Source organism: Agelaius phoeniceus, chromosome 4, assembly GCF_051311805.1.
Source record: "Agelaius phoeniceus isolate bAgePho1 chromosome 4, bAgePho1.hap1, whole genome shotgun sequence".
Taxonomy (NCBI): Eukaryota; Metazoa; Chordata; class Aves; order Passeriformes; family Icteridae; genus Agelaius; species Agelaius phoeniceus.
This window is the reverse complement of record NC_135268.1, coordinates 46,237,027-46,479,825: the sequence shown is the minus strand read 5'-3', so window position 1 is coordinate 46,479,825 and position 242,799 is coordinate 46,237,027. Positions and strand designations below refer to the sequence as shown.

General features: G+C 37.8%; 1 protein-coding gene across 3 annotated transcripts; it reads right to left on the bottom strand.

The window, feature by feature from the left end:
• Positions 1-21,425: 21,425 nt before the first annotated feature.
• DLC1 (DLC1 Rho GTPase activating protein) lies at positions 21,426-236,711 on the bottom strand. 3 transcript variants are annotated; one of them, XM_077177496.1, is made up of 18 exons: positions 236,610-236,711; positions 221,175-222,321; positions 185,119-185,268; positions 182,489-182,629; positions 150,982-151,015; positions 46,748-46,819; positions 43,598-43,679; positions 36,669-36,732; positions 32,486-33,912; positions 31,214-31,390; positions 29,138-29,297; positions 28,698-28,896; positions 26,569-26,782; positions 26,053-26,167; positions 24,925-25,146; positions 24,269-24,486; positions 23,927-24,100; positions 21,426-23,390 (listed from the first exon to the last, which is right to left on the bottom strand). In XM_077177496.1, exons 2-18 carry the CDS (start codon positions 222,207-222,209, stop codon positions 23,270-23,272), a joined length of 4,605 nt encoding a protein of 1,534 aa, XP_077033611.1. In that variant the 5' UTR covers positions 222,210-222,321; positions 236,610-236,711; the 3' UTR covers positions 21,426-23,269. The 3 variants fall into 3 exon arrangements, with proteins under 3 accessions (XP_077033611.1, XP_054489171.2, XP_077033612.1); XM_054633196.2 differs by lacking the exons at positions 150,982-151,015; positions 182,489-182,629; positions 185,119-185,268; positions 221,175-222,321; positions 236,610-236,711 and adding an exon at positions 120,207-120,522; XM_077177497.1 differs by lacking the exons at positions 150,982-151,015; positions 182,489-182,629; positions 185,119-185,268; positions 221,175-222,321; positions 236,610-236,711 and adding an exon at positions 59,504-59,645.
• Positions 236,712-242,799: the final 6,088 nt, after the last annotated feature.

Genomic DNA, 242,799 nt, shown 5'->3' with positions numbered 1-242,799 from the left:
CAGCACTCCTGGAATTTGGGCTGCATTTAAGAAAGAGGTAAATTATTATCATGCTATATCCAATTCTGAAACTTCATCCCTAAATGCCAGCATGCAGAAACTTTATTAAACACATATTAAAAAATTATTGAGTATTATTAATCTTAATTGACAGCTGAGTTTAGTTATTTGGGACAAAGAACATCACAATTTTGTTATATGAATGTCTACAGTCTGACTGCGGCATGTTCAGTGTGTAGTTAAGTAGACTGATGAAATTTGGGGTAAACTGAGAAAGGAAAGATGTCCATTCTCTTAGAATATAGACTTGTCATCCTTGCAAGAGGCTGAATCTCTGTCAGGCTCCAGTTAATACTTCTTGCTCTATCTGTTTGAATAACAGTTGTCCCCTCAAAGCTGCTGAAGTATTTTGAACTGCTTTTGTGTTTGTAGACCTTCCATGCATTATTTGGTTTGAGGTTCTTGCCCAGGGATGCTTTTCACAAACTACTTATTTCTGTATTGAATTTTCTCATGTTTTGAGTTTATGCTGGGTTTGAATTGTATTCTTATGAATTCCTGGGAGAAGGAGAGGGGAGGTTTGGTAAGCAGCTTTTTTTTTCTTCTCCAAATATTCAGTTGTCTTCTGAGGATGTGTCATCGCCATGCAACGTAATTTTTATGGAATGGGGTCAGTCAGCTGAGGCTGTGACTGTGAAGTCTGCACAGTGACCCTTTATTCTTGCAGGCAGTCTCCCATCTATTAATGGGGCCTGCCTGGACCAGTAACAGCTTCATCATCTCATAAACCAGATTACCTCGCTCAGAGCGTGGTGAACTTCTCTCTTGAGTGCTTTCTGCTTTGAGGAGACACACCTTAAGCAAAAGGTAATTTCCAGCAGAATCCATGTGATCCTAGACTTTAATAGCTTACAGACAAAGTTAATGTGCTCAGAGAGGTGGATACACCACTAAAAAGTACAGTAAATGAATGAATAAGTAAATGAAACCTGGCTGTCCTTGAATGCTTAAACTTTTGGCAATGTCAAGACTGAAAGATCTGACTGCTATAAGGTAAAAGGCAAATATGTTTTTACATTGCTTGTCTGATATTGGGCAATAATCTTGTCTCAATTCTGCTGATAAAAAACTTGCTTCTGGCCTTAGTGGGCTTGGATTGCTCCTAAGATGCTCATGTGGCACTAGGTGGCACATGGAGAAGTTTTGATGACATGACAAAGATGCCCTGGTTTCTTACAAAATTAATTCAGGTGGAACCTCCACCTGAAGTTGAATCAGTTTCTGCTCATTGCCTCTCATCCTGTGGCTTAGCACCACAATTGCAGTAAAAATACATTGAACAGACTGACTTTTCCAGAACTAATGCAGCTGTAATCATTGATAAATGTTTTTATTAGAAATGAACATGTGTAATTTTTTTGGTACTAACAGTGACTAACTTACTTTCTTCCAAGCTCGTCCTGTAGGAATTTTAAACCACAGTTGAGGAGTGAAAGCTAAAAACATTCTAGCAGACTTTTCTGGTACTTATTTTTATACAGGTTGTTTATGGGCACAGTCCAAAATGCTGAGTGAAGAGTTGTGTGTGTTCCACCAGCAAAATGTTGCTAGTGAACCCTTGGGTAGGCTCTGAGTAGAAATAACAGCTGTGTTCCTGCATCCTCTCTGCTGTGTCATGTCTCCATCAGACTGCATCCATAGCACTGTTGGGCTAGATTAGTATGGACAGTGTGTTCATTCTGCTGCACTACCCATTTTCTTGCTCAGCACTTTCACAGGATTTGGGACTGCTTCAGTACTTGAGGAAAATGAAGTGTGTCAGTGTAAATATATACAAGTGCTTCTCTCTCGTGTGAGTTCAGCATTTCTTACTCTCACAGTATATGAATTCTGGCAGTTAGCCATATTTTGTCTTCCAGTCTGCTGGTGAAAACCATGCTGAGGTACTGCTCTGGAGTCAATTGTGTGTCCATACATGGAATCTATTCTTTAGTATTCAACAGAAATAAATCCTACTTGGTTAAAATATAATTCTCTACAAAATTTCTGTGTCTTCACATTAGCTAATAAATATATTAGCCCCTGAAAATCTGTGTCTGGAGAGGTCTTAATGAATGTCAAATTTGAGAAGACTGTGTTAATGCTGTTTTCTCATTCAGTTAGACCACATGGACACAATGCAGAACAGGAATGCACAGTGATTTCCTGTGGACCAGGGAATCTCTGCCTTTGAACTGTTTAAGCTATCTCTACATCTTCCTAGAGTTTGGGGTGCTTGAGGACAGCAGATGCCTCTGTTGCTCTTGTGGCAATTCAGTTCCTGCACCTGCTTCTTCTCCCAGTGCTCAACAGAGATAAGTCTCTTAAAAAGAATACAAATTGACCTATGTTTTAAAAAGCAAGCAACCAAGCCCCCACCAAAACCACCACTAGTAAAAAAAACCCTACTAGGGGTGATTCAGCAATTATGATCATATCTAAGCAGAAATAAAAATGTGAAAGAAGGAAAAAGAAAAGAAAGATACTATGTGTGGCACTCCTAGATTTGAAAAGATTTCTGGATATAAATTTTGCATCCCCTTTAGCCTTGTTGGCAAGGTGCTGTGCTCTGCTTTGATGAGGAGTTTATGGATGGGACAGTGGACACAGGAACAGTGAGATGGTATTAGGTTGCCCTCTTCAGTTGTGACAAAGTAGGTTGACTTCTGCAAAATTTTCAGTTTGTTGTTGCTTTTTGTACAGCATCTCAAATTCTTTTTTCTGAATGAAGAAAGTGTTTCTTTTGACAGTTTCACTTTTAAAATAGATAAAATATATAGCTGAAGAAACCTCCTCTTACACACATGTGATAACAAAGAAGTCTCTGTGTGTACACAATCAGATTGAAAGCTGATGCTCCTCTTGCACAGGATAAAAATAAGTCATTTGTGAGAGGCATTTTGGTGAGGCAGCATCATGTCCTCCTCTGTGTCTCTCTTCTGCATCTTTGCAGAAGACACTATGCTACATGTCAGAATTACTGGGAATAAATTGACCCTTCACATCTCTGCTTCCTTACAACAGAACTGACAGGATAGTCAGGTTTAATTGTGAGCAAAGTGTTTCTTGTGAAAAGAGGAATTGGCTATTTGGGCAGAACAAATGCTGTGGTGCAGAGAAAGGACAGATACCCCAGACAAGGGTAAACCTCTCTACTTAAAAAAGGGAAAATGGAATGTTTTGTGGTCACTGGCCAAAGCTGTATTCCAGTATGTCCAAGGGAATGGAAGAGATGAGACAATGAAAAATTAAATAGAGAGCAAATTGCACACAGCATTTCCAGGCTGGTTTAAATTTGTGTTTTGTTCCATGATGCAGCCTGATGAAGGTCATTGCCTGTACTGAGCACTAGCAGGAACTATCAACATCAATATCCATCAAGAGTGCTCACTGCTTCTTGGCTCTTACCTTCTCCACTTTACAGAGACTGGTGTTCTAACACTGACCACTGGACCATTAAAGATATCTGTCTAACTCCTGAGTCATAGGTTTAAATAATGAGCAGATACAAATATATCTCTATCTCAGTATACATATATTACATATATAATTATTTTTAATGCAACCTTTTATTTTTCCCCCATATATAAAAAATGCTTTAGTTACATTATAATACAGTGGTAAGTAGCCCTTGGTGCAATTTCAGAAAGGGAAGCAACAATTTGACAGTGAGGAAGAAAGGACTAAGCCATGAGTACAACTGAGCTGCCAGCCAGAGCGTGTTTGGATAGAGGTAGTAGGAAAGAAAGGGAAGGTGCTAGGATAATCACATTAAAGAGAATGACAAAAAGTTTCTCAAGCTTGTGAAATCTGACCTCATTCAGGCAAAAAATTACGTCAAAATCTGATCCAAAGTATTCCATTGACTTTCCTGGTTTTTGTATTGGTTGTTCTCAGAAATGCCTGTTTACCCTGGGATTTTCCTTTCTGTGGTTGAGGAGGAGAAACAAAGGTCCCTGGGAGGTTTAATTTATGTTTAAATATAAAGTAGAGCAGTCAGTTTAATAATGGAACAAATGTTTGTCCACAGTTTCACATGAGTGTTTCCATAGTCCCCAGAAGAGTGAGCCACAGGCACATCCAACTCTTTTTCCTGCCTCTACCTGAGATTCATAAGGAAATAAAAGTAAAACCAAAAAATCTGTGCATGAAGGGCAGACTAGGGTGACATGTTCTCACCTGCACCTTGACCTGGGTATTCAAAGCCCCAAAACTTTGCATGTTCCTTTTTATTTGTCATGAAAAATACCTAAGGCTTGTCTGGAGAGACCACATTCTGAAGTGAAAGGAAACTTTTAAAACTTACCTGTGAAAAATCAGTGATTCTGTACCTAAATTTGCTCTGAGTTACAGCAATTGATTTTGCTAGTGTTTGGGTCAACCTCCTAAATGGGAACTTTGCCACACAGAGTGCATGCCTGCTGTAGGCACCCCAATGTGTCCTCAGATGCAGCTTTGCCTTTCAGTTCTCATAAAGACCTTACAGGAGATACAAGTGCTGTCGTGCTGTGCAAAGCAGCCTTTAGACTGTGAACTGAATTTGTAACTGACATGTCTATGAGATAAACAAACCATTAGTGTCTGTGAGCAGGTTAACCCAGGAGCCCTTCAGTCTGAGCTGGATGATGTCTCTGTGGTAACATATTAGGCTCTGGTTTATTGAGAGTAGAGAAGCCTAAAGGAGAACTAAGTGGAGACAGGGTATCAAAAAACCCATGCTCAAGTAGATGAATACAAGAAACAGATTTAATACAGCAACTACATAAACAGTTTCAACATTCAAACATTGAACTTTGAAATAAACAAGAAGTTGCGCAGCGATAGCGATTTGGTGATAATAAATATGGAGATTTCAGGAATATTGACATGAAAATGGAATGCTGGCAATGAAACTGAAGTAAGGAAAAATTGTATTTTCATGTATATGGGTCAAAAGAGTTGTTCCCTATGTGTAACAGGCTAAAAGATGCCTATGTGAAACCATGGAATGGAAGGAGGATCAAGAAAAGGGAGAGATGAGTGCACATTCCCAAAATTCAACACTTATCACACTTTACATCACTGTGGAAATGTCACTCCTGCGTGACACTTCCAGTCCCTTCCTCACATGCTGAGGAGGACTTTGAATGACAGTGATGTTCCTACACCATTGTGGTGCATATCTGAGCTGCATCTTTGCCAGGGGATATTTGGCAGGGTGGCTTCTCTGAGATGTCAATTCACTGAGGGCTGTCTTGGTTACATGGAGCTGACAGTGTGAAAGTCATCACTGCAGCCTCTAATACATACAGGCTCATGCTCTTTCTTAAATACAAGGGGAGTAACATAATCAAAGAGATACCAGGGCATGATCTGGGGCTACTTTTCATCTATTTGATCCCTACAGTTTGTGTGTGCCAAAGCTGGATTTTTCCTGGATTGGTTGGTTGTGTGCAGAGAATAATGTGAAATGACATTTTCTGCCAAGGCAGAGATCATTGCTGTCAGTGTCATAGGGGTCTCCTGTATTTGTGTGCTGGCTTACCTTCAGAACAAGTGCAAATGTTTGAACAAATAAGTCAGAAGGATTCAGAAATGGAAAAAGGAAAGAGACAATAGGTAGGAATATTCATAACAGTGCTGGAGAATATCACAGTTAACAACAAAATGTTAAATGAAGAAGTTAAAAAATTACTAAACGAAAGGAAGAAAAAATGTAAACATGAAATATAAGGCAGTGTTTTTCTCATGTAAACCAGACAAGGGTCTATTCAAAGGACCATAGGAAGTTTCTCAACATATTTTTTAATTGAGAAATATAAAAATTTAAAAGTAAGACCTGATCACCATATGGTTGGACTGCAGAAGCTTTTATGGGATCATTAGTGTGGGATTTATGTCGGAAAATTAGCTTTTGGGTAACAGTGCCATAAACAGAGTCAACTTACAAATAACTTCTCAGGACCTAGATGTGTATTAAGGTCACTTCAGATCAAGTTGTGTAATCATTATCAAACCTAAAACTCAGATCTGTAGGATTTGGGTGTGAATGGCACTGCTGGTAGTACCAAATTTTATTCTAAGCTACTTATTATATAACTTCTTATTAAAAGAAACCCAAACATGTCAGACTATCTTTCAGGACCCAGATGCCACTTATTTGAGATAGAGGAGCAAGGCAGAAGAACATGGAATATGGATCTGAGTGTTTAGATAGCATACTTTGGAAAAGTACAGAGAGAGGCACTGGGAAAACAGAAGTGCTGTCCTAATGAAGTGAATGCAAAAGCCTCTTGCAACCAGGAAACTGTATTTAGAGATTTTTGCCTATAAGAGAACATCTTCTGTTTAATTCTTCAGCAGCTGGACCTTGTGATTTCTCAGCAGGGCTGGCAAAGCTCAGCATTGCCCCAATCCCAGCCATCAGTCACAGCAGGGGTGGGGCAGTACCTGCCTCGGTCTGGGGGAGCTCTGCAGCCAGCTCAGAGGGGTTTGGCATTTTTCTGGTGTTGCAAAATCACTTCACAGATGCTGAACATTAGGTGAGCACTGAGACAAGAGTCTAAAATGTCTATGAATCCTAATGAGAAAGCAAAATTGTCTTCATATTTTTGTTGTTAGTCAGATTGATGATAACATACAGTGAACTTTTCTAAGGTCATTAGAAATAAAAATGCACTTTTCACTTTCTAAATATTTACACATAAATTATTAATAAGGGAATCAATGATTCTGTTTTGGTAGAAACAACAACTCCAGGAGACTGTTAGTTTTGAGAATAAATTTATGTTTATTTATTATTACTTTATAGGCTTCCAGAGCTATGTGTTACTGATATTCTCAATATCACTAACACGTCAGCCAGGTCCTTTCATTAACTAAAGAACGTGAATATATTTAAAATAAATTCCCCCGTCTGTGCTTCTCTTGAATATTTGAATACACTAATGAAATAGAGATAAAATACAGGTGACCCAGTAATAATATTGTTTTCTACAACAATGGGAATATGTACAAGGTCAATTGAATACTAAGTGTTTCACTTAACTAAATAAGATGAAGAAAATCTTCAGCTTTCCACTAGGTGTCAGTAAATCTATTTCTTTGGTTAAATAGGCTCTGCAGAAGAAATTTGAGAGCAAAAAGCTGATGCCAAGCTGCCATAAAAATAGTTACATTTTTTGTGAATTCCAAACAGAGGTATTTGGAAAGAATGAGACCAAATGGATGACTTTTTAATTTTAATTGTGCCTCTATTTTTTTTTTTTTTTTTGCTTTACATTTTCCATTTAACAGCAGTCAAGAAAGCTCCCACAACCCTGATACTGCTCCAGAGAAACAGAGGAGAAGGAAGGAAGAGAATGAGCAGTCTGGCCTTCACTATGGAGACTCTGCTTGGTTATTTCATGTTGGTCCTGAGCCAGCAGCAGGATTTAAACCTTTCAAGGGGAGGGTGCCCAAGACAGCAGAATCCAAAACCTCTCAAGACAGCTCCAAAGCATCAAGCATTTGAACTGCCATTGCACTAAAAGGAGATGGCACCTTTCCCAGTGCAAGGCATGATAAGATCCTTGGGAAAAGTCTTGAGAGTGCAGGAAGAGTGCAGAAACATCTGTGCAGGAAAAGAGAAGACAAGATAGACACGAGAGGAGTGTGCCCATATGGATTTGGAAAGGGAAAGCAGACATAGCCCTGCTAATGGTAGCCTTGGCCCCACATTGCTGGTCCTAATGGCAATTGAAGGTTATCAAACTCTTCTTTTGCCAGACCTGGCCAGACCAGAGCTGCTGTGGGAAGGCAGCACCCAAAGAACATCCAGGAAAGGAAAGGTCAGAAAAGTGATGGTGCAGAGCAGGACATTTGCCAAGAGGACAAAGAGAGCCAGATGCTGCTGCTTAAAGAAAAGAAGAAAGAAGGCAAGAGTCTTCAATCCAGCTTCATAAAAAAAAAAGAGCCTATCTCTTGTGTGTACCTGTGTCCCAGCTACAGCTTTCAGTGTTTCACATACACACCTGCCCTGTGGAAGCTGCACTCACATGGGCTATGGCTCCTGAGGCTGTCTGCTATGTCCCAGGTAGTTGTGTAAAGCCAGAGTGTAAATCCCCTGTAAAATCATTAGTCTGAGAGCTGCAAGGGTCCTTCTCTACCCCAGCCACACAAAGACTGGCAGGATACCTTTGGAAACAGTGATCTGAGGGGCCCATACAAGTGTCTGAGGTAGCTGTTAAAAGAGAGCAGCAGTTTTCTGACACCAGTTCAATTTCTATCCCTTGTCCACCAGGGAAAGAGTCAAAGACTAATTGTGCTCATGTGAGATGAAGCCCTCTCTGGAGGAATTGGTAAGCAATGTCCACAGGGACAGCAGGGGAGCAGAGCTGTCTCTCCAGTCTGCCCAGAGAGCCAGTTGGTTTTGCTTTGTGTCTGTGGCTGCTGGGTTGTGTGGTCTGGGAGTTCAGAAGATCCCAGTGTGGAAATCTACTGTCCATCCTGCATTTTCTACACTGACACCAGTGTCCTGTCATCTGTGTGATATTTGGCAAGTTACTGCTCTCGTGTGCTGGACTGCCTCATTTCACTGCAGTGCAGTTATCCCATTCACCCAGCCATTAAGCCATTAATGTCATGGGAATGTTACTGAAATAATCTGGTAGAGGAATTATGATGTATTTTAACACAGTTACACCCCAAAATCTAACAACTGGTTTATTGTGTTTATTATTGCATCGCTCTTCTCTGTGGCTTAAGTATTGGTTATGGTACAACAGAGAGAGAACTGAATCTGGTCTGTTTGTGCAATTTTACAAGACACACAGAATGGGCAGATTCAATGGCAGCTACAAAAATCCTTCAGGCTTCCTGGTTTGCTTTTCTTCCCTCTGGAATACCCAGAGCTGTATCTTACTTTACATTACAAAAGATGGAGTGAATCCACTGTGCCTGAGGTGGTTAGAAGAAAACCAACATCAGTCCATGTTCCTCCTGCCAGTGTTGGAGCTGGCAGAGCAGCTAGAGGCAGCATGGCCTGGGAGCCAGGAGGTTCCTGGGTCACCAGCTGGGAGAAGCAGCAGCAAGGCTCTGCAGGATGAGCTGGGAGCCAGCTGTCCAAGGTAGGTCTCTGTGCTATCCTTCAGCAACCCTCTTCAGGCACCCTCATTCAGCTCAGCTTCCCTGCTTGGAGGATGAAAATAAAATCAGTTCATATCTTCACAGTGTGCTTTCAAGCTCCAACACCAGCAGCAGCATAGTGTAACTTCAGGGACTTGAAAAAGAATGTTTAAATTTTCTCATATTGCCTATGGTATTGAAGTAAAGGGTAAGTTTCTGCATTGGATCAGACATGGAAAGACTTTTTCTAGAAACACATGACTTGGAAGGTGTGTTTCAGTGTTTGCCAAGAAACATATTCAAGTACTCTTATTAATAGCAGACCTATGCTAACAATTTTTAAAGTCATATATCCAACATAGGCTATGCTCTGGAAGTCACTGGAATTGCCTTCTGCCATCCTTCCACTAAGCTGTGAGCCTCTGAATAGCTTGGCTGCAAACCAAAAGGAGGTACTTTTTCCTGGCATGGTAAATTTGGGAGTTTTAGGACCTGAATGTCACCTGTGTCTTAGGGAAGGCAATTCCAGATGAGCCTGAGGCTGTAGCTTAGCTGTAGCTTAGCCTCACCTTTCCCTCCAGCCCCAGATATTTAACTAAGTTGTTTAGCTCTTGCATACTTCTAATTTAAGTCTCATACTTTTCTTTCTTTTGTCTGATGTGTTTCAAATCAAGCTCATACAAATCTTCCAGCCAAAAGGTTCTTAGACCTTATGTATGCAGGGGTGTTGGTTTGTGACAGTGCAGGGCTGGGGGAAGGAGCCAGTGGTCTCAGGATGAGCCAGGAGTGCCCATGGGAGATTTCACAATTGCCTATCCATGTGTCTTGGCCTATAACAAACCTATAAGAACCAAAACACAGCAACAACATTAGCTGATTCTGTTAAAATTGCCTGTCTACTCAAGAGTGATGTCTTTGGTGTGGGAATCAGTGCTGCTATTACACTGCGTTCTCTTCCTGCTATTCACAAACATCCATGATTTCTAGCTCAGCTGTGTTTTCCTCCCAGCTGGCAGAAACCTTGGCTGTGAAGTGTGGGAATAAAACCTAGGATCTTCTGCAGCCAATTTTTATTTTGCTGTTGAAATTCTCACCTCTGTGAAATCACTACAGAAAAATGTTTTTATTTATGATGTTTTATTTATTTTCTATTTCTATGACACGTACTTCAGAAATGTAAGAACCCTCCTTTGTTTTTCTGTGTGTTTCCAGCTGGTTCCCAAGAAACGAGTGTGGCTGTGGATTTGTTTGAGGTGGAGGCGTGAGGGAAGTGTTGGCTCCCAGAGCCTGCCCTCACTTGGACACGTGGGAGCTCTGGCTTTCCATGTGCGGCTGTGCAGATACCCAAGTTAAACTGTTTCCTATGGAGGTCTTCAGGACAGTGCTTTCTCCTGCTGAGATGCTGGAATGGGAATGCTTCTGGCTGCTTTCCCTTGAGGCTGGTGCTCTGTCCTTGTACAGCACAGCTTTCTAATAGCTGACTTCCAGTGAAACTCTGAAATGTTGAGCAGCTGAAAACCCATCGTGTGCCTCTCACTTTAGGGACTATTGGCCACTGGACAGAATTACTGATCCTTAATTACAGTGTCTGTACAGATAATGATCAGCCTGGAGCCATAATCAGATATAAAAGTCTCTGAAAGAAATGTGTAGGCCAAGTTCTATGTTTACATAAAGTCCCAACAATTGGGAAGGCATGCCAGCACAAGTCGTTAATGCCACCAAATTTTTATCATTTAAATGTGGCTGTGTAGTTAGTGATGATCAGGATTTCTGGATATGGCATTGTAGTTACACACAGAAGTTATTTCAGCCAGTTGATGGCATTTTAGAGTGAGTTTCATACTGACAGTTCTGTAGTGAAAGGAACTTACTATACTTGAGGAGACCAAGAAAGAAGCAGCTTTTCTCAGATTTCTTTTTTTTTTTTGGAACAACTGCACTGACTTGGAGACTGTAACTCCCTGAGGAAGCTATGTTCAGCTATAAATATCCCCTGAGCTAGCTCAGTGGGTTTATCTGGACTGGGGCTAATTTATAGGTACTGCATTGGACTCTCAGAGGGGACATATTTCTTATACTCTGTAGAGCATTGATGGGTAATAATGACCAAGGGAAAGTCTGGGATACCTCTTAACAACAAGCTTTGTCCCTCACTATTCTGAAAGTGAACCTCCCAGCAGTCCCAGAGCAAGCAGCTAGGGGACAATTGGTGTCTTGAGGCAGAGTTTGTCTGCAGGGAAAGCAGAAGATGAAACAAGAGCTGTGCTTCTTTGTCATTGTATGTGTCTGGTGCTAAATAATAAATCTTTTCAGAAGTTAAATCTAAGTAAAGCTGCCCACGATAGCCACTCTCCCTGCCTGTGGAGCCAGGCATCTGTCCCACCTGCAGGTAGGTTTCCCATGTCAGAAGGGAGCAGGGCAGTGAAGCAAATTGTGGAATTGGGGTGTGTAGATATCAATCTGAATAAAGAAAGTTAAAAATATTGCAGTGAATGAGGTTTTGGAAGGAAACAATTTAAATGTACTTGATGTTGGCCCTCGGAGAGTGTTTGCCCAGAGGAAATCTGCTAGCATGGAATGTTCTCTCCCATGTTTCTTCCCTCATTTTAAAGGCAATAGGAGAAGAATGTTACATGCAACTGTTTAAAAAGCCTGATGAGGAGATCAGTATGTTCATTGTTGTTCTGAGGTCGCTGTGTGACCTTGAGGAAATGCATAGGTGACTACCCAAAGCACAGGATGAGGCAATTTGGAAAGAGTTGCCACAATGGAGAGTGCCATCCATGGAGCATAAGGGTTAGGCTCATTCATGTTTAACAAGAAAGAAAGTTGGTACTTTTACACCCATCACAGATGCATCACAGGAAATAGGACAGCCAAAGAGATGAATGAAAGCCAAATTAATTTTTACTAGGCCTAGAGATACCATGTTGAATAGTGGCTGGTTCCTCCTTGGGAAGTGTCCGTGGATGAATCTCAAACACTTGGAATGCTCTCTGTAGGCAGCAGATCCAGAGAGGCTGTGCTCTCACAGTTTGGTCTCTGTCCTGATGAAAAGTGACTGGGTGCAATACTTGCCACCAGAAGCAATGCAGAGTGAGGCAGCTGACTTCCCTGAAGACACCAGCTTTAGGCACAATTTTTAATGGCTGTTTCTCCAGGCTGGCAGAAGAGTATGTTCAGCCAGTTCAATGCCAGAGTGGGTCTCAGTTCACCAGGAGCAGGTAGGTTGTGGTACAGGACACGTGAGAAGCTAAAGATTTCTTACTCTTGGACAAAAATAGTCAAGTATCTTAAAAGAGATCAAAGTCTGATCAAGTTCTCTTATCCCAGCCAGGGAAGCTCCGAGACAATCCCTCCTCTTATGTAAATGCATGCAGTTTAGGGAAAGGCTGGTTGTTCAGAACTTGAGCTCCCCAAGAGGGTGGTGACAGGCTCCTTACCTTGGAGCATTGCTGAGCACGATGCAACCTAAGCACCCAGGCTGAGCTGTGCATAGGCCTGTGAGAGGTTTGGTATCAGATCAGGGTGGGCAAAGGGGGAAGGAAATGAGATACCAGGATCTGAGCCTGACCTGACTGCAGTCTGGATTTGGCATGATGGAGAGAATGTCACAGGCAGACAAAACACACAAGGAGTGTAGAACTGATTGTAAAAGAAAGCTTGCAGGGTTTAACAGGAGGTTTGCAGAACAGAAAGTGTCCATAGAGAAAAGAGGAGGACTGCAGCAGCAGTGAATGATCTCAGAAACTGTTGTTGCCTTGACTTCTCCTGCAGTGTTCAACAGAGAGCAACCAGAATATTTTCTCTGTGATTTGGAAGCATTTGGGGGTTGGTGGTGCTTTTGTGAAGTGTGCATCTTTAAATCACATACAATATGCTTGATTAATAATCAAGGTAGAGAAAGAAATCAGTATTTTTCAGCAGCTCCCTAGGAAATATATCCTTACAAAGGGCATCTCCTTGGCTATTCTCTGTTTCACGGCTTGAAACAACTGCAAACTATATGTATATATTCTTATCCCAGTTTATGATCCCCTGGAGCATGATAATGGGTACGCAACATTAATCGGATTTGTTTAAAAATATTAATCCAATTTTTTGTTTAATGGTACAAATCTGGGCACAACTGATAACAAAACCATACAGCATTTTATCTCTTTAAGGAGCTGGCTAAATGCAATGCCATTCATCACAGTGATAAGTAGCTCCTCAGGCACAAATGCACACATATCGCAGTCGGTGCGTGATGCCGACCAGATACAGCTCTGTTTTCTGTCTGCCCTGCGTGGCGCTATCGACAAAGAGCTGTGAGCAAGGGCAAAGCAATAGTCTTGGCAAATCCTTCACAAGTGCTGGGGTTTGCTGTCCTATGAACTTCTCAAGCAAATTTTAAACAGAATCTAGGAGTCTGATTTAGCAGGAGAGTAGACTGCATATAAGACTGCAATCTTGCAATCAGCCCAGCATTTTGTTTGAAAATGGATTTCTTGTCTTTCACTCAGGCTAAAGCTGATGTCTGGGCAAAAGCAGCCCCAGGGTTTGCTGTGTTGAGAAGAGCCCTGCAGAGCAGAGATCACCTGCAGCAGTCCAGGGGGTGTGGGGTGATGCAGTGTTTGTGCAGTGTCATGATCCTGCAGCAAGACTTGTCTTTGTTATCCAGTGCTGGCTTCAAATTCTGTAACCACCTTAAGGTTACTACTATGAAGGTATGTTACCAGGGAAATGTGTCAATACTTAAAAATCATACTTGTAACCTTTTAAATGACAGTATTTACTTTTTTTCTTTTACCCTCGAGATTATCTAAGCATTCTTTTAATGAAGTTTATCGACCCTGATATGTCAAAACTTGTTCCTGTGATTAGCATGCAACACATTAAGGTTCAAATATTCTATTTGCATCTCTAGTTCAAAATTCTTTATACTCTAGCTTCCCATCTCAAAACGTAGTTGATAGCACATCTGTTTCATCTTTTGTCTACCAAAAGTAATTTGATTTAGAAATCCTCTGGAGTTTTGTATAGACAAGAAGCAGCTCAAAGGAAAGTTTGTTCTTAGCTTGGCCTTTAGATATTTTTTTTTCAGTTTCTTGCAATACTTGCACTTTTAATTTATGATGACTAAAGCAAAATAATCATATTTTTTTCCCTCTTGGTGTTCTGGGGAATTCTAACTAGGGAAGGCAAGGCACAGAGGGCATGAAGTTCATGTAGGAAAGCCTACTGAGGGACAGGCTTAAGTCATTCAAAGAGCCTGGGCTGAGTTCCTATTTATACCAAAGGTTTTTGGATTATTCATTCGTCTCTGAGGCTGGGACAAAACCTGGCAGGGCAGTGGAGCATGGTGGGTGGGTAAACCAAGTCCTACACAATATGGAAAATGCTCATGCCCCAAATACTACTTGAGGGACTAGTTTCTGTAAGAATTAGGCAGAAGAGAAGGGCAGCAGAGTGAGCTTGTTTGTTTAGACACACAATGTTTGCCTTTATTTCTCTCTATCTTTTCTAAGGGCTGTGACGGCATTTCCTTCCTAGCTCATTTGTGTGGCTGCCTGAAAGGGATATGTCTAAATAGGGGTCAGAGCGACTTTGCTTGTTTGTTAAACAATATGGGAAGAAAACAGAGGCCATGAAGAATACCTCCCTCCCCTCTGTGCCCCAGGGAACATTCTTTATAAAATTTGGCAGCAGCTCTGTCATCGCAAACCAGCAAACCACTGCATGGAGCGTCTGGCTCTGGAAACTGTTTTAGCTATTTAACAGGATAGGAAGAGGAGGCAAAGGAAAGAAGCTTGTAAAGAAAAAAGAAAAATTGTATAAAGCCTCAGAGAAAATCTCCACATCAGTAAGATGGAATGTTTAAACAGTAAAAAGTTTGTGGTGGTTTTCAAGGAATTAAAATCAAACAGTATGACAAACTTGACTTTTTACATTGTGCATTATAAAAAAAGAGCATAGTAAATATCATGTTATGCCCCAGATTGTGCTGCTGATCAATTTAAACAAATCCTCTCTCTGATAGTGACCATTGCAAGGCTTTTTGCACACCAGCACAGGAAACCTCCTGCAGGCTCTTGTGAAAAATACATCCAGAAATAAGTCCAAGTGCCTAGTGCAGAAATTAAAAATAGCAGGAAATTTGATACTTATATTTTTCTCAAAGCCCTGCAAAAAACTGATAGTGAATTCCAAATGTAGATTTTCAAATTATGAAATTCCAAATTATGAAGATAATTACTTTTATAATAGAGTGGATGGTGCCAGAAAACAGCTTGTCTTGCCTTCTTTCCTCAGACCACTTGGTGGGATTTTGAATCAGTGTCTCTAGCCTCTTTTCTAGCAGTAAACTGGGGATATGATTCTATGCAAGCCTAAAACTTTAGATACTTAAAACTTCCCAGGATCTGCTAATTGCTTAGGTTTTTATCAAATCCATGCCTTAATTCTGTTAGTGTGTTAGCCATGACAGGTGTGCTTAAACCTCTGTGTTCCTCAGCAGCAGGGCCTCTGAACTCTATCACTGCTCTTGACGTGTTGTTCGCTCCCTCAACAATTTTGCCAGTAGGATGCTTGGGACATAGCTTCCCCTCCTTCCCCAGTCCCATATGTCTGCTGAATTGAACCTAGTTCAGCAGCTTCTCTGCCTGATCTTGTTTACAGCTAACGTGACAAGGCCAGTGCTTTACCTAGAAAGTTATGTGATAATTTTATATGCAATCGTTTATTCTTATCTTAGGTTGAAAGAGTGGAGACAGTGAATGTGAATATGATTTCTTTTGGACTGTGGTTCAGGTGTTAGCTAGAAAATCTTGGCTCTTCTACTTGCTCAAGGTCATTCTTAAAAGGCCTCAAATGCAAATTAGTTTGTTTTCAGAGGTCTCCAAAGCCAAATAAGGGAACTTGCAGTCCAAGCACTGTGCTGTGTTAGTGCTGCTGTGGGTACCATTACAGTTCTGGAATTCATGAGCACTTGTGACCCCTTCCAAATGTTTCTACTTTATTGAATACTTGCCCTGCATTATAAGGACTATGTGTTTCTATGCTACACACCCCTGTACTTGGCACTGGTGAAACTGCACCTCAAATCCTGTTTTCAGTTTTGGGCTTGTCACTGCAAGAAAGTCATTGAGCTGCTGGAGTGTGTCCAGAGAAGGGCAACAGAGCTGGTGAAGAGTCTGGAGCATGGTTCTTCTGAGGAGTGGTGAGGGAGCTGTGGTGCTGAACCTGGACAAAAGAAGGCTCAGAAGGGACTTATTGCTCTCTGCAACTGCCTGAAAGGAGGCTGTAGTGAGGGGAGGGTCAGTCTTTTTACCTAGGGAAAAAGTGACAGGACAAGAGCAAATGCCCTCAAGTTGCTCCAGGGGAGGGTTGGATTGGATATTAGGATGAATCTTTTTGTGGAAAGGGTTGCCAAGCATTGGCTTCCCTGATTTGCCAGGGAAGTGGTGGAGTCACCATCCCCACAATTACTTAAAAGATGTGTAGATGGGGCACTTGGGGCACACTGATTAATGGAGGGCTTGGCAGTGCTGAATTAATGGTTGGACTCAACCATCTTACAGGTCTTTTCTGCTCAAATGGATTCTGTGGTTCTATGCATACTTTGAATTGATGAGTAGCACAGGGATGCCCTTAGGGGAAGAGAATTACCATCAGTTCTCACCGTGGAAGGTATGAATCATCCATCCTCATCTGCTTTTTCCCTCATGGGGAGGTAGGCGCTTCACTGTTGCTGAGGATGACAGGAGGCACCACCAGAGTTTTTCAGTTTAAGTAATTGGTATATGTACTTCTCCCAGCCTTAGGTAATGGAGTAAAAGTAGAGGGAGGGCAGGTGCCATTCTTCAGACACATTACCTTAATGAATCTCCCTCTCTTTTTAAGAAGGTCTAGAAGGCTTTCAAAGCTGCTTTTCTATGTATCTTAAATCAGTTGTCATTGTTAGCTGCTGAATGAAATTGTTTGTAGGCAGCAAAATTTTGCCATTTTCTTCCTTTTCCTTTAGTACCAACTTTAATGTTGTTCTAGCTTTGTAGGCTATAGGTGAGGTGAGGTATCAGTGAGGTGTGATATTCAAATTCAGTTTGGACTATTGCTTATATTATTGTATGATTTATTACTTGTTTTGTGCTTTGGAAGCTCTCGTTGATAAATTATGTAGGTGACAAAGGCTTCAATAAGAAGCAAAAAAGCCCATGTGTGTTCTTCAGACATTCTGTTGAAAGAGAGAAATGAAAAGAGTAGACTGCTAGAGATTAGATGATTGAGTTAAAACAAATATTTTAGTATCTTTGCATTGCTTTTCATACGTTTAAATGGACTACTTAGAAAACAGTCTATTGTACAACTTTCCCCAGAGATTTGGGTGAAAAGGTAGCCTATTAAAAACTTCACTAACCATACTGTCAGTGTTTCTATGAACTTGCTGAAGATGACATGTTGAACCAGATCATAACAGTGCCTTAACTAAAATTTATTTTCTTTTAGTTGTTTTTGAAAGAAAAGGCAAATACTTACCAGATGACCTGCTTGTTCTGAATAGACCTGTCAGGCTGCTGTCACTAAGCATGTTGGAAGTGTTAAGCCAAAACCTTAGAAGAACCATTCCTCTCTTACGCACACCTTGCACACCATAGTGTGCCACATCTTAGTCTGGGCTGTTTTATGAATATAATCTTCTTCTGCTGCTAGCTGGCTTATTTTAAAAAATGACAGTTCTCTCAAGCGACACTCAAGTGTTCTAATTGATGCCACCCTTTCCTGACACTCCCTTTTCATTTGATAACCATCTTCCTATGTCTCTAACAAATGAAGGTATAAGCTCCCTCAAATCAGAGCCATCTTGGCTATTATCACCCTGTCTACCAGCTTATAACATGCTTATGTCATCATATCATGGAAAAAGCTGTTTAATTTCCTTCCCTGGAAAGCATACATAACTGTACCAGTCCTTTTAACACTCTACCTTTTGAATATTTTATTTCTGAATAGTAGTATTCTTTCATTCACTGAGAATTCTGTTCCTAAGGGGCTTTTCCATTTTTAGTGTTATAAAGCCTTAAGAAATTTCTGTGTGGGTTAGGAGCAACTGTGATATTCAGACCCACCACATCACCCTTTTATTACCTGAGCTAATGAAGTGACTAGCAGAACACTGGTACCTGGAAAAACATGCCCAACACACTTGCTGTAGGTCTTTTTCTTACTGTAGTAAGAGCCTGCAGAAGAATGGATTTGATTCCCTCTATGCTGAGGAAATCATGCTAATCAGTTATGGATCTTCCTGGACTTTGAGTAAAACTTAGGAAATCAAAGAGATCTCCCAGTTGTGTGGTAACTTCCTCGTGCTGATCTTCATGCGCTTGGCCCGTGTTGGGAAGGCACAGCATCTTCTAATTTAAGTGAAAGTCTACTTCAATAAAGTCTAAGCAAATTGCACTCCACAACCTGAAATGTAATTCTTAGAGAAAGAACTATTGTTAGTTACTTCCAAAATAATTGAGATATTTTATTTTTGACACCAGATTTTTTTTCTTGCTCAGCAAGAGAGTGCTATCTGACAGTGCTTAAAGGTCAAAACTGGTAGCCTGTAAGTCCTGTAATCATGGCAAATAATGAAGACAGGACATTTGTTATGTCTTTGTGATGCTTTATGGAAGCTAGGAAGCACTGATTCCAGGGTTTGAGCATGCACAGTTTAAAATTACTTATGCTCTTGCTGCTTCTCAGGGAGAGATTGTCCCACAGTCTCAAAGACTTCTTACTGTGTGGAAAATGCCTTTTCCTTCCCTTCTGCCTCACATTTTCCATTAACAAATTTTATCCCATCTTGTACACCCACTCAGCTAGTTTGAACTCATCTTCTGGGTTTTTATGACCTTCTAGTGCTAGTAGACATTTACTACATCCCTCTTGTCTAGTGGCCAGACTGTGTCTTGAATCTCTCCTTATAAATGTGCCCCTTCAGTGCCATAATCTCTTTTGATGGAATTTTTTTCTTCTTTGAATTCTTTCCTATACTTCACTCCATTTTACTGTCTCTGGATTCAGCTTGCAAGTTCACTTCTTGCAAGTAATCTGGACACCTCAGAATATACAGGAAAATACAGTAGGATGGTGCAGAGGAGAAATTTAGCAGGTCTCAAGAGCTTAGGAGAGCGCTCGATGCAAAAGCCACATGGGTGCAAGCATTGCATATTAGCATCATATTTTCACCCTAATCTCTGGTGCTACAAAATAATTGGTTTAGAATTTGATACCTTTCCTTGCAAGAGATATAAAATAATCTGGATTGACAGATGAGAAATAGATAAAAGTAACTTTTCAGAGATGCAGTGAAGGGTTATATTGAGAAGGTATGGCATAATAGAGATGAAGAAATTAGTATTTCTTTGTGCATTGTTAAAACAGTATCATGTTTTCATTCCTCCTGATTGTAGGGCACTGCTTCCAGCACTTAGCAAATTTGTGTATAACAGTTAATTTTCATATACCTTAAGTGAAAATATCCACTTTTTATAATGTAGCCCAAGTCATGGATACTGTTTTCATACTAACTTTCTCCTGGCACAGCCTAGTGTGGATACCAGGTCCTGCTCTTTTCAAGGTCTTGTACCAGACTGCAGAGGTACTGCTTTGCATCATTTCAGTCTCTGTTTCCCAGACTGTCCATGTCTGTTAGTGACACCTCTGGCCTTTAAGGTGAAGGCTACTGATTATTTACAGCTTCATAAATATCTAATTGTAGAGTGCGTTACTTGAGGAACAACAGTGAGATATGACTTTTTCTGTTTGAATTTGTCAGGAAGCACTGAAAGTCAGCATGGCTGAAGGCCAGGGTAGACTGGACCTGTGTTACACCAGGGATGTGATGTACACAGTTATTCATAGCAGCACCTGGACAGAATGGAACAGGGGTCCAGCCTGCCCTTCCTCTGTGGCAACTCCTGCTTAAAGCAGAATGTCCCAAGAGGAGCCAGGGCTGCCCTGAGTGACAGCTGACAAAAAATCCACAGACATGGAAGACTGAATTTTGTTGTTCTGCAACAACATGGACATCTGCAAATGAAGGTGCCAAGAACACATTCAGGAGGCTGAGACTACTTAGAAGATTCAAAAATAACTCATATTGTAGAAATATTTAGGAAAATGATAATTTGGAAGTAAACTAAATGCATTTTAAACTAATGCATTTTACACAAAATGCAGTGTAAATCCTTAAGTTGCCAGAGGAGTGTCATGGGTTAGTGTGCTTAAAGATCCAAACAAAACGATCATTACAGAAAAAAAAAAATAGCTCTAACTCTGCTTGTTCCAAGGGCCCAAAACTGTGAATAAATCTGTTTGGTATTTTTTTTAATGTTCAGTTGTTTTAAGTATTGACTTGGGGAAAAAATCATTCTGTAACAGCCAGTTACAGTAATGACAGTCCTTTATCAGGAAGGTTCTCTACAAGTCTTTGGTGTGTGAGAACTAATGCCATGGCAACAAGAGGTTTGCTTTTGGCAGATTCTGAAGCAGCATCCCTCAGTGGTCCCTGGGGAATGAAGTGGGAAGTGATAACCATCAGGACTTTGGGATGCTCAGGCAGAGAAACAATAGGATGATGTTGGTAACTGAAAGGCAGCAGGCCTTCTCACAGCTGCTGTATCAGGCAAGCCTCACAAATCAAAACCCTTCTTCAGATGCCCAAATTATATTTCTGTTGGCTAAGACTTTAAAAACTTTGAAAAGTTGCTTGAATTAACAGCTGTCTTTGGCTTGGTTTTTCACCTTAGTCAGTTGTTTGTGTATCTTCCTGGCCTCCTCTTTGGCTTCATTTTATTGCTGTGCATGCTTTAACTTTCTCCAATTACTTTTACACTTGCATTTTTTGAAGCAAACCTCTGACTCTACAACTCATCATGCCCTCGTTCTCTCTTTAGAGAATAGGAAAGCAATGAATTATTTTCCAGCATTGCATACTGCTGCTTTCCACCCTGTTAATTCAAGCATACCTTTCTGCAATACTGCAGCAAACCAGAGGTTTCTTCTCACTAAAAAGTATGAAGCAATTGACTCAGGAATGTTTCTGTCCAGCTATCTGCCATTGTGATGTCCTGTCTGCCAAAAACTTTGAAGAAAGAGAGAACTTTGGTACCTGCCTTTATCAGTACTACAAATATCAGCCTGGGAGAGGGCAGGGGTGGCTCAGCTGTTGGCTGTAGTAGGTAAAGAACCAGAAGTAAGAAAAATTCCTCCTCCTCTTGGTATGAGAGTGGAAGGATGAATGCAAAATAAAATAAAACTCATTATGAATATCCAATTTTAAACATTTAATAGTGCACTTATTGAGTATATTCTGTACAGACATCTATAGCAAGTTAAACATTTTCCTTTCTCTCGCGTAGATCATACTCATGTAAAGCACATTTACAATAGAAAACATACTTGAGGTACAAAAACCCAAAAAGAATATCTGAGGTATAAATACAGGTATATTTTAAATAATCTTTATCATGCTTAATCTATGTTTGACAGTACACTGTGGGCAAGTATACATGTTTACAATAGAATGGTATGTACAACATACAATTTTACAAATTCAAAAGTGTTTGATGTAGAAGAATATACAAGGTTTTCCTACTCATGAGGAACATTGTTACAGGAAGTACTACATTATTTGCCATTTATAAAAAAAATCTTCTTCAAAAAAGCTTAAAATAATACTGACAATGGTAAAAAAGTCTCAGTCAAGATTCCATCTTGCAACTCATTCATACTCTAGCCACAAAATACATTTATCACTTAATACTGCACCTTGAAAGCAAATCTTTACCTTTACAGTAAAACCTACAGAAAGACATCTTTCCAGAGGACCTCAGGACTTCCTACTGTTCATGTAAGTTGATTCTCAAGAAGGGAAGAAAATCCCAAAGGGTCTAAAACACAACAAAACTGAAGACAAAACTGCACCCTCCTTTCTGCCTCCAAATATAACCCTCCAAACTGCCCACATGCAGGTTCTGTTCATGTTAACATGCAGATTTTAGGAAAACAGGCAAAGCGGGGGGGCGAGTAAGAGAGTTTGTGTGATTCTCTCTAGCCAAGTCACCCCAGCTGCTACTGCAGGAGTCCTGCCACCTCCTGGCACCACAACTCCAGTGTTGACTTTTTTCCTCTTGAGCCATTAGAATACAATAAAATATATAAAAGCTCATTAAAACACCTATAGATAACGCAGGTAGAAGTAAAAGTAATGGACATTTTTGTTTTTTAACAACTGATGTTATTGGCTCTCCTCACCATTGCAGACATTTCATTTCTAAGCTGCTACATTGCTCAAAAGTGTATTTACTTAAATTTGTTATAGAATTGCTCATCACTCCTAAAAGATCATCTGGATAAGGAGTGGACAGTAGCTGAAGCAAGCCTATTGTAACATCTGCTTAGGGTTTTCAACAAGTTTAGAGCTGAGCAAAAGGCAGAACTAGCACATTCGAAGGATGGCTACTCCTGGTCCACAGGGGAGTCCTATTCTAGGTTGAACTGTATCCAGCATACTAAAATCCATTCTGGTTGCCTATCAGTGTACCAGACACATTTCAAATTCAACTTCTTCTATCCTTTCAACCATTAACACACTCATTCACACTTTAATCTCTGTGCAAACCTTTCTCTGCTTATCTCAGTGAGAACACATTGAAGAGTACCAACTATTCCAGTGGATACACCAGTCCCTCAATGCACTACAAATAAAATGACATGAGTATGTACATAAAGCTAAGTATTTCACATGGGAATGATGAGCTTTCACCATATTTCATAATATATTTTGCATTTAAAGAAATTTGCTTCTCAGAAGCAACTCAAACCATCTAATAGGAATTATATTTTTTTTTTTTTTAGATTTTTATTTTTTGCACAGTTCTCCTATGTATTCCAGTCGAGGCCTACACTATAGACCTTACACAGACAGGAAGCAGCTTTAAAGTGTATGGTATGGCCACAGTCCTATAGTAATGCTCACAGTCAAGCTCTCACGCTGCCATCCCTCCATGACACGACTTGCAGGTGGAACACAGGTCTGGTCTGCAGCGTGCAAGTCTCAGTTTTGGGTCTATGTTGCTGAGGTGGGGCCTGCATGGCTATTCCTCTTCAGTAGTCACCTGGATTTTACTTCCTTGCTCTCAGGACTCTGCTGACTGAAAGAGTCTCGTATCTTAACAACTTCTGATGCACACAAGTGTCCGAAAGACTTGGTGTACCAGTCTGGCATGTGGCCCCTGTTGGGTGGAGGAAAAAGGAATGATGAGGAAGGTACCAGTGACTTTGCATGTATTTTCTTATTCACAATCAAATCTGTATCTACCTGGTTAAATGCCTGACTAGGAAATCTCCTTAGTACTGCTTACTGCATGGCTCAACCCTACTAGTATATAGATTTGCTGAAAAAGATAGTTTGCCTCAGTAAGGAAAAGTTATGGAAAGTTTTGTGACAACCTGGTTCTGTTTACTAGCTTAGTATTAAAATTAACATTTCCTTGTATCCAATATGCCTGTTAGAGGAAAGGGTGGGGTTGCATACCAATAGGGATGGTGGAGCACATACTGGAGGCTTCTAATGCAACAAGCTACTGCTGCCAGATGTGCACTCATCCAACTTTCTGTGACATCTCAGAGACCTGTGTGTTTGCCTTTGGGAAAGGTGTACTACTGGCCAAGCTAACGTCTGTTGAACCGTCCAAGTTTTCCACTGACCACACTGAAACTATACAAGAGAACTATACAACTATACAAAGGACAAAATGGAATTTCCTACCTTAAATCAATTCTGCACATGTAGGTAAGTTTGGATTTTCCTGACCCGCAGGGCTCAATCAGATACCTCGACAGGAGCACATTGACTCTAACACCTGCCACAGGAGCCCGGTCATGGTCCACTGAGGTTGCTAGAAGCACACAAGCTCCTTTGGGGAAGTTTGTCCTCCATGTCCTAAGAAAAAAGAAGAAAACCAAAAATCTTTTATTTGACAAACAGTAACTCAAGCATCTAATAAGAATTCAAATTAGGCACAAATAGATATTTAACAATATAGCTGATATGATAAAGAAATAAGCAAGGTTGCCATATGTGTAGGATATAAACATAGGAATGTCTCACCTTAAGACTACGAAGTCCCTGGCTGGCTGAGGTGCCATGCTGTTCTGGACATACTGGTATATATCAGTCTGGCTATCCAAAGGCTCGATTACTTTGGACTCTATAAGGTCTTCATCCCAAAGATGTTGCTCTTTAAGTAAACGATTTAAAACATCCTCTGGTGTAGCTGAGATTTCAATGGTAGTTTTCCATAATCGGAGTGGGGGACCTTCACACACCTGGGGAAAAGTAGCAGAGCCCTTAATTTTACTCTTCTTACACTTTATTTTTCAAGTTTATTTTTTAAGAATCTTATTGAAACACTTCTCCATCTGGTAGTTCTGAGCTGTACAAGATCAGGGATGAGAAATATCTTTCTTACTGTCTGCATAGTGACTCAGCTTGTTAAGGCTTTGCATGAGTGAGTGAAGGCATGTAAATTCAATACAGTGAACATTCCTGGGCTGAATAAACAGAAGAACACAAATCAGTGTATGTTGGCAAACTACTGCTGAAAGACATGGTGTTTCTATGTGGTGTGCAACTGCATCACAAGATGAAGACTTTTTTTAAAGTATCTATCTGCAAAGTAAAGGTGTGTATTGAACCTTCTGTGATATCCTGTGTCACAAGTGAGCTAAAACCCAGGGCTGTGGTGTGAGTGGCAGGGTGAGTACCTTCTTGTATGCCAGCTCTGCTTGCTCTGATGTGGAGCAGCTGACCCAGCCTTTAAACTTCTCCTTCATCTCCTTGAGCAAGTCATCCACGCAGTCCTGGAGGTAGCAGTGGTAGTCAGAGGGCTCAGTGTTGCTGCTGCTGCCCCGGAGCTCCTCCAGGCTGAGGGGACGCAGGTCCTGCTCCGTGTACGAGTTCCGACCCCTGCTCATTTCCTCCGGTATCTGAGGGGTGACAAGGGTGAAATCATCCTCTTGCAGCTCTCTCCCCAGATCACTGCATTAGTCTAGCAGCTCAGTAGCCACAGGGACATGTGTGTGATAGTTTTGTAAGTGATGGGATGTGTTTGTGTCAGGTTAAGCACTCAATATGAAACAATGCAAAAATTAAGTTTGTGACTTTGATTTAACTCAAATTAGTCTCTCTTTTATGGGGTGTCTTATTTTATTCTGTGGAGTATCCCCCTTTACTACACAACTAGATTCATTCCCACAGCACAGTTTATCCTTCAAACTGAAGGAAGAAGGGAACATTGTCAGCTGCAAGGAAAGAGACAGGCATGTCTTCAGCTGAGGGCTCTGAAAAGATTTGATGACAGTGAGAAAAACCAGGACTCTACTTGTCTGGTTCTCCATCACAGGCCCTAGAGGGAGCATGTTTTAGTTTCTACAGATCCTTCAACCTATGGTTTGACAGTGTTACATTCCAGGATGCTTTTGTGGCCTGTCTTGCTAACTCTCGGGAATTTTAGTACAAAATAAGCACTGAAATTCCTGGAAATAGCTTCTTGCTTTGTAATTAGAGCTGAGGTCCACAGACCCTCATGGCTGCACAATAAAAATTTGAAAATGTATTCCAAATGCAGCTTAGATGCAGCAAAAATGTGCCAAACCCCACAACTGCCTCCTGACTCGAGAGCACCAGTGCCAACAAAACAACTCTCTTCCCTTCTGGCACCGCTTGTAATTCATGTATGCACACAGATCAGGAAGCAAAGGTTTTTAAAAAGCTATTTATCATGTGTTAAACATCATTAAAATAAAGAGACATTCCTAGCTTTTCATTATACAGCAGATCTAAGACATCTTAATCAATTTTCCAGCCATCAGTTTTGTAAACAAGTGTTTTACCTGAAAGAGTTTCTTGCATTCAGCAATCATATGAGCAAGCCCTTGGGTTGCAGCCAGATTTTCATTTAGGTCCTTTTGGTCGGGTTTGCCCAGGCTTGGTTTCCTTTGCATCACCCTTCACAGGGGAAAAGAGTACACACATACACAAATCCAGTTATTTTTTGCAGAGCAAGACATGTTTGGGAAGAAAACAGTATGATTCCCACATCTGCTGGTGATTTAGAGCAGTGCTGCCTGGTACCAAACATTGGCATGGTGTTGCCAACTTCTCTTGCAACTCTTTCTAAGCATTTTCTTTGGAAACCCCTCTCCCTACAAACATTTTTTTCTTTCTTATGAGCTTGTTTATAATTTAACAAATCTCCAACAAAAGGTAAGCTCCCGTAACTGTTCTACAGCCGGTGCTCTCTGAGGTGATCACAGCTGGCAGGATCAATCCCAGACTGTGCCTGTTGCACATCACTGCCAGCTGTGCTATGGGACCAGCAGCAGTGAGCCCTGCTCCCAAAAACATACCTTGGGGAAGAATTCTCTCTTTTGAGAGTGTTCAAGTGGAAGAGGGAAGGTGCTAAGCAGACAGCCAGGTTTGTTGGTGTCATCTGGTTTTCCTTCACTGCAGCTGTGACATCACTCAGGAAATAGAGAAGAATCTGGAGGACCTCCCTGTTCTCATCAGGTAAAAGCATAATGGCAGCCTTGATAGCCTGGAGACGCTGATCCTTTGGCACATCTGCATAATATTAGTAATTCTCTCATCAGCCCATTGATTTTCCACACACACAGCATGAATACATCCCAAAGCAAACTCCAGCTTCAAATATTTGACTCGAGTTTGAAGTGACTTCCTTCAGAATGCATACCATTTGTAGGAAACATGAAGGAATGTTTTTTAAACCACTGGTTTAACTACCCTCAGCTATTTCCTGCCTCACAAGAAATGCAAGCAAGAAGCTGTGCCTAGGCCAGAGTTAATTTTAGATTTAGCTTCAGCAGCTACATGCTCCCACAGATGCACTAAAAGGACAGAAACCTGGATTCAGGCAGGGAACATAGCAAACATAGTCCAGCCAATTTAGAAGTTCTTTGGCTTGCAAAGAAATTTAAAACATGAATGCATTTTAGAATAGGTAAATTAAATAAATTAGCTAGCAAACCTTTTCAACAGTGATGTCATAAAACATCCAGAAAGTGCTTTACAGAACAGAGAGGGTTACTTTATTGAGCAGATCATTCAAAGTCATGCGGTGGAAAAAGCAAGTCCACGCTGAGAAGCCCCATACCATTAAACAGCTCCTTGGTTACGAACAACAAACAGCCATTGGAAAGATTTGATGTCTCTTTATATAAAGCTTTCTCCTACAAACTTGAAAGGAAAAATGAAATAACCCAGACCAGATCTGCTTCTTATAAAGGGATTTCCAATAAGACACCTCTGAAGACAACATCAGAGTCTGAGTCCTGGAGCATTTATATCATCATTAGCAGCCTACCACCCTCACTGCATCTCTCATAATACACTTTGTGCTACCCAGATACTTAATTGGTATTTGCTTTGGGCTTCATCAACTTTTTAAGGCTAGCAGCGAGTTTAGAAAGCAGTTTTAAGCAAAAATCCACTGTTTCCCATGCTCTCCTCTCAATCAGCTCAAAGCGCATTTAAGCCACGTGCATTCCAGTGTGCAGCCTAGTGCACAGCACCAAAGCAAAGGGAAATTTTTCCCTTTGCAAGGAAGCAAAATTTACAGCTGTTTTAAGGCTCTTTGCTTTACACAGAGATAATACTTCCCGACCACCTCTGGGAATTCCTCAGACCTACCACCTGCAAAAGGAAAGGAATAGAAACTCTGCAATGCCCTGTCAAACTTTTTTTGGCTCTAAACCCACAGAGCTGCTGTTTAATATGCATGGAAGTGGAGAGTCTGATTAATTTTCTCCATAAACATGTTTGGGAATCCAAACACACACACACAAAAATGCTTGTACTGAAAAAATGGTCTGTATGATATTTTAAAACATCATCTCCACCTATGGAGCTCTGATGGAAATTCCTGTAACCTTTTTGTATTTATTTCTTTTCACAAGCATTGATAAACTCCATTTGTTATGTGATTTACTCTGAAAACTTTATGATACTTATCTGCAAAGTAACTACAAGTCAGTAACAGAAAAGCTTGCCACTTAGAGGCTGTTTTTAAACAGCTGAGGGGAAGGATAGCAGAAAATGAACTATAAGAAAGTAAAAATTTTTGGTAGCTTTGCCAATCCCCTCAAAAGCGCCAAACTCTGCTCATATAGTGTTTGTTCTGCACGTCTACTTAGCCCCATTAGATGTGGCTTATTTTCAAACCATAATATCAAGTATGCTCAAAGAAGAGAAGAAAATTTAGAGCAGGTGATGAAGGATTTATATTTGTTCTTGAACTAGAGAGAAAGGTGAAATTAAAAGAATTTATAGCATAAATTTTTATAAAACTACAATACAAAAAATCCATTGATTAGAGGTGGCCTGAACTGTAACAGCTACTGGGGAAGGGCAAAGACCGACATAAGAAACACGTGTAGCGCCCAGGACAGCAGTGTTACAAAGTTCCACCCTTGCTACACAAATGACCACTTGCTATCTGCTGTAGAATCTCACTACTTACACTGGTATATCTGTAAGAAGGTCTCGGAGAGTTTGTTGGTCATGAGAGGCTCAGGGAGGTCACGGAAGAATTGCTTTAACATGTCTGCTACATCATAGGCAGACTGGCCTTCGTAGTTGACACTGTCTGCAGAACTCTCATTCATCTGACGCAAAGCCTGAATTCTTGACTTCACTCCAGATTTCCTAAACAGTCCAACCTAAACACACATATAAAAGTAAATACATTTATAAGGAATCTAGAAAATCTGGAATGTAAGCATGCTCTTTAGCTTCTTACACATGGGCTATAATTTTGTGGAAATCTTTCCATGCATTAATTACCTATTTTGTCCTGTTTTGAGTCTACTTTTTTCAGTCTGACACATGAACAATAAAAATGAACGGAAAGCTGGGCTTTGGGTGGGGCATGCACGTGGAACAAGAGAAGAACAAACCCACCTGATCCAGGCAGTGGTTGCGGAGGTACCGCATGGCTTGCTGAATGCTCTGGGGAAGAGGCTGCCCCGTGCGCTGCACGTTCACTTGCAGGGGTACTCCAAACACATTTCGGTCCTTATAATCTGGCACCTTTATTCTCTTCATAAACTTTGGTACTGCCCTATTTAAGCAAAGGGAATGACACATTAAATTAAACCTCTGTTGATTATTTATCTTCTGTATTCCCAGTAATTTGGAAGGTAAGTGAAAATACGTGAAACACTTTTAGTAACATGAACAATAGTGACAGTATAAATTAGTTAAATCCACTCAGGGCTGGAAAGGGTGAGAGGAAAGAAAACAAGAGTTTCTCTAAGAGAAAGGCTTGACATTTGGGGCAGTGTGCTGCCTCTAAGTATTAATGTGGTGCTACTCCATCAATATTAGGAGGACGAAAGCTACAGGGTAAAACTGCAGGGGCCAGATTGAATTGCAAAAGAGTCAAAATAAATCTTGCGGTCAGTGACCCCTTATAACACTGCTTCTTTAGGTTTCAGGAAAGATGGGCATTTAAACAATGAGCTTTTGTACGTCAACTACTTGTTCTGCAAAGTCCTCAAACTGGGTCCACCACCCACCAGTGTGCAGAACAGCAGGAAACTGATGTAATACATTTGAGTTTGTCAGCTAAAAACTTCAGCTCTATAAACAACCCCTTTGAGGGACCCCCCTCCTTGTCAGCCAGTGACTTTTGTTACCCCCACCTCCCACTCCAATTTCATTGAGAGGCCTTTCCATCTGCTTATGACTCCAAGGAAAAAGTTACTAAACACAAAGGAATGATTTACCCCAGTGTCCCCCAGAGTATTGGTATTATAAAGGGGAAAAAAAAGGCACTAAAATGTGAAAATATTGAGGTCATTTTCCTAAACAGGGAGGAAAGCTAATGTCCTCTGTAACAACTAATAGGACACAGTAGCACTGAAAACAGGGAGACATTTACTATTTCAACCTACACTACAGCTATAAAAACAGTGCATTGGATTTACAGCTGACTAATCTGTTACGCAATAAAACAGCCCAATTTGTATTGCCATATAGTTAAGTTTAGGGCATTATTGATACATGTATGAATAATACTTGCTTTGTCAAAAAACATGCCAATGGAATGTGAAAAAACACATTGCGATCTCCACTGAGAATCTGAAGCATGCAGGGATAACTGGTCAATACTTATTTCTGTCTTTCAGAACAAACAACTTCTGTATTTAGAAAGACTGACATAATAACAGCCTTTGAACAGGAGGTACTTTGATGCTGAAGCTAAATACTCTCTATGACTCCTGGGGAAGGGAGGAGGCTGGCCTGTGGTAGGGACAAGAAAAATTTTATTTGCGTCCCTTGCCTCCTGAAGGTTACACAGGCTGTAGATATAATAATAAAAGAGCTTTCTATTTCATTTTTCTGACAAAAAAATATTCAACTGGGTTGCGAACACCTGGCCACACCAGAAATTGCTGCCTACAAAAAACTCCATGGTTCTCCCAACCTTTCTTCTCTCCATCTCTTTTGCTAATCGATTTATAGTGCCTTAAAAAGGGAAAACAAAATATTGGCTATTACCACTAGATACTAGAATTAAGAGAAATTTATGTTATTTAATTACATAATTATGTAAAGGAAATAATGCAAATATTTAAGGATAACTGAAGAAAAGCAAGCCTATTAAGATTGGTTGCAATTTGTGCCACTGCTTGCTAACTGCCTCAATAAACAAGTGGTCCTTCTTTTGCTATAGATACTGAACATCTTCCTCTTCTGAAAGCTGATCTGTACTTCATTGCTTTGGTTCTCTCCCATGTCCCCATAAACACATCTCTGAAGCCTAATACAATTACACTTACGTAAAGGGTTAGTGATTTTAGCCGCATCTTAGGAAACCATAAATCACTGTCAGCACAGGCTGGAGGAAGAAGTGCAAATATGGAAAAAGAGGGATTGGACGGACGCATTACATCTTTCCAAACAGTGCCTGGGACAGGCACAATTGTCATGCTGGCATAGTCGGGCTCTCTATACACAGCACTGTGTCCTTACCAGCTGAAACCATGCTTGTTGGAAGGTGTGTACTTCTCCAGGAGAGCAGTCAGCTTCAGGAGAGAGTACTTCTGCAGCAGGTTCATCTGTGCTACGGACTGGCAGTTGATCTGCAGCGACGCCGAGCTGAGGCTGGGCCTGTGGGAACTCTGGAAGCTGTGCCACCTTAGCTTGTGCCTGTGGAGAAGATGGGAATCAGAGAAAGGGCAGGTTACTGAAATGTCTCTGCAAGACACGTGTAGGAATTAATGCAAATGCACTGCTGAGATCCCTGCCCTTGGCGGCTGCATTCTTCTGAGATTTCACAGGCGTCAGCCAGCGGCGTCTCTGCCTCACCTGGCGTGAGGCAGCACGGGCAGGTGATTCACATGGGAATGTGCACTCTGAGCTGACCCACAGCTCAGTGCTAGCTACACAACCTTGCCCTAGCAGATATCCTCCAAGGGCTCCAACGCCCTTCTCCCAAAGTCCTTTCAGTATTGGGGCAGTGGGAATTCAAAACCTCCATTAAGAAAAAATTGCATGAATTTTTAAGACATATCAAATAGGAACTCTGTGCTTCCATAAGTCCCATTAAGTTTATACAAACAGCTGTAGATGACTAATTGATTTGCATTACTTTTAAAAGAAAACTGGAAACAAAGCCAGAAAGAATTAAAATCCTTGCTCTACTCACAATACAAAATACAGTCATGGTAAAACTCCCAGCAGAATCTGGAGGCCACTGGAACTCCCCCAGTCTCCCACTGTGCTACAATGATCAAGAGAAAGTAATCAAGCCTCATTTTCCCCACAGATTTAGTACCCTAGCATGCTATTAAAAACAGCCTGCTACTGAAAAATGCAATTTTTTGAAACAATCTAAAAGTCAAGGCTTTTACTACACACTGACACAAACCAGAACATACTTACTCTTGGTTCTCCTAGACAGCTTAAAAAGCGTTTAATCCTACTTGATGGCCCTCCCCTCCCATGCACCATTTCAGTTTGAAGAATTATTGTGCCCCAAAACTGTGCTAACATTGCTTTTTCAATGACAACTCAGGCTGAACCTACAAACATAGAGCTATGAGTTGTAGGAACCACAAACTCTTGCCCAAGCATTTCTCTTGCCCCTAATGGTTTTGGGGAACAACGGAACAGCACATGTGTGCTTGAACACCCACACCTTCTACTGCACCTTAATTAAGTGTGGTGCAGCTACCATAGAGCTGCTCGGGCTGGAGGGGACATCCCCAGGCCACCCCAAGTCCTAACACTTGGTGATCTCACCTGCTGGAACGTGTCAGTGATGCACCAACCCCAGAGTCTCTCCTGTCCTGGATCCCTGTGGGCTCTTCTGTTTCATTCAGTGAATTCCCTGTACTGTCAAGGTCGCTTGGTGTTCTTCGATCATTATCTACATCAAGGTGAATCTGCTTTGGAGAGGAAGGACATGGGGAGATGGAGTCGAGTGCAGAGTCAGAATCCCCTTCATCTGAGAACTTCTCTGACCACTGGTTCACTATTCTCTGCATCCCTTTGACATGGTATAGGATGTCATCTAGTTCTGGGAATATATCTTCATTTTCGAGGTCGGCCAGGTCGCTTGTACTGGAATACAGGATTGAACCTGGCACATTGTCATAAATACTCAGGCGGCTGCTCATTGAGCTGGAGGAGTTGCGCCTTTTTCCCATGCCCAGCTCTTTAGAGCTGTCGCCACTGTTCTCCCTCTGGAGGGTGAGGTGGCCGTGTCCATGGAAACTCCCTGTCCTCCAGTTCACAGAGGTGTTGTTTTCGGTAGGGGAGAAGTTGCCATTGGAGAGGGCTTTGGGAAAAGTGCCAGGCTTATGATCCTCAGGGATAAAAAACACGGTGTCTTCTGCAAAACTGCCCCGGTTCTTGAAGTTCTGCTCCATCACATCGCTGAACGTTGACTGATTGAAGGGGTCAAAGCCTTCCAGGTACATGCCCACCCTTTTATTGTAGGCACTGAGGCTGCGTGTTCGTGTGACAGGACTGGGTGTGCTGACAGCACTGCTCGTCTCAGACTGACTACTGCTGCTGCTGGTCTGGGTGGAATTGGAGACGCTCCTCTTTCGTACCATAGGGAAGTTGATGTGATTGCCATTGAGGGTGGAAATCTCCACACAGTTAAGTTGTTTCAGTTTATCTTCATCCATGCCCTCCTGCAGGATTGGCCCACTAATAATCAGGCCAAGCTTTGAAGGAGCTTTGCTCTTGCCATGGTGAGAACTCTTGATTTTAAGACTCTCCATTCTCTTCAGCAGGCTCTTTGTTTTGGACTTGGCATTCTTCTCGTTGGCTTTTGTGTTGAAGCTGAAGCTATTCAGTTCCCTGGGCGAGGGCAGGCTGCTGAATGAGTCATCGTTGGCTACAAAATTGCTGGATGAACAGACGCTCACTACTGAGTTTGTCCTGGTGGTAGACGCCTCGCTCTGCAGGGTTGGCTGGTGGCTGCTGGTGCTGCTGATGCTCAGAATAGAAGCCACCTCCTGGCGTTCGCTGAGGTCTGTGAGCACACTCTCCCGGCTTGCCGCGTTCGTCAGGTGAGGGGCTTCTGGGGACGGGATATCCAAGTCTGGTTTTGGAGGGAAGACATCAAACTCTTCAAGCCTCGACCACCTCTTGCTGTCCCTCTGAAAAGTCCACTTGCCACTTATTGCACAAGGTTCATCTTCATCTGAATCTTCACTCTGCAAAGAAGAACCATGAAAGTATTGCTTCCAAACTACTCAAACAGTAAAGGCGGTTGCATTTAAATACAATGTCCACTAAAGTGCTTTAAGCATGACCTTGTTCTCACTGAATTTAAAGTGAAAACAGTCTTTTATTTCAGGGAGAGGAAGATTAGGCCATAAAGCCTGTCACGGGAAAAGATAACATGGTACAGGCAATATATTTGAACTGTTTTTAAATGCAAAAGATATACTGTTCATAAAAAGAAACAAACAATACAATCTACTTTAAATCGTTCTATTTTAAAAAACCCTAGTATCCATAGACTTAATTAATTGGTCACAGTGGATAGCCCTCACATCAATGGAAATTCCTGGCATGCATAACATTTTAAACTGGAGTCAGTCAGGGGTTGGGGTCCCTCTGGACTCTCTCCAAAGCTACACTTTGTTGATAGTGGCTATATGTTTATACTCCTCTTCGCAATTACGAGATGTTTCTCATACATTCTGAATTTTAGTGGCTTAATTCCTTACCCCTTTGGGAACTCTGAACAGCCTCCTCACTGTGACTAATGAGACAGCAAAAGAAGCTCCTGCACTGCTAGAGTGTGAAGGCTCTTACCTGGTCCACTCTTCCTCCCACAGGCTAGCAGCTAACATTTTAAGAATGTTCTGTGAATTCTCTACTTCAGTCTAGCTTCAGGCAAACTTTAACACTTGTAGATAGTGAGCAGCAAGAGCTCACTGACAGTGTAGCACGTAAGTAAATTGTAAATAACATGTCTGAGGTATGAGTAATGCTTGGAGTACAATTACACATACATCACTGTACGCCTACAATCTTTTCATCTAAATACTGAAAGGGAATGATCTTGACCTATTTGGTCTTCCAAATATATGGAAAGTTTCATGTTGGAGGAATAAAACCAATGAAGATATTTTAAAATGACACCATGAAACCACAAAGTAATCTTTGGTGTTTAGAGTAAGAAACACTAATTGCAACCCAGCTCTATGAACTTCACTTCATTTATTTAACTTGCTTTTATTTAAAAACAAACACATATGAATGCCCCAAAATATAACTATTTGTGTGCCAAGACTACAAACATTCATTCTTTGAAAAACAAGTAAATTATTCATATTTCAAGTAGTTTATGTATGCATACTTCAGATCCTGATTATCTCCTACTTTTACTTTTTTTCTTTTTATAGAACATTTCATCAGCTCAGGAAAATAAGTGAAATACTGTATTTACTTTTTATGACCAAATACACATGAGACACAGAGCAAGCATCATTTTCTTCGCCTCCTAACTACTGAAAACTACTTTTGTCCACGACTCAGATGAAAACCCAAGAATTCTGGCTTACTTATTAAAGTTTTCAGCAGGAAAAAAGTAATCTGAAACTGCCAGTGGATAATAATGATGGTTTGGGGGTGAATGAGATTCATTGGAAGAAAAAAAGAAGTAATTTTAATTTGCAAAGAAGTCAGTGGAAACATAAAGAAACATGTTTCTGCCAGCAGAATTCTTCCCTCGTGTTAAAAAGCTTTAAAAGCTAAGTATTGATTTTATTGACATCAATAACAAAAGGGAATAGGCCCCAGGTCCATCTGCCAGAACATGGGTGGTGAATGAAATTCAGGAAGGACTGAAACAAAAACTAACATCCAGACTCTGGAAGATCTGAGGTTTGGACCTGAAGTCAGGTCTGGTCTGACCTCTAATATCAACATTGATCATTCCACTGTTAACAAGGTCCAGGAAAACGGATGAGAAATCTTCTGGTGGTCATAAATGGCAATCCAGCTGTCTACCCCTACTTTTAGGGAGTTCCTACATATGCTGCCTCAGAGTGTTATCTTCTGGAGCTTGGATGCTCTTTCCAACATACCTCTAACAGATAGGGAAAGAGGGGATTAATTCCTGGTAAACAACCTCAGAGCATTTGTATGCATTCTTGTTAGGGGTAGGGCAGCATTGTATTGCCTTAACTCAGTCATCTTTATCTGCAGTTGTCATATCCCAGGGGACGGTATCAATTACTGATCCCTCCTAGGACACACACAGAGTTTTAAGACAGCTATTGAGTGGTACCTTATTAGCAAGTTGGTACTACCTTACTGAAATTACAGTGGATGCTCTCTTATTTCTCACCCTGCTCCACAGGAATCCTGAAGATTCAGGAAACACTTAATTCAGCTCCCTGGAAACATGTAAACTTTCTGAAAAGGTAGCTGTTGTATTCTGAAAATATACTGGAAAGGAACCAATGTGCCTAATCCTTTCCTTTGCAGGCCAGGCACAGTCTAACTGATCCTGTCTACATCACAATAAAATAATACAACTCCAACATGACGGCAGAGAACCAAAAGTAAAGATGACATCCAAGATGATGGTCTAACATTAAGGTCAGCTCACTGTGGCCATCAAGCCTACTCTATAAAATCCTGCCTGAGTGCAGGCAATAGGCATCAACACCAACAACCTCACTGGCAGAGAAGTCCAGTGCCTTTCACACTGGAAGCAGCATCCCAGGGAAAAGTTTGCTAGACAACCTTTACCCACTGCCAAGCCTTGCACTTTTCACTCAGTGAGACCACAAAAAGAGATGTAAGCAGATTTTTTACTTTTTTTCTGTGTCCTTGCCAGGTTCTACTCAGGTGTAATCCTAAACCAAAGCTAAACAATCTGCTAGATATTTATTTTTTTTTTTTCAGTTTTATTAACACATAATGCTGTAACAGAAGAATTAAATGAACTTACCCTTTTCCTGTGGGGACTAATTTCTAGCTTCATCACTGCACATTTGTTTAAAGTATTTAAGCGCCTGCAAAGAGCAAAGGAAACCATATTAAGAGAATACTCCAGTGTTTTGACATAGGCTATTCCAGTTCAAAGCTTTTGTGAAGGCTGTCCCCAAACTGCTCTGCATACAAATAGCCACAAGCATAGTTTCAATTAGAGCCCTAATTTACTTAACTATTAACCCATTACATTTGGCTGTACTCTAACTTCAGAGGGAGAGAAGGACGACTATTTGTCACAATTACCTGAATCCAAGTAAAGAGAAGTTAATGGAAACTTGAACTAAATTGAGAAGTACATCACATCCTACAAATTGTAATCATTACATTTGTTCTAAATAGCAGACATCTGAACCCTGAAACACTCAACCTTGACAGGCTAAAAATAACAGAAAAGTCTTCCAGTGTGACACTGTAAAAATGTGACTATATTAAAAAAATCATGCTGCTTTAAAATTGTACTTTATAAGCTGAAACTTCCCAGATGAAAACTTATTTTCCACTTACTAGATGCCTATTTTGCTTTTGAACAATGATTATTTTCAATACGGTCCTGAGACAAGACCATTTGTCAGCTTAAACAATAACTCAACCAGAACACAGACCCAATTTCTGCTTCCTAAACTGAAAGTTTCTTTCATATATAAAAATAATTTTCTGAAGGACTAAAATTTAAACAAAAATAAGTTGCTGTAGCAGCAATAGCTAACCAGCTTCTCTGTAAAATGTGACAGCAGTCTGATACATATCTTGAAGTACTGTATGAATACATATGAGCATTCCTCTATCCCTCAGTGAGCTAATCTGGTCATCTGGTAGGTATCCCTAAAACAACCAAAAAATTATATTTTTTCTCCTCTCTTCTCCAGTCACTCAGAGTGCAGGACTGAGCACAAGCAACTTAAAGCACAGCAAAAGCTGGTGCTATTTGTGACACAGCTCCAAGGCAGGTTAGGCTCAGCTAAGAGCAGTCTGCCATGGTCTCCTGCCCTTCTCCACCTTTCCAAGAACTGTTCCAAGGACATGGTCCAACTAAAATCTGTGCTGGTAAAGTGTGGTTAGAGAACTGCCAGTGCTATGGCAAGGAAAAAGGAAGAAACAGGCTGGACACAATGCAGAAGGCAGAAAAACTGAAGCAGCAGCTTCATGGAAGTGATAGTTTAGCCCTGTGTCAATACTTCTGCTCATGAGGCTGTACTGTGGGTTGGATGAGGAACCTAACTGAGCTGAAAACCAATCTTTCAATATATCTTGGAGTTGAATTTCCCCTGGGCCAGTACCCTGAGCTGCATGAAGAGTAGTGTGTGCAGGGAGGAGGCACTGGAGTAGGGCTGCTCCTTTCATTAAACTGGACCACAGCCCAAATTCAACAGAAGCAAAGATGAGCTTTAAAAAGCCTAATTCATTCCAAAGGAAGTTGTGTAATTTGCACATACAAATTCATTTGAGTGAAGTGCAAAGAAGAGCCTGTATCTGCAGTTTTGAAAAACTAAAAAAGAAAAGAAATGCTGACATGCCCTATTGCTTCAAATTAATTTTCTCAGATTCATGAAACTTGTACTTGGATGTAGAAAATGTGTGCACAGGGAGAATTACTAGTTTTTTCTCTTTTCCCTTGCCTTTTATGCACAGGATTGGCTGCAGATGGTATTTACACAGGGCTTGATCCTGAAGCCATCAAAGAAAATGGGAAAGCTGCTACTGATGCTTTCGCTGCAGGTCATAAAGCAAAAAAGAAAAGGCAGTTTGATCTATAATTAGACCCAGCCACAACACAGCAGAGAAGAAGAGAAACAGGAAGAATTGCCATGGGTCAAATAGCAGGGCAGTGGCAGGTTAGAAAAGTTATCCAGATCTCTCTTTTTTATCCAGATTTCATCTTTGCTCTGAATTTGGAAGGCAAAAGGCTCAGTCCTGCAGGCTGCAGCTGGTGGGTACATGCACAAGTCCAGTGATTTCAGAGGAATTGTATTTATGGTGCGGGTGAAGGGTGAATGTCCCATCTACATGCTAGACACAAAACTGTTTGGTTTTTTTCAAGGGGCCACACAAGAATCAGAAAGCTGCCTCCCTCTCTGCTATAAACACATTCTCCTCTCAAAGTCCTGGACCTCAAGACCAGGAAATATTAAACTGGTTTCAGTTCTATGTTGTGTAATAATTTACAAATTTCACAGTGTTGCAACCTTTGACTTATGCAGAGAGAAGTTACCACTGAATCCCCGGATCAAGCTTTATCTAGCTCCAGCCCGTCTGACCACTAATAAAGACAATCTCTGATTTCACAAAGATTACATCCCCAGACTTCTCTCCTACTCAACTAAAACCCCTGAAATAGGTGGGAAAGGGTAGAGCAAAGACCTTTATTTTCACAGAGGGTATTTAAAAAAAATTCCTGGCACACGCCTCACAAAAATTAGTACAAAGGCAAGATAAAGTAACCTCCAATGAGTGAGGTTAAATTCATTGGCAGTGAGGAAAATAAAGTCTCTAATACATATTTGACATGGATGCATCTCAAAACCAATTTCCCTTTTAAACTTTAAATGCTTTGCAGCAATTGCATCAGGTCTGCAACTTCCATTATGTACATCACACATCCTGCTTCAACTTCTGCTCAAATTCAGGAGTGCCAAGGTCCTTGAACTACACACCACTGAAAATACAGTACAATATGCAAAACTGCCTTCCAAACACATCAGTGTGTCTTAAAATCTAAGCTTACCGTTTGGTTTGTCAAGATGAGATTTAGCTATACAACTGTCATTAACCTTCACATACATTTGCAATACTTTTTAAGCCTATAAGCACATATCCATTTTCTACAGATCTTCTCATCAAATTGATGCTAGTTAATAAACCACAGTTTCCTCTTCTGGGTCTGGACCTTCTCCTTTGTTAACTCCAGTCCCAGGTAGAGGTTCACTCATCATTTCCTTACTGACAGTCAGCAGACCTGCCTCATTCTTTAGGTCCACCTTACTCTGCCCAAACCTGTCTCAGTGACACCTTCCTGAAGAGCAGATAGGAGACAGAGGGACAGGGCAGGATTGCTGCAGACAGCAGTCACAGCCACTTTCACTGCCTGGCTGGCTCAGTCTCCATTCCAGCTATGCCTCCTACCCTGGCCACTCTCTAGAAACCTGTCTGGATGACAACATAATATTATTTCCCAACATTTAGAGAAATGTCTTTGAGTCAACCTTCTCTATACATCTTCACATCCAGATGTTATCTTACTCCCAAGGAGCATTCTCTCTTCAAGACATCACTTTTCTTCACTCTCCATGGACTCCTACCTCAGTTCTCATTCTCTTTTACCCCAGCTGTGCAAATCCCTTCCTCCTGAGGGTGACCAAGGCAGCAGGACCTGCCTCTCTGTCCTAGACCCCAAGTCAGTCCATATCAGCCCTGTGTGCCCATTACACAGCCTGAACCTGCTGCACCCAAAACATGGGGGACTGGAGCTTCTCTCAGAAATGAGCAAATGATGCATTTTTATTAGTCTTCTCAGAAATGCCACACAAACTAGTTTAGCCTGAACTTCTTTTAAGAGAGGCAGCCTGAACAGGACAGTCACTATGAAAAACTGTAGTGTGAACAGCTAACTTCTAAATGAAAATGTGGGTTCATGATGTGAAGTCTTTTTTAAACTAGGTACTAGTCAGTTCTATGTTGGGTATAACACCAGGCAATTAATTATGTTCTCATTAACAGAAGCTCTCACCCCATGCACCCAAATAAAGTAGTAGCAATGCAGAATACTGGATTTATGCATTTTAAATTACGATTTTGAATTTGAGGAACTGTGTGTTCTACCTTTAAAGTTTAAAATATTTTCTTGATGGACTTAAATTCATAATTCCACTGATAAAGTCCAGCTCCATTATACATGTAACAAACTGTCATACAATGGCCTTCTTGTCTCAGTGGACAGCCTCTACTTTGGCTCCTGGGCTTTGTCTGCATGTTCTTCTGCAAAGGAGGTCAGCTCTCCACAGACTAAATGATACAAACACTGAATGCATTATAACCAATTTCGTGGATGAGAAATCCTGATGACAAAAGATTTAAGAAACCTCTTGCATATATAGTGAAACAGATTCCTAGCCATGCATAAGGAGATTTAAAAGGATTTCTATTATGGCTTGCTATGTATTTTGTACTTAGCAACAACCTCTAGGATAAGCATGTTTCAGTACTTAGTTTCATCAGCACATGATGCATCCAGTTATCCACTGGAGATAAATTCCCAGGCATTAATCTACATAAAGTTTTATGAAACCAAGGCCAGCACTGGTTTGCACAGTCACTAAAGAAAGCATCCAAGGAAATTAAAATATGGTCATCACTTTTACATTTTTAACCCTACATTTCATGGTAAGATCACTAAATGACATTTCTTAGCCATCTCTTACTGAGTGCCATATGCTATCTTTGTAGTTCAAGTCTCAACTACTTTTCACTTGAAAATTTTCCTTAAAAAACATAATGGGGTGGGTTAAAGTTAACTTAATTTTTCTGCTTACATTAATAAGATTATTAAATAATAATTAACAATGCTGTTCAGATGTAAGCTATCATTTAAAATGCTTCAAACTTTAAAAAGAAATCCCTGCCACTGTGATTTCTACAGTCTTTTTAAAACTATTGTTTCACATACAGTTATCAGAACAAGGTAAATAGAACTTCTGGGAAACACTGGCTGTTACACAGAATAGCAGAATCTCAGCACAGACCTCTTACTATTTTGTTACCATCCACTGTGTACAATGTTCACTTAGCTCTGTGCTGAAAGTGCAAATAACTCCCATAGTATTCTGATTTTCAGTCAAGAAATAGCGATAGACTTACAGTTGTGAAACTGCTCAAAGCCTTTACTGAGTAAACCCCTTTACTGTTTACACACTGACTGTGGCATGAGTCAAAATAAACCCAGACTGCAGGCAGAAAGGCAGCATTCCAAACTATGTGCTTCTCCACAGTTTTTAATGAGCTTTGCAAAATCAAACATGGAGGCATGGAAAAAAAATCGAAAGGTGGAAATGTTGTGATAATGAACTGCTTCTGGCTAACACACATGATAAAAGGCCAAATTCAGACATCTGAGATGGTTCATTGAATTACTTCAATTTTATTTTGAGGTGGGATCTGAATGATTCTGGGTATACTCCAGTGTCAGTTTTAAAGTTATTTTGTAAAAGATAATTCTGATGTATAAGCCACAGGCATACAGTTCAACCTTTAAAATCTTTGTCTCATAGAGATACGGAGTGTGTGTTGCTATTTTCATCAGTGAGAAACAATCCACTACGTTTTTTCCCTTGTATAATTAATTAATCCCAGGTTAAAAAGTATTCTTGGAGGAGAGCACCAAAAGCAAAATATGCTGGCCTGACTGTATTTTGTTTTCCTGGCGAGGGAAGACCATGCTTCTGGGAATCAGCAATAATTTGCATTGCTGTGCTTTCTGTTCAATGACTTCACAAGTTCCAGAGCACATAAATAAGCAGACCAATGCATCATATTTAAATACCCATGGAATAGGTGTTCCACATTTGAGGAAGGCACATCTTGCATGAATTTAACATTAATGAGATTTTTTCCCCTCCTAATGACTGGACAACAAATCTGTTTTCTTAGTTTGAAAATCCTGTAAATATTTCTGAAGAACTTTAAATTCCAGTCTCTCTCTTTCCCTTCCAAGTATGGCAGTGATGGCATGAGAACACTATAAACTTAAAGCTGTTCTTAAAAGGGTTTTGTAATTCATTAGAATTACTGACATTTAGAGTTGCACACACCATGCATGCAGTATCCAAACGCATTCATTTTGCAGGCAGTTTGGAAAGCTGCCATACTGAAGGACAGAGCCATAAAACTGCACTTATTTCTAGGTAAGAGGAGACATGAGAAGTTAAAGCTTTTTTTCTTTTGCCATTTAAGATTGTGGACTCGCACTAGAGGAGGTAACTGATGGATGGATTAATGTTAGATGATGTCAGATGGGGCCATTGTTATTGCTTTTATGACCAAACTGGTAATGCTGAGGCTGTAGTTCTGTAAAAACCACCCTGCCACACTCCAGCAAGTCTTGCTCCCTCTTTTTCTCTACCTATCCCTTCTCCTCCTTCTGCTGCTGGCTGTGGGGTCCTGCCCCCTTCATCACACCTACTATGAACTTCATTATGGTTTTGCACTGATTTTATTCACTAACCTAGAAAAGGACTATCAAGACGCTTTCTGTGGGGTGGGCCAGTTGAACTGGTTTGTGGAAGGAGCCCATAAACAACCAAGCTGAGTTAATGTGAGCATGTGGCTGAGGGCAGAGCTGTCTTTGGAGTAGTGATAAACTAATAGATTCCCTTACATTGTCCCTTTCAGCCATACCACGTTACAGGGCAATGCACTGAGGCCAGCATGAGGGTTTGTATATAGAGCTCTTTGTTTATACACACAGCATTTTGTTTGTATGCACAGCTGTCCACCAAGGTAAGAAAGGAGAGTGATGGAGTGCAAAGCATTGCTTTGCTGATACTGCTTCCAAAACCCAGTTCCTGTGTGGGAATTGGTGCTGCAGTTGCACGTGCTGATGGCTATAGCCAGCACAGTTCTGCTTTCACATGCCCAACTTGGGAATTAGGAAAGAGCAAAGAAAGGGGAATAATAAAAAAATATGCCTGTGAAATCCCTTTCACAAAGATTCCTGCCACTCTCCTCCCAACTTTCTTTTAAATAAGATCCCCAAACATTACTTAACCCAATAAGGTATTTTAATGAAAACCACATACTTTTGTGTGCTTTTTTTTGGTTGTGCTTTTCCCAGGTCCTTTCTATTACACAGGAAGGGTTTTGTTTCAAAATGCAGTGTGATTTTTATTCACCTACCTGCATAACGCCTCAATAGCATCTCTGTCCAGAAAGTCATGCTCTCGCTTGACTAGAGCAATGTCAATTGGAAAAAGGAGATCTGCAGGAAGAGAAAGAGATCAAAAACAAAAGTGAAGCTTCCTCCCAGTGACCCGTTATTTCAAACAACTGCTCAGCTGCCTGCATCTCAGCAGCCTCATCAAGATGCCAGTGACTGGTGCTTAGGTAAACACATGCTATCACCTCAAATGCCAGAGGTGCTTCCTTTTCATCTACAAACTTTTGACATGCAGCCTTGATAACTGAGAGTTTATACACAGAATAGAGGAAAAATTATTAAAGCAGAGATGAAACAATGGGAGATGGAAAAAGGTAAATGCAAGCTTCCCTATCAGATATCAGAAGTATAAACTGATTCAGGCCAGATTTATTTAAAACAAATATGCAATCTCCATCAAAATACTAATATCTCACATTAAAGAAAAAAGGCCAGTAAATGCCAAAATTCTGTGAAAGAATTAAAAAAAAAAGCCTTGAATCTCCTTAGCCTTTAATCAAGCTATTTAAGTCTGACACTGTTTCATTAATGAGATATGGCTTGAAATGAAAGCAAGCCAAGCTGCCCGGACACCATACTGCCTCCTTCTTTAGGAGATTATTTAGGTAAACAACTGGGAGAGTGAGGGGGAGGAAACAATGTTGGCAGAGAGCTGAAAATTTACTACAGCTCTGAAGCAGCAAACACATATATATCATTTACTGTACTCCACAGATTCCTGACTGTCATACAGGTCCTGATCTGGCATTCCTTGCACAGCTAAAACTCCCACCCAAAGCTGCTGGTTCTTCAGGGTGCACAGAAATACAAGGTCAATCTATGAGCAGACTGCTGCAGTTACACACAATTTCCCTGATCCAAGTAATTGTCTATGAATTTTTAAATTTCTATAGACTAGGAAGAATGAACTGATATTAGGAAAGTAATTAAGATTGATATTAATTTCTAGAAAGGTATTTTCTAACAGAAAATGAACTCTATGAATTTTATGAAATTAATTCATTTTCTATAGCAACAGAAATGAATTCTACATCCTTATTTTCATAGCATCATACAATGGTTTGGGTTGCAAGGACCTTAAAGTACATCTAGTTCCAAGCCTCCTGCTATAGAGAGGGACACCTTCCACTAGACCAGGTTTCTCTAAGACCCACCCAACCTTGCCTTGAACACTTTGAGGGACAGGCTATCCACAGCTTCCAGAACTGCCTCAGGAATACAAATTATAACATATTCTGCAAAATGCTTGAAATTCTGTATTTTCTACAGAAAATTGTGGTTTTAGCAAAGCAAATGGCAAATGTTTAATCTCCCATATTAAATGTACACTGCGTGGGAATACTCCATATAGGTAACTTCTCAGAACTCTTGTACTATAGCCACTTGGTATAGTACAAGGCCTCCTTCACAGGCCTCCCATTCACTGTTTTAAGTAGAAAATGCAAGTACAGAGAGTGAGCACATTCAGCCTGTATTTTTCAGCAGTGCTGATGTAAGTTTTTCCACTGGCAAAGTCATATCTTAAAATGTCCACAGGAGAACGTGTGAGAACTTAAGTGAGAGAGGTGACTTGAAAGAAGCTGATAGTCTGCATAAGACCCTTTTTTAATGCTTAATCTATGCTATTGCTGGCTTTGTTGTTGCTGCTGCCAGGGGGGCTTGCAAAGGACAATGGTATATTGTTTTTCAGTAAAGACAGCTGTCCTTTCAATGAGTATGACTGGCCTTGCTCTCACTGCTTCTCTCTCACCTCTGTAGTCCTTTTGATGTTAGGCAGGACATGCTGTTACAAGAGAGACTTCATGTAAGTTTAGAATCTCTAGGTAGGGCAATGGTCCTACACAGGTAGGACATGTTTTCTGAATGCAAGTAATTTCTTAGGGGATTTATGTCTCAGTATTATAAGAAATCCATAAACCCACCTATTCAACTGAGAGTTTTGTCTCAGTTGTAACAAAAACTGGAAGTACAGTTCCAGCTCCATATCCCAAGAAAATCTTGGCATCTCCATTAGCATAGAAAAAAAAGGAAAGAAAAAAGAAAAAATAAAAGGAAATTTAATTTCTGAACAGGCAAAGAAAAGTTTTGCCAAGTGCAGCTTTTGGAAGTGCTATTATCATCTCATATTGCAAATGCAGCTGCAAATCAAAGCTAAACAAGATCATTTTTCAAGAAGGTCAGCTCAGCATTTGCTGTAATTTTCAGCAGTTATTCACTGTAATAATGAACTTTCTATGCTCGTTCTTACAAGCAGCAGCTGGAGTTTGCTTCATAAAAATGAAGAGGCAGTAAAGAGTGCATAATAATTTCACTGCAGTGAAAGTAATTTTAAGTAGTGTGGGGGTAAATTCTGAACAATAATATAGATATATAAAAAGCATGTCATACTTTCAAACAAACTTCTATATGCTACTCTCCATCAGAGCGTAAGAACTGTATGTTAAACCTGCAGGTTTCTAGTAGGCTGGAGAGGCAATGAAGAAAACAGTTCTCATTGAGCAAAACCTTGTAAAAGCAGACACAAAATGAATGCATCCCAGAGAAGGACAAGTGACTGCAGGAGGCAGCCACTCCTCTGAGGAGCATCTGCACAACCACAGCTTGCATGCTCTTTTTCCCTTCTCAGTGAGCCCGCGTCTAATTCCAACCCAAACCATTCTGAAGAAACACACAGGACTTGGGAATCATGAGGCATACAGACATATCCATGCATATGTAGAATTTCCTACTACTGTTCCATTAGGAGAGCTGGCCAGTGGAGCTTTTGTATTTCTCCAAGACTGGGCTTGTAGCAGTGGCTGACTATATTCCTTTCTGTTTTAACCAGAGGGAACATACCACAGTGGTAACCTTTACATTCGTTCTATGATGATGTTTGGAAGATTCAGACTAAAACAGAAACCTGAAACAAATTCAAAACTAGTGCATTCTTCAGAGTCTCATTGGGTTTGTTACATCTGTGTGTGTGGTGGGTGGCAGAGAGCAGCCCAGTCCTTAAAAGTCATCTCATGTACTGGAACTTCAGTGGTGCCCCTGAATCACATTCATTGGTGAATATTCCATCTTATTGTTCAAAAGTTGCTGGGGGAGGATTGAGTTCAGGTGCCTACCTTCATAAAGCTGCGCATACTGTGGGAACCCAGCAGCCCGCAGCCAGTCACAAGCTTCCTTGGCCTCGATTTCTGAAAGAGGACAGAAACAAATCACCCTCTGATTAGTGATCTGCAGAGAAAAAGCTTCTTCTCCACCACTTCTACTATCCCCACTGCAAAATAAGCACAAAGGTTTCCAGAAACTTTGAACTGAGACACACATTTGCTTCTCCCCGTTTGCTTTTCTTCTTGCTATCAAACATATCTTAGATTCTGGAAAGTCACTAACGCTCAGCTGCTATTTATCAACAGCTCATCATTTTAATGGTAAGAGAAACAGGCACTAATGAAAACTGCAGCAGTTATGGATTATCCTGTACAGAATTTGTTAACACTAGAAAAAACAATCTGCAATCAACATGAGTAGTGCTTGTTCAGCAAATCTTTTGGTCCTCTTGGCACAACTCCTTTGTCTTGACAGAAATTCCTTGCAGAGCTCGCATTACTGTGCACTTTAACACCTTGTAGATAGTACTGACAGACTCAAGTCCAAGAACAACTGACACACTGTACTGCAGCTTATTCAAGCACTTATTTACTACCCAACAAGAACCTAGTTTCATTGGAAGTCTACGAGGTATTTATGAGTTATTTGGTGTATTACAGGAAGGTTTCCCTCACACTGCCCAAAACAGCATGCCACAAAATGAAATTATTCATACACATATATGTTACACAGAAAGAAAGGAGTATTAGTCTGTGAATAAACCACATACAAATTCATCTGCTACTTAATACATAGAGATAAAGAGTATGGTATCCTATTAGCTCAAACTAGGAAAATATAAAAGGTACCTAGGATATTCTCCAAGTTTTGAAGGAATGGATTGGGCTAATTATGTTCTTCAAAAAATTCAATAAAGTGCTACTGGCAATTTAGCTCCCTGCTTAGAACTGATCAAACAAACAATGAGAAATCAGAAAGAATTAAAGTTTGTCTGGCTTTCATTATATTCACTATTCCTGATGGACCAGGAAACAAAAGCTTCATTATGCACATCTCAGTACACAATTTTGCCACCTACTTGGAGAGGATACTATGGCTACTTGCTGCAGAAAGAGGCCTGCTCAGAATTGCTCCAAATACAGGTTACTGCATACAGAGCATTAAAAAGCCAAACACAGTGTAAGTAAAATATCACAAGATTTTGTCATGCTAAGAAATAGTCTCAGTGAGATATAGGTACACAAATTGGATGAAATGGCAGGCACATTTTAGCGTCTCGAAAACTATGGCAACCCCACTCTCATTTTCCAAATTGCTACAATTGTATTAAAATATTTGTGCTTTGCCAGACTACTTTGCTAAGACACATATCCAAACCAAAGGGTTAAGGTGAGCCAAAACACAACATTCCAGATAAATAAACATCTAAAAATCCACTCCTGTTGAAGTCAGGACAAGCAGGCATTTGTGCAACTTGTGTTTGCTTCACCTTTGGGTTATGGCACCACATGAGAACAAGCACGTACAGACGTATTGACTTAGCTACTGATTAAGACAAGGCATTCTTCAATTCCAATTGCAAACTATTACAAAGTTTTGCTTAAAGTAGTATTTCAATTTCAGTATGCTAAGGAAATATGTGGGAAATTCAATAAAGAAAAAAATATTTGAAACTTGTATGGCTAAAGCAAGAACAAACAAGACAATAGATTAATACTTCAGAAGCAATTAAAGTAGCAAAGCAAAAAATCTGCAACAAATTTTTAAGACTACTTAAAATAAAACACAATATCTTATAGGTTGCATTCTGCAGAAGTGCTTGGATTGAATGAGAATTTTGCTTGATTTAAAACCAGGAAAAAAAATTATCCTAGATAACAAGCACTTGGCAAAAAATGCAGGGAGATGCTTGCAGTGCAATTAAAAAAAGTGTCAGATTCCTTACTACTACAGGCACTCTTCAATGTGTTTAAATATTTGTTCACAGGTCCTTTACTGAGCACCCCAGGTGTATGGCCTGTAAATTATTTCTAGAGCTAGAAAATTATGAATATGCATTCCCTGGACTTTTTTCACCATTCTCTACAGAGGCTTTGTGTATCTTTTCGCAAATGTGCCAGGGACGTTGAGGTTACATTTTATGGGCACCCACCTGTCACGGGCCTTTGGGATTTTCAGAGCATATTTGCTTTCAAAATACCTTTGAGAAGCTCCCAAGAAGTTTAGGCAATGAAACACCTGATTTTTTCCTATCTGTCCACAAGAATTGCAGAGAACAATAAAACACAAGTGCACCTGTCCATCGATTAGGGTATGTAAATGCCGAGGGTTGGGTACAAGACAGTGCTAAATGTTTAAAAGCCATATTTGCCCCATTTTCATAGGGCAAGTTGCAAGTCCTGGAAGAGCAAAGGGTTGCAAGTCCTGTTGCAAGCCCTTGAAAGGGTGAAGGGTATGGAGTACTCTCCTGAACAAGGGGCCAGGGAGTGCCCTGAGGCCAGGGCTCTCTCCATCCCATCTCCACCCACACAAGCATGGCCAAGAGAGGGACATGATGGGTACTGGTAACAGAGTGGAGGTGGGACCCAAAAGTGGCTCCTTTTGTTCAACTCAGGTTGGCCAAACTCAGGATTCCTCCTAGACTGTACTCCTTTGTGGTGTGACCAGACAAAGGAAAAGGAAATTTTTTAACGCAGCTTTCCTATCTCAACCTTGTTGGCTACTGATGAGCCAGAGTATGACTGTGTGTGTGTGTGAAATTCAGGCAGACCAAAATATAGTCAGAGGGAGAATCCAGCCCAAGGTACACTGAATAAGCTGCACAGAAAGCAGAGTACACTGAACAAGCTTCCTCACAATATGAGATAAAATTTAAACAGCTGAGAGCTTGTCTAGGTAAAAAGTTCATTATGCAGCTTAACTGGAATCTGTGCTTGAGAATAATACACATGGTTAAACCTGAGGTTCTGGCCAAATCATTTAAACTACCCTAGAGGAAGAAGCTCATTCCCACAGTTTCCAAATTCCAGCTTCCAGCAGCATTAGCCCTGGGACTCTTGGTTTGCTAGCTGCCAGTTCCATATCCAAGTGGACATGAGAATATTTATGTGCAAGTCCTTGTCATCCTGATCAGTGGCAATCAAGATAATAAGAGACAAAAGAAAGAAGAACAGGTCTTCCAAAATCAGACTTTCCAACTACTTCTAAAAACATTTAGAAGGGATAGAGCATTGAATAGCCTTTGTTCAGTATCCCAGGGGACATAGGTTACAGATAATTATCTGAGCTAGGAACTCACTGCATTTGCTTGGCTGGGGCCAGCTAATAGCCACAGGGAGGAGAGGAAACTTGCAGAGGAACTCTACACTGCTTTCCAACCTATTTTAGGAAAGTCCTACTTCAGCCACGATTTGCAAAGCAATTTCTGATGAAGACCTGGCAGCTGAACTGATAAGCTGCTGCAGGCTGGTCTCACTCCCTCCTTCCCACTCCATCCCTGCAGTGCCACTTCCTTTCTGAATCTAACATCCTTGCCAGTTAAAACCTTTACAATAAACTACCACTCAGTATACATTCCAAGCAAGAAATGTATGCACAGACGTGCATCCTGTGCCCTCCCCCAGCAGCAGGAGGTTCTTGTACAAAAAACCGCTGGCAAGAAAGAAATTGTGCTATTATTTCTAAATGTCCTGATACAAAAAAAAATCCAAAAAACCCAAAAAACCTCTTAGAAAGTAAAACAAAACAAATTAAAAAAACTCCACCCAAATCCCACAAACCCCAAAACCAACAATGAAGTCTTTATTCTTGGTGTCGTGTAAGCAAACAACAGGCAAATGTGTTAAAGAGGAAACAGGAAATTTTTATTGGAACCAGCTTTATTTGTTAGTCTGTTTTACAAAGCAGTCCTCCATACTCAAATCAAGGGTAGGAGTTCCTTTTGTGTATGGTTGGGAGCCATTAGTCCTTATTTACCCACTTCCAGAGGGATTAGGAGAACTCAATTCTTCCCCAGAGTAGTAAATGAAAATGGAAAAGTCTAACTTCCCTTTTTGTTAAACTTTGGTTAATCTTGGTTCCTGGCCTTGAAAGTTTGCAAGTTTAGACCTTCAGAGTAAAAATATCTCAATTAACACCTTGTTTGAAACTGCAGTTGCAGAAGGGAGAACTGTAAGTTGTCTATAGTCTTTTGTTTTATGATACCTTCTCTCCTATAGAAAAGAAAAACCCCACAGTGATGCTGCAATAACATTCTTTCAGAAAAAAATCATCATAGCAGTCCAGTTAAGACAGCAACAACATTTACTTTCATTCTTCTTTTTCACTTCCATGAAATAACATGCAATTTAAACACTAGCTCTTTCAGGGTCTTCAGGACAAGGTGCAAAGCAGATGTATCTTTGTACAGTCATGCATTGACTCAATTTTCACCTAAGTGCTAAACATCTTATGAACAGTTTTTCCAAGCAGATGGTTTCCTCTTGCCTCAACTCAGCTACCTTTACAATCATATTAGCACCTCCACACATCAGTTCTACCCATCTCACCTTTTGGCTCTGTTAAGAGAGCAGCTCGTAAAAATCTGTAGTGAAACTGGTAAAATCAGCACTGTCAAAATCAAATTTAAGAAAAAAATGGGCTTCACTTCTGAAAGTTCACTTCGACGTCCTACATAGAAACTGGTTTTTTTGAGCTTCTTAATTGCATCTTGGTCCTTATTTTTAAGTAAGTTATTCTAGTTGAAATTCACTATTTGACTTTTCTTTCAGAAGAGAGAAAAAAAAAAACTTGTAGAAATTGAATATAAAATTATCTTCCTGAATTAGTTTGCTGGAGAGGCTCTCACATACAGTGCAGAGAATGATTCCAGACTTTCATGAAAGCTGGAGATGAACACACTATCTCCTTACTTCAATGTCTAAAACTCCATAATCTATCTTCGTATTTCCTGAGGCACAGAGGAGCACAGGGAGCACAGAAAGCACAAAGGATTCTTCCCATCCAGGACTGATGGTCCAGTTTAATGGCTGCAAATAGCTGGCATGCTCTTTTTCTGTCTATATCAGAAATTACCTCTCCCTACCTGTGACATCCCTCTGAAACTTCTGGTGCTTTGCAAAATTTTTGTTCAACTCAAAGCACTGTCCTGAGCTATAAGAAACTTGAGATCATTCAGGATCATTTTTTTTAAGACCAGCTGTGGTATATGTGAGAAATACTCTTCTTTGGAAAGAATTCCACTGCCCAAGTACAAGCAGTCATTTTTCCTAGTGCTTGAATCCCTGACATGTGAATTGTGGTCCCAACATTAGATGTGATCAGACTACCCAACCACTCAGTCTACAGATACATGAACACAGATGTGAAATCTGAGACAAACCGGGGAAATAACTGCACTGTGGCAGCTGTCTACAAATGAGCAGTGCAGGCATTGAAAATGATAAATCAGCTCTGTGTAATGTCATATGCCTGCAGCCCTTTAAAGTTGGGACAGTATGACTGACTTCCTAAGAGTAAGCCTGTTATGTGTCCAGGGCCACAGATGGTTTCCACTTTGAAGATATGCGACTGTTGCTTGAAAATAATTAAATTCCTTCTCATAAGTCTGTTTTTTCTCAAACTTATATCATTTAATATTCCTTAGGCAGTATCGTTTACTTAGTGCTCCACACCTTTCAAGAAAGCAGCACATAGCAAGGACTAAAGAAAGCAAAAATATAATTAGTGAAGAACAGCATTTTATAAGGATAATGCACTCAAACACAAACTTGGGAAGTTTGTCAATAAATGTTATACCACTAAAAACGACAGCATTCTGAAAATCCCATTAAAAGCTCTTGCCAAATTTCTAACACACGTGGAATTTCTTCTACTTCTAGGAGAACCATCTAATCATATACAACTGTTCTAGAATAACAGTCTGACACATTCAGTCCATGAAGGATGCATTTCTGGAAGAACCAGTGAGATCAAGAGAATATAAAGCACAGCTTTTGAACTCATTATGAGCTTGCTGGTTTTGAAGTGAAAGCTAACCACCTTCCCAAGAGAGTAACTTTTCTCCTTTCACCTTTAAAGTGCAAGTTACATTTTGCATTTGCAGCTGCCTTTTTTGATGTGCTCCTCTATTTCACTGTGCTTCAATTTACCTTCTACAGTCAAACAACACATCCTGTAACCTCCACTTACTGCTGCCTGCCTCAGCAATCAATTTGAGCCAGTGTGGATGCATGTGCAATTTTAAGAAAATACCTCTTATTAAAAACTTTCAGAGGGATGGGGAGAGGGGGACTCACAAATTCTTAAGGCAAACCATATATGACACCAAATACATATACTGCTTCCTAGTCATAAAACCCCTAGAAACAGTGATGAATGTTACTCAGATATTCCACAGCTATATGATGATGACTAAAAAAATACTCTCTTTGTGTTGTCTCCTGCTGGCTTTGGGTTAAACATGGGACTGACAGGCTTTTTCAAGTTACAGAGCCTTGAAGCAAGACAGTAACTATGCAGTTGATGTTATGTATAAACCACAGGACACTGGGAGAAGAAACAGAGTATGTTTGGAATTTGTGTGGGAACAGATGAAGAAGTAAGGAAACAGATGTTTAAGATCATATATTGATGTTTTCTCTGAAAAAAAAAGCAGGAAGCTTGAACACCCCCCCCCTTTTTTTTTTTGGTCAGCAGAACTTTTGAAAAAAGCAAATGGCTTACTTCCACTGATAGGATTTCAGTTTGTTTATTTCCTTATTGATGAAAGCTAAATAAAAATAAAAATTAAAAAAAAAAGAATGTGACTGGTTTCCAAAATATCTACAGAGGTGTATGTTGGCTGTGTGTACCTTCCCTCCTTCCCAACTATGCCAAATTACAGAATATAGTACTTTTAATTGCTCACTAATACTCTTGCTAGCACAGCAAGCACAATACTGCTTTTGTGGACCAAAATCTAATTATTAAACTTGAACCTCTTTTTCATAGTCTTCAGCATATCAAAATCACTTCAGAACTTTTTCAGCTCACAACATAAAAAGAGAAACAATATTTGTTGAAAGTATATCAAACATGTAGAGATTGAGACTACCCTTGTTAAAATCAATGGGGACCTCTGTAAATTTCAGAGGACTTAACTAGGACTTTCCCAGTAAGGATCCACAGATCCCTAGACCCACAGGTCTCTAAAACCCAGCAAAGCTTTTGCAGGAATAAATGGGGTCAGTTTTGCTATTTTTAGCATGGAGAGAAACCCAGGTTTTTATCAGAGCACAAGAAAGGACAGTGCCCTATTTCAGGAGGTCAGAGAGGCACAACCACCACCTCCAGAGCATGCCCTGGCTGGCAAGAGGTCCTTTCCTCTGTCAAGAGGACCAAGCACAACTGATTACCTCTGAAAAGCACCAAATCAACATCATTTCAGGATCTAATAAAGGGCCACTGAAATAAAGGATATTCCCCATGTGTCTGTCAAGCCCTTTCCCTATACACTCTGTAACAGATTGCAATTACTGCTCATTTTCACACCACTAAATATGCTTCTAGCTGCCTAAGGTTAGCTGCATTACTTCCTAACTTGTTGAAGACTTTGGGAAAGCATGCTCTACCTCACAAAAGAATCACACAACTCCTAGTTTACACTGCAAGTTAATAATTTATTCCTATATAGGGTTTTGTTTTATTTTGTTGATGTTTTGTGTTGCTTTTGTTTTGTTTTGTTTTTTTTTTTTTACATTTTGAGCATATACAGGAGAATTTTGAAATAAATTTAAAAACCAATTGATCTGAAGATAAAAACTAACTTTGTTTAATCAGAAAACTGTAGCTTGATGTGGTAGTTTTCCTGTCATATAACAACTCTTTTTATAGGTTAAAGATGGTCTTCTCCCATCTTGTTTTTAAGAAAGTTCACAGATGAAGAGGAACAAGATGTCAAATGACTTAAAAAACCCTCAAGAAATAATTGGGCACGTGGGTTATTTATCTGGCCTGCTTAACACAGGGTGGTCTTGGAGGAGGATTATTTGGGGCAGAGAAAGCAGTTAGTCAAATCCTCTGATGGAGGTCATGTTGACAGATTCCACAGTGAGAACCAAATCCTCCTCCAAAGAGTGGGAAATAGAAGATGACTTTAACCTTCTCTTCTCTCAGAAATTACTTGGTCAGCATGACCTTTGAGAACATACTGAAGGGCAAACATTAACTGTTGCTAGTCCCATGCCCAGCACTAAAATGCACCAATTGCCCCTGCCTGCAAGCTTGTGGTGTGCAAAGCTCAGCTCAAAGGCTCATTCAGCTCCAGAGGGAGGCAAAGGTGAGCAGGCCCAGCATGACAGGTACTTCATCTAAAAAAGGCACAAAATGTGAGCTACCTGTTCAGATCTAGGAAATAACAATGCTGTAAGAACTGATCTGAACTGGCTCAATGGTTCCTACAAAAGAAAATAGATTTTCTAGACAGTTACTTCTTTGAGCTTGTAACCTCAAAACTATCCATGCATATAGGAAGAACTGTATGGAAGAATGACTGCCTTTCCATCACAACCATTTACAGTTAACCTCATTGATGATCCAGTCCCAAACTATATTGTATCATCCTGTGGGGATGATACAACACTAGATACAAAATACCACTGACAGTGAACAGCCCAGCATAAAGCTAATTGCATCACAGACAAATGCCTTCTTCCCTGATGCAGAATTAAAGATGTAAACATGGATTTTTCCAAAGCAAATATTACTATGAATGTCCTGTTTTTAGATAGTAGAGACAGTTGCAGTATTGTCTGTGATACTGCATACTTGAAAATGCTTCTCTCAATACAAGATCTAGTGGTCACATTTTGTATGGATGGAAGAAGAAGGAAAGTTAAAACAGATCATGAAGCCTTACACTGGAAAGTTTCTTCTGTCTTATGTGCACAGGAAATCTGTTCTTACAATTCATGGAGAACAGAGGGAAGTGTGGCCAGCAGGACATCAAATTCTATGGGTCCACAGGGTCACAGAGACATCATCCCCAAAATGCAAAAATGCGATGGGAGAGGAGGGCAGAGGGGCATGCATTGTTGATAATCTAAATAATTTACTGAATAATCTGATAATTTACTGAAACTTCAGTAAATTATAAGAACAGGTCTGGGAAGGTCAAACTGTGTCCACCATTGGCTTCAGCAACTGTCTTTCAAGCATCTACTCAGGAATCACTCTTAGTACAGACCACTGCATTTGAATAGAAAGATTTAGACAACTATAAAAAAATATATTTAAACCCAGATCTACAGAACTCTGCACCCTTTAGACTTTGAAAAAAATGCCCCACAAGAAATAAGTGAGCCATTCTATTGTGTCTTTATAAGGAGAGACCAGATAACCTTTTTTTCCTGATCCTGTCTCACCTACCACAGTCCTTCCCAAGGGAAACAAATACTAGACAATATTTGAAAGAATATTCATCCTAAGAAATAAAAATGCTTGTCACACTCTATAACTTTCAGATAATGAAACTGAATGAATTACAGCCAGGTGGCCAAGTCATTCTCAACTCTCTTTTGGCTCTGCCAATTTTGCCAATGGTACACTGTACTAGCAGATCTACTGATTTCAAAGATGAGCTGAGTGGGATAGGGTAGCACTGTCAGCAAGAATGGCCAAGTAAGTGTCCAGTAAAAAGAACCAGAAAGTTCCACTCACAGCCCAGTCCTGTGCCTTTCATTAAAATTGCTCATCATTGAAGACAGAATTTGTTTTTTTCCTTTGAACAGGAGGAGGGAAAATAGATGAGAAAATAAATAAAAAAAGAAAACAACAACAACAACAACAACAAAACTTTGCAAAAAACTTTGGAAATCAAAAAACATGCAAGACCCTGATACCCTGCACCATGGAGAATTACTGATTTCTTAGATACAAGCAAGAAATATGCCTGGAATTGCTGAAATTACCAAAACTGCTGTCTATCTACACTTACTACATTACTGTATAGAATATAGAATTTTGTAATTAATTCACCTTGAAACACCAAGATTCAAACCGTAAGCAGAACAATATGGTATGCAAAGAATATAAATTACACAGGGCATCATGTCCTTATTTAGTGAAGATCAAACCAGCAAATTTTCTGTGAACTGCATATCATTTGATTGCTGTATTTCTATAACATGCACAGGAAGGAAGGGGAAACATCTGAAGTTATTTTTATTTCCCCAAGTCTTGTGGCTATACTGTATGAATGCTAGGGTGGGTCTGGCATTGTCTGAAATGTGTCAGGGTCCTTTTGCATAGCCTCATTTCCTTCTTCCTGTCGCTAGGAAGGATAGTTAAGCATGAAAAGTGCTTGTTTACTGTACAGGACCATCCTGTTAAGCACATGAGTTCTCTTCCTCTGTCTCCTTTTAACCAGCCGAGGGTGCATTGTGTTGTGCTCAAGCCAGTAGCAAAACTCCCATCAGAGGAGAATTGGAAGAGAAGTCTGAATCTCTCAAGAAGCCCAAACATAACTTACTGTGGTATTCTGCCTAGAAAAAGAAAATTTATAGTGCAAACTGCATCCCTAAATATTTGCAGAACTCATAAATTCACATGCCTCAAACAAACCACTGCCTAGAATGTAATGAAACAGAAGAACCAGAAAAGTAAAACCGAGCCACCTCATCTCCTTTTTCTAGGAATCTTAATATAAGCATTCAACATCAGTGAATGAGTACAACTACAGTACCTTTTTCCTACACCCCACCAGAGGCGAAATACACTGGGCATTTGTAAGTTTCCATGAGCAGCATCAGTCTTCCTCTCTGGCCCAGCAAGGGCAGCTGCAGAAGTAGCTGGGAAGACCCTGACTCAAGAATTAAAATTCCTAGACTGAGTCTACACTAGTGAAAAATAAAACCAAATAAAACCACCAGATATGTTCTTGCTGTTCATTACCACTTAGAAATAATATTTTATGACATGTAGGAAGTTAAAGCCTTGTGGTGTTTAAAACAATGTATTAGCACTTCCTTTTGATTAAAAAAAGTGACAGTTAGCAACCCAAGTTATTTTAAAAGAAGATGGGATCAAGAATTCCTAGAGGTCACATAGCTCCAAATGCTCTGATTTCTATGAACTTGTAGATGAAAAGAATCTTGTCAAAACAATATCTACATCTTCTCTTACATATACTTTGTTCCATAATCAAAGAATCTCAATCCTAATTATGATCCCATCAGCAAACTGAAGCAGTAACCCAAACCCATTAATCTGAGGGACATCCATCCCACTTCCTGGCCATGTCAGCCTTTTTGTTTTTGTTGATTCTACTGGAGATGCAGAGCAGGATGCCTAGGGGACAGCAGTAATAACACCTGATAGATACTCTATTGTAGGCTACAGCTGTGGCATCAACAGACACACCTAATACCAACTCCATGTGCTGTCAGACAGCAATGGCCTGCTTGCCAGACAGATGCTGAATCAGTCTGGCACTGAACTGTTGACAGATTCATACTCAGAGGCTCACAAGAAATCTGCCTATTATCTTCCTTAAGTTCACTACAAATAGCCTTAAAACATAACCTGACTCAGAGAATTGTTATTGAACTGCTGTCAGGAATTTCTTGATCAGGGCAGGGCAATTCAAACAGATCACACTTACTCCTGTAAAAAAAATAAAATAATTGAGGGCTAAGATAAAAGTGCATTCCTCAGTCTTTCAAATCAGGTGTGTTAAGTACTATGACACATCAGCAGAACCTTCTGACTTAGCTAAATACATTGTTTAGATGTAGTTATTTCTTCAAATTTTCCCAAAGAGAATATGAGGGGACAAAAAAAAAAAAACCCAGAATACCAATAGTACCAATAGTAATTGCCTTGTGAGGCAAGAGAGCTCATTAGGTTAATGGCAACACATCGCTCAACAACTTCACGGTTTCGGTGGAACTAAGTCATTGCTGTGGTTTGCAGAGAAAGGGAGGGTGACACGGAACGTAAAACTGACCGACTGGAAAACGGCATCGGCTTTCTGTTTTCCTCGAGAAGGGAAAAAGGAAGAGGGGGGTAGGGGCGAGCCCGTCTGGCAGGAGGTGCTGCTCCTCCACCGGGATCAAAGCCGCCGGGGGTGACATCAGGGCTGGCCACCGCCGCACAGGAGGAGCCACTGGGCTCCTGGAGGCCATCGGGCTAATTACGGAAAACTTCAAAAGGAACTCGACGGTTCCCGTCTCGCAAGGGCTCCCAAAAAAAGAAAAAAAGCCACCCAAAACAGAGAAAGACTAAAATTAGGGGGGGGAAAGAGGAAACGGAAAAAATCCAAAAAAACCCAACCAAAACCAAACCACCGAAAAAGAAAGATGCGCCACGGGGTTCTTCAGGGAGCGGCCGCATCCCGAGCGGCGCTCCGCGCCCGCGGTACCCCCGCGCCTCCGCTCCTGCGCTGTTAACCCTTTCGGCCGCGCTCCCGAGCACAGCCCCGCGGGCGCTCCGCAGACACAGCAGCAACCCCGGGCTCCGCAGCGCTCCCGTCTCACCTGGCGCTGCCGCCGCCCCGACGGCGCTGCTCACCCGTGCACACGGACGGGCGGCGGGGCCAAGCGCCCCGCGGGACGGGGCAGCCGCCCCCTGCCAGCGCTGCTTTCCCGGCCGCTGCGGGACAACAGCAGCGGGATCCCGTCCCCCTCTGCCCCATGCGCTGCCCCGCGGCACTTTCCGCCAACGCCGCCCGCGATGCGCGGAGCTGCGCCTCCCGGCGCAGAGCCGCCACCCCCAAAACGAGCCGAGCTTACGTGTGAGGATCATGGTCTCCGCCGGCCGCGGTGGCTCCGCGGGGCTGCCTGCGGGGCCGGCTGGCTGCGTCCCTGCCTGCCTGCCCGCCTGCCTGCACGGCGGCGGCGGCTCGCAAGTGACACCGGCCGGGAGCAGCGAGCCCCCGCCCGGCCGGCCCCTGCACCGCCCCCGGCCCGCCCCCGGCCCCGGCCCCGCTCCGCGCCCCCGCCGCGCCCGCAGAGACCCCCGAGCGCGGGCACGCGGCAGCAGAGAATGGTGACACTCGCGGACACACCGCACACACCGCACACGCACCCTGCACACGCAGCCTGCACACGCTCACGCACACACACACACACGCACACGCACCCTGCACACGCTCACGCACACACACACACACGCACGTGCACACGCACCCTGCACACGCTCACGCACACACACACACGCACACGCTCACGCACCCTGCACACGCTCATGCACACGCACACACATGCACACGCACCCTGCACACGCTCACGCACGCACACACACGCACACGCACCCTGCACACGCTCACGCACATGCACACATGCACACGCTCACGCACACGCACACATGCACACACACCCTGCACACACTCATGCACACACGCACACGCACCCTGCACACGCTCACGCACACACACACACACACACGCACCCTGCACATGCTCACGCACACACACACATACACATGCACACACGCACACGCACCCTGCACATGCTCACACACACGCACATGCACACGCACACCAACGTGCACACACACATACGCACCCCACTCCGCTGTCCCTCCACTGCACGTCTGGGGAGCCCAGGGGAATGACACAAACCAAAGGTAACGTGCTCAAAAACGGCATAAAGGCTCCTGTGCCTTTTGTTCCTTTGGTTTCTAATGGCTGTCAGCTCTTGCGGTGGCTTTTTTATAAAAAGCAGTCAGCAAATCTCTCAATACTTTTCCCAGGAAACACAGAGAGGAGAGTTGACTGAAAAGGCATCATGGCTCGTTGGTGTTACAGATTGGAGAGGTTTGGAACGGCCTGAGCAGAGCAAGGCATGGGGGATGCTGAGCCTTCAGCCAGAAGCAAGCCATGCAGGATGACCAGGGCATGCCAGTCCCTCCCTCTCCACACAGCATGCTGAAGAGTGCTGTGAAATTTTAGAATTCTTGAGCACCATCAAAGACTCAGTCTGAACCTGGATGGAAAACATTTTTCCTATGGGGACCACAGAACAGTGATAGGCGAGTTTTGGAGATAGTGAAGTAAGCCTGGCTTCATAGCTATGTGTCTGGCAGTCACTGCCTACACTACTTATTCCCCTTTGTATTTTGCAAAGTTTTTTTTAAATTCTTTTTGCTTGGTTGACACATGCAGGACTGTAAAACAGCACAAACCAGGTACTTTTGAGCAGCTGCCAAACTATAAGCATGGAAAAAAGTATTGTGAAAATTTGAAAATATCTGGACCCTGTCAAAGATTATGATTGGTTCATTTTCTTCCAAGCCAACATCATATTTTGTATTCATTGGTGTTATTCTAATGTTCAGTTGTCATTTCTGCACTATGAATACAGATATAAAGTATACATAGTGAGAAGCTTGAGCTGGCAATTTCCTGAAGATGGAGAATAAACATCTCCCCCTTCTAGGAGGAGGAGGAGGCTGTAAACTGTGGCCAACTGGCCATTATAGTGTTTTTTCTGGAAACCCCTACACAGCTCTAGATCATTAATTTACTTTAATAGCCCAGAAGAGGATGGAAATGCACTATATCTTCAAGCTTAACTTTACATATGTTACCTGCTTAATCAATTACCTCTTCGTATCTAACCTGGCTTATTGCACTTTTTGGCATAGCCACATTACCTTCATTTTTGAATGTTTCTTGTAAGGTCAGGATATATGTTGATTAGATAGGTCAGGCACGTAAAATGTTAATTCCTAACTCTACCATGGGGAAAACAGACATATGCTATGCCCCAGCTGTTGAACAGCCAAAGTAATCCCAATCTAATTGGCTTTCTGTATGTATTGTCTTTCATTTTATGCAGTTGGTAGACTAGTAAGTGTCAGAGTAGTCCTGATGAGATGAAATATACTGGTTGCATATTGTGTGTGATTTTCAGTCTGAATTCCAGGGGAAAAAAAAAAGGAGAAGAAATTTCTCCAATAAATATCCTCAAAAGGAAGTGGGTGGGGGGAAATGAAAAAAAAAAATTTACCAAGAACACATAGGGAAACATGCTGGTCCAAAGGCATTTCTATCACAATAATAAGGCTGGAACCAGGAGACCACCAAGTGTCAAGTTAATACCCTCTGTAAAAATCAGGGTTTGTTCCTGTAAACACAGACTGCCTAGGCTGCTTCCTGGACCAAGCCTTCATTTTGTATAGGAGGCTTTTGTATAGGACCCACAGGAAGCTTTTGAAGGAGGAGAGAATGGACTTCACAGAAAAAATGGGAAAGGTTGGGGCAACTTGGCATTGTGAAAGGGAACTCAAAAAAATCTAAAAATGAGATGAGACACGTACAATAGTGAAGTAAAATCCAAATTGAGAGGGTTGTGTTATAGTAGCAAATAATGAATTTGAAGTCAGAGATTCATTTGAGGATTCTGAGAGGGGTGAGTGATAAGATCAGTGAATACTTGACAAATGTGTCCCAGACACAGAAGATGGGAAACTCTCAGTAATTAAATCAAGGGTTATCATTCTCCCCTCTACCACTCTGTTAAATAGCAAATGAAGGCTATTTAATGATGATGCTGACAATGAAACACTATGCTTGTGCTTTAGTTCAGCACTCCTGTCTACTTGCAAACCTAATTAGCTTCCACAGTAAAGGAGGAATCTCCATCCTCATTCAGTCTCTGCAGCCATGTCAGAAACAGTGACTTTTGTGATGGAACAGTCTGTCTGTTTGGATCATTGCTAAATAGATGCTGGAGGATTATCACTGACCTGGATTAGATTCTTGCTGGTAATCTAAAAGAGAAAGGCTTTGATTGTAGTTTGTTATCAACTGCTGAAGACACACAGTCACTGGGGCTTGCATTTTAACTTGGAATTCTATAGGGCTGCTTAAGCAGGCGTATTTTTGGAGCTGAAGCAAGACACCAGTCTCACATTTGCTGTAAAACGTGCTCAGAGGAACATTCCACCTGAGGCATGGGTGTTTAACAGGCTACAAACACCCTAATCACTCATCCGGCTTTAAAGAGTGTTGTGAAATCAGAAGAGCTTTGGCCTTTAATATTTTTATTTCTTTATCTCTCTGGCTATTCAAAGAGCAGGCAGCTGCCTGACAGAGACACAGGGTTTTGGAAGTAGCCTGCCTAAGAGGATTGTTTCTGTGGAGTACTGTTATCCTTAATGCAATCAATGAGCTCTTGCTGGATGGTAAAGTAATTGTAAAGGGTTGCCCGACAGGCACAATTACTCAGTTTAAAAGGTGAATTCTCCTTCTGTTGTAACTGCATAAGGGAGTGATTTGCAGGAAGGCATCTAATAATAAGGACTTGATTGTCCTCTGCTTTCCCTCCCAGGCCCAAATGCCTTAATGGTTAACTGTACCCCTGTCATCCTTTTTCTTCTAAATAGTGCAGTGCACAGAGAAGTTCCAATTCACAATAAGTCAACTGACCTGCTGGTACAAACACAGGATTGTCAGACACATGACTGCAATTCTAAATGCTAGTATTAATATCCTCTTAGCAACAGCATGATAGATTATGGAGCACTTTCAAACTGAGTTTCCAGGCCTCTGGTTCTGGGCTTGGATTCCTTCTCGACTGGGCTATATCTGTATGTAGTATTTCCACAATCCAAAGCACTTTCATGTTCCAACCATTGCCCGTGAAATAATTAAGTCTGAATTTTCTAGCACTTGACTTTGCTGAAAGTAATTACTTTAAGAAGTCTGTAATTGTTCAGGCCTCTTGACAAAGTGTTTGCACTATCACTTTGCAGAGATAAGTGAAACTAACAGGGCCTTGCTTCCAGAGAAGGAAAGAAATGGTTTCACCTCCTTGAGAGTCACAAAATGAAAGAAAGCATCTACCCAAAATGCTTTTTCACAAAATACATAGTAAATTCACTATATTGCACAAACAGAGGTGCTGCTCTACAGCATTTAATTTATGAGCTCTCTGGTCTAGAAATCTTCCTATAAAAATGAACAGTATTAGAAATGTTACCAGCTTGTCATATATATTAGACTCTTGTTGCTGATCCCAGGCAACATTCAGTTGGGTGTTTCCCCCCCTTTTTTAAACAGCAAAAAAACAATAAAGATAATTAACCTTGGCTTATTCTTTATGGTCCATATAAGCAGCTATTTTAAAACAAGAGGTAAGAGCTCTGTGCTTTTGCCTACTTTTGAATGCCATCAAACACTGTGAGTTCAACAGTTCAGGCTGGAAATGAAATAACAAAGTTAACACTGTATTTAAGAAAGGCTCTGTTTCTAAAGGTAAAAGACAATAAGAAACAAAAATATAATCAATTGACAAAGATACAATATGATAAAATATAAATATGGAAAAATAAAATAGGGGAGAAAATCAGTATTTTCATTCCATTTTAAGCAGAGAGGATAAGCTCTTTAGCTTACATGGAATACCATTGGTTTATAGAAATTGATGGAGATGTGGGGTCTCTCTCTCATATTGTGGTTAAGAAGCTGTCACAGGTGAAGGTTTATTTTTGAAGACTGCAAAATTTTCTGGTGTTAATGGGTCAACCTTCCCTTCAATTAAATCTATATTTTTACCTTAAAAAGGTGATTCACCTTTGCAAAAATAACCAACCGAATTTAATGTTCAAGAGAGTAGGGAAAGTAGGTAAACTAAATCTTATCTAGAAGAAGTGCTTAGAGAAGCATAGCTAGAATTTCCAACCTGTGATGAGAGCTCAGAGATGATCCAGAATAAGTGTATGGCTTGTGACACATAGAAGTTCTTCTTCCTTATATTTAGAAAAATTCAGAATAACTGCACTATTCTGATAAAGACGGCATCTGTAATTGATTGCTTCTTCACAAAACGGAATCTTAACCTGAAATTGTCAGGATTAAAACCTCTGCATTATGTGGTCAAAATGGTTGTGTAAGTGAGACCTAATGAATATGCAAGTTAAGGGGGACTGACTGTGTTACACTACATTAGAGAAAGCTGTAATGAAGGTTTGTCTTGGCCAAGGCACCATGCCTAGGTTTAGTGGTGGTAATTGCCTTGGTGGCTGTGTGGCAGCAGAGTGGCACCAGGAGCCATCTCCCAGCCCTCTCCTTCCTTTGTGGGTCATTTAAAAGGAGACATCAGTGCCCAAGTCTCACCCCAGTTCTCTTCCTCTGTGCTTACAAATCACAGTGTGCAATCAAGTGTGAGAGGAAGATGGCACAAAGGATTCTTTTACTCAAAATATGTACTACAAAATGATCAAAAGATGAGCAACTTGATGATGGTGTAAAATGGTGGCAGGAAATAAAGCTCAATTTTGTGTTGGCTGGCAATTTTTTTTTTCAGAACAATGCTCTTGTTTTCACTTTGTGTTCTTGTGACAGCAGCTATAGCATTACTGAATCATCTGCTCATCACTCTTCATTTTTAAAGCAAGTAGATTTTACCTTCCACCTTTAAAACCCTCATTTTCCAAGGCATTCCAATGTTAAGATGCATTTCTGTAAACCTCATTTTCTATTCACTCATGACCTCCAGTCTGATGAAGAAAAAAGGTCAGCTTTTACAGAGAGACAACAGTAACCTTTCATTAAACAAGATGTAAGATGTAAGTTCCCCATTAAAGTAGATGAAAACTGAAAGACTGATGCCTTGAACATGTCAAAACAGTGATCAAAAATAAAATGGTTTATGAAGCAGCTGTGTTGTTATGTTACACATAAGATGCTGGACTTTTCAGCATAAGACCTATGACTGTGTCAGCCATGCAGCACCCAGCTGGAGTTAAAAGGAGTAAAGGGAAAGGAAAAATTTGGGTTTTTTTTTTTGTTGTTTTTTTGTTTTTTTTTTTTTTTTTTTTTTTTTTTTTTTTTTTGTTTTTGGTTTTTTTTTTTTTGGTTGTTGTTTTTGTTTTTTTTTTTTCCTAATTGGGGGTATTTTTAATTATATTGAGTAAAAAAATTATGAACAATGAAAAATTTCTTTTCAAATTTTTTCTTACTTCCATCTTCCATCTTATGAGATCCAAGGCTTTTTACCTAAATGAGCTCTATATTCATTAAACTTATTTCCTCTGGAGGAAATAAGCACATGCACCCACCTGGACCAGTTGACCCATTATGTGAGAGACTGTTGCTGTTTTAGCCTTGGGGAAATCTCCAGGACTCAGGAAATAATTTTAAACCCATGTCTCTGTAAAGCATGATAACTATGGCAACTGGAACATGTACATTGTGATGGCTAATTTCACATCAGCATTCATCAGGGGAGGTACTAGCTTGGTACTACAGCATGGGGAGTCGCTATTGTTAACATCATGTGAAGCTACAGAGACAGGGAAGAAGGAAAACACATGTTTGTAAGCCCAGTGGTCAAAGTGAGGTCTGGTGTAAGTCATAATAGATTCATAATCCTTGGTCCTGTTCTTGACAGCACAGTAGACTGAGACCCACAATACCTATCTGCAGTCTTGTTTTAACTTATCAGGCAGCCTTGGTCAATCTACTCCCCTTCTCATATTTCATTTTTCCTTAGATAAATTAGGGACAATAGTACATGCCTTTTTTGCAAAGTGTTTGAGAAGTACTGTGAAAAGTATTCTGTGATTTTTTTTTTATTTATGTCTACTAAAAGTCCTCATGCAGATTGCTAGTTTGGCTGCTTCTTTTGTTGTCCATGCCCATGCTCTTTACCTGGCTTATAGCAGCAATTACCTTGCCTTTTACTGGGAGATGTGTACATGCAGACAGTTATTTAAGAGCACCTTAAGTAACTTGCTAGAGTGTCAACACCCACAATGATGTCTGAGGAAAGACAAGAGAAGTGGAGGGGGAAGCTAGCTGTCGTGCCAGCAAGAACAAACTGAGCTGGAGAAGACTTATTAGGTGTATATTGCTCAGATAAAGGTGATCCTGACTTGAATGAGAGCCAGCAATAGCAAGGGGAGGGGATCAGGCAGAAAGAAGGGGCTGTTTGGACTTCGTCAACAGATTCAAGACCTGACGAGGATTAGGAGGAGTAACAGAATTGTTGGGATGCTCATTCATCACCTTAAAATTTAGGGTTATGAATTCTAAATGGATGGTCAGTTTAGCTGAAAAATGCTTCCTCCTCCTTCTTGCTACATTTCTCTTTTTAGGCCAGTAGGTCTGAGAGTAAAAGTATTGCATGATGTTATTTGTGAACATGATACAATGCAAAAAAGTGACTGACATGTTAATAGGAACTTTCATGTTTTAAAAACAGTCTTATATTCTGTTACATGACCACAAGAAAAAGAAACATGGAGAGTGGTTAGTATGCTTTCATATTTCAACTCTGTCACATTATGAAGAGCTACCATTTTACTCTCCTTGTTTTTGAGGTTTTACTTTTGTCTTCATATCAATTTACAAAGACATATGGTAAATTAGTTAATTCTTGAGAGAAGTAAATCTCTTATATGTAATCTTAGCCCAGAGCAGTTTTTGAATACCTACTGTCTGAATTAAATAAAAACCCAAACTCCTATTTTTTATGACTGGGAATATATGAAAAAGCATTATTTTTATTAAAGTAAAAAAAAAAAAATCAGGATCCTGTCATATTCTGAAATGTCTTTTTTTTTTTTTTTTTGCATTCAACTTCAAAATGTAAATACAGATAGCAGTGATTGGAGAATGCTTTAACCTATATCTATTTGCCCAGTACACCTGATAAACTGACGTTACCATACTGTTATATTAAATTTTACAACAGTTCTGTCACTAGATCAACAAAGTAATCCCTATACTTGTTTTCTATAATTTTAAAGCAAGCATGCTATGAAACAGATTCCTTCCTGTGATAGCTGGTCTTTTTTAAAGCCTGTGGTTGCTCAGTAATTTGCAAGAGCTATGCATCTAGTGGAATTACTGTTAGACACAAGAAACTGGTAACAGGCAAAGTTTGTCTTATTCCATTCTATATCAAATGTTTCACATTTCTGTGTGACACCTTTAGTATAGCAAATGTGTTCTGAAGAACCCCTCTAATTTTCCATGACCACCAAGTGGCCAGCTGCACCAGTGATATGATGCCCTCTGTGGGCATCTGAAAAGTTACATACGTGGAACAAATACTCTGATGGTTTAAAATTGGTTTTATCATTGGATTTTCTGGAACTTTGGTTTCCACTGATTTTACTGAAGATTCATTAATACACATGATGGGTGGTAGAAAATAATAATCCTGAAGTAGATATGGAACCTGATTATTTCTTCATGGAAAATGAAGTTAAAACTATGAACAACATTATTTACAGGATGCTGTAACAAGGGTTTGGATTATTTCTGGTCTAGTACTTGAAAATGATAAGGATCCATTTTGAGAAAAGTAATATTGGGGGAAAAATTCATTGAGCTAATCTGCTTTTTGTTTGATCACAGCTTCAGAGAGTTCAAGGCAGCCAGGGACATACCTGTGCTAGGATCAATGGTGCAAGTGATTAACAGTGATAGGACATCCTGAACCTTTCATGCTTAAACCAGAACTTTCCCTCCTTTGAAACAAGAGCCTTTACATCACTCAGTAGAATTGTATTTCTCATGAGCAGCACTGGAGTAAAGAAATATTCTCAATTTTCTTTGCTGAGGAATCTTTATTTTTCCAACCATGGATCTCAAGATTAACCCTGCTCCTGGCCTTTGATTTTTAGTCAGGAAGTATAAACAATGACTGAAAAGGTGTAAAGGCAGAACTTTCCATCTGATTTATCAGTATATTTTTATAATCTGTCATGCATGTCATGTTGACCTTAATAACTTAAGATCTAAGAAACTAAGATTGCCTCTTTGCTGCTTAATGTAAACCAGTGTTACCACTAAGAAAAACCATTTTTAAAAATCCTGAAAATTTAGTTGTTAAGAGGTTAGAATATGGAATTTCTGAGCTGAACAAGTGGACTGAAGTATTTGGGAAATATTTGGAAATAAAAGCCACATGTCACCTGGCCTAGGGTGCAAGAATCCCACTTGACAAAAAATTATGAGCCTTATATGAGCCTGATATCCCAAAATCATATACTGTTTTGCATGTGGTTTTATATCAAAGATGAGGAGATTATATGATTGTAAATATGTAAGAAATGAGCCAAATCCCCAAACTGGTGTTCACCTTTATGTTAGACAGGTATCTGAAAGGCTCAGTAGCTTATCTCCTTTGCTATTTCTGTTGCACTTCACACAAAGTTAGCTGACTTCATGATGAGATTTGAGCCATGAAGGAAACTTTCTGGCTAGCATACAGAATGAGAACAGGGGCAGTTCATCCTTAGATTTGCTTCTGAGGTGGTGAGTTACTGCCTACCGAGGTAACCTTTTAGCTAGCCTGGGATTCTTGGGTGCTCCATCTGTTTATAAAGGGCCAAGTAACTTCCTGCATTGCCTTATGATGGCACCCTTTCCCCCACTAAGCCATATAAAAATCTTTGTACCTTGAATAAGAATTTCTCATCTTCATGTCTGTAGCACCTATGCTGGATATTTAGTTCACCTACTGGCAGCTTCTCCACCTCTTTTTTTTTCCATTTCCTTTTGGAAATTCCTTTCCATTTCCTTTTTTCCATTTCCTTTCCATTTCTGTCTTTGTCTTCTTTTTCCTTTTATAGATAGCTTCTACTAACAGCAATTGCAAGGAGCAGAAATGCTTCCCTTAGATCTTTTCCTTATCTTCTATTCTTTTGGCCAACCCAGGTAATGAGCAGGCAGAACATTAGGTCCAGAGCTGTTGGACAGTTATCCCCAATGAAGGAAAAGCATACAGACCAAAAAGAGGAATTGACAAATGAGTTTCTAGATTCCCTAGGAGGAAGTGAGAATCTACGATTCAAAATGTAAATATTGGAAGACTGAGACAAGATCACTGCCACACAGAGTGAATTGTGACCAAGTGTATCTGCAATTGTAGTAACACAAATCTAGCAATTAATTTAATGCTTCCATGGAGCCAGTTAATACCCAGTGCTCAGCACCCTTGGATATGAACAAATGTACTAAATGAAGGAGGAAGGAGAATAGCCTTCAAGTATCCTGATGAATTTCTGCTAAAATTGCTTTATATAGCAATTAGTTATGTTAGGACAAACATTATCAGAGTACACTGAGTATAACCTAAACCAATATGAGAGCTACCTAACATCTTATAGCTGCTCTAGAATGTATTGCAGAGCATTATGGAAAGCCCAGACAATTGTGATGGGTTGCTCTGTTTGACATGCAATATTATTTGTCTGCTTACAAGATCTCCTTCCTTGGTTAAAAAGGACTTTGTTTATTTCAGAATGGAAAGGAATTTAAATGTCATTTTTACAAATTCATGTATGCAATTTGATTTGGTTTGAAGGGTATATTGAAACTGAAGTGCATAAATGCTTGCACGATCATGTGCTTAGTTTTTTGGTGGTGGATTTCCAGGATCTTTAACACTCTATTTCTATGTTCTCAGCCACTCTATTTCTATGTTCTCTTCATCTGAAACTCTTAAACTCATTCTATTAAGCATATCTCCTCAAGAATGAAAAGCTGATGCTTTATCCTCTGGGCACTTGTACCCACTATTTCTGATCTGACTGATAATGCCAGAAATCGAAGTACAGATTATCAGAACAGCACGGCTTTTCATAATTGTCTCTCTGCATGAAAACTCCATGTGTCAGCTAAGAAAATGAATTTTTAATAATACTTGGCACTGAATGAGTGGTTTGTCTCAACGGAGTGCATCAAGCCCTGCTTATCTGATCTTTGTAACTCTGAAATAGAGTTCACCTATTTGAATGATCTTTTTCTTAGCCATCTTTATATCAAGAGGCTTATTCAGGATATGATATCCTGAATTTCAACACATGGATTTATTTTTTTAATAAAGAAATAAAACCACAGTAGGGACATTTACATTGGAGTGCTCAATAGCATTTCTCTGTTGCACAGGGAACAAATTTTTCTGTGCCTGTTTAAAATTTTGGAGAAATTAATGCTAACTTTTTAAAGCCAGGCAAATATGAAGTTTATGCATGAGTTTAATATATCTTTTGAAGATGCTATCGATGAGCATGATGTCCTTTTCAGTCAGTACTTAATTACTAATTATCATTTTATTTAATTACTTAGTATCATTTAATTACTAAGTTAATTACTAGGTATCATTTTGAGTACATGGCACTATGCAAACTCCATGTGATGCCCCAGAATGCAGCTCTGCAATTTGCAGTGTTGGCAAATAAAGGCTTTTAGTCAGTTTTCTTTGTAGCAGTTTGGCATAGACTGTTGTCCTGGGTTTGCCTTGATTGAATTTTTGGTGAGGAGGAAAAAGGGCCAGTGATCAACCTGCTGCCACTGTCTATGCATATACTGTAAAGAAATAAATATGCTCTCTAAGACTAATTTTGAGACAAATGCCTCTTCTTTGCTATAGATTTGAAATAATAATCTGAAAAAATAAATATATACATTCAAAAAGCAAAGTAGTTATTCTTGGTTCATACAGCAGCAGCTTTAAAAAACAAGCATTCCTTCATAGACTAAAGATGAATCAAAGTTCTCTGATTCCTGTAAAAATGTGTGTATCTACAGTCCTAGTTTGTTCTGGATCAATTCCAATGCATTGTGACGATAGGAACTAGAAAGGAAAACTCAAAAGGGTATTTTTAATCACTTTTACCTCTATTAACAATGTGATGCTATTTCCATTGTTCCTGTTATAAAAATAAGTAGCTGACATGTTCCCCAGAATTGATTATTGTGTTTTAATCAACAGAACAGCCATCAAGATATTTCAACCTATCAGGAAAGGGAGTGGAAAGGAGCTGACAGAGAAACCTCAAAGGAAGGACAAGACACTGTGTCTTTTGTCCTTTGTTCCAAGATGGAAATAAACTGTCTCCACTTCTGATAAGCTTTTCTTTTGATCTTTGTTTGCAATAATTAGGGTTAGACACTAAGTTATTTTATGAACCCTTTCAGGTTTAGCCCCCTCTTCGTTAATATGAATATGAGCTATTTGACCTAAGCAAACAACCCCATTTAATAAGTTTTTATTATTTGCTTTAATTTATGGAGATTTTGCCTAATATGCAAGGGAACTAGATAGTGATAGATTTGGGGAAGATGAAAAGTATTTTTTTCTTCAGATTTAATTTTACGTCATATTTTATAAATGTGAGAACATAAAATACATAAAAAGATTTAAAGATCTGTTTTCTGTCTGTCTGTCTCTATTGTATAAATACGTATATAATTATATACATATATAATTTCTAACAATTTAGGAATGTTCATCACACTGTGCTTCCCTCTAGTTTAGATGTTTTGGAAAATCTGCACTTTGCATTAAGGGTATAGATTAATGCTCTCATTTATGAATATCAGTAAATATGTCGGGCTGTGGAGAGATGCAGCCTTTTACTCTAATTCATGCTGAAAGGCAAATTAGATCCAGGCACCAAGGGAAACACTGGGAAATAAGAATTTGAGATTCAGCTAGACTAAGTTAGAAGCATAACTTAATTGTTATCTGCTTGTAGTGCAAACATAACAAGAAATTCAGGTGTTAGTTTAAGAACAAATGTATTTGTTTGCAAAATGAGACTGTCCTAGGCAAAAAACCCCCCAAGAATCCAAACCCAAAGCAACACAAACTAACAAACAAAACCAATGAACTCCAAACCCATCAAACCAAAAATTATTTCCACAAAAAACTAAAACAAATTAATAAGAATATTTAAATACATTCTAAATCTAGGCAGTTTTCACCAGAATTCAGGATACTACAGAGTAAAACAAACATAATAGTCAAAGAATGTAGGCATCATAATTTCAGAAAACAGTCCAGAATTAAAGTGTGTATATATTTTTACGTCACTGATCATAGATTTTAAAGATCATTGTAATGACCTGAACCACAAGTCTTGCTTAGGTTTCCTGCTTCAAATTTAATCTCTGGCATTTTAAACTGTCTCCCTTAGGAATGCCCCTTGATTTTAAGATTTCAAATGACAACTTCAAGGTTTAAAACATGACAAATCACTTCAGAATTTATAATCTGTGTCTTAATACAAATTTTTATCCCCTTAGAATCTAGTTTTTCACCAGTGTTCTTTTGTATTGTCCTGGAGATCATAACCAAGCTGTGGGATTGCAATGAGAACTAAATGATGCAAAGCTGTAACATCCCTCCTAATGTCAAAGGACAAAAAATATTATGTGTGCTTTGCTGAGACACATCATTGCATTAGTATACAGTTTCATGTCTGCAGATGTAAAAAATGCTATAATTTTCAGTAGCTTCCTGAAACATGTAATATAGTCATTTACTGTAAAATACAGAATGCTCTTTAAGGGATCTAAATTGCTGAATCTCTGTCTCTCCAGTGGAATAGTCTACTCTTATCAGCCGAGTAAGTGATACAGTCTAAACAAAGGGTAATAATGTTCAACTGGAATTCCAGGAAAGGAAGCTTAATGCGAACTTCCTGATTTAATCTTACAAAAATAGAAAGGTTGATAGGATAAATGAATCACTCAGAAGAGCAGATTTTGCTTCATTTAATTAAAATAGACCATAAAAATGTCAAAGTACTCCTTTGTAACATTAACTGCAAAACTCATATCCAAAGCTATTTAGAGTATCATTTTCATGCATGAGACTGAGGAAAAACCATTCAGAGAAACCACTCGATTTTCTTAAAATTTCTTCTCATTTCCCAGCCTGGAAAACATGGTGACAGATACATGGACATTTCTTGTACAATTTCCTGTATCTTCTGCTCTTGGTGGATCAGGAAAAGTCCTAGAAATAAATTTGGAACTTCTGCTTTTGGGAGATAATCAGCAAGTCAGAGATGCATGAATATTGAAGAAAATAAAAAGAACTATTTTGATCCTCAAGAAGAGGTTTTGTTAGGTCCAGTTTGTGTTCACTTTAATTTCCTGACAATGTTAGCCACTCAACTATGGATTGAACTCACAAAGAAAGTGGAATGAAGAGTTTTTTGAACAAGATACCCGGTAAGTTGCTGGGAAATGAGCAAGAGAGATGGTCCTGCCTTTCAGGTGGAATGGAAATGACAATGTAGTAGACCCTCTCAATCTTTGAATTGTGCAAATTTGTAACCTGTCAACACCTTTATATACAGCCAATATGAAAATATCTAAAATGTAAGTCAGCCAAATGACAAACTGTGATTAAAACTGTCTTCTTGCCCTCTACAAAACCAGCAGGAAAATGTGTAAAAAATATGTGTGTACTGCTATAACCCTCTGAACAAAAACAAGCAGGATATCCACAGCACTGCCAGAGGCCATCCATATCAGAGGAACGTGCATCCCATTTCCTGAGTCTTGCATGTGTTTAACCCACAATCAATCCTTGCCTTAGGTGGAAAGTTTTTACTTAACATTTGGGCATAAAAATTTCATCTTCTTAGAAATAGCTTTTTTTTGCCCAATAATTTTCCATTTCTAAACTCTTACAGGATTGACTTCTGCTTAATGGCAAGCTGATGGATGGGAATCTTTTTGTACTCTTAGGGAGAACCTTGCCACAGCTGGCTTTTTTTTTTCCTGATTAGTGTTTGACCCCAGGTTGGTTTCTTTTTTGTTTGTTTGATGTTACCACATTTTACTGTCGCCCAGTTTGTTACTGTCTTCTATTTTGTTTTTGTGGCTGTGTTTTTTCCTTACTAGCATTTAAAGATATCCAGCATAGGATACCAGAGAGACACTTCACCTGAGAGGGCTGCTGTGTGCATTTATGGCTGAGTGCTGCTGGGAGGAAACAAGAAGAGCCAGACCTGGTGAAACATCACATCTGTGATGTGAAAGATCTTCAGAAACATGCTATGGGTAGATATGGATGACTGATAGCATCTGCAGCTGGAAGAGGTACAGCTCCAAGTTAATTCTATTTTGTTAGATGACACTGATGTCTATTTCACTCATTCCTGAGCCCTCGGAAAATCCAAGGACAGGATTAACCAAGTCGGATACAACTTTGATTTTTGTTTTTTGTGCCAAGATGTGAAGAATGTGAGGAATGACTTCTACATATGTAGAAAATCACATGGGAAGAGGAAGAAGGAAGAGATAAAAGAATGGCACAAAAATCCTAAACTACGTGGACTCCCTTGCCTAGTGATTGACTCTGCAGTGAAAATTAGGGATTATCTCCCACTGGAGATTTAAAATAGGAAAATCCCGAACAATGCTAGAAATCAGGTTAGTGTTATATGAAGGTAGAAAAGAGATATCAAAAAAAAGCAAGCTCATGCTGACCAAAAAACAATGCAATCTGCTCACTCCCATTGGGCCTGAGGTATCTGGGTGTTTCAGCCAGCTGTGACTGATGAGGCGCCCATCTGTGATGAGCTAAGGATGGGATGTGAGCCTTGGAGTCAAAATGGAATTGCCTACTTTTGACCAAAATGTACTTTATAGGCGGGTGTGCTTTGACTGCCAACTATCTGTTTTCTTTTGGCACTAGAAATAACAATCTTGGATAACCTCCCTTTGGAGGTTTAGTTCCAGTTACAGATATTGCAGAAGATTCTTCCATTTCATAGAAAAAAATGATGAAAATTAGAAGGAACATGCTCATCTTTTGCCAGACTTGCAAGATATATTTTTCCCTACATATTTAGTGGTTTGGGTAATTATTTTCTTAATTAGGAGACTTGTCAAAACACATTATGGTGACTGATTTTACGTCACCACTGTTTTTCCTAGCAGTTTCTGATTGCTGATTATATGTTCCAGAAAAACATTAATTTATAATTACTGACAGTAATTTCTTAGAGATCATTAGCAGCCTAAATGCTATTGCCTACCTAAGTATTTTACAGCTTCCCTAGGGAAAAGAAAATAAAAAAAAAAAAATTTTTTTTCTTTACAGTTAAAATTTTAGTTCAGAAAAGGGAGTTGTTCTGTGTTTGATTGTATATTAGGAATTTAAAAGCAAAAGATGATGAAAACATGCTTCTCTGTCTGTGCTATTCCTTCATGATGGTACCTACAGAACTAAATGAAAAAAGCACACATTTGCACTGCTGTGCAACTTTCAACAGAGGTTTGCAAAGCATGCTGCAAACAATGATTTAGTCTCAAAGTAATTTTAATGCAGGAGTTCTCACTCTACAGTTAGAGAGACTGAAGCATACAGGAAGATATGGGCATTTTCCACAGCTACATTCTGAACTGGCTGAGAAAATTGTGAACAAAGCCTGCCAGTCTTTTGCCCTTTTCTGCAGTTTACCCTCAGGTACCACTCACAGCATCCCATACACTCCAGGACTGGCTTGTGCCTCACTTTTGCACCTTTGTAGCAAGAAAGAAAGTGCCACTGGTTCCAGTAGTAGACTCAAAATTGCTTGAAGTTTTTGTGCTCAGTCTGCTTCTGACACTTCCACTGCACATTGTTTCTAATGCAAGACAGTGTCATGAGAGTACCATTAAATATAATGGTTTTATACAGTATGCCATGAAAAATTCAAGTTCTGTGTTGTTTTATAGAAGGAGAAAATACAGAATGATTTTGATGTATGGACTAGTATCTGGTGCAAGGTATGTATTCAAGTATGCATCTCACCTGGTTTTCTCTTACCTTATCAATAACTTTTGTAGTTTCTTATCTAGGGATAACCTTAGTGTTTATGCTGTGATATTTGCAATTCTTGATGCAAGGTAGAATCTTGCCAGTGTAGCTATTCTGTACCAGTTAACCAAAGTAATTTTAAATATCCAAGGTATCTATTTTTTGGTCATTTTAAAACCACAGTTATCTGCAGCTTCCATTCTCTGCTAACAGATGTTTGGTTACTAGTGTTCAATATTATGCAATAAGACAGTGAGTCCCCAGAACTCCCTGTTAGGAACACAAAGTACTCTAAGATAGATCACTTTCATATTTTCTGGCATTCAGCAATGGCTAAATCTCCAAAAGGTTTGTACGTCCATTTAGTTTAAACTTAATATCCATAACTCAGATTCCTAGAGCTAAGTTTTCTCAAACTCAAAACCAGACTGCTTATATATTGAGCTGCATCTCTTTTAAATACCTATATGCAGACTCTGGTGCCAAGGACTGGTTTTGAAATAAAATAAGGATTGTCTGAGGTGTTCAAATTTACCTTGATTATAATATTTCTCAGGAAGACAACTGAACAGAAAGAACTTCATTTGAGGCATGGCTGAAGAAGACTTTAAAGTGTTGGAAACCTTCCTGTTATACACTACTCACCCATGTCAACTGGGAAGAGCACAGGCTGCAGAAGTAGATTTTTTAGTAACAACTTCAGTGACATCAAGTATTAGGAAAACATGAATTGCTCCATTTTGCAAGAGTAGGACAGCAAAACATTTTCATATGTTTTGACTGATTTTGCACACACAGTATAGTATATCATCTTGAATGATTAAGCATAGATAAATCAGTTCTTCATCATAGACCTATGAATGTGTAATTGACATCTTGACACTTCCACAAAATAAAAGCCTTACTGAGGCAGTTACATTTGAAATGCTGTGTAGCACATATTTTTTTCTTCTAATGAAAGATAATTGAACATAATTAAATTACATTTTCTTCATGGTTTTGCAATGATAACATTTAAAGTCTGTGTCATTCCCTTTTTGCAGCTGTTATTTTGTTCAAGGAGTCAGTGTATTACTTGACTTTTCTGTATGATTTGCTTTCCAAGATTTCCATTTTACTTCGTTTAATGTTACAGTATTTGGTTGGGCTGTTCTTATGCGAATAAGTGAGTGAAGACTTGCAAAAGGTATTGCAAAAATTTTTGTGAAAGTGCAAATAATTGTTTTTTCTCAGAGCTGAGCTTGTACAAAAAAGCATCAAGCACCCTGTGGTAACAAATGAAATTAGCTGTTTGATGCAGTACCAAAACAGAGTAAAAATAATACTGCAGAAACTCTCTGGGGTGAAAGAAGGGGTAACAAAATGATGGAAACAGCAGAAAGAACTTTAGATGACAGCTTAAAGGACATGAGGAAGCACACTGAAAGCATTTCCTGTAGGACAAACAGAGGAAAAGGCTTTCACAATGCATTTCACAATTCATAGCCTGTAGAAACTCTGTGTGAGGGTCATCCATGGCAGCAGGCGTACGCATGGCATGCACAACATCTGCTGGGGATGGACACACGCACTGAGTAGACATAGGAATGAATAATTACTTTGAATTGTGCAGGGAAACACAGGTTCTGCGTCTTTTGCTCTCATGATCTACCATGGACTTAAGAACCTGCCTTTTGATTTGCTCCAGACTCAAGTGGCCCCCTCCAGGCACTGATTCCCAGCCATGTTTGCTGTCATGCTTGCAGAGTCTTCTCACAGCCTAATTGCTGGAAAAATCTTCTCTCTTTCTGGACCTCTGCTGTCAGAAGGGAAGTGGCTTATTCATACTCTGCTTTGTTTTCCAAGGAAACTTTGTTGACAGCCTGCAATTCCCCCAGAGCCCTTGCGGGAGTCTGAAATTTTGCCCAGGGTCCTCTCACCACAGAACTGGCCGAGAGCTCTGGGCGCTACTTCAGCCAGAAGGCTTGCGTAGAAAGGAGGGAGGGATATTGCACAGCAGACTGATTTACTGATCCTGGAGCTTGGATTTGTACCTCCAGCCTTCACTCTCCACCCTCCCAAGACTTGGATAGCAAGAGGAATGCCTTTCTCCCTTGCTGCGTCTGTGCTCAGGGTTATAGTGAAGCCACGCGATTTCCATGAAGTCATCTCATGGCACCTAGCTAAATGTTTTTTAAAATACTGCCTTCTGCATGGGGAGAGAAGAAAATGAAGAGTCTCTGCTAGGGCTGGGATGCATGAAAATTGATGCAAATATGTCTGTTCTCCAACTGGATGTAACAGGATATGACACATGTATAAAAGAGTAGGAAAAAGCAGAGTAAACAAAATACATTCAGGTATTATTCTGCTATTCAGGGCAACATGCTGGGTTCAACCCCTGAACTGTCTATTGCATATCCAAAACAATTTAGATTAAAAGTGAGATTTTTTAGGTAATGGACACATTCAATAATCCCTTGTCACCGGCCAAGAGATGGCCACGGGTTAGAAACTGAATGGTAATTGGTCGGGGAAAGAGAAAAAATCTCTTTTTTGTTCCTGAATCACAGGGATGTGAGCTTCTGAGGGCTAGAGCAAAGTGCACACGAGCTTTCTAATAACTGTAATAATCCTAAACATGTCCAGAAGTAAGGAATAATTTAAACTCATTATTATGTCCCACTGGCCTGGGAGAGGATCTAACTTATGTTGTTTGTCACATCTCATAAACAATGAACTGAATACACTTGCTAATAGGAAAGCTTGATCTTAACATTATTCTGTAGCCTGTGCTCAGTTTTGTTGTTTTTGTAAGGGCAAACAGAAATGCTTTACAAGAACAGATGAAGTAACAAAAAAATTATTTCTCTGGAATAATGATCCTAGAAAAGCAACAAGGAGACTGCTTAAATGTAAATGTCAGAAGATAAAGGCTTCAGCATGTATTCTTTTTCCTTTGCTCTCTTATCTTATGAAAGAGACAGCTGGAAAAAGTGAACAGAAAATGACTTATCGAAGAGTTGTGCCAGTCCATTCCTTGCTGATATATCAGTTAAATGCTTTAGAGGAAGCAGAATCTGATTCTCCCACATTTCCAGAAAACCCAGGAACTCACTCCTTTTAAACATTGGCAAAAATAAGTAGGCTATGAGTATTTTCTCTGACAAGATTTAGTCATGAATGCATATAATTTAGAGAAGCTGAAAATGGTATATTTGCAACCACATATGCAAGATGTCAATATACCCTCTGGAAAATCTGCTGCAGCTGGCTGATAGCCTTACAATATTATTAAATGTGGGGTTATTATTTCACCATGTTTAGATCACTTTTGGATACAACATAAGGAGGGAAAAGTATTGGCCCCACTGTACTAGACAATGAGCTTTCCATATGCTGGAAATAGCATCAAGAAAATAAACTGCCCAGCAAAAAAAACAACTTGGTATCAATGAGAGGGAGTACTCAGTACATCAGCAATGATCCCATCCACCAGATATTCTCAGGCTCTGCCTGTAACCATGCTGTCTGATCTCAAAAAAGGAGAGGGATGTTATTTGTCTATAAAAAAAAAAAAAGTAAAAATAGTAAAGCCATCCGTCAACTAAAACCAAGACAAGTGTTCTGTTCTCACTGTTGAAATGGGATATTATTATTCTCATGGGGATTAATAAGCCTAGCTAGAGGAGTCTGGCCTTTCAGGAGGTCAATAGAGGAATGCTTATGATTAATGTTTTGGTCCATGGTCTATCTCTATGCTAAGTTATTAAAGCTACGTTGTCTTTTACCATCCCCTTTTAACACAACGTCAACTTTCTGCTAGCATTGATGTTGCAGACTGCCCTTGGCTCCATGGAGTAAAATAATACTTTGTGGAAAAGATTTTGCTATACAAATAAGCAGATTTACCATCCCAGTTTTCCCCAGCTCTCAGATGTCAGCATTGCCTGTAATTAGCTGTGAGATGGAATGTGGATTGCCATGCAGTGACCACACCAGGCATCTTCTCCCACGTCTTGATTTCCCATTTCAAATACCCCTGTTGAGTTTGGAAAATGAATTGTGTAAGAAAAAGAAAGCAAGGGAGAGGAGACTCTGAGCAAGCATAGAAGGTGAGCCTAATGTAGAATCAGCCTACAAAACATTTTTTGTTTGTTTTTTAATTTACTAGTCCTCACAAAAAATGTAAAACACTGTTGGAAAGCACTGCTTGAGCAAGTAGATACCTTGAATAAAATAATCATGTATATTCAGCAGTTAAAATATATATTTCAAAGGGTGGTTTCCTCTGTGCAATTCAAAACTCTCAAAATGAATGACTGAGGACAACAGTGATGTATTTCCAGGCACTTTTATTTTTTATAATCAGATTAAGGGTGAAAGGTGAATGCTTGCAAATTCTGCACAAAGTCTTGTTTCTTTACCTGACAGATCTGCGAAGGCTGTGTAAATCTGCCCAGAAAACCGAGTCCTACTCTGTTGCTATCATGAGGCTGCTAGAACAAATTCCCCTGTTTAAAGTAAATTTAGTTTTCTAAATGATTGCCATCATTCTCCTGACTTTCATTGAAGTTCTCCATATTTTTAATGAAACTAGAGAGCAGACCCAGGATGTTGTCAGCTATGGTTGTCAGTGAAGGTGAGAGATCTGTTATTTGCTCAATTTTATTCTGCCACATACCAACAGACTCTGCAAGTGCATGCTTTTGTTGCCTATACACAAATGTGAACAACATCGTAATACAGGGTTTTGTTACTTCATTACCTGTTTTTTTTCCAAATAGGTAGAAAGAAACACCATGAACTTCAGCTAGTCCAGAGAATGGCTCTCTGGTTTCCACCATACTTCTCTGTGCAACTGGATGTACTTGTTGAACTCTTGAGGCTTTAATTGTAATGACACTGGATATCCCAAACGTTAGCACCTTGGGTAGATACAACTGCTGCTTTTAGAAATAATTAAGGCAGTGACAGTAATAGCAGTTGTATTTAATCATGTGGGAGCTAGCTGTAGGGAAAGCTTTCTGTAAAGGCATCTTTTTCTTGATTCCTCTTTGCTTTGAGATATTTCTATAAGGCCTATGGGTTCTTCCAAACATTGCAAGGAAGGAGGGAAGGGGACAGGAGGCAGATATTATCTCTGAACGCTTTTTTCAGCATACGAATATGCTCCTCAGATCGCTGAAAAGGCATCTTTTTATTAAACAAAAATAACTTGTAAAATAAAATGCTTACTATCTCTGTGTCCTGTAACACACATTATTTGGGTAAGAAAAGGTAAGCAGGGAACTGCCAGCAAGATGAAAAATGTGGTGATGTTGACAATTCACCGGGTAACAGAGGCCATGTTAAATACCAAAGTGAGCATGGACAACCTCCAATAGAAATGGCAACAATGTTCAAAATGTGTTGGAAAAGGCATGTGTTTTTCAAAACCAGCTAAGAGTCACAGGCCAAGCATTCAGCAACTTTCTCAGGAAAAATGGCCATCTGAGGGGCTGCTGCTTTTGCAATAACAATAAACCTCCCAATACACAAGAGCTGTTAGCAGTGGAGTGACTAAACTTGGGATGTAAATCATTCTCCAGCTTTCATACAGAGAATTGCTAATCTCCCTGGAATATCATGTTAAAGCCATATTTTGCATTTCCATGAAGATTGTGCTGTCTGACAGCAATGGTTTGTCCCAAAGCAGCGATGGAGCTGGGTTAGCCCTGTTTTAAGGGGTTGGAGTGAAGCCAGCATTTCTTCTCAGCTTCTCAGAGAATGAGTCAACACACCTGCTCTAAAAATCTGGATGCAGTCAGCAGCCAACGATGTAATCTTTGGCACAGTCACTAGAACTCCATCTGAATTATGTTCTTTAATTCAGGTTTTAACGCTTTTAATGCAAGATGCTATTGGAATTTTTCAGGATCTCAAAATTTTTTCCCCAAAAGATATTAAATAAGAAAGTAAAACCGCTGCTTGCTTTAGCTAAAATTTTAATGTTTCTTGTGAAAACTATAATAAATGTTACTTTTACAAATACAAATAAACTCTGTGTTTTTTGGCAAAAAACAGTCTTTTAATCTTTTTTTAATTGGCTGTGTTTTCTCAGAGATTGTAGGACTACGTTCTGCAAAAGAAGCATTCGTATGAGTAATTCCATAAAGTTAGGGAATTAACTCATGTGAATAATGGCTTGCAGGGCTCGACCCATGTTTTTGGATATTTCTTGAATATACATATAGCAGAAAGAGAATTTTAATTGAGGAGTATATTTTAACTCCACAACAAAGAAGAATCAAATAACTTTGGTTATCTGACCTTAAAATATTATCTGCCAGTTTCTACAGAATGGAAGTGGTGCGAATTGTGGTACAATAACACAAGTTAGCATAGAGGTAATATAAATCCCACTGAAAACACTGTTGTTAGGCTGTGAAGCATGGGTAGCATTATGTGTGTTGTGCAAATAAGCATAGCCCATTCCACAGCTCAGATCTAGCTATAACCAGCAGATAGCTTCATTTTCAGGGTGGTTTGAAAATGCTGAGCTACCTGTTCCTCCACAGTCAGCAGCCATGAATAGAAGCAGCCACTAAAATTTTGTTTATTGGCATGTGGTTGACAATAAAGTTTTGCACTTTGTCCTGGTGCAGGAGGAGGTGCTGCCAAATGAGCTCTGCCCAAGGTACGGAGGAAACCACTCAAGTAAGCTCTGTATCTTCCCACTGTTGTATCCTCCCATTTAATTGGTCACAATGGGGACAAGAGCAATATGCTCTCCATGCTCTCCATGTTTCAAAGCCAGTGGAAGATCTTGAACTCTTCATGTGTTACCTATTATCTAATATTGCAAAACAGAATTAATTAAAAAGCAGAGCAGTTAATAACAAAAGTATAGAGAAGAGTCCCCTACTTATTCAAAATAATTCAATGCTACTGCTTTGCAAATAAAAATGCAGCTTTAGTTTATATTTTTTTAGAAAAACAAACAACAACTTCTTCAGAGTTTCCTTAGATACAATATTGGCCATGTGGTTGATACCTAATTCTCTAAGATTACTACCCATCTGCCATGTTAGTGTACAAAATGTAGAAACGTTGCCCTGTGAAAGACCTGAAATATATTATCAGTTAGAATCATGGAATTGTGTGGGTTGGAAGGACCTTAAAGATCATCTAGTTTCAAATCCTCTGCCATGGGCAGGGATACCTTTCACTAAACCAGGCTGCTCAAAGCCCAATCCAGTCTGGCCTTAAACTCTTCTCTGGGCAACCTGTTCCTGAGCCTGACCACCCTCCTAGTGAGGAAGACTTGAAGTCAATCTACTAAGAGAAATATTGAATCCTGTTTGGAACAAGACTAATTTCTTAATGTTTGTGAATAACCCACCAAGATGGCCTATCATTTCCACTGGGGGATGCAACAAGGAGTAGGAGGATTATGTAAAGAGAGGAGCTGTGTCTGAGAGTATGACTCAAATATTGTACTCCTAAATACAGAAAATAATGGCTATACAAATTGCATGTAAGCTCTGAGATTAATATCCAGTTGGAGAAATGGATACAAATGGATGGATGAACGAAGGACCAAAGTTCTCCCATAAGCCACATTTCCTCAGAAAATTGTGTTGAAAAAGTATACCCTTAAAACTTCCATTGGCAACAAAAGCCTTCTGCCCAAGGCAGAAATAATGATGATTAAAGCTTACTGCTATTGTTACTATCACCTATTAGATAATTCATGTTTATTTCTGTATCTGTCCAGACTAACTAGTTACATTTATGTGTATTTTGTAAAAGTAGAATGTAGAAAAAGTTTGAAAATATTTCATGATTGCTATTATTGATGGAAAGGGGTGTTATTTGGTATTTAAACCTATGTAATTGAGACAAACCCTTTAAAAATTTCTTCTCAGATTTTTAAGCCACATAATAAACTAGTAAGTAAATTGAATATAAAACTCAACCACCTGTCTTTATTTAATATGTATTAGCAGCTGGCTTGGGCTTTTGTCATTACTGTGGGAATGAGTTAACGTGTTTAAGACAAGTGTATCCATGGCTGACTTGCAGTTCAAGTTGTCCTCCACATAGCTCAAGAGCCTCATCAACAAAATGAATGCTAGGAAACAGCACTAGAAAATGCATTCCTCTCAAGCTGCTGGAGCAGGGAGTCCTCAGGTCAAGGGTTCTGTGAGAAATGTGGGCCAACTTAATGGTGCTTCCAAGTGAATCGTTCCACAAGCCACCTGTGTGTTCATCACTGAACAGAAAATGAAGTTTTTCTGTGAGAAAGAAAGCCTCAAATACAGTACTTTCTTTGGTTCATAAAGAACTGTATCATCATGGTTCAATAGGAGTTAAAACAGAAAGAAAAGAATGTTGAATAAAATAAACCGAGGTTGTTTAGAAATTTAAAGCTTTCCTCCACACTTTTGAAGCTCTACCATCTACTTGGGTATCAAATCCTGTACTTAATTGTTTCTCAATCAGTCATTTTAGTACTTGTTGTTTTGGCTGGGATACAAGATGATTTTTGCATCTAGGAATAGCATGAAGATGTCAGACATTGTGCACTGTCATCAGCTCCTTGTGCTGGCTGTGAGATTGATGTAATGAGTGAGGGTTATGGGAGATTATGGATGATTAGGAACAGGAAAATGCACTCTTAAAATGGGGCAAACTGGAATGCAGAAAAATTGACTCTGCTGCCAAGAGGCTTATGGAAGTGTCAATGGGGCTATGAAAAAGAACTGAAATAGCCAAAAATATTCAATGTGTCATTAATTTGTGGTGTGGTTATTGCCTATGAAGATGCACTGACTGTAGTGTCAAATTTCTGTTTTATTTTGCTGTCAATAGATTTTTCTTCTTTTAAAGAAAAAAGATATTTTCCTCCTTTTTTCAGCCTGCATTGTCTTTTTTTTTTAGTTCTGGCACTTTTAGATTTTACTAACAATTGAACATACTAAATAGGAACTGACCTTTTGCTAGAAAAATGCTCACAACACAGAATCAGTAAGCTGTAGATATTTTTTGTGTAAAGAAGCAGTCCTACAGTCCTTACTAGGTTGTGCCCCAGTGCTGGGACTCTTACTCTTTCACCCAGTTGTACAATTCCTGCATACTCCCTCCAGTTTATTCTTTACCAAGGTAACTGCCCTTTCCAGTCCTGAGAATTTCATTCTTCCTGTCCTTACTTGACTTGGCAGCAAATCTAGGCTGAGGATCTTGAAAAGCAGCACTGGGATCAAGGAGAGTTTTGTGTGGTTCAGACTGCTGAGCTGGGGTGCTGGCTCCTTCTCCCAGTACGTGTACCCAAATACTCAACATCAACAGCTCATGGGGTTAGTCAATATATCAGCAAGGGGAGCACATGCACAGTGTATTTAGCATTCAGACTTTAAGCAGTACATGATTTCAGGATGTCAAATTCTGCAGTTTTGACTCATTTTGTAGTATAATGAGTAGTACATATAAGTAGCAAACTATACTAGTATATAAACTCTTACTTAAATATATGATTGTAATGAAGAAGTTCCTAGAGAAACTAACATGATGCAGGGCTCATTGCTGAATTACTGGTCTATTAATTAGACATCTTTAGATAAAAGTCTGTTCTGTGCTCAATGGATTAAACTGAGCCCTTGAGGTATTTGAAGTTTGTTTTGTCACTATCAGATAAACACAACAGAACATGCTAGCCTGCAGAGGTTCATGACTAAACTGTTTGCAAGGTTAAAAAGAAAGGGAGAGGAAAAGCCATGTTAATCTTCTCCATCCCTAATTTTTTAAAAAAAGTAAATATTTTTGTAAAAACATTTCAAAGGCTTCCACTTTCAGCTAGTGGCAGGCTGAGATTAGGGAAAACCCAAGCACCTCCTAAGGTTAAATACACTATTTGTCTCTGTCTTTCAAACTACATCTGAGTATATTTTGAAGATAAGTTTAGATAGGTTAAAGCTCAAACTCCTTTCCTTTGACTTTTTACCCAGAAATATATAGCCAGAGATGGAGTAAGTTCAGAGCAATATTTTCCTCTCATTAAAGATACTCTGCTCAGTTCCTAGAACTAATAAAAAAAAAGGATTACTCAAAAAGTATAATGACTTGAAGCTCCTATTACATTACAGATAGAATGCTTTTTGAGTAAAATAAAATTTCAGGTAGATGGAATTTTAGACAATTGGAAAGCTTTTAAAGGGCTATTAGATATGGTTTGTTTACCACATTCAGTCATTCATATTATTAACTTATTTATTAGTCCCACAAAAGATTGGAATAGTTTTTGATAGATAATATTCCCACTGTAATTTTTTTCTGAGGTAGGGAAACTACTATGATTATTTATATAAATTAATTAATTTTCATTCTATTGTAGAAATTAAGCTTTGATTTTGAACATGAAATTGGATTGGATGGGGGCAGATGCACTTCTAAAAAGACCAAAGAAACTGTTTGCACTTCACTGTGTCTCGTGTTTGGATGGTCCCCCTGATGTGAGTGTGGTGGCAATGGAATTAAATTTCATTTTCATTAATTAAAGTTATCTATTGTGCAGGAAAATTCCCTAACTCCACATAGCAAAAATAGTATTTACAAGTGCTACAGAGAAATCTCTCCAGCCAACACAAGACAAATACCCTGCAATTCCTTGCTCAGGCTCAGGCTCAATAATATATTAATATATTCGGAATAATTTTATATTTTACTTATATTTATTTATATTTTGAAATTTTAGCTTGGGAATAAACTGTGTAAACATTCTATCTGTCTTGAATAGTAGGCACAGATCTTAGCTGCTGTGAAGTGGCAAAGTGCCAGCATCATAAAAGAAAACACATTTATTTATAATGACTGACTTTCTGAGCCAGGAAATCTCTTTGATTTCCTTCAGTGACAAGAGACTCTTAGGTACAGGTGAGGTAGACAGACAGGCAGATAGAAAAATATTCCTTATAGCAGTACTGAGAGATTTTTTGGGGATAAGAGGACCCCAGCAAGGGATTCTTCCATGTAGAGTCACAGGGCTGATGCCCAGATGCCTCCTCTTGCTGTGGTCCCCCAGAGCCACCCAGACAGGGAAACAGCCTGTGTGGTTACCCCAAAACCACATCAAAGTAGGGTTTACACCACAAAACAGAAAACAACAAAAGCTACAGAAACCCTATTTCCCTGTGGTGAGAAGGGTAGAATTATTTCATCCAGCCTCCCAGCTAGAGGCAGCAGCAGCAGCACAGCAGCAGAGGCAGCAGCAGCAGCAGAGCAGCAGCACAGCAGCAGCAGAGGCAGCAGCAGAGGCAGCAGCAGAGGCAGCAGCAGCAGCAGCAGCAGCACTCCCTTCCTTGTGCAACATCCCATTCATGGACCTCAGGAGATGATCTGGCCATATAACCTTGGAATGTGGGTAGCAGATGCTGGGGAGCCCAGTGCCCTACAGATGGCTCACACATGGTTTTCTCTTCCCCACCCTAGTGCTCTATTGTGGCTGTCTTGCCACTGCATTGTCTCAGCAAATTGAATGGGTGGGGGTTTAAAAGAAGGAACAAAGAAGGAAATCTGGCACTCTACAGGTGCAAACCCTCCAGCAAGGGCAAGATTTTAGGGGATTACTACAGAAATCGTGTCAGTTAGTTCAGAGAGAGCATACCCTGCCACTGAGACCATTTTCTGCAAGGCTTGTTGACTGGCCCTGCAAGCAATACAAGGCTTGAGAAAGCAATTCCTTCCCTTGAGTATTTATCCTATAAAATGTTCCCACTGACAGTATCTTAGCCTGGAGTTTTCTTCCAAAGAAATCATTTGCTTTTACTCGCTTCTGACCTAGACAGCCATGCCTTACTCCCAATCTTTGTGTAAATCTTCGTTTTTATTCCTTTTTGCTTTGTACTCATTGATGGAAATGACAGATAGGTTTGGAGGAGCAGTGGATCCCCACTACAGGAGGGAGCAGTGTTCATGGCCTGGTTTTAGGAAAGCTGACCTTAAGAATAGCTCTTGTCTGAAGTTTTTGGCAAAATGTTATATTCGGTTTCCTACAGATACCGTACGTGGTTTGTAACTCATAGGATGTAGTGAGTTTTATCCTTCCATAGTGTGGTCAGGAAAGATGCCTGTTCCTTTCATCCAAAAGTTTAAAATTAAAAGCTATTTGTCACCAACATGACAGCTGTGTTTCTTTCTGAATGGAAAATAAAAGTTGAGTCTGCATTTTTTTCAGGTTTCATATAAATCTATATGAACCCCTGGCAGGGAAAATAATCCTCTGTGTGTGTCAGCATTCCACAGCGGGGTTTTAACAAAAATCACATGTTACACATTCAAAAACTAAAGCACAGAAACACTGCACTTGAAAACAAAACCCCTGCATATCTGAATAACCCAGCCTCAACACTATTAATCTGAACAGCTGCCCTGTGCATGATAGGCAATAAAGGACTAATTCACTCAAACAAAGCACAAAAAAAACCCCCAACCAATCCCCAACCAAAAAACCAAAACCAACCAAGCTTCTACAAAAGTATGCTTAACAAACTCAAATTTCATCATTTCTTTCATTACATCAACCAGATTCTTCCATAACTTTTCCTATCTTGCTTTCTTAAGGTCTGACTGTAGAAAGCCTTTTCTATAGTGCAATCTTAATGCTCAACAGAATGAATTGTTAAGGAAAATGGGAAATAAAAACCAAAATTAGCTATTGTAATTGGGCTATGGAGAATTTTAGCCTAGTTGTTATTTGATTCAGATTCATACTTTCCAGACCATGTATTTATGTGATATGCTCTCATATTACATGAGTAAGAAATGATACTGTTGGTTCATGATCCTAAGAAAATTTCCTTTTGCAAAGATAAGACTGTGTGTTATTGTGGTGCACAGAGAGTTAAAACCACAGTTATGAGATTTTTTTATCAGTTGTGAAATTTACTGAGAGCTTTGGTATTTGAATTTCTGCATTTGCTGACAGGAGAGGAAAAGCAGAGGCAGCGGCTATACAAGTTTGCTCAAAATGCCCTGCAAGTTTGTTCAAAATGCCCTCCAAATAGTCTTTTAGCCTGTTTTGATGTGCTTTGGCAGTAATTCAATTTACTGATCCATACTCTTCAGCCAACTCTTGCCAGTTCTAGCAGTAGGTGGATGTTGCAATGTGCATACTGAAGTGTTAGGATGGGTAATGACAGCACGGATGTTAAGAAAGACAAAATTCACTGTTATGATCTAAATATAATTAATTCCACATTCCAGTTTTTTATTACCACGCATTTACTTGTAAAACACAAAAGGTTGTAAAATGGTGAAAACACTTATTCTCTGCCCTCTTCAGGATAAGAAGTACAAATCTGTTCATACACTGAATGGTCAGGCAAAACAAGTGACCCACATACTAGGATCTGGCATGTTTATCCCTTGCAACAGCAAATTTCAAGTTAGTCAAAAGCTCTTGGTTTCAATTTCATGGCTTTTAGGAGACAGTTTATAGTTTGTGAGTTTGCTGGTGTAATGCTGTATGAAAGTATCAGAAGCCTAATTAAAAAAATGCAATTATGTAAGGAGATGGTTAAATTCTGAAAGCTTTACTCATTGCTTAGCTTCAATTAATTAAGAGCAAGTTCTGACTGAATAAAATCTGTGTAAGGACTTTCGGATTTGGATTCTGAGTTCTTTCCCACAATTTTCTCTGAATATTTTTTATTCATGTTTGGATACTTAGTGAACATCTGTGTTTGGAGGTTTGTTTTGATTTGGTCAAGAGAAGAAGATTTTTTAAAGTGTGCTTAAACATAAGTAATTTTAAATAGCTTCCTGCTCAGTTAAAATACTCTTCTATTGCTTCTGTATGTGACTTGGCCCAGGGCAACTTATTATTCTCCCTGCATCACAGAAGTGTGTAGCACATATTTTATGGTTGCTTAGAACTGGAAAAAAAGGCAAAGGGTGGGGAAGGAAAGACAAAAACATCTTTTGGTGACTTGGCCCTTGAGGGTTTGTCCAGAGGATGAAGACAACTTGGAAGGCCTTTGAAGGGTTCCACACACTTATGTTCATATGGTTAAACCCTGTGGTGGTTAATCATTTAGCAGAATTAGAGCCACACTTGAACCATGAATAAAAGTATGCCACTCAAAGGAACAGGGGCTTTGTTAGGAGCTAAATTTGGGACGAGACTTTCTTTAAACACATTTTGAAAAGGGTGAGTAGATGATCAAGCTTAGCTCAGAACTAGCTATTACATTTGGCTGTTTTCAAGCTGCAAATTTAACCTAGAATTTGTTACTTGCCACTTGCCTGATACCCATTTTCAAAGGAAAAATTGTCAGCCTCAACATAAAGTAGGAAAGTCAAGTCAGTCCCACAGGGAATTTCACTGGTTAGTGAATGGTATTAATATTATCATGCCAGGTATTGATTCATCCATACTACAGCACACTGTTGTGGGCACTGGGGGCCAGAGGAATACATGCTCCTTACACATAGTCCCAAACAGCCAAATTAAATACAGTATCTGCAGCTGCTGCAAATTCCCTGTAAACCCAAGTCATAAGTCATAGGCCCTCTGATGTTACTGATTTAAGCAAAAGAATACCTAGCTGTGTTTCAGTCCTCCACATCTCAGGAGAGATATTTGATCAATTTTTTATGGAGGTGCATAGTAGGAGTTCAGCCGAGCAGTGCTCACCTACACCCCTGTGCATTAAAAAGAATGTGATGTGACTGTGTCAGTTTGCTCACTCTGTCACCTGACAGGACTGGGACCCACAGCTTTCAGACCACACCAGCCAGCTTGGGTGATCCCACTGGGGACTGCATGGCTCATAGGAGGATGAAACTTGCAGCTTGTTGGCTCTGGAAACTTGACACCCATCTGTGCCCTCCTTGGAAGGTGAGGAGTTGAAGTTGGGAAGCAGGTGGGAAGTGGTGCAGAGGTGTGAGCTGTGCTGCCCTGAGCTGCTATAACCACACAGTGCAGTGCAAGAAGTCGTACATGTGTCCTAATTATCTTAGATAAATACCATAACTGCTGGGCTACTGATGAAAAGCACTTGGGATTAATGCCACCATTGCCTTCTTTTCTGTTTCGTTCTTGTGATGCCTCATATGAAGCTTTTACAAGCATGGTTAGAAATGCCTATGGTACACAAAAATCATTTTCTGATTCAAAGTGAAGGAAGTCTTTCTGTTTTAGCATAAACCAGACATTTCTCCCCAAACTGTTATTTTGTTTTATTCAAAATCCATCCTCCTGCTGCTTTTCTTTGAAAGTTAAAAACCATATTAGTCTGCAAGATTGTGGGAAACTGTGAAAAACATGGTGGGCGATGATTTTAGGCAAGGCATGAGAAGAGTGGTGTGGGGAGTAAAGCTTCACAACGGCCTATGCTACTGTTTAGAAAGAGTTAGCAGTTATTTGGGGTTAGAACAAAATACTTCAATAGATACAGGATGAATTCCCTCTTGTTGTCATTCCCCTACTTGGAAAGAATTTAGTTGAGAAATTTGGATTGTAATATCTTTTCTACTCCTCTTAGTCAGAGCTTCATTTTAGCCAGAGCATGCAGCTGAAATCAGTTTATACTCCTGATTGTTAACTAGTAACCAGTGAACAAAACCAAATGCTGACATTTTATTTTAGCTAATCTTTTCAGGTGCTCAGACCTCAGTGTAGCAGCACATATTAAAACAGGATATTTGTTTAACTAAACTTCTTCTATTAAAGGAAAATAAAAAGGAGTTTAAACCTTGATTATTGGCTTCTCTTGGAAATATGTTGAAATAAATGGGCAAAAGCTGAACTTAGTCTTCTAATAAAAAAACTTGATTCTGTTTTTAGGCAGCTAAAAGAGTCTTAAAGAATAAAGAGACACTGCAAGCTAAATGCAAACAATTCCTCTTTTCCTGAAATATGCAGTGCAGCTCTGTGGTTTGGTTGTATCTTCTAGCCAAAAATATATTGATACAGTACCTATCCATAGGGCAACTGGGTTATGAATACATATTTGACAGACATACAAAACCAGACATTGTCATTAATGAGTCTTTTATACTTCAGCTTCTGCAATAAATCCTATTTCTTAGTTTCATTATTTGCTTCACTGAGCTTTAAAGGATATATTCACTTTGAATGAGGTCCTAAGTCATCCTTTTTATAGTAATTTTCTTATTTCATGCCTGACTATTATTTCCTAGCCACACAGTGAAGAGTGGCTACAAAGTAATTTCTTCACAGAGAACAGAAGACATGAGGAAAAATTCTATCCTAACTTCAAAGTATTCAACCATGGGTTTGAAGGCTACAAACCTGGCCAGAAATTTTTTTTCTACCAAACTTGGAGTTGACTACATTTGCCTAAGATCTCTTCAGAGCAGGGAAACAAAGCAGCCATTCATGCCCAGAAAGCCATTTGTCCCAGGAAGAAACAGACAACCCATACAGACAAATGGTGGAGGCACAATTTTAGCTTGCATGACAGCAGTAGAACAGCCACAGTTTAGCAGAAAAACAGAAGCCTGCAGAAAGAAAATGGTTTGCACCAGTCTTAACAGTAATTAGTGGAAGTCCCTTGCTCCTCCCTTTGTGTCAGGTCAGATGACTTCTCCCGGTACCTCTGTGCCCACCTAACACATCCAGGGAGCCAGCAGTTGCACAGAAATTGCATTTGGCCACAAAAAGTCAAATCAGTGTTGCCAGGAGTGGAGCACAAACACAAGCACACAATATTGTCTTTGGGCCTTTTTTTCTCTGGTGTGGGGTATGGTTTACAGCTTTCTCCAGATAGGACTTACTACCACTTGCACTGACCCAATCATTTATGAGCTGAATCTGTCCCAGAGAAAATGCCTGTGAGCACATTCAGCTGCAGGAGATGGGGAGAATAAATGGTTTCAGAGGGAGCCTCTGTGGTCTCGGTGGAGGGGCTGATAAACAAATCCTGTTCCATTCAGCAGCCTGGTGTACAGACATTGTGCATGCCTTGGGCTATGGGATGCATTGTTAATAATCACTTCAAAGCACTCCATCAGCATTTAAAGTTGCTCTCTGTTTGCAGCAGTTTCTTTGGTCTTTTGGACACTTTTGAAGTTCTGGCCAGTGGCATGCCAGTGCTGCCAGCAGTACAAACTGCACTATTGTTGGTGGTGCTGCCGCCTTGTCTCAAATACTCCAGGCCTCCTGTCTTGGCATATCAAGTGTGCTTGTGCATGTTTATTAAAATTGAAGAGCCTTGTACTGTTTGGTGCACATTGGAGGAACTTTGGTAATATTTTCTCTAATGCAAGGACAACGTGCTTGTGTAGCACAGAACTCATTAATGACCACTTTTGGGAGTGAGGATTGAAATGACGAATATCTTATTTTCTATCCACTTATATTACCCTTTTTGCCTGGCAAATTATCTTAAAAATGACTTATGAATACTCTCAAAAGAAAAGGAATTATTTGGGTTCTTTATTTGATTTAGAACATTATAAAAAAAGTCATACAAAAAACCTCCCAACCCTAGGCTCATGCAGCAGGGGCTCATGACAGGCCACATACATTGTATTACATCACAAAATCCATTTCAAAGATATTTGCAACAGGACTACAACATCTACTTTAAATAATGTAGCTTTAAGGCAGGGTAACTGTGGATCTTCTTGTAGCATAGATTTTATTCTTTGTAATGGTTGTTTTAAGTAATGCATATATATGGATAACATGAAGAATGAAGAGGATGACATAGGATACAGGAGATCCTGACTCCTGGTAACAAATGTTGATACTGATCTTTGGGTAGTGGTGAGGCCAGGGATGGGAAGGATTATTTAGCTTGCATTTCTGACAAATGTTGTAACATTTCATCAGTGGTGCTCGTGTCCTGGACATTTTTTTACTTCTGTAAAGGTGATTGTGGTTTCAAAGTAATTTAAAGCTGATATAAAAGAGAGCTAGAATTAAAATGTTGCATCTTCCCTTTGCTTTCCATCCCCACATATGCACTCCTATTCCAGCCTTTGTTCTACCACAAAAGATCACGAAACTACACAAAGACTTGGATCAGGAATTACAATGGCTAAAAACTAACCCTAATCTGACAGCAAACAAACAAAGAAAGAAAAATCAACTCCCTGTCCAATAACCTTTATTTTGAGCAAACTCTTCTTCCTACATCAGCTCAGCACCCGACATCACTCACACTTACAGCCCTGCAATGTTTGATCAACCTTTGATTGATTATATTACTGAATTTCATCCACAGCACTATCTGCTAGTACTTCACAAGCACATCATCAGGGCTGGGATGTGTGAGAAGGCAGCTGCTGACTGACATGCAAGTGACTGCAAGGAAGGTGTGTCAGGAATGTCAGCAAGACCAGAGGGACACTGAGTGATGAAACACAGAAACAAGGCAAGGTGATAGCTGATTGTTATGTAAGCCTAACAGAGAGCTTCAGATTGGGGTAGAAACATCATAGAGGAAAGTGTAGAAAGTGTCTTTTGGGTTTTTTTCTGTCCTGCTTTTGCAGCATTCTAACAGTAGAAGATATTTCAAAACAGGTTAAACTTTCAGTAGCCTTACTGTGGTAAGGCTACTGAAAAAAGGTTTTTTTCAGTAAGGCTACCATAAAAAAGGTTCCTTGGAACAATGATGTCTAGAAAGCCATTTGTTCTTAGTATAAGGGTTTGTGAGGGGAAAAAAAAATCATATATTGTAAATGCCATAGTGATACAGGGAGGATTAGACGTGCTCAAGAGTGTGGTGGGGACCTGCTTGATGCAGTTACATCCAAGGAGTGCACTGTCAGTTATTTTTTCTAATATTAGATTAAATTAATTTCAGCCTAAGATACAAACCCCAATACAAAGACAGCTAAAGGCACAACCAGGACAAGATCAGGCTCAGCTTCCATTCCAAAAAATTCATGAAAACTGATAGAAAATAAAATTTTCTAAACAGTAATTTCAGAAAAACCATACACTAATAATCTCTTGTATCTGCCATAGGACAGTGCAGTTGTCTGTGAGAAAGCAAGCCAAAACCCAGTTATTAGTCAGGGATCTTAAATGAGTTCCCCTGACTGTGTAGCTAAACCTTCTAGAAAATGCAAACCAAAATCATGCCCTAAGGCCTAGGCTCCACTAACTTGTATAGAGAGAAGTCAAGCACTCTTCTTAAAGCATGTGGTCCACGGGCACAGAAATCTCAGTCACACCAGAAACTGGTTATTCTGCAGACCTAAGAGGAAAATCTGTCTTGCATCCACAAGGAACTCTTCTGACCTGTTGTTTGTTTAACAACTGGGACAACTGCGATACAGGCTTGAACTTGGTACTTATTCTCCTAATCAAAACTGGAAAACATTATACAGCCTCAATGTTTGACTCTTTACTGAAATATTAGGATGACAATGGAATAGGCTGTTTGCTATTGTGCTGTCCTTTATCATTCCATCACTCTTGCTCTGAATCATGTTCTTGTTTGTATCTTGAATTTGTTTTGTATTTCTCTAGTATTCTTATATGTGAGAGAAGAATAAGAAGTCCAGATTATAAATTCTGCATACCTGCTTTTGAATAAAAGAATATTCTCCTTCATTTTATGAGTAATCTTTTATCCTTATCCTTCTGTACTTAATTTCAGGATGGATATCAAATATAATTTCTCTTTACCTACCTTTTGCATGCTGTACCCTATAAGTTTCAAGCTATATCTAAGCTGTTTTGTTTGTATTATTTACTTTTAATTTCAGAGATGACTATCATTTGGGACCATAAATAGTTCTGTAAAACTTCTTGTTCTGTTTCAGCCAAAGTTGCATAGATGTGCAAACTTAGAACATAATTTTGCCACTCTCTTAAATTGTAGGTCAGTGGAAATATGACCAGTTATTTCAGTGAGTCTTTGAGCCATATCTTACATATGATATTAAAGCTGGGATGTCATTACATAACTCTTGGTGGAGGGTTTCTGAAGACATTGCAAGTTTTACCAGTAAAAATTGCAACTGTTTGAAGACATACAATTCTGTTGAAATCAAGAACCTGAAGAGCTAATGAATCATTTGCATTCAGGAATGCACTAAACATAAAACAAAACATACTAAATTGAAGTTTAGTCTATATGAATCAGGATTCCAGTTCTAGATACCTACATAGACTGATACCTTGAGTCTCCATTCTGTTCTTTTAGACCTATTAGTAAGTCGCCATATAGAAATAATTTTATTCTTCCCATAAAAATCCAAAGTACTGAAAATTATGTAATACACTTGATGGTTTCAATATCAAATGATGATATGTAATATTTACTAAATCTTTGATCCTCGTTATGTAGGCTATGGAAATTGTTTAATGTTTCTAATAATTTCAGGCTATTTCAGACTACATCTGCTCTTTATTATATAGTAAAACAGAAAATGGAAAGATTTCCTATTAAATGTTGAGACTGTCTAGGGAAACCATCCCTGCTAAGTAGATACTCTTCGTGTGGTGTGATCAACTCAATTTTTGATTGTCTCTTTTTTAGTTTAAATTTCTATGATCTGATTAGGTACTGCTTTTGGAGAGGCCTCAGTTGTTGAGACCTCTGAATTATTTGAGACATGAAAACAAATTTATGATTGTGAAGTCATACCATCAAAAGAGACCAAAGAAAAGAATACTATCCAGAAATTAAGTCCACTAAAACATAATTCTTACAAATACATTTTTATAGAGGAGAGATGAAGATAGAAGACTTTTTGACTTAGAAGATATGAAGCTAAATAAATCAGTTTTTCTCCCTGTGGTTTGGCTTTTGTGCCTTTTTCTTGTATTCAGAAAAAAAATCCATGAATGGGTCATTACAATTCGAAGGGCATGAAATATTTTTTCTTGTTAAGGAGTGTAACATTTTTTGCGAAGGAGGAACAAATGGTGCAGATTTATCTGCTTAGCAGTCTGAAGAGTGTCTGAGAATGCCTTGAGCGCCAGTGCATTTTAGAAATATACTTTTGGTGCAGTCTGAGGCATGGTGGCCCTGTGTTTTGATGGGGAATGTTGGTAGTATGATGGCAAATCATGTGGTCTAGGTTAGCACTGTACTTGGAATTTTTTTGGTTTGCTTTCCGCATTCCCTTGCTTCCTTCCTCAGTGAAGTTATTTCCTTCCAAACTGTTTAAATTGGTATAGAGCAGCCAGAGCACAGTCTGGCCGGGTTATCAGCAGGCCTCACAACTGGAATGAGTGTCTCTAGATTTCCTTATCCACCTTCCCAGCAGTTACTGTCATCAAAGCAATTGGATGGGACACAGATGAATAGCTGCTCTTAGAATAGAAATCTGCAGCAAGGTCAATGGTGTTCAAAACAATCTGACCAGCAGCAGGAAATTCCCTCCAAGATTTCTAAATCTTGTTTACAAAAGATGTCGTTCTGCAGGATACAGCCTACCCAATGCTGTGCTGGGAATGTCCCATGATGTAGCACATTTTCAGAAAGCAGATAGGATGAAGTCCTGGCAAAACTCCCACTTCCTTCAATGCAACGGGGTTTAAAATTAAATGTTTCATTAGAGAAAGACTGGAAATTTTTGGCATCTAAAATCAGTGCTGCCAGGCAATATCTAGACTGGCACATTTGTGGAAGTAGATGACATATGGAGATTCCCTTGCTGAGAATGGGTTTCAGCTAAACCACACTGATAGATATAAAAATCATGAACTAGACTACTTTGGAATAATATTTTTTGGAGAAGACTGAAGACAGGGAGTCTGTTCTCTTAAGATCCTAAGAAAATCTCTAAGAGAGAACAGAGAGTTTTGTCCTGAGTACCACTACTGGAACACAAGCTACTTTCTAGAAATACCCTTATGTTACACCAAAAATCTTCATGTTTTCTTTCTCACATGTTACTACATTGCTATCCAAGACAGATTGCTAATCTGTTATGGGGATTAGCCTAAATTGGGTAAGAAACAATTACATAAAAATCCTCATGAAAACAATGTCTTGTTATTTGTTAGTCTGCTATAAGGATAACTATCCATTAGCACCATCACTTAGGTATAAATAAGAATGGTCAGTTCTGAAATGAAAAAGTGGATTACAGAAATTTTATGGATTTGAATTAACACTTATAGCTGAAAATAAATGCTCTTTACTGGATAATTCAGATTGTTAAATGTGTACTTTCAACACATCAATAATTAGTTTACTGACTTTTAGGTTCTGGTCTAATTTTGTTGATGACTTAAAATTGCTGTTTGTGAGCAATTTGATACATGTAGGCCATGCTCAAATTTTTTGTAGGGTAAGCTTTGTGCTTGTAAGACACTACCTTCAGTGCTTTTTACTTTTTAAACACCTCCTAAGGCACAGGAGCAGGCAATTCCCAAATTTCTCAAGTCAAACAGACAAGGCAGAAAGCCAGCTTGGCTCAATAGGGATGTTCTCTTGGAAATAAGAAAAAGAAAGGTGTACACCCAGCAAAAACAGGGTCAGCTGACATGGGAAGAATAAGAGATGCTGCTTGCTACTGTAGGGAGAAAATTCATGTGGCCAAAGCTCAACAGGAGTTGAAGCTAGTCAGAAGTGTGGATGACAATAAAAACAGTTTTTTTCAAATATATTAATGGCAAAAGTCAGGTAGAAGTAACATCAGTTTGTTACAGGCTGAGGATGGACACCTCATAAACAGGGACAAGGAAAGGCAGAGGTGTTTAATGCATTTTTTGCCTCTGTCTTCAACAAACATCTTTCCATGAAGGACCAAGGGGGTCTCAGTGCCCTGAGCTGGAAGATCATTGCTGCAAGAATGATCAGATCCCAGACCTTGGATTTGCTTCTCCAGCTGGATCCCCAGAAATCTGTGGGGTCTTACAGGATTCATCTGAGAATCCTCAATGAGTTAACTGATGTTGTCCCAGAACCTCTCTTCATGATTTTTGAGTAGTCTTGGGAGACCAAAGAGGTCCTAGTGGACTGGAAACTGGCAAACATTATCCCAATTTTAAAGAAGAGCATGAAGAAGGACCCTGAAAACTACAAACCTGTCAGTCTCACCTCAATGCCTGGCAAAGTAATGGAAATGATTATTCTGGGAAGTATTGAAAAGCCCCTGGAGTACAACACAGTCATTGGTCACAGCCTGTACAGCTCCACAAAGTGAAAGTCCTGCTTGTTGAACCTTCTACAACAGGTTAGCCCACCTAGATAATGTAGAAAAGAAAGATGTAACCTTTTTGGACTTCAGTAAGGCTTTTGATAATGTCTCTCTCTTCTGGACAAAATATCTGGCACTTAGCTGAATAAACACATCATATGATGGGTGAGCAACTGGCTCAAGGTTGTCAGGCACAAAAAGTTTTAGTGAATGGTGTGATAATCAGGCTGGCATCTGGTCACTAGCGGGGTTCAGCAGAGCTCCATCCTCAGCCCTGTGCTCTTCCACATCTTCATAAATGACTTGGACACAAAACTTGAAGGAATACTTCAAGAATATTATGTAATTGTGCTGATGACACTAAACTGGGAACAGCTGTTGACTCCCTCGAGGGCAGAGAGGCCCTGCAGAGAGATCTTGACAAATCAGAGAGATGGGCAATCACCAAACATTTGAAGTTTAACAGGGGCAAGTACTGGATTCTGCAGCCAGGGCATACCTGGGCTGAACACAGACTGAAGAATGGGATGCTGGGGAGCAGAGCTGCAGAAAGGGACCTGGGGGTCCTGGTCAATGGCAAATTAAATATGAGCCAGCAGTGCCCTGGCAGCCAGGAGGGTGAACCTGCCCTGGGGTGCATCAGGCACAGCATCACCAGCTGGACAAGGGAGGGGATTGTCCTGCTCTGCTCTGCTCTGCACTGGGGCAGCCTCACCTCGAGTGCTGGGGGCAGTTCTGTGTGCCACAACATAAAGGCATTAAGCTCTCAGACAGTGTAAAGGGGGGGGCATAAGGATGGTGAAAGTCCTTGAGAGGAAGCTGCATGAGGAGCAGCTGAGGGAACTTGGTCTGTTCAGCCTGGAGAAGAGGAGACTGAGGGGAGACTTCATTGAAGTCTGCAACTTCCTCTAGAGGAGAAATGGAGGGGCAGGTACTGATCACTCATGAACAGTGACAGGACTCAAGGAAACAGCATGAAACAGTTCTGGGAGATTTAGGGTAGATATCAAGAAAAAGTTCTTCAACCAGAGGGTGTTTGGGCACTAGAAGAAGCTCCCCAGAGAAGTGGTCACAACACCAAGACTGGCAGAGTTCAAGAAGTGTTTGGAAAACACTTTCAGGCACATGGTGTGATTCTTGGAATGTCCTGTGCAGGGCCAGGAGCTGGACTCAATGATCCTGATAAGTCCCTTCCAACTCAACATATTCTATGATCCTGCTCTAAATTCTATATACAGATTCACACAGCCCAGACCCTGCTGGACTCACTATCAGACAAGCATGCAAAATTATGTGCAGTTAGAAAATTTAGGATTGCATGCTTGTTATCTTCCATACTTCGTTCTTAGTGTAAAGAATAAATCTTGTAAAAGCTCAGTTTTCCATTAGGATAATCTTTGGCTGTAATTTCCATCTTTGGGGAGGATAATTCAGCTTTATATAAACATATTTGCTCTGCTATCTGAAGTTGGTAAGAATCAAACCACTGTATAGTTTTAAACAAATACCAAGTGATCTGTGAACAAAGGAAATAAATAAAGCAAACAAATAAAAAGGAAATAAATAAAGGAAATAAAATAAACAAGCATACAAAAAGCATTCTTCATACATCCATTTTCCTTGAACCCTTTTATAAATCTATTTTCTTTTATAAACCTATAAATCTATCTTTATGCTATTTCTAATTTTTACTTAGGGTATATTAAATGTAACACTTGCTATTGGTCTAAAGCCCTGATTAACTTGCCTTGTTGACTTCATAAGTGACTTGGAGAACCTAACTTTCATAAATAAGAATGAATAAGGATATCATTCAAAAAAGGATAGGGTGGAGAGCACTTTGAGGAGTGATATGAACAAGAGGAAACAAGCAGACCTATTTAAAGTCACTGCTTGTCTCCTTTTGCTAAAGAAATATGTTAGGTTACAAATAGAAACACTAGAATTAAAATTATCTGTTTTCCTTCCTGAGTAGAGAGAAGGGTTTCTTGACATATTTTACATGAGATTTGACGTTTTATTTTTTTTTCCAAGTTGTTCAGATCATTCCTGCATTCTAACAGATAAACAGGAGGGTTTGTTTTTAATTTTTCTTTTTTTTTTTTTTTTGGTGAGTAATGCAATCACCCTGATCATGACTGAGTCCTCCTGGACTGGAGGCTGGACTAACTCAGGGGTTTGCAGTATTCTTTATTTTATAAATACTGTTTCACCTATCTGCCAAAGCAGGAGGAAGGAGTCAACTGCAGTCCAATGGGCGCTGGGTCACACCAGCATCAGGCACTGAGCACTGCCTTTAATCGGACATTTTTGCGTGTGGTACCACACAAAAATATGTGGCATTTTTTGTTTTCTTTGATCAACTTCCTCAGCTCTGCATGCCAGATGGAAGGAGAGTGAGCAATTTCAAGGACTCCCATTAGTGTCCTCTCAGAGAAAATTTTGTCAAGGATATTACTAGATTAGCCTTTTCCTCACATTTTTTGTCCCTGTTAATCACAATCAGATTAGGGTTTTACAATTTCAGTGGGCTGCTAGCCACATATATATACATGGCCACTTTCAGAACTGAAACATTTGTTCACAAAGTAGCTTCTAGTAGTTTCCAATTACTGATCTAATATGATGGGGCAATCTAGGCTTATAGGATATAGGTGCTATTCAATAAGCATGACTACTGCAAAATCTTTTGTAGAAAAATATACAAAAGAGAGTAAGGACGGTGTTGGGTAGGCGGTGTTTTAATTTGATAGTGTTAAGGTTTTTCTATTTGATAAAAGTCAAAAAGAAAACATTTCTTAGAGATTGCTGTTAAAAAAAAAATATTTTGAAATTTAGTATTTAGTATTTCAACAGGTTCTCTCCTATTAAAAAGAAAAGGAAACCAATTTGATTTTTATCTACTAGTACTCAGCTCTTCAAATTTGGTCCCAGTTAAATATGTTCTTAAAAATTGATAATTTTATTTTGTTTTTTCTTAAACTATGCAGAGGTTATTCTTAATGATTTTTATCTGTTTTTCAAAAGCAAGAGCACACCTACTGATGAAATAGCAGATCCAGTCCTGGGCTTGTTTGTAGCAGGATATAGATGCAAAAAGTATCAGCATTTGGTGTTATTTTGAAGGAAACTTAAATCCAGCAAAGTGACGTCTAATCTTTTTATTTACATGAGCCAGATGAGGGGCATCAGATCTCTTCTAACTCTGTAGCTAAACTTAGACACAGCTCATATCAATCAGACCCATAACTTCATGTTAAAACACTTAAGTATTTATAGAAAAAGATGGGCTGAAAACTGAAGTCAGCATATATTAGAAAAACAGTAATAGCAAAAAGCTTTGTTGTTGTCAACCAGAAAGCTTAACCACATATTTGATCTAACAAAAACAGATGTGCAGGCACTACTGAAGGAAGTGGGGCACCTTTGATCTGCTGGCTTCTGCTGCTCACTTACAAAGGACAGTTGATTCCATTAATGAGGCTTTTCTGGTTTATTAGGTTCACTGATTTTATGCACCCAGAGCAGAAGGGAAATTGCACTACTCTCTAAGAAACCACTTTGATATCTTGTAAATACGGAGCCATAAAGCACTCGTGTCACTTACTGCCTTAAGTGCAATACCTTTGGAAACAGCTGCTATGATTTCTTGATGACATTTTAAGGGTGTGAATGGTGAGGACAGAGGTAATTCCCTGTCAGAAGAGCTGATCTTTACTTATCTGTAAGGAATGAACTCAGGTGGGAGAAGAAAGAAATCTTTCTTCAGAATGAGTCAGAATTACTAATAATAATTTATGAGGAAAGCTAAAGTGAGTGTAATTTCTGGCATACTGAGAAATGCCTCCTCAAATCAGAACAGATGGCTGAATAAACTAATGATGCCTTATTTGCATAAGTCAAGGGGGTCCCATTTACTCCTATTAATTACACTTATCAGTATAGTATATTGCATGTAGTTAGCTCACTTAGTCACAGGATTTAATGAGACCTATAAGACCACACACAGCGTCTCAAACTCATGACAGTCCTGACATGCATACAAAATATTTTTTGAAGAGAGTCTGCCAATTTTAAAGTTCAGAATTTTAAAGACACTTGCAGAGACTCAAAGGCCATTCTCTCAGGAGTGCTCTTTCATGTAGCAGCTGCTAAGAAACTGAAGAGTCATGCCAAAGACAGACAAAATAAGATTCATCCATGTGGCTATTTGTTTACTTTACTAGCTGTTGCTGAAATAGATGGGTTATTTAGATTCTTGGTTTTATTGCTGTTTCAAAAGGTTTTACAGAAAGTAGGAAGTTAAATAGTGAGCTCCTTTAATTTTCCTCCAATGAATGTCAATGCTGGATGATTTGCATTTGTGTCTTGTGTTGTGCATGTCATTTTGAGCTTTGCTCTTGAATTTCTCCTTTCACTCTTAATTATCAAAACTGCCTAATAGGTATGTCTCAGCAGATTGTTTTTTGTTTTTATTTCTTACCTATAGTGACATTCCAATTTACTACAAATTATTTAACACTACAGTAATATTTAAAATGTACTTTAAGTAAAATTAAGGTACAAGTGGCAAACTGATTCTCCTGGAAGTCTATTTTTTTGCTACAGAGTGGAATTATATTTTGACTATAAAATTTGATTTTGAACCCCAGTCTTTTTTTTTATGCAAGGCTATTTCCATCTTAAGGCTCTTATACCCGGTGAAGTGTGGATGCATTCATTTGCATGCAAGAAATTCAGTGGTAAACCCATCAGCTCACCATGAGTTTGCAGGGAAAAAAGCAGAAAACCCACCTTCATGCTTGCCTGCTTGTAGACCAAGAGACCAGGATTTCATTAGTCTGTCCCCACAGGGGGAAGAATAGGGTAAGACTGAGGCATAGTCTCTACCAGGTGAGCATGTCTGTGACTGGCTGTAGAGATTCAGCAGTTTTATTTTCTTCTTAAAAGGAGTTACTCTGCCTAAAAAGCTGCAGTTCAGCCACTGTTGCACTGCTTATCCTCACCTTGAGCAGAGAGAAGAATGGTTTCTAAAGCTGCATGGAATTTCACTGCTATTTCTATCAGCCTGTTGAGTTTAAAGGGACTTCAAAGAAGCAGGGTATTAAGCACTGCTACAAGGGCTCAAGTGTGAGTGAGAATAAAGTTTGAATCCTTTTACCACTATGCCCACGAAAATGCCTCTGAATTAATTTGTGTAACAGACAGTAACTAAAGGACAGAGCATTACAAAATTTCCTCTACCCTCATGTGAGAAGATGAGCTCTCTGTGGCTGTACTCACATCCTGCACACCTACACTGGGAGCAGACTGAGCCAGGGGAATTTTTATGGGCTGATGTCACTACATATGCATGTTGCAGGGAAAGCATTGAGAAAGCAGGTCCTGCTGAACAGTGTGGAATTTGCAAGGAACACTCTTCTGGAAAGGGTGGGCTTACATTAGCTTTAAAAGGTCAAAACTGCTGAATATGCAGATTTTTCTCTTTACCTTTCCTTGGACAATTGCATTTCAGAGTTGGAAGTGTTATTACTGTGTACAGATGTGGAGTACTGGAATGGCAGCAGAACTACACATGGGGCTCCCAACATGGAGGGGCTTTCTGTATTGGTTCTGGACAAGAGAAAAGGAAGACTTGTGCATGTATTTTGGGTCTCTTCTGGTGTTAGTATCGCTTTGCTATTGAGTATTTGTGGTAACTCCATTAAAATTAACAATGCTCTCTTTGACAAGAAAACCAGTTCAGCCACATTATGGTGCATGGCATGCTTCAGATTGAGTCTGTGGGAATAGGAAAAATATTTTGGAGTAGGACTTCCCTGCAATATTCAACACAACATATTGGATCATATGATATTCCCAACCTCAGTTAAGCTGTAAATTGTATTAAAAATCCCTTAACGGGGAAGAAAATTCAAATATGATTGAAATTGGTGTCCTGCTAATGAAAAGGCAAAGTTTATTTCCTGCTTATCCCAGTTCACCAGTTCCAAGTGCTAATTATTCTGTACCCATAAAATAAGTACTTTTACGTAATGTATTGGTTTTTAGTAGAATGATTTCATCTAGTAAACAAGTTAAACATCAGGGGAGGGGGGAAGTGTGATTTTTTTTCTCATTATAAATTAGTTCTGGTATACTGATTTATTTGTGTTAGTCATAAGTACATGAAGTGTTTTTAGGATGATGACACAAATTCCTCCGAGACTAGTTTTTTGAACAGGTTGCAGATGTTTCATGAGAATTTTTTTGAAAAGTATTAGGCAAATGGGAGAGCAAGTCTCAGTCAGGCAGATAAGATTCAGTCTCAGTACAGGAATTTTATTTCCATTTCCTTTTTTTTTTAATGAGTTACCAATCTTCTGTTCTAGCTTTCTTCAAAAGCTATGCTGGGGCACCTTTCTGCTAAAAGCACCATGTTTTTGCCACATTCCAGAAGCAGTCAGATGTCTGATGGCAATTAAGAACCTGAAGTCAAATCCATTTTTATGGGCTTACTCCTAAGAGTGATGATGACCCTACTTGCTTTTTGCTTCAAGACCAAGCACCTGCTTTGGTCTTGCCTTTAATTTCATTATATGCCAGCTTTCATACAAACAGGAAGAAAAAGAGAACAAATCCATGTAGAGACTTTTTACAGGAGAAGGAGTTTCCACTCTTCAGCTCTCATGATGATTTAGAAAGATGCAAATAATTGAGACAAAAGATAAAAAGCCCACACTTGCTGGATGTAAAGATGTATCTTTACATCTTCTTTTCAAGAACAACTATAAATTAATGAAAATTAACAACTATAAATTAATATAAATTATAACTATAAATTAATTTTTGTCCTATGGAACTATTCCTGGGTTTTATAAAATTCTCTTATACCTCTGAATAATATATTATTATAATTTCTCATCCTTTCTAGAAAGCATTAATGGTAAAACAGGCAGGTGTGTAATCTAACCTTATCTACTTTGAGAATACAGGAAAATAACAATGGAAGGTCTGGTGTACTCCTGTGTGTAGCTAAACATCTTTAGCTGTTCCTCATTTCCACTCATGTCCTTTGAAATTAATGAATTATGACCAGCAAAATAAATAACAAAAAAAAAAAAAATGTACAGAACAGTATATTTTAGTAATATTTTAAATATGATAAAATTTTTGTAATAAAGGTAATTGCATGTATTTCTAGCACTAAGAAACTGTACTATAATCATCTGTGGGGTTTTTTTTTTTTGCTATGCCTTTGTGGTACTGTACTTAAAATTTTAATTGAACTGTCTTTGAAACATAAGAAAAATCATAGTTTCTAATGTTTTTAATGAAATATTTTCTTTAAATACTCTTACTTATTAAAGATAAATTTTCCTGGTGGTCTAATTCTGATCTCTTTCTTGCAACACATTAGACAGAATGTAAGCTTTCTGCCATTTAGAAAAAAAGTCAGGTTTGCTCATTGCTGTGAACCCCCTGTCCTAAAGCAAAATTTAATCTTCAGCACTGTCACTCTATGGAGAGATGTATAAGTTAGAGTGTGCCCAGCACCTGTTCCAGGCATTGCATGAACATATGGTGGTGTCTATCCTTGTCACAAACAATCTTTTACTTCATATTGTGAACTGGCCCCTGGCAGAAAACTGAAATGGTGGGAATTAAATGGTTTGATGCTCTGAAGACAAAGGAAGAACCAGAGTAAATGATCTTAAAGTGGGCAGAGAAGAGTTAAATCCCTGTGAGGATTTCCCCAGGTGGTAAGTACTGAAACCTCATGTTTGAAATTACATCTTGCTGTGGTAGCTCTGAAGAAATGGAACCAGATGTGCTCATCATTACCCATCAGGCCACCATGGCAAGCTAATTTTGCCAAATAGCCCAAATATACACAAAGCTGTAATGACCTTTAATTCCTAACAGCTTCAGTAGATCTTATTAAAAGCAGTGGTGGGCTCTCAGGGATCAGAAACTACTGGTTTCAGCTTTCAAACAGGCTGTGTGAGGATGCTAACCCCAATGACATTACAATATAAGATGTCTTATGAGCAAAAGAACTATTATAAATAGTACTAATTAAAACATGGAAGAAGAAGATGAACTCATGAAAGGAATAAGAGAAGTTTCTTAGCAATCATTTTTGCTTTCTGCAGTCTGAGGAAAAAAATAAAGAAAGAAGATTGTCATTATTTCTGTTCTTAAACACAAAGACCTGATGGATGATAGAACAATATAGGAATTCAGATAGTGGGATAGTGGGAAAGGAATTAGGTTTTATAGTTATCCATAAATGTTGCAATGGCAGTAAAGTGTAAGGGAACATGTTACAAGCATTTCTACTTAGGTTTGCTAAATCATTTCAACTTCTCATGGTAGCTGGAAAGATTGAGATATGTGGACTATCTTTTTATAGGTCTTTGAAATCTCATCAAAATACCTATCTTCAATACATGGATATTCTGTTGGACTACATTCTTTCCTCAGTGAAGTTATTGTTGCTTTCACATCAGCAAAATTCCTTACTCCTCATAAGTAAAAAGCTACTTAAATTTTCTGTAATGAGAAAGTATTCCAATTTGAGATCATCTAATTTTACTGCTTCACATACAATAACCTATTACAAGATACTTAAGAAATTTCCCAAATTAAATTCATTAGTAATATCTACATTTATATCTAATATTTGATCAGCAAATTGAGAGGTTTCATCTCTAACCTAATATCTCATTTTTCCACTTTCACTGAGTGTCCATTGTTTTAACTGTTCTGCATACTCAGTTGAAGAAAAAAATCTCCAGAGGATTATAACACAGATATGCACCAGCCAGCTTCAGTAAGGTTAGCACACCATGGAACATAACTGCACATATACTTCACTGCACTACCACATTTCTAAGGGGTACAGAAGGAGGTTTCTTTTGAAATTATACAAAGTGTACATATGTAATATTTTACTATGTCAGGTTGCAGGCCAAACCCTTAAAGCCTATAGATGACAACATATGCCCATAAGAAATGGAACAGATTTTATCAAGTACTTTCAAAGGACAGACCCAAACTGAAAAGTGGCTTCAAGTTATATTAAAAAGCTTCCATGGCTGGGAAGTGAGCCAAGGAATCTGTGTTTCTACAATACTTGTGCTGATGCCAGTGATAAATATTTGTGCAGTAATTTTCTTTCCTGCTTGAAGTATCTGAGTGCTTGTTTGAGGGTCTTAACAGACTACAGATAATTTCATCTTCCAGTGAACAAAAGATTCAAAATCAAATTATAGAGGTTACTACTAGAGTATGAAAATTGAGAAAATGATATCTGAACTTAAAAATTAAAATGAACCATATAGAATTATTAAATGTGCAAGTTACTGTGTGAGATTTTATGAGATTTATAAGGTAGAAGGTTAGAACTGCAGGTCATAATATTCTTTTTGGCTCAGAAAAGGAACTGTGGCTTTTCCATATGATCTGAGACACAAAAATGATGAACTGGCAGTCAACTAGTAAACAGCTCTCCGGGAATTCTGGATTGACCCCAACATTAGATTTAAAGCCAAGGAACAGTCTTATTAGAGAACTTTATTAGAAATATTTAGAGAAATTCTGACTAAGAGCTTATTTTTGCTTAAGCATTCTTCCTATCTCATTCACTTTATTGTAGAAATCCAGAAGATTAATCAACATAGCAAGAAATATATATGTGTGTGTGTGTGTTTCTGTATGTATGCATGCAGTGTATGTAAAAATATCTAATTGAAAAATCATATGGAAACATGATCTTCCTTTTCTTTGTCAATGCAACTGTGAACAAAACCACTCTAATTCTGGCTAAAAGATTGAATGTCAGGATTTTATCAATACTGTAATCCTCATTAGGTTCTCAGGCTTCTAAAATGTGTGGTGCACAGAGGAATATGGTCAGCACTTCTGTTTTTGAAGTTGGAGTTGTGGATATGTCCATTCAGCAAATTCTTGCAGCAGAAAAACAAACAAATTCATCAACATAAATATCTGATTGCAATCCTGTTTGCCTTGGTTCTGCACAATAGGACCTTTTTAGGCAGCACCTTCTCGTGTTAGGAAAAAGAGAAGAGTTTTTCTTCTTCAGATCCATTACATGAAATTAATTCACTGTGCCATCAATTAAAAGCAGAAGGAAACAAAATCAGTGTTCTGCTTGACTTCAGCAACTGTCCTCAAAATTATTATCCAAGGTTTCTTAGCTTCTTGAAACCTACCAAACTTTCAGTTTAATCTGAACTCTCTTATAGCAAGATCACTCAAATTTGTATCTCCCCCAAGACATTAAGCACTCTTAACAAACTAATAAAGTAAAGTAAAGGAAAGGTAAACACTCTCTCCATCAGGTTGCTCAGTAAAGTTGTTTTCATCTGCATTGAAAAACTTCATGCTTTTTGTCTCTGTGTGGGGTTCAAAAAACAGAAATATTTGATTAACTACTGATCAGAGGTAACATCATGGCAGGTGAATATCACATACTTGAAGGTTTAACTTACCATCTTCAAATTAATGTGTTTGGGATGAGGAGAAGTAGGCATGGAAAGTGTATCAAGGAAAGCACAACACACAAAACACCTGTGTACCTCACAGAGGGAAAAATCAAGATGTCTTGACAAGTAGCAGATATGGAGAGAAAATAGAGGATTGAGGTCAGGCTTCTTTTGCACTAGCCTTCTGGGAACGTTTCACAGTCATGTCTCTGTCCCTCAGCTCTAAATACTGACTGCAAAGACGGACAAATGATATTTCAAAGCATGGGATGTCATATAAAAGCCTTGGGTGGAAGTGAACTGCTTACTTGGCCTTTTGAAATCATACTTTCTTTTATGTATTTCACAGATAGTGAAATACGTAATCTGACAGGAAGACTATCAGATTAATGAGCAAAGTAAAAGCAAAAAAGACATTGTACATTCAATGATATATGAACTATAGATGGGACAATACAAATTTCTGTTTTCCTCAGTCCTGTGGACCAGCATCAGCTTAAAGCCTTGACATTTTCTGCTGGCAGTGACTGGCAGTGACAGGCAGTTACCCACCAAGCTCTCCTTGCCCATGGCTCATCAGGGCAGGCCAGTTGTTCCTCCAGCTCACATGGCAGATACTTTGCTACTGCAGGATGGCTGCCAAAACAGAACTTCATCATCAAGGAGCTCTTGCAGAAACTCTGAAAGAATGCTGTGAAATTTGAACTGAATACTGATAGAGACTAAGAGCCTTTTGGACCATCAACAAAAAGGTCATCTAAAGCTGAACAGCCTTGTATTGGTTGGTTCTGTCAATTGTATTGGTTCTGTCTTATCTCTCTCTACCAAATGAAATTGTATTGGTACACAAGAGAGACCTCAAAATGTGAAAGAAGAAGAGAAAAGCAGAATGCAGATTTCCTTTTTCCTTATGCCTTTCCTGCAATCAGTTTCTTTTAGTTCAGGTCCCTCAGAAATATGTGCCAAACTCTCATCCCTATTTGTGAGAAACTGCAAAGCATAAACCACTCTAATTTCTAATACAGTATAATCCAAAAGGTACAGCAATGGATAGGCTCCATTCTATTTTCACATAAGAGAACATGAGAAATCAAAGATGTGTTTGAAGTCAAATCACAAGAGACATGGGTGTGAAGTAGGATGAAGTAAAAAAAAATCTTACATCTTTGCACATCTGGTCACAACTTTTTAATATATTGCTTTGAAAATAGCTTCTCAGATCTTATTACCTACTTTAGTTATTGTATCTTTTTCTGCTGCCCAACTAACTGACTGACTGGCTAGCTGTTATAAATTTCTTTTGTTCATTCTTTTTTTTTGTATGTTTAATTTACCAATTGGAAGTAGAATCTGCCTAAACATTTCTCTCCTATTATTTTTATTAGCTGCCTCTGTATAAGATTAACACAGATATGTGCACCCTTAAACAAACACATCCATAACTCAAAAAAGAAGCCACACTGCTAATTGATCTTCTAAAGTTTGGAAATACTGATATCACTGAGCAAACTCCATACAGGGAGATACTTCCTGCACTGGAATAATTTGGCCCATTTTTTGTTTTCCCATATTCCTGCAAGCTGTGAACATGGCAGTGCAGGAGGAAGCTCAGTGGATTGATAAGGTCTCTGCCTGTGCTGGTCTGAGTGGCTGCTGCTTTTTTGTTTGGCATACATAATACATACTTCTATGGATTCTGATGTTACCCTCTCCTACTGAGCACTGACAGTGATTGTTTAACAGATTATAATCTCTTCAAAACAGGATTTTCTTGATCTCAATTTCTTTCACAGTGCTGCAACATTTATTATTAAGGATATTGATCAGTCAGGCAATCAATGTGCTGTGATGGTTCTCTCTGTTTCAATCCCAAAAACTAAGTGCATGGCTACATAAAATGCAAATGCAAGTTTAGTCAGTTTTTGAAAATTGACTTCAACCTCTTAATAGGATGTACATTGAATAGAAAGCTGTTCTGCCAGCATTAGTTCTATTTTCAGTGATAAAAAGCTGAAGGAACAAGTCTTTGGAAATGGTTTAAATTCTTATAAAAGCAATTCTGTAATATGCAGAGGATAATAATTTGTATAATTAGAAAATATAAGGCATTTGTATCCACAGAGATACTATACAGCTTCTTGGGTATGTTGGAGTTTTTTCTGTGTTTTTTTGTTTGGATTTTTTTTTTTTACACTGTTTGTTGCTAAAGAATTATTCAATGAGTCAATGAGTTTCTTATGTGTAGCCTACAATATAAGTAGGCTCCCTCCTGTGTCTGCTCCAATAGTGGCATTCCCTCAGAGTAATAAATATTCTCTATATGGTAATTAGGTTTAGGCATGATTGTAAATGCAAAGTTCACAAGGTTGCCTTTAATATTATCTTACATCCTCATTTCCTGTTGTCTTCATAGCTTAACATGTTTACTTTTAAAATAGAACATAATTAGCAAATCATATAGCTCGTTTTTACTGAAAATAGCAGCTTCGTGAAATGCTTCTTATAATCTGGGGCTGACCTTCCCACAGACTGCATATCCTGGAACAGAGTATTGTAATAAGAGAAATCAGTTCTTTTGGATCTGGGCCAAAAACTAATTTAATTTTTCTGGCTGCCCCCCTCCTTTCCAGTTCTTCTCCCCATCTCCCCAGTAACACACATATGTGAGTTGGATTTAAGAAGTTGCAGTTGGTAAACAAAACAAAGACAAAACTGCTAAGAAGTTAATGAAAACATCAGTAAGTCATAGCATCTGGATCTCATCATCCACCTCTGACGTAAGGAAAATGTCCAGATGTTAGCAGAACTGTAGTAGTTGAAATATTTTCTGAGCAAGACTCCTTCCAAACAATCAGATACAAAGCATCCAGCACTTTCAGCAGTTTTTAGGAATGTTTCAAATACATAGTGGTCTTTTAGATGTGCAAAAGGCCTGCTCAGTGCTGAAAGAACACACAGTCTGGGGAGCTGGGTCTGGGGATTGTGAGCCTCTGCTTTTGGTAAGTGCACATGAATGTTCAAAGAGCAGGAGAGGATGAGGCCTCCTGGTTGTCTGTCATTAGCACAGACTTCTAGCAGAGACACAATGCTGCTTATCTTCTGCTATCCAGTGTATAAGACTAGAGTTTAACAATTTCCACAATGATGAATTGCAAAACTGGGCCTGGAGAGAGCAGACCATAATTTTAATCTTTCTCACTCATTTTTAATCCCCATTTGACAACGTGTACCACATATAAGTCTGCATGCTGAAAAATATAAATGATGAGGCTGGTTTCCTAACAGGTGGTTGCCAGGTGTATTGCATCTTTCCTTCCACTCCTGTCAGAGCTGCCTGATGGAACAGTGACATTTTTCTCATTTGGGTGCTCATTCTCCATGTGCAGAATTACACAATTGCTCAGTTCCTCTTGGACACGATTTGTGGATGGCTCTGGGTGTGCTCCCTTCCTCCTTGACCCATGCTAATAAAGAATCAGTTTGGAGTCCCCACAAAAACAGTGAAGTTATTTCTAAAAATTCCTAATTGCTGAAGTGTCTGGGGACTGGATTCTTCTGCACATCCCTAAAATCTGAGGCAGGACAGGACATGGGCTTGCTGGCTGATTGCTGCAGTCCTAGAATTGGCTACAATGACTGCAGAAAAAAACCAGAAAAATGACAAAAAAACCCCAGAACACTGAAAAAAGGGTGTATTTCCATAATCCTCTCCAGCTGTTGTAGTTTGAATGCATGAGGATTTTGTAGCAACCATTTTTACAAGATGCTTAGTATACTGGGTTCTTCTTATTGTAAACTTGGACTAAACAGTGCCATTGTTGTTGCCTGATTACAGAAATGATGGTGGAGCTCCATGAGATAAATGTTTGAAATTTCACTAATGGAGAAAATGGGAAAGTCATATATAAAACTTTCCAATTGTCCAGTCTCCCAACAGTGCAATTTAGCTCAGTTGTATGAAAATATCTATTACAAATATACAAGGTGACAGAGTATGCACACATTCTCTTCTCTTTGAGAGCTTCAACCTCTTTTGGCATTAGACTTCAAATTAGAAGTGTGAGAGGGTTGGAAACAAGTAGCTGAAAATAAACACCAGCTTCACACTACAGGCACCTACAACCTTTTTGGCACTTCTCTACATTTTCATATGGAGAATAAGAAATTGAGAAACAATATGGAATAAGAACCCAATGATGCATTTAATTCCCAATGCCATTTTGAGTGAGTATTTTGACTGAAGGTCTTTGCCTTAAATGAATTGCAGTCATTCCATGATAAAAACACCAGTGCTAAAAAAGGCATACAATACTCCAGATATCTTATTGGAATTTAGTGTGGCAATATTTTCAAAAATTAGACAAGCATGTACTATTTATGACATGTATTACTTCTGGTTGCATTTGATATCTGAATTTGAAAGATGTGAAGAATAATAAACTACAAGAATGAAACTGATGTTTTCTCAAAAAACATGCTTACAATATCAGCTTTTGTAGTAATTATATTGATAGCAGCAAAGCTTATGAGCACTCTCAAAGGGAGGAAACTGTATATGGTAATGATATTTAACCATTCAACCAAAATAAATTATTCATATGTTTTGCACTGGATGTGCTACTCTTGCTTTATTATACATGCAGCTCCTTCAGTTATCAGACAATTGTTATTTACTGTTTTCCTATTTCTTTTCCATAAATTATGCTCCATTTACAAATATGTATAAAATCAATAGTTGATTATGCTCTACATCATGGTAGGTGTCTAGGTTTAGTATTTATAAAATAGCCTGAGTCAAGTACCAAACCTGTAGATTTTCTCCAGATTGGGGGTCAGTAATTTCCAAAAATGCTGATAGAGACAAACAGTGATATATCTGAAGCTATATTTCAAGTGGTCTTGGGTTCTGCAAAGTATCCATTTTCTAAGACCTAATTTCACTTACACACACTGTAAATCTTTCTCCAGTCTCAGAACAAAGCAAACACCTCAAGAAGTAATTTCTCTTCTGCATGAGCATAAATTTTGAGGACAGTTGAAATGTAGTGCAAAATTCTTCACTTAACTTGGGGCTTAAAAAAATTTCAAAGGATAAAAATTCCTTTCTTTCCTTCCTTTACTTGCTATAGACAGCTACAGACATGCTTTGAAGTATAAGCAATATCTGAGAAATGTTTAAGAATTATTAGATATATATACTCACAGACTTCACAATCTGTACATGAGTATGTTTTAAGGCATCAGAGGTGAGAGGAAAGTGTAAGAGAAAACAGCAATTATAAATCCACTGGAAATACAGGGATGTTGATAATGGAGAACAAATTAGGCATCAGCAAGAAGAGAGAGTATGCAGCAGATGCACACAATGTTCCTTGACAAGTCCAACAAATTGATAATGGCCAGTAGAAAGAAAAAATTAAATAGTGGTATAATTTTAGCTAATGATCATAAATTAAAGAATAAAAGATCTACCCAAAGGGCCTTGCAGAAAATTTTTCATTAAGAGACTCAAAAATAATCCAGCCTGTACCAAAACCATGAAAACTAGATGAAAGTTGACTGATAATATTCTAAAAGTAATCTAAATGGAAATGAATTGTTTGATGGGATTAATTTTAAACCAACCCCAGAGTTCCCTCTTTGGCTATATCTTTAGCAATAGCTTACAAGGACATACAGAATCTTTCTGGATGACTCAAGTACCAGCAAAGTAGGCATAATGAGAATTGGTCTGCAACAGATCTTGCAAATTGAGTAATTTTGATTTCTTTGGCAATGAACAGAAAACAAAACTAATAAAAACAATGGCAGCAAAAGCCCACTTAAGTAGGCTAGAAGGTACAAATTAAATACATTCATGGGGTAAATACAATATTGAGAAATTTTAGTGAACTTTAAATTAGAAAAAAAAGACAATTGAACATGAGACATGGTAAGTAGGTAAATAAACAATATAATTTCAACTAGAATAGCTGAAAGTTTATTTTTAAAGTACCAAATAACAAATTTTTTACCCCAGACTTTCAATGGCTAAGCTTCTGCAGCAAAACTATCAGTAATTCACCAACCTCAGACCACCTACACATTCTTTTTTTGTCTATAATACCAGAATTTCAGAAGATGATTTAACTTTTGCACCATAAAAAAAGCCCCTTAATTTAAAAGACAGGCACATTAGTAGTCAGTTGTGTTCATGCATTCCAAAATATGCCGGTGAAAATGTAAAAGCCAGGACCTTTAGTGATGTTGTATGGCGCACATAATGGCTCTTAGTACAATGCAGATAAATGCTACATTGGGTGATGTCAATTCAGAGAACAGTGAAGGCACTAGGAGAAATCTATCTGAAATGTTTTGAGGGTGTGTGCATCTGAGAGCGGAGAATGATGCTTCCTGTTCTGGGAAAGCTCATTCTGTGCTGCTGCCTTTGTGCATGAAATCCTGGTCTCTTTGGGAGGTCTGTCCATTGAAGAAGCCAGAATGTTCTTTCCTTCCCAGCTGAGGATGTGGTCTGACATTAGCAAGGGGAATTAACTGGGAACTCCAAATCTATTTCTTGTGAATGCAGTAACAGGAAAAGTTACCATTTTTATATTGCCTATTTAGAGGCTCTGTCAACTTAAGTCTTCTTCTCTCCTTAGTCCTTATTTTTTGCTGTTTACTCTATTATCTGTTACCCCAAATTTTTTCTCACTTCTAGTGGACATTTTAGATGTCCCAGAAATTGAAAATATTTAATGATTTACCTGGTGAATAATTTTCTACATTTTAAGATCTCCAGATATGACTATATACATTTGTCTAGATGTTCTTTTTCTCTGTAAATCAAGGAGGAAAAAAGACAGAGTGGAAAACCATGATCTGTGCTGCTATGATGTGGCTGCGATGAGCTGCAGCTCACCGCTCCTAAGGACAGGTATTTTATAATTGTCTACCATATTCATATGCTATACCAAATTTATACAACAGTAACAATGTACCATAATATGGTATAATAATATACCATATTTATATGAGTGTGCTCCACCCCAGCAGGCTGAATCACAGGCTGCCCTGCCATGTGATGAGACAGCACAGGCAGCAACTCAGGCCTGGTGCTGGGGTTTGAAAGCAGCATCAGGATGCTGCTCTACAGTGCCCAGTATGGGAGAGCACACAGAGGTGACCTGAGAAGGCAGTCTGCATTCATTTGCATTCCTTTACTGCACCCACTCAAAATCAAAGTGTTTTTAGCTACAGTCAATTAATTCCATGCAATTTTAACAGCATCTCAAACATTTCGGATACCTTTTGTACCGGCCTATTGCTGACTTTCTTTTGTGTCAGTAAGACTATATGATCATAGAATCCTAGAATGATAGAGCGGTTTAGGTTGGAAGGGATTTTAAAGATCATCTAGTTCCAGCCCCCTGCCATGGGCAGGGACACTTTCCACTAGACCAGGCTGCTCAAAGCCACATCCAGCCCTGTCTCAAACACCTCCAGGGACAGGGAGCAATCTGTGCTGGTGCCTCATTACCCTTATAGTACAGAATTTCTTCCTAACATCTAGTGTAAACCTACTGTCTTTCAGTTTAAGTCCATTACCCCTTGTCCTTTCCCTCCATGCCCTTGTGAAAGTTCCTGTCCAGCTTTCTTGTAAGCCCCTTTTAAATACTGGAAGGCTGCTACAAGGTCTTCCCAAAGTCTTCTCTTCTCCAGCTATTCTTATCTAATGGAAAAAACGTTTTCTATGATATATTTTCTACTTAGGATGTAGATAGTACTCCCTGTTTGATGATTATATCAAATTACATTTCATGAAGTGCTATTTCTGTGTGCAGGCTAGAAGGATTTTTTGAAGGCAAAACATTTACTTTGTCTTGAATATGTCGTGAAGAATGCATATTTCAGATTTTCTTCTTTCTTTTGCAAAGAATGTGTTTTTTTAAAGGCGTGTCCTGATAACACAAATTGCTGATCTAAGAGGATTTCTTCTTTCAGTGTCATGACCCTTCATGACCATTTTCAGGTAGTCAGCAGTTTAAACTGCTGATATCCCAGAGAACAAACAGAACAGCAACACAACTTGCTGTTTTGTTTCTCTCCTTGAATCTCTGTTAATCATGAAGTATTTTCTGGAATACACCCTGATATCTACTCTAACTACATACTTCTTATTGGGATTTTAGCCTGATTTTTAGGTTATCTGACTGACAGCAGCCCAAATATACTAGTGGACTGACAAGTCTACATCAACAGCACAGCCTGGAAAATGAAACTGTCACAGTTTTTAAGGGTCCTCTAACATCTAAGCCTTGTATTGATAAAAAATAACCAGCTGCCAAGTAGAATAAAAACATGCCGACCCTTATCAGTGCAGCTAAAGGGGCTAAAGGGTTCACGTTCACTCCCCGTTTCTAGGAATGTGACAGAGTCTCCAGAAATATAATTAGCAGCTGTTTAGCCTCCAAATATTTGATAATCATATGCAAGGTTAAATATATACATTTATCAAGTTCTCTTTGTATCCTGATAAAATCTGCATACTTTCATATGTAGGTCACATTCTGAAGGTATAAATTACATATCATTAAATGCTTTCCTATGTCAGCTGATGAGAGGGAAACAATTTTATAGAAGACAGTTGGTAGCAGTTGTTTTATGTGGACACAGGCCAGAGGTACTTGGAGTCTGTTGATGCAAATGCCATTCTGAACTTAATGATAAATTAAAAAGCTTACTTCAAAGCATTCACATAAACATCTCCAGCAGGTAGAATGGCAAAGAATCTCAGGATAAACAAGTGTCCAGCTGACCAGGCAACATGCAGATTAAACAAAGGCTGACTTGGCCCCACTGGCTTCCCTTTTATAGATTTGTGTAATATGCATGCCTTTTCTCTCAGAATTTCTTTCCTTTCAGTGCTTCTTCCAGTGGAGTTCCAGCATTGCCCTGAACATCAGGACCTGTGTTGTGACTGCTGCAATGTGTTTTGCAGTGGTTAAGGCTACAAAAGAATCCCAGTTTTATAACACACTTTTGAGAGATGAAGTGGACTGTCTGCCCCATTCTGTTTGCTGTGAAGAGAGGTTAAAGTCTAGTGCTTTTATGACACTGCCATATTTATGGCCACCTACAGAGCACTGAAGTAAATATGATGCCCCCATCTCCTGTGACCATGAGCTTTTACTGTAAAAGAGTGAAAAGCTGAATTCCTCTGCCTAGGAAACTCACTTTCCTTTGCCATCTATGGGAATAGGCACAGAATTAATCCAGTCACTTATACACGTGGGTAAAGCAAGGTTTTTATGAGTAGGTCTAATTCAGAGCAGATTTTGCCCACGTGTTTCTTTATAGGCAATGGCCACTCACTGCCTGATTACCCAATGTAATCAGTTTTGGAATCAGTACTCAACCAAATGTCTGTTATGCACTTAGCTACTCTTATTTCTGTAAAACGTAAACTCAGGAGAGTGATGTAAAAGTTCAGTTTACATTAGTAAGCCATAAAGTCTGCCTCTTGGTCATCTCATCCGATCTTATCATTATTCACATTTCTCCTCCCTCCTTCCTTCCCCCTGGAATAAACCACCCCCACTGTAAGTATACAAACAAACCAAAACAATCCCTCTGGCAGTCACACCCATTGTGCACTTCTGCTGCCTTTTTAGAAACCTCTAAATGCTGCAAAATAAAAGTAACAACCTCAGCAGGGTGAATGAGAAGCATTCCTCTAATAGACAATAATAGAAGAGAAAAATAAAGTGAGTTAAATTATCTTCTTCTCCAGCCCTCTATTATGTTCTGCCCCCAGTTTTTGAATATTTGCAAGTCAAAATAAAAATGTGGACTGAAAGTATATAGATGGCTGGTAATTTATATCTCAGAAGCCTAGCTCTGGCATACCTGATACTCACTTGGAGCTCACAGCACTGAAATCCTTGCCAGAGGAAATACCAGTAATTGCTCAGTGCACAGCCCAGATATTCCAACTGACACACTCCTTGGCTACAAAACGCTCCGTAACGCAACTCACTGAAGCACATCACAGCAGTGAAGCACAAGGTCTGACCTAACAGCAAAATAAAATGCTTCAGCACACTTTAGTCTGAGGAATTTGTGCCATAATACTGAACCAAAATTCACTGCTGTTCTTCTTTTAACCGAAGTTTGTCTCATCTAGTTAGAGGAGCACACACAGTTCCACCCTAGGCACAGCACAGATGTAACATGACACACAAACAAAAGGCTGGAGAAGCACTCAGAGGCTACATCGACACATATGCAAATGATACCACTAATTACTGTCATAGATTTTGATCCCTTATGAATTTTAAAATATATTTATGTAATGTCCTTCTCACCTGCCAGTCGTCTGTCTCTCGTGTTTTTCCAGATAACATCCAAGGCTCTAGCAGTGGAGTCCCTGATATGATCACTAAATGATCTCCTCAGAGGGGCTTTCACCGGGTGATGCATAATGCAGATCGATCACACATCCAGGTCAAACGGCTGTAGCTTAGCCCCAGGAAAAAGGGCATTCTCTGCCCGGGGATCTGTTTGGATTCCTCTTTGCCAGGCAGGCAGGTTGTTACTTTATATAATTTGTCATCAGCCTTGTGGAGCTTTCCCTTGAAGAGTCAGGCATTGCAGTTCTCACTGCGGATGCAGGAAAGCTCAGACTGCAGCCAGCCTACTGGAAAGCTGCCAAAATCTTACATCTGGAACAGTTTACAAATGAGCTAACGATACAGTCATTTAGATTTGGGGCTTTATTTGTGGATATCTATAGGATTCTAGCTTCCTGTTTAATCAAATAACTTACCAGGCACATACTTGCATGCTCATTTATTAGGATAATATTTCCCTGCTTAGCTGATATTTCAGGTAATCTTTCATGTTTGGACATGAAAAAGGTAAGAAATAGAAGAGAGATAAAGTAATTTTAAATATCTAGAGATCAGGTATTTTATTTTGTCACCATATTTTTTTTGGCATTTTACCCTAGTTAAGGCAGAGAATAGGGCCTGATTCTGAGTTCCCTATATTTAGTACTTCATGATTATACACTAATGAAAGGAAATAAAAAAATGAGAGGAAGAGGGGAGATAATAAAAATGGAGAGGGAACTAAGCCCCCCACACTTTGCTGAGTAGAAAGATAAGTTCCCATATGAAAAATATTTACGAATGTAACTGAGATTAATAGTCACAGTAAATGAAGCCATTTGACCTTGCTTATTTTGACCTTTTTAATTGATTACTGTGTCCTGTGGCTTCCCTGAGGGAGAAAGGGAGGAATAAAGGAGTGCCTGAGACTCTCTTTCCCTTTTTAAAACTATGTGGTAATGTGTGAAGAGATGAGAGATACCAGTTTAAAAACCTAATCCCCTCCATTATATGGGAAAGCAAAACCTGTCAAATAAAGTTGTCTACACGTTCATTCTACAGGTAGTCCTTAACTTTTTTTTACAGCAACTACAGTAATTAATATTAGATACCATTATTTTCTTTAGAAGTACTATCATTAGAATTGATTGATTAACTTCTTTCAAGATTGGCATAGAGAGACCAAATTACAGAACTGAGAGTTTTAACCCTTAACAAAGGGATTTTCATTCCCTTTGAATTTCTTCCTAAAACAAAACAGTTTTTTATTGGAATACGATCCCAATATTACCAGATGGAATTTGCCTGGGCTCGTTTGACCCTTGCTGCTGGACCAAAGGTGGCAGCTGTGGTGTTTCACCTCAGAGACACCTTTGGCTGGCTGGATGTTGCAGCTAGGCACTTGGAACAGGTCCAGGCATGCAGGAACTCAGTTTTACCTCTGGTGGAAAGGCCATAGGCGAGGTTGAAGGGAAAAGGAGATGGATTCTGCCAGAGGGTTTAATCCAGAGCTTTATTCCAAGGTCACAGATCTCTGAATCTTGTAACAGCTCCAACGGAATCCTGAACCGCGTGGTCCCATGTCTTTTAAGCCCAGGAGAGAGGGGGAGGGAAGGGGTAGGTGTGCCACCAACCAGGTAGGAGGGGGGAAGGCTCAGGGGACAAGTGGCACTTGGATGACCCAATGCCCCCCAGGGCTGAGAGGCATCTTTTGAACTTTGCCAATCACACGACGCCCTTTCTGAAATGTTAAGATTGACGGACAGCTGTCGGCAGGAGGCAAGGGGAAGGGAAGGGAGAAGGTATTGGCACACCTGGGGAAAGGAACTGGGATAACGGAAGCAGGATATTGCATCACACTGCAACAGTTTTTCTTTTCATAACATTAGATAATTTATTTCACAATTTCTTATTTGTTGTAATTTTTTTTCTGGTGTCTTCTCAGTTCCCTTCATTTTCACTAGTCATCATTTCCTTTAAGAGAAATTGTTATCTCATTCTAAAAATTAAATGAAATTTATTAGATTTGCAATAGTGTAACTGAGGGAATAAATGGCTCATCATCTATTTAATGCAGATCATAATTTCTTCCCATCTAGGCCTTAGTCTTTTATCTTTATAGAGCATCTGCAAACACTAATGTCCTGTGTGTGTCTTTGAACAAAACAGCAGTGAGTGATCTCTATAGTTTGCTGTTGCTTGTGGTTCTTTTCTTTTGTTGTTTTTTTTTTTTTTTTCCCTTGTTTTTTTTTTTTTTTGGTTTTTTTTGGTTTTTTTTTTTTTTGTTTTGTTTTTTTTTTTTTGTGTTTTGTTTTTTTCTTAATTATTATTCTTACAAAAATTCCTGGTAGAGCAAGTGCAATGCTTGCACAGGCAAATCCTGACATACGCTTACATAGGCAAATGGTGACACGATGACCAGAGCACAAAGTATCTGTTTTGAAACACGTACACTCTGTTCAGATGAGATTTGCTGTTGTTGCTATTAATGAACAGCTCAGAAGAACATTATTCATTTTTAAATGAAGATGCAGTAAGCGATAACTCAATCAGGAGCTGAATTTCTCTATTTTAGAAGGCAACAAGGGTGAACACAGTCTCAACATGGTTTTAACTACCACTGGCCATGTCTACGTTACCAGCAACATGGCCCAGAAAGAATGGATTTATACAGCAAAATAAATGGTACCAAAGTTTTGACACATCTCAAAGTAGACTTATTTTGAACTATGTCTACCTGCATCTTGTGACCTGAATGAATCCCTGGGGTTTCATGAGTGGGTTGGAGATCACTGGCACACTACCAGGGTGCATCTTTTGGCTTGGTTTCATTTGAAACCCATCCAATTCATGTGCTCCAAGACTGCTTGGAGATATGAACCAAAGAGTGGTGTTGGGGGAACCTTTTCAAAATCATGTGCCTAGTCCAGGCTACAATGTCAATAAAAACAGGTAGACCATTATTCATTTTAGAAGCTAAAACAACTTTAAAGAATTAAAAAATAAAATCAGCAACATACATATATTTCTAATTAGGGTTTGATTCTTTGAGAGTTACTGTGAGTTATATTACACATGTTGACATAAATATATTTAAAATATTTCTTACAATCTGCTCAACAAAATGGTCCGGAAAATGGTAAAGGGCAAAGGAAGGAAAAACTGCAATGAAGCAGAGAAATACTGCTAAAAGTGTTTGTTTGTGTGATGCTTCAACATAAATAAATAGGTAATCTAAGTAAGATTGTGTAAAGAATTAAATGTCAGAAAATTTTTAATGGGTCATGTGCACGTAAATAATTAGATATAGATATGCTAGAAATATGGATATAAAATTAAGGACATTAATTTTAGAAAAGAGTAGACAGAGATATAAATGGAGAATACAGTTAAAAGCAAATACATATGATCAGCAAAGAAAATCTGATATTCATGATATCCAATGCAGTCAAAAAATTGAGGTAAGAATTTGCCATGCAATAAGAAAGCACATGATTTTAAAGGATTTTAAAAATCATGTTAAAAGATGGTATCAGGGCAGAGCTGTGCTGCAATCTCCATTCTTGCATCATTTAAAAAACGTCCTTTGAAGAACAATACACTCAGTTTTGCTCAGCTCCTCTCAATACCCATGTGATACTGAAAAACATCCATGACCCCAGTGTACAGGCAGCTGATGGCAGCAGGACTAGGGGGACAGTGACAAGGAATTCTGTGCTGGAAAACTCCCATGTGTTCAGGGAAAAGCTGCTGAGCTGCCACCACTACTGTGCCATTATTTGATACTCTTGTTGAGAGCCCTACTCTGAGTCTCAGGAGAGCTCCCCCCATGTTCCCAGTTGCTACTGCCCAAACAATGTCTGCTTATGTGGAGATATTTTCCATTTCAGCTCAGGCTTGTTCCTGTTCCCCTTGAAGGTGTAGCTGTTTTCACATCTACCTGAATCACAGGCCTGCAGTTACTTGCAGATTCTTTGTGTGGAAGAACTTCCTCCATTTCTCTGGTAAACTCATGCTTACAGTCTGAACTGAGAGAGGGGGCCATTGGTACCAAGTACACACAGTACAGACCTCACCAGGTGAATCTTTGATGTTGATCAACATGAGTGTACTAGATTAACTTGTTCTTAACCCAGACAGCTAAACTGGAGCACTGCGAATGACATTAAGGGCAAAAGGTTTTAATGTTGAGATTTACAGGTTGGCAAGGAATGTATTTTTAAAGAAAATGGAAAATGTTTTGCTGCTCTATTTGACAGTGTACTGGAAAATCTCCTGAAAACAAATACCCTTTCTATAAAGGGAAAACACACCCTTCCATGTCTTACATCTGCAATTCAATTAGTTGGATACAGATGTTACAGCAAAATGCATACAAAAATAAGCAAAGTCCTAAATCATCAACCATCTAGGTAAAGTCTATGATGCAGCTCTATCTTTTGACTTTCCTGTGTCTGGAAACGTAAGAATGACCACAATCAGACACAGGTTTTTTGTATTTGAATAATTTTGTATGTGAATAATTTTGGGTTGACCGCAGTCATAGCGCAGTCAATACTCCAGCTATCTTCCAGGATAATTACATTTTATTTAATGTTTTCTGTTTAATAGCTGAGATAAAAAAATCCCAAAAGAGTAAATTCTTAAAAAGGGGATGGGTCAACAAAGATGTGTGCTGAACCAAAAATAATATGAGGGGAATCTGAAGGAGAGGGCTCTGTTGCAGACACGAGGGGGTTGCAGCAGCTGGTGTTAGGGGGATGAGGTGATAGTACACCCTCAGGAGAGAGACAGCTGCCCACTTCATGCATGAGGAGCATCATGCATGCCCAGGAAGAGTCTTTGTGTAATTCCAGAAGCAAATATTTAGAGGGACTAGACCCTACCTTCCCTGCCCTGCCAGCCTTCCCACCAGCTGGGACCAGCTCCACCCCTGACTCTCCCAGGGCTGTGTCTTTCCTGTCCCCCAGGCCTAGCCTGCCTTGCCACTGCAACCACTGACTTCTCCCACTTCTTGTTTTGGAAATATTTTTAGAAACCTCTTGTCAGCATAAGCAAAGCTGTGCCTCTCCAATCTTCCTTTCAAGGCTGAATCTACTTGTGAAGTGCTGCTTGTCATTCTTGAACACATAATTCTCAAACCAGCCAAGGGCAGGAGGCAGAGGCTAATTCCTTATAACCTTACCCTTGCTCAGCACTTCCAGCTGAAGGACCTACACTTGTCAAACCTATCTGTTTTTTGTCCTTTAGTGGTTCCATCCATGCTCTGGTCTGCAAACATAGTACCAAAGACCAGACAAAATGCATTGGGTACTAGGATGGACAGGAATGGTGATATTGTTTTTAGTTCTGGCAACTGAGTCCAGCTCTCAGGAAATAAACTGCATAAGCCTCATGCTCTTAAACCTTGCTCTAAAATACAACAACTTCCCTTCTGACTCTTCATCAATGTGCAAATTCTGATGTATATCACTGGCTCTTCTGTGTGATTCTGGCCCCTTGAGTCTGGAAGGATGTATGGATCCAAAAAAGGCACAAGCCATCAGACATACATATTTTTTAAATATGATGCCAGTTTGAACTTTGCTGTGGCTTATCTACAGACTGCAACAAATAGTGTGGCAGATCCAGAGCTCCTTTGCTGAGTGATTTATGCAGCCTGCCTGATCTGATGCATGAAAACATCTTTCCCCTTGTTAGAGAAGCAAAAAAACCAATTCCATAATTCTCCAAAAGTATCAGAAAACAAAAGAATTATTCAGAATCAGAATTTTAGATCTAATTGAAAAAGGCTGCTGGGCACATGACATATGTCATTGTTTCCTGTCTTAGGAGATGTCTCCAAGGGCTATCTAGGAGACCAGGCTGGGAAAGAAGCACTTTGAATTTTGAATTTTACTTGTGCTGCTTTCCAAAAGAAAATCTGGTTCTGCAATTTTTGTAGTATCTGAGAAATCTGATATGTAGCAGGTTCAGAAGCAGCCACCAATCAGAGTGAACTGGAAAGGTTTAGAGAAATTCCTATGGAAAGACATGGAAATAAAATATATTCTGTTTGAACATAAACGTTTCAGTAGAAGCTTGACAAATCTCAATGAAATTCTTCATATGATTCACATTTTGATTCACTTGGATTTGTTTTTTTTTTTTAATCTCTGTTTTCCAATTAGGTAAATTAAAAATATCCAGAAGTTTCATTTAGCACATAGGTGTCCTTTTGTGCAAATATCTGGGCAATTTATCAGTCCATGAACTGAATCCTATGTGTCCCACCATATTTTGCATTCAGGAAAGTGCCCCTTTGACTCCTGTCAACACCCTGGTGTTACCCTTTGAACAGCCTAGGGGCTAAATGGGTGCAATCTGGAGAAGAGATAATAGACCAACAGAGAAAGTCTCCTGAGTGCCCTCCATGATGTCAAGGTGCACTGCCAGGCATCTCTGCCTTCTCCTTCCTTGTGGTAGGAGAGGGGTGGAGAAGCTCCAAGGACAATCACTTCCTCTCCAGGTGACCACAATTGCCTCTGTACACACTGCTTTTGCAAGATGTACACGCTTTTTAACCTCATGCCATGGTCCAGATCTGCATTTCTGAACAACAAGGGTGTATAATTTTAAGAAAGGAAATGCTCAAAATCCACTCACCCCAGCAGCAGTACGTGATGGAAACTACAGCTGTTGTTTTCATGAACTTTTAACTGTCTTAACCTTGAAGCTTTCTTCTGGTGGAACACTGAGAAGCTCTTGTCAAAATATCTACCTTAATTAGCTCTTGTTGTGAGTCAAATACATACTAATGGGTTTATATAAACTGAGTAGTGTAGCCTTCTAATACACATCCATGAGTCTCAAATTAAACATGATCTCAAATAAATATTAACAATCTCCATGGTGTGATTATGGCCCTGCTTTGTAAACAGCCCCACTGCTTAATTAGAGCTCTGTGCACTTCAAAGTGCAAGCTTATCTGGCTGTTTCTGAGCTGCTGTCTCACTATCACTGTGTGCTCCAAGAATAATAAATAAACCAACACAGGAATGCAGAAAGCATTCCTAATCACAGCCATAAATACAAAATAATAATTAACTGAATAACATGAAAGAAAGATGTACTTCCAGTTTCATTTTCACATCATTCCATTTTAACCTGTTTGTAATGTAGCTGATTATAAACTATTCTTACGTTATTAAAAAAAAACAAAAAAACAACCCACAAGTTCTGCCCCTACAGCCAAATCTTTTCTGAAGTGCTGCATATTGAAGAAAAAAAAAAGATACATTAGTGCTTGTGCCATAGTTTAAAATTCAAATGAGAAAGGAAGTGTTAAAGCTTCATTCTGTTTAGCCATATGTGAGGCACCTGCTTAGAGAAGTTTATGGGAGTATTAATCTATGGGAGTGTCCAAACACTTCCAAATATCTAAACTTGAGCAACAGAACTGTCTTGGTTATAGAATGGTTGATGGCAATAAGCTGTGAACTGAGATTAGTTTTAGCATTAGCCATGCATTATGCTTCACCACAGCAGAAGAGTATTAAACAGCATTGTTCCTCCTTCCTTCAGTGGCCTGACAGGCAAAATGCCCATACATAGCTTTTTGTTAGCTGAGTAATACATTACAGCTTCACTGGTCCCATCACTGGAATTAGAGAAGGATGAGTGCAATTTCATAGAATAAAAGGCATGGCAGAAGGTATTTCTTTCTTTCCAGTGGAAATGCAAATTAGGCTGTATGTGAAATTGCAGTAATAGAAAAGTGCAGAATCCACAAAAAAAAATCCCCCAACCCCAAAGCAAAACAAACAGCCCAAAACTTCCAAAAAAACCCCCCAACTCACTATTGTTGCTCCCTATTTAAAATCTTCTCTACCATCTTCTTTCATAATTGGAAATTTTCCTTCCCTCTCTTCTGTTTTTTTCTCTTTTCCATTCTCTCTGTCCCTCCTGGTCATACTAAGATGGTGTCTACCTGGTCACCACTAAGATGGTAAATTCCTTCAATTAAAAATCTTCCTCTTCAGACATCTCTCGTACAAAATGGCACAATAAAATATCAAAGAAATAAAGCCTTTGAGCTTGTCTGCAGTGACCAGCATGAACAGTGATTGTGAACAGAGCAGATATGGTTCAATGAGTTCTATATAATCTAATGGTGGCAGACTGGTGTCTGTGCACAGAGCAGGGAGCAGAAGGGGAGAGTGAGGAGTGTTATGTGAGCTGGACTCATGGAAGTCAGAGGGTGAGCAGGGAGATAATTCAGAGATCGTTCTGAACAGACAGATCAAAGAGCGGCAAGAAATTTTAAATCAAAGAGAAAGTCTCAGTGCTTGCAGGGAAAGATGGAAAATGCTTATTCCTGAGAAGATTTAGTGAGATTTAGGGGTCTCATGTAAGTCATCTTCAATTATCTCTGCCCTGTGTAATGTGTGTTTTATTAAGTGATGCAGAGAGGCAGAGCTGTCTTCCTGCCTTCTCATCCCAGCTGCTGCCACTGCAGCACTGTGAAACACAATCTCTACAGAAGGCTTGTTACTATGAACACAGGCAGGATGTAATAACCATCCCTGAATTGCTGGTTTGTGGCCTCATTGGTAGAGAAAACAGCAGAAAAAAATAGAATTTTCATAGGGAGCAATGACATAGAAAGTAGGATCTGAATCTAAAGTGAATCTAAACTTTCAAATAGGTATTGGACAAAACCTTCAATAAATTTCAAGATTTCACTAGTTAATGCACTGCTGGACAGTTTGTTAATGGTAACTTCTCCTTGTGTCATTTTTTGTGTAAATGTTTGTTTACATAGTTAAATTGGGAATTTATTTTTAAAGGTACTTCCTCAGACTCTGGGTTTCTCTTTGAGGAATCCACCATGCTTTAACTCTGTCCTGGAGTTGTTTGTGGCATGCCTTCTTTGAGGTGCTTTATCTGTGTATTCATATTAAAGCCAGTGTTTTTAGGAAATGAATGTGAGGATATGTCATTTTCCTGACACTGAGAAATTCCAGCAAGTTATCCCTAAATACTTGATATTTATTTGGTAAGACAATTTGCTTTTTTGCAGACACATTCAGTTTTCTGGAAGTTCATTTGTTGTAGCCATTGGCAAGCCTCTGAGAAATAATATTTCACAGCAATTTTGCAACCTTGGATGTTAGTGACCAACAGCTCAGAAGATATTTTTCTCTCCAGAAGATACTTTTTCTCCTCACCTGGGAAGTATTTGCAAGCACAGCTGCAGGCTGCTGCCAGCCCTGGAAAATGAATGAGAGAATCTGTCTCTCCCAGACTTTTACTTGCCCCACCTTCACTTCACAGAAGGCTGGAAAAGGGTTGGTCCCTCATGAAATGTTAATGCAGAATGAGAAAGTTTTGCCTGGGTCAAGAGGGAGATGGGTACACACTGCTTGGTGGAGAGACAAGAACACAGGGAAAGAGACAAGGGGAAGAGAATATCTGTCATCTACTGTAGTTTAATTGCATGCTCCCATTTGGGAGTTAAAATTCAGCCACTACATTGCTAGTGAGAACTTATCCTTGAGTTCTGCTCTGATGGAACTAAATAAACATAATTTCAAACAATTGGCTTTTTTGCACTGAACAGATTTTTTTTTTCAGAAAATTGGCTGCAATTAGATTACTTTTTCTAAAAAAAAATAATTCAAAAAGCAAATCCATGATTTTTCCAAGTATTTAATGTGATTTTGTCTTTCTTCAGGGGTTTGTTATTTCAACTGAAATCTTGCTGACTACAAATTCTAATGCCTAGCCTTTAAAAGATAAAGAATCCAATATTTTGCTTTACCTTTTCTAAGTTTAATATATCACAGATGCAAGCTGAAGCTTTATGGGGACTATGTCAAATATAATTATCTGGATGATTAAAGCAATCATCATTTCAACTGAAACATACATTCTGTTTTCCATAAGTCTTGTGAATACTGAATGTACACAGCACACCATAAAAACTTACAAATAACAAAGGAAATCTAAAACTGTAGCTAAAGGTATTACTAGATGCTAATGTTTCAAATTTACTCCATGAAGTTAGCCACACTATTAAATGAGGTTTTAATAAGACACTCTGGTTTGATATTCTGGGAACTGGATTTCTCCATATCTTTACTTAATTTATTTCACAACTAATCACTGAAAATTGCTTCTGCATGAAATTTGCTGTTCTTGCTGTCATCTCTTTTCAGCCATGACATATCTGCACTCTGGAGTCCCACTGCAGCACGTGGAAAATCTTCACTTAGAGTTCAGGTTATGACACTTGTATTTGAAGGCTGGCTGCAGAAAAAGAGTGAGCTCAGATTAGATGGTTTGGGGAAAAGGAGCTTGACAGGACACAGCAGTATTTAGTCTGTCTTTCATGTCCTGAGACTAGTTACTGGTTGGCAAGTTCCCCTGAATTATTTTAGTAAGTAATTTTATTGGTATATGTTTAGCAAACTGTACACTTCACAGTCTCAAAAGCAAGGTGAAATGTGAACCTTGTGTTTGTAGGGCTGGCAGCCCGATTTGTATTTTGCTATATCTGACCTAATATTTTTCTATTGTCAAGTAATTTTGAAAATATACATATATGGTGGCATCCCCATATGATGGAAATTATCTGCTCTGCTCTTCTGCAGTCTGAACATACTTTTGTAATTTCTTGTTAAAAATATGTCTAGTTGATGAGGTGGGTTATAGGAGAAATTCTATTTACCCAAAATTCTATTTATCTTCTGTAAACTTAAAGTTTTTAGAGATGTCATTACAATAGTGAATTTATGCAGTTCTTAAATAAAATAAGAAATATGAATTTTGTACTCAGGTTCAATGAAAGATATTAATGGCTCTGAAAGAGTCCAAATTAGGCCTTGAAAAAATGTATTTAAAATAGCAGCTGCAACACATACATGGAAAAACTACTTAAAGATCTTGATGTGAACTGGAATCAAGTAAGTACAAGTGTTTCTTTAAGTGATTCATAGCAGAAGGGGGGAGGGAAGCAATGAAAGACCTGGTGAAATATAGGAGAAGTTACTTCATATTTATGAGTAGATGATGTAGAAATTCCTTGGAAAAATGTGGTATTTGGAAGAAGGGAATAAAACACTCCCAAAGATGCTGAGGAAGAAAACAGACAAGAAAACGAGGCTTACACCTGAGATGGATAGGTTAAACTAATGTTTTAAAGGCATATTTATTAAAAGTAAGGCATTGCAGTAGTGGGGAAAGGATGTCAAATATTTGACTGAGAAGTGTGGTAAATATATGTAATTTCTTCTTTATTATTTCTGAAGTTTTCATCATAATTTTTTATGCATCTATACTATAAAAAAAAAACTATTATTTACTTTCTCAGTATTTCCATAAAGAACAACCAGCCATACTCTGTTTGGCACAAATGAATTGCTTCTCAAATGCAGCATGTAGTTTTAGTCTCTCAAGTACCACAAAGACATAAACAAGTTTTGAAGGAATTCAGACAACAGCAACAAAAATTATTAAGGGGCTAGAGAGTTTGATTTTCAAGAAAAGATGAAAATCTCTTCTGCTCAGCAAGGGAAGAGTAATGATAAGAGCCAACAAGTATTTAAAGCATGAGAACATCAAGGAAAGTGTGGACGTGTTTTAAAATGGTACAAGGTTTCGAAACACTGACTTGGTATTGGGGAGAGTATTGTGTTTGTGTATGTTTTTCCTCCAAACTAAGGCTAAATAATCTGTGGAGCTTATGTACAGACAAAAAAAAAAAAAAACAACAAACCACCAACAAAAAAACCCCCCCAAAAAACCCAACCAAAAAAATACGTATGAACAAAGGAAAAAATCCTGTGGAAATGTAAAACAGACTGACACATCTATCAGCTGCAGTGCAAGTCTTCAATGAAGTATATATTTCAACATAGGAGTCAGAAAGATAAAAATTGAAAAATAAGATTAAATATGACATATGAGCAGAATATAATGTTAGGGGAAATATATATCAGTACCACAGAACATAACTTCTTTAGAAAGAACATCTTCTGAAAGTAGGTTTGCTTTGCTCAGAAAGTTTTGTAGTTCCCTGATAACCTGCTACCCCTTCCCTGAAAAGGACCTGCTATTCAGACATAAAATTTGTCATATCAAAACTTCATTCATAACTGGAAGTTTAATTACAGCATCATTGGATGTTTTTTTCATGGTTTAAATCAGCTCAGCCCTGTTTGCTGATACTGGCAGCTTTCTGAAGGCATAAAGAATAAGTGTGACATTAGGAGACATTTGAAAGATATCCAGGAGATTTTTTTTAATGTGCTCTGTAGCACTTTATGCATAAGGAAACAAAATAAGGAGAAAGATTAAAATTCATCAGAAGATGCAATGAAATGATGGTATATTTAGATGTCAAAACTTAGATGTTGCTAAATTTTTTCAATCCAAACTTAGTACTCTTTAGTCAAGTACTAGAAAAATTGCTTATGGAGGCATTAAATATTTCTTTGCATTCAATGAAAACTTCCACAACAAGTTACAGAAAAAAATGTACTCTCGTACAACAAGCAAGTATAGCCTTCTATTCTTGATGTACTTTTCTTAAATGAATGATTATAGACTATTTGAAATTTGAAGTGAGCAGCTATCAGTATACTGATAAAAAAAATTGAGCTTGGGTAACTGCCTGTACAAGTCAGGAATAAAACAAATGTATTTCAAAAGGTCAAGACTTAAATCTAAACTGTGTATCAAAATGCATAAGAAAAACCAAAGGGACAACTAAAACCCAGGTTTTAATTTAAGTCCTTCAATACTAAACTTTGAAAAACTCTGTCCCTATCAAGTCATGATAGCTCTGAATGTCAATTAACAGGACTAGATTTAGTCCTATTAATTGCCATTCAGTCCTATTACTTATTAACTTAATTTCAACCTAATTAACCTGGTTATTTTATGCTGAAAACCTCCTCCTCTATGTAACAACTGTAAAATTTCAGCATCTGGACAACCAAATTACTAAAAAATAAACTCTAGCACCCGGGATTAATAATAATGTATCATGTAAAATACATTTCAAGAAAGTTTTTAAATACATCCTCGACAGATATTGAAAATTATTTTAGATCAAAGATAAGTTAGATTTTAGATTTTGGCCTTCAAAGTTTAAACAACTTATATTAGTCTTCATCTAGAGGAATAATGCCATTTTTAAAGCTTACCATTGGAATGAGAAGACTTCAGAAAGTGTTTTCACTCTAATTTCAACAGAAGACCTTCATATGTGCATTGTCCATCTGTGGCCATGCATTTTGTACAGTTTTCAGTAAAGTACTACTGATCATCAACCAAAACAAGGTGTCATAGTTACCTATGATGTATTAAACATATACAGCTCACCAAAATCCCCTGCATATTTTCATCCTCAGTAGATATGGTTTTTCTCTCTAAGAGGCAATACATAGCTAATGTAAATATATCTAAAAGAAGCCTTCTCTATTTGACCAAGGAAGTTTAGATTGTATCAATTTTTTAAAACATTGTAATTTCTTCTATAAATGCCTTGCTCACTTGTCAGATCTAACTTCATGCTAGTTGCAAAACTTCATAATCTGTTGAAAGTTAGATGTTTCTGTACCCTTTTATGGAAAAATGGACCACATCACATTGTTGTGCATGGTTTGTAAAGATATGAATGAATCCATGGAACTCAAAAAAAGTCATGCAAACCTTTAAAGTTACTATATTTATTTTATCATTGAAAGCCCCATGAAAGGAGCTCTGAGAAAAATAAGGGGAGACCAGCTCTTAACTCCTAACATCTACCAAGCAAGGAAACTCAAAAAAGGCCAGGTAAGTGTGGGGCTGAGTCTGGAAACAAAGAACTGAACTATTCATTAACAGCAAGCACATGCTGACCTTAGGTCCACTCTGCTCCTCCTTGCCTGAGAACCAATGTGCTGGATTCCTGTTGGGCAAAAAATGCTGACTTATTCAGAAATTCAGTGTCTAGTGTTACTGTAAACACACACTGCTTTTACAGTTCCCAGCAGAGCACTCTCTGCACCAAGGTTACATGATCTTTATGTGCCTGAAAGGTAATAAAAGATGTTAATGGTGGGGATTCTCTTAGGAATGGTAGCCCTTAGCAAGAAGAGGAAGGACAAGAGCATGGTAATATATCAACAGTCTGTGTAAAGACATAGCTTGATTGCGTGATATAACTTTGGAAATGCTAAAGGATTGACAGAAAAATCAGTTCAGCTGGAGCAGATTGGGGGACCAATGCCATGGGCACATTACAGGTCATAGAGTCACAAAAGGCAGTGGAACAGAGGCAAGTCCCATGTACCAAGAGTCCAGATGAAGATGTCTGTGCATCTCTACCCTTGTGTTTGCTGTGCTGGCAAACACAAGGGTAGAAGGGGAGATATTTAGTCTGCAAAGGACAGTCTGTAACAGTCTCAAATTTCTGAAGGGACTCCAAAGTTTCTGCTAAATAACAGAGGCTGCTGTAGTATCATCTGAATGGCTGTGTAGACACATAGTCCTAATTCTTGGTCAGTTAGAATTGCATATTTTAGTTTTTAAATACTTTTTCTATACCAAATTCTCTAAGTCTTCTGCAGCCTCTTTAAGGCACTTATTTCCCAAGACACTAGCAGCAGAAGGCTGCTACAAGAAATATTTAATTCTTCAAAGTCTTTTTGCCTGTGTCCCTTATTGCACCAAACTGTCCTCTCATATGGTACTGGGGCAAATGTTTGCACAGCTTGCTGAAAGTCAGCTCATTAAAACAACATAGGCTAAAAAATAGACCTAATATGAATCATTTCAATGATCCAGTTTACAGCAAATGGTTGAATTCCTGAACTTAGAAGGCAGTGAAATAAAGTTGGGGATGCAACACTGTGACTCACCTTCAAAACAAAGCTCTCTTTCAGGCAGTTACAACTTTCAATCTATTTGTGCTCAGGTGAATCACAGTCTGGCCCACTGAATACATGAAGAGGGATATATTTATTTTGCAAACATTGCAGATTCATGCATAATGAAACCCAGGAATTATTGCTTGAACTGTGAGCCAGACTATAAATTCCATTTAAAAACTGACAGCATGCAGTTGAACACAAATCCACATTGAGATACGTAGCTAAACAATTAGGACAACTTTTAGGGATGCCTATCTCAACATTTAAGGTAGATAGACTTCCTAGTGGTGACTGAACATACTACAGCTGATTGCTGTAACACCAAGAGATGAAAAATGAAGTATAGACATTGCAAGAATGTGGAGAAAAGTATTCAACTTCCCTTGAAGAGCTGCATGTTCTCCAACTGGTGAGCTATTCCATATGAAATATGAGATAATTAAGTGTGCTCACCTGGTTGCCTGTTGAATGAACACTCTAAAAGAACCATGAAAAAATGCATAGAGGAAAGGTAGACAAGGGATACAAGACATCCACTTTATGAGAATCAGTAGACTATTGTTTGCTATTTATGCTAACAGAGGAACATGCTTGTGAGCCTTTGTAGGTGCTACTGAATGAGGAAGTTTCATTCCAGGCTCTGGTTCAGACTCTAAGTGTGCTTTCTGGTCAGCTCTTGCTGGGTGAAGACTTTATGACAAATAGCCCCAGGGGAACTAGATCTCTTTCCTAGCTCTGAAGAAAAGGCTTGAAGGAATGGAAACTTATCAAAGAGAAACTATGAATGAAATGAATTGTTGAATAGTTGTCAAGAAAACTTTAGCAGTAGATGGTAGAGACAAACTTACTTTGACAGTTTATCATAGACTGAGTCATTGCTTTCTGATGATTGTGCTAGTGAATATGAAAATGCTCTGAAAAATGAGCTGGAAAAACTGCCCTATTCAAGTGCCACAACATGACTTACAGTAAGATCCTGAGCTATTCAAGATGACTGGAGTTAAGCCAGAAGTATATATCACAAAAGTAAGGAAAGTGATTCAAGAAAAAGAATGCTGGGTTTGTTATTTTTGTTTCTGTGTAAGCTAACAAAAAAGAATGTTATTAAAAATACTGGACACGCTATGAAAAACTGGTTGGTTCAGGTAAAAACTTTAGCTAGCCTAGAAGAATTAACTGTCCCTTAGAATGAAGATGTGAGTTCACAGTCAGAGGTCTGGCAAGCTTGTTGGGGTCAGCTTTGGAACTGGAGTCTGGAAACAGCACAGACCTTCCTTGGGAAAATCCATCAGGAGATGTTTGGGGCAAGACAATGAAGACAGAATGGCTTGGAGAGGAGCATACAGTTGAAGGGCCTGTGAACAGGAGTCCAGCTCAATCCTGATTGTGGAAATTGGGAACAAAGTCCCTATTTTTCATGAAATGCCTTTGGGTGTTAAATCCAAAAAGTCCCAAAATGTCCAGAATAAATTAGAAGGGTGCATAGGAAATGTAACCAAGTCTCAATAAAAATGAATTAGTGACCTACAAGGTTTAGCTCATTCCTTCATGAATTAATACTGCTCTCAACATGAAGCACTTCAGCCTAAGCTACAAAGTAGTGTCTATCCTTTGATATCTAACCCTGAAAGGACACACACTACTAGGAAAGAAGAAATACTGTATTGCATTTTCAAAATCAGGTAAAGATAATTGGATATTACAGAAATGATGCTAGTTTAATCATAATGGTATACCTATTTTCAAATGTAACTGAAGAGCAGAAATATGCCTCTTTGATTTTCTTACCATAATCTACTTGGATGCTCTTCAGGAATAAACCTTAATTTAAATTTTGGCAGCTTTTAAATGTCAGTTTGGTCTTAAGTGCTCCTCTGAAGTTATTTTATCCCTCAGTGACAGTTATACAGGGTCAGCTGATGGTCTCTGTGTTAGCATAGGGATATTTCTAATGTCTGGGAATATAAATTAACTTTTTCTTGATCAAGGTAACTTGCTTCAAAATTTTTACTATTTATAGCATAAACCACAGAACACAGCACACTTTCCTTGCTTCTTTAAGGACTGTTCTATGAATGGATGAGTGTCTAATTGCTGCAAGCTCAGGAAAGTAATATGCTTTTGAGTTCACTTGACAAGTCACTTGACTGAATCAGTGAAATCTTCTGCTTCTTATCAGTGAGATCTGCCATTCAAAGGTCCATTAGAAATAAAAGCAAATTCCACCCTGACTCCTGCTGTGTGAGGCCGTTGGCAAGGCAATGCTTCCTCAATGTTAATAGGGCCAGGATGTTAAAAGTGGGGTGGTTTTCTACTGAATTAATGTGGAGCCCTGTACCTGAGCTTCTTTATTCTCTGTCACACACATGTAAGGCTTTCTCAAGTTTCATCAATTTGTTGTTAGGTTGCTGATAGAGTGAGCATTCATGCAGATAACAATTTGCATGCAAGGTATAATTATGGCTACAGTGACTTCCACTTACCCCTTCCAATAACTCAGCATGGTTTGGGAGTGATAGATGAGTATGCAGGGCTAAGCACAGCTCAGCACGACTCTGCCCATTGCACAGGTTTGTCCCAGAGGAGGGGGAGTGTTGGAGCAGCAAGCTTGGGTACAAAAAGCTGCTCTACAGGGAGCAGAATCTGGGACAGCTGTTAATGCCTACCAGCTCACTGTCAGCTAAACCTTTCTTTACAGTTATGCCAGGGATTACCTTGCCCTGCCATTTAGACAAGCAGCTGAAAATCATTTGTGCCCCACTTTCCAGGTACTTGTAACAGAGCAGCAATATAGCTTATTTTCACTGGTTTTTCTTTTTTTTCCCTCCTGAACTAGTAACTGTTGCATGATAGGTAAACAATTAAAAGGCAAAAGTGCAGTTATCAGATCCAGTTGTCTATAAAGAAAAAAAAACTATTTTCTCCAATCTCCTTTGCAGCAGAAGTTCAAACATAAAATCTTGAAGGTAGTTTTTTGGAAGGAGAGAAAATGGAGAGCAGAGGTAGGTGAAAGCAGTGGTTCAAGTTCTTATGCTAGAATCTCACTGAGGTGTATTTTCCATGAATTACAAGAGGCTAAAGATCTTTACACTGAGAGAAGGATTTGCTCCTAAATTTTGATTTGAATCCTCTAAGAAAGGACTAAACCTGGAGAAGTCTGGGGTAGACAAAGGATGTCAGAATGAATTGATCTCTTTGACCTTTTTGATCAAGACCACTCAGTGACAGTAAGTGTGAATCTCCTACCACTTCTGGTTTCAAACACTCCCTGGATCTTCTTATCTTCCAAGAATTCATGGGTCTTTTCTAGAAAACTACTGGATGACATGGGCCAAAACTCAAGCAGGAAGAATAATTAAAGAATTGTGACAACTCTGTGCTGGTACTTGAGTTCTTCTCTTGTTTAATTTGTTTTTTCAGATGCTGCTGTGTGACTGTGTTCTTGAAACAGGTGCCCTTTACGCCTTAGTGACTGGATGTGTGCACTTCAAATTATTTTGATATTTAGCCCATATCTTCTTCTGACAATGAAAAAAACCTTTGTGACTCAGCCCACAGCTCCTTTAAGAGAGAAAAAAATCCCAATTATGGAAGTACTTTGGTTGTGCTACTTTGTTTCTGTCATAATTATATTTCTAAATCTATCTCCTGGATTTCTAAATAGAGAGGCAAACAGTACTCATAAGCAATTGTGTAGCACTATACAGGAAAGAGCCAGAAGGGAATACAGGAGGCAATTATTTTCTGGTTGCCTGCACTGTGTGCATTTGGTGGATACTTAATTCAGATTTTCAGCAGTGCTGCTTGTGATTGCTTCATGGCAAATAGAGGATTTTGGTGCTGGAGTGTGTCTAAACTTACTTCTATTTGCTAAAAACAGCTAGAAGTCTACAATAAAAAAAATGTACCTTTGTGTTATCTTTCACAATTACAATTTTTGTTCTCACTTCAATCTATTAAAATAACTGTCCATACTGCAGCATACTACAAAGACATATTGTCTTTTTGGTTTTTTTTAGTTGCTTTATTTTTGAGGATTGATTTTGCTTTGTTTAGGGAAACAGGTAAGGAAGCTTAAACAACAGGAAATGAAATGATCACTATATCTTTAAGTGAATGAAATGGTCACTATATCTTTAAGTGAATTGGAATGCTCTTCCATTGGAATTGGAATGCTCCCAAGGGAGAGGTTTAAGTTAGAGTCATGGGAACTGTTGAACAAAGCACCAAAAAGCATGAAACCCCAACACAGATGAAGCAAAGATTTTCCAGATGTGGAATTTTTTCTATGGATCAGTAGAGTTAGCTTAACTTACTTAAGCTATAATGATTATTTTGAGAAAAAAAAAAAAAAACAAAACCAAAACATGGCTCATTTCTTATCTCTCAGTCTTTTAATAGAAATAAATGCAATTTACTTTGCTGAAGATTATTATCTAGATTTGCTTTATGAAAAGACGTCTGTTTCTTATTCATCTTAGTTTGCCTAATGTGGCATACATTGCCTCTTTGGAAATGCCTTTGAAATGTGTTGCAAAAGTTAATACATGTAGCAACTTCTTAGATTGAAACTTTATTGGTTGGTTTTCCAATGTCCATTTCCTCATTAAAGACAAAATGATGCCAAGTTTTGATGACAACTGTAACATGTATGTCTTTACAGTTTTTAGTATGCTCTTTGGTTATGTTTGTGTTTTTATATTCTTACGACATGCACTCATATTTTTCTCTTTGCTATTTACTAAGGTGAAGAATTGCATTGACTTACTTTATTCTGATCATTGGTTGGTTTTCTGCAAATTTTAAGATCCTTCTTGCTTTTGATAGAAAGTTTCCTAACATGTAGACGTCTTTTGCTGTTGCTGCATAAGTTATAGAGTATTCTTAATTTGATGATGGATAATCAGTACTGTTTCCTGGGGGAAAACCATGCCTCTTACAAAACAAAGAAACACTCATGCAATAAAAGTATATTAAATGTACATATTAGGACTGAATATTCAGTATACTTTTACTACAAAATACCAGTTTTGACTCATTAAAATCAAACTCAATACTTAGAGACTATATTACCTTACTAATTTGGCATTCCAGGCGAGTTTTGGTTTGGTATATAGAGGGATATGATTTGGCTAAGTCTTGCAAAAGTCATTGGTAAGAACTTTTATTAATTTTATTGAAGAAAGGGTTATATGAATTAATTTCTCTGTTATTAGTTTGTTTAGCAATTTTCTAAAGCTGTGTACAACTTTAGCATCTGCAATCTACTGAGGTGAGGGGCTCCACAGCTCAGTTCTAGATTGCCTCCCCCTGTTTGTTTTGAATCTGCCACCTCTGTTTGATGTTCTCTCATTCTTTTATAGGAAGAGACAAGCAATTGCACATAAAATTCAAATGTTTATTGACACAGAGTGATAAAACATGGACATCTATTATACTGGGAGACAAAAAAAGATGAGGTGCAAAAAACTAACTGTTGAAAGGAACAGCAGGTATTAAATCTGTGACTGAAAAAAGCCAGTCCTACTTCCAAGCTTGGAGAAGAAAATCCTACTCTAGTTTGCCAGGAACAGTGTCTTCTTCATCATCCATTGTTACTGTCTGATCCTGCAACAGCCCATTGAATGACTGCTAAAAGACATTTTCCTACAAATGCTAGGCTGGATCCATGGCTCAAAACACAGGGCCAGACTTAAGTCCTAAGGGCATTCTGTATGAAAAGGACTAGTCTGAGATCTTCTAGAAGGGGGAAAGAAGGAAATTTTAAGAAAACTATATAGCTTGGATTTTCCTGTCACAAATTCACTGACAGTGATGAATTTATAGCTGATAAAATCGATTAACCTGATACACATGCTACAGTTGTACCAGACCAGGTACATGGGTTACAAATGCGGCGCAGACATTTGCTGAAGGCACACTTGTGCTGACACAAAAAATGTTATCCCACTCACAGACTTAATGTGAGATATACCACCAAAACAAAGCCTTGGCATTCTCTGAGCATTCTGTGGCTTCATCCCTGTTTTGAGAGCCTCCCATGGTAACTACATGAGAAAAATATTTCTGGTGTATTGATGGATTGTTCTGTAAACAGTCTTCTATGCTAACCAATTGATAGGTGAATTCTTGACTAAAATCTCAGTCTTTTTCTTATGTGCAATTTGAAAACATGTTCCAGGATAACTCTGTAAATTAGACACCTGCCTAGAAGGTGTCATGGCTTATTCAATTCTTTTCCTTGCCTTTTAACAGATATTTCAACTGTTCTTCTCTAATTTCAAGCCTGTATTTTGATATGTATTAAAATCCATGGTTACTTTCCTCTCTGCCTTTCAATTCTGCTCATAGGCAGCTACTAACATGTGATATACCTGGCTAACACTCTGAAACTGGTTACCAAATATTTCCTTTCTTTTAGGCCAACATACTGCAGCAGGTGCAACTCAATCCAGAATTGGCTGGGATATAAATTAATGACCTAACAATTGAATTAAAGAGAATATTCACATGGAGAAACTTTCAGAAAAATCATTTTAGACTGGGATTTAGCAAATCTCTGCTTCCAAGCTTAGTCCAAACTCATGTGATTAGAATGATCATCTGCAGGAATAACTCCTTGTAGATTTATAGTTTAGAAACCATTTGGCAATTTTATCTATCAATAAACTTTTTTTTTCCAGTTACTTCTTGATTTGTAATACTTATAAATTAAGCAACCACTTCAAGTAATCTGATTCTTTCCTAAAAAGTCATGGAGGGGAAATTCACTAACAATCAAAATTAACACAGAGGTAGACTGACAGAGGTAATAAAGCATGAGGCAAGTGACTGACTTTGCATATAAGAATTGTACACTGGTGCATTTTAAAGACCATAGGAATCTATCACATATTAGAGAACCAACATTTCATTCAATTGCCATTTCCTGATATGTGCAAAAGCAATCTAATTTTACAAGAGTGTTTGGGGAGAAGATTTGAAAAAATGGTTTAAGTTGATGACTAGATATTACAAGCTATTTAAAATCTTCAGGATGATGAAAAACACTTCTTGTCAGTGTAGTTGGTACCTTTCAGTTTATAGATAATAAAAGGTCTAGCTGCTCAGGCTGAACACACTATGGGCAGAAGCCACAATTCTCTCAAACATGAATTTTTATAGCAGAAGACAGAGCACAGGTTGACATTTCCATCAAGGAAAAAAGAAACCCCAGTCTGAGGCACCTGTGAGACTGCAGTTACATCCAGACCTACAATTGTCCTGGCAAGGATGGTTCTGCATCAGGAATTCACTTTGCCTCCAGGTGTGCCTTGTCCAAAGTGTGCTTTTGGGTGTCTCTCACCTGAGTTTTCAGCATGTCCTTAAAGAAATGTAAATAATCATGTCACAGAATCACAGATAAATAATCATGCCTTCTCATCAGACATCAAAACCTCCCTCTTTTCCCTGAGAATTTTTGAATAGTGACTTTTTATTCTAGTAAAGTGAGCATTTAAGTACCTCAAGGGTATAAGGAACAAAAAACAAGCTCATGTTCCAGTGTTTGGAACTGAAACCATTTCTTTCCCTTATTTTTTATCACACAAAAAAAGAAGTTATCTTGTAAAAATTAATTTTAAGTACTTTAAGTTCTTCATATTAAACGTGGTTTAAAATTGTTCAAATTTTTTTTTGTTCATCTTCAACAACTCTGAAACAATTCAGCAGTTCAAGTCCTACTTTCAAATATGAACACAGGAGCATAATATATTCCAGATGTTTTGAATGTTGTCTAGGAATCCAAAGAAGCAAAGAAGAGCATCTTACATTTTTCAGAAATGACTAGGTGTCATCATTATTTTGTGCCTCATGCAGACTTTACTGCCAGAAGTAACCTTGACAAGAAATTGTTGCAAAATTAGCAGCTTGTTTTTCATATTCAGGTACCTGAATAACTATTAAAATTTAGTCAAAAGTTAATTTTAAGATTTGGCTGTTGGCATCTCATCTTTTCAGAAACTGCCTCTGTTTTAGGACACTGAAAAAGAAAGACCATCACCTGATTTCCAAATCAACAGTCACATCATTACTTTAGAAACCACGACCTAATGACTGCATGTCAGAATTAATTAGGACCAAGTGAACTAGTTTATAGTTCATTTGAATCAACACATGTCTTTGCCATGAACTCAGTCTGAAGAAAATTAGCCTAGAAATAACTTGATTAATTGGTTATCAGCATTCTCTGTTACACTTTTTATAGCCAAAAAAGGGAAGAAAGAACAACTTGATCATGTTTGATTTAAAAGCTATTTTTGGTCAGGGACTACCTCTTTTAGAATGTTTCTGATGTCCAAGTCAAAAAGAGACTACAATGTGGCCTGGGTAATATAAATTCTACCGAGTCACTGTGAAACTGATACCTAACTTTATACTGAGAAGCTACTTGATTAAAATTAATTATATGACACTAGCCAGAATATACTGAGTACCAGTTTACAATCTGTTTGATGGTGTTCTAAAATCTGAACATATTATAATTACTTATAATGTAATACAAAATTGAATTTGCTGCAAGTAACAAATTTGTGGGTCTCCTGCTCTATTTTCTGTTTTGACAACAAAGAGCACAATTTCCACAATATTTTTATTTTGTAAGTTGGGATTTTACAGTCTGTAAGGGTGGATAAATAAATGATAAAAACTGGCTGGAGAGCAGCTCTATGGAAAAGGCCCTGGGGTGTTGGCAGACATTGAGCTTGCATGAGCCGGCAGTGTGCCCTGGCAGTAAAACGAGCTGGCAGCAGCCTGGGATGGATCAATAAAAGCATGGCTTGTAGGTGCAGGGAAGGGATTATCCCTCTCTGTGCAGTGCTTGTGAGACCCCACCTGTAACAGTGAGTCCAGTTTCAGGATCCTCCCAACACAAGAAGGACATTGATAAAAGGGACATGCAGGGGACAGCCACCAAGCAGGTCAGGGTCTGGATCGCTCGGCCCATGAGCTAAGGCTGCAGGACTTGTTCAGCCTGCAGAGATGGCTTTTGGGGTCCTACCAGCAGCTCCCCAGGACTTGACAGTAGGCAACAAGCAGATGGAGCTGGGCTCTTCATATTGTGCATGTGAGGATGACAACAGAGGAGACAAGAGGCATAAGCTGAAACCAGGAAGGACCAGGCTGGACATTAGAAGAATGACTCCTCGGTGAAGACAAGACAGCAGAGGAGCACATAGCCTACAGAGGTTGCACAGGCTCTCTTCTTGGAAGTGTTCAAAGCTGGACTGGACTAAGACTTGAGCAATCTGGTCTGAACTCAGGGCTGGCCTGCTTGAACAGACAGTTGAAGAAAGAATATCCAAAGAGAGTTATTCTTTGAATAACTCCTTGAAGAGAGTTATTCTTTGTTTAACTGTGCTTCACTAATAGGTGATGAAGTCTGTTCTTACAATATATCAACCTGTGATTAAATATTATTAATATCAAATATCTTTAAAATAATGCTAATTCTTGGAGTTTTTTATAGTCACGTAATTTCTGTGATAAAAACTACTTGTATTAAATAGGGAAGCACATGTTGCCTTAGAAACACATTGGATTGAAAGGTTTAGCATGATAGCTGGGAGCAGTAATCATTCAGCTGGTATTATATAAAGTTTTATTCCTATCAGGGAACTATCTTGATTTGAATAAGGTAATTTTGTTACTTAAGAAAATACATTAAACTGGCAGAGAAATCAAGATTTGATTGCTCAGCACAGGAATATAAGACACTTGGGCACAGCTTCTCTCCTCTAAAATGAAAAAGGACATATGAATATTTATCAAATAAATATTTAAAGTTGTTTCCACAATTAATGAAATCATCAAAGAGCCTGGAAAGTTATTATACCTAAAAAACCTCTTAAGAATATGATAAAATATATGTATGTATAATACAATGTAAAAATAATAGCCTAGTCTTGTTACTAGCCAGAAATAATTCAGTTAAGCTTCTTTTTCTAAGCATTTAAAGATGTAAGTAAATGAGTTTATATTAAAGATATGAAAAAACTAAGCTTCTTTGAAGATAGCAACAGCATATTTTGACTTAAGAAGCTCTTCCAAAAAATGTAAATGCAGGTCCATACTAATGGCCCATACTTTCTCCACAAAGCAGGTGGGAAAAGAAAATAGAAGCTTACTAAGGAATTTTATGCACAACAGGTTCTGCTAGTTCCCAGATACTGCAGATGTACTTAATCATTATAAAATTTTTTAATGGAAATAGTTTTAGCCTTCCACAAAACACCTGTTTTCCTGTCCAGGCTGGTACCTGAACTTTTGTGTGTTCTCCAATGGTGCACAGCCTTCTTATCACTGGCTCCCTCAGACCACATTCACACTACTTGGCCCTAACCCACAGTCTTTAAGACTAGCAAAAGTGATATACTAGAGGCAACCATGAGGAGTTTTAGGCATCATCCTGCTTCTAGTGCATTTAGCATGGTTTAAAGGCTTTATATGAAAACTGCAGTCCTAGGACCTCCTGGTTCCTCCAAAACATAAAGAAAATTGCAACAGCACCTTTGGCTTCGCACAGTTCTATGTGGATTTTGAAGTTTGTATGTTTATGTCCACATGGCAGTTCATATGGTATGACTTTTAAAAGTGAAGTAATTTATTCAGAAGAACAACTACACTAGTGTGTGGTTAATAAACCACTAAAAATCAAATACCAAAAATCCTGACATCAGCTATTTTACTGCATCTAGGAAAAAATAAAGAAAACCAAAGAACCAAAAATTATTAGGAAAATTAGCATGAAAGGTCAGCTTTCAGTATCTATTGGCATCATCATTTTTTCTAGTAATAAAATGCATAGCAATGGAATAAAAATATATCTATTAACATCTATTAGTGTTTGGCAGCCATCCATGCATTTTCTAGCAGAGCTTCTATAACTGTTTTTCAGTATGACAGATTGAAGTATGAGTGCTCCCCTGACATTGTTATTTAGAAAACAAACACCAAATTTTAAAACTGTTGCAACATTGACAATAAAAAAGGATTACCTAACTAGAAGCTAGTACTTCATACTAAGGTCTCACAAAAACTCTAGTAAGACTGTTCTAAAACCAGATAAAACACTTGCTAAATGGAACAATTAATAATTCATTTTGCCTAGTTTATTTTACAATACTGGCTAGAGTTATTGTAAGGCAGCCAGAAAACTAGTAACTGTGCCAATTACCTTGTATATCTATCCAGTTTATTTAGAAATTGATATCTTGTAGCCAAATTGAATTTTGTAATGTTTGCTCTAGGTTCAAAACAGTTTATTATATGCATGAGCTCTTAATGACTTAATGAAAACAGAGCATCTAGTGAATACTGCTCAGAAATACTGCAGAAAGAATTGCTTTCTCTGGATCTAGGATAAGTTTGTAAAATCTAGTGAAGATTTAATTTTTTTTTTCCTTTTGATTAGAACTGCAGTTAAATGAAATGGAATGAAAAGACCTCTACCTAATGAGCCAAGCATTTGGTCTTTTATGTGCCTGGTTACATGATAGTGAACCCGTGGTACTGGATTTTCCAGGTCCTCCTGCTGTGAGTTCTCACAGACAGCCGACCCACCTTGTCATCACTCCATCACCTCCTGTTCTGCAGCTCATCTCACCATGGGGCTGGGCACCCAGTGTCCTCTGCTGCCTGACACTGACACTAAGAGCCTGTGAGAGGAAAAACCCTCTCATTAAGGCCTCTTTAATCATCTCTGTATTATCTTCCTTCTGAATCAAAAGACAACCAGGAAAATTAACACCAAAGGAGAATAGAACCTGTACTTCATTAAATAGTGTCTTTGCCAGAAATCTAGAATAGATGCAAGGAAAAAAAAAAAAAAGAAAGAGTTGTTCACTGCTAGGCCCATATTTTAATACTGACACTGGGGAGCTTTCAAGAACTGTATGCTGGCAAGAGATCTACTGATGCTGCTATTTTTTACTGTGCTTCATGTTTTATCCTCTTCTTGTCTTGCTGATCATCAAAACACAGTGAGAAATGGGCTATCAAATCTGTTGTACTACATATCATGGTCTGACACTTTTATTTGTGCTGAAGTAGATCTCTCTAACTTGATAGTTAGAGAGAATACTGAGATTTACCCAAAAAGGCTGTGCACTTTTCCCACAGTATATTTTAAAGCACAAGGGAATATTTTGATAGAGTCATGAAAACTCAAAAGCATGTTCAATTCCTATTCTCACTTAAAAAAACATTTATTATAATGCTGAACATTATGGACCAATGGTGTTAATATTTAGTTAAAATTTGCTTAGGGCTAGACTAAACCTTCTGCCCTGTTTATTGATAGCACATAGCTCCATCACCTCAAGAGAAATAAGCTGTGCTAGTCTGTGACCAGGTGTGGATATTTGCTCTGCCTCTCCCACTGTTGTAGCAATGTTTCTAAGCCACAGAGTTCACTATTCCCTACAAATATTTGAGGATAAATTGGGAAAGCATGAATCAGGTACACAAAGAGGCTTAGGCAATAATTCTAATATTGGCTTAAAGTCATTTCACCTTTGCTTTGGGAACACTACTCCAGAAACAGAAGTTAGCCCTGAATTAGGAAGCTCACAGTGGATTCATTGTACTGAATATTGGTATGTGTGTCAGGAGCTGTCTCAAGCCTGCAGTTAGAGGAGAGTTAACTGATACCATTCATGAAGTCTCATATGTGAATCACATCAGTAAAACAGATGCTGATTTACAGTCATGTGAACCAAAGGTTCAGATGCTGATTATTTTTAGACTATAAATGGAGTCAACACTACAAACTCTGACACATTATTGACAGGTGTGCTAAACTCTCCATCCTTCAAATATCTTCACAGTTTTTGTACAGAATTGGAGAACATAAATCACAACAGTCAGCAAGGTGAGCAAAGGCATGCAAATATGTAATTTACTCAAAAGAAAAACAGATGAATCTGAAAAAATAGTGTTTTGAATTTGGTTTCTGGCTTGCATTCTTAATGTAGGTGCCAGCATTACTTGTCCTGAGTCATCTCTTGGCTTGAACCACCATTTTCTCTGACTGTGCATACTGCTTGATCTTAACTTCTACCTCAAAATATTATTTTGAAAGATTTATTTTTTCAACATTGCCAGAAATGTCAACAATATTGAGACTTCTTAAAAATGCATTACTCAGACCTAGCTGATGCCACAGTACATCATTTACAATGCCCCAATTCACACAAGTGGAAGCAATTGGGCTGGTGTTTAGGCATGACCAATGTTCTGCTCAATATACTGATCATTTATAGATTTTTGCCAAAGGCACTTTGCAATTGCATGTTTTACGGCACTTTCCACTATTAAAGAAAAAAAATTGTTATGCAACTCTTGAGCTATTAATTGACAAAAGCAACAATGTTTTCAGATGTTTGGCTTTGCTCCAAATCTAAAAATGGTATGTGTGTTTTGGTTTTTTTGATAAGTACTCCATCTTATGGAGTTTGCGTTTGATGTCAAAATTTACTGCTTGTTGGAAAATATATAAAATTGAAAAAATATTTCATTTCAAGGATTAAAAAATGCTATAAACATTATCAGTAATGTGTGAACTTCTAAGCTGCTTAGGCAGCTTAGTCTATTTAAGAATCTAAATGTTTTGTTGCCTATAGGAAAAACATTTGAAAATATCAAGATATCTGGAGTCTACAGAATAAAAAGTCTTGTTAAAACAGGGGTTTATTTCTGTATATATAAAATTTCTAAACCAGAAACATTGTAATAACAACCTTTCTACTTTCTTGTATTACTTATTCCAGCCCCAGATGGAATCAAACAGTAGTAAGTAGAAAAGAGGGACTTACAAGAGAATATTAGTTCAAATTCTCAAAATGAGAAAAGATGTTTTGCTAGAAATTCTGAGTGCATTTCTATCCAATTGTAATACAATGCCATTTAGTCTCTTTACCTGCAAATTATTAGCTTTCCCAGCAATAAAATAAAAAACTTCTTTTTGTTCTTTAATGTTTTGTGATACATTTTAGTTTGTTTGTGGTAATATAAACTAGAAAATTTTAGATTGTTGGTATTTCCAAATAAATATCAAAATTAGTATTTCTTTTGTTCTCTTACAGCAGACAAGAAAATATGTTATATTATTTTGAAGGTTTTCACACCTTAGGTATGTTTTTGTCATTCATGACTATAGATAATGTCATTCTGGTGAAGTGAAAGCAGCAATGATCAAACACTGGCAAGTTACCTTGCAAAACATGGGATCTGACTGTCTGAATCAAGATCCAATTGGACTTAACTAAAATAACACTTCCTGCCCCTAGAACCAAGTGATTAGGCCTGATCTTAATAATCATCTCCCTCATGAATTCTCAATATTGCAAAATAACCCATCATAATCTCAGGATCTCCTGAGCTGTAGAGTTAAATGAGAGCCAAAACTGATTAAAAGGCAACCATATCTTCATTCTCAGTTTAGCTTGTGCTCATATGCACAGAAATGTCAAAAAACTGACATCATGTGGCATGAACTTCCGCTTAATATTTTTAATATTAAATATAATACTGTCCACAGAAAAAACATAGCACAGGAGTCTGACCAGAAAGAAGGAAAAGAGAGAGATGCTTATATGCATATGTAGAGGTTATAAAGTCTATGTAAAAAATACATTCATTTTATATTATTACCAACACTTATATCATAGTAGTTTTGACACCAAAAGATGAAGCATAGATCTTTGAGTTTTATTTGAAAATAGCTACAAATGGTATGGTCAGTTATATATAACTATAATCAGTTTGTATGTTTTGACATAATTTACAACCTCAGAAAAAGAAACACCAATTAATGCTTCCTATGAAATCTATAAAGTAAATCTTATTAAATATGGGTCAGAGTTTGGGAATTTCTTCTGAACATCAACAGCTAAAGTAACAACATGCTGAGCAGACAGCTCCATAGCTTTTACAGCACTGACTGTTACTGTGGACTTTCTCTGAAACATTTTTAACCTATTCTTCTCCCTTAATAAGCAAAAGAAAAGAAACAATCTGAACCAGGGTAATACAAGAAAACATCAACAATAAAAATCAGACATAAATCTGAATGCCATGCAGCATTTGGATATTTTCAGGTATTTTTCAGGCTATATTCAAAGCACAGTAGCAAATTATCAATTAAATTAAAAGACAAGCAACCAACAGAGATTCTTGAGAGCAATAGTGCTGAGTTCCCTAGTGTTTATCACAAGAATTTGACAGTGTCTAGCAGGCAATCAGTAATAGATTTCACCTAGCAACACCAAAGTACATAGTGTAACAGAAAAGAACAGAAAAACAATTTTTCAATATTCTAGAAGTACTTAGCCAAAACAAATGTTATTATCTCCAGTGAAATACTCCAGGTAACTGAAATTTCTTGTCATATATAAATATAGACAGTAAAGCTTACACCAAATCAAAAGTCAAATTCAACTGACTTGAGAAAACCTTTTTGCACCCATGTTTGTTAATTGAGACATCTAATAAATCATAATACCTGTTAACACCAAATAACAAGTTAGTAACTACAGGAATACTGACGTGTAAGGAGGAGCTGCAATTCAACTTTGTAGGACAGTCTCAAACATCCTTATTAATATGACACAGAAAACTGGACTGCATTTTAGAAAGAGAAATTACCCTAGTCAGGAAACAACAGATAGCCTTTACATAGACATTGGTCAAATCTGCAATCCTATACGTTTGAAAGCCCACAGTTGAAGCCTGTCTTTTATCACTTAGTTAAGTAACAGGGTATTCCAAAAACAAATACAACAAGGAAATGAGAAAATGAGTAAATATTTACTCACCAGCCTTCTCCTTCTCTGAAATAACTGGCATAGCCTGAAAGAAAAAAAAAAATACCACTATTAAAAAACATTAAGGAGTATTTAGGGAATACCAGGGGGAATATTAGGGAAATAATATTAGGGAAACATTATGAAATATTTAGGTAAATTTTGTGAGTGTCTAGAAGATCTGGAAAAAACTGCAGTCTCACCGTGCTAAGCATTCTGGAGAGAAACATACAGCTCCCATTTGAGTGTCTTACAATCTATTGTAAAAGTAATTACCACTAGAAAGGGCTAGGAGAGAAGGGAGGAGATGGAGTTAATAAGATATTCTTATGATTACATTTTGAAAAAATCATCCCAAGAACACACAATCACAAAATTCCACTGGGAAATTACTTCATAATTTTGAGGGAGGAAGACAAAATCTGTGCAGCTGAGGATTTGACAGAAATGCCAAATTTCTCTTCTGTAGGCTTAAATATGTGCTGCTCTATAATATGGCAATTTCTTATTTTTTGTGTAAATTTTCAGAGACAAGTAATAGAATTGTTTTCATATTGGCTGTAATTGTTTCTGGACTTGGAAAATTGTATGAGACTTCTTTTTTTGCAATTGATGCCAATTTTGTTTCATATTATAATTTTCTTTCAGACTAATATAGAAGAACTTTCTGAGTGTATTTTCCCTAAAAAAATGAGATTATAGATTGAATGAACTATAAAGTGAAAATTATATGTCAAAAGAAAGAATTTTGAAATGTGCATATAGGATACAGGTAAGAAAGTTTGGATGAGAAATTGGATTGGGTATACAATGTGTGCAGAACTGCACACTGAGTTACTGAGTTAACATATCAATTTTACCTCCTTTCCACTTATGTTATCGTAGCCTTTATTCAGCAGATTTTCCTGCTGCAGATTCAAAGAAAAAGGAAAAGAGTAGAGATGGACAGAAATAAAGCAACCAGCTTCAGTCTTGCTATAGAATTTCTCAAAACAGACTTCGCAATTTTAATTTCATTTGATTTGTCCTGCTATATACAATAGTGCTTCATACAACTTTCTGGATCAAATTTCAGCAGAATTTCTACTAGAACATGTCCTAGATGCTACACATTAATATATGCCTTTTGTGATTTTTTTTCTCTTTCACCTGTACTCTGTCTGGCTAAATGTGTGTTGGTTGATTTTGACATTCAAAAATATTACACAACCAGACTAATATTATTCAAACCAAAAATATTCTCTTCCTGGCAAAGCATTTTCCTTGCATTTTACAAACATATATTTGTTCAGAAAAAGAATGAGTAATGCAACTAAATCTGAGGAAACACAGACTGAGGAAAATTAACATGCCAAAGAAACAATAAAATCAGAGTGAATCAAGGTCTTAGTTTCAAGAAAGAAAAAGTGTATAATATATGAATTTTTACAAAATGTTCATATAACTTTGAAAATGAGTATTTATTTTTCTTCTCTTTTCACACTTAAGTGGTTTCACTGGCTAAGATAAGTAAGAAAATCTGAGATTCACTATTCACATTAGTCCAAGAAGGAAATTTCTAAAGACAGAACTCTGTAAAGAGAAGAAGGTGAGAAAGAAGCAAGCAAACAGGAAAAAAACCCCTTAATGGCACAAGAAAGAAAGAGAAAAAATTAGTGTGAATCAAATGGGAGGGTCAGGACAAAAGGAGGAAAGATGGGAACAGGTTAACATCACACTTTACTGTTGAGTTTTGTTAGCTACAAAAGGTATGATGGCTTCCTCTCAGAAAAGCTTAGAGAACACTGAAGTGGCTGAAGATGTGGCAACCAAGAGTGTCTGCACTGAAATCATAAGCTTTGTCATGGAAAAGAGATAACAATTTGATGGGGACAGCCTCTGGAAGCTCTAAATGCAAAGCCAAGAGGAACAGCTCAGGGGAAGCAGTTTCAGGACTTCATGGGGATATGGTAATGACAAAGAAAAAGATAATTTTCTGCTGGCTTTATGATAGACTTGAATGGACTTTGGTCATGTTTATAACTGCACTGTGAGTCCCTGGCAGTGCCTTTAGCCTGAATGAACTGTTCCTAAAATGCTGTCATTGTCATTCACATCAACATGTAGATTTTTCATATTGGCATATCAGATTTAGATATTGTTAATAATGCCATTGGTCACATCTATTTATTTCCTGGAAATATACAGTATTTGTAATTGATGATCATTAAAACCTGTTGATGTACAATGAAATATACATTTCAATGAATTTATTAAATGGCAGTCTTAAAGGTTTCCAGGGTTTAATTGGAGGAAATACATAAAATCATCAAGCCTCAGGACAGATGTGGAAGTCACAAAATTTCTACTTCTGTTTAGTAGGATGAAGAAGCACTTTAAGTACCAGAAAATTGAAAGTCAGAGTGAGGTAGATTGCTTTGAAACATCTGTTTTCTAGAGTGCAGTGCTTCTCAATTAAGACGTAAAATGAGCTAAAAGTTTCATCAGGCCATTCTTTTGCTGCTCAAATGCTGAACGAAAGAAGCCTAAATGGACATAGCATCTCCTGAAAATTTAAAGTAAACTATGAGTAAATCTTGTTGAACAAGATCTCAGACAGTCCTCCTATTGTTTAGTTTTTTGTTAATACAGCTACACATGCTGCTTACATGCTGCCCAGTGGGAAAACATGATTGTTACTTATGAGAAATGCTCTCATCTTCAGTACAGTTTTGAATTCACTGGAGACCTTCCAATGAGTTCCATATGTTCCAAATGAATTGCATTCCCAGGAAGTGATTTAACATTTCTGGCAATAGAGCAATTAAACCGGATTTTCCTGCTTGACCAGATGGGTTCACTGTAACTTCACATTATTTCTCACTCTCCCCATAGAACTGAAGAACTGGACTAACAATTTCTGTATGATCAGATCACATGTGTTTTAGTAAAAAACAGACACATACCCTTCAAAGATTTAAACAAACATCTCCCAAACTCAGGGTCCTTTCTATGTTTCTAATAGTATGCATTCTTAGCAGCACCAAGAAAGAAAAGCAAAAAAAAAGGAGAGAAAAAGAGGAAAAAACTAGACCACTGCTGAAATATATTCAGCCTTTTCTTCCAAATTAGAGGATCGGATTTTTAAATTATGAAAATCCTACTTGAAACACTATGTGAAATTTCTGTGTGCAGTATTGCAGTATTGCAGTGTGTCACTGTGTGCAATCCTTGCAGTATTGCAACTGTGTCACTGAAAATGTACTATGAGTGCAAATGTGACTGTAAAGTATATGTAAAATGCTATAGAATTATAGAATTATGGAATTATAGAATTATAGAATTATTGAATTGTTTGGGCTAGCAGGGACATTTAGATTTTACCCCTCTGCAATGAGCAGGGACATCTTGAACTAGCTCAGGTTGCTCAGAGCACAGTCCAACCTGACCTTGAATGTTTCCAGGGATGGGGCATCTACCACCTCTCAGGGCAACCTGCTCCAGTATTTCACCATCCTCATTCTAAAAATATTCTTCCTCATATCTAATTTAAATCCACCCTCTTTTCAATGCCTGCCAAAAATTGTGCCCTCTTTCCTATAAGCCTTATCTTTCTTTCCTTATCTTTCCTAATCTTTCTTACAAGCCCCCTTTAGGTACTTAAGGCCACAATGAGGCCTTCTCCATGCTGACCAATCCCAGCCTTTCCTCAGCCTTTCCTCACAGGGAGGTACTGCAGCCCTCTCACCATCATCATGGCCCTGGTCTGGGCTCCAGCAGGTCCATGTGCTTCCTGTGCTGGGGACCACACACAGGGCTGGGCACAGTGCTCCAGCTGGGGTCTCACCAGAGCAGAGGGACAGAATCCCCTCCCTCCCTCCCCTGCTGCCCACGGGGCTCTGGATGCAGCCAGGACACGTTTGGCTCTCTGGGCTGTGAGTGCCCATGGCCGGGTCATGTCCAGCCTCTCACCCACCAGCACCCCCAAGTCCTTCTTGGCAGGACTGCTCTTGATATGTCCATTCCCCAGACAGAGAATTCTATTTCAGTAAACAAGATGCAGTTTGTAGCTGAAAACGGATGTCAAAAATGTTCAGACAGAAAAAAGAAAATTAAGCATTATTCAGTTTATCATTAAACAGAGTATGTTCTGGATTAATAGAATTTTAATTTTATTTTATTTAGAAGGTATATGCCAATTTTTAAAATTTGGATAAGTAGCAATTAAAAATTAACTGGGCTGTTTTACAAAAGAAAAAAAATCCATGGTCATCAGATGCTTTGGAATTGGGAAATACTGCAGTCCATAAGCAGAATTTTTCTCAGTAATATATCCCCATTACACCAAAACACTGAATAAGTATCTCTACTGGAAAATTCTGATATTTTGAAACTAAAGCCTTTCATGCTAATGAATCAGATTAAGAGAGTAAGCACGTAGAAAACCCTATCAAAAATTCTACTTAATTTAAAGTGCCATAATATTTTAGTATTTGCATTGAACAGAAATAGTAGCAACACTATAGAAAAAAACCCAGTAATGATTAGTTTATCATTCAGACTTATTTACAAAACATTTTATTAAACTGTCAGTTTTTGAAACTAAGTTTTATTTTTTTTCCATCTGGATGAGGTAAGAAAAAAATAAAACCATCAACTTTCAGGATGGAATAGCTTTAGAAGAGGAATTTAGCAAGTTCTTTCTTTGTGGTCTTTAATTTTACTGAAGAAGAGTAGAACGGAAGGAAATTAAAGTCCACCCAGCAATAAAGGTGCATCAATTATCTCATTTTTAAAAAGAAATTAATGTCACATTCAGATGTGTCTAGCTAAGGTTATGACAACACTATGAATTCAATTCCAGTGGAAGTGCAAAGCTGTACGCTTGCCTGCATGTGTTGTCCTCCAGTCTCCCTATACTTCCTCTTCTGCCTAGATATTTCAGTTTGCTTGAGCCTCTTTATGCCACTCAGGTCATGCACAGAGACCACTTCTAATTCGTGCTGGATGGTTGGCAGTTCTCCTTCCATGAGGCAATTGCCAAGAGCCTTCATTTGGGGTGGTCTGATAATTTCCTCTGCCTTTGTCATTCAGCTGGCAGAGTGTGACTTGCTGGATTGGAAGCACAGAACAACGATGCAGGATAACTGCCTTGTGCTCTGTCTGGTGTTATCATAGACTTCCCATGGATCAGGGTGAGCTCCCAATGCTCTGAAATCTGCCAGGGCCAGGGTGAGCTCCCAATGCTCTGAAATCTGCCAGGACCACACGAAGCTGGTTCATATGACAGATAAGCCAAAAGCCTGTCTGCAGCTTGTCCAGACGATTAAGTAGAGTTTGGCCATAACAAAGAATTAATTTCTTTCTTTATAGGGATACTAAAGACTTCACAGCAACATCTGGGGATTCCTGAATAGCCCAAGAGTTACTGTCACATTTTGTGAGAAACAATTTTTTTTTTCAAATTAGCAATTGCTAAACCTCAAGTTCTTTATATATAAGGACACAACTTGAAATAAAAGCAAAGGTTAAACTTCACAGGAGTTAATGAAATAAGGAATTTGATTTCCACTTAAACTGCCCTCTAATTTCTGGGATGGACATATAATACCTGAAAATGGGGTCAGTTACATTTTAACTCAATGTTAAGGAATGTTTATATAGCTTTTGGTAATAACAAAAATCTGTGCTTCCTTCCATTCCCTCAAACATAGGTATCTCTTCCCTAAAAAAACCCATAACTTGAATGTTAACACCAAAGCTGAGATGGGACACACTATGTCTAGAACTGGAGCGGCCCCAAGAGTGCTCATGCTTTTCATCAATCACCAGCTGTTCTATTAAGATTCATTTACACAGAGAGCTTTTTCCCAAGCTCACAAGTAACTTCTTGGGTAATATTTATCTTATAAAACCTTTTACAATAACAAACATATCAATAAACCCTGCAACACTGGCAAAACTGAACCAGAAGGCATGCAGCTCTATGAGACAACAGTAAAAGATATTTAGAGTCTCAAGTTTCACATTAACTTCAACATCATGTAATGTCTACAAATGTGATTTTGTCTTAAAGCCCTGGAGTCTGAGGAATGCTTCTATGTGGCTGACAGAAATCCCATGTGATTTCAGTTTTTACTCATCCCCTTATGTATAATACTTACAACCTTAGAACATGTTTCATATAAATAAAAAATTCATAGTATCGTGTGATGATAGAAGCTAAAATCTGTTACATGATGAGTCCAAGTCACAAATCAACTGTGAGCACCTACTTGCAGAATAAATAGAATTTAAAATCCTGCAATTCCTGTCTTTCCTTAGCCTCCTCAAAGAAAACAAAGGAGTCCTTTGCCCTTCATCCTGATAAAAGCAAGTCACTCTTACTAATTTTGAAGGGTTCAGATATGAAAATGAGGGAGCTCACCTCGTGGCTGCAAGTTCCAGAATCTATAACACCAACGCTGCATCTTCATGAGCTAATTGAAAAAAGCTTAGCTGTAGAAATCATCAGCAATGTAAGTGAGCAATCTGATTCTAATAATCTTTCTGACACTCAGCCCAAATTCAGTGGTTGATTGCTATCTACTTTTTTGTATTCCACTAATGTTTTTCTCCTGGATTCAGATATCACTGAGGTTAGTGGCATAACTGCAATAGTTTCTGGAATATTATGTATGAAGGATTGGTATTTAAGAGACCTCACTGTGTTCAGCTTTAAGTTCTGCAAAAGAAAATCAGTTGTAGAGCATTGCAGCAGCTGACACCTACTGGGAGAGCAGCATCTATTGAGATTTACTGAGATTCATCTTGTGTGAGTTTGAGCTCTTGAATCTCTGCAGATAATCCCAGCTGCAGAGCCTCTTCCCATTTTTAGCTACAGCAGTCTATTACAACTGTTTGGAGTTCTCTAACTAACTAAATAAAAAAAGCAAATCCCAGGAAGGTAGCTTTTAAAACATGATATGTATGTTTTGGAATGAATCTTGATGCTTACAGTCTCATGGGTATTCAGTCACAGTGATATTACTTTTGTTAGACCAGCTGGGAAAGGATCTAAAGCAGATCCTTCAGGAAGCTCTTGATCTTGAGCTTTATTTCAGGCCTAAAAGAATAAATTACTACAAAAGTTACATTTCTTCTATGATGATGAAACCTTTACTTTCTGCAGAGCCTCACAGTTCTTTGCTCAGAAAGCTGCACAGTCACAAAAATGCGATGCTAATTGTGGGATGATAGAGACAGGAGAGGAGGAGCATGCCTGACAGAAACAGTGATGGGTTTGGGAGCATCAAGAGAGTGTTTGATTGAGGAAAAAAGTACATCTAACTTTGCAAAGTGGCAGGGCTGAGCATAAGCGAGTAAGTTATCACCAACCCTGATAAATGTGATAATAATAATATTTCTTTTTGGTTTACTAAAAGATAGAGAAATGTAGATTAACATAAACCACCCTATTTTCTTTTACAATGAGAAGAAAAATGACAAGAACAAGAAGCACACAAGATGGAAAGGGTTTTATCTCAGGCAGGAGGTGGAGGTAAAAAGGAGGGGAATAAAAATTAAAACATGTTACCTGGACCTTATTTACATATTTGTCCATATTCTTGGAATCTCAGCTTGTTCATGCTTCAACATGCACATGTAACAAGCATGAGCTTAAAAAATAACCAAACACCAATACTGTGACCTTACTAAGTCAGTATATTTCTAGGTCATTCAAGAGAAAAAGAGATGAAATGAAACGAGTTCTTTAGCTCTTTGCATACCATTTCTGTTAACATTTAAATATTTGTCAAGGTTTTGGGGAACAGAGTCAGTAAATCAAATCCACAGTTTTTGGGTGAAAAGTAGAAATGTATGAAAACAGCCGAATGACAGAAAAAAAGAAACAAAATCATGTAACAAGTAAACATGAAAACTATATTTTTCTGAAAAGAAATGGGAGCTTTGACTCCAAAGAGAGCCTGTGGAAAGGATGCAAAGTAGCTTTTTAAAATCCATATATAAAAATGAAACCCCTAAAAAATACCCCAAGCCCTTGAAAATCCTCTTTGGAAAAACAAATTATTCATCAGCACAGCGGTTGTATGCTAAAAAACGAATCCCCTTTCCTTTCTGTGAGAGAAAAAATCCAATTATAGCCATTTCTATTTTAATATCTAAACTCTGGTCAAACTGAGTATCAAATTTCCTCTGCTCAAAGCCCCCAATACCTGGTTCTTCTGATACAGTTAATAAATCAGAGAAATATATGTTTCATCTGCCATATAATTTCCTCAGCGGGAAGTACGACTGTGAGATGACTATTCCATGTCTGTGATGTGATCAGTCCTACTACATGTCTTCAGGGACTTTTAACACCTTGTTTAACTGAGTAATGCCTGAACCAACCTCACCTGGTACATACCTACATGGAAAGACCCCAGCCCAGACAACACACACCCTACATGTCTTCCATCTCTGCAGTCATTCCATTTTATTCTCAGGCACCGTCTGCCAAACTGGCATCTCTGCTGCCATAAAACCGCAGAAACCAAGAGAAATACATCTGGGAAGTTTTGCTCATGCTACTGACATACTGTAAAATCTGGGAGGAAGGAGGAGCTTTGCAACAGACTGCAGGGGATTCTGGGTTCCATTCAACACCTTAATTATCAGCTATATATGCTGCAGGGTAAAGTTAGGATGAGCTCACTGCATGGGTAAGATGGCAGAGTAGTTATTCCTTTTCTTAAAGCAAGACTACTGGCGATGGTCTGCCCCCAATACATCAAGAGTCTGACAATCCTTTTTGCCACTTAAAAATCTTACAAACATCTAATTTTTCTCATCTTTGAAATGTGAACAATAATATTTTAACATTAAAAGGAATGTCTGGGGGCTTTTGAGTGCCTAAAAAACAATTCTGCAAATATTTTGATTGTCATGATAGACTTTTCTATGTCTCGTGCATAAAAGTGTAGTATTTTGTAAGATTTACAAATAAGAAAGTTAATTAATCTTATTTTTGAACATATACACCTTTTTCTTACTATAACTAAGCTTTTCTCTTCTAAATGATCTAGCATGCTTTGTATTTCTGTAGCTTGCATTCTGATATCAAAATGTTTTCCAGTAAGAAGTTCCATATTTTAGTTCAACTGTTTATAAGACTTTGATTTTTAGAATCAGGGAGAGTTAGAGTAGACACAGCTCCATATATCACTGTGATGTATAAAAATTATATTGCAATTTTTATTTTATTTAACAGGCATAATAATATTGTATTTAAAGAATGGCCAAGTAGAGCTGGTGAAGGATATGCTTTATCTGAAAAATACTTATTTTATAAACTCTTTTATGATGTACTCAAAAGTTGGAGATGATTCAATACTGCCATTCATTTATCTAACATAAATTCAAAACATTTTTGTTTTCTATACATGGTATAGAAATATCATATATATAGATATAGAAATATCAGATAGAGATTCTAATTAATGGGAAAAAAGAAATTGTTACTGATACAGAGCACAATACAGAACTGTAGTAAGTGAAGCCTCAAGATGGGGCAACCAGGCTCATAATCTTCCTGTCTGTGTTGTGTCTGTTTCCTTTTTAAAGACACAGTTCTGGGTAGGCACATATGGATAGGAATAAAAGGTAAAAATCTACTCTTAAAACACAGGATTTCTATCAAAACTTCTACTAATTGCTAAATTTATTATGAAGAGAGCCCTTTTAAACTCCTTTCTTTTCCAGAAGTTCTAAAATTGCTCTTTCAGGCTTGCTTTATTTATTTTGTTCTGAATTTTATTTTTGGTTTCTGAGCAAAGAAGTATCTCATCAATGTCTGTGTTCCCACGCTATTCCCACGAAAATCTCACTCAGGCGTGCAGACAGATGCACTGCAGATCCTGAGAGTATGAAGAGGGTCCAATTCTGTGAAGTGCTGAGCATTTCCTGTGTTTCCCCAGGATCATGCCTTGCTAGTACAGTTTCCTCCTGAATTTTTCCAACTTTCCCAAACTTTGTGTGGCGTATTACAAAAATATAGTTCACAGTTTCTAAGCTTTCAAAACTTTCCAGAGGGAAACAGCACACATGAGTCCAAGTATACTTTTGCTTTCATACTAATACCAGTTCCCTGAGGAGAGTTTGAATTATTCTGTATTTTAGTTAAGAGGGACTATTACAAATATGAAGTATTTTCTGCCAATACACTCTTGACTGAATCTTATGTTCACACTCAACTCTTCTAGAACCAATTTTTCACAAGCATTTAAAATTCCTAACCATTACAATAGTCCAAAAAACTGTAAAAGTCTGTAAATCCCATTTCATCACACAAAAAGAAGAGGTTCTTTCTAAAAAGCAGATAGTCTGCTGGCTGGTGGAGTAGATTTATGACAAAAGTGCTGTATTTCTTATAAGGAAGATTTTGTGGGAAGATATATATGTGCGTAAAATAAATACAAAATTTTGTATCCACCCATCTTAATTCTTATTTTTGCATGTAAATTTAAGTTACAGGCTGGCTGCAGGAAGTGTAGATACCTCTTTTAAAAAACCCAATTTCTGTCTTGGCAGCAGAGTAAGCAGAAATGTGGCTTAGTGAAAATAAACTGTCCAACCAACAAACAAAACAACAATACTGTACCAATTCTTGTATGAGTGCCTGTTTTTCATTGGAAAGAATGGGAGAATGCAATATCCCTGGCCACCCATGTACTTTAGACCTTCAAACTAAGTGTTTGAGACCTGAACTCAGTTCAGGAAGGAATGGGCTGTGCATGCAGCAGCTTGCAAAACTTGCTGTGTCTCTCAAAACAGTAGTATAAAATGAAAGTTTTATTTATATTTGCCTGTTTTTAAAGTAATTTGGTGATAGCTGTGATAAGCTAACCCACAGACAAATTAGATCAAGATTTTTCGGTCTGCCTTTTTAATGCCTATTTCTCCAATGTTTTGTACTTCTAGTCTAGTCAAAATGTGCACCACTCTGATCACTTTTAACAGTCCAATCTTACTCCCTAACCTCACAATCTCAACATGTTTTAGAAAAGAGAGGAACATCCAGATTTGAGGACTCAACAGGCTAGGGACTATTTAGAGAAACTGAATGTATTCTAACCTGTGAGACTAAAGGAAATGTACCCAGGCATGCTGAAAGAGATGGCTGATATGATTGCAAGGAAACCTACATCAGTGGAAAACCATGACAGCTCTGATTTCCATGCTCCTGATGGCTGGTAAAGACTTACACCTCTATTCAAAGGAAGCAAAGAAGCAATGACTCTAACCTTGTAAGCCCATCTTAGACCAGGGTAAGACCACAGAACAGACCTTGGAATCCATTACCAAAGACATGAGTTGCAGGAAGGCAATTGGGAGCAAACAACAATTTATCGAGAACAAATCATCCTTGACCAACCTGATTTATCTTTCAAGATTGAATCACAGGCTATGTGGACAAGAAGAGAGCAGATAATATACCTTAACTTTCAGAAGATTTTCTACAATGTCTCCCAAAGCAGCCTCATTTGAAAACTAGAAGTATGAGCTGGAAGAACAGACGGTGAAATGGGTTGAAAGCAGTTTGGACTAACATAACTCAAAATTGCCAATACATTAAAACTGACATCTTTAGCTAAGGTATCTAGTTCAAAACCAGCTTGTCTCTTAGAGTTTTTAGAATGTGGCAGAACAAATTTTTTCTGAGTTCCTAATGGAATCTGGATGCTCCTTTTAGATGCAGGACAAAATGGCTGAGAAGATAATGCCAAACATCACTGAACACAGAAGAGCAGTTCTGCACTCAGCCTGAAGAAAAGATAAAATTCTATGAAAACCAGAATCAGTGATATTTCAGGGAGTTTCCTAAAATGCCAAGGATTGGGAACCTTTGGAAGCTGATAAATCTCCTACTATGTGCACTGAGTCCTACAAAGTGTAAGAATCTCTTGTGAAGACTTCAAAGAAATGCACAAATTCAAGCCTGAAATCCAGGCAGGAAAAAGAGGGTGGCTCAAAATATAACCTTAGAGTTGCTGCAGATGTGACAGATTGTCTTGAAGTATTTTCCACAGATATCAAGAAAACAAATAATGGTAGCAGAAGGAGATGATGTTGCCATAAGCAGTAATAAGAAATTTCCATGGGTTTCCAAGCAATCTGTTAAATTTATGTTTGTGAGAATGTGACAGTATTTACAAGTGTACATAGCTTCAAAGCTACATTTGAACAGGACTAAACAATCCAAACTTTCAGCTTAGTAAACACCACACAAAATACCATATATTTTAACACTTGCTCTCCTGATTGGTGTGAGTGTTATGAAACCTAAATATTCCTAACAGAGCAGTCCTGAAATCCTGGCACTAGAAGCATCTAGTTCTGGAGAAACCATGAGTTGTTCCTATACACGTAGAAACAACCCTGGCATACAAACAAATATATTGCAGCAAGTTTCCTGATATTTCTTTTTGTCCTATACTGAAAATTCCATAGTTAAGTTATTAGGAAGTTGAGACTAAGGAAAATATGTCACAAAAGATTGGTTTAGTATTTCATTACTAGAGGGGCTCTTCAGAATAGCCTCTACAACTATTCTGTTCTCTCATATAAAGCTTTAGAAAAGCTGCTGCAGGTACAGATTTCTGGCTTGTATTAAAAAGAAAAATGTTCTGAAAGAAGTTAGATACTGTTCAGACCATCACTGATCAAAAAGTACTGAAAGTGCTGAAAATTATTACTTCCTATTATTCCTATTTCTTTTTCAAGTTAACATACTCATGTATTGTAAAATTTAAAGGATTTCAACAATGTAGTTAGCTTTCTCCTCTCCTCTCCTCTCCTCTCCTCTCCTCTCCTCTCCTCTCCTCTCCTCTCCTCTCCTCTCCTCTCCTCTCCTCTCCTCTCCTCTCCTCTCCTCTCCTCTCCTCTCCTCTCCTCTCCTCTCCTCTCCTCTCCTCTCCTCTCCTCTCCTCTCCTCTCCTCTCCTCTCCTCTCCTCTCCTCTCCTCTCCTCTCCTCTCCTCTCCTCTCCTCTCCTCTCCTCTTCTCTCCTCTCCTCTCCTCTTTTTTCTTCCCCTCTCACAAAAATTGCATGAAACAAAGTAGAAGAGAGCAGCTATTCTGACGTCCTATAGACAAATATCTACCATGCATATCAAAGAAGTAGTCTTCAGGAGATGTTCAGGTTGTAGGCCAAAAGTATTTGGCATAATTTATTTTATTTAAATTAATTTAATTTATTAAATTAATTTAAATAAGCCAGATAGAAAAAAGAAAGAAAATTTTGTGTAGGACATTATGATGAAGGGAAAGAAAAATAAATCAGTATTTCAGCTGGTTGTATCTAGTGAGTATCTTGTAGATTTGTTCAATAATGTGATTGCATGCTAAACAGAAGAGAGTCTTCACACCATCCCAGGGCTTCTCTGGTCTGTACTATATTTCTATTTGTGATGAATGCTCCAGACAGAAGTATAGCATGTCTTTTGTGCTTTGGAAACCCTTGACTAGCCAGGGATAATCATTCTGTTCCAATGCCTAGAGGTGATGAAATAAAGTGTGAGCTTTTAATTTAGTTCTTATTTTCCTGAAAAACTAAAGCAAGGAAGTTGCCCACATACTGATTCATGGACAAACCTCAATCTTTTCACAACCTAAGAAAGAAATTACTGTGGATGGGAGCTGCTGGAACAAGAGAGACTTCTGAAATCATGATGAATGTTTCCAAAGACATGGAAAGATGGCTCCAATCTTGTTCCCTAGTAAGTAACCTAATTTGTTTTAAAGACTCGAGATGATTCCAATCTGCAACTTTCCCTTGTATATGGTGTCACAATTAACTGTTCTTTTGCCATTAAGGTACTACAAGGTTGAACTTTCAATTGCATTCCGTAGCAAATGAGTCAATCTTCTTATGCCTTTGCTGGCAAGACTTAAAAGCCAGTCACTCTTAGATATCCTTTCCACATTCCTACACACAGTTATCAAACCACTTGCTATACTTTGGGCTGATTCCCAAGTGCTTGCCAGGAATGAGAGATATGATATACTATAAAAGCATTTACTTCTGAAGTGACAAAATTGACCTCAATTCCATCTGTGAGTATTTATTTAATTTGAATTACTGGTGGATAAATGAACTTTTCCAGGAATTATCACTGATCATGATCCCAAGTAAAACCCTGAACACAGATCTACCACAGTAATTTTGTTAATTAAACTTAAGAGAAACCAATGGGAAGCCTTCCTTGACTTCAGCAAGCACCAAATCCTTTCCTAGATCACTGAAGACTACCTTCCTATATCTTTTCTGACTTCAAATGCTAAAGGAGTGGATGTTTCTTTGGTCCATTCAATCTCACTTTCATTAGAGGCTTTATTTGCCCTGTCAGTTTTACAGCCTGCTACTGAAATAAAGTTTGAGAACCAATTTTGGTGCCTGGGAACCAGTTGAATGTACCCCATCAAACAAGGGTCATGATATACCTGTGTCATGTTGTACCTCATGTGAGAAGGAAGCAAACTGTTGAGCCACCTCATACTCAGAAAGATTTCTGCCACCTAAGTCACAAATCCAACAAGGCAAAGTACATTTCCTACTGCCAGCTGTAGAAAGGAGTCATAAAAAAATTAATTAGCCATTGTAATGCTTAGTTGGAGGAACCAGGTTAAAAGAAATCTTGAAGCTATTTTTAAAATGCCTAGTAGCATTATACAGCTTCTGATACCAAAACTACCTGAAGGGAGGCTGTAGCTAGGTGAGGATCAGCCTCTTCTCCCAAATAACAAGCAATGGGATGGGAGGAAATGGCCTCAAGTTGCACCAAGGGAGGTTTAGATTGAAGAAAAGGAAAAAAAAATCCACACTGAAAGTGTGGTCAAGCATTTGAACAGGATGCTCAGGGAAATGGTGGAACTACCACTCCTGTAGGTGTTCAAAAAAATATAGATGCAGTGTTTGGGGACATGGTTTAGTGGGGGAACATGCAATGTTAGATTCTTGGTTGAATCTTAGATGATCAGCCTTAATGATTCTATTATTCTACTTGAAAGTAATTTTTTCAGAGTAATTTAAGGTCTCATTACATGGAATTATTTTCTATGTTTTATACAACACAGATGTTGTATATGTGTTTGGTGTTAACAACTTACCTATTATCTATAAATGAAATTACCAACATCTTTTAAAATAAGTTTGGTCCAAAATAAAATAGGCAGTGGAGCAGGAATCCTACAATTAAATGTCTCTCTCATTTGGATGAATTCCTCCTGCAGGTGAGGAACACAGCTCTCTAGCACTGTGGGGTCAGTGTGGTTTTAATGAGCAGCTGATGGGGCCAAGACTTGGGAGAGTGAGAGGCAGAACTGGGAAAATTTTCCTCAGGTACTGCCTTTTAGTGGAAGGGCAGCTGCACTATTTGGGGAAATCTTATTTAGCTGAGAGACAGTCAGTTCCAGAGTATCTAAAAACTGACAGAGCAGATGTGTTTGTTGAAGAGGTTGAAAGGAAGGGCTTGGTAAACACCAGAGCTCCTAGTGCTGGATGTTACAGCTGACCTGCACCAATGCTTGCAAGAGTGGGAACTTCATACACGCACATACACAACCCGTGGGACAAAAACACAGCAACAGTGTGATTACCACCTTGATTCTAGCTATTCAGTGAAAACAGTAAGGAGAGATTTAATAGCTCATACAGCTTCTGTGGGAACTTCAGATAACCACACAGACCTCAGCAGGAATTAAGAAAGAATTTCCCATGCATTTTGTGGAAGTTGCATATTCCATGTGGATTTGCACAGGAGGGTGATTTACCAGTGGGAAGAACTGAGTCAATTTCTCATTTTGAAAGGTGATCTTGATAGTGTTTTTGGGATATAATTTGCTAATAGATCACCAGACAGCAAAAAATGCAAATTTGTGGGGGTTTTTTTCAAGTAAATCTTAAAGACTATCTGCCAGAAGATGACAATGATGTGTGGAAGAAGATAAAGGCATACTTTATTCACATAGGTTAATGAAAAAAATCCACTTTTTAATTGCTGGAGAGGGAATCTTTAAAAAACCCCTTCATACTAGGAAAATTATGTGCAGACATTTTTTAAAATAAATTTCTCAATCCATCATGTATCAATAAAAAGTCTTGCATTTAAACTTTTAACCTAATTCTTCATATACACTTTCCCATCACAGCCACATATCACATGTGTTTCTCAAATGATGCTTTTATATGTATTTATGCCACTTCCATAATGTTAAATATAAATTATTCATTGTATCTGCTGTCTAAAACTGTTTTGATTCTCATTTGTAGAGATAGTCAACACCCACCAATTTCAGATAAAATTTATCAATCATCACCTTCATATTTCACCTAACACAGTGTAAATCCATGCCTTCATTGCTATTGTTTTATTCCCTGCTTCTGATCTGAACTCTGACAAAGGCTGTGACCATGTTTATTTGTATCTTTCTCACAGTATACCTTTTTTCCTGGATCAAAAACATGCCCATAGATGCCTTGTTTACTGGCTTATTTTGTCAAATACAGTCAGTCATTACATCCAGCAATTATTTCCCCAAAGACTTATAAGTGTCCCTGCCCATGTCAAATGCTGCCCCTAGCCCACTGTTGTTTGAAGACAAGATAATGAGAGAGCATTTTTTAAAATGTTTTACTCATTAACAATTCTGTGGGGGTTTTTTTGTCTCTCTTAGTGTCAGCTGCCTTACCTTGGTCTTTAGACTGAAACCTTCTTCAAATAGGACTGTTACTGAAATTCAAACACCATACTTGCAGCAATTGAAAAAATAAAAATAATGGTGATATTGGTAGCTTGATAGTGTTTTTGCCTTAGTTCTCATCAAGATCAGACATGATTACACTTCACAAATGTATTTTAAGTAGTGACAACATTATCTGTATTACTGAAGCACTCAAAAGCCACAGACTGGGACCACAACCTCATTGTGCAAGATCCTGCACAAACAGGGCAGAAGAATTACCCATACACCAGAAGGAATGCAACCAGCATAAAGCAACAGTCCTCATTCACACTGATGTGGGAGTACAAGGAAAATGATCATTTGTGTCACATAAATAACATTCTAATTATTCTGGGAACACTGGGATCTTGACTGATATCAAACATTTTCGGATACCCCAGCAAAAGAGTACAGTCCTGAAAGCACTTGGAACAGTCAATGAGAAAACTTTGCTGATGTATGTGGGTATGACCCTAATGAGGAAAATGGGAAGGATTCCAGCCTCCTGTGTTTTGGCTTTTCTCACAATTGTGAATCTTACCCTAAGAGTATTTTTCTGAAGCATCTAGGCTCTCAATAATCCTGAACATTACAAAATACCGATTTTTTTTGATCTAAAATATTTTGATGGTTTTTCTTCATCAACTGTTTAGTCTTTTAATTTTTAGTGAAACATGAACTGCTGTTATTCTTCTCATTTCCCCATTTCCACTTTCCTTCTAAAGAGGATCATCATTTCCAAAATATTCAGCCCCTTCAACGCACTGCTGCTCCAGGGGTACATATGCCCTTTCTCTTTTTCTACTTTCGTATACAAAAGAATGATGAGACTCACTGAAAATTCCAGAGCTTTTGAAGAACTTTTTAATGCAATTTACGTTCTTCATGGACTATACAGAAATGCCTTTGTCTTGCTGGAATGAGATATTTTCTAAAGTTCTATCACTGTCATAAAGATTACATTTGTAGAAAAATTGTGAACTGTCCAAATGTATAGTACAGCTCATAAAAATATGCATTAAAGATTTTACTATATCATGGATGGCATCATTGCTACGTTTACTCATTAGTAGCTGCTACTGGGTATCTTGTTACAGACCACAAGACCAAATCATGTTTTTTGTCAGTGAACGCTTGCATGCTGAATTTGTTGAAAGATCAGAGTGTGAAATGCCAGTTGTTTCTCTACAGTCTTTCACAGGATTATGCAGCAATGTAACATACTCATTGTAGTGCAGCTATTGAAGGTAATACTAACAAAGGAAACTTAACAGGAAAAGGGCATTTCTCAACAATGTTATCACTGTGACTTAACAGAAAATGATTTAAAACTCAAACTGTGTACGTATGTGCTTACATTAATGTACCAATCAATGACAAAACACAGTACCTAAAGCATACAAGGTATGTTAACTGGAAGGAATATTTTGCCTGTGTTGTGATGAACCCCACCCACACCATTTGCAAGAGATTAAGGAAGTTTAGAATGAGAGGACACGTGTGTTACTGAAGGATGGTGACCCAAAGAAGCATTCTTGCAGGGGCGTGTGTTACTGAAGGATGGTGACCCAAAGAAGCATTCTTGCAGGGAGGCACGGCTGAAGCGCTGCCGTGGAATTCGTGTATCCCATCCCAGCTTTCCCCGTGGCCCAGCGGCCGCCCGGGCAGGAGCAGCGGGAGATCTGAGCGGGCTCACGTTCTGCAGGGCCCTGCAGCAGCACCACTGATGACCCCCGGTGATTAAGGGTCAACAAACTTTAGCCTGAAGCAACTGTTCTATGAACTTTGGCACATTCTGAGTTGGCTCCTGCTGGTTTGTTGCCTTTGGCCCCTTATCTTGCAGTTTAGCAAGGATTGTGAAATTCTGAATAAGGTTACAGGACATATCGGTTCTGTCTCAGTGACTCAAGGTCCTGCTCTTCAAAAGTTCTTGGTCTTCAAAATTCCTTTGGCAAATAATCTCATCTATCAGCAGCTAAACATTTTCCAATAGGTCTGTCAAAGGACCCATCAGAAAAAAAAAAAAGAAAAAAAAGAAAAAAATTCTGCATAACTATATAAAAAATGAGGTATAAATATAATGGGGGACTGGGAAAAATTATCAGAGATTCTCTGTGGTAGCACTTTGGAAAAACTACCTGCATTCTGTGTATGCACAAAATTCAGCCCATGACTAAAAAACCTATATTTTGAATTCAGTACTGTGTGTTATGTTCAGATGGATGAAAGGAATAAATACTTCAGAAAAGTGCAAATACCTTTGGGACACGAAAAGAAAAAGAACTAAGAGCAACATACTTTTTGGAAGTTTGACTCCCAAACATTTATGTTGCTTACAGAAAAGAAATTTTAGCTTAAAGTTAACTAGACTTCTGAAAATTTTGTTGTGTTTTCAAGGCTCTTGCAAGAAATTATAAATTCTTCCTTATTAAAAGTGCAAGGAAGAGAACATATAAATTCCCAAATTCCTTTATTTCTTGGCAATATTTTCACAATTTGACAATCACGTGTCTTCCTGAAGTGCAGAATGGCTTCTAGGTAGACAGGTTCTTTGAATTAGGGAAAAAAAAAAAAGTCTACCTTTTCCTCATACAGAATCCAAATGTTCCAATTTTTTTTCTGTAATTTCTGTATTTCCAAGACATTATCCACAGGGTGGGTCAAACTGCATGAGAAATCTTCTGTTTTTTTTTTCCTTTCCTAAGAATAGAGGTTTTAATACACCCTGAAATCCCTAAGTACGTTGAAACATCACTCGGTGCAGGCAACAGCAAAACTAGAACTTTCTTGAATTGCTTTTGTATTGGCAAAGCAGCAAAAGTAGAATTAGACAAGTTACATGTGACTGTGTAACAAATCTCTAAAATGAGCAAACACAGTTCTGTTTTAATGGTTTGAAAGCTGGATATGAAATTGGCTCTATCACTTTCTATCATGTTTTTTTCTATCTGCCTTAAAACTATCACCCCGTGGATTCTCCAGCCAGATACTGCATTGTTAAATTTAATAGCAGAAAATTCACAATTTTAAATATTAAATATTTAAATTTAAGATTTTGCTATATGAAAGTTCAATCAGTCTTCCAAGGACACCTATCTCAGTCTATCTTTTGAGATGTTTTGAAACTCATCACGTTTCAAAGGAGCAGTATATTTAATCCCACATAATCTTGCATTTACACATTGATACTAGTAAGCTGTGTTCACATTCCTAGGGCTATAGCACTGCAGTTAAAATATGCTGGACTAAGAGTGATGGCTTTGTAAAGAAAGTGCATTCTGCAGGATCACATACTACTGAGTGATTAATTCAATCATCTACTCCACTCCCTTCTATGAAATTAAACCCTATTTCAGTTTCACATCACACTCCTCAGACTCAATGGCCTATAATTCCTCACTAGGTATCTCCCATGTGCAGTTTTTTGTCACCTATCAAACTACTGTGGAAGAATAAGCTTCCTAGTCCAGTGCCATTCACATACAGGCAACATTGTCTTCTCAGATGGGAATCCAAAACTTTCATAACTTTGGGAGGTCAAAGGATCTCTCATCTTTCCATCTCAAGCAGTACCTTGCTTGCCTTTTTGTATTCTTCATGGCAATACTTTGCTTTTATTTTCTATGTAATATGTGGAGTATTATTTAAAATACAGTAATCATATTTCACCATTTATTGGGTGGTAGGACACAGGGAGTATCAAGTACCATTACAGGTTGCCTGATTTTACTTCTATTTTAAAACGGGGATAGTACAAAAATGTCATAAAGACAGTTTGGTAAGAGAAGGTAAATAGAACAAACTTTCAGAGCACAAACTATGTATTTTACAAAATAAAACTTTGCTAATCTCTGTGCAACATAGAAAGGTTCCTCAGTTAGTCTGAAGAAAATAAAAAAGTGGCAACACGCTGGAATGTACAGTTTCTATTTATAGAAAGCCCCACTAACTAGAAGCCCATGCCATTCAATTAACAATTTACAACACCTTCATTGTACAGTGCACTGCAGAAAGTGGAAGGTTGTTTCATTTCTGTATTTCCAGACGCATGTCATTTCCAACCCCATATTTAATAGTGTGTAACTGCCTGAAGGGGAGGGATCAGAATGTGTGGCATGTCTCACTGAGAGGAATTTTGTGCATTAAAAAACCCCAAACCACGCTCTTTCAACTATTAAACAGAGAGCTAACCAAATTCCTTGCTTCCACCCTGGCTTTGAAGTCAAAAAGAAAAAAAAAAAGAAAAAAAGAAAAAAGGAAAGGAAAGAAAAGGAAAAGAAAAAGGGAAAGCAAGCAAGCAAGAAGTGAGACATGGAAGAGAGTGAGAGAGAGACAGGAAGAAGGAGAGCTCAGGAGGAAGAAAATTCCTTATAAGAGAGGTATATGTAAAGGACAAAAAGAAAAGGTTTTCCATGATGTCACTCACAGCATGTCTGTGTCTGGAAAAGTACTTGAAAAGGCAGACATAGATTTATTTCATTTCAGTAATGCAAACTATTCATGCCACGTTTTCAAACCATGTTCCAGAAGTAAAGAGTACAGTGTACAAGGCATAAAAGAAGATAATTATTTATTCACCAACAAACTGATTTGACCAAGCTGAGCTGACACTTTAGGAATTGTCATTTCCTCTTTACTTTTCAGAATCCATTTTTTTTCCCCAGTTTCCTCCTGGTTTACAATCTGTTCCCTCCCCCCACCCTGCTTCTTGCTTTTTTCTTCTCTCATCTATCACTCCCTTAAAGAAGCTGATGCAAGGTTTTTTCCTTCTTTCTTTATGTGAGTTTTCTTCTGCTTTCCTGTGCTCTCCATCTACTGGCAGAAAGATTAAACTGTTGTCACTGTTTTTCTTACTCAAATTCTGTCTTTATTCCCTCGTTCTGTGCTCCTTTATTTGTCTTGGACTCAAGCCTGAAATTCTTTCTTAGATAAAACACAGGAAATTCTCACAAAAGACATATTTACATATTACATTGTTTCTTTCCCCTTTAATACAGCTTTCCTTTCTTGAGGTTTTGCATATTCTCTCTTCAGCTAAATACACATTATTCCCCTCCCCCTCTCCTCCTCCCCAAATCACACTTAAAATAACCACAACTGCAAGCAGAGACGTGAATTTATGGAGTCTGAATGCAATACCAGCAAGACTGACAGTGTAAACAATTATTAGTGGTGTACTTGTCCCCCAGGGGCGCTGGTTCTCAGTGCATGGCTGGGAAAACATCACATACCCATCTTTGCACAAAGTGCCAATATTCCACCCAGTTCAATTCACAGGTAGGCTGGTTGTCCAGCTGTATATTAGTGGAGAAGAAATTCAGATGCTTATAGAAATAAGCAAGATTGTGGCTGCTCATTCCACAACCATTCCAGTGACCTTATTGGGGGTGATCTGGTGAAAGACAGCCATGGAATATGCAGGAGGCAAACTGTACTTTGGAACAGGGCTGGTACAATTTGGTGAAAGTAACTATAGTGACTTTAGGCAAGATGCAGAGCCAGAGTAAAAGTCAGAAAGGTGGAAAATGTGAAGAAAATAAAAGGAATACAGGAGAAAATGAAAAAAAAAAAAAAAAAGAAAGAGAATAAAGGATGAAGGAAGAAGAAAGAAAGAAGAAAGAAGAAACCAAAAAAGGAAAAAGGGAAAAAAAACAAAAAGAAGAAACAGGAAAAAATACGCTTTAGTGATTCAGGAGCATAGTTAAGTTTAAGTAAATAATAATTTTAAAATAATTATGATCTTTCCTGTTTTTATATATACAACTATGCCAAAAGGGATTTAAATTTCATAACATCTCAATATAGGCCAAAATCCCATCAAGCACCAAACTTTTGGATATGAATAATAGAGGATTACTTAAAAAGACTTTTACAGTAACACTACTTTATAATAAATAGAACAATTCCTATCTTGTCATGCCAACTTTTTTAATATTAGTTTACATGGTCACTAATAGATAACACTTTGGAGATTAGCACACCAGATACTCGAAGCAGTAGGTTTCTCAGTAATTTTTTGGCAGCTCAGATAAGATTGCCTGTTGTCATTGTGTATCTCACCTGCTTTACATGGCAGTACTGCATGGGACAGTTGGGTGGTTTGAACTCCTTCCTCGAATCACACAAAGGAGACAGAAACAACTGCACCACTGAACCTAAGCATTATCTTACAAATCAACTCCTGAAATGACACTGTTTTTTCCCATCTTCAAAACACTCTGATTTTTCTGTTCTCCTGAATTGCTGAGGGATAAGGTCAGTCACAAGATGGTCTTAAATCCATGCTGTTTAGTTTGACTACTTCTCTCCCAGTGATCTAAGTCCTTGGAGATGTAATAAGTACTCACAGAGTCTGACAGAAATACAATGGATTTCTTCATAGAGCAACCCAAAATTAAAACTAAAGGTGTCCTTGGCAAATTATGAGGTAACGAACAATTCAGCATCCAACAACAGTTTGTCCTAGCTGGAAGTCCTGTGCAACACTGTTGGGCTGCATAAAGTTGCAGCCGTCACCTATTGGTCTGTTGGCAAAACATTCATTTTTTTTTCATGGCTTTAATGCCCTTTATCCTCAGTTTTCAGTAAATTTGTAACCTAGCTTCTGCAACTTGCAAGTCTCCAAGTTCTCTTGCTTTCCATCCCTTCATCCTGTCCAGCAAGGGGACTTACTGACCCTTTCTGAAAGCCTACTCCGGGTGATTTTGAAGGTATCTTGAGCTATCTCTGAACAGGATGGAAACAGTCACAAATGTATGCATACTTCTTTTTCTATGGTGTTTATGAAAGGCTTTCACACAGAACAGTTTTTTTCTCATTTCGGCACAGATCTTCAATGCTGTTTCAAGGAATTACATCATTAAAATCCTTATGCTATTCTGCATGTGGTATAATTAATCCCCCCATTATATCCTCCAATTGTTTCCTTTCAAAGAGGTAGAATTCTAAAAAAAGTGAGATGTACAGATGTAATAACTCATGCAATATATCTCAGTACAATTTTAACAGGAAATTTCAGATTCCTTCTTTTCAACAGTTTCCCAGAAATGTTTGGCATTTATTACTTGCTGTGAAAGGCTCTATCAGGCATGAAAGAGAGACGGCATGTGTCACTAGGAGAACTTATGTTGAGATAGAACTCAGTGCAGGAGAAACAGCTTCCATGTAAGAGAAATAGCCCAGTAAGGGCTTCCATGTACAGCTGTCAGTGGTTCAGAGCATGTCTGTGGCTGTGTTGGATCCATGTAGGCTACTTCCCACTCCCCAGACCTGCAGTAGACTAGAGGATGTGAACAAAACCATGGAAATCCCAATGACAAACTGATAACTGATGATAATGTGCACCATCTGTTGTTTTGATGGGTTATAAACTTTTTCCCAGAAAAATCCCTGAGCATGTTTTGAGATCAATTTACTTTTAAATCCCAAAATATCAGTGATGTTCACAGATTTAATCCTTGAAAAAGATTGTCCCTTTTTTTAAGAAGTAGTGATTACTTGCTGTGTACCTCACTTTTCCAATCACCATCTCCTGATGTGATAATTTTTACAAGTGTTGGCTGATACTAAAAATAATGCAATTCCATACAGATGTATACACCTCTGCATTGTAGCAATTTAAACAACAACAAATTGTTAATAAAAATTTTCAGTGCTTAGTGGATTTTGGTTTTCTTCAGAGAAATAAATTATTAATGCCACTGACATTAAGAAGCAATTTACATAAATTTCAGCAATTTTGCACTTACAGCCTTCTAATTGAAAATGATTTAAGAATTTTGCCCATCTTTCCACATGCATGCAACAAGAATGCCATTGAAATTCTTCAATGCAGAAATGCACTATATAGATTACATACTGACAGGGAAAATTTACAAAGTATTTTTTAAAAAAACATAGTGATATAAATGTCATGTATGCTTTTCTTGGCAGGTGCTGAAAAAGAGTTAAAATTTCATACTGACATACAGTTAAACACATTTAAGCAACTTCAGGGAAAAAAGGAAACTTGGTAGGGATTCAACTCAATCCATATGGAAGAGCACAGAAGACAGACTTGAACTAAACTTATCAGGCATTAAAATTGGACAACAAATGGGAACATTTCATGTAGTGTCTGGCATTCAGAACGTATTATCATGGAAAATAAAGTCCAGCAAACTCTTAAAAATTCAGGCTTGACCAGCTTCATATGAGAGTTGTTTAACTAAAAAAATGCTGATATCCTGACATTCTATCAAACCTACCATGTCTAGAGAAACTGAGCCTTCTACTGTTGATTTCACAAGAGGAGAGGGTTTATTGATGAAGAATAATGAAATTTTTTTTAAAGTGCAAGTACACTAAGTTTATACACAGCATAATTTTGCTTTCTTCCTTCTCAGGTGTATATCTAATGTAGGAGGCTGAATGCCTGTCCTCAACAACACTAGTCTGCAAAATCAGACTGTGTGTGATAAAACAGAATACTCAACATAGTGTTAATGCAGGCCCATCTAAAATTTGCTATTTGCTGTGCTTTGAAAGTTCTTTAGGCTCTTTGGCTTAAACCAAGGGAACATCCTTGTCCACCCACTGTTAACATCACCCTAATATTTAAGTTAACCCTTTAACCTAATGGTTCAAAATAGCTTTTAGAAGAAGTCATTTTCACCTGGAAGATTCCATTAAATGAGACAGATTCCATTAAAGGAGATTTAGGCATATCCACAAACCACTGGAAGAAGACAAGGCTGCCAGCAGACTTATCTATGTGTCATCATGAGAAGCATCTATTTGCTGGAAAGAGGTGCAAATAACTAAACAGGTTATTTTATCCTTGCATAGTAGATTAAAAAACCTTTTTCCCCACTTGCAAATTGATCTCTGCATATTTCTTAACTTTTACAATATAAATATTGCTTTGGAACAACTTCTAAGTCAATAAGTGACTTAGAAATTTTCACTTAGAGTTTTTTATTCAGTCAAAGCGTTTTGTTATCAAAGTTGCAATATGTAATTTCTAAATATAAACTAAAAATAGACTATGTTAATTAATTTTGATCATTAAACCTTTTAACTGTGGCATAATGCCCTAATTCTGCAAAAACATATCTGCCTATGCCCAAGTGCTTGATGTCCCCTGTGCAGTGCCCCTCATCTAAAAGAGCAAAACACCAGGTGGCAGCAGACAGTGAAAAAATGTACTTTACATTTCTAACAGCACAATTAGTGGTGTTACAGCTGAAGAAGTCATAAACTTTTTCTTCAGTTTATAAAAAATTATTATCAAAACCAACCAGATGGAGATAGTGTTGAAGACAGTGTCAGCAACTCTACAAAAGCCAGAAAACATGAGAAAAAACCCCAGTATATAAGCATAGCTGCTATAAACAAGTTGCAAGAAGAGACAAAACTGTAAATGTACAACTTGACATCTTGGCAAGTCCCAGAAGTTCTCATGCTTAGCACTTCAGAAGCTGGGTATTTATTTAGATTACCAATATTTTGTTGGGGTTGAACTTGGAACCGAGAGCAGATAGCCTAATATGTGTATTTCCTGGGCTATGCTGTACCTGGATAAAATTGCAAACCTTTCATTGCATTGTGAATTTACACTGGCCACTCAGGATTCAATATTGAGGTTGAGAGAAACCTCAACATTGAATCCTGAGTGACCAGTGAGAGAGAGAGAGAGAGAGAGAGAGAGGGACTGTCCCTGAACAAAGCAAAGGTGACACCTGTCAAAGATGTCATAACTGGATTCAGTGATGTTGCTTCAAATTGTAGGATAACCCCCAACCAGCCCCCCCACTCCCTCCCAAAAAAAAAGCTCACCTTTAAGATTTACAGTGCTTAAAAGACTCCACAGAACAAAAAGCTCTGTCATTTCATTTGAGATAAAATAAGTACACTTAGGATTATCATAGGAAGAGATACTTAAAACAGAATACAGATTCCTTGGGGAACAATACCAAGTCAAAGAAAATTTTTGAGAAGTTCATACAGCAAATACAGTATAATCCTGCTGTTTTCTTATACGTGATTGGCAAATGTAACTTCATGGATTTTTACCTTTTGTGTGCTAAAATAACAAGTTGTTAGCATTCAAATGAAATTGTGATTGTGTGAAAACTTAATTCCATAATTCCCTTACCTTGGTTGTCTAAAACACTTTGTTTTAAACATAGATATGAAAGACAATACTAAATTAATCAACTTGATCAGGCATTGAGAAGAGTTTTCTCATCTTGTATTCATAAAATAATCAAGTTTTAAAGAAAGAGTATTTGAATTAATGTTGCACAGTAAGGATCTTTCTCCCTGATGCTTACCAGATTAAATTTCAGTTAATTCCATTGGCCTGAATGAGTAAAATAAGAATTCAAGGAATGCTATAATGGTAGAAAATTTAGAAAAGTTATAAGAGGACTTGGATAAATAAGCAAATATAGCATAAAAGTATCATTCAGAGACCAAAATCTACCACTTTTCAAATTGCATGACCCACTGCTAAAGATTTGTCAGCACAAATGCACTGACATATTCTGTATGTTCCTCATAGTTCACTGAATTTATGGTATAGCCTAATGCAGTAGGAAATGTAAACATTTCAATCCTTGGAATAATTTGATAATTCTCTGTCATTAATATTTAATTTTAAATCAAGGCTTCCTTGTACCTACAATAAATTTTATCTTCTTTCATAATTAAAAATAAGTGTAGTTAAGTAGCAGGAAACTTGAACTCTTTCTTAATCTACAAATCTCAAAATTATTTTTCACAAAATGAGTTCGTTTTTTTTAAAAGGCTCAAATTTTAAAATACATGATTATGGATCAAAAGCACACTTGCTTAAATTATTTTAGTGTATATAAATTAAAAGTTTGCAAATCTGTCATCTAGATAATACAAGTTTTTGTCCCAGTCCAGCAACAAGATTTGTGAAAGTGGAGTCCTGTGCTCAGCCAAGGCTTCAGGGATACCAGCAGCTATGCCTGAAGCCCATTCCAGTGCTCAGCCAGACCAGGTAATTTTATACTTGCAGGCACAACTGATGTCTTAAATCACTTTGAGAATTGAATGCATCTTAAATGAGTCATTATAGCTAATCTGAAAAACAATCTGTTCCTGGGTACCAGCTATTCTGGTGATAATAGATGCCTGATTACCTTTGTACAGTGTGATTAAGGTTAACTTGGACACTGTTGAAGCAGGAGGGATAAAACTGCCAAGACGAGGAGTAGAAAATAGTCATGGCTGGTTTTTTTTTCACCTGAACAGAAAATAAACAGGCTTTGCAGAGCAGATGTTCAAGGACAAGATTTTGGCCACAACTTTTAGGCCTTAGTTGCTGTTGTCCTTTAGCCAATTTTTTGTACAGAGGAAGTAAAAAAAAAAAAAAGACAATGATAATTGATTCAAGTTTTCCTTAACTGCTTAGCTTTTAACTGGGCATTGGAGAAGGATATGGTAACTTGCTTTTAGTAATTAAAACACATTCTAAGTACTGTAGTCCCATGTTGTTTCTATAATAATAAAACCACATTTAAAAATAAATAATTTCTGGTCTTTATTGTTAAGAATATTTTAATTGTCCTAATGTATAGCATTGGTTTGTGGAAGGCAATGGCATGTAGAATATTTACATTCCTTTCTCTCCAAATCCAGACAAGACACTCTTTTTCCAGTGTTTCTCATGGCCACTGGGGCAAAAGACTGTTGATTTCTTATTTTTTTTTAGCCTGATTTCAACTCTCATGTGATTAGTGCTAGCCAAGTGTATATCCTCAATGTTAATATACAAAAATCTTTGTTCATTTTGGAGACTGATTAATAAATCCCCAGAACATAAAGATGTGCTTATTATAGCAGCATGATTTTTTTTTTTACTCTGTAAATGTAAGTAACATAAGGATGCCAAAACCATTTCTTACTTCCCCATCCTAAATTATGTAGGAAATGTATCTATTCAGTCACATGAATCCTTATTTTTGCCAGGATTGACATATAAGCACCTTTCCAAACATGTACAAGTTGTGGTTCAAACACCCTGTTGGTCACTTGTTGCTATTTCACCCTGACCATGAGATATAACACTGGCATCCTAAATTTAGGATGGAGGTTATTCAGCGGTGTGCTTCTCATAAACCCAAAATACCAAGTACATCTGCATATCAAAGGCCTTCCTGCTGCACCCTGCAGACTCCTAGAGAAGCCTTTCCACCATGCTCTGTGGAGAATCCTGTTTCTCCTTGTGTTGCCTGTATTCAGTAAGGATTTCTCTGTGTGTGTGAGCAGGCAGGTGGGTGCTTGCACATATGGATATGTACAGTTCACAGGCATTTACACTGACAAGAATGGGTTTGACTATCCAAAGTGAACCTTCACAAAATGTTAAACAACTTGTGCATGAAAATATGTACACATAACCTCAGTTTTATTTAAAATAATATTTATTACTAATTTGCATAGAATATTCTAATTGACACTGTATTTTAAATGCGATTCTTGTTTAACATTTTATAAAATCTTCTCGTGAAAATTTAAAATATCCTGCTTTCCATAAACCAATGAGTGAATAATTTCCACTAGGACCATCAAACCAAATTATGCTTATAGATATCCCAACACATTTTCACACTGTTTGAAACAGTTTGGTTTAAATCCATATAAAGCTGAATGAACATGAATGGACATGGTTTGTCTGTGCACAAAATTACTGTATCCTGTGTAGTTAATATCTTTTGCAAGTTCTTTATCAGGAACTAGATCCAGATTCATGTCCCCCTGCCCTGCCTTGGTATTCCCACTACCCAGGTCTGGATATGATGTGGTGTTTAACTTTACAGACTGACTTTGATGCAGTCAACTGTTTGTTATAGTTTGTTTAAAAATACCACAAATCATTCCATAATATAACTAATCACCCTTGCACTCCTGTTTACATACCATTAATAAACACAACAAAAGAAGTTGTCCTTGGAGTCTAAGCATCTGGAACTCTTGGAGATCGGCAGTTACAAACTCCAAAAAGGGAGCAAAATCTTTGAAGAAGCCCATTCCTATTAAAAAGTAGCTCACTGAGTTTCAAGTGCAGAATAATTTTATTCCTATAGCTAGTCTGACAAAATAATCCCCAAATAAAATCCAAATCAAAACTAGAAAAACAAAAACAAAACAAAAAAATTCCCCAAACCCCAAAAGTTTCCTTTATAGACAGAACACCACATTGTGGATTTTCAGAGGAGATCATTACATGGATTGCTACAGGGTAGGAGGAGTTGCAGAATGCAAAACTTTAGAAGAGAGCTGTGTTTGGAAAAAAATTAACTTCATTCATGAAAAATTATAAAATTATATAATAAAATAACATTAGCATATATGCTCAGCATGATATATTAATCAGAGTAAAAGTCAGAAAGATACTTGCTGAAGCTGAATTAACACATAATATCTAACTCCCAGGAAGTGACCCACACTTCTGCAAAGCCAGGTGTCAAGAGTTCTCCAAATACTAGCAGAAACACAGAAATTCAAAAGGGACGTTTAATACCTTAAAAAGTGAAAAAGTTTCTGGGTGCTTCTCAGGGTCTGGTAAAAAGGGATATCACCTTCCAGAATAACATATGTACTTATTTGAGAATTTGCTGCTATATATGCAGTGACAGAGTGCAGAGCTCTCTATTTGCTATAGTTATGCACTGATGATAAATTACAAGTGAATTTATTTTTGTACAAGTGAACAATCCCAAATGTAAATGTTTATTAGAACTTCTGTTAGCCACAATCTAAGGCATTAGTTAACTTGCTATTATTGTAGCATAAGTGGCAGGTGGCTTCTATTTTACTTTTTATAGACTTGCTCTAAACATATATTTATGCTAGCTACATTTTCATTTTAATATTTTATCCTAGATTTTCTGCTGGTCTGGTAACCAGAAACATTTCAGTAAGCGAACAGATGGAGTAGGAGTTATGCTAAGACTTTTCAGCATAGGCAAAACTTAGAAGTCTAGATTTCTATGCTTCTTGAGCAGTGGAAACAGCAAGTTCAAGAGGGAACAGACAGTGGACCAGGAGTTCCTAGGACATCCAAGCATTTCTGCACATGTTGATGGCTGAAACATTATGAAGAAGAATTCTTCAAAAGACAGAAAACAGCAAAAGAAAGAACCATGCTTCTAATAGTTTTGTGTATCTATGAATGAATATAGAAGGAGGTTCCTTGCCATATCTGAACTCTCAGGCCAGCCTTTCCTCACCACCTAGAATACACTGGGACTAGCAGAAAAGTCTCTGCTGACTCAAAGGTTCCCCTTTGTCCCAAGGAAGCACCTGGAACCACTCACCAAATTTTGCCTTAGAATGACATTCTCAGATCAGTAGGGTAGTAGATACCTTCAAGAGGACCAGGATGACTGGGTTTGAACATCATAAATCAGCCACAATTTTTCTCTGGCAGAACCTTTCATGAGATTTAGGAAATGTTCTGAGTGATACCACTTCAAGAAAAACTTACCTTCCTAAATAGCATTACTCCCTTAAATTATTTTCTCATGTAAAAACACAGCTTATTATTGTAATCATTAGCTATTAATAGTGTATATTTAAATGTGAAACTTCTAGTATTGTTAGACACTAAAATGGCCTTTTGAGACCACTTTCATTTTTTTCCTAAGTGTCACACACATTCTGTTGTACAATCCAAGTAATGAATAGTGTAATATTTTTTAACTTCACTTCCAATCTGGAATAATGAGAGAAGTTTAAAAAAAAAATATAACCTTTGTACTCACCCCAGCCTTTGGTTTAGCTCCAGAGCTGGCTACTGAAGAGGGAGATGCTAGGTCAGGAGCATGGATATTAGAAGACAAGTTAGTCTGTGAGTGATTTACTGAAGCAACATCCACTCCACTTTCAGAACCAGATTCAACATCCTGTAGAAAAATTTTGCAACTCTCTTTAGTAAATGTGAAATAAAATCATATTTCTGCTAAATAATGAAAATATTTAGGCAAGCTCACTTAAATATATATGCTTGCTGTATTTTTCAATGTGGTGATTTGCATTAGTTGCTGTTCTGATTATAAATCAGATTATAAATTATAAATCACTACTAACATCAAAGCTAAATGGTAGAATGCAAGGTAAGAAAAATCAGTTAAGGGATGCGGAAGTTTGGCATTTTTCTCTGATATTCAGTATTTCCTGTGTGCTCCCACCTTCTGTCTCTGCAGCACTGCAGGCTAGTGAACATCTGTAAGCCATTACGCAGATGAAATGACTTCACCCTCCAGCAGTTTATACAATTCAGAGGTACAGCTCCTCAGTTTTCTTGAATCACCAGACACTTATCACCCAAATACCATTCTGGTTAAAATGCCCTTACTTTTAATGACACTGATTACATTCCTCTTTCTGAGAATAAAAAGAAGATATACAGTATATTTTATTGTTGAGGAAGTAAAAATTTAGCACATGCTTGATTTACTGCATAGGGTGAGGGCAAGGGATTATACTGTTTGCAGAAAAATTGTGACACTGGCTATGTGTAGAACCAGCCATATGCTGTCAGGATTTTTAGATGAGGTGCAGCCTGCATGAATGCAGCTACACAGGATGCAAAAAATCTCCTGAACCCTTAATCCCAGAAAGCTCCTTGCAGACAAAGCCTCAGTTTCCTTATGCCAGGTTCCTAGAATAGGTGAAATATGAGGCAGAGTCATCTCAGGGGTTCTGCTCCTCATCTGAAAAGATTCAGCACCCTTTGATTTGTTAGTTCCTGTTAAATTTCTGGTCTGCCAAGCCAAAGCTGCCATTTAGACAGGTGCCTATATGCCATGTACATGAGAGTGTGGTGTTCTGAAAAGCAATAGAAATCAGGGACAAGGCTGGACTCCTGGTAGGACCATGTATTTCAGTCAGATATTTCCTGCCAGTGAGTCATCTGCAATGTGAAGCACTGGGAAATGCAGCAGAGCCATGGAGCAGCCTCTGTAGCAGTCAGTTTGGCTACAGCTGCTCTCAAAAATTTCTAGTTAGCAGAGCTATGCTGCCATGGTGCAGAACTACGATCTCTGCTGCATCACCCAGGTTTTTACATCATATTCAAATGATTTCTTACTATAATATAAATATAAACCTGAACTCAATACCTATATATCTTGAAAAACAGATCTTTTGATCCTCTGGTCCACAACAAACAAAGGTTCAAAAATTCCTAGGAAATCACTGTCCATAGATAGCATGTATTCCATGTTTGATGCAAGCAGTCTTTCTGCAGAGCTGCTTTGCAGCATGGGAGCAGGCACCACCTCTGATTGTCAGGCAGGGTTACTCATACACATTACCTCTGCTCCCTTCACTGCTGTAAGAAATTAGCTAAAGTGCTGGCATGGATTGGTGAGATACAGAGAACAGATGTCAACACTGTATTTCAGGTTTCCTGTGTCATCAGTGTGTTTAAGGAGATTCTGTGCGAACATTGATATTCAGTGGGAAAATGTTTAACGATGGAAAGTGAAATTATGTGATTTCCTCTAAAAATGACACATTATGTAATTTTCAGCTGCTCAAACCCAGTGAAATACAGCTTTTCTCACCTACAGACCACTCACTTAGCAATAATGAAGCCTGGCTTTCAAAGGAAAAACTCCTTGTTATTTAAAAGAGAATATCACTAACAAAAAAAAAAATGATATGAATGCTAGTCTAGAGATCTTGGGGCAGTGTTTCTCAAGTTTCTTGAACTGAAAAACAGCTGCAGCACATGTGGGTGAAATTAACAAGAAGCCTGCACAAGAGTACCTTGGATCAGCCATTTCATGTTCTTCAGAGTTACATGTGTAAACATTTTACAGAAAAAAAGAGAATGCATCAGTCATGTTTGTAAGCTGTACATTATTCTCAGCAAAAAATGATCCTTTTAAGTGAATAAAAAACCCCCTGCATTAAATAATTCAAGTTCTGCCCAGAATATTACTTTGAATGACTAAGGGCTTTTTTCCTTCCCCTATCAGAAAAACAAGACCTGTAGGTCAGACTTACTTTTGTTCTATGTAATGTCAAATGACACATACTCATGTTCTGAGACTGGTGTGACCCTGAGCCTGTGCTGACTCTCTGTTTGCAGTAGGTGATAATTAGAGAGCCAGACATTTTCTGACTCTTGTTGATCTCCTTTTGTTTTATCTGGGAGTTCTGAAGCTCTCATTTATGAGAGGATGCCAAAAGGAAATAATGGATGGCAATATTATTGCCTTCAAAACAGGTACATACACACACACAAACAAAAAAAATACAAGTCAAATTCTTCACAAAAAGAGCTTTAGTTCTAAATTAAGGAGCTGAAAAATGTGACGACTGAAAGAAAAAGGTGAAGCAAAAAGAGATTCTATTTAGAATAATAATAATAAAACTTGATTACAGGTATATGCCTCCGTTTGTATGTCGGGGTGCTGGATGGGGAAGAGCCTGCACTGAGAGCATTTTCAATATCCTGGTCAAGCTGGTCCAGTTTCATAATTAACAGCACCATTGAATCCAGTCGTGAACGATCCCGATCCTCTGTTATTTCCTATGGAACAGAAAATACGACTGTTAAATGTGAAATGGTACTAGTTGGAAAGAACAATTATGAAAATTGTTAAATTATGAAAGCTCTTTTTCTTTATTTACCAGGAAAGCACACTAAATAATGAGCAGAATTTTTTTTTAATAATGCTTTTTGTAACCATCTTACTGAGTATTGATGGAATGAACTGCTGAAAAAATATTTTATACTAATTTTTTATATACATCCATTATAGCAATTAAATTTTTTAACAGCACAATTGTTTGGAATAAATGCATCATTACCTGGATACACATACTTTCAAAACAGCTGTGGATTCTAAACAGTCCTCAAAATATTCACCCCAAATTAATTAACTTGATTGTACAAGTACAAATGATGATTAATCTGTGATGGAAACAGGAGACAAGTTCCAAGAGGCCATTTTCCAGCTGACAATAACCCCAACTTCTTTTCTTCATGGAACTCAGTAGTGTAACTATGTTCTGTTGATTTGTAGCAGAGATTTCTTTCTTAGTTGGAAATTCTTGATACACATGAGGTACATCCGGGTAATAGGGAACACAGCATCAGACATCCTCTGATTGGAAAGAGAGCTGGATGGGGGGGTATTCACATCACAGCCCCAAACACCTAGTTTATGTAGCTAATTTCCCTGTACTCTGTAGAAAAAGGAGGCAGAACAGATCCTCAAAAGTGCAACTCAAAGCAAGATCTTCAATTAGATGGACTAAATAATGCTCTCAAGGAGTTCCTCGCTTTCTCTTTTATATAGAGACTTAACACAAAAGTTAGATAACTAGCCTGCCTCAGAATTCAGGACAGTGAAAAACCCTACTAGTTCTTTATGGATTTTCATAATTTGAATTTAGAAAATATGAAGTTTCATTAACTTGAGATAATATTTTTTAAATCCTTCTCAAGAAATGGATGCAAAGATGTTACAATTGCATCATTGTGCCCAAGAAGTAGGCAATTTAAGTGTCCAAATTAGCCTTTTATTTTATAGTCACTAAACTGTTTTTCAGACTATATAGAGACTTCTCTTGGTAGGATTAGCAGGATTTTCATAGACTGCTTCAAAGGCCTTGCAAAACATGAATTAGGTATATCCTGCTAGAATTAAAGGATATGTACAGATGAAGTAGTCATATAAACCACATTCTACATGATCTTTAGGTCCAGACAGATGTGATGGTTACTTAACCAAATCCTAGAAAAGTAGAAATACAAATCTGTCAGTCCATAGCAGAGTTTTAAACAATGTACAATGCAAAGGGTTTCTAAAAAAGCTGCTGAGTTTGCAGGAGCCTCCAATGAATTTGAACTGAGTTTAGAGTGATGGTGAAAGAATATCACCTAAAAATACCTCAGAAGTCACCAAAATGGGCTAAGTTTCACTTTCTTCCAAATTGAAAATGCAATGTCCCAAATGATTCATTGCCACTGCATGGATCTTCATTTTAACTGATGTTAAATTGATACCTGAGGTCTACAAATGTCAGAACAAGTGTGTACAGAAAGCCCAGTGGAGCAGCTGAGTGTCTGCTAACAGAGTAGACATGATCTGCTTTGTGACGGGGCCATGTTCTCCATGGTGAGCAAGACTGTCGCCAGTTTACACATCCAGAGGATGCCAGTGCTGTTACTAAACTGGCTTCCTACACAGTCACCTCACTGTGTTTTTATTTCTATTGGTTTTGCTTGGAAATACACCACCGTAAAGGCTAATCAACCTAATATTGACACTGGACTTAAAAACCAGAAATTCACTGCAACACCACAACAAAAGAAGTGGTGGTGGCTGGGTGGGGGTTTTAAGTTTTTTGGTTTTGTGGTTGGTTTTGGTTTTGATTTTTCTCAGGCTAGAGAGATATGAGGTATTTCACTCAAAGACAAAAAAAAAAAAATTCTGGAATTTTCCCCTAGGAAATTGTTTGATTCATCCTGCCAAAATAGTATAAACTTGCTTTGTATGCAGCAGATTGAGAGTGCTGGACAAGAATCTGCTGAAATGAAGAGGTGGCAAACTATTGCTGAAAGTGATACTCAGTCTTGACATAACGTGCTGGCCTTGCAGGAAAACACTGCTTTCAGAAAACAATATTATTATCATTATGGAATTTAAGTATTCTGTTTAGAAGTCCTAACTTTGTGTTTCTGGCTGATGTTCACATCAACATAAGAAAATTAACATTTTTACTGTACTTTCTGCTTTTACAACTTACTAAACACCTCTTTTGCTGGGTCACTATCAATTTGTTTATATGCAAGTCTAAGCATCATACAAAACAATTAACACATAAAATAAAAAAGGCTAATCCTGAGTTAGAAATTCATTACAACACATAGAACAAATCTTACTATAACATTAATTTATGTTTAGACAGTTTTAGCCTTGATAGTCTCCAAGGAATTTCCATGAGCTTTATAACCTTCCTATCTTTTTTGTATCTCCCTTTTGTGTATATTCTGAGATTTTATTACTGATGTATGATACGATCAATAGCCAGCAAGGTATTAGCAAGAATTTGTTTTCTTTTGAAAACACACACTTTGCTTCCAGTTTTTTCACATTATTTCCCACTGGTAGCTATGTACCTTGCAAATTAGAATGCAAAAATATAAATTACATTTATAGAATTATACAGAAATCCTACCTTTACCATTATGAAGTCAAACCTTGGCCATTAGAAGATGTCTGATCAAAGAAAGCCCTTACAACCTTAATTTCTGCCTTAAGACATTTGCATAGGGCAATTCAGGCATGAAGAACAAATATAAACAGTAGGTCAAACTCGATATGTTATTTGTCTGGAGATTTTATTTTTAACATGTCTCCACACAAGAAGGAAATAGTTTAGGTCATGAACTGGAAAAAACAATATTTCTTTTAATCTGTATCCTCACTGGTGTGATAAAGAAGCTAATTAAATTTGAATAAATCCATATGTTTGGAACAGAAAACATTGTAACTCTTGCTAGAATGAAGGATGCTTGAATTATTTGAATTATTGCCTAAATTATAAAACCCCAAATGTTTTTACAAGGAGGAAAACAGTCTATAAGTCCTGTTGCTATCATCAGTAAACAATGTTGATAGAATGAAAATATTTTTGAGATCATGCCTGCAAATGAGATTTAGCCAGTTTTTTTAGCTTTTGTGAATTTGGAGCTCATATCATTATTGACAAGAATAACACTACATTTTCCCACTATGTACTCCCATATCTTCAAGTGCTTGTGTGTATTTTTACTACCAAGTTGCAATGTGAGAAGACCTGGCAATTTCTGAATATAATATTCTCTACACATACTATAATTGTTATTTTAAACACTTGATGAAGAAAAACCCCTGTATGAAGGCAGCATTAAACAGAGTATCTCTAGAAAGAAGTTACTCCCTCCTTTTTATTTATGGTTTCAAGAATTTCATACCCATACTAGCAATACATTACAATTATTTTAACCAACTCAAACAGAAGAAACCAATTAAAGGGTATGACCCTAAATTTGGATTTAATACATCTATTCTGTTTTATCCAGGCATGGGAAAATGGAGCTGGATGTATTTCACTTCCTTGCTGTCTTAAACCATGTATTTCTCCAAGTGTTTTTTGCCTTCCCCCTCTAGCCACTGTTTTACATCACACACACAGTCCCTATTGCAGTCTCCTTTCCTACATACCTCTTTTGGCTGACTAGAGCTGAAGCAAAGGACACCTTTTGAAAAGGGTGTAGACTGTTAAGTGCAAAACCTGTTTTAATTTTCATAGCAAAAATTTTGTACAGAAAAAAATTGGTACTCAAAAACTAAGTTTGTGTTCTTTGATGTTACCTGCAGGGGGATTGAGTCACTCCCTCCTTCCCTGGAGGTTCTCCCTTTGAAAGCATCTGCTGATTTCCAGACTGAGCAGACCCTCCCAGTGCCTTAACCCAGTCCTCTGTGGTTAAGGAGGGGAGAGAATATCCCACTCAAACATTCCCCTACTAGGACCATCAGGGCACCACCTCCTTCCTGACACTCTTGAGTCAAGATGTTCATCATTGCTTTGAAAAGGAAAACTTGGATTTCAGAGGAAAGATTTTTACACAATTGACAAGGCAAGCTGGAGTACCCACAAAAGAAAGAGATCATTTATGGAAAGAGCTGGCTGAGTTTTGCCTGGTATTCTTGATCTGCAGCCAGCTGGACTGAGTTAAAATCTTATATTAATGCTATATATTTCAGATGGCATTAAATTACTCATTCTTGTCTTTCCTTGCTAGAAAAATCCTTCTTGAAAAAAGAGAATTTTATTATATATCACTGATTTAATCCTATAAAGGTTTTCATGGGAAGAAACAATTGAAGAATGCAAAATATGCAGTTTTGAATTTAGTCTGATGATTTTTTACTAGCAGATATGCAAATAATTTGTAATTTTCATCCTTCTACATTGTGAACTGTAGAGTTTACAAACTTTGAAAAGTACCTAAGAATTTTATCTTTTTCTAAATTTTATGCTATATTGTACCATATATCTGCCCATGACAGGGGATTTGGGACTAGAGGATCTTAAAGATCCCTTCAAACACAAACCATTCTATGATTCTGTGATTAGAGTCCTGTTCATTATGGAGGGATTGCAGGCAGAGAACATTAAAACCCATGGTAAAGCATTCTCTTCCTTTTTAACATGAGATACAAGCCTAGAAACCAGAAAAATTACAGTAAGATTACTATTATAAATAATATTTGAACTAATAGATAGAGCAGACTGAAAATGGAACCAATAACATAGGCCTACACCTGTGTACACACCACAGGTGAGGAGACATGCTCATATATTCCTGCAGCTCTTCATCTACACAGTCACACTTGCTGTTGAGAGAATAGCTTTTCTTCTCAAAAAGCTTCTCTTCTCATTTTCCTTGCAAGAACTTTAGATCACTGATCAGTCTTTCCAAATATAAAGTGTTCTACAGCACTAGTATACCTGTGCTTTTTCACTTCTGTTAAACACAGAAATAAGTGATGTTTGCAAAAGTGAAGTCTTCAGAGGACCTTGATTTCTATGTTAGGACCTAATTTTGATTTTCACTACTGTGTCCTCAGAAAAAAGTAAAAAACACAACCACATTAGAAAACCAATCTCTGAACAATATGTTGTCTCAAGAAAACCAATGCCTTTTCTACTTCTAGGCAAAAAATATGTCTCCTTCTGTAGAGCAGAGTGCTTGCAGGGATATTGCTGCACTCTTGGAAAAAGAATAAAATATGCTGAAAAGTGACAGAGAACAAAAAATCCAAATATGCCCAACTGGTAAGTTATAGGAACAAGGAAATTTCCACACTAGAAGTGAGGTGCAGCATCTCAATTTGTCTAACTTTTTCTAAAGTCTTTCAAACTCATGTGCTCTTCACAGATACTGTCTCCTGAACTTAACCCGATTTCCATTGCAAAAACTTGACATCTTTCATATTCAAAGCCAATTTAATCCAAACAAAAGCTTTCCTTTGTAGCAATTTCCTTTCTACAGCTGTTTTTTTTGCTAGACACATACACAACTCATAGACTATTTACTAATTTTAGGGGTTTTTTAGCATTCTAGTTTTCCATGTTTCATGTCAGCAGAGTAAACTGTCTAGCAGAGATGTTGTTTTAATAATGAAATTTAGCAACTTGCTATTGATGAAATGGAAAATCACTCAAAAACCTTGGTGCAAAACAATCTGAGGAATGATTGTTGCACAGCTGTGTTAACTCAGCAGGGATGGCGTGGCAGTCGCTCCTGAAGTGGCTGTTGAAGCAGAACAGCTCTGTATTAAGCTAACTCAATCAGGATGATTTTCTAGCTAATGCTCTATTAGCACAGGTAGCTATTAATGGAAAACATGCACTTCTCAGACTGCCATTCCTACACTAGAATTATACCAATTTTCCTGTAATATTAATGTAAATAAGTGGTGGCACTAGTTCCAGTAACTAAGAGAAGCAAAAACAAATGCGAAGTTAACCAACTCAAAATGGAAAATCCTGTCCAATGTAGAAACTAATTATCTTATACTTTCACTGTAATTTCATAAAGTATAAATGATATATGAAATCCTGCTGTCTTTTGAGTTACACTTGATTACAGTAGCCAGTCTGATGACATCCAGCTCCCAGCAGGCATCCCTGACTTTGCATCATACCAGGATTAAGACTACAGAAATTTGCCGAAATCAAATTCCATAGAGACATAGAGCACAATATGAATGTAATTTCTGTTCACTGGGTGGAAAGAAGTATCAGTAAACATAATGTAATTAATCATGCTCTTTCCAGCATAAACAAATTCGGTTACTTTTGAGCTTTGTTTTTCTTGATATTCTCTAAATTAGCATTGTAATTATTCTAAAATCATCTTTTATGACTATAATTTAATGATTATGACTTACAAAGTAAGCAAAAAATCATATCTTTACCTTTATTGGACCCTATTTCTGTTTGCTGTGAGTGGAAAGACTCCTCTGTGAAGAATATTTTAACAGTAATCTGAACACTAATTATTAGACTGGAGAAACACTAATTAAATAGAAATGTGATGTGAATGTGAGTGATAGATAACTGATGGTACATTTTTTTATTATTGAAAAAGTAACTCAGATCTAGAAATTTTGTGCAAAAATCAGCAAGAAAATGCTTCAGTGATCTTGTTTCTTTTCTATTATACTATAAATCAAGGACTGAAACAAGGAAAAATAGAGACCATTCTATTAATCAGCAATTAAATCAGCATCAGTGACATGAAACTTAGCTTTGATACATCTTTGTTGGCATGTGTTACACATACACCAATAAGTGAATGGTACTTACACTTTATATGTCTTTATAATTTAGTGCATTTCAAACATGGAAGTGAGGAATTGTTTACAAATGGACAGCAAACCAGTGCAGTTTTGCACTGCACTGAACACAAAGGGAGCAGAGGAAGAAGAACAAATACAAAGCCTAGTTTGTCCTCCAGTTTACCAGTGAAAACATAGAATCTAGGAAATGCTTGGTATCTATGTAAACTCTTTTACTGATACTCTACCCTGAAATACCTGAAGACAGAGCAAGACTAGTACTGAGCAGCCTCTTAAAACAATTCCAACTCTTTCCACAATTGCAATGGACTTTGAATCAGGCCTAATACAGACATGAGAATTAAAAGAAATCTCTGCACATTCTAAATAGGTGAGAAATAGGAGTTCTTGTCCTAAATGGTTTTCATGCCACCCTAGTAAATGAAGAGTTTTGAGAATACAGGTTGCACTGTCAACTCTGTCTTTTTAGGTAAGATATCTTTTCATTCATATGATTGTGACATCAATAAATGAAAAAAACCAGCCTATTAAAATACATAACACAATGCCCCTGTTAACCATACCTTAAAAATTTGATTATTAACAATACTCACACCTTAACAATAGGGTCCAATATTATTCATGTGTGGGAGTGTGTGGAGGTGAGGTGAAGGGGAAGATTCACCACTGAGTGTTTCAAGTTCAGTTAACACATTACAGAAAATTTCCTTTATTCACTTTTCTTTGTCCTATAAAAATTTCATAAAAAATTCTTCATACAAGAGGAATGGGTTTAGCTGGTTACTTAACCAGAGAGATTGGTTGGCTCATTATTAGGAGTTGATTGAGAATTTTTATACCTTGAATTATAAAATGCAGGAAGATTTTGTCATAGCCTGCAACATATTGAAATCAGGCCAGTGCTTATGTAAGTTAATTAGCTATCTAAGTAGAAACAGAAAAGTCTGCATTTATCCTTCTGGTTTTAGTAAGCTTGCTCAGGTTAGCATTTTACATGAGAGATTCACTAGGTTTCTGTGCCAAACATAAACATTTTCCAATACATCTCATATCTAGAGGAGGCCATGAGAAGAAAAAAGGAATCAAGGAAAGCTGAGATATGGTGCATTCAACAAGGAATCTTTTCCTCCCTGTACCCTGAAGCATGACTAGATTATGAACACCTCTGTAAAGAGGCAAAAAATAAAAAATGGAACTGCACAGTTGGTGGTAAAAAAATAAGGAGGGGATAAGTTCTTGTATAGAAATCTAGAAGATAGAGAAAGGTATATACCACCATATTGAATCTCAGGGAGCTGAAGCAATCTTGTGTCTGAAGGGACACACAAGATCAAGGAAGAAAAAGTATCAAACTAGGTACATAAGACCTACTTTAATGTGCCACCAGTTAATCTGCTCTACTGTAGAAGGGACCTACTTTGTTCAGTGGGAAAAATATCAAAGCAAAAAAAAAATCAAAATCCATAATACTCAGCACTCAGTGCTCTCCCTTCTTTCAGGTGAGGAGCAGAAAATATTGTCTTAGATGGTTAAAATGCCTAAATGTATTAAGAGTTATATTAAGAATGGAGCCTAAAAGAGGTGAGTCTATGTGATGAAATGGGGGGTGTTCTATATATGGCAGGATGAGATTATGATCCTATTGTCAAGGTGGAAAAAATGTAAGACATAATTTGGGGTGGTTGTTTTGTTTAGTTCTTTGTTGTACTGCAAAACTTTCGTGCACTCCTGCATAGAGAGACAGTTGTTTCCATGCAGAGCTGTTTGGAAATATTTTTAAATATTTTGGTGCTACATCTGGTTAATTTGATCCCAAAACAATGCACTAACTGAAGATTTTTATAAATGCATGTAAGAGACCTAGGAGAATTGTTCAAAGAATTTCTTATTGTGGCAAATGTAGCAATTTATGATAAAGGTTGTTGCAAACTTGCAGAAGTTATAGCACAGTTGTGTTTTCCTTGTGCAGACATTTCATAACATATAGAGTAGATGAGAATTTAAACTTTTCTGTATTAACTGAATTTGTTTAGAAACAGTGAACTTCAAAATAGCACTGTTTCTTTCAGAGGCAGAATGTTTTCTGCCACAAAACCACCATAACAGATTCTCAGAATGCTACTTACCCTTGCATATGACCTTGAATGACACAATTGGTTTAGTTAGAATCAGAGAATCATTTTGCTTGGAAAAGACTATTAAGATCATTAAGTCCAACTATAAACCCAACCCCTTCAAGTCCACCACTAAACCATGTCCCTAAGTGCCACATCTTCACATCCTTTATATATCTCCAGGGATGGTGACACAAACACCTAAGTAAGCATACAGCATATTGAGGGGAAAGACAAGAATCTGAGAAAAATACATCCTTTATCCATAAAGTACATGTGTCACTAGAACTAAGAGGGATGAGAAAACAACAGGAAAAATAAACCCCAGACATAGAGGAGTGAGTGAGGTCTCTTGAATCCCCTAAGCTACTTTAGGTTACTCAGCTGATTCTCTGAGATACCAAATATCAGGCAAAGGCAACATTCACATAAGCCAGACATTATTCTGCACTCTGAATATTCAGAATATTCAGAGTTTCATACTCTTAGGTTATAAGCACCCTGGGTGTATGAGATTACAGAGCTGTAAATTATTGCTATGAGGCACTGAAAATCAACCCACTCTCTTATTGCCAGACAAACTCTAGTGGATGTTTGCTACTGTATAGTAAATCCTCTATAAAATCTTATAGTAGACAATGACTAAAAATATACTTTCACCTTACATGATATTGATAACAATTTAGTATTTCAAAAATCAGAGGTGATCAGAAAATAAGTCCTTAGCAACTTTGGATTTTGTTCTGTTTATAGCTGTATTCCAAATTCAGTTTTAAAAAGTAGATATCTAAATCATTATCTGATACAAGTCATGGTTACATGGTTACTTTAATTTTCCCCAAATTCCTGGTTCTAACAAACTCCTGTTCTCTCATCTATTTGCCCAACCTATCACTTAGCTTTCCTTGTATCAGTACTTGTTTCCAGAAAGTTCCAGAAAGAAACTGGGGGTACAGCTGAACACAGTCCCTGGGAAAGGTGTAGTGCCTATCAGGGTCTTCTGTGCAACCCCAAAATATCAGTACTGGCCAAGGAAGACTAAAAAAGGCAGGACAAAAAGTTGTACTGAATTTTATTTTTTCTTGCAAAAAGCTTGTAATTAAATTGTGAAGTGCAAAGTGATTACTTAACTGTAATCTTGTTTTTTGCTGGTGCGGTTAAGCTGATTTTACAGATATTGTAGGGTCTTGACATCTTCTCAAATGTTTTTCTTCAGTATACCAAAACAAAGAACTTATGGAGTGTGTACATTAGTAACTTGCTGAGGGTCTGAAAGAGAGGTGTATTGTCAAAAAGCAGCAGCAAACTGCTGTTCTCTGTCTCTTAATTCACCCATTTATTCTTTAGCTTTGCCGGCCTATGAAGCTGAAGAAATTCCAGAAATATTTTTTTATGTCAGACGTTTGTAAGAGAACATGATAGCATGAGAAAAACCCTTGCTAATCTTGTATATTCAGAGGAAGAAATTTCAGTGCTTTGTTTTCTTGGGAAAGAGCTCGGGTTTTCCCATGTGAAAATTGGATTGTCTCAGTGACAATCACCTTCTTACTAAATTACTTCTGCACAGTGAGATTTAAACTAAGGTTACTTTTGTATCACAATTCACTGCACACTGATATTTATGAGAGCTTTAATTGGCTACTGATGAAGTGGTAGCAAAACTCTTGATCTTGAATGGGGATAACATTTTAGTTTGTGAATAAGACATTCAGGTTTGGGTTAATGCCCAATAAACTTGAATGTTCAGAACTTGCCTCAATAAAAGGGTTTCAACAAAAGGATTGCAAAATTAGATGTTCATATCAGACTTAGTTTAACTACATGAAAGGTTAGTCACAAACAAAACAAGCCCCCCAAAACTGGGATTGGGATCAAACATGTCGGGAGTGGAAATGTTGATCAAGGAAATTGTTATTGCTTTTCAGCCACATTTAGAAAGAATCCAGATAGCTCAAAAAAAAAAAATCATTGAAAAGCAAGTTTGCTCTCACACTTTGAATTCTTAGCAAATAGTAATGAATGATAATTAGAGGTTTTGAGAAAAATACAGAATCAAAGGAAGCTGAATCACCCTTTGTATGTCACACACCATATCTTACAATTAAGATGTTTCCTAAAATAAATAAACAAGATGCTGTAGTCACGCAAGCTTTTCTAAAATTCTACAACAATTACTGCATCATCTCTGCAGAGATGATTCTGAAGAGCAGATAATGGCCCAAATTTAGTTAAAAAATACCAAAACTCCCTTGTTTACCTCAGAGACCCCTTAATAGCATCTGTCTTCTGGATATTGTTGTCTGAAATTCATCAAAGCTAAGTGACCATGTGGTAAGCGGTTGACTGGAATTTTGGAGAAGTCTGTGGTTCAGACAAGGAATTCCGCTTTTCTTTATAATATATTCAGCTATTTCATGTATGCCTTTGAAATATGTTTATGCACACTGGAATTATTCTAGCTATTAGATGTTACTCAAGGGGACTGATCTGTGCACAGTGCCCAGCATTGAGAGCTTGCTCAGACACACACCCTGGCCTGTAGACTACAGCCCTGAGGAGCCTTTAGGGTTCACTCTCCATTCACATCAAAGGAGAGAACCCATGTAACGCAGAACCAAAAGACAAAGCTAGTCTGAAAGCCTCATTCTTCTGCCACTACCTTTTTGAATCCTTGAATTCATTCTCCCCTAAAAGTGTGAGGCTTATACGTTTCTGTCATTCATTTTAAGTACTCATTTTCCTTTTTCATTTCTATCCTAAATCCTCAGGAGGATCCTAAATCCCCAAAGTTGCACCACATAATTGCTACTTCAGCAATTTTTCCATAGATGTTTAAATGAATACATTTTGTATTATAATTTTTAACATTCACTGTTTTTTTCAGCAGTAAATTCAGCTTCTCAAGACTAGTGACTATTTTAATCTGAAATCATCAACGCTAACTGCTTGAAATATTACACAAGAATAAATATTACACATTACACATACCCTGTTCATGAGCTAACAACAGAAAGTCATAGAATCATAAAATATACAACTGGAATTGATCTTGAAATGTCATGTCATCTGTCTTTCAATGACAAGGCTATCATACTTGATATATAGTTTTTCAGCTCTGCTTACAAACCACCAAAACTGACTCAAGCAAAAAAGTCTTATTCCAGTGTTGCCTTCCTTAGTACTAAAAGCTTAATTCTAACATGGAATTACAACCTTTCTCTAGCTTGAACTTATCAATTCCTATTTTTATCAATTTTTGTTCTGCATGGAAATGCAGAACCTAAAAAATTTATTCTCCTTGGAAATGATACTGAGTTCCCTCCATCCCCACATTCGGGTGCATTCCTTTCCCTCTACAATGCAAGTGCAGGGGCATTCTTCCATCTCTGGCCATTCTCACATCAATTCTTTAGTCCCTCTTGGACTCTCCTCCTGAAGAGCAACTTGCAAAACCCTCCGCCTTCTGATGTAAAAAAGCACATCTCTAGGAGTAGAAAAGCACACTATTCTCAGGGCATTCTTCTCTTGTGACAGCAAATAAATGTCAGTTGAAGCCATTTCACCTCACAGCATTAATGAGGTCAAAACTGCTGGCAGCTGACTGAGACATGCAGGTAGCAACAAGCAGGTGAGATGAATGATTGATTGCCAGGAATGACTCTGATACAGCCAAACTTTCTTTGGAGAGAAGTTCTACAGGCTGCATCCATGGAGGCTTTCAAGATCCAACTGGATAAAGTTCAGAGAAACCTGGTCTGATCTCAAATCTATTCCTGCTTCAGTAGACTCCTCCTGAGGACCCTTCCAACCAGATACTAGGGTTGTCTTGAATTTTTTCATTGCTGAATGGAAATTAATTATTATCTACAGAAATTACTGGTGAAATCAGGTTGGGTAGAAAGTACGGTAACTGAATGCAGCTAAGCATTTTGCTCAGTGATTTACCTCTTTATTTCACTTAGCGTTTGTATTGCTGTTGGATAGATATTGCTGCTTTTGCTTATGGCCTTCACACACAGGGTATACTTGCCAGTCATACCCTGGAGCCATTCCTTCCAGCAAATGAATTATACTACATTATATGACAAATAATCTTATTTGGAAGATAAGAAAAATACCTTCAAAACCAAATAGAATGCTATAGTCTTTTTAAAAGCACCCATAATTTATGGCGACTAAAGTGAAAATTCAGCACCAATAGCATTCCTTGGGGTTATCACCTTATTATTTTCTTTCCCAACATAGCTCAGATATGATCAGTATTATGTGACATATACTAGGACTGTTTGATGATTTTCACTTTCTCTGTCACCAGTAACCAAAACATATGACTCCAAATTGTATGCACCAGAATTAGAAGGAAAACTCAGATTTTCTTACTATAAAATCTGAAAATATCTCACATGGATGTATTGAGTTGAGGAAAAGATATTAAAGGAAAATAACCATGTAAGTAATATTGATGTGACAAATTATTGTGTATCATACCTAAGCTCTTAACCTGTATCTGAAAAGCATAGGCTGTGTTAACACTGTCAATCAAGGGAGTAATGAGGAGCAACTGCAGTAAATGACAGCCTGAGCTGAAACCTGAGCCCCTACCCCCAGGGAGAAGTTAACTAGAGATGCCCTACCTGGGCTTGAGTCCAGCTGAGACCTGGTCGTGGCCACAGCTTTTTCCTTTTTCTTCTTGTCTCTGACATTTTCATCCAGGCTGCAGCAGGTAATGGCATTAGTGCTCAGCTCTGACAGCCTGGAGGAAGGAAAAGCATTGTGCCCTGCTCTGGACCCAGCTGGGAGCTGAGTTCTTGCCTCCCAGCTCAGCCTACAGCCCCTCTACATGCCTGCACATCTCTCTGTTGTTTGGTGAGCTGATGACTGACAGCTTCCTTTCACAGCTGCTGTCTCCCAGGAATAGAGCAGCAGAAGTGCCTGCAGCTCAGGAAGGCCATGCTGCTCAAACTGGGTTCAGTCGATCAGTGTCAGTGTGTCTGTCCACAAAGGAAGCAGCAGATGGTGATTAGGAGCCGAGCAATTTGAATGGGAGGTGAGGTTGATTACAAGTTCTAGTTTTGACTAACACCCAAACACTTCTTATACTGGCATATAAGAGATGGAAAAATAGATTCAGATGTCAATGTTATTTCCGAGTGTGACTTTACCAAGTCAAATAGAAGGTTTGAGTTCAAGAGTTATCACAAAGAGGCGATAGAATAAAAAAGATAAACGTATCTGGGCCAGGATTAAATCACATATTTTAAGTAATGTTCAACAAGCTTGGATTCAATTCCAAACTCTTCTCCAAAACAGTTATTGGGATAAACTCAATTTTATGAGGCCTAATAGAAAGTAACATTCAACACAGGAAGATAAAAAAAGAATATCAAATACATAATTTTGGGTTTTCTGTTATTCTTCACAAGTTGCCTGACGTTTTCTGTGATCAATGAAGTGTTAAAATGTTCAGATATGAACATCAAAGAGCAAGGGATATTTTAAAAATAGTGAACATTACTGGTTTGAGTAGGTATCCAATAAGACTGTTAGCTTGAATATGTTGCAGGGGAAGTTTATTCTTCTAGATTTAGTTGTATCTGTTTGGAAAACTCAGCATTGTGTGATTGCCATGTCTAATGGTATGAAAGCCGTATCAACAGTTCAACTCAAGAGAAGTAAATAAATAAAAATACATATTCTTTTCAGGCATTTTCAGAAATTCTAGATGGCCCATAGTGTAGTTCACCCATGCTTCAGACCAGTAGAAAAAAAATCTTTAACATCTCCTACTGAAATGAGCCCACCTGACTAAGAAAATCCTTAATGATCCACATGGTCTGGCTGAAGGGCCAGTTGGGCTAGGAGTAACTTTGATTGCAAAAGCTCTAAGACTAATAGGGAGTGAATCACAAATTGTGGCTTTCTAATTCAACCTTGCTATCCTCAAGTGATTTCCACAACAATGTTCTTCTTTTGAAGGAAGAGATCCCAAATGTAAGGAGAATTGCAAAATGAACTTCCCTTTCAGTTCCTCAGTTTGAAATACAAAAGAGTTTCTGCAAAATAAATGCTTCTCATGAAGCAGATCACTATTAAAATCTCAAAATTTCAAGAGCACGGTTTTCAACATGCTGAAGGAAAATCTTTTCTCTATTTTTACTTTGCTTCCTTGTATCTTTGAGTTATATGTGCTAGGAAAAGTCTGTATTGTGTCATTGAGAGTATTACTGTCATTTGTGGTTTATTAGTAATTTCATTATCTAATTGCAGAAAGATTTAAGCAGAAAAATTTTGTTCTGAGAAGCGCTGCCAATTTTCAAAGGCAACTAGAGGACTGAGGGAAACATGGAGACTGAGAAGGACAGGTTGGTCAGCATTGTCCACAGATGGACAGTGCTGGGCTGGGTATAAACATGGGCATTGTGGGCACAGGAGGAAAACTCTTCCCAGGTCCAATATGCAAGATGTGTTCTTAAGTTAGTGTCTGATTGAAACCTCAGCTGATTAAAAACTGAGTGGAAAATCAGTGAGTAAATCAGTGACCAGGGTATTTAATGAAATATTTAGGCTTCTGCAGTATTACTTATGTTTCAAGCACTGCAAAAAGTTCCTGTAACTAAAAAAGGATGAGACAGATTATAGTGGATCTTAGAACTGATGGAAGTAAAGGATGTAAAAATATTTTCTCTGCTGTTTATGAGCATTATGGGAAAGGCCCTTACTAGCTATTTGAAATCCAAATACACAGCTTCCAAGGATTTGTAATATTATAGTTTTGGATCTTTAGTGGGCTTATATAGTGTTAGCATTAAATAAGAATTATGGCACTATAGAAATTTAATGCATTTAGAGACTGGTGCTATGTAAAAGTGGTGACACTATTGTAATTCTGGGCTTAGCAGTACTATTAAGAACTATGTCTCCTGGCCCTTAACTATTTAATTTAAGAGTATGATACCCTAATTATCTTATAATATTAAAGTGTAAGATGATAAGAAGGATTTTTTTTTTTGCTTTAACTATGAAGTGAGATTTAAAAGTCCAGCAGTTAACCTGGTCTGATTTTCACAAATCCTCAGCCTTTGTTTGAACTGCATTTTCAGTATTCAACCCTTCAAGTCAATAGAAAAATAATTTGCTTTCCATTTCCTCCCCATTAGCGCTACTGAAATTAGTGAGACTAGTCACTGAATATGAGCTGGTGAATTAAATTCAAGTTTGTGGAATCTAGGTACTGACAATGGAGATATTATCATGATCAGACACACAACAGCTATTTGTAGAACTAATTCAGTGACTGTTGGTAAGCTGAATTACCAAAGAATAATGAAGAATTACCATGGGGTAGGAAGCAGCCTGTATACATTAGAGTTTCCCATCTGCATATTCCAGCTTAGGTAGATTGCAGTAAAGTAAAATGCACTTAAAATATTAAATATTTTAAGCAAAATTTTATGTTCATATATCCTTAAATGTCAAAGTCTGGATAGTATTTTGCCTTTATAATTATATTTGCATGGAAATGTCTGATCATTCTGTTTTTCAGTATCTTAACATGCACAAGCACATGCCATTGTAATTATTAAGCTTTTTTTAAAGCAAGACAAAGATGACATTTACATACTTTTATTTCAGCTGGATTTTTCCAGGTGACTCATAGCCTTTTGAAGATATGTAATAGACAGCCTAGGGTATGTCTGCACTGTCTGCTTCCACATGCAGAAAAGAAGACAGGATGCAGTCACAATAGCCTGTGTTACCAAAAGTTATACAGCCACCATAGAATGGAGTATACACATTTGTTTAAAAATATACCCTAAATGGAAGCAGTTATATATTTTTTTAGCTTTTCCTTTATCATAAAATAATGTTTTGTTGATAATAAGTTGAAATGCCCCTCTTAATTTTAGAATTATTCCCTTACTTTTTTGGGTTAAAAACTGACTGATCTTACTATGATTTACACCTCAGAGAAATGAATATTAGAAGACTCCCAGTGCAACATAGTGACCCTTGGTGATATTTCTTGGACAGATTTTTTTTTCAAACATATATGTACATATGTCTCCTACTCTGTACTTAAAGGTGCAAAAGTAACACTATACATTTTTGTGAAAAGTATATCTACTGGTTGGATCTTTGAAAATTGCTTAAGCCAGGAGAGCAATACTTTTTCTATACCAATTATTTCTACATATATCCATAAGGTAAAAAATAGCCATCATTTCCAGTAAATGTGGTGAGGAATTAAAGAAATGGATACATTCTTGACTGAAGCTTTACTAACTTAAAAAACAATACTTCTTTTCTATTTAATAGAACATTGACATTACTATCTTAATATTTCTCTTATATTCCCCTATATAAAATAACCACAGAGCTGTTATAGTTATTTACCCTTCACAAAGCTAGAAATAACATTTGCTACACTTTTAAAGAACCATTTTAGATGTGAGGTTTCTTAATATTAAAAGAAGTAAGTACTGTCACTATATTTTGTGACAAAAACATAAAACATCTTTAAAGGTCAGCATAGCTTTTGCATGAAATATGTCTGCAGAGAAAAAAAAAATGTTTGAGAAGGAAGAATAAGACTTTTGGAATAGTTAACTGCAGAACAGCTGGCACAGATTAGCATATGTCCTCATACAATCAAAATGTTTCTATTAGAGAACTTGAGATAACCAGCTTGAGAGTGTTTAAGTACTCTCCAGTATTTTTTTCCTCTGAATTTAATCAAGCATTATCTCATGAGGTATGACTGCATTATCCCAGAGGAATTAAAGAATTACCAAACCTACACTGTTATAGATATATATTTAATATCAGGTTATTTGGCTTGATATTTATCTTGGTATAAGCCAACTCTTACTGCCTTAACACACCATGACAAAATCAGCTCAGGGGAAGAAGGAAACACATGAAAACTCTGGCTACTGATTCACTAGTGAGGCCAAAAGAGTGAAACTAGAGTCTCAGAAACACACAGCAGAAATACATGTCTGCAGAAAGGACCTGACTCAGGCCACAGCCAGCCCTGAGACCAGCTGTAGTGAATTTCTAGGCCACCACCAGCTGGCCTCCCCAAGGAAGAGCTGCACTGAGAACACTCTGGAGTTCAAGTGTATTCAAAGCATCTGATGGTGAGTGGGGCTGGTGATTGCTCAATTTGAAGAGTAGGACATTTTTAACCTAAAAGTATTTCTTCCTGTACAGAAAGTTAATGTTGAAATGAATGTCACTACTATCAAACACATCCTTCTTCAGAGGGGAGAAAGGAAAAAGTATAATTGTTACAGAATTTCCTGTAAAATTGGAACTGCAGTTCCATCACTGTTTTAGTTAAATCCTGCTTCCTCTGACTCATGACAATATGAGACATAAATGACAATGTGGCTGTTTCACTAAGTCATTAACAGTTTATTAAAAGGAGTAAAATACCATTTGGCTCTTCTTTGTTTAAAACATGAGATGATAAATATTATTATCAGGCTTAGGCAACTTGATGACTATTGAAAAAAATCTATTTTTTAGAAATAGATTATGAAATAACCCTGTGAAATAACCCACGTGTTACCCACGTTTTGCTAGCAACAAAATTAGGATGTCACCAATCTGATTTGCATCCTTCTGCTATGTTTATCACCCAGGGCAAACTGGAAAAGTCTTTTCATTCTACAACTTTATTTTTCTCATGTCCAGGGCACAGTTGCTCTGCAGATGTTTATGCTTAAGAAAATAAATATCTCTAAATGTGGAATTAAATTGAATCTTTATATTGATACGACCTCAAAAAAGGCTGAGTATTTATATTATTTCTGAAAAGAAGAAAGACATATAGAGAGCTGAAAGGAGCTGCTCATGCAGAGAATGACAGAAAAAGGCATTGGAAAATGCAGTTTCCTCAAGTTACTGTATGAAGACCTCAGAGAGGCAGAAAGCACATGCGAGTAAGTAAGGGCACACCGGTAAGATATTTTACATGGAACTGCTAAATTTAATCTGATTTTAAAGCACAGGCACTGTAAAAACAGGAGATGTGTCCTCACTGGGAACAAACCATGAGGTTTAATACAGAATAGAAGGAAGTGCAACAAGTTATACTGCAGCTCTAAAAGATGTTAAGGCTCCTGGTATGTATCTCAGATAATTGCAAAGTTCTTATTACAACACTTCTTTTCATCTTTAATACAGCTAAACTCACATTACACGTCAAGGGAAATTATTAACTCCATTTTAAAGATGTGAAAATGACAGGCAAGACAAGTATTTTCCCAAGGCTAAAGAAGAACTTGACCTAAGTAATAGTGCTGAGTACCCCTCTGTTTTGAACCCTGTTTCTCTGATCCACCCATGGAGTTGTAATATTTGAAAGTGTATTTAATGCTCTGGTCAGTGAGGTAATGACTGTGTCTGCTATGATTTTGACTGCTGGGGATGTTTCATTACTGCTTTTTATGTTTCAGGCTCAGTTCTGACAGTGCAATCAAATTGGAAAAAAATATAAATCAGAAGGGTCTTTTTTGTATTTATTGAATACATGTATTGTCTTGCTACATTTAACAAGAGAAGTTTGTTTTTTTCATGTTTTCCCCTGCTCCCTTTATCTCTAGAGATTTCCAAAGCAACTCTGTTTAGCTCTATGTTTATCAGATTTTTTTTTCTCCTTTTCCTCTCTGAGACAGGAAGCTGAGGGTTTTGACCTCATCTGCATCTTTCCCAGTGTCAGGAGGTGGCCTGTTCAAAAAGATTCCATGACACTGATCTCTTTCTGATTTATCAGATAGCTAGGTCAATAAATAGGTCTCTACTGCTTTTTCCACAGCTGTAAAATAACCAGTAGAGTCCTCTGAGAGCTAATTATCAAATCGTTTGAGTTTTTCTTTTAAGGAACAAGCGTTATCTTTCTGGTTAGTAAATTCCATTGCAGTGTACTTTAGCAAAGACTGCCTAATTGTAGGAACTCTGGCTTACATGAGGCAGCTCATTTTAATAAAATGCTAAGATCAGTCTTATTAATTTTTTCTATGTCCTTTTATCAATATATATTGTCATAACCTTGAAACTTTTACTTGTTGAAACTGGAGATCCATTCCTTCTTAATAAATTTTTCTCTGTCCTTCTATCAGTATATGTTGCCATAGTCACAAAACCCTTTCACTGTTTATACACAGATTGTAGACCATTTGTCATACCCAATGAATCCAGCAAGTGACAAAGAATAGGATTCTTCTGTATGACTTATGTTAATGGGAATGGTCAAGGTATGGTAGTAGGCAATAAATGGGCACCATTCAGATTTTTAATTTTTTGTCCATATCCTCCTCACCAATATACACAGTTTTTGTGCTGCTGTGGCTAGTAGCCATGTTCTGCCCAGGCAAGGTGGACATTTGACATTAGATATACAACCCATCTGAAATATCTCCTTCACTGCCCAGAAGGCATATTTTCTGACTCTCTCTTAAAGGAAATGTGGAAGGCTCCAGCAACTGCCAAGACAACTCTCAAAATATCTGGCAGAAGTAATCATAGCACTCTTAAAAGATCATATCATAGAATCATTGAATGGTTTGGGTTGGAAATGACTTTAAGGATCATCTAATTCCAACTCCCTTGCCATGGGCAGGGACACCTTCCACTGGAACCATCTGCTCAAAGCCACATCCAACCTGACCTTGAACACCTCCAGGGATGGGGAGTCCACAGCCTCTCTAGGCAACCTCTTCCAGTACCTCATCAACCTTATATTAAAGAATTTCTTTCTAATGCCCAATCTACACCTACACTCTTTAAATTTAAATCCACTCCTCTTGTACTATCACTACACGTTCTTGTAAAATATCTGCCTCCATCTTCCCTGCACATCCCCTTCAAGTACTGAAAGGGTGCTACAGGGTCTCCATGGTGCCTTCTCTTCTCCAGGCTGAACAGTCCCAGCCCTCTCAGCCTGTCTTCACAGCAGGTGTTTCAGACCTCTGAGAATTTTCTTGGCTTCCTCTGAACATGCTCCATGTCCTTCTTATTTTGGGAATATTTATGTTGCATCCAGAACTGGATGCAGTACTCCAGGGGGATATCTCATGGGAGTGGAGTAGAGGGGGACAATCTCCTCCCTTGACCTGCTGGTCACACTTTTGATGCAGCCCAGGACACAGTTGGATTTCTAGCCTGCAAGTGCTCATTGCTGGCTCATGTTGAGCTTCTTACCCACCAGTGCTCCTAAGTCCTCCTCAGGGCTGGTCTCGATCCATCCTCTAAATTTGTGCTTGTGATTGTCCTGACCCAGGTTCAGGACCTAAGTTTCTGGCTACAAAAGGCCAGTCAATAGGCTGAAACTTGGAAAAAAAAATCTCCAGAACACATCCAAACTATCCTTCTACTGTCTTTGTGATAGTTTATGTACATTATATTATTTCAACTGACATATTCCTTTTATAAGTTACATATTTAATATTATTCTACTGACTACCTAAAATATGCATAATAATAAAATAATTATTTTGCCTGAATGTTATGTTCTTAAAGCCCATTGAATATTGGAATTTGAGGAACTGCCAGCTCTAACACCAGCTCTGCTTTTGACTGAGAATATGCAATTTCTCTTGTTCTATTTATTCATACTTGTACTGATATCGTTATCAGGAACTCTTCTTCCAGACTGCTAAATTTTCCTTATATTCCCTAAGCAACAAATCAAAAAATTCAGGGTTTTTACTGGAAATTATATGAAAACTATCATACTCTGTTTTTAACAAAAAGCTTCTAAAAAGAATATTTCTTGCAATTCTTATGCTGCCTTTTAAAACACAAATAATATACAGATGGATATCATTTATACAGAACAGAAAAAAATAGAACAAGTGACCACTTATCTTAGTTCCCTACAGAATACTTGAAGTGATAAAATCACAACTGTTGCATATGTGCAACAACTGTTGCACATACTGCCAAAAATGATCAAAAAACCACTGCCACATAATATGTGTGCATACAACTTGGGTACTCACAGAGAAAGGCAAAGTATTATGCTTTGGTCATGGTAGGAAAGAAAAATCTCACTATTTGTCATGGAGTAATGGGAATCACTCAAGCAGAGAATGAACAACAATGTTATCAAGTAGATGCCATAGATTCCTCTTGACACAGATCCTCCTCATGCATTACTGAGTTAAGTCACACTCCACACTTTCTCTGCCTGCTGAAACTGTGGCCTGGGTGTAAATCCCACTTGATGTCAAATGAGAAGGAGCAATTCAAATTAGACAAATAGCCCAAATTCAAAATACCCACTAAAAACTACACTATACTATTACAGAGTCCTACACACAACAGTTTTTCTCTGTCTGTACTGAATTAAATTTCAAATTGAATCAAAGAGCTGTATACCAATGAATGAAATATTAGGCTTCCCCACAGTAAACAAATAAAGATTCATCAAATACATTGTGCACAAACATTTCCTTTGCATTTTTGATTAGTACAGCCCCACTCAATGCACCTCCAACTGCCTTGGGATGACCAGAGAGTACAGTGATTTCTAGCTGCTAAATTTCTCTTTGTCTTGAAGAATTAGCAACAGTACCAGGGAGAAAACCACCCCTATTTTCAGTTCTCTTAACACTTGGTCTTTAATAATCCCACAAGCCATTTTTGGTGAAGAACATGTTCCAAGAGGGAAGAAATCCGTTCATTCTGTTTTAGTCTGCTTGTACACTTTCTATTCCCCTTGTATAGACAAACTTTACTTTTGATGCTCACAACTCTGTCCTTACTGAAGACCAAAGTTAATAGCAATGGTGGGAGATATTATTTGCTTTACTGTTGGGTTCTACTACCAAGGGCCCAGAGAAAGGAACCAAAGAGTTCCTTTCTACTATAGGCAATAAGAACAAAATGAAGGTAATTTTGTCAGAGACAAAAAAAACCCACCAAAAACACACAAAAGAACCCCCCACCTAAAAAAAACCAACAAAAGCCAAACAACATAAACCCTAGTACAAAAGACAGTCTTCTTGCTACTTCTATTTCAAACACACATTAAAAGCACTTTAGTGCTTATGCTGTGTAATATATATTTCTTCACTCCTCACTGAGTTTATGTTTACATTAGATTCCCTGTCTACATTCCCAATGGTACACAGTTTTGCTTTCAAAAAAGTTTTATACTGAAGTGGAAAAGGACATTGACTTGTAAAATGCTGGGACATGCAGATCAGGAGAATGCATTCATGGAGAGCTGAACAGCTGGCCAACAGAATGAACACATTACCACAAGACTACTGGGAATTAGTGAGAGAACTAGAAAGCACAAGGACAGGAGGAAAATATTCTTCACTAGTTTTACATTGCATCTGCTATATTTCAGACAGATAAAGCAAAACCTATAAAAATCTCAAGAGACTGCCCAATCTGTTTAGAGGCTAATTCTCTATTCTATAGCTAGAAATCTATATTTTTCTAGCAAGGAATATTTTTCAAATTCACCTAAAAGGAAACTGTGATGTACTGATCTATTTTAAAAATCTGTCTTCTGAAGATTTTTTTTGTAGTCATTGTTCTCAAAGTCATAACAATTATGTATCTTGCAACCAGTTTGTTTTGTGTAGAGGACAGAGTTAGACATTTTCACATTTTAAGTGATGGGAATGTAAAACGCTATGTCTGTGTCCTTTATTTTGTACTTCCATTCTGCAGATATGAATCTGTTACACTCCAGGGTACATTTTTTTCCTAATATCTGAAAAATTTTCACTGACTATTGATAATTCCAAAATACATTTTTTCTTTGTGAGTCAATGCATTAGAACTATAAAATCTGCCCTGCAGTTATCAAATCAGAGAGCGTGCACTAATCTCACCATCTGATATCATTCATCTCTCATGATTTATATCATGTCACTCAGCACTCAGCAAAGTCCCCTCAAAAGAATGCTCCTGGACCAAACTAAAGCATGACAGTGCATATGTACCTTAACCCACTAGCACAAATCTAACTAAAATCTGTTTCCCTGAGAACTGCAACTCACATTTTAAAGGTCAGGTTGTTGAATAACATTCAGTTGAATGCTGATAATATAAGTTGTAATTTCCTCTTTTTGGGGTTGTAGGCAGTTTAGCAGCAGCAGGAAGGAATATAGAATGGTTTAAAACTTAGATCAATTAATTTTCACAATTATATGATTTTGATAAAAAACCAGTATCTTCCCTTACCACATGCAGTCAAATAGAAACGTTATACAGATATCCAAAATAGATATAATTAGACAGAATAAGTTTAAAATGCAGATTTGAATTACCAGATTGCAGATTAAAGGATTCAATAAGAATGCTAGTTAAAAAAAAACAACATCGTATATTGTAAAATTTTGCTAGTTCAGAAACTCAGAATTATGAAAGCAAAAGCATCTTTGATAGGCCTATTTAGGATTAAGCACCTTTAGTCAAACACCCTCAACAGAGCAGCAGGTAAAAAAGGTAAAAATAGATAAGGCAGAAAAGCCCTTCAACTATAATAAGAATGGTAGATAGAGATTTTTAATTTTTTCAGCAAATCAGGCCTCTGAATTGAGAGGAGACTTTTGACAATTGCCTTGAACACCAGGCTTTCTAATCACACAAATATTATTTTGGTAGATGGGATAAAAAAAATTCCACTTAAGCATCAACTAAGAATCGGCTCCCATAGTTCTTGAGGATTCTTGATGTGCATTAAAAACAAAAGCAAAATGAATCCACCAAATACATGAAAGAAACCAATGCAGAAGCAACAAACAGAAGTTAAGCTTGCGTACCCTGACATCTGTTCCTGAACTCTTTGCTCTTTTTCTGTCTAATTGCTTGCATTGGTTTCCAGCCTGTGTATTGCTATGAATACTCAGAAGTGATATTCAGATTTACAGACATGTTGCTTCATATTTTAAAGGACTAGAATTACCTCAAGAATCAGTGAGGATATTTTTGGTGGTGGCACCTTTTATTCTTTTCTAACTTTTTTTTCTCCCCTTGCAGTTGCAGAGCTGTGAAATTAAGGAAGTACATCTGTACTCAAAGTAAATAAATTTCTCAAGTGACTATTTTTTTAAAAGCCAGTACTGTAATATTAATTAATAATGGAACTATAATTTAAAAACCTAATAAATGTTCAGCTATAAGGTCTATGAGGTCATGTTCCCCAAGTGACATGCTTTAGCAACAGTGAGGTGATGTTATTAGAGGTCACAATCAGAGCTCAGAGTTTCACAGATGGTCTATTAAGTGAGCTAGAGCTACCCCTCTTCCGAGAGCACAAAAATTTCATAAGTTTTTACAACACTCCTTTAAAATGGAGGCTGGTGGAAACCATTGGGATGGAAAATCTGTTGCTATTTCAGTTGTGTATCTGGTAGATGGAAAATTTTTCAAGTCTACACAGATGGTAAATAAATTTCTGCTACATGAGGCAGTTCCTGGAATAAAGAAATTTTCTCAAATAACAAGTGCCAATTTTTTTTTCAGCAAGACTTATTTTTAACTTTCCCAAGGACTTGTTGAGAGAGCTGGAGAAGTGTCCTTTCACCTTCAGAATCCTGGTCTAAGTCCAGAAATAGCTTCTAATGTTGTTCTCAGCATAGATGAATTTTCTTTACACTCAAAAAGACATTTCAAAGCAAAGATCAAAGCTCCACAATTATATGTTTCTGCTGGTAAACATTCCCTCTGAACAGAGTGGCTAAAAAGTAAGAAATTTCCATTTAAACCCTAAGACAATCATTGGTGACTAACAGTGCTGACATTTAGGCTGTCATTATTATGCTTCATGAGGCAATGCTGTTGACACAGGAGAGTTTGTCCTCCATGAGTGAGGCGTAATGGAAAGGACTGAGAGAGAGACCAGAAACAGGGACAAAGTCACTGCTGACTCCACCCACTAAAGAAGCAGTGAAAAAACCACAATATTTAGGATTGAGTACACATGTTAGGCAACTGAATAAATGCTGGACAACAGGTCTAGGAACCACTCCTTCTACTACAGAACTAGCATTTGAGAGTGTTTGGGACCACTCTCCCCTCGCACCAAAGTGGAGCAGAGTCATGGAAGCCACTCCCGTTTCGCCAACAGCTTCAAAATCCCTTCCTAATCTCTGCATGTGACTACAGAGCTCTGCTTGGCTGCTCCCTTGAAATCAAACCCTGTGAAATGATGACACTTGCAAGGAATAAAATACACATTATTTTCATGTCACCAAGTAATCTTTCCTTCACGTGCACATAAGCTCCAAATGGCCAAAATCTAAAATTCTCAATATTTCACTCAGGTTTGTACATAAAGTAGGGAAAAAACCCCAAACAGCAAAGCATTTGTGAAAAGGCAAGAATAGAGGGAAGAATTAATGTTCTTAACACCCTGATTAGAAGACTCTGGATGAAAAAGGATTTTTTTCGTGTCTGCTAGAGAGTATGGATGAACTAGAGAAAAAAAAAAATTATGGACATTCTAATCTAAGGCTACTTTTACTATTCTCAGGACAGCAAAATTCAGGAATATATGTATTTCTTCTGAATCTGATTAAAGCTGGTTTCTCCATTGTCATAACTTGGCCTCAGTCTGCAAAAGCACAATCCATCAATTTAAAACTTATCTTGCAAAAGAAGCTGAAGTAAAAATTAAAGCACAACTTTTCTAAAAGCTTAATAAAATGTTCGTGAAATGTGATAAATTATGAGTTCTGAAGAAGCCTTATGCACAAGAATATTAATCAAGGTACTACAAGGTATTAATATAGAACTTCCCAAATTATCTTCGATGCTAGTAATATTGAAAAAGACCAGGGAACAGAGTGGTCTACTGGGAGTTGTTTTCATGAGCTGAGAAATCTTCATGTAATTAAGAGTTGAATTCTCACTTTACATAGAAAATCAATTGTTTTTCACATCTTTATTTTCTAGTCTTATCCCACCTCTAAGATAGTCTAAAAAGACAGGTCTTGAGAGACTATCTCTTCTCTTATTTACTCTCTGGCAATTTTGCTTCCTCAAAAAGCCAAAACAGTACAGTGTTCATTTACCACTAGATCATCTTTTCATCATCTACCAAGCAGTAGAGCATTTGTAAAGAGGTGAGTTAAACCTGCTGGAACAAATTCAGTAGATGTATTGAGGTGTAATATGCACATAGAATCACTAGTAAATCTGTGTGGGATAAATACAATTTGGCATTTATCAGAAGGAAAATGTTTTTCAGGGAATCTGGGTGTAGGAAAGTAGTTTGATTTAGATTACCAAAGTTTGGCTTCTGGCTGTGCTTTTTCATTTTCTCTACTATAAACGTGTCAGCTGTTAAAATATTTTGAAACTAAAATTACATGCAACACAAGCCATGAGCTTTAGCACTGTTGATTTTTTTTTATGCCTTCATATCAAACAGACATGAATCACATATCAATGATTAGTAGTGCATGCAAACCACCTTTTTTAAGAAGGTTGAGGATAACACCCAAGAGATTAAAACACAGTGCAAGAATATAATCAGCTCCTTAAGGATCTTTTCTGTTGGGTAGATGAGATAATTCATTCTCAAAATATTCAGGATTTTTAAATGGAAACATTTGTTTAATTGGATGTTCTACATGAAAAAAATAGGAAGGAGGCAACTTACAGAAAACTTCTGTTTAACATAAATACATATTGTGTTTGCTCTTCTAAGCCTTACATAAGGTGAGAGTGCAGAAAAGCCCCTCAAAGACAGTGTGAAACTTCAGATATGACAGTTATTGCTGTAGTATTGAAGGACATCTTCATGTTGCAGTGAGCCAATTTCTCATTAGTGTCGTGTGCATAAACCAAGTTCTTGTGTCCATTGTTGTAAAAGCTTTAGACATCAGCTGTGACAGTTATGAAAAGCAGCAAGGATCTGGTATATATTTGCCATACATTTACCTCAGCATACACAGATGCTCACACATGTATTGCTGCCTAGATTTTTTTCAAAGGAGGAAGAATATCCCTCTAAATTTGAATTCATAACCATTTTTGGCCATATCCACTGGAGCTTGGAATAGCTTTTGGCAGCAGAAGCAGTATTGTTTCTTTTTGTATGGCTATATTCAATACACCATGCGTATTTTCTGTGGCACAAACCTCTTTGCCTTTACAAACCTCTTATGTCACCTTTGAGAGGGAGCAGTAAAAGGAAATAAGTGTGGGCAACACATTTTAGGTGTTTTAATTGTAGGTACCATTATGGTGGGAAGCAAAAAAATAAAATAAACACCAACCAAAAAAAACCCAACAAAAAACCCCAACCAAAATAAAACACCAAGAAAAAATCCCCGATAAGCTTTGCCGATGGCTTCAATCTTGCTGCAGTTCAGCTCACAAGAGAGGTTCTCAGGAACTGGTTGGATGCCTGTGGACAAACCCACCACCAAATTTCCATGGTCAAGTACTCCACTAGCAGTGGCAAAGACTACATTGCTGTAAAGCCTCAGCTCCCAGAGCTGGCCAGGGTAGGCTGTTCTTCTGTATCGCCTTCTTTGACACAGCAACACAAAAAACCTTTTACTTTTAGCACAGGTCATGTCTGTAGTAAACAACTGTGTTTAAAAAAGCTGTTCTGCCACTGCTATGGCATCAAAGGCTCTTTAATATAGGCAGCAGTACTCTCTAGTACTGTCTTTTCTGATTACTGCTATAAGTACTGTTTTTGGATGGAAGCTGTATCTCAGTGTGCCTTTTAGATCTCTCTGTTTTCACTTGAAGGTTAATTCAAAGTGAGCATTATTCTTGTGAAAGTGTGAGAGGAACAGCTCTAGGAAGCAAATTCCTTTTCTAAAAATTTTTTATGTGTTGTGGACAGTGATGTCATGTAATCTAGGGTGTTTTGTCCAAGTGTCTTAACTCCACTTCCCATTTGTTAAAGGTTTTATATATTATTCATTCGCTTCCCTAAAAAGTTTGATGTTAATTAAAAATCTGGTTTCATTTTAACAAGTGGTCATTGGCCCATTTACCATGACCTACCACTGACTATTTATGGAGTGCACGGTAAATAATTGGCCAGTAAGGAGTTTTTAAAGATTAATTTTAAAAATAAAGCAAAAAATATTTTAGAAATTTTCTTCCAATCAGTACTGCAGAACTTGTCATAACTAGAAATCTCTGAGTACACACTGCATGAAACTAAAGCTCTCTAGACTGGTCCTTAGAAGCATGTAGATGATTTTGGTGAAGCAGTAGTGTGTGAGTACAAGCTGCTTATAAATACAAATACTTTCATGACCATTTTAGGTAGCTCAGCTCCAAGCATAATTTGATGTGCAACAGTCTCTTGGTTTGCAGTCTAGACAACACTGCCTTGAAAATTTATTGCTGAACACTGTCACAAAAATGTGCCAAAGTAAAATTTGCATAAAGGTTATACTGTATTGGCCTGGCAATCATCCCATCCTGTTCTGAACTTGTTTTAAATACTTTTCACATTGTTTGAAATACATCATACTTCAGTCCAAACATAAAGGAAGTCTGTCGGAAAGCATTCTTTAGCTTCCCAGATGGAGATAATATTTATGATACATATTTTTGTGAAAGTAATAGAGAAAATTTGTGGTCATGTTACCACAATAATAGGAGTGCTTTATGACCACTTTCTACTAATTACCACAGAAAATACATATAATTTTAAAAAATGTAAATCCAACTCTTTCAATCATCTATATTTTTGAACCACATTTTCATTATTAAATGGTAAATTTAGAAAGCAAGTTTTCACTGCAGAAAAGAGAAACAAATATTCATGACAGCCAAGAAGGTTTCATTTTTTTTCAAAGAAATCCTACTATTTGTTTTGCTTCACTTGCATCTCTTGCCAGATTCTTCCCAATCCCTTCAAAACCATGACCATTTAATAGCAATGTGCAAATGCAGCAAATTCCTTGTGGTGAAGCAACTGTGGATTGCAGTAATAATTGCCCACTGTACTAATACTACAGACTGTAGCTCTGAGTTGTGGGTAGGAGTTAACCTTTCAAAAAACTGTTTTGGCTTAAGATCTCTCACCAATTTTTGATGGTGCTCACATTCACATTATGAATTTGGATAAACAGATCCATGCTCTTCTCTAAAACCTTTAGAAAGTTTGAGAATCTTTAAAAAAACCTATACAAAGTTTGAAAATTACAAGAGATGTAGAAATGGAACAAAAACAAATCCACATTCCACACCTGATAAAATAGATTTCCACTGCTTGAAAGATCATATTTTAAAAGAGATAATCACATTTCCAATATTTGCACTTGCCATTGTCCTTTACAAGACTAAGAAAAATGATGTCCTAGATGCCAAGATTATATTATCTATCTCTGTATATGAAAATGAAGCTACTCTGGCCTAAGTGCAGGTCTGAATTGTACAGGAAATATTGTTAGAGAACCATATGATTTGAAGGGAATTTTACTATGATATTACCTCTAGTTACTAACTAGCTTCTGTTGTCTCTAAATTTACAAAGTCTTATAACACCCAAGTTCAGCAAGGTGCTTAAGCACACTCTAAGAACACAGTAGTTCCACTGACATCCATTAATTCTTTTTCAATGTCTAGATCTAAGCAGCTGGGAGTTGGTCTTCCAAGACCATAATGAAGCACAGAAACTTTGGTCTTCCAACAACCATCCAAATAACACTCATGACTGTCCACACTTTCAGAATTTCTAAAGATCATCATTATTTTAGAGGACAGTTTTCTTCCCTGGTTGCTGGATTCCTCCACTAGAATATTTGTAAAATAACTATCTTTAAAAATACTCAATGGGAAAACAAACTGTGAGAAGTGACTGCATTTAGTTATCATATTTTGCAAACGAATAATTAAAGATCATTGACTTGGAAAATCACCAACATTTAAAGCTCTCATCTTACTCTGACTGACACGTTTACAGACTGCATCTCAGAAAAAGGTAAATTTAATTCCCAGTTGCAAAATCAGAATACAACAAAATGCATATTTCCATTTTTAATTTATACTTCCTGCACATTTCTATTGTTTTTTTATTGCTTTTGTCTTCTATGCTTTTTTTCCTATGTTGATCTGAGTTATTGTTGCTGTGCAACCCTAACAAACCTACATCCCACTGCTTATGTAGCAATACAGTACAGGTTGGATCCCTATGAAACCACCTTCTATAAAACAGAAATAACAAAACCAGTGTAAGAATCTTTAAAAGTAATTTAAAAAAAAGGAAAAAAACTGAATCATTAAATTATCACAATTCAAAAAAGACAGAATTGAGGTAAAGGGAGATTAAGACTTTGGAGAGACATACTGGTGATAGGGCTGGAAACTCTGGTGTACAAACAGCAATAAAATAAGAAAAATACCTACAATGTTTGATATTATTGCTCACAAGAAGATCATATTACTTTTAAGTGCTCAGATGAAAAGGATCACGCAATGAGAACAGATGGCACGTAAAAGAGTTGCAAAGAAACAATTTCAGTAAAACAGGTACCTCTTATGGTTTTTTTGTGAAGTTTTCCTACTGCCTCTCCCATGTACCTTAGTATGAGCCAGCAAGCAAAGCTCCCTAAGCTTCCAGTGAAATTAGTTTATGGTGATACAAATAGAAGCTCCTGGAAGAGCCTAACTTCCTGACTTGCCCCAAAATCACAGCCCTAGCATTGTGAAACAAAATGTAATTCTGATCGTAATGGAAGAGTCAACCTTCACATCTCATGGACATGCACAATAATCAAGAGGCAAATAAGGATGGAAACATCTGAATTCAAGTAAGTAATTTTCTTTGCTTTCTCACATTAGTATAATTGTTGAAATAAAGAAATAAAATTTATTGCAACAAAACAGGAAATGTAAAACCATGTTTTAAAAGCTTACAGCTTTCCTGTGGGTAAAAGGCACTGTTCCAAAGACATGCATCATTCAGGTAACCTTCTACCCAGGTCTCCTCTGACATTTCTGCCAGTCTCCTGTTAATCTTACTCTTTAATTAATTTTCCTCTTATTGACACTGGCAGCTGTTGTTATGCTGACATTGGTTGTGTCCTTAAGTATCCCTTGCAAATCACACAGTATTTGATCTAGAAAACTGGATTAAAGTAGCAGCAATTATAATGAGCATTAGGAATAGCCCTGACTCTTATATTCTCTGGCCTTGCAAGAATGACTTTGAGATTACATTATCTATTTGAAACTGAAAGCTTCTAAGCAGACCGCCGTGAGGAACTACATTGTCCTACAGGAGAGAAATGAACAGTCACCATTGTTTCTGTTGCTGTTTTCCTCCTATTTATGTTGAATGATCTTTAGGAATAAAATTTTAGAGGAGAGGATGGTGGAAGAACAATGAAATATATAAAACAAGCCAAGATTTGTTTTGTAAGTGGAGTTTGTAAACATTTCACATTTTTTAAACTCCATGGATTTTTATTCAAACTATTTAGAGCCAGACTTTACAATGTTGATTTTCCACTTCTTTACTGATCCATCATTTAAAAGAGCTTCTGAGCCTTATTTTAAAAATTGCATTTACAAAACGCTGATTATCACTGGCTGCAACAGCACAGCTGTAATTGTGCTTGGGAGGTGAGTGGGGAGAATTTACTGGGACACTATATGCCTCAACCCAACTTTTTATACTGGTGCTGAATAAAGTAGTTCTTTTTTGTGTTGAAAAAGAACTTAAACTAATTTTTTAGAGTTCTGCTGCATTTGTGAACCTTCTCAATATGCCCCAGCAAGGATTTTCCTGTCTTTGCGTAAGCTTGATGAGATGAGCAGCTTGGAGAAAACATAAATGGAGCACACACAAAAGTTCGACAGATTCTGTACGAGATAATGGCCATTTTTTTACATTTACAAATCAGTGCATAATATTTAAATAGTCTCCTTTGTGGGTATTCTCTTAATAGTTGGTGCTCTTCTAGTTTTATATAAAACTGTTTGCTAAAAGCTCTGTTGCTTTTTACATATGAAAATACATGTGAGCTGTTTTGATACCCCAAGCACTACAGTTTGCTCTTTAGTTCCAAATGTTATTTCATGTACAATTCTGCAAAATAACTATTTTAACATCTAAATTTATTTAACCTAGGAAAGCATACAGAAGGGTCTAGCTGGTTTAGCCACATACAGTTAATCCGTTTATGTTTCTGCTACTTGGAACCATTAATAATGATAAATTTCATGATGTGGATGAACTGAATAGATTATCAAATCAGGAACAATAGGAAAGCTTGATTATTTTGTTTATTTTAATTGGACCTAATATCATTAACTTCTCACAATTAAATTCAGGTCCTTCCTATTTCCGAGCCTTAGGAAGTCTTTCTGAGAAAGTGAAGGCAAAGAGGGTGCTGTGCTTTGAACATTTGAACCCTGTTGACTTGAGGGAGCAAAGAATGCTGCAACAGCTGGATGTGTTTGCAAAAAGCATCTTCAGTGTCAGTACATCCATCATGACTAAAGCAATTTACTGCAATGGAGTTAGTGCTGGTCAAAGATGCTAAACTTTAAGCCCTTAAGCCCTCAAACCTGCATCCGTCTGCAGGGCAAGCATATCAGATCCACACCGTCTCTCACCTCAGCTCTGGTTTGAAGACAGCTGATCTAAAGATAAGAGGGAAGGTCATGCTCTATTGCCACAATTAAAAACAGTTTAAAATATGTTAACGAGGAACAGATTTGAAAAAGAATTTAGTATCAACAAGTTCCTAAGTTTTAACTGTCATGAAAATGTCTGAAGATCAGCACCTTTCCATAATCACCTAAGGTGCTACCTGAAGATTTGGGTGCCCAAATACCTTTAGCAATTCATTTCCATGTGCCTTTTCCCATATTTTGACCTTTATGGGCACATGATTGTGTGCAACTATAATTGACACTGAGCATTAATCAGACAGTGGTGTGTTTTAGGCCTTAACTGCACTGCTTGAACTGCTGACCTTGAGAGAAAAGGTTTTATATGCCATTCCCAATCCTTTAAGTTTTCCTGCCACTGCAAAGCAAATACTTGGCTTTTATGGATGGATTCAGTTTCAAGTCTGCAGTTTTTTTAATGCTTTCTTAAAATTCCAAAAGTGGCTTTCAGGGGAAATTTGTAAACATAGGCATATTCTTTATTACACACTACTACCAACACAGACAGGCTTTTGTAAAATAGTACATGCTTAGATATAAGTGAGAAAATCCCTTATGAAGGAATGTTGCTTGTAGAAGTGTTCTGTGAGCTTAGAGATAAATAATACCACAAACAATAGCAGATAATATCTCTTCGCTTTTGCCATTCATGTTACAGTGTTTGGCAAAGATTTCTTTAACCAAAGTACAATGAGGACTCCTTGAGATTTACAGACTCCATCCCCTTTTATATTACACACAATTTTGCAGTTGTTGCAGCTCAAAATTCCTTGAAGAAACTCTTTGTTTTGCTCCTTTTTATGCTCATCTCCTTCCTTAGTTCTTCTCACTATTGTCTCTGTGGAATTTTTATAATTTGTCCTTTAAAATATTTAATGGCACAAACACAAATCATACACACATTCTTAAATATTATTCTCATGACTGTACATTTAAAAGCTGAGTATGTGACCTCAAAACAAGATCCATGGAAACTAGCATCAAATCAGAGCTATTAAAAACAATAGCATGCTTCATCTTGCTGATGACATGAAATATACACATCAATATCAACAGATATACTTTAAAAGAAAATTTGATGCCAAAGTAAAGCAGCTGAGAAATTATTATCAGAGTCAATTAGTTCTCAACTACAATGCCAATTTGGTTTTCTTTTTTTTAAACTTGAACCATTTTCACTAGCATTTCTGGTACTGGTAGTCATATTTTTGTTTCTTGTTTGTAACTCTGAGATATTCTTACTGCGAGATATTTGAACAGTTACTGCATTAACTGTGATTGCATAAACTACCAAAAGAAGACTGGCTTGGAGGGGTTCTGAAACCTTTGGCAAAACTTGCTTACATCTTCTCACCATGTTAACCTAATATTACTGTTACCAAATGATCTAGACAAGGAAGCAACAGCCAGCAGCTCAGGATGCTGTGTGGGCACAGAGTACTTCAGATATGTGAATTTGTTCTTCAGTGAAACAGCTACTGAGGCACTGCAGCTGACAATGAAACCCACACAATTAAAAGAAACCAGATGTAAAAAAAAAAAACCCCAGACAAAAGAAGCTGGATGATGTCAAACAAAAAAAGGCAGAGAGAAGTAAACAATTACAAACTGGCTATTAGCTAGAATAAGCAGCATAACTGGGAAAGCTAGACTTTAAGATAAATTCCATAGTGCTACAATCACCACATCTCCTTCCATTTAAGCCAAAGGGAGTTTTATTGCCAAGGAATCTCTCCATTAAAATTTTGTAATGATACCCTTCCTTGCTCGGTGAAGACAGTGAAACCCTCTGGTTGCTTTAAAATTACAAAATATTGTTTCAGAGTCAGCAATACTTGTTTTTGCAAGAACATATGCTCATGGGGCTGAGCTAAAGACCAAAGAACTACTATAAAAAATATTTCCACTCCTTTTTTTGTCTTTTAAAATCTTGTTGCACTTTTCCCTTGTACTGTCTTTTTCAATAAGGCTTCTAAACCCTTGGACACACACTAAGTTTTCCTAAGATGAATCAAATAATGATAGAAGCAGAAAGAAGAAAAGAAGACATATACTCATTTATCCTTGAGCAGCATATATTAAATATATAAAATAGTATATATAAAGTGAATATAAGGTACCATCAAAATTCAAAGGTCGGCCATTTTCAGACCTTAAAAAAAAGCTCCTAAAATTTAGTTGTTGTATAGATATATTTGTCCTGAAACTGTTTGAACCTGATAAATTAATGAAACAATCACTTTTTATCTCCAGTTAGTTAGGCACAGTATCACCATCATCAGAAACTGGGGGAAGATATTTGAGAAACACTCAGCAGTCTAGAAGCATCCTACCTTTCTTTTGCGCAGTTTCACTTGATTGTCTGAATGTTCGTGTGTGGTCAAATGATTCCTTACATGTAAACACTGAATGTCTTCTGCTGAACTGACATTCGAAAGGCATTTGTTTTCAGGGGCCACTTGAGGTTCTGTGACACCACTTTTATCCAGACCATTTTCCACTGCTGGGATGCAAGAGCAAGGAGGAGATTGCATAAGGCCGTTGCTGGGCTGCACTGCTGAGCAGAGCTGTCCATCACTACTGGTGTATGATTCAGAAGAAATCCCACTCTCTACCACATTGCACTCAGACTTTCCAAGCCCGTCTTTGAAAGCATCAGATTTCCGGCGCTGTTGTGCAATTACAGCAGTATGAAGCAGCTGCTTCCCAGACATAATAACTTCTTTCACATTTGTAGAATTGATACAATTTTCCTTCTCTACATCTACTACTTCATTTAAGACTTCATAATTACAAAGCTCCAGGCTTTGGCCAATACTGCCACAAACATCTTCTTTCCTCTCCTCTTTAGGTTCCTCACTTATATCTCCACTGATTCCAGATGATTCAGCTGCCTTGTTACCCTCTGTTATTGGTACCATCTGTGTTAAGGAGCCTGCTCCATTTAAGCTGTGCCCTTCATCTTTGGGTTCACTTCCTACAGCAGTGATGTGGTAATTAACACTATCCAGGCTGAGTGCACAATAGTCATCATTGTCATCAGACACATGGACTAGAGTTTCTGTGCTCGCCTCCAGAAAATGTTCCTCATCCTCGTGGTTGTCGTTTTCATCCACCTCCTTTGAAACATTTCCCAGCTGCTTTTCAGGGAAGCCAGTCACCTCTCCACTATAGCAGCACTCTGGAAACGAAGCACATTTTTCTTTCCGGTCCATGCTCAAAACCTCATCTTTTTCCATACTTGTCTGCAAGTTATCAGCTACAAGTCCGTGACGACATGCTGTATTATACTCCACAGGCTCCAAAGCCAATCCCATCCACTGGGTCACATGCTCTTCCCAGCTTTTCTTTCTGATTGCTAGAGACATGTCATAACAGTTCAGAAGCAGACTGCAATGTACCTTCCACAGAGGACCAGAGGAGAAGTCATGGCTGCTGTGCACTGCTCCTGAGGGAGAGAAGGTTTCATCATTTTAACATCTGCAAGAAATAAAAAAAGACTGTGTTATTGAATCAACTCCAAATAAAAAAAAAAAGGGAAGGAACAGTTTAAACAAAAGTGTAAAACAAGATAAGACTGTGGGACCAGAAGGACAGGAATTTAAAAGACTGTTTTGTTTAAAGTTTTAATACTTTTCATACAAAACTTGACGGCACTCATAATTCAGTATAACATTTTTTTTGATTACTTTCCAATATCAAGTAAACAAAAATGTTACAAACAGGCACATGGACAAGAAAGTAGCTCCAGAGCCAAAATTTTACAACAAGCTCCTCTTAACTGTGTCTCTCATAATAATTTCAATGGGTATAAATGACATTGTAACTTATAGTTGCTTTGTAACTTTATTTCTTCCTCATCCATGGATACCTGCGGAGTGCAGAATTCTGGCTGTTTACCAAAAGAGGTAGAGAACAATTGAGGGTTTTTCCAAATTTACCAAATGTATAAACTACTTATCTTCTGAGTATCTTTGGCCCATTCAGTAGCTCTTATTTTTATTGTTACTATTAATTTTCTTCAGGCCAAGTTGTAATTACAAGTGTTACATGAAACTGCAGAGTAAATCAGTTGTTGTGTAGTAATAAACAAAATAAATCATAGAATCATAGATAAGCTCGGGTTTGAAGGGACCTTTAAAGGTCATGCAGTCCTATACAACACTTGGAAAACCACTTTAAGTTTTTGGTGTATTTTCTCATTCAAATGCATTATAAAACCTGAACCCTGTACACCCTCCCTTGCTGAATATATTCATGATCCTCTGGTGTAAGGCATGGAGAAAACTTTTATTTGGAATGGGGCTCTCCAGAAGGGAAGACTGTGAGCCAGCGTGGTTGGCTGTAGCTTTGCTACTCACCTGGACTGCCTGGCTCTGCCAGAGGCCACTGTCCCTGCTTGGGGTTCTATGTGGGAATTTTCACTGACTGCTGCATTAGGCATTCTGTATGATGGCATTTGAGATAATACATTAATCTTATGTCATTGCATGTGTATGTTAGCACAAAGAAAATATATTAATTTATGAATCATAAAATAAAATTAACAAGTTCACTGTCAAAGAAGAAAACAAAACTTCTGTCTCATAAGATGTTAGAAGTTCAAGGAGCAGACACTTCTCCTTTTCACTCCCTACACAAGAACTGTCAGCACTTAGCATGGATCTGGTTATTGATTTCAGCAATAAAGAAGATTAAGTAGTGAGTCTGTTCTGGGTCATTTCAGTCCACTAAGGCAAATTCTGATTGCCCACCAGGTCACAAAGCTGCCTTGACAAATCACATGCCTGAAAGTATAAAAGTATTTATCTTGAAAGAAATGCAGAATTATGCCTGGGCAACTGAACCTCCATAAATTATGCCTTGACAAACTGACTTTCAGGATAGGCTTGTACGCAGTCCTAGATCTTTAACCTTCTTTTAGGAATGGCAAGCTTCATTTCACATTCACATTTTCCACCTCTGTGGAGACTCTGCTTAAAAAGAACATATATTCATAGAGTATATGAAATTCCATGTACAAGTCATTAGTGTGTGGGAGGCTGAGCAAAATGGAAAATAACACACAGAACCAGGCCAAAAAAACTATCTGCTTTCAGAGGCAAATTTTAGTAGTAAAAAGTTAATAAAATTTTATAATTCTCTCTTCTTTCCTGATCAAATATGAAATTAACCCTATATATTAAAATATAAAGTGAAATTGTTGTATAAATTTGCAGCACATTCTTATTCTGATTTCATCTTTATTTCTAAGTGCGTGGGTTCAAAATTACCAGAGTGAAAAATCAATAGTGAAAATACTTTCAACTTCTGCTGCACCTTTTCCTGATGGACACTAAAGCTTTTCAATTAAAATAATTTTACAGTCACCATAGTGTTTTGTTTTGAACTTTGAAAAGAGGCATGTTTACTAGAAAGGGCTCAATGATTTCTACTGTCCTCCACGAGCAATGTTTGGAGTTGCACATGGATACAACTCATTTGCAGATTCCCTTTCTTCCCCTACTAGAACACTACCTTAATCTACTTCAGAGAAAATTAAACACGGTTGCTACAGCCATATAGGGACATTTCTGACAACAGTCAATAAAGACAGTACAAGTTAAGGGTACAAAGCTAAAAAATGCAACTTCCTAATGATATACATACATCCACCTACCTAATTAATGCACAGAAGGCAGGCTCTCATTGAGTTGATGGGAGTGTGTTAATCTTGCTGCTGCTACATGGACTTACGGAAGTGGAAGAACAGATCTGTTACTGTTTTTCATTTTTTTGATGTGGTGAGTTATATTTCATGGGGTATGAAAACCAAATTTTACTTTAGGAACCTTTGTGTTTTACTTGCATTATCACTAGTTTTGACTGCCTCATAGACTGCAGAAAAATTATTAAACAGAGAAATATAAAATACTTAGCTTGAAATACAAGACAAATAAATATACCACATGGGCACTTTTACTGTTCTCTAACAAATGAGTGTGTATTAGCACTCAATATGAAAATCTACAGTACATATGTCACCTCCCCAGGCAGCTTCACCAGCAGCTCCTGAAATCCCTTCATTCCCATGGTGCATGAAGGAGCTCAGAGCTTGGTGACAGCTTACTTTTCTTCTGCTCCCTCTCCACTCCTCAAAGACCATGTTAAACAATTCAGCTCAGAAATTATTTTCCTGCTCTAATTGCTTGACATTTAAGGGCTGACAAGAAAATTTATTTCTTTTCTACCTATTTGTTCAGGACAACTTATTTCCTTTCACTCATATGCAAGCACATAAGCTGTATCTTGGAGGGTTCACTGCTCCAGACCTCTGGAAAAGATTCTCTGCCAGAGAACCAAGTGCCACTGTGCAGAAGAAAGTATTCCTGCCTCGATCACTGCTTTTCTGCTATTGCTACTCATTTTTTTTCCCATGACATGCAGCATCTTTTACCATCTGAGAAATGCCCCTTCAAGTCCATTTGTACTTTTACCCAAGGGAAGAAGCATCCCCCTTTCTTACTATTCTTTCCATGCCACAACTAGAAACCTTTATATCTGATTTCTGCAGAATTTAAGACTGTCAGATGAACCATCATCAGTTTGTTGAAATGTTTTGCAGAGTGAAAACAACTTTTCTTCTGATCAAAACATCTATCAATATGATACAGTCCACTTAGCTGTTGCTATAATTCTGACTTATATTTTGCTTTACTTTTCAAGTGGTGTTTGGTATTGCTTAGTACTATTAACCTTCTGAAGAACAAAACAAATCTTTGTTTTGAAACAAAAATACAAAGGATAAAACTTCTGGGAAAAATTTCTTGATCCTGGGTTTGAATTAAGGAATATGGCCAACATTGACCCAATGAAGGTAATTCTTGACCTATAGAAAGTGAAACTGAGCAGTAGGCCATCAGAGTGCAGCAGAAGCCCAGTCAAGAACCCTCTATGATGCTTCATATTGTTTACAAAACTAGATGTTAATTTAGATGGATTTTTAATAATTTACTGCCTATCTCACTGTAAAGTAGAATATTAATGAAAAATAGGGCAAACCTTTAGGTTAGTTTATTTTTGGAAACTTTGTGTCTAGTCTCACAGAACGGGGTGACTTTACAACTGATAAAGTGGAAAATGATGAGCTGGTAGGTTTTCTATAATTAGACAGTCTAACATTTTTCCTCAATTAGAATTCCTGTGATTTTCTTTTTTCAGAAAAAACTCTTGAACTGCTTGCAGCAGGCTTTCAAAATACAGACAGAGAATTTCTTTTTCCTCATGAAATTCCATTCAGATTTGTCTGTGCAACACATTTTTCAAGATTTGTTTTACCTTCTCTTGCTTCCCTCCTCAAGGAAAAATGACACTTTACAAGAACTATCCTTACACAAACCCAGTACTAGGACTGACACCTGTGAAAGCTGCGTCAGGAAGAAATGAGTCTTGGAGCTAGGGGGAGAATGGAAAGGGAAGGAAAGGCACTTAAATGTGGAACTGTGGCCGTGCAGACCTGTCAGAGCAGCTTCCCTTCTGGGGCTTAGGACAGAGCACACAAACATCCCAGTTACAAGAATACAAGGGCAGAAGCACACAACCAGGGCTCTCTGGTCCTACATCTTGCCCCTCAGACTTCCAGAACAAGGGAGTGGAGCCCTGTTTTTCCCAGAGTGGAAGAAAGAGATAAGAAGAGAAACATGGGGCCATGCAGCAATAGCAGCAACCACACAAGCCCAGGCAGTAAACCCCAAGCCATGAGGAGCGAAGGACTATGGCAAAGAAGGCCTAAGTAAGACACTGCTGTGCAGAACACTTCATGGCATCTCTGTATGGCCAAAGCAAGCACTGCCACTGACCCAGGTGTGACATCTCTGTTGCCTGCACCAATTCCTCCATTTTGACAATTCATTGTCCATATTCAACAGCCATCTTGCAATAAATAGAAAACCTTTGGAAGGAAGGAAGGAAGTTGCAGAGAACACGGAACAGCTCACAAAGGCTGTGGCAGGAAAGTTTCTGAGAGGGCACCCCAGGCAGTACAGCCCCACCATCATGCCAGTGGAATTTAAGTTTTGCTAATGTTTTACATGGGATGCAAATTTTTCTTAAAAAAAAAAAAGAAAAAGGCAAAGCATCAAAAACAAAGATGAAAGACTGTTTCATTACATTTTTTGCATAGCAGGAGTATGTGAGCAATGGAGATCAAGCAGAAATATTTATTTTGTTATCATTATTTTATCTTCATTAGTCTGTGACCCCAGTCAGCAAACTTTGTTTAAGGAAGTCTAAGTGAACAGGGTCTGTTTCCTATAAACTCATCTCACATCTCCTGGTCTGGCTTGGATACAGCTCTTTCAGTAACTCCATACCAATCTCTGACACAGAATGTTGTTTACAAATAATTTGAGATAAAACATAAGCCTCTAGGTCTTCACTCAGCTATTTATTTTAAAAGATCTCCTGCTTTTAAAAAGCAATCCTTCATTTCTTATTTCCTGGACATAGACCACCTTTTGGATTTCACTGAAGTGGAGGCTTACCTTGTCTGCAGTTTCTATGTAAGCAACATTTGCAGTGCAGGGTTTTGGACCATGCTAAACCCTGCTGTCATAGAGTAGAAATATAAGCATTGTTTTTTGTGGAGTATTAATCTAGTCAATACCAGATGCAGGTTTTTTGATTTCTTTAATATTTGAAATCAAATGCTAAAAATATTTACAACTTTATTCTAAAAATTAGAAATAGTATAGTACTCATAAGACAAGTACGTCTTCAGAAATAATAAAACAATTTAAATGTTTTCTATAACTTTTAATGGTCAGGTTTGCATGTATATGCATGTGTTGTACCTATAAATGTGAACACAGACTATTAATATAGGTGTTGCTGATTTTTGTACAGATAAACACAAATACATCCCAATATTGTCCTTTCACAGGATACTTGTCCTTTTCTTTGATGAGATCTTACTGTTGGTTTCCAGCAATGAATCAGTGGACAGAAATAGACACAAGCAGTACTAAGTCCAACATACAAACATTCCTTCCAGCACACCCTACCGCACAGGATTTTAAAATTGCTGCCCAGCTATAGATCAAAGAGCACACAACTGCTAACACCTCCCTGATAAGTCTGAGGAACCGACTCCTCTTCAAGCCTCTGTTAGGAGAGATTCCAAGAACATAAAGTGATTGGGAACCAAATATTAGAATTGCATAACAATACTCAAATGAAATATTACTGAACTTGTAACTCTAAAAGGTGTCCAAATAACCCTCTTTTCTCTAAGGAACGAAAGGGGATTCACATGTAGAGAGGGCAAATCTGGGGAACTGCAAAAGGGACATTCTTCCAAGCTAATGGCAAATGCTTCTGGGGTCAGAGATGAGCTTTACTTGAGAGAGAGAGCGAAAAGGGATCCTGAGCAGGGGCTGGAGTAGGGGTACAGGGGAAGTACTGCCTCTCTGGATAAGAGACTTTTTCCAATCCTCCTCTCTCTGATCATTAAAAGGAAGACAAAGCAGAGGAATTTCTGGCCCTCAAACCCCCATCTCCCCCCATCTCCCTAGGCCTCATGAGTGGTGTCTCCACAGAGTGAGAAGGTGGCAGAAATGGGGAAGCTCTCTGCACACTTAGCCTTGGGTTACTGTGAGCAATGATTGGATGAAACAAAAGCTGGTTTAAAGTCAAATTAAAAAAAAATACAACTTGGTTGTGAGTTACATACATGCAAACCTGATTTCCATATACAGTTAATTGGCTAAAAAATCTAATTAATAACGAAAATATAAATTAACAAAAACCAGAAACTAAATATGAAACCAGAAGTGAGAATATGTGACTGATTTTTTTTTAATATAAAGAGAGAGATTATTAATAGTTTTGTGAAGGCAGGTATTAAAAACTGTGTTTTTTAGATTATTCAGAACAAGAAAAGAAGTAAAATGATAAAATTTGCTGTCACCAAATTGAAATGGAGAACTAGGAGATTAAACTGCATATGAAACTCTCTGTACTAAATAAAATGGCATCCAGTGATTAAAAAATACTTCTAATTATAAATTAATATTAAAAGTCTCTGTTATATCATCTACCAATCCAGAAAACAAACTCAAAACTAAGTCACTATGGCTGTTAATCTGGAATTGAATTTTAAGCTCAGTGATACTTAAAAGATATGTAGCACAATAGGTGAAGGAGAGGCTGAGCATACAGTGGCATCATAAAAAATATTTTCTAAATTCTTGTTATGCAATGAACAGAAAACTGCATGTAATAGTGGCAATTCCATCTCAAAACCAGAAATAGAATAGGAACACATACAGCAAAAAACAACAGAAAGGATTAAAAAGTATGGTATAGCTTCTGTCTGAAGGGCCATGAAATACACGAGAGTTTCCTGTCTGGGAAAGAGAGAATTTAGAACCATATAAAAATCAATACTATCATGAAGAAGGAGAACATTTATTCATTGTACCTTATGCAGCAGGAATTTGCAGAAGTGCAAAGTAGAAATAGAAAGCAGAAATATTAAAATACACCAAAGAATATTTTCTTTGCTTGTCCATGTAAGTAAATAGAAGATAAAATATATAATAAATATACATCATACTGCAAAACATTTCATTTTTTTCTGTTTGTTTTTTGTTTGTTATTTCTGATATAAGAAATACAACACAAGAAATTAATCAAGCCATGTACCTGAAATAGTTTTTCTGACTTGATAAGGATTTCCCCATTCCTTCAGGTATTAATTTCATTATACCTTTAACAAACTATTTTCTTTTCTTCTTCACAGATTCTGACATATGTCATATATATCCTTATTACAGTTTATTGTCGCTGGAAAATGTCTAACACACTTAAGTTTGTAAACATCCTTCTTTTGGAAGATATTTAACATGTTACAAAAACTGATACTGTCCAGCGGCATTATAAGACCTCAATACATTAGACACCACAAAATGTAAAGTCAAGTTGGCAAGTTACTCATTCAGAGACTTCAAAAGTCTTGCTTGTTTTGTGAAAATATTATTGGCTCCTAAGATATGAGCCCAAACTTTGTCAATATGCCTTAATGTATGGCTTTAAAACATAAAACAACATGGAGTTCTTTTATTTTCTCTTCCTCAAAAAGCAGCTGCATTACCAGTGCTCATCATCATACAATGAAGAGCTTTTACTTGTAGCCAACATGTGATTACAGTGGGTTTTAGCTTGGTTGTATTTGTATTTGGTTCATTTCCAGTGCTGAGCCTCAGATTAGCCAAAGCTCTTCCTCAAGGATGAGAAAGGGGAAATGACTGGATCCAAACTGATCCACTGTTATCCAGGCTTACTAAAGATCTATATAGTTTGCGCCCAATTTAATTATCAAATAAAAACCAATTAAACACTGCATTTAAAATATCCAACTTTATGTTTCTATCCTATTTTGAATAGCCAACAGTGAAATATTATTTTCTCAAGTATTTATAGCACAATGGTACCACTTTACTGTAATTTTGTTAGTGGCAGGTTAGTAATAATCAGAATTAAAGTCTTTTTAGCAGTTATGAACATCCATCCCCTTTACCACAGTATCATTCCAAAGTGAAAACAGCCATAAAATTTATTACTGCCCACTAAAAAGTAAAAAAGTTTTAAGCAAAAGTAAAAAGGTTTTAAGCGTAGACTTTTTAAGAAGAAAATTAGACCCATCTAGCAATTTGGATCTGTGAGTCTGCTGGTCTTCAAAATTTAGTAGTGTGAAGGTTATTATAGATACTATCCTGATTCTATAATTAAAATTTCTTGTTTCTTTGTAATAAAAGTAATCTAAGGTGTAAAGGTTTAAAGTCTTCTTTTTCCATAGGAAGTTTATGTGGAAAATTCATCGCTCTGCTAATCCTCCCCCCCCAAATCATTTGGGCTCTCTATGCCCAGAAAATAGAAAAGATAATATAATTTATAGATTTCTTACACCTCACTCCCTGGTTGAATTGGAAGCATCCTGAAAAGACATCAAATGAGAAAAGTTCATCCCATGGGACATGGCAACCCAGAAAACTGTGGCTCTTATTTTTGGTCCTGAATTAAGGAAATGTTTTTCCACAAATATGTTCCCCCTTCCCCCAAATAGAGGACATTTCATTTTCTTGCCCACTCAAGTGAAAAATGAATAATTTAGCTACAGGAGGTCTTTTTGAAAACAATATAAATTAATCAGATTGTATTCCTGTTGCCTTTTAGATTTAAGGTTCTAATATGTTGTTTTTATTTAAAAAAATGTTGCTGGTGCTCATTACAGCCATGAGCTATGAAACCTCTGTAGTATGAGGCACTACGGACAATGACTTTTGGCAACCAGCCTCCTTACTGAATAGTAGGGGTCCTGTTTTCATTCCTAGTGTAGACACTAAAAAATATTTTTGGCATTATTTTGCCTATACTTTGTACTTAAAGAGCTGAAAATTATTTTCTCCCATTGAGAAAGACAAATATTTTATCAGGGAGAGTCTACAGAGAATGACTACTGAAGAGACTGTGCTTTTTGGTGGGAATGGGCCATCAGAAGAATCATTCAGAATCCCATTTTTTTGCACCTGTGAAAAAGTACTGAGAGCAAACTGAGCAAGTATTTATGGAATGTAGCTGAAGATGTGAAAAGCAAAAATTATTCAAAATGGCAGCTGTATACCACTATTTCTTTGAAACTAGAGAGAGAAATAACATATAATGTACACTGAGTGCTTTGTAAATGCACTTGAGGGCCTAATTAAATCCACTTCCTCCAAGGAAGGGAAAGTAAAAATTTAATTTATCCTCCAGATTGGTGAAACTGGGAGGAAAAAGTCAGCATTCAAACCTAACTCTGAAATCAATTATTTTTCATTATAAGATTCCTATTTTGGAATTCAGGAAACCTGTTTGTCAAAGGACTTTTACAGAGTATGTTTTTCTCACCTCTATATCCCCTTTCTCTCTGACTTTCATAGGCATAGTGTGAATACATCTCCTACAGTCAAAAGACATTCTCCGCAGTATTTTCCAGAGTGCCTCAATTCCAAACTCATCAGCTGGTCTCCTGATTTTATAATGATATTCTTCTACTTAGCATCTGTAGCCTGCCTGGAAAGATATGCTCAGCCCTGGAAATTGCTGTTTCTGAGTACATAACTACAGGAAAAATAAAACAGATGACTTGTGAGCTTATATGGAGATTTTCCCTTGATTTTAAAACTGATTCAGATCTATTTCCTTTACTGCCTACCAATTCTCTCACAACATGCAAAAGCTTTTAAAAAATCTTAATATCCAGTATGGTATACCCAATTAAGCTGACAGTGACTCAATGTGTGGAAGTTGTTAGTGACATCTGCACATAGGTATTTGATGGTACTAGAGTGTAAAATTGTTTCTGTATATGGAATCCTCAAAACCCAGATTTTGCTGCGGAGGATACAACTCTTAGAAACTGTCCTTTCAGAAAAAGCTTCTCATTGTAGTCATTATTGAAAGCTACCAACTTTCTCTGATAAAACAGTCTTAACTGAAGATAAACAATTCAAGCCAAATGAAAAGGCATATCTCAATTCAGCTGCAGACAAAAAAATGTGTAATGAATTTAACAGTACAACTTCTAGTATGTTGAGCCTCTCAGGACTGCTAAGAATTGGACTGTTAAGTGCTCCAGACTGAAAAAGTGAATCCAAAGTAAGTTCTCCTCGCCCTTTACATGTCTGTGTCATTTACGAGAAAATTCATGAGCAGGTCAAAAAAGGTTGATATTTTGTGATAGTCTTAGCAAAGATGCTAGTAATACAGTACTAAGGTTATGAAAGCTCGTTAATAAGGTGCAGCTTTAATAATGTAACCCCAATTGCTTTGGCCTGGCATATTTGTCACTGGTTCCTCTTGCTCCTTCCATCTTCTCTTAGCTCCTTTAGCAGGACAACACATTGCCACAATCCTCCATTCTACTCCAGATTTTCCTCACTTCTTAGTCTAATGATATTTATTTCAAACTCACCACTGACTCCCTTTTATGCCAAAATTTTTTATCACGAGGTGAACTTTCCACAAGTACCACGATGTTCAGCTTGGAACATTTATTTGTTCTAGCACTAAAGACAATTTCTAGTGGTTTAATCCTATTGTGAAACTCTCACCAATAAGACCTATCTACCCAGAAACTCTACAGCTGATAAAGAGTGAGTAAGAGGGTGGGAGAGCCAATGGAAATTCAGAGGCAAGAAAATTAATTATAAAATTTCCTAAAGTTCAAGGGAATTTCATCTAAAGCTAATAGATTTTGACACAGGGTACAATGGAATAACCATCAGGAAGTATCACAAATCACTGTAAGAAAAAGAAGAGCCTAGATGAAAGTGAAGGATAGAAGTAAAGAGCACACAGTATGAGTGAAATTGGTTTTAATGATACACACAGCCTAAACAAACTCTGTATTTGGGATGTGACTGATGTAAAATACACCAAAGATAAAACTCTGGGCATTTCTTATCTCAACATAAGTGATTTTTCTCATTAAAGGGAAACAAGCAACTATGGAAATAATGGATTTGAAATTATCTACCAACAGACTATTCTTAAATAAATAATACCTGAAAGCATCAACAAATATCAATGGTGAAATATTAAACATAGTGAAATTCAATATCAGTAGTTATTAAAATGAAATAATCACATATGACATACATAGGATTGACATGTAAAAATTCTAGATAATTTTTGTTTGAGGTATAATTTATGCATATATACATGCATTTGTATACATGTATATATACATAAGCACACACACATATATTAAAAATACACCTGTGAATCCAGCCAGTCTTAAAGTCCTTACTAAGAATTCACAGTGATCATCCTCTTTGGATGACATATTTAAAGCCCTAGTGGACAAGGACCTGAGCAACCGGCTCTAGTTGAGCCCACTTTGAATAACATGTTGGATCAGAGACCTCCAGGGGCTCTCTCCAAATAGGAAAGAAATCAAGATCTGACACTTCTGGATATGCTATTTCAATTGCTCTGGCCCTTATGTTACACTGGTTTTGTCTTTTTGCTTTTTATTTTGTAAAAAGAACAGAAGACCAACAACCCACCCTGCTTTATTTGTTTCTCCAGACAAAAAAAAAAAAAAAGGAAAATGGAACCAGATGAATAAAAGAAAAGAGGAGAATACTGTAAAATATAGCTTCTTTTTGAGAAAAGAGGAAAACATTTGTAAATTCTCTTCCTCCTTCTGCTACTGCTGTCCTCAGGGAAGCTTTATAACAAAGAAGATACATTCCAGCAACAAAATTAATGTTAAGAACAACAGAAAACTATTATATAAAATGTGGCTTAATACTTCTAACAATCAAGAAAAATAAAATTAAGTAACTTTTGAGACTTAATGAAAAAGCCAAAAGGGGAATCCTTAGATTGCTCCATCACCTAAGGAACAACTTTTGAATTGATTTTTAGCCCAGCACTTTAAAAGAATTACTAAGCCTTGCCTATTTAAAAACTGCATAGACAGGTTGTTGTCTTTACTTTTAATTTTCTTTCAGGAGGGATTGCTTTGTGTTACAGAGGTGTTTGTAATTAGGCCTAAATATAAAAATTTTGTTCTGAGTATGGCATTTGACATGAAGGTCAACAGGTACAAGTTAAAAAGAAAATTAGTTTTCAGGCACATAAATTTATGTGAAGAAAAGCTATTTGAATAATTCCTATTACATGGATGTAACCATTTGAGTTAATTTTTCTCAAGGTTGCAGACATAAATTCATTACTTCCTTCAAGGGAGTCATTTGATCCAACTACTTGGGCTATTTTCTTGTTTCACACAAAGAACTTTAAGATTCCTGAAGGAATACAGCAAGGTCAAAAAACTCTAGATGCTCATTTTCCATGTTCATTGTTGCTATATATCTATAAAATAATTTTCAGAGGTTTTTTAGACTGTAACTTTTTTGTGAATCCTTTTTCTTGAACAAACATATCTTAAAAATCCAAACAAGGTAAGCATAACAGAGAAATCAGACTAAGTAGAACCAGAAGCTGAATAGTGATTTGTCTCCAGGACTTTCATTTAAACCTCCTAAATCAAAAATGCAGGCATTTATCAATGTTATATTTTCTTATGGTCTACAAGAAACTTCAGAGTTTAAAGAGAAAATACTTTCTGGGTTCTCTTCTGTTGTCCACCCTGTAGTTCAACTGCCTCAGGTGTCAAGTATTTGCATCTGCAAGTGAGGTCAGATGAGGTCATTATATGCTTTAAACCCAGAAGTGGTGCTGCAGAAGATAACTGCTTAAGAGGGAAAATTTTCTCCTGTTTAACTGGAGCACTCACTAATACTAAATACGTGCACTTATACTTGCAGCAGCAAGCATGGGAACACTGTGCAGTAAAAGCCACTAAAGCCAAATCCTTTGAGACATCAATGTTCCAGCAGAAATTTCACAAGGATGACAAAAAGACTCAGTCAAATTCCTCTCAACTTCCCAGTCCCACCACTTTCAGCTCACGGCTCTCCCAAACCAGAACACTGGAGTAGACTTGTCCATAAGGAAATATGAAATTGTGATATTAAAATTCACCCCAGAATATACTCAGGAACAATTTACTGCCTATTGGTTGTTTCCTGTCCAGTTAAGATGCATTCTCTTTACAACTCAGAGCCAATTCTGAACACCCTGAACAATTTTTTTCCTCCAAATGGCAGTAAAGTGTACAATTCTCAGTCTATAGCAGAGGAGATATTTGACCCCATTCTGGAATATCCTTATGTCTTTTCACACCACAAAGTCATTTCCTTCCACAACAATCATTTGGAAGAATACTAAAAGCAAAGTTAAAATATTATTGAAATAGATGAACAGATGACTTCCCTTTAGTTACCAATCTGAGAGAGAGAGAGAAAGAGAGAAAGAGAGAAAGGGAGAGAGAAGGCAACAATTTTCAGGAAGACAAAGAATACTATGTAGATTCACATAAAAAAATGCTTCTCATATCCAGAACAAATTAATAATTAAATCACATCTTTACATAAAATATAAATGCAGTCATATATCAGTGAAAGATACTATCCTGATTTTCTCCCTAAACTCTTTAACAGCAGATTCTTGTTATTTTTATTAGTTACATGTTTACTAGCTTAAGAAGAAAAAAAGAGTAAATCCATGCATCCTCCCAAAAATTATAGTCAGCTGACATTTACTGAATCTTACTTTACCTCTTCTAAATGCTAGCACAGCATACAGCAACTTCTGTATCTAATAAGGCATTACTAAAAATGCAATTTAGCTAAAGCCAACAAATAAACCTTGGAATTTCAGATTTAGAGTATACACCTTTAAGACTGTACTGCCACTTCTATTGCAAATTTCATCTAGGACTGAGAAAAGGCTAGAGACCTAGCCCAGCGAGGTATAACTGATCTATCTACCTAAAACACTCCTCATTATCATTACTGCTGCAGTGGAGAGAGGGGAAGGTGGGGAGAGAGAAAAAAAACATAGCCCTAAATGCCCTCCCTGTTGTTAAATGAGGTGAAAAAACCCAAATCACTCACACCTAACTTTCCAATTTAATGTACATTAAAAAATATGCAAGCAATACCATACAGCTTTATTTCTATAAGAATGCAAATAAAGTTCAGCATTTCAAGCATATTTTTAAAAGATGAAGAAAAACGTACAGAAATTTTTTTATAGGTCTGGCATATTTGATAAACAGAGTTGTCACAGTTTACAACTAAATGTATATTTTTAAAGATTATAAATTTTTTTACCTCTCTTTCTAGTGCTGAGATCCTGAACGCAGAACACTCCAGTGCTGGATACTGCTTGTTCCTTTCCTGAGGTTTTTCTTACCTTCTTTTATTTTTTTCCTTTTTTTTCTTTTTTTTTAAAAAAAAAAAACAAAAACAATTTTTTTTTTATAGTTAAAAGTACAGAGAGATTCCAAGACAGCCTTACCTAGATGAAGAGAATCAGGAATTCAGACATGACCTCCCTAAAATCTTTGGCCATTAAAAGAAAAAAAAGCCCAAACAACAAAACGAAGAAGCAAACAAACAAACAAAAGAGCCCAGTCCCAGCTAGCTCCTGCTAGCATAAAAGTTCAGATTTCGCTACTGAGATCATTGCTCTATTCTGAGCAGTTTTGCTCAATGTGTGATTCTAACAAAAACACCCTCTGCAGCTGGAGGGAGCCTTAGCTAAGCACGAGCCTGTCAAGCTTTTCCCAGTGACTTCTGTCTACTAAATTCAGACTGATGTTTTGTGAAAGGGGGCCTCAACAACCAGGCCCAGATTGCCTGAAAAGTATTTCCTGCCTTTGAGAGAGAGAGGGAGAGAGACAGCGAGCCTGCCTGCCTGCGCCAGGGAGAGAGCACAGAAATGGAGGGAAAAGAAAACGTCAAGACCGAGTGTTTCAAGGCAGCCAGCTTCATACACTGCTGGGCTATTTCTGCCCAAGAAAAAAATCTGCACTACAGCTACATAATGTAAAAATGTATTTAAACCTCCCCTCCTAGATTTTTCTTTTAAAAAAATACTTTATGCTTCTCTAACGCTCATGCAAAGGTAGCAGTTATCCAGAACAGCACAAGAACATTTCTGAAACACCTGGTCTTTGACGTCAGGTAGTGAGAAACATGGTCTAAACTTAACACACCACAGTGACAAAAGGTCTAGTACTACTCTGTCGAACAAATATCCACAGTTAGGCAGATTCCATTTAAAGAAAAATGCTAAAATTGCATACTCAAGAGAATAAGCAGGATCTTAGAAAACAAATGCTATAGTTTAAACACAGTCATGTTGCAGGCAGTGGAATATGTTGCTTTACCTCTATTGAGAATCCTCCAGAGTCACACAAATCCAGCTCTGCAAAAGCAAAAGGACAGACTCCATCTTGATCATATTAGTATTTTGCTGACATAAAACACTTGTAACTACTTCGTTCCAGTTTGACAGGGTGCCTGAATCATGTCTTCAGAGTAACCCACAGCATCTACATCCTTTGCTCTATACAAATTTAGTGACTATCGTCTGTTTATCTTTTCTGCTTTCTTCTGCCTTCTCTGAACGACTTCCTCTTAGCTGTTCCAGCCTGAGAACTTGGATTACCATTTGGTTTTGATTAAAACCAGACGGACAGCTCCGTGGAAGTTTGAGGGTAAGCTAATGGAAATTACTAGTATGGCTTTAATTAGTGTATTTATTAGTAATAAATATTAGCTATTCACATAACAAATTCTACTAATAAACACATGCAAACCCCCGCCTTTGGCCACTGGTTTCATATTTAGGTGAAATAACTTACTTAGTATTTATTTTATTTAAGTCAGTGACTCATAATAGTAATCAACATGTATAATTTTAAATTTTTTTTACACTTAAGACAGAAAGTAGTGCTGTTGCTAAGTTTATTCATCTTACCAAGTGGGTCAGTCATACATCACACTCTCTGATGACACCTTCAGCTGGTGTAAACTTTCTTTATTGATTATTAAAAACTAGGTCTGAGTAAATGATTTTATGGTTATTGATCAGGTTATTCATTGGAAACTTTGGCCTTTGTCTGGCTTTGAGAGGGAGCTACAGAGGTAACACATTGCAGATGTTTTTGCACACAAAATAGTGTCTGGACATTTACTGACCAGAAAGTCAGCATTCAGCAGGCCTGCCACAACTGGGACAGGATATTTATTCTGAAAGGAGATAGAAGATCTTCTTAATTACTAACTGCTGATACATGAGTTTCTACCAGCCTCCAACAACTGCTTTTAACTGTTTATATAATGCCTTCATTAGCTCAATTAAATCTTTTCAAGGGCATTTCTTAAGTCAAAGAAAAGCCAGCCCTGTAGGGCTGTCTCCAGCTCCCACTAATATGGCCATATCTGGAGCTAATTTGTCAAGCTTTAGTTCCTGAGCATGTGGAACTTTGTGCTGAAATCTGCTAAATTTGTGGAATGTGGTCTTCGTTGTCACACATGTAATTTTATATATACAGTTTTCAGCCTTAAAATTACAGTATTACCTTTAAAAGTTAGTTGCAAAGTTATGCAGGCCCAAATGGAAGTGGGTTTGAAATTTTTCCCAGTAGCTTTCATGTACATGGATAGTGGAGGTAGACAGCCTTAAGTGGAATGACTTCCCAGCCTAACCTCTGCATCTTCAAAGGCGGAGGTCTTTGAAGCCCATAAAAGGAAACAGCACATGTGCTGGTAAACTCAGAACAGCCAGAAGCACAGCCCCAGAGGTAAATAACTTTTCAGGATTATTTTTAACTACATTTGACTACTCTCAGTTCTGAATCCATAACTTTTACTCCACTGTGAAGTGTGATTTATACTATTTCCCTGCAAGATTTCAGTTTGGAATTTAGTGAATAAGTTACAAGCTGTGAAGGGGCACATTTTATTTGCAATTATGCAATTGCACAAATTGCACAATTTTAAAATTTATGTTTATGGGAATAAAAATAAAACAAAAAGCCTTTAGTTTCCTTGCAGTTAAAATTTACTAAAACTGTTTGGCTTTATAATACCCAAAAAAAGTGATGAAAATTTGAAACACACTGTTCCAAAAAAGTAAACAAATATTTCAAGACAGAATTTTAATTATTTTTTTAAGAATTATTTTTCTTTAGCTAAACTTCACTTAATATTCCATCATAAACCTTTGGTTTTAATTAAATAAGGTGTTCTCTCTTTTATTGCAGAAGCCAGTCACAAGGAATAAGACATTGAAAAACTTATAAGTGGGGACATATTTAAAAGGTATGAGATTATTAGAACATGATCTGCTATGTGAAACAGTTTCAAAAAGAAAATTTATTTCAATTATTCTAGGGCTTGACAAAGAGCTGGAAAAAAGACCATTATAGACATTGTCTGTGCATTTCCTGTCTAAGAAAACTGAGGGCAGACTGTCTCCAAAATATCTTTTTCTGCTATCACATCTGCAGAAAGGAGGGGATTAACTTGAGTTTGAATACTTATTCAAAAGCTGCTTTAATAAAACTTTACAATGGTAGAATAGAAAGAACATGTGAAATCAGAACATATAAGTCTGAAATCTTGATAATTCTGTTTGATCTTGAACAATAAACAGAATGGGAAAATGTAGTAGAGAAATGGAGTACTAATGAGAAACAAGGAAATTCACTAATAAGACCAGTTAATAGCACTTCCACTGTGGTCAGACTGACTATACCAAAATGATAGAATTTATCTCTTTGCTATTTCTAAGTTTAAGTCAAACACAAAGGTGGTCTTTTTTCTTAGCACATCTGTAACTCAGAAAACCATATGTCTCAAAGCTAGGCCATATAAATCAGGTATTCAAAGAACTCCAATGTTCATTTAGGTAATGTTAGTTGAAGAGTTGTAATCTATTCTTATTATGACTACATTTTATTTCTAAATAAGAAAGATGTAGAAAAAAAAATCAAAAAAATAATATATAATATTATTTATTCACAAACATTAAACATTTTTGTCATACTAGTGTAAGCTGAGTACACTCCATGACATATTGTGGAAAAAGAAACTAATAATATGCTATTTCCATGATCCTATATAAAGTGAACTACCAAAACAATTAAAAAACTAAGAGGAATTCAAAGTAGTCAAGCAATTTCTGTTGTAGCAGTACACAGACATTAATATAATGCAGATGTGGATATTTTCAGACACTCTTTATTTGTCTGAAGATCTGATGGTCTTTTCTAGACCTCGAACTATGCATGGTGGTATGATCTTCCTTAATTTAGTTGTTGCCCAGTCACATCCCTCCATAAAGCAATGAGAATTTATCCAAATCTTGCAGTTGGTTTATAGGAAATTATTAATGTATTATAGCTATAGTTTACTGAATGCAAAATTCAAGTAACTTATGTGAAACAGTATCCTCAGGGTTTGTGGACAGACCTAATCTGTTTTTATGCTTAAAAAGCAATCCTGCTGAGAAAGTCATGTGCTAAATAGGAAAAAGAAGAAGAACACCTGAGGTCTTACTCTTATTTGCCTTAAGAAATAGAAGTTGCCATATCCCTTACAGAAAAACACGAAAGCTTTCACTAACATCTTTCTTTTGTCTTAAAGAGCATATTTAACCTGATATATTTCCCCTAAAAACTGAAGGATAGGAAAAAAACCAACCCTATTTTGTTTAAATACACCTGGAACTGCCGAAAGTACTGCAAGACAGAGACAAACAGCTCTATTTTTAAAACTATTTTCAAAACTGCCATGTTTGCTTTTGTTTCTCAGTGGAATTAGCTGATTTCATGAGGTATTCCATGCTTTCACATTTCATAGGTACCAAGAATATGATTTTGTTCTTGCCCAGACATTTTATGAAGATGATTTGGATGTGATGAAATCATTATAGAACACAAGAGGAAGCAAGTGGAGGGAAAGAGCAGCATCCATCAGCCACACACAGACTGGTATAATAGAATGGCTGGGATCAGGCACAGGAGAAACATGGATTTCATGTACTAGCTCTGTTCAGGGACATGACCATGTTTCCTATATCCTTGACAGATCTCAGTGCATTGAATTGCAGTATAAATGTGCTGCACAAGGAAGTCTGAAAAAAGCTCTTTACGATTTTCCAGTTGAAATAAATTTACAAGTGACCATTTCAGCAAAATGAAATTAATTTGAATATATTAAAACTATATCTATATGCACAATTCTTCACTGCCAAGACTTTATGAACAGAATACAACTGGAACTGCTTGAAAAAGTCATCATCCAAATCACTAGGAGAAGGAATAATATTTGTGTGCATCACTATGAGAAATAATGTTGGGTTTTTTTTATAAAACCCATTCCAAATAAAATAAACATCCCATCTAAATACACAAGTTATTTGGAATTTACTAATTACATTTCTGCAATTTGGAATATTGAATTCTAATTTTCAAGGACTTAATAATTTAGACAGAAATAGTAAAATAATTTTTTAAAGAACCCTTTCTCTTGCATCTATTTATGGAACTTTTTGTTCTCAGTGATGTATTAATGAAAATTATTATTAAGCCATTAAAAGATAAAAAGAAAGTTTTTGGCCCTTTTGGTTATTATTCAAAGATTCTAACTTTTCCACAGAAGATAAACTCTCAAATCTGAGTTTGCTGCTGAGTCAGGCCCAAGCACCAAAGTAATATGCCAAATGAAGATTAACATGGATTAAAAGAATGCAGTGACTTCCCAAATGAGTAGATGATAACACTCAGGAAGATTATCTATTTTTAGAAGTGTTTGTTCCATTTCCTGTTTTGGGATTTTTGATAATGAACATTCAGGTTTGAATAATCAAAAGAAGGATTTTGTTTATAGCATAGTAGTTTATTTGAAGTGGGTCTGTCAGGGTTGGTTACATTTTCCCTAACATGGATTGTTAGCCATTGCTCCAAACAAATGTCACTTGTTTTCAAGTTTCAAATATTGGTAGAAATTTCTGTGTCAGTATTTAAAAAATCTTTTCTTCACTAAATATTCATATGAAATTCTTTCAGACTACTCTGTTTTAGTAGAGTGAAACATTTTAGAAACACCAAAGATAGAAGCAATTAAATGTTCAAACTTTTCTCAAACTAGGTCTCAAGTGTACCTTTTAGTGGATGCTGGTTGATGTACACACCTTTTCTTATGCTGGCAAATTGATGACAAAAATTGCAATTACTGAAGGCCCCATGGAAATAAAACCTGTCACAATCTACAGCTTCCTGTTTCTAGACAAATAAAGTTCAGCAAGACGTTGTAAAGCTATTTGGTTGACTGTGTTACACAATGACATAAACTGAAGATAAAGCACAGTTTCAAGAGCTCATCAAAGAATAAGTAGTTCTAGTCTCTCTGGTATATGCTATCCAGATTTTGGCATTGCTTCTACCTCTCAGTAATCCATCAGTATATCTGTCACAACTTGGCAACAAACTCAGAAAGCTGTGTATTG

Excerpts from the sequence above, each read along its gene's own strand:
- DLC1 (XM_077177496.1), bottom strand. The coding sequence starts at position 222,209 with ATGTCTCTAGCAATCAGAAAGAAAAGCTGGGAAGAGCATGTGACCCAG. Across the intron at positions 151,016-182,488 it reads GAGCTAAACCAAAGGCTGGG|GCTATGCCAGTTATTTCAGA; the intron begins GTGAGTACAAAG and ends TTTTTCTTTCAG. Across the intron at positions 29,298-31,213 it reads AACAAGCATGGTTTCAGCTG|GGCAGTACCAAAGTTTATGA; the intron begins GTAAGGACACAG and ends TTGCTTAAATAG.